Genomic DNA, 288,358 nt, shown 5'->3' with positions numbered 1-288,358 from the left:
GTGCTGGGGCTGGAACAGCAGCAACATGGGAAGGAGGTCCTTGGGGGACCAGCGAAGCAGGTCCTTTGGGGACCAGGAAAGGACCAGAACTGCCAGCTGGCCCTTGCATCTTTCTGCAGAGCCGCAGAGGCTGGGAGGGGCCCACCAGAAGGGGACTACTCCATAAGCCCCCACCCTAAGAAAGCCCTCTGTGCACAGGGACTGAGGATTTCCAGAAGCAAACTGAAGGGGCAAGACGGCAGTAATTCACATCGCTGAGCCCCATGTCAGCAGCAAAGCTGGATTCCTCTTGCAGAACGTGCACAGAGGCAGCGTGGAGAAGGCAGTGGCAGCATGCAGAGGGGACTCTGTTCTGCACTGGGTCCTGCAGACACCTGTGAGGTCCAAACAGCCTGAGAGGCTGCACAGGGGCAGGGGGTGGGGTTAGTTGAGCCCCTTGTAGCCAGAGGAGCGGGAAGGGGAATTTGGAAAATTTGGAAGGGCACACAGGTGTGGGCATGTGAGAGCCCAGTGCTGGAGGAGAGAGCCCAAGCAGGGAGGGGGCTCACCTCACTGCGGAGAGCACATGCTTTCCTGGAAGACAGAGGCAGAAGGGACATCAGCCTCCACTGAGCTCTGGGCACATGGCCACCCACTGCACGTTAATCCACACCACAGCCCTGCGCAGAAGGCATCATTAGGCTGAACCGTATGAAATTGCCAGTATCCAACCATTTTTGACCCGTAAAGACAGCAAATTCATATGGTTTGATCTAATATCAGCACCATTTTAAGAGGAGGACACGGAGGCCCAGTTAGATGAAGGGACTTGCCCGGGGTCTCACAGTTAGTAAGTGGCAGAGCTGAACTGGAACCCTGGGCAGTCTGACTCTGAAACCCCTGGCACCAGATCCTGCCAGACAGAGAGATTTGGAAAAGGAGGAAAGGGAAGTGGGGCTGGTGCCACAGCAGGAGGCGAGCTGATGTGTCAGAGTCAGGCTGGAGATGGACGTCCAAGGTCCCTGCCAGAGCTCAATGCAGCCCACTCACGGAGCCCAGGGCAGGGTGAGCGCCCGGGAGTGCCGGGACATGGCTCAGCCAAGCGAGAAGATGCCCCAGGTGGAGCGGCAGCTGCCCAGGGTCCTTTGGCCCCGGCACGCTGGCTCAGAACCCCCACCTCCCTGGCAGCCCTGAGGATGGCCCAGCCTCTCCAGCCCTCGTCCTTCCCAAGCAGACCTGGGCCTGGAGTCCCCAATGTAATGACATTCCTAGATAGAGCTGCCTCCTTCCCCACACAGTTTGGAACCTCAGAGGCCTCCTCACCGTGGGAGCACAAGAGCACAGCTCCCCAGGGGAGAGCGAGAACTTGAAGGGCTATGACTGAGGAAGTGTCTTGCCTTCCAAGTGCCCGTTCCTTGCAGCCTCCAGCAGTGCGGTTCTTCAGCTGGATCACCTCGGGGTGATCACATCCAGTCTCCAAGGCTCTGGGATGGGGCCACACTGACTGCTTCAGATCCTTCTGGGTCATTTGGGTCCCTAGACTGTTGCTCACTTCCCACTGCGTACCTCGTACCTCAGAGACACCCAGTGAGGACCAGGAGACCTCAAACCCTCCAGGTACACCCCAGGGAGTGGCGATTGGGGAGGGGGGTGCGGCGGCGATTATTGTGCAAAATCCGTGAGAGGGACTTAGCGCCCAGGCAACTCTCAAGACAACGTGGGAGTACCCGCAAGCCCTGGGAGAGGTCTCAGCTGCAGCCTGCTTTCCCCATCAGTCCGCGGAAAACGAATGAAGAACACAAATCGCATCAATCTCCCCATTAGGTAAGAACGGAGAAGGCCGTCTGCTCTGTTTCCTGCGATTTCGGCAAGCAGCTCCTGTCTCCCAGGGCCCGCAGCGTCCAGACACTCCCTCACCTCCTTGACTCGCGGCTCGCGGGGGCGGCAGCGGGCCCCCACGGCTCAGGGGGGGACATGGAGGCCACGGGGCCCGGTGTCCCCCCGCCCCGGTTGTGCGCCTCTGAGCCCCGGGCTCCGTGAAGTCCACCGGGCGCCCCCTCCCTCCCCAGGCGCCCGGGGCCGGCAGCGCGCGCGGCTTGCCGAGGGTCTTCAGACCCGGGCCGGTCTCCTCTGCCGCCCCGGACCCACGGGGCGCGGCGCGGGCCAGCCCGGCCTCACCTGCTCCGGCGGCCGGGGCGCTCTGCGCGCGCGGAGTGGAGCCGCCCTGCCCGCGCCCGCTCGCCGCTTGGCTCCCTCGCGCCGCGCCGCCCGCGCCCGCCCCGTCCGCCGCCCGCGCCCGCCCCCGCCCACGGGACGCTCCGGCCCCCGCCCGGGGACCCTGGCGCCCGCTAGCACTCACTGCCCGCGCCGAGATGCAGCCCTGTACGCGGGTCTCCTCCACGCCCCCTCCGGCACACTGGAACTGCGCGGCGCTCTCCCGCTGTCTCTCTCTGAGCCTCAGTTTCCTCATCCATGAAATGGGCATAAGAAGATCTGCCTTTCATAAACTCGCGAATATTAATTGCAGGCCTCCTATGAGCCTGACTCTCCTGCTGGACACACTGCTGACCAAGGCAGGGTCCCTGGCCTTGTGTCATCTTGCAACCCCCAGCCCTGAGGGAGAAGATGGACAAGGGACAAGGAAACAAGTATGTAAGTTATGCAGAGAGTGAGAAGCTGCGGGGAAATGGGTCAGCTTTCAATGGGTGGTCCAGGCAGCGGGCACAGCAAGTGCAAAGGCCCTGAGGCTGGAGGCATTTGGCGACTGGAGACCACAGGAGGGCAGTGTGGCTGGAGACTGTCAGCAAGAGGGCTTCCAGTGGTGCAAGTGGAACAGTGAGGGAGGGCCTCATAGATCCTGCAAGGGCCTCCAAGATTGTTGTAACAAGAGTTAAATGAGAAAGCACTTCTCCATTGGAGTCCAGGGGACACAGGACTTGGCTAAAATGGAACAGCATTTGTTGCAAAGGCTGCTCCTATTTTGAATACACTAACATAATTTCCTCCCTCGGGGAGGCCACATGGTAAAATCACTTATGTGCTTGGAGGATCTCCTGAGAGTAACAGATCTGCTTCAAGGGCACTTCCCAAACATTGGACATGCACAGCTCTCCTATAAAACCTTCCATGGCTCAAACTCATAGAAACAGAGTACAACAGTGATTACTAGGGGCTGGGGGTGGGGGAAACGGGGAGATATTGGTCAAAGGGTACAAACTCCCAGATATGAGATTAACAAGTTCTGGAGATCTAATGTATAGTATGGTAACTATAGTTAACAATACTGTATTATATACTTGAAAGTTGCTAAGAGAGTAGCTCTTAAATGTTCTCACCACAAAAAAAGAAATGGTAATTATGTGACGGAATGGAGATATGTTATGGTGCTAATCATTTTGCAATATGTAGATGTATCAAATCAACACGTTGTGCACATTAAACTTACGTAATGTTAGATGTCAATTATATCTCAATAAAGCTGGGGGAAAAAACCTTCCGTGGCTCCTCATGACCCACAGGACCTGGCCCAGACCTCCCAGCCACACCCCACACACACTAAGTAACCCCAGAGGCACTATTCATGGTGACACCTATGGAAATGGCCCCTGAGTTATGGGCAGTGGCCCTTTCTAGAATGGCAGCTGCCGTTTATGGCACATGTGGACTCTACAGACATTACCCTATTTGATCATCCCAACAGCCCTGAGAGGTGGGCATTTTTATTCCTGTTTTACTGGTGAAGCCAAGTGAGTCTCCAAGATTGAGCAACTTCCACGAAGTCGCTCAGCTAAGAAATGCTCCGATCCAGCCTGCCAAACACCCAAGCCTCTGCTCACTGGCCCCCAGGGTTTGCACCTGCCGTTTCTTCTTTTGGGCCCACTCCCCTCCCTGCCCCAACTGCCTGGAAAACTGCTGCTCCTCCTTCACACCCCAGCTCCAATGTCCCCTATCCTTGATGCGTGCTTCTGTGCTCTGCTGCAGAGGCAGGAGGCACAGCCTGGTCGTATGTCTGCACAAGCATCCTTGTCTCCCTACTCCCCGCATCTGGGGCACCATTCTTGTCTCTGCTCCCGGAGCCCCGCGTGGGTCCACACACAGTGGTGGCCCTCATCGTAATGGTGGCTTCCTGGAGTCTAAAGTGGAGAATATTTCCTGTCCAGAAACCACTCAACTGTAGACACCTGTTCTCTGAGTAGACGAGAACTCAGACATCGTCACCTCCTCCTTGTGGGGCAGCCGCGTGGGCGTGTACCACCTGCAGCCTCTGCAGCCTTGCTGGTGACACTTTGAGGCAGGCTGCCGCTTGGATATGTTGGGAACTGCCCAGCCTGGGCCCTAGTCCCATGGGTCAGAGAACAGCCGAGGAGCTGAGAGGGCAGTGAAAGTGGTGGATGGCTCCTGTGCCAGGCGGAAGCCCCTGCTCTTATTCCCTCCTCACACCCACCTGGTAAGTGTGATCAGCCCCTCTCACAGGCAAGAAAACTGAGGCTGGAAGAAGTGGAGTGACTTGTCTCAGTCACCAGATTGTAGACGTTGGGGGTGGGATTTGAGCCCAAAGTCCAAGCTCTTTCCCCAGCATCATGGTGCCCCGGGGAGGGGTAGCGAGCTCGTGGAGCAGACATTCCTAGTTACACCAGCACTGCAGGAGCTGGCTGGCAGACCCTTGGAGTCTGCTGGGGAAGGAAACAGCACCCCTTAGCGGCCACAGAGCCCTGCACCGAGCATAGCAGGAACATCTGGAGCTCCCCAAGAAAGCAGAGCCCATGATCAAGAAACTGGGAACTGTACTTCCCCACTCGCTGGCATCCAGGGCCAGGATGCCATTCCGCAGTCTCTGGGGAAGGGGCTCAGCAGGGTTTTCCTGCGCCATAAACGTGGCGGCTTTGTCTGACCTCCTAGACATTGACCCTCTTTAACAGCTTGGTGACAGAGCTCACTTCCGGCTCCCTTAGAAATGTTCCACATGAACCACCTTGGAGTCAAATGGGAGCACTAACCCTCAGGTGTGCTCGGCCCTCAACAGCTCGCAGATTGACCTCCCAGTCCACAGCAAGGTCAGTATTCTCCTCTGTCTGATGAGAAAGCTGAGGGTCAGGAAGGGGGGATGGACCCCAACCTTGCTGGCAATTCGCTGTTACTTTCACCGCCTTGAGAGCCAGCGTGGTGAGTGGTCACGAGCCAGGCACAGAAGCAATTCGCCAAGCCTCAGATTCTCTTCTGTAAGAGGAGCTAAGAGTAAAATCCACCTGGAAGACTGCTGTGAGGAGAAATGAGATGAGATGCGAACAGCTCCGAGCACAGTCCCTGGCAGGAAACACAGCCTGGAGACCTGTGGCTGCTGTTGTCATTCGATGTCCTGTGTCCTGTGTGCTTGTCCACCTCCCCGAGCCTCCCCCAACAGCCAATGAGCAGTCCCTATCCATTCTAGTTTGAAACCTCTGCGCCCGCACGGCAGGACCCACACCCCTCACCTGAATTAGTCCAACACGCTCCTAACAGGCCCCACACACTCAGCCATGGTGAGCTTCTGAAATCAGTCTGACTCTATTTCTCCATAAGCCCTTCTAGGGTGCCTCCCCCAGATCCTTCTCCACTTAAACTCTTTATTTTTAGGGAAATCACTGTGTTTCGCATATCCAGGCTTGTGTCGATGTTGCTTCCACAGCCTGGACTCACTGAGCTCATTTCCCACTTCCAAAACTCCAGCTGATTCTTGAAAACCCAGCCTATACAGCCAGTGGAATGCCTCTGACCCCCGACCTGCTCATTCTAAAGGGAAGCTGACAAGTATGTCCCCCACACAGAGAGCTCCTGGGCAGCTGTCTGCTTTTTTCCTGCAAGACCCTTAGCAAAGTAAAGTCTCATCAGCCCTCCAGGAAGATCAGCTTATTTCCCCGTTCTTATGAAGAGAGCACCAAAAAGTCCCAGACATTTAGAAATCAATAGCACAAAAGAGATAGGGCAAGATAAACAAGCAAAAGAATTAGCCTCAAAAGAAACTGAAATAACTCAGGGATAGAACTTTAAGAGAGCAAAAACTTCTATTAATCCTTAGAGAGATTAATGAAGTTGCTGAATCTATAAAACAAGACAAAGAAAGCAAGAAAGAACTCTTGAAAATTAAACATATGATTGCTGAAACTGAAAAACGTTTTATTGGAAGGGATGGGAGGATAAGGAAAGGAAATGTGTCACAATGTAGAGCAAAAACACAAAAAGATGGAAAATGTAGGAGCAAAACTAAGAGACATAGATGATTAATGCAAATGATCCATCATCTGATTAATAAAATTTCCAGGACGGGAGAACCAAGAAAATGAAAGGTAGCGTATTAATCAGAGTCTAAGCAAGGAGCAGGACTCATCCCCAGACAATCAAATGAAGAGACGTCAATGGAAAGGCAACTTTCAGAGGTGTGGGCAGGGGTAAGAGAAAACACAAGAACTGGTGAGGCACCCAGAGACTAGCAGAAGCAGTGACCACCCCACAGCTAAAGGAACCAGGGGACAAACCCACGTCATCAGAGCCAGGGGACTGTGGAGGAAGGGCCACCCAATGAGCTGCTACGGTCGAGGCATGCCACCATCACCAGACTCAGCACTGACACAAGGGGAAGTAGGAAGGAAGTATACCCACCTCTCCTTCACTTCCAGGCTCCTGTGGATTCCTGCCACTGACAAATCCAACTGGAATCCAGCCAGCAAGGATCATCCAGCCTCCCTGGGCCTAGAGTAGGGCAGAGAACAAAGGTGGAGAATGGATCTGTGTGGGATATAAACGGAAAGTAGGCAGCACAAGGAATTATCAATAATAAAAGAAAATTTCCCAGAGATGTAGATTGAAAGGATGCCCTGGGTGCTGCTCCACACCTAGACAAGACCCTGTAAAATTTCAGAACACCAAGGATAAAGAGAAGATCCTAAAATGCTCCACAAGGAGGAAAATGTTGCTAACAACAACAGCAAAAAAGGATAATTGATCATTATCATCCTTTTATTTTATTACCAGCAGAATGGGCTTATTCGAGAATGGCAAAGATTGCAATTGAGGACATGCAGCTATTGAGATCCATGTGCAAGTCAGGAGAAAAAAAAGGAGAGAAACTTTCTTTTATGAAGTTGGGAGAGGCTGTTGTAAACGAAGAGTCAATTAGAGGAGAGTGGGAGTTTGAAATGTAGTAGCTTTTCTTTTTTTTTTTAATTTAATTTAATTATTTTATTGAGGTCATATTGGTTTATAACATTGTGTAATTTCAGGTGTACATTATTATAAATCAGTTGCTGTATAGACTGCATTGTGTTCACCTCCAATGGTCTAGTTTTTATCCGTCACTGTACATATGTGCCCCTTTACCCCTTTCGCCCACTCCCCAACCCCCTTCCCTTCTGTTAACCACTAATCACTTCTCTTTATCCATGTGTATCCGCATATGAGTGAAATCATGTGGTGTTTGTCTTTCTGTCTGGCTTATTTCGCTCAACATCATACCCTCGAGGTCCATCCATGTTGTTGCAAAGGGGATGATTTTGTCTTTTTTATGGCTAAGTAGTATTCCATTGTGTGTGTATACCACATCTTCTTTATCCATTCATCTGTTGATGGACCCTTGGGTTGCTTCCACATCTTGGCTATTGTGAATAATGCTGCAGTGAACATAGGGGTGTATAAATCTCTTTCAATTTTTGATTTCATGTTTTTTAGATAAATACCCAGTAGTGGGATAGCTGGATCATAAGGTATTTCTATTTTTAATGTTTTGAGAAATCTCTATACTGTTTTCCATAGTGGCTGCACCAGTTTGCATTCCCACCAGCAGTGTATGAGGGTTCCCTTTTCTCCACATCCTCTCCAACATTTGCTATTTTTTTGTCTTGTTAATTATAGCCATTCTGACTGGCATAAGGTGATATCTCGTTGTAGTTTTGATTTGCATTTCCCTAATAATTAGTGATGTTGAACATCTTTTCAAGTGCCTGTGGGCCATCTGTATATCTTCTTTGGAAAAATGTTCAGATCCTCTGCCCATTGTTTATTTTTTTGGTTGTTGAGTTGTAAAAGTTCTTTGTATATTTTGGAGATTAACCCCTTGTTGGATAAGTGATTTGCAAATATTTTCTCCCAGTTGGTGGGTTGTCTTTTCGTTTTGTTCGTGGTTTCCTTGGCCTTGCAGAAGCTTTTCAGTCTAATGTAGTCCCATTTGTTTATTTTTCTTTTGTTTCCCTTGCCTGAGTAGACATGGTATTTGAAAAAAACCTGCTAAGACCAATGTCAGAGTGTACTGCCTGTATTTTCTTCAAGGAGTTTTATGGTTTCAGGTCTTACATTCAAGTCTTCAATCTATTTTGGGTTAATTTTTGTGTATGGTGTAAGATAATGGTCTACTTTCATTGTTTTGCATGTGGCTGTCCAGTTTTCCCAACACCATTTATTGAAGAGACTTTCCTTTCTCCATTGTATGTTCTTAGCTCCCTTGTCGAAAATCAGCTGTCCATAGATGTGTGGTTTTATTTCTGGGCTTTCCGTTCTGTTCCATTGATCTGTGTGTCTGTTTTCGTACCAGTACCATGCTGTTTTGATTACTATAGCTTTGTAGTATATTCTGAAGTCAGGGATTGTGATGCCTCTAGCTTTGTACTTTTTCCTCAGGATTGCTTTGGCTATTTGGAGTCTTTTGTTGTTCCATATAAATTTTAGAATTCTTTGTTCTATTTCAGTGAAGAATGTCATTGGGATTCTGATTGGGATTGCACTGAATCTGTAGATTGCTTTAGGTGATATGGACATTTTAACAATGTTAATTCTTCCAATCCATGAGCATGGAATATCTTTCCATTTCTTTATGTCATCATCAGTTTCTTTCAACAGTGTCTTATAGTTTTCAATGTATAAGTCTTTCACCTCATTGGTTAAATTTATTCCTAGATATTTTATTCTTTTTGTTGTGATTGTAAATGGGATTGTATTCCTGGCTTCTCTTTCTGCCACTTCGTTATTAGAGTATAGAAATGCAGCTGATTTTTGTATGTTGATTTCGTACCCCACAGCATTGCTGTAGTTGCTGATTATTTCTAATAGTTTTCTGGTGGATTCCTTATGGTTTTCTACACATAGAATCATGTCATCTGCAAACAGTGAGAGTTTTACTTCTTCCTTTCCAGCTTGGATACCTTTTATTTCTTTTCTTGCCTAATTGCTCTGGCCGAAACCTCCAGTACTATGTTGAATAAGAGTGGTGAGAGTGGGCACCCTTGTCTTGTTCCTGTTCTCAGAGGGATAGCTTTCAGTTTTTCCCAGTTGAGTATGATGTTGGCTGTGTGTTTCTCATATAAGGCCTTTATTACTTTGAGGTACTTTCCTTCCATACCCATTTTATTGCGAGTTTTTATCATAAATGTATGTTGGATCTTGTTGTATGTTTTCTCTGCATCTATTGAGATTATCATGTGATTTTTATTCCTCATTTTGTTAATGTGGTGTATCACATTGATTGATTTGCAAATGTTGAACCATCCCTGCGTCCTTGGTATAAATCCTACTTGATCATGGTGTATGATCCTTTTAATGTATTGCTGTATTCGATTTGCTAACATTTTGTTGAGGATTTTGTATCTATGTTCATCAGTGATATTGGCCTGTAATTTTCCTTTTTTGTATTGTCCTTGGCTGGTTTTGGTATCAGGGTAATGTTGGACTCAAAGAATGAGTTAGGAAGTGTCCCATCTTCTTCAATTTTTTGGAACAGTTTGAGAAGGATACAGATTAAACCTTCTTTGAATGTTTGGTAGAATTCCCCAGAGAAGCCATCTGATGCTGGACTTTTGTTTTGGGGATGTTTTTGATTACTCTTTCAATCTCTTTACTTGTGATTGGTCTATCCAGGTTCTCTGTTTCTTCTTGATTCACTTTTGGGAGATTGTATGAGTCTAAGCATTTATCCATTTCTTCTAGGTTATCCAATTTGTTAGCATATAGCTTTTCATAGTATTCTCTTATAATCCTTTGTATTTCTGTGGTATCCATTGTAATTTCTCCTCTTTCATTTCTAATTTTATTTATTTGAGCCGTCTCTCTTTTTTTCTTAGTGAGTCTGGCTAAGGGTTTGTCAGTTTTGTTTATCTTCTCAAAGAACCAGCTCTTAGTTTCATTGATCTTTCCTATTGTTTTTTTAGTTTCTACTTCATTTATTTCCACTCTAATTTTTATTATTTCCCTCCTTCTGCTGACTTTGTGCTTTGCTTGTTCTTCTTTTTCTAATTCTGTTAGGTGTAGTTTAAGATTACTTTTCTTGCTTGTTGAGGTAGGCCTGTATTGCTATAAATTCCCTCTTAGTACTGCTTTTGCTGCATCCCATTAGAGTTGGTATGTTGTGTTTTCATTTTCATTTGTCTCCAGGTATTTTTTTATTTCTCCTTTGATTTCTTCATTGATCCAATGGTTCTTCAGCAGCATGTTGTTTAGTCTCCACATATTTATGACTTTCCCAGCTTTTATCTTGTAGTTGATTTGTAGTTTCATAGCATTGTGGTCAGAAGAGATTCTTGAGATGATTTCAATCTTCTTAAATTTATTGAGGCTTGCCTTATTTCCCAACATATGGTCTATCTTTGAGAATGTTCCATCTGCACTTGAGAAGAAATTGTATTCTGTTGTTTTTGGATGGAATGTTCTATATATATCTATTAAGTCCATCTTGTCTAGTGTTTCATTTAAGGACACTGTTTCTCTGTTGACTTTCTGTCTGGATGATCTATCCAATGAAGTAAATGGGGCATTGAAGTCCCCTACTATTATTGTGTTGCTGTCAATTTCTCCCTGTAGATCTGTTAATAGTTGCTTTATATACTTTGATGCTCCTGTGTTAGATGCATATATATTAATAATAAGTGTTATGTCCTCTTGGTGGAATGTCCCTTTTATCATTATATACTGCTCCTCTTTGTCTCTCATTGCTTTATTATCTTGAAGTCTGCTTTGTCTGATATAAGTATGGCTATACCTGCTTTCTTTTGCTTGCCATTTGCTTGGAGTATCATCTTCCCTCCCTTCCCACTGAGCCTATGTTTGTCTTTAGAGCTGAGATGTGTTTCCTGGACACAGCCTATTGGTCTTATTTTTTAATCCAATGAGCCGCTTTGTGTCTTCTGATTGGAGTAGTCAATCCATTTACATTTAGAGTGATTATTGATATATGAGGGCTTAATACTGCCATTTTATCTCATATTTTCCAGTTGTTCTATATTTCCATTGTTTCTTTTCCCTTGTATTTCTGACTGCCATTTCAGTTTGGTGGTTTTCTGTGATGGTTTCCTCAGTTTTCTCTTTATTTATGATTTGTGATTGTGCTCTGATTTTTTGTTTAGTGGTTACCATGAGGTTTGTATAAAAAATCTCATAGATGAGATAGTCCTTTTTCTGATAGCCTCTTATCTCCATTAGCCTAAGCAGGTTCCATCCCTTTCCTCTTCCCCGTCTGTGTTATTGTTGTCACAAATTATTCTTTCTTGTGTTGTGAGTTTCTGACTAAATTGAAATGTTTATTACATTTCAATGTAATAAATTACATTGTAATTTATACAATGTATCACATTGTTTTACAATGTATTACATTGTAATAAATTACAATGTTATTTTTGATGCTTTCCTTCCCTTTATCTTTTATGTTATAATTAAGTGTTTGCTAACCTATTCTTATAGACAGCTATAATTTTCTGATTCTATCTATTTATCTCCTTGCTCAAAGCTTTCTAAACCTTTGACTTTTTTTTTCAGGTAGGAGGGCTCCCTGCATCATTTCTTGTAAGGCAGGTCTAGTGGTGATAAACTTCCTCAGCTTTTGTTTATCTGAGAAAGCTTTTATTTCTCCATCATATATGAAGGATATTTTCACTGGGTAGAATATTCTTGGCTGAAAGTTTTTGTCTTTCAGTATTTTGAATATATCATTTCACTCTTTCCTGGCCTGTAAGGTTTCTGCTGAGAAATCTGCTGTAAGCCTGATAGGGGTTGCTTTGTAGGTTATTTTTCTTCTGCTTTGCTGCCCTTAATATTTTTCCTTTGTCATTGCTTTTGACAGTTTTAATATTATATGCCTTGGAGAAGGTATTTTTGCATTGATGTAATTAAGAATTCTATTAGCTTCATGTACTTGTAAGTCCAGTTCCTTCCCCAGGTTTGGGAAGTTCTCAGCTGTTATTTCTTTAAACAAGCTCTTTGCTCCTTTCTCCCTCACTTCTCCCTCTGGAATATCTATAATCCTTATGTTACTTTCCCTAATTGAGTTGGATATTTCTCCAAGAATTTCTTCATTTTTTTAAAATCTTATTTCTCTCTCCTCCTCCACCTGAAGCATTTCTAGATTTCTATCTTCTAAATCACTAATTCTGTCCTCCGTAAGGTTTGCTCTATTTTTTATGGTTTACATTATTTTTTATCTTATTAATTGTGTTCCTCATATCCAGAATTTCTGTAGAGTTTTTTTAAGGGCTTTAGTCTCTGGTGAAGAATTTCTTCTGTTCGTTAATTTTATTCCTGAGCTCATTGAACTGCCTTTCTATGTTTTCTTATAACTTGTTGAGTTTCTTTGTGACAACTATTTTGAATTCTCTGTCATTTAGATTGTAATCTTCTGTGATTTCAGGATTGGTTTTTGGAGACTTGTCATTGTCCTCCTGCTCTGGAGTGTTACTGTAGTTCTTCATAGTGTTTGATGAAGTGATCCTTTGCTGGCGCATTTGTGATAGCATCAGGTTGCAGATTCCACCTGCCACTGCTGCGGTGGCAGAAGCTGTGTTTTCTGATCCTGCCCCATCTGCTGGAAGTTGTGCTGGTAGGGCTGCTCCGTCTTCACATGGGCTGGCTGCAGCTGCTCAGCAGGTCACGCTCACACAGCTAGACCACTGCACTCAGCAGGTGGGGCACCTTTGTGTGGGCTGGGCTGCTGTGCTTGGCAGGTGGGCTGCCACTTAGTGGGGAGCAGTCGCATGGGTGGGTCCACCTCAGTAGGTGGGTGCTTCTGTGGGCCAGCCTACAACTCCAGAGGCATTCATGTGTGGGCCAGGCTGCCCCTGCCTCCACTCATAGTCGCTCTGGCCGCTGTGTGATGATCCGTGACCTGGATTGCTGCCACCAGGGAGGGGGAGGTGTCCACTCCCGTGGTTCCGCTGCTTCCTGGGGATCCAGTCCACCCACCTTCAGATGTAGAGCTGAGTGGGTCTCTCAGGCATCCTGTTGTGTTGTGTAGGGAATCCTCTGTTGGTTAATGGATGTCCGTTTAGTTGTAACTTAGAGGGGAGAGACAAAGGGAACAAGTCACTCTGCCATGATCCTCGACCATTATCATTCTTATCAGCAACACAGGATGATGGAAGACTATGAAGGAAATATATTTTTAGGGCTCATGGAAATGTAGTTTGAACCTAAAACTCTATTCTCAGCCATAATATCATTAAGTGCAAGTGCAGAATAAAGAGATTTCCAGAGTTACAAGATTATTTTTCATGAACCCTTTCTGAAACTTACTCAGAATTAAGTAAATTAAGAAAATACTCCAGCATAACTGATATTAAAAACAAGGAAGGAGACATAAGATCAAAGAAATGGTGAACCAAGCCAAGAGCCTGGAATTTTATCTCCCTACCCAAATAATAAATCAGCATTATTGCATCCCTAGAGGAACTTCAAAGCTCTGTGCCATCAAGAAAGACTTAAAAGATGCAGAGATGGGGATTCCCATCACATTCCCGCTTGACTCACCTCTTTACCTTGTGCAGGAAGTTGCTGAATCTTGGAGAATGACACTTAATCAGATGTTGACTCCAATTTTTGCTGCTATTCCAGATGTGATATAGAATAACTTAACCACTCCTGGCACTTAATTTGGAGCTATTTATCTGACTCATGCTTCCTCCTCCTCTATATCAATTAGAAAGGACCATCAGAAGAAGTTTGCTTTCATATGGCAAGGATAGCAGTACAAATTCCATGCCCTCTCTCAGGCTAGATCTGTTCTCCAGCTTTCTGTCATAGTGTAGTTTACAGAGACCTTGATCATCTCAATACCCACAGATATTATGCTGGTCCACTGCACTGATGACACATGCTGATTGAGCAGGAAAACATAACCAGAGGCCTTCCTAAGACTGACGAATTCCAGAGGATGACAGATATACTCCACAGAAATGCAGGTGCCTGCCACCTAAGTGATGTTTCCAGAAGTCCAGTGACATGGAGCATGTCATAAAGCTCCCATTAACGTGAAAGGCACATTGTTTACACCCTTTACCACTGAGAAAAATGCACAATGGTTGGTGGGCCTGTTTGAATTTGGGAAGTAATCGATACCACATTTACGTGGTAACTCACTGAGTACCCTAAGGTAGCCAGTTTTGAGTGGAGTTCAGAGCAAAAGAAGGCTCTGTGGCAGGTTCAGTCTAGTGCAAGCTGCTCTGCCTTCTGTGACATATATTGCAGCACATTCCAGGGGGCTCAACATGTCTTCGGCAGACGGAGATGCTGTATGGAGCCTCTGGCAAGCCTTGATAGGAGAATCACAACACAGACTCCTTGGGGATTCTAGCAAAACCACACCTCTTCCTGCAAATACCGATTCTCCTTTTGAGGAACAGCTAGAGGCTTGCTGCTTGGCCTAGGTGGAGACTGAATGCCAAACCAAGTGACCAAACAACCCGAGCTGCCACCATAAAGTAGAGGTCATCTGGTTCTCTCAATAAAGTTGGGTGTGCAAGCAGCACCTATCACCAGGTGGAAGTGGTGCGGATGAGATCAGGCCTGAGCAGGTTCTGAAGGCACAAGGAAGTTCAGGAGCAGGCCACTAACGCTCCACAGCCTCTCGCCCTGCTCCAAGGCTGCCTCTCCCTCAGCCTGTGCCTGCAATTGCGAATAAAACACGTGGGCCTGTGGACACATGGTTCTGGATACTGTGCTGGGACCAGCTGGAGGCAGACTGCTGCAGCAGGCAGTCTCACTCCAGGGTCACCCTGAAAGACAATGGGGAAGGAAAATGCTCCAGAAGACAGAACTGCCCACTGCACTTCTTGTGTCCACTCTGCTGGGTTGGAGAGATGGCACAGGTAGAGATCCATGCTGATCTAGTGCACGGGCAGCGATTAAACTTTAGCCAGACTAATGCCCTAGGAAAAGACTGGAGAATTGATAACAAGGAGATCTCAAAAGAAATACAAGGATGCACCTCTCAGAATGAGCATAGAGGGTGAGGATATTTCTGTCCTGTGAAGATGCTAATCTGGCAGAGAAGATGATCCATGTCGTGGGCATCAATTGGCCTCTTTTCCCAGACACCCTGCTTGCTCCATAGGCTCATGCACTCAATGGAATGAGGATGTTTATGGAGATCACGCATGGGTTCTACATCCCCGCCTTCCCCTCTCCAAGGCTGACCTGGTTGCCTGTTGCTGGTACCTGTCCTGACAACAGCAGTGCTCATCATTGAGCCCCTGATACAGTATGACTCCCTGAGGAGACTGGCCAGCCACCTGCTGGCAGGTTGATTACATTGTACCCCTTCATCACAGAGGGAATGGTGATTTGACACTTATTCTGGAAATGGATTTGCCTTCCCTGTCTGCAATGCCCTTCCAGCACTACCACTCATTAACTTACAGAATTCTTCTGCATTCACCATTATGTTATCCTACACAATGCTTCTGACCAAAGAACTCATTTCCCAGAAAAAAAAAATGCAGCAATGGGCCAATGCCCATTTGGTTCACTGGTCTTATAGTAGCAAAAAGTACTTTCATGAGGGTATACACAGAGTTTTTGTAAATATTCTGTTTCTCAGCAATAGGGGATGGAGTCATAGAAGCGAGACAAGTTTTCATCCTTAATTGCAAAGAGTAAATAGATAATGCCTTAAAATGATAAAAATAACAAATAGTAGTATACACATATTGTTTTGCTTTAGGAAGTAACCAAAAGAATCCAAACTAAAACTGTTAAAAGGAGTTGCTCAAAGTCTTGGATAATTGTTGAATGTAGGTGATGGGTATATGGGGGTTATTACACAATTTTCTGTAGTTCATGTCTATTTGAAAATGTTTTAAGTAAAAATTTTGAAGCAGTTATGCTGTTCCTCTTACATAACCTTCCCTTCTGCATATCCATATTTATACCCAGAATTGGTTCCAAATCCCTTGATGATGCAGGGAACAAAATGGTCCAAAAGCCATCAGGTGGGGCTGAGCAAGACGATGTCCCGTGAGGGTGGGGCTGGGGTTAGGGAGTGCCAGTGGCCCAGAGCAGGGAGCTGGAGCCCAAGTGGAATGAGAGGATGTCCCCGCAAGAGGCAGCCTGGGCGGGTGTTGGAACTGAGCGAGGCAGGAGTGCCTCACACGGGGTAGGGCAGCAGCCATGGCAGGCCAGCACTGTCAGGGCCGAGCGTACCGAGAACAGCACCTCATGAGGGGGCCTCGCATGGGGTGTTAGAGCCGGAACAGGACAAACAGAGTGTCCGTGTGGGAAGGCAGGGAGTTGGCGGCCCAACACAGGGTGTTAGAGCCCCAATAAAATGAAGAAGGGTGTCCACAGAGAGAAGGGGACAGCCAAGGTGAAGTGCCAGAGCCCAAGCAGAGTGGGAGGGAGTTCTGCTATGGGAGATTGGCTCCATGCAGGGGGATCAACCAAATAAGGCAAATATATTAAGGATAATGGGAGCCAGTTTTCTTGCTGATGGAGAAGGCAGTTACAAATATAGAAGGGGAGAAAAGCAGAATGAGCCTCTGATTTTCAGTTAGAATTGAAGGTATTTTATGAACTGATGGTTTTTTAAATATATAGATAAATATTAATGGAATTGTGAGATATGCACACACACACACACACACACCTCCTTGTTCTGTCCACTGAGAGAACCTAGGAGCAGAGACACCCCAATAGCAATGAGATCTCCCAGCATACGTATTTGGTTTCTAAATGCCATTCTTCACAAAAAGAATCCAAGGGACAGGGAAAATACAAGATGAGCCTGAAAGATTTATGGGGGCTAGACAGTAACAAAGTGCTCTAAGAATGATGGAGCCATGTTAAAAAGACCCAGAATCCCGGTTGAAGGGACCGTCATTGGACAAATCTGGGACAATGTGAACATTAAAATAAATAATGATAGTAATAGATAATAACCCATTAAATAAAATAGAAACCTATGAGTCCATTCCAATATAAATAAATGAATGAATAAAGCAAAAGTTTGATGAGGAATGGGATATTTACGTGGCTTCAGTGTACCTCACCATAAAATACTTAGTAATTACAAAGAGAAAAAGAGTTACTTTACCGTGGAGAAGCCTGGAAGACACCACTTGAATCAAATGATCGAATTGAACACCGTCACTTACGCTACAAACTGAAGTCATGTACCCATGAGAGGCGCAAGAACACATCACTGCTGCTATGAAATTTCTGCCAAAGGTGCGTAAACATGAATCCAATCCTGAGGAAACATCAGACCTTCCGAAAGTGAGGGATATGCTACAAAATAACTAGCCTGTAATCTTGACACATGTCAAGAATGTGAAAGTCAAGGAAAGACAGGAGAACTGTTCCAGAATGGAGGAGACCGGAGACATGAGAGCATCGGGACAACTGATAAAACCTGAACGGAGCCTGGGGATGAGCGGTTGTTGTGTGTCAACGCCAATGGCCTGAATTACGGTGGTTGTATTTTGAGCAAGTGGGAGAATGTCCTTTTCTATAAGAAACATACAGTAGAACTAGCCTTTGGGAGAGATGGGCATTTTGTTGGCAGCTTACTCTCAAATGGTTTGGGAAAAAAAAAAAATGTTCTTTATCCTCATTTGTAACTTTTCTGTAAGTTTAAGATTGTTTATACTATATTTTTAAAAAAATGATATCAAAAAGTTTTTTCACCTTCGTGGATTAAAACAGAAATAAAAGTTGGAAATAGTAACCTCTAGAAATAGAACTAGGGGGTGGGAAGAGTGTTAACAGGAGTTATCTGAGCAATGGGAATATAGGTCATTTGTTTTCTTCTCTAAATTTCTCTCTATTAACAAAAAAACTAATAATTACAATCTTATAAAGAAATGAATACATAAAAGAAATGAAATGACATCTCATAGCCCAGAGGGTAAAGAAGCTTGGTAACAACCATTCCAGCCTCAGTTTCATCATCTGTAAAATGGAGCCAAGACTGGTTCAAGCTCACCATCCTCATGGTGAGGATGCAAAGGATTAAAGGAAAGGGATACAATTTCAAAGCCTTTTTCAAAGCCACGTGGAAGGGAACTGTGAGGGAGGGACTCCAGGACTTCAGGCCAGGCAGCAAGGAAGGGTCTGGTCTTCCAGGAGGCTCGGTGGCAGACGGGGCTGTTGACGTGGGCACACCAGCTGTGGAAGGTGGCTTTCCCAGGCCCTGAGGGGTCACGTGTTCTTTGTTTGCCTTTGCTCCCTGCTGAGGCCATAAAGAGGCTGCACTGTAAAATTACCTACTCCAGCAACAGGAAAGAATGATAAGGGATATCAGCTGGGCGGCCAACACCTTTTCTGTCTCCCACCCTGGACAGCTGGCCCTGCCTGGGCTCCCTGCCCCTGCTTCTCTCCACGGTAAGGCTGGACTTCCAGTGCCTCTTCTCTGCCCTTCCTAACCAATGCCTCCCTCCTTCTCTACTCCATTGCAAGGAAGGGCAATGCAGAACATGCCCACCAGCCAGAGAGGAAGGAGGAAGAGGGCACAGTGCCACCTGCCACTGAAGCTCCCTCCCTACAGACCAATCCAGGATCTTGAAGCTGACCAGCTCAGAACAGCATTTTTCCTCCTTAACAGAAAGTAAGAGAAAAATAAGAATTAAGGGACATCATTCCTCCAGAGACCTATAGCCCCTGTCTTCTGCTAACCCAGCAGACATACCAGCCCACAGTGTGTCAACTGGCCCTTGTTGGAGGACAGGGGAGAAATATCAAGGCAGTCCAGCCTGCATTCTCTGTACCTACTTCCCTAATCCCTGTCCCTGCCTTCTGAAACCTTCTGGGATTCATTCAGTCTATAGTTATTCAAGAAATAGTTTCAAGCATCTACATGTGCTGGACCCTGGACACAGAGCTCAGCTCCCCAAGACATGTTATAAAAAGGTTTTTGATCCAGAAACTCCCAAAGTGGGTGCAGATGGGATATTAAGTAAAATATCCACCAGATTAGCATATGCCTTGGATGAAGAATTCACTCTATTCTATTCCTCATCTCAGACTCTGCTTAGCTGTGCTGTCCTACCAAGTTTCCCTGATACAATAATGTATGGGTCAGCTATTGCTAAGTAACAAATAACCACGAAAATCTCAGTGACATACAAGCATCACCGCAGGTCAGCTGGGGGTTAGCTGATCTAGGTTGGGTTCAATGGGGCAGCTCTGCTTTGAGCTGTGGGTCCAAATGGGCTTGGCTCCTCACTGAGTTTAGGCTTCTCCACCTACATTCACTCAGGGCCCAGGCTGAAGTTCAAAAGAAGCTTTACTCATGGAGATGGCAGAAGTGCAAGGGGACAAGCCCAGCTATGCCAGCTCACTTCCAGCCCTACTTGAGTCACACCTGCTCGTACCCATTGGCCAAAGCAAGCTGCACAGCTGAGCACAAAGTCAAGGGGCAAGGAGCTGCACCCCACCCCCTGGGCCAAAGCCAGTCACAGAGCCACAGCCAACATTAACAGAACCAGGAACTGCACTCCTCTGATGAGACGTGGGGGAAGTGAGTCAATCACAGACAATAATACAATTCCAGAAAGACTAAAGGAACCAATATTTGCTTCCATCTGATTAAAGTTAACAAGGAAAATTCCCCCATCCTCCACTATCAAGTCCAAATCATTTTTTCCCACAGATAATTTTAAATCTTCCTCCAGAAAAGAAACTCCATTCCATTTTCTCATGGAAAAATTAAGCTCCAAACTTCCCTTTCCCTAGAGCAGTTTCACTCCAGTGTCTGGGTGGAGTCTTAGCGACTTCTTCAGGAGCTAGAACCTGGACCATCTTCCCCCAGAACCGATGCGGTTCCTCCACACTTCCAGATCTGGGTTATCTCAAGTTCTAGAGGATGCACACACAAAGAGAATACTGCAATATTAATCCCATACCTAATATATAAGTCACATGAGCAAATTCCCAGATCCAAATGAGACTATATAGCAGTTTATAATTAAGGCAACAATTCTGTTACACAGAAATCTTTCCCCAAAGAGGTCCTGTGCCCTGAACCTAATGCATTTTACAATCTCATTCCCACACATTATGTGTTTTAGACATATACATTTATGAGTACATCTTCATTATTTATGAAAAATGAACAGCTTCGACAGCTGCCTATAACGTTTTTCATTCCCTTAATGTAAACTTTGTTTCAAGGGACTCATAAACAACATACAGCTGGATTTGGAGTTTTTATCATCTGAATCTCGTTATTTTAATAGAATAGGTTAATCCATTCAGATTTATAGTTATTATTGATGTATTCAGATTTGGATTTAGTGATCAGATTTTATGGATTCTATTTACCATGGTTTATTGTTTTGTGTCTTTTCTTTTCCCTTCTTTGGTTAGCTGAATCAACGTATCCCTTTATTCCTTTTTTCTTTAGAAAGTTGAAGCTATACATCTCAATTTTATTTTTCCAGTTACTCTTAAATTTTTAGTTCCAGTATTTGAACTTTGTTCAATAGTCTCTAGCATTCATCATCATCTATATCCCACCCAAACAAGAAAAGAACCTTAATATCAAAAATGAACAAAATTCTGAATTGAGTTGTAGGGATAGAAATTCGCAGAAGCATATTTTTTAAAATTAAACTTTTCTTTTGAGATAATTGTAAATCCACATGCAAGAAATTCAGTAAATTCATGCATTACATGCATGTAAATTCAGTTGCAAGAAATAATACAAGGAGATCCCCTGTGCCCTTTACCCAGATGCCTCATGGTAACATCTAGCAAAACTACAACCAGAATATTAACAATGAAATAGTCAAGATACAGAACACTGCCATCACCACAAGGATCCCTCTATTGCACTTTTATAACCACACCCACTTGCTTTCTGTTCCCACCCCCTCCTCGATCCCTGGCAGCCACTCATCTGTGCTCCATTTCAATAACTGTGTCGTTTCAAGAATGTTATATCAATGCAGTCATGCAGTACATAAACTTTGGGGATTAGCTTTTGCACTCAGCATAATTCTCTGGAGATTCACCCAAGATATGGCATGTATCCATAGTTTGTTCCTTTTTATTGCTGAGAAGTATTCCATGGTGTAGATGGACCAGAGTTTATTTAACCATTCACTTGTTGAAGGACATCTGGGTTGTTTCCATTAGAGTGAGGTTATTACAAACAAATCTACTATAAACACTTACATACATATTTTTTGATGAACATAGTTTTCAGTTCTGGGACAAATAAGAAGTGCAATTTCTGGTTCAAATAGTAGTTGCGTGTTAGTTAGTTAATTGTTGTTGTTGCTTTTTTAAAGAAGCTGCCAACCTGTTTTCCAGAGCGCTGTACCACTTCACATTCCCACCAACAATGTATGAGTGATCCATTTTCTTCACATCCTTGCCAACACTTAATATTGTCACTGGTTTTTGTTTTTGTTTTTGTTTTTTTAAGCACTCATTTTAACTTATCTATATTAAACAGAGATAGCAGGGAGAACTAGCAGAATAAATAACTGTCTCAACTCCCAGTAATAGCACTGTGGAAAACCAAAAAAAAAAAAACTAGTTCTAAACAAGAAAGAAAGAGAATCAATTACATCTGGAGTAAGTAACAATAGGTACAATTTTCAAACAACCATTATCTCCTTTGTTAGTCATGTTTTACAAAATTGACTAAAACATTTCAAAAACCTTGATGTGCATATACACTTAATAAGAAATTACATCTTTGATGAGTAAAGACATGCTCTATGGAAAAATAACTGGGTAACAAAGGATATCTTTATAACAAAGATGTTTGTTCCATTTTTACATTGAAGGTCAGGAAACACAGGAGGGTGGATCTATGACTTGTGATCAACTTAGAACAGAATACAATTCCATTTTATTGGAGACCTTCACATTAATCAGATTTGTCAGCAAATTGATTCTGTTTCAGTTCACTGGGTCATAAATTACTGCATCCTTCCATTTTCAGAGCAGCATAGAGAAGGTAACTTATAATACACTATCTGAATAAATAAAGTATTTTTAGATCCAAGTGATTTGCTTCCTAGTTTTCTTTTAATTAAATTTGATTCTCCTCTTAAAAAGAAACTTGTATGTCTGATGTCATATTTTTTTCTATTTTGAAGAGGAGAGTTTATTATTATTTCCATTTTCAACATGTATTTATTTTCCTCATCACCTCTCCCAATGTTGAGGTTATCTAAAATCTTTGTTCCATGTTGTTATAGTTTTATAAAACACAATCAATATATTATACTGATAATATCAATTTGGAATTAAGTTTTACTGGTATCTTTATTTACACCATTTCTTGTATTTCACATCTTATTTTTGGATCCATATTTCATTTTGCTGAAGTACATCCTCTGGTAATTCTTTAAAATAAGATTCATAGGTAATAAGATTAGTGGTAAACAGAACTTCTACTTAAGATGTCTTTATTTTGCCCTCACGCTTGACTGATAGTTTGGCTGAGTATAGAATTACAAGTTCCACATTGTTTTCCCCCAGAATTTCAGAAATACTGCTGCATTTTCTTTTGCATCCAGTGTTGCCAAGTGAGAAAACTGATGTCAGTTTAATCCTCATTTTTTGAGCTTATTTGTTAATTTCCTCCCCTTTTTAGGATTTGCTCTCTATACTTGGTGTTTAGAAATTTCACAACAGGGAAGTCTGGATCTCTTTCTATCTTTTATTTTCATCCTGTTTGGCACTCAGTGGGCTTTTCAATTTAGAGTCTTGTGTTTCTTCAGCCCTTAGTTATTTTCTTCCATTTCTTACCTGATTATTTCTTCCTATCCACCTTTCGATTTTATCCTCCTCATGCTTCCATTGGACAGATTTTGAAACTATCCTTCATCACTCTTAAGTTTCTTTTATATTTTCCATATTATTTAGGGTGATGGTTGTGCTGTTGTACCCAAAAACCTCCCAAATTCCATAGTTTAAAAAACAAAGTTTATTTTTCTCTCTCATAAGGATTTGTAGTGCGCATTCCATACAGTCACTTAGGGACCCAAAGTTCCTTCCATCTCATTTCTCTGATGTTTCTGGTGTGTCATCCTCCCCTGTCATTCAAAGCTGGCTACTGCCAGTGGGAGGGGGGAGCAGCAGGAAGGAGGCTAACTCTCAGTCCAGAAGGCCCACAGACCCTCCACTCATATTCACTGGACAGAATTTAGTCACATGGCCACATCTACCTGCAAGGGGCACGGGGAAATGTAGTCCAGCCTGTGCTCTGGAAGAAAGGGATCCTGGAATTTGGTAGACCACTGATAATCTTCCTAGGATGTTTGCACTGAGTTCTGGAAGTATTCCCTGCCTTGGTCTTCCAGCTCACTGACTCTCTCTTGACTTACATTATTGTGCTATTGATCCCACCCATTAAGTTTTTTAAATGTATTTTGACAATCATATTTCTCATTGCCAAGACCACATTATTTTATTTCTATAAATGCTTGTTCTTGTTTAATGGATTCGATAAACTCTCATCCTTCTTAAGATATTTCTTTCTTTTAAAATCTCCTGTTTGCTCAATTAACTCTATTTCCTTGGTGTCTCTATTCAATTGTCATTTTTTTTCTGCAAATGTTTGGTGGGTCTTGTTTGAAGGCCCATCTTAGATATAAGGTTCTCTAGGAGCCTGCAGTGAGCAATATTTTTGTTACCTGGAGGCAGTGAAGGCTGCCTCTAGGGCTGGGGCAGTGTAGGTGTGGACCGCATGTGCCAGTAGTCAGTCTTCCTGGCAGGGGTCTCCCTACTCTGCCGGGGTGCTGCCCCCATGTTCCTTCTCAAGTGCCCGCCCCCACTGGAAGGAAGGAGGGGGGCGGAGTCAACCGTCACCCCTGGTTCCCAAGCAGTTTGCCTGCTGTTGCTCCAGGGCCCTCTGTTCCCTCTAGGAGTCTCCTCCAGCTGGAAGCACCAAGAGCCCCTCCTACCTTTCTCAACAGTCCTCCAGGGCACACAGTGTGGCTTGTGGTTTCCTCTGCTCAGCAAACCCCATCTTCCATCCTTTAGGGAGTCCTTATACCTTCTGGGCCATCAAAAGTAACATTGCATCATTATATCTAGGGACACAGGTTATGAGTTCAGGATGCCCCTCAATCCAATCTCATCCCCACCCCATAACTGCCAGCCAGAGGCCATGGTAAATATTTGGTGCCACTTGGAGAAGGGGTCAGACAGAAGCAAAGAAAACAGCTGCTTGGTGTCAGCTTCACTAGGATGCTGGTCAATGCATAGCAATTGCCAGGAGCCCATCCCCCACCTGTGAGCGTAAAGCTCAGGTGGGAGAGAGAGCCTATCAAGAGGATAATTGTAAAATCTTGCCTTCATCCTTGAGGGACACTGCCTCTGCTCTTAGAGGGCATCTGAAATCTCCCTTCACATTAAACAATTTAGAAATGTGTAATGCTGGCAATTCCCAGCCTCCAGGCCTATGCTGTGGGCTCCTTCTTCCTCCTAGAGTTCACTCCTCGTGCTTAGGATCTCTGGATTCCCCTCCAATGCCCATGACCTCTGGGCTCTGACACTCTACTCCTACTCCTGAGCATGGGATCAGTCTGAAGAGCACCTTCACTCCACACGTGGGCACAGAAACCCATTTCAGTCCAGAATCTCTCCAAGCCCTATCCATTGTCTGCACTCCCCACGGTCACATTCTGTCACCTCTCAGCAGTTCTCAATCCCAGCAGCATCCCAGGCTTCCCGAGCCTGATGCTGCCACATATGCCATAGAGGCTGCTGCTGCTCCTGCTGCTGCTCAGGAATCTGCCTCCCAGGGCCAGAGCCCACCTTGTCCTCACAACTGTCCCTGCTGGCAATACCCCCGATCCATCAGCTTGCTCAGCATTCAAAATGTTGGCTATGGAGCCACACTTATTTTTTCCTTACTTATGGGCCCATACATTTGTTTTCCTAGTAACTTCCTCCAAATTTTGCCTGGTGTGGCCCCAGAATGTGAGCAGTCAAGTCAGGAAGTTCTAAGTCTGTCCCAATCACCCATTGCTGCCTACTGCCACTGAATAGAGCAATTCCACTCAGGAATTGGTCCCTATTGTCCAGTCCATTATCTAAGGCCTGGCCTCAACCAATAAGGCCCTGCCTGCTCGCCTGCCTCTTCCTGCATTTCGCCTTACTTGTACCTTTGCCTAGAGTCCTAATTATAAACTTCCTGCATATGCCCCCATAGTACCTTGAAATCCACTGAATAATTTCTAATGTATACGATACTGACTGATATTTGCCTATATTTCCACTAAATCCATCCATTTATTTTGCAACCATATAATATGTCTGTCTATTTCTATAATAAGTCTATTTCTAGGAATGGGGAGATGGGAAGGAGAGGGCCAAGGGGCTGGAGGATTGGCATCTTGCTCCTAAAATCTCACTCTTCCTGCGTCTTCTGATACTTCCCAGGTTCAACTCAGGCCATTTCTGAAGTGAAAACAGTTTCTAACAGGCCTTTTCAGTTAATTTTAAACGTCCTATGGTAGTTTGTCAGGCTGACCACAGTTTGCCTCTGTCTCCATGCCGAAGCTGATTTCCAAAATCATTTGTGATCATTGAGCTGTGTTTACTTCCACCAGAGTTCAAAGAAAAGCTGGATTCCTTAGGTCCTCCTCTGTCATTTCATTGACAAGTCCGTCGTGTTTAACCAAGAGGTGGTCCCCGAGTCACAGCCATGATCAAGGTTTGCCCAATGCCCACTGAGGATCCCACAGCAAGAAAGAAATGCCACTATTGTCTTCAGATGCCCTGTGGTCAGGCCATTAGGACCCCAAAGACAGTCTGTTTCTGCACCTCTCACTCTATCCTCTCTTACTCAGCTCAGGCTGCTGTAACAAAATACCATAGACTGAGTGCTTTAAACAATAGACACTTATTCCTCACAGTCCTGGAGGTTGGAAGGCCAAGATCAAGGTTCCAGCAGATTCTGTCCTTGGTGAGGGCTCTCTTCCTGGCTTGCAGATGTCCACCATCTTGCTGTGTGCTCACAGACCTCTTCTTTGTGCACATGCAGGGAAAGAGAGCTCCAGTGTCTCTTCCTCTTCTTGTGAGGGCACTAATCCCATCGTGGGGGCTCCACCCTCACCTCCTCTAAACCTGATCACTCCCCAAACGTGCCATCTCCAATACCACCACGTTCGGGATTAGGGCTTCATCATATGAATTTGGGGAGACACAAACATTCAGCCCATAACAACTGCCCACAGATGGCAGGCTCTAGATTTCTAGATTTCTGCATGGACACACCAAAGCCAAGTTGGGAGCTTGTTAGGCGGTGGGAGAGGGAGAGCAAGAGCCCATGGACAAGCCCCTTACAATCTGTCCAGAATTCCTCTCAGGACCCTGGCTGCAGTCCAAATACCACCACCAGGTTCAGACCCCAGGCAACCCATCTAGAAAGGTCTGCTGATGGTGTGCCAACAATACAAAAGCCCAAACATCACAGACAAAAGACGACCTAACCAGCCAGTGCAAAGCCTGCTTCTCTCACAGTGTGAGGTCCCCTCATGTAGGCCCAGTGCCCCAGATGAAAGTCTATTCCTGTTAATGCCAACAAGAGCTGGGCTTTTACTTTTGAAATGTCACCATGTAGCCCTAATTGATGGGGGACTTTACCTCCCAAATGCCAATTCTACATGCAGATACTCACTTATCCTGCTGACTATGGCAAATTCTGTGTGTGTGTGTGTGTGTATGCCTGTGTGTGTGTGTGTGTGTGTGGAGGCTGGTTGGTGTCTGCATAGTCTGACCATATTAGGCTCCTGAAATGAAGAACTATGCATCTCAGTGCCCTGCCTCCCTGTCCTCTCTCTCTTGAAATGCTGTTCCTCCCACTCCCTCCATGGGGGACCTGCCATCTAAATACAGGCGCCCTTCCCCCAGCCAGTTGATTGGCCTAGGGAAGTCACCTGACTCAATCTTGGCCGATCAGATCTCAGACCCGGATTCCTCAAACTGGAGCTGGAGAAGAGATCCCTTCTTTCCTGGAGGTCAGGTGTGGGCTGTCTGTGGCTGCGTTTCCTGCCCTGGGGAGTTAGCCGAGCTGAGCCCTACCGTGACTAGGTGTCATATACATCATATACGCCTTTGACTTCAAAGAATCTAGCACTCGCAGTGTCAGGAATTGCGTGGTGAACCTACAAGTTCACATAACCATTTCAACAGAGAGATGCAGGAGAGGGAGGAGAGCCCAGGAAATGGGCTGGCAGGAGAGTCATTGAACATTCTTTGGATGTGAGTCTCCAACAAGCTGCTCTCCTCACCTCAAATCAAAGCCTGGTGTCCTCCCTCCCCGGTGGCGCACATGCCCTGAGTTAAAATAGCCACACACGTCTGCAGAGACTCTTCCATTAACTGGACCTCACCAATCACGGCAGATGCTGTCCTGAGGCCTCCGTCATTACCAGGTGCAGGCCATGAACTCAGGGAGCGGAGAGGGGCAGGCAGACTCGTCCAGTGTGAGGCTCTGGGGAACCAGACACTCAGGGGCAGAGGGGCTACTCCTGTGACAAAGTAGAGAAGGAACCTGGCCAGGAGTGATGAGCTACACGTGGCAATGGAGTGACATGGCTCCTCCAGGGAGGACTGGAGGATGGTGTGTGAGGGGAATCTGGGGACCAGGCCATGGCACCACAGTTGTGGACCAGTCTATCCTCCCCTCCAGCCTGAGAGCCTTCATCATTTTCCCACGCTAGCTCTCAGCACAGGGTGATCTAGGAAAAGCTCAGCCAATCTACAGAGAGTGCATTTTACAGATGATAAAGCTGGGGTTCAAAGGGACTGATGTGTCAGCTGGCACTAGAGCCCACATGAGGAGTTCTATCTCTTCTCCACTCAGCAGCTAACTTCCCTCTGGGGGCCCACCTCAGACTGGCCAGAGGAGACCACCTGGAACAGAAAAGATAAGAGGACGCAGAAGCCACAGGCTGGCTTTGTAGACAGGACCTGGGGTGGGTACTGGGCAGACATGGATTTAAATCCCAGCTCTGCCTCAGTGTCTTGTCTGTAAAATGAAGATAATCGTGCAAGAATGCTGTGAGAATTCAGTGACTGGCATGGGCAGCATTGCCCACACAGGGTCCCACAGCAGGTACTCTGTCAATGCTATTATTACCTTCAGTTCATGGGCTGCAGCCACTCTCTGGGGCTGCACCCAGGGCCAGGCACCCTTCTCACTAATGCCCAAGCACAGAGAGCCCCTATGTCACCAAAGGAAAACAATTCATGGAATTACCATTGGGCCAGAGGACTCCAATCAGAGGAAGGCATCACTTTCTGTTGTGCCAGCTGCAAGGGCAAGAGCTGTTCACCGGGCATGAGGGCCCAGGTCACTGCTATCACCAGGTGTGCAGGGGACGAAGTGAGCATGGAGCAGGCCTGGGTCTGGGTGTGAGTCAGGACAGAAGGAGGCCCACTTGACCTCCCTCTCATCACCACCCTGCACTCCACACCACTGTGAATGGCTCCACCTTCCACTCAGTTCCCCAAGCCGGAACCTCCTCGACTCCTCACTTCCCACCCCAAGGCTTGTCAGTTCTATGCCTCACCCATCCACACTGCACCATGGTCCTACAGGCCCCTTCCCTCTCTCTGCCTCAGCCTCCCAGCTGGCCCCCTTGCTCACGGGTCTCCCCTTCCACCCATTCTCTTCTCCATGAGAAGGGTGTGTTAACAAGCAAACTTGACCAAGTCCATGCCCCTCTTGCAGTGTGACTTTGCCTCTCTCCTCATCAACGGGGAGAGTCTATTCCCCAGCTCTGAATCTGACTCATTTGTAACCAATATATTTGTAACCAATAAAACGTGATGTAGCACCAGTTCCAAGTCTAAGCCTTAAGATGCCTCATGGCTTGTACTTCTCGGGACCTTGCTGCCATATAAAGAAACTCAGGCTAGGCTACTAAATAATAAGAGATCATGTGGAAAGGGAGATTCCAGCCTCAGCCCCAGACATGTGAGTGAGGCTATTTTAGACCCTCCAACTCCAGGCAGTCCAGCAGATGGCTGTAGCCCACATGATAGAGCCCATGAGAAGTTGGCACAAGACTCATCCAGCCAACCCACAGAATTGTGAAAAGTTGAGAGTTTGTTATGCAGCAACAACTAACTGATAAAAATGTTGCAGGAGGGCCTTCATGATATGACCCCAAACCACCTCTCAAGTCCCATGTGGATCCTTTCCTTCACCCTCCACAGCCCCCTCCCACTATACCTACACGTGGTCAGGCACATTGGATCCCTCACTGTTGCCCAATGCTAACTAATCTTCCAGTTCCAGTTCACACCTCTTCCTTCCAGTTCACACCTCCTCCTTCCAGTCCACACCTCATAATTTTACATGTGCTGTTCCTTCTCTCTGCAGTTCCTTTTTTTCCTCCTCTCTGGCTGGTGAACTCATCCTCATCTTCCAGCTCCAGTAACCCCTGCCCTCTGTTCTCGGCATCTCCCTACAGGTAGAATTCCTTCCTCCTCCCTCAGCGGTCCCACAGCCCCTGTATCCAGCACTTTCTACACTACCTGGAGTAGGACACGTGAATGAGGCTGCTTGCCTCCTCGGAGCATGACCAAAGCCCCAACTTCGGTTGACTGCCACAACCCAAGTCCCCTCGGCAGACCCATGTTCCTCAGAGGTGTCTTCTGAGGCTAGGCTTGGCTCTTCCTTTGGTGGCACAAGGCGAGGTTCCTGATTCAACCAGAAGTTTGAAAACCCAAGAAGTGCTCCCTAGCTGCCTGTCGCAGACCTGCCAGATGAAACAGCCCATCTTGTTTCCTCTGTTCTGACCTTTTGCTCTCTGGTGAAGTCCTAGCCATGATGGCCTGGGCAGTCCATTCCAGCCTAAGAAGGCCCAAATCTGCCCAGGCAGCTGGACCTGCCCTTGCTCAGTGCTCAGGACATCCAAAGGTACCCGATCACCCCATATTTAGCCCTCGTGCCTCCTAAGTCAGCCACAGAGAAGGAAGCATGAGGTAAGGACCACTCCCTAGCTTGGACAGGGTATGCAGCCTCTCTCTTCAGCTCTGGGTTTTCCACATGCTAGTCCCTCCTCAAAACTTCCCTTTCTCCTAGACCCACCTGACGCCTATTCTCCTTCAAAACCCCATTCAAATATCACATCCTTCTCAGAGAAGGAAAACCTTCTCTGAGGCCCTCTCAGGCTATATGTCCTGCCTGATAATGCTTCATTATAGCACTGGCCACCTCATATGGGAGTTGGGGCATGTGAGTCTCTCTCTCATCAGCTCATGAGTTTTCAATGGAAGTGAGTGTGTCTTATTCTTCTTTGTAAAACTAGCCCTAATACACAAGATAGAATTTAGGAACAAACCTGCAGTTGATTGAGCTCTAGGTTCAACCACATTTAAAGTGTGGAGCCTAAACCTAAAGTAAGCCCAAATCTAAAGTAAGCAAAAGGAAGGAAATAATATAGACTAGGGCAGAAATTAATGAAATAGAAAAAATAAACAAGACCAAAAGTTGGTTCTTTGAAAAGATCATCAAAATTGACAACCTTTTAACTACACTGATAAAGAAAAAAAGAAAGAAGATTAAAACCCAGAATTAAAGAGAGGACATCATCACCAACCTTCCAAAAATAAAACATTATAAGGGAATACTATAAACAGTTGTATGCCAATAAATTAAATAACTTAGATGAAATGGTTAAATTCCTAGAAAAACACAAAAACTGAAACTGACTCAAGAGGAAATAGAAAATCTGAAAATTCCCATAACAAAGAAAGAGATCGAATTAGTAATCAAAAAACTATCCACAAAGAAAAGCCAAGCCCAGATAGCTCCACAGGTGAATTTTACCAAACATTTAATGAATAATTCTTACCAATTCTTCACAAATTCTTCCAAATAATAGAAGAGGACCCCTAACTCATTCTCAGTACTACCCGGATACAGAAACAAGACAAATAATCACAAGAAAAGAAAACTACAAACCAATATCTCTATGAATATAGATGTAATAATACTCAACAAAAATACTATAAAAACAAATTCAACAACATATGAAAAGTATTACACACCATGATCAAGTGGGACTTATCCCAGGATGTAAGATTGGTTTAACATCCAAAAATCAGTTGGTGTAATCCACCATATTAATAGAATAAAAGACCAAAACCACATGATTACCCTAGTAGGTGCAGAAAAAGAATATGAAAATAATCCAAAACTCATTCATGATAAAGACATTCAACAAATTAGAAATAGAAGGGAACTTCCTCAAATTGATAAAGGGCATCTATTTAAAAACCCACAGCTAACATCATACTTAATAGTGAAAGACTAGATGCTTTCTATTTAAGATCAAAAAGAAGACAAGGATGTCCACTGTCAACACTTCTATTCAACAATATACTGAAGGTTCTAGCCAAGGCAATTAGATAAGAAAAAAAAAAGCATCCAAATTGGAAAAAAAGATATAAAACTATCTCTATTTGCAGCTGACATGATCTTGAATGCAGAAAATCCTAAAGAGTCCACAAAAAATCAGAACAAATAAATTAGCTCAGCAAGATTTCCGTATACAAGATCAGTATTTAAAAAATAAATTCTATTTTTATATACTAGCAATGAACAATCCAAAAATGAAATAAGGAAAACAATTCCATTTACAATAATATCAAAAAGAATAAAATACTTAGGAATAAAGATAACAAAAGAAATGCAAAACTTATACTCTGAAAAAATATAAAACATTGTTGAAAGAAATTACAAAAGATCTAAATAAATGAAAATACATATCATTGTTCCTGGATCAGAAGACTCGCTATTATTAAGAAGGCAATGCTATCAATACTATAGATTCAAAGCAATCCCTATCAAAATCCCAGATAACTTCTTTGCAGAAATTGACAAGCTGATCCTCAAATTCTTACGGAAAGTCAAGGGACCCAGAATAACCAGAACACTCTTGAAAAAGAAGAACAAAGTTGCAAGACACTTCCCAATTTCAAAACTTACTACAAAGCTATAGTAATCTAAATAGTATGGTACTAGCAGAAGGATAGACATACAGACCAATGGAATAGAATCAAAAGTCCAGAAATGAATACATACATCTATGATCAACTGATTTTTGACAAGGTGCCAAAACTATTCAATAAGGAAAGAATTATCTCTTCAACAAATGGTGCTGGGACAATTGGATATCCATCTGCAAAAGAATAAATTTGGACCCCTACCTCATACCATATACAAAAATTAACTCAAAATGGATCAGCAACCTAAATATAAGAGCTAAAACCATAAACGCTTAGAAGAAAACAAAGGGGTAAATCTTGGATTTAGCAATAGATTCTTAGATATGACATCAAAAGCATGAGCAAAAAAATAAAAAGTAGATAAACTGGACTTGATAAAAATAAAAAACTTCTGTACATCAAAGGACATTATTAAGAAAGCAAAAAGACAACCTACATAATAGGAAAAAATATTTCCAAATCATATATCTGATAAGGGTCTAGTATCTAAAGTATAAAAAGAATTCTTTCCTGAGTGACATCAATATCATGGCGGAGTGAGCCCTTCTCTTAGTCTCTCCCCCTAGGATACAATGAAAAGGACATTCATAAACCAACAGAGGACATTCACACAATGCAATAGACGTCTAAGAGATCCATGCAGCCATACATCTGAAGGTGGGGGTGCTGGACCCCCTGAGAGGAAGTGGAAGGAGGTAAGCGGACCTCCTCTCTCTCCTAAGTGGCAGCAATCTAGGGCACAGGACCTTGCACAGTGGCCAGCATGCAACTCAGAGAGGAGAAGGGGAAAAGGCAGCCCTCCACGGGAACGACTTCACTCTCGGAGTTGCCTCCCAGCCTGTGGGAATGCTCCACACCAAGGTGCTAAGGAATCATGGGGGCGTCCCTACCAAGCTGCGCCAGCTCAGAAGGGCAGACAGTGAATGCAGTGCAGGAGCGTGCAGGATTACACACGCAAAAGAAAGCGCCCCTCCCCCATCCCACTTGGAGCACCAGCTTGGCCAGTCAACCAGAGCAGGGGATCCCCACCAGAGCACCTGCGCCTACACGTGTAAAGCAGTAGTGGCCAGGGGGAAAACACAGATGGGCCCTGTTGGCACAGCTTCCAACAGACAGGCACATCTGCCAGGGGTTGCAGAGGGCTCAGAAAACACAGCTCCTGCCCCCCCCCGATTGGTGGCAGGTGGAATCTGCGGCCAGATACTACCAGTATGAGATGGTAAAAGTGCACCCCATCACACAGCATGAAGAGTATACTAACAAACCAGCAGAAGGAAAATGACAAGTACGCATAAATCAGTCCTGAAGTCACAGGTATTTACAAGCTAAATGACAGAGAATTCAAAACAGTTTTCATAAAGAAAGTCAATGAGTTACAAGGAAACTCAGAGAGACAGTTCAATGACCTCAGGAATAAAATTAATGAACAGAGAGAATTCTTCACAAAATAGATTGAAACTATAAGAAAAAAAAACCAATCACAAATTTTAGAGATGAAAAACATAATGAATGAGACAAAGAAAAATCTGAAATCCTTAAAAAACAGAGCCGATATTATGGAGGACAGAATTAGTAATTTAGAGGACAGAAATATAGAAATGCTGCAGATGGAAGAGGAGAGAAAACTAAAAGAAAAAGAAATGAACAAATTCTCTGAGAAATATGCAACCCAATTAGGAAATGCCACATAAGGATTATAGGTATTCCAGAGGCAGAAGAAAGGAAAAGGGAGCAGAGAGCTTATTCAAAGAAATAATAGCTGAGAACTTCCCAAACGTAGAGAAGGAGCTGGAATTACATGTAAATGAAGCTAATAGAACTCCTAATTACGTCAGTGTAAAAAGAACTTCTCCAAGGCATATATTAGTAAAACTGGCAAAAGTCAATGACAGAGAAAAAATACTAAGGGCAGCAAGGCAGAAGAAAATAACCTACGAAGGAACCCTTAGCAGGCTTTCAGCGGATTTCTCAGCAGAAACCTTACAGGCTAGGATAGTGGAATGACATATTCAAAATTCTAAAAGACAAAATCTTTCAGCCAAGAATACTCTATCCAGTGACACTATCCTTCAGATATAATGGATAAATAAAAGCTTTCCCAGATAAACAAAAGCTGAGGGAGTTCATCACTACAAGAATCTCCCTACAAGAAATGATCAAGAAGGCCCTCATACCCGAAAAAAAAAGAAAGAGTTTACACAGCCTTGAGCAAGGAGATAAATAGATAGACAAAATTAGAAAATTGGAGCTCTCTATCAGAACAGGTTAGCAAACATTTAATTATAACATTAAAGATAAAGGGAAAGAAAGCATCAAAGATAGCTATAATCATTTCATTTTAATTGCAAACTCACAACACAAAATGGAATAAGTTGTGACAACAATAACTTAGATGGGGAGGAGGAAAGGGATGGAACCTGCTTAGGCTAATAGAGATAAGAGGCTATCAGAAAATGGACTATCTCATCTATGAGATCTTTTACACAAACTTCACGGTAACCACTAAGCAAAAAATCAGAACAGAGACACAAATGATGAATAAGGAGAAAACTATCATAGACAAATACCAAACTGAACTGGTAGTCAGAAATACACAGGATGAGAAACAAGGGAAATACAGAACAACCCAAAAACAAGCGATAAAATGGCAGTATTAAGCCCTCAAACATCAACAATCACTCTAAATGTAAATGGATTGAATACTCCAGTCAAAAGACACAGAGTGGCTGGATGGATTAAAAAACAAGACCCAACAATATGCTGCCTCCAGGAAACACATCCCAGATCTAAAGACAAACACAGGCTCAGAGTGAAGGGATGGAAGACGATACTCCAAGCTAATGGCAAACAAAAGAAAGCAGGTGTTGCCATACTTATATCAGACAAAGTAGACTTTACAATTAAAAAAAAAAGCAATGAGACACAAAGAGGGGCAGTATATAATGATAAAAGTGACACTCCACCAAGGGGACATAACACTTATAAATATATATGCACCTAACACAGGAGCACCAAAGTACATAAAGCAACTATTAACAGACCTAAAAGGAGAAATTAACAGCAACACAATAATAATAGGGGACTTGAACACCCCACTTACATCAATGGATAGATCACCCAGACAGAAAGTCAACAAGGAAATAGTGGAATTAAATGAAACACTAGACCAGATGGACTTAGATATATATAGAACACTCCATCCAAAATCAGCAGAATACACATTCTTCTCAAGTGCACATGGAAGCTTGTCAAAGATGGACCATACGTTGAGAAACAAGGCAAGCCTCAATAAATTTAAGAAGATTGAAATCATCTCAAGCATCTTTTCCGACCACAATACTATGAAACTAGAAATCAACTACAAGAAAAAAGCTGAGAAAGTGTCAAACGCATGGAGACTAAACAAGATGCTACTGAAAAACCATAGGATCAATGAAGTAATTAAAGGAGAAATCAAAGTAATTAAAGGAGAAATCAAAATATATGTGGAGACAAATGAAAATGAAAATAAACCATACCAACTCATATGAGATGCAGCTAAAGTGGTACTTAAGAGGGAAATTCATAGCGATACAGGCCTACCTCAACAAGCAAGAAAAATCTCAAATAAGTAATCTTAAACTACACCTAACAGAACTAGAAAAAGAAGAACAAGCAAAGCCCAACGTCAGCAGAAGGAGGGAAGTAGTAAAAATTAGAGCAGAAATAAATGAAATAGAAACCAAAAAAATAGTAGAAAGGATCAATGAAACTAAGAGCTGGTTCTTTGAAAAGATAAACAAAATCGACAATCTCTTAGCCAGATTCACCAAGAAAAAAAGAGAGAAGGCTCAAATAAATAAAATAAGAAATGAAAGAGGATAAATTACAACGGATACCACAGAAATACAAAGGATTGTAAGAGAATACTACGAAAAACTGTATGCAAACAAATTTGACAATCTAGAAGAAATGGATAAATTCTTAAACTCCTACAACCTCCCAAAACTGAGTCAAGAAGAAATATAAAATCTGAATAGACCAATCACATGTAAAGAGATTGAAACCGTTATCAAAAACCTCCTAAAAAGCAAAAGTCCAGGACCAGATGGCTTCTCTGGAGAACTCTATGAAACATTCAAAGAAGATTTAATACCTATCCTTCTCAAACTATTCCAAAAAATTGAAGAAGACGAAATAGTACCTAACTCATTCTACAAGGCCAACATCACGCTGGTTCCAAAGCCAGACAAGGACAACACAAAGGAGGAAAATTACAGGCCAAAATCCCTGATGAACATAGATGCAAAAATCCTCAACAAAATGTTGGAAAACTGAATACAGCAATACATTAAAGGAGCATACACCATGATCAAGTAGGATTTATACCAGGGACACAGGGATGGTTCAACATCCACAAATCAATCAATGTGATACACCACATTAACAAAATGAGGAATAAAAAACATATGATCATCTCAATAGATGCAGAGAAAGCTTTTGACAAGATCCAACATCCATTTACGATAAAACTCGGAATAAAATAGGTATAGAAGGAAAGTACCTCAACATAATAAAAGCCATATATGATAAACCCACAGCCAACATCATACTCAACTGGGACAAACTGAAAGCCATCCCTCTGAGAACAGGAACAAGACAAGGGTGCCCACTCTCCCCACTCTTATTCAACATAGTACCAGTGGTTTTGGCCAGAGCAATTAGGCAAGAAAAAAAAAATAAAAGGTATCCAAATTGGCAAGGAAGAAGTGAAACTCTCATTGTTTGCAGGTGACATGATTTCATACATAGAAAACCCTAAAGGATCCATCATAAAACTATTAGAAACAATCAACAACTATAACAAACTCGCAGGGTACAAAATCAACTAACAAAAATGAGTTGCATTTCTATACACTAAGAACGAACTAACAAAAGAGAACTCAAGAATACAATCCCATTTACAATTGCAACAAAAAGAATAAAATATGTAGGAATATATTTAACCAAGGAAGTGAAAGACCTATACACTGAAAACTATAAGACATTATTGAAAGAAATCAATGATGACATAAAGAAATAGAATGATATTCCATGCACATGGACAGGAAAAATAAACATAGTTAAAATGTCCATACTACCTTAAGCAATCTACAGATTCAATGCAATCCCAGTCAGAACCCCAATGACATTCTTCATGGAAATAGAACAAAGAATCCTAAAATTCATACAGGGCAACAAAAGACCCCAAATAGCTAAAGGAATCTTGAGAAAAAAGAACAAAGCTAGAGGCATAACAATCCCTGACTTCAAAATACACTACAAAGCTATAGTAATCCAAACAGCATGGTACTGGCACAAAAACAGACACACAGATCAATGGAACAGAATTGAAAGCCCAGAAATAAAACCACACATCTACAGACAGCTAATCTTTGACAAAGGAGCCAAGAACATACAATGGAGAAAGGAAAGTCTCTTCAGTAAATGGTGCTGGTAAAACTGGACAGCCACATGCAAAAGAATGAATGTAGAGGGGCCAGCCCGGGGGCATAGTGATTAAGTTCGTGTGCTCTGCTGTGGCAGCCCGGGGTTCACAGGTTCAGATCCTGGGCACAGACCAACGCACCGCTTGTCAAGCCATGCTGTGGCAGTGTCCCATATAAAGTAGAGGAAGATGGGCATGGATGTTATCCCAGGGCCAATCTTCCTCAGCAAAAAGAGGAGGATTGGCAACACATGTTATCTCAGGGCCAATCTTCCTCACACACACAAAAAAGAATGAAAGTAGACCATTATCTTTCAGCATACACAAAAATTAACTCAAAATGGATTAAAGACTTAAATGTAAGACCTGAAACCATAAAACTCCTAGAAGAAAATATAAGCAGTACACTCTTTCATATTGGTCTTAGAAGCATCTTTTGAATACCATGTCTACTCAGGCAAGAGAAACAGAAGAAAAAATAAACAAATGGGACTTCATCCGACTAAAGAGCTGCAAGGCAAAGGAAATCAGGAACAAAATGAAAAGACAACCCAGCAACTGGGAGAAAATATTTGCAAATCACACATCCAACAAGGGGTTAATCTCCAAAATATATAAAGAGCTCATACAACTCAACAACAAAAAAACAAACAACCCAATCAAAAAACGGTCAGAGGATCTGAACAGACATTTTTCCAAAGATATTTAGATGGCCAACAGATACACGAAAAGATGTTCAACATCACCAATTATTGGGAAATGCAAATCAAAACTACAATGAGCTATCACCTTACACCTGTTAGAATGACTATAATTACCAAGACAAGAAATAACAAATTCTGGCAAGGATGTGGAGAAAAGGGAACCCTCATACTCTGCTGGTGGGAATGCAAACTGATGCAGCCACTATGGAAAACAGTATGGAGATTTTTCAAAAAATTAAAAATAGAAATACCATATGATCCCGCCATTCCACTGCTGGGTATTTATCCAAAGAACTTGAAATCAACAATTCAAAGTGACTTATGCACCCCTATGCTCACTGCAGCATTATTCACAATAGCCAAGATGTGGAAGCAACTCAAGTGCCCATTAATTGATGACTGGATAAAGAAGATGTGGTGTACATATAACATGGAATACTACTCAGCCATAAAAAAAGACAAAATTATCTCATTTGCAACAACATGGATGGACCTTGAGGGTATGATGTTAAGCAAAATAAGCCAGACAGAGAAAGACAAACATGGTATGATTTCACTCATGTGTTAAGATAAACAAACAATGGACAAAAAGAACAGATTAGTGGTTACCAGAGGGGAAGGGGCTCAGTGGGGGGGCACAAGGGGTAAAGGGGTACGTATATATGGTGACTGACAAATGATAATGTACAACTGAAATTTCACAGTTATAACCATTATGACCTCAATAAAATAATAATAATAGTAAAAGAACTCTTACAACACAACAAAAAGACAACCCAATTAAAAAAAATGGCTAAGGACTTGAATAGACGTTTCTCCAAAGAAGATATACAAATGCCAACAAGCACATTAAAAGATGCTCAACATACTTAGTCATTAGGGAAATGCATAAAAACCACAGTGAGGCACCACTTCACACCCACTAGGATGGATATAATAAAAAAAATAGAAAATAACAAATGTTGGCAAGGATGTGGAATAATTGGAACCCTCATACATTGCTGGTGGAAATGTAAAGTGGTGCAGCTGCTGTGGAAAACAGTTTTGTGGTTTCTCAAAAAGTTAAATATAGGGGCTGGCCCCATGGCATAGTGATGATGTCCGCCCCCTCCACTTTGGTGGCCCAGGGTTCACGGGTTCGGATCCTGGGCATGGACCTGCGCACCACTTGTCAGGCCATGCTGTGGCAGGCATCCCACGTATAAAGTAGAGGAAGATGGGCACAGATGTTAGCTCAGGGCCAATCTTCCTCAGCAAAAAGAGGAGGATTGGCAACAGAGGTTAGCTCAGGGCTAATCTTCCTCACCAAAAAACAAACAAACAAAAGTTACATATAAACTTACTATATGACTCCACTAATTCCACTTCTAGGTATAGACCCAAAAGAACTGAAAACGAGTACTCAAACAAGTATATGTCCATGCGTGTTCACAGCAGCACTACGCACAATAGCCAAAACACAGAGACAGGCCAAACGTCCACATCAGATGACTAATGGATAAACCAACTCAGTATACAATGGAAGCATATTCAGCCATAAAAAGCAATGAAATACGGATACATTGTTGTGACTTTGTTAAATAACGTCTGTTAAGTAGGGCCCCGGGGCATCAGATAGACAGCTGCAGTTCAACAAGAGACCACAAGGGAAATTTAAATAGAGAAGTTTATTACTCACAGGTCCCGGAGGAAGGACGCAGCACATCTCAAGGGGCCACACAAGGAGGTCAAGGCAGGGTGCACCCTAGGGCCACAGGTGGAGTGCTTTGGGGTTCCTGAGCTAAGGCCAGATTGGTCAATTCAAACAAAAAGAGTGTGGTTTTGGTAAGTTCCACAGGGGTCTTCTCTAAGGCGCGCACGAGGGGAAGGCGCTGGGAGGCCTGAGAGACTGCTGCTCACAAGGGCCGATGGCAAGTCAGATCTGGAGCTTCCATTGCCTGTGACCTACAGGCTGTAACCCAGGGCGCGTGCTCAGGGGAGGGGCTGGCATCAGCTCAAGGCCCCTGCAGGCCGCTTGGCCACACAAAATGGATGCGGAGGCAGCAATATCACGGAGTAGTTTAGCTACACTCTCGACACACATGCTCTATGTAGCTGAGCCTCTGGATCTTACTGCCAGTCTACAGGAAACAGAGGACAGGGGACATGTTGAAGAGCACCAGGAGAATGCGATCGGCAAAATCCAGCCTGTGGGAAACTGCGAGTCAAATGACCCGGGTCTTCAATAAGTAAATGATAGGAATAAAAAACGATGGAGGGGGAGCCTGTATACTAACAAATATTTAAAAGATACATATTTTTATAAAATAGGTGAGACTTAACTATAGTGTGAAGGGATGTACACTTGGGTAATAATTAAACTACAAAGCACAGCAGGGAAGTGATTATATAAATCAGGATAGTGGTTATTTGCGGTGGGCGGGCGAGGGAGAGACTAAGACGGGAGGTGCCTCGGCAAGGTTCCATTTCTCAGTCTGGATGATGGTTACAAGGCGCTCCGCTTATAAAAATCATTAAGCTGTGCACTTGTTTGATGTGGCTTCCAATAGCTTTGTTTCATTTGCAAACAATGCCCTAGGTAAGAGATTCTGATTCAGGGAGTGTGGGGCGGGGCCCAGTACATTGTTAAAACTCCCCAGGTGATTGTAATGTGCAGGCAGGGCTGAGAATAACTAAACAAGATCACCCCCAATCAAGCTTAAATAATACCCGGGAGAAACAAAATAAGAGCCAGAACCCCAAAATATTTAAGTAGATCAAAGACTCATACATTCACAAAAAACTCTGGATATTTTTTCAAAGATTCGTACATGAAAAGGGCCAAATATACTGGAGTGGGTCCTTATAAGGAGAGAAGGGAACGAGAGGAGCAGCTCAATAGAGAAAGGGAAAATAATAATAAAATAAAATTTAAGAAGAGAGGGGCCTTGTCTGAACTGATGAAGAGTGCCATGAATTGAGAATTCTGATTAAAAGATATTATTAATCCCATTTTACAGATTTAAAAATAAGGTTCAGAGAGGGTAACTCACTTGCTCAAAGTCACTCAGCTACAATGTAACAGAGCCCAGACTCAAATCTCAGGCCTCTTCTGATTCCCGGTCCAGGGCTCTTTCCACTCTCTCTGCACTCTATGGTCAACATCCCATAATAGGACCACAGCAAGCCACAGTGTTGGTCACACTTGTGAGTTTGCTAGCATTGGAGCTCAGGCATCATCCATCCATGGTTCTGCCCCAGGGGTCAGGTCAAGAATACATAGTGACAGCTTCCATTCTGTGAGTGTCTGGAACGTGCCAAGTGCTTTATACTGTGAGAGATCAAGATTTGGTCACCCTGAAATATATCTCTACCTTGATTGTTTTCTCTGACAGACATTTGACCTCCCCCACTAACTGCCTAAAGAATTTGACATAGTAACTCCTTCCTGGAACAGATCTTCTATCTGATGGCTGTAATATAATGTAAATAGATGTTACAATAGGAAAGGCACCAACAAGCCCATCTTATCAGTTCTGTCTCTCTGGCCACATTCTCTGGATGGCCCTGCAAGGAGTTGCCAGACAAACATTCACATTTATAAGGGAAATCTCCATTTGTAAAGGTATCTCCCTCTCTGTATTGGGAAGAGGGGGGATGACCTCATTTCTAGAAACTTATCAATGTGGAAGGTGCGGCCTTAAATCTGCATAATAAACTTACCCTTGTTTACTGTGCTTTAGTGGTAATCTCCTGTAGCTGACTCCCCCCACCCCCAACATCCTCCTTTGTCTTTAGCTGAAGATGGTATTTAAGATGAGAATTTCTGCTATTGTGTTGAGAAACGCAGTGTCCCTAGTTTCTCCCATGGATACATGTTATTAAACTTGGTATTATTTTCTCCTGCTAACCTGTCTTGTTACTTATTTGGCCAGCCAGAAGAACCTTAAGGGAAAGGGCAGAGGGGGATTATCCCTCCTCCCCCACAATACTGTTTCTCACTTACTCCTCACGTCACCCTGGAGTCAATGTCATTACTCCCATTTTGCAAAAGAGGAACAGATGCAGCGAACAGAAGTGACATGTCCAGGTGCAGTCCGTAAGTGGCACCAAGGGAGGTATGGCAGCTGGGGTCACCCCTTGGCTGAGGACACCAGTAGTGTGCAGCTCTGTGCCGCCTGCCCCGCTGCAAACAGCAGGGCCACCCTCTCCTCTCCAAGGTTGCTGCTGGTGCTCTTGCCTCGTGCCCAGCAGGGGAAGCAAGGGCTTTGAAAAGAGCCAGCATCTCCACGTTTGGCAGTGGGCAGGAAGAGGAGCAGGATGCTGGGAGGGACCATCTAGGTGATCCCAAGAGGAAAGACACAGAGCACTTCACCTCACAAGGTTTATCCACATGCCCCTTGGGTATTCCCTGGTCCTCCCCACCTCCTGCCCTCAACTGCACTACTGGGCAGGTCCTGTGCTCCATACTGAGGACTCAGAGGTGAGTAGAGGGGCCCTCAGAGGGCTCATCGTCTCAAGGCAGAGACCTAGTAATGCAGTTAACTCTAGGAGGTGCTAAATGCCCCAGGAGAGGGGCACGAGTCACCGTGGGAACCGGGGCCACCACTGCCGTCACTCAGCCCTTAGACCTGAGACGCAGCTTCCCAAAGGAAGGCACGTTTGGGCTGAGCAGAAATTCCTCAGGCAGATGGGGGAAGAAAACTATTTGAAAATTACAACTGAAGACCAGTTAACACAGATCTGTCAAATGCAACTTCATGATTTTCATCCCTGCAAACAAAAGGGATTCGTCCTGTTCTGCAGCTCCTTCAGGCATAGACAGGTCAAGAGCTCCCTTCTCTCCTAAATAAATCCCAGGAACCAGACCGAGTCCTGCCGTGTTCTCTCACCTTAACAGTGGGGGACTCAGCCGCTGGCCCAGGGGTCCTCCTGTCTCTTCTCCCACCCACTCCTTCTGCCTCCGTCCTCCATCCAGCTGCCCCAGACCCGCCTTACTGCACAACCGCTTCTTTTCTCTGATTCCTCTGATTTCTGATATTACGTAGCCTTTTCTCTGCAGGCAAAACCATGCTAATTCAGATGACGCAGGGGAAGCCCAGTCTGACCTTCAGAAGATGTGTCCAGAAGCACTTTGACACACAGCAGCTCACTCAGAAACCACAGCCTCGGGAGGGTCCCCGAGGGACTTGCTCCAATCAATAGATGACGGTGAGCTTTAATCCCCTCCTAGAACTTTCCACTCTGTATGGTTTCTCTGGCCTGGCTGTGAGCTCCTTGTGGGTGGGGTCTCGTCTTAGTCACTTCCAGGAGGCCAGGCACACAGTGAATGTTTGCTGAAGAAGAGTTCACAAACAGGTCAATTGTTTATTTGATAAATGGATGTTTTGGAAACACACGCTGTCATCAACTTCCACACCTTCCACTTGCAAATGCCCTGCCCTTTAGAGTATCTCATATATGGTCTTGCATGTGCCTGATTCAGACTTTTGCTCACAGCTGTGGGGAAAAGTGTCGAGTTGGGCATGACCCAGCAGATCCAGACAGAAAGACCTCCATGTCTGTACAGCAGTATTTGTCCATGATTTGAATGCTTTATTTTCTTTGTCCCCAGTTTTATTAAAATAGAGGAAAATAGTAAATGGAAGTGCTCAGGACTCAAGAAGAATTCAATGGAAATGAGAGGATAGGTGTTCAGGCGAGCCAAAGCAGAGGGCCTCAGCCTCCGCTGTGTGCCCGCAGGTCTTAAGCCACTCGACTGTGTTCACATGTGAGAGAAAAGAATAAAATTAAAGCGTATGTATGAAATCGAGCCTTGAGTGCTGTATCCAGTAGTGGAGGAGGAAGAAGCTTTGCACAGTCTCTCGTCTCTTCCTTCCCTGCCCATGTGTCAATGTCTTCTGGCCCTGCCATGGAGGTGGGCAGGGAAGCCCTGCTCTGTGTTTGAAGATGGCTTGTTCCTGGGAGTGTGTCACATGTGGCCCTCTGAGCAGTGCTGTATACAGTCTTCAGTCACCCAGTAAACTCTGTTTCTGGAGAGCAAAGTTCATTGGCAGCCCAACCTCTGCCCAACAAGCAGTGGGAGGGCAGGGGCTGGGAAGAGCACAGAAAGGTGGCCAGAGGCCACAGCTCGGAGCCCTGGCTCTGCCCCTTAGGAGCTCACGGAGCTCAAGTGATTTGCTCCACTTCTCCAAACCTACTTTTTCCCAGCCTATAAAATGGGTACAAAAATAATATCCTCTCTGGTTGTTATAGGGATCAGAAGAGATAAATGTGAACGCTTTGGAACCCATGAAGTGCTGTATCAATATTGGTTGATCATGCTGTTATTAAGGTTATTCTTCTATTAATAACTCCTCTGGAATCACATATTTCTAGAGAATGAGTTTGCCTCTATTGGCCCGGCCCCTCTTCAGGCGGGAAGCCAGAGAGATGTCATGGGGAAGATGGTCCTCGCACCTCCCTCCTTTGCCAGGGCTGAGCCCAATCTGAGTCGGCTTCTCCCAGAGGGCGCCCCCAGGCATATGGGTCCCCAGAGCTGCTCTCCATGTGGGCAGCAGGTCTGTCCAGCCCAACCAGAGGGAGCCATGGGCTTTGTCCGTGGCCATTTCCCAGACTCCATTGCAGTGATTCTGATGTCCCTGCACCCTGGCCGTGCCTTGGGACACGTGCACTGAGGTCTCCAGCACTGACATACTCATCTGTCAGTTACTCAATTGTTAGTTGCCACGTGTTTATTGAACACCTTCCAGGCGCCAGGCATCAGACCACCCACTGCATGTAAAATGCAGACAGACATGGAGCCAGAGTCAGCCGTTGAACAATTGTGACCAGTGTCCCAATTCCCACAAAAGAGAAGGAGAAGGTGACCAGGGGTGACCTCCTTGTGTTTATCCTGCTCCGCATCCTATGCATGCTTTCACTCTGAAGCCACGTCTTTCTTAAATTGTAGAAAATTCTCAGTCATTACCGCTTCTGCTTCCTTCTCTGCCCTTCCCTCTCAACCTGTCTCTTAAGTTCTCTTTTATCTTTTTATCTCCTTATACCCGTGAGTTGCTTTCTATCTATCAATTCCCTAATTCTATCTTTGACTCTTTCGTCTATTTGATACCGAGCAATGGGCTCACTCTGCTCCCCACAATCTGAGCCGATTAATCATGAGTTAGGGATGGAGAAAGGAAGTTTTAATTCTATTAACTGGCACAATTGGGAAGATGGCAGACTTACGTCTCAAAAAAACCTTCTTCATGGATTATAGAATCTTGAGGTAGTTATATAGGGAAAGTGGGCAGTAATGAGGCGGGTTAGAAATGTTGGCCTTTAGGCGTGGAGGACTCCAGGGTCTTTCATTATTCTTTTCTCCTGTCAGTTGTGATGAATATCTTGTAGGTGTGTTTCCCACCTGTGGTCAGCTTGTTCCTGGAAAGAAACTCATAAAACAAAGTTTTAATTTATCAAGTTATAGGGGCGTACATATGTAAGCAGAGGCCATAAATCAGGAGAGCATGTGAATTTTTTTAGAGTACATGCAGAGCAGCGAGTAGTCACACAGAGGAGGGGCTGGGGTCATTTAGCGTAACAAGATGGCCTCACGTATGCTCACTTACATATTGATTTAATTAGCATATTTTTTATACCCAGATTTCTAATCAGTTCTTTTCCAGAGCCAATCTGTTCTTGATTCATATCTTTCTGGCTTTATTTTATAATTTCTTGTTATTTTTGGTGAACACTAATCTTTCCTCTTTGAAAGTCTTGAAATGCTTAATTATTTTTATTTTAGATTTTCTCATATTTCCATTTCTTTGGCAGTGAATTCATCTCCTTATTGTTGATTTTCTTTCTCACTTTTCTCATGATTAGTTTTCTCATGTGCCCCAGACAAGTTTTGCATAAGCATTTTAGAGCTTCTGAAATGCCAGTACGGAGGATGCAGCCAATTCAGTCATAGGTTTAGGGTCTGGCCCAGAAGCCGCCTTTGCAGTTCTCCCTGCACCTGCTTTCCCTCTTAGGGATGCAAGGTTTTCAAGCCTTAACCCAGGGAGCACTTCCAGTTCTTTCCAGGCTCCTTTCACAGATGGCTGGACCCACCCCAGCTCCCAACTCCTGACGTCCTGCCACAAGTCCTGGCCTTTGCTTCCCAGGTCCTGCCCACGTCAGACCCCATAGCCAGTGGACCCAAGGACAGAGCCACTACTGCCCAAGGGAGTCAGGGGAGGCTGAGAAGAGAAGGTGGATTGGTTTAAAGGCCCCTATTGTGGGCCACGGCCAAAGCAATCGTGACTTGTGGGATGGACCTACTAGAAGCCCATCAGGGGAGAAGAGGTGAAAACCAGGAGTGCCTCTCAGTCCCTGGATGGAGAAGGAGCGTGAGCTGATCCACAGCCCAGAGTTGTGGGAGGTCATACAGGCCCCTTAGCCAGATCACATACATGCCCAAAGGCCAGAAGACAAGAAAAAACCTGCAGTGTGAGAATGCTGATCCAGAGGCAGACTGGTGCCACCATGAGGCCAAACCGTAGAATTACACAGAGGAGGCAGCCCTTCTGCCTGCCTCAGAGACCTCCTTCACCTGGCACATCATCTTGGGCAGGCCCTTGGTCCAACACGTGTAGTGACATCTGGGCCAGTTGCCCAGGTCACTAACATCAATAAATAACATGCATGTGTCATCGGTCATTTGTCATTTTTATGAACAATTTTTGTAATCCATATGAGTCAACACCCATTTGGGATGGATTTAAAGGATAAATAGGAGTTCTCTAGATTCGGGATGGTGCATTTCAGGAGGAGAGAACACCAGGACTTAGAGTATTGGGAAATGATGGGATTAGAGAGGACTGTGGGGAAATGAGGCTGAGACTGGAAAAGCAGGCAAGATTCAGAATTTTGAGATTTATCCTGTGTTGTTGAGAAGCCTGCAGAGCCTTTTTGGCAGGGAAGTAACATCATATTTACATCTTAGAAAGAAAACTGGTGGGTGTGTGGATGCGCTGTTGCAGGGGAGAGACAAGAGGTAGGGAAGTTGCCACGGTCCCGATGAAAGCTGATGAAACCCACAGTTATGGGGATTCAAGAAGGAAGAGAGAGAGGGCAGGGGACGGAGAAGGAGGAAGAAGAGGAGGGGAAGAGGGAGGAGGAGAAGAGGAGAGAGCTGGGCTGCAGCGCCCCAACCTGTGCCAGTCCACGCAGGGCCACGCCGTGTTTCTCCCCTTTATCTCCAGCCTGCTGGCAGGTGAAGCAGCTCCCAGCCCAGCCCTCGGCAGGAAGCGGGCTACACGTGCCTCCTCCTGGAAGCTGGATCTGGGTCACAGAATCAGGGCTGGAAAGGGGTGGCCTTCCTCCCCCCATCCCCTCCTCCCGTCATCCCTTCCAGCGTCGTTATGTTCTGCCCAGCCCACCCATGACGGAGGCCGTTCCCCAGGGTCCAGTTTTGTACCCTCTGGAGGTGCCCTGGTTCCAACCTTGGGTCCAGGCCCAGTTCTCCCATCTTCCGGCTGACTCTGTGAGAGCAATTCCTCCTTTTTCATCAGCGTTTCCGTGGCTTAAAGTCAGAGGTCTAATAGACAGGTATATTACCTCCCTTCACCATCACGTCTTTACAAAGAAGGAGCTCGAAGCTGGAGAGCAGGTCGCTTGCCGAAGGACACTGCTGTCGGACAGACATCAGGGATTCCGAATGGGTGCGTCCTTCCTCCTTCTCCCTGAAGCAGGATGCTGAGGACAGCAAGTGCAGGGTTCCAAATGAGTGATGTGGTGCTCCCGCTGCAACCCAAGGCTCGCATTCAACTCCAGGCCTGGGGATCGAACTAAAACCTAGGATAATTAGGGAGGCCCTGATCAGCCTCCCAACTTCCCCTCCATTCATGCCCACTCACCCTCAGGCCCCACCCCTGACAGCAGCTCACTGGAGCCAGACGTCCCCACCTCTGTGCTTTGCTTGGGTCCTCTGCCTGGGCTGCCCTCCCCACCTGGATCTGCCTGGAGAGCTCCTGGATACACAACTTCTGCTATCAGACTCTCGTGTAGGGAGGCAGATGCTACAAGTGTGGCCTCGGCAGTCACAGAGATCTGAGTTTGAATCCTGGTTCAGCCTCCAACCAGCAGTGTGGTCACGGTAGAGTTACTTCACCTCTCTGAACCTCATCTTTTTCATCTCCTTTGCTAAAAGGAGACTAGCAAAAGCTCCCCTAACTTTGTTTTAAGAAATACATGCAGTAGCTGCTGCAAAGTGCTCAGTATTTGCTAAGAATTACTGGCATCTGGAAAGTTCTGGATCAGGGTTAACAGCTACAGTGAGTGTTAATTACTTGCACACCCTTTCCCATCTGCCTGTGAGTTCTTCGGGGAGAGGAACCACATGTGATTCACGCCTAGAATAAGGCACACCTTTGAATTACTTGTTAAACAGATCAAGGAAAGTGCGAATGAATGAGCAAACTTGCCAAACACTCGACCAGTCGAAGCATTCACAGTGACTCTTGTGGGAGACCTATGACCGAAATATGGAGAATTCCATTAGCTATCAGAACTAGCGCCAGTTGTTTCCATTGCACTTTGATGGGCAAAGAGCAAACACGGGCAGGGATGCAGAGTGAGGTCCACTCGCATCCACAGGCTCCCCCCTCACAGGCCCTTCTTCCTCGACTCTCCCCAGGGCTCCCCTGACTAGAACTTTGGGAACACCAGCTCTCAGAAGGTTCAGAGCATCACTTCCCCCCAGCTGGCCCCACAGTGACCAAGCTCCTGCCGGCCCTCCCCTGACTCCCATCTTCGCAGAAGGTAGCTGGCTCCCGAACTAGGCCTGCTTTGGGGCGGAAGCGTTGCCCAGGCTGAGCACTGACGGAGACTCTCTTTGACCAAACTACAGTCAGGCTCCTCAAAGCCCTCTAGGCATCCACCTTGGCAGCCATCCCTGTTAGGCCCGCATTGCCCAGTTGTAGCAAGAGTCTTGCTAAGCCAATTTGGTGAGAATCCTCCACCCTGGATATCGGAGCGCCCTCAATATCTGATCAAATTCCTCATCCCCCACCCTTGTTATCTGATCGCTTTGGCTGCCTTCAGCAAGAATCCTGTCAAGTCTGTTTAACCAGAACCCCTCCCCTTCCCCCCTCATGTTTCTTCTTAGTAATTTTCCAGCCACTGACTCCCACCCTGCTCCGTGGCTTCCTCGCTTGTCCAAGCTTTATTTGGAATTGATCCCAGTTCTATATACTAAGGGCTCTTCTCCCCTACTGCAGTAGTTCCTGAATAAAATCTGTTCTTGCCACTTTACTATCCAGCTCTGATTTTCTTTAACAGCCCCCATGAGCGCTGCCCAGGGGGTCTTTTTGACAAAACCACAGTTCCCTCCTGGCGTGGGGTGCCCGGCCCATGGCAAAGGCAAGTCCCTTCACTAAGAACTCAGACGAAGGCAGCCCAGCCTTGCCGGGCGTCCTGCCTCTGCAGAAGACACTGGCCTCTCCGCCAGGACAACTGAACCAACCTGCCTCTTCGTCCAGCTGCCAGTGTCCACGGCAACACCTTCTTAGTGGCCTGCCTCCCATGATGGCCCCACCTACCAGCACCTCTCCCTCCCCCACAGGCCCAGCAGCCCACACCGGCCTCCCTTTACCTGCCAGCCCCCACCACACACACTTTGCACTCTCACTGGCCTCCAAGCCTTCGCACATTCTAGGCCCTCTCTTTAGAACCCTCCCCGTCCCCTTCTCTGCCTGGCTACCTCTTCATTCTACAAGCCTCTGGCTCCTCCTAAAAGCCTTCCTTTCATCAGCAAGATCAAGACCCACTTTCCATGCGGTCAGAATCTCCCTGGTGTTGCCAGAGTGTTGACACATTTCAGTAGTTGTCAGGTGGGCCTTGTCACCTTGTCTACCTCTCTGGAGGTCACCCAGGTCTTCAGACAGCAGCAGCCTCCCCTCATTTCCAAGTGCCACTGGTAGCCAGGGCACCAGGAGTAAGCCATATATTTACACAGACAGTCTCGCTCTGCAACTTCAACTATCCTGTACATTTCCAGCTGGTGAGAGGTTGCTGCAGCCTGCAGGCGGCTGGACATTCCTCTTAATCCTGGGGCTGCAACCATCACTCCTTATTCACCTGGGCCTCCTACCTGGCCATTCCACCTGGCCATCCCACATGGCCATCCCACCTGGGCCCAGCAGTCTCTTAATGGAAGGTGTTGGCTGTTGCTGTCCCAGATGTCATTTGCTTTGAAATGAGACCCCTCTCTCATGCCTGCCATTTCTCTCTTCCTTCATCGAAATGATTAACCTCATAAACCAACTGCCAGCAAGCCCACACCTGAGCCAGCGAGGTGCCCCCTTCTGTGTCCCCCCAGCCCCTGTTCACACCATGCGTATCACCCCTGCTTGTGATGAGTGATGTTCACGGCTGTCCTGGGGAGGCTGTGCCTTTCACCCCAATGTCCCCAGCACCACCCTGTAAAAGAATAACTTACGTGAACTTTTACATGGTGCATCCCATGCTCCTCACTAACATAAAACCTGAAGACCTGTCCCCGTGGAAAAATATCCACCTCCAGAGTTGGACGTTGTATTGGTTTCCTGTTGCTGCTGTAATAAATTATCACAAACTTAGGGGTTTAAAACAACACGAGTTCATTACCTTTTAGTTCTGGAGATCAGAATCTAAAACGGGTTTGCAGGGCTGCAGCCCTTCTAGAGGCTCCAGGGGACCTGTGTTTCCTTACCTTTTCTAGTTTCTGAAGGTTGCCCGCATTCCTTGGCTCCTGGCCCCTTGTTCCATCTTCAAGCCAGCAGCAGCCATCTTCAAATCTCTCTTTCTCTCATCTCTACTTCTGTCCTTCCATCTTTTCTCTCTGGCTCTGACTCTACCGCCTCCCTCTTATAAGAACACTTGTGATTACGTTGGGCCCACCCAGATCATCCAGGACAATCTCCCCATTGCAATATCTTTAAGTGAATCCCATCTACAAAGTCCCTTTTGCCACGTGAGGTGGCATATTCACAGTTCCTGGGGATTAAGACGTGCACATCTGTCGGAGCCGTTCTTCAGCCTACCAGAAGTTCCAAGCCCAGGAGCCTTTAATACGGTGAAGGGCTCCTTGTGCCTTCTTCTTATGCCAGGATGCCCTTGCATGGTGTTCTCAGCTGCAGGCTCCCCCTGCTGTCCCCTCCTCACCACCCGCCCCTAGAAGGGAATGGGGGAAGAAGCCATCATGCACCAAGGGACTTTCACTTGCCAGGCACATTAATGTGCTTGCGTTGTCCTCAAAACTACTGCCCGGAGAGACTTCCAGGAGGTCCCCTGAAACCCCGTCCAGCCCAGCTCCAGCTGGCCTGCGTGAAACCAGCCCACACACCCCAGGAGGCCCCTAGGGCACTTGGCCTCCCCGGTGGACATCATGCCCATGGTGAGTGGAGATGCTGAAATGCCCAGCATGGGCACCCACTGTTGAGGACCTGCCCCACCCAGCCCCGCACAGGGTGCCCACCTCAACACCATGATCCCAGGCTGTGCTCTCCAGCAGTCAGCATGGACCCCATTTTGGCCCCAGGCCCCCACTTCTGGGTGTCTAAGCCTGAAAGCCTCCATCAGGCCTGAGAGCCCCAACCTTGAGGGATGTTCTTGCTAGGGAGAACTTGCTTTCCTGGCTTCAGGAAACCCAAAGCCACGCCTGGCCACACCCTGGGAGTAGCAGAGTCTGGAGCCCACAGAGGCAGCAGACGCAGAGCAAAACTTCACCAAAACCTGAGGGCCTGGCTTTGAACCCAGCTCTGCCGACTGGAGCGTCACCTTGGGTGACTTAACTTACTTGACCTTTGGGGGCTTAATGCTCCCTTATCTAAGATGGAAATAACACTAGGGGTCGCCTTTTGAGCACTTATCAAATTGGCAGTCTCAGTATTTCTCATCCACCATTGCCTCTTTCCAGAGCGTGGGGCCTGGGTTCTAGAGGATCCCTGAGCACGGGGTGCCCCAACGTGTGGGAAGAGCTGCAGAGAGAAATGGGAAGGGTGAGAGAATGAGGGGTGGGGTCAAGAGTGGGAGACTGGGGTCTTTGAGGAGAAAACTTGATGAGAATGGAGAGAGAAGGGGTCTCACATGGGCGGCCGGAGAAAAAGGACTGCAGAGAAGAGATGGGCAGATGGGAGACTCGAAACACTTACCATGCAGGTGCCGTATTACCCGCTAGGGCCTTATAGCATCACGAGATTTCTCACCTTGGCTTTGGAGAGAGAAGCTTCTTCTGGGGACTGTGAGGAGAATATAGAGCGAGGCGGAAACTGCCAGGGAAGACATGGGGACCACGTGTGCGTTGGCCCCTTTAGTGTTCCCCAAGCCCCTAGGGAGTGAGTGCATTTAGACCCATTTTACAGAACGGCAACTGAGGCTCACAGAGGTTAAGGGACTCATCCAGTTTAACACAGGGGGTGGGGGTGGAGCTGAGATTCAAGCCCAGGTGGATCAGGCTCCAAAGCTGATGCCCCCGACCCTGCACGGGGCTGTCTTGCACGGCTGTAACTAGAATATTAGCAGGGTGGGCACAAAGCCTGGGACTCAGGTATCCTGCACCCAGCTCTGCCATTGCCCTGAGCTCCCACCTACAGCTCTAGGACCCCATCCAGAGTAGATCCGGCCCTCACGAGGTACCTCGGAGCCCCCCAACCAGCAGAGACAGGACTTGGCCAGACCCTGGGCCCCCTGGGGCCGGCTGGGCACAATTGATTCTGCAGTACCCAGGGGGCTGGTCTGGGAGGTCATCATTCCAGAGCTGGGTCACATCCTGGGCTAGACCCTGGGGATGGAAGTGAAGGGTCTGGACCCTGCCTTGTGGAAGGGGCAGTCGGGAAAGCAGACTGTGACAGGAGGGCAAGAACATGATAGCTAGAGAAGAGGAAGCCCTTCCACCCAGGGTCACAATAGAGACCCCACTGCAGCCCCGCACCCCATCATCCTCGAAGAGGGGCAATGGCAGCCCCCTCAGGCAATGTGCTGACGCAAGGCTGCCCACACCCCACATTCTCCCCAGCCCTGGGGACCATGTCCCAGACTACGGCCCAAGGATGCCTCACTGATAGAGGGTGAGACAACCCACCCCAGACCAGGAGCCAGAAGCACCAGCAGACTGAAAGGGAACATGGGTTATCCCACCAGAGTCTACTGGGGCCAGGATCCACGTGCGGGCCTGAGCTGGATATGGTGTGGGCTCATGGCCACCCGAATCCAGCCACCAGACCCTGTGAATAGTCCCTGCCACCTCCACATGCTGAGCATCAAGACCTAATCCTGCTCTGACCACAGCACTCTCCTGAACCTGGGACCCCAAATCTCAGCTGTGGGTGGGCTGGGTTCTTTCTGCTTGAGACCCCACCTGGGCAGCCTCTTGGTTGCTGGCAGCAGTTCTGCTGAAGCCCACACAGGCCCCACCTGAGTACATCGTTTGTCCTGCTAATGGAAGCACTGCGGGCCAGCCTCTGTCTCACCGGCAGAACCCTCCCCACCCATAGTCAGCTCTAACTGGGCCCCAGACCTCCATCTGAGACTGGAGTCACCCATCTGCTCACCGGCCAGGACCTCAGCTTCCCTGGAGCCAGCCCCTGCCTCACTGGGGCCTGTCATCCCAAAACCAAGGGCTGATCTACCTAGGGGCCAGCTGCATGCACCCTGGCACCTCCAGCTCCCAGGCTCGCCAGTGGGCAAAGCACAGTCTCATCTCCTCCAACGTTTTCTCCACCTGACTGCCAGAATGATCCCTCCAAAGCCCAAACCTGACTGCGTTCCTCCCTTTCTACATAGCCTTCAGTGACTCCCCAGTGCCCACAGGAGAAAGCCTGGCATTCAAAACCCTCCTGACCTGGCCCCTACCTATTTCTGAAGCTTCAGCTCCAGAGACTCCTTATTCCACCTCCTGGATCCTAGCCCTGCTACACATCTCCCTGCTCCCTGAAATCCCTGAACCATCCTCCCCTTTGCACATGAAGTTCCTCAGCCTGGAATGCGCACATTCCCCTGCCATAACCACCCATTCATTTTCTCCATGGTCAACTCCTATCCATGCTTCAGTGTCCCAGTCAACATCACCTCCTCCAAAACTTTCCCCAATAGCTTCAGAAATTCAGTGATTTCTTCCTCTGGGCTCCCACAGCCCCCTGGATATAGTGCCACTGAAGTATTTTGGGGGGCCTCCCTGGTGGTCTAGTGGTTAAGATTCAGTTATCTCACTGATGTGCATGGGTTCGTATCCTGGTCAGGCAACCACACCACCCATCTGTTGGTTGTCACACTGTGGTGGCTGCGTGTGACTGTGATGCTGAAAGCTATGCCACCGGTATTTCAAATACCAGCAGGGTCACCCATGGTGGACAGGTTTCAGTGGAGCTTCCAGACTAAGACAGACTAGGAAGAAGGACCTGGCCACACACTTCTGAAAAAATTGGCCATGAAAACCCTATGAATAGCAGCAGAGCATTGTCTGATATAGCGCCAGAAGGTGAGAGAATGGTGCAAAAAGACTGTGCAGGGTTCTGCTCTGCTGTACACAGGGTCGCTAGGAGTCAGAATCGACTCAACGGCACTAACAAGTACTTTTTGGTACTGTTTCATTTTGTTTTCACTTGGTCTCCCTCCTTAGAGTAGGAGCCCATGAAGGACAGAAAAAGTATCTCATTTATCTCTTTTTTCAAGACCTAAGACTTTTCCTATCATATTACCAAGATGTAGGGCATACTTGCTGAATGGATAAATGGACATTTGGGACAGATGGGACAAGATGGACAGATGGATGGACGGATGGATGGGAGGATGGGTGGAGGAAAGTCAATGATGGATAGTGGATGGGCACTTAGATGAATGGATGGATGGATGAATGATGGTAGTTAGATGGGGATGGGTTATTAAGCGATGAAGGTGGATAGATGGATGAATGTTTGTTTTTTTTTTTTTTTTAAAGATTTTATTTATTTATTTTTTCCCCCCAAAGCCCCAGTAGATAGTTGTATGTCACAGCTGCAAATCCTTCCAGTTGCTGCACGTGGGACACGGCCCCAGCATAGCCGGAGAAGTGGTGCGCACCCGGGATCCGAACCCGGGCCGCCAGCAGCGGAGCGCATGCATTTAACCGCTAAGCCACGGGGCCGGCCCTGAATGTTTGGATTGTGGTGAATGATGAATAATGGGTAGATAGGGAGATGGATGGATGGAGGATGGATAGATGGATGGATTGTTGAATGGATTAATGAATGGAGAGATGGGTGGAGGGATGGATAGATGAATGGGTGGATGATGAATGAATGATGGATAGATGATGGATGGATGGATGGATGGGAAGATAGTGAATGATGGGTAATAACTACATAAGTGGATAGATGGGAGTATCCATAGATGAATTAAGTGGTTGGGAGAGAAAATAGCAATAAGAAAGAGGGAAGAGCTAGCAGAGAAACCTTTGCTGGAGCCGGGGAATCCATCTACTCTTGCCAAGCTCCCCAGGTTCAATGGGATGAAACTCAGCACTAAGGCTTGGGGTTAGACCAAACCCCACCTTGAATCTAGTATTTCAGAGACTGACTGTAGGCATGCCCTTCACAAAGTCAGAGAAGCTGAGTGAGGCCTGAAAGTTGGAATGATTTTTTTGGATTACAAATCAGCTGGTAAGTGAACCCCAGCAAACAAGATTACATCACCAGGGCCGGCCCGGTGGCTTAGCAGTTAAGTGTGCGCGCTCCGCTACTGGCGGCCCGGGTTCGGATCCCGGGTGCGCACTGACGCACCACTTCTCCGGCCATGCTGAGGCCACCTCCCACATACAGCAACTAGAAGGATGTGCAACTATGACATACAACTATCTACTGGGGCTTTGGTGGGGGGAAAGGAGGAGGATTGGCAAGAGATGTTAGCTCAGAGCCGGTCTTCCTCAGCAAAAAGAGGAGGATTAGCACAGATGTTAGCTCAGGGCTGATCTTCCTCACAAAAAATAAATAAATAAATAAATAAAAGATTACATCACCAATAACCCAGCTAGTCCTGAAGGTAGGGTGGGGGCAGAAATAACAGGAATGCTGAATCATAAATGTACCCAGAAGAATGACATTCCAAATCCAGCTGGCCAGGGGGCTGGGATGGTCACTGGTGACAGGAGGTTCCTGGCAGCATCTCACAGGGCAGGTAGTGGTAGGCCTTGCACACCACACTGGGGGAGCAGGTCCACATGTCAAAGATGGCCACACAGGCCAGCGTGTCATAGCCTGTGGGCTCAGAGAAGCTGCAGAGAGAGACAAAGGTGGCACCAGGGCTCTGAGGGGACCCACTCCTCTTTGTACTTGGGAGCTGGGGGTGGGGGCCATACCACACATGGGGTCTTCAGCAGGATGATGCAGGCCTGCTTGGATGAAGCCTCCAGAGAGAGGCCTGGGCTGGGATGGACAGTGGGGGCAGGAGGTAACTGGGAGAGAAATAAATTGTGGACAGAGGCCAACTGTCAGGAGAAGAGACTGGTTATGGTTTGTGATCACTCCTTGCCCTCGGTACCCCCACTGTCACGCACTACCCACCTTCCCGCCTACGACTCCACATACTCTACCTCTGTCTGTGTCCCTGGCCTCAGGGTGGCTCTCTCTGACTTCCCACCAGCTATGAGCTGAATTGTGTTCCCCCTAAATTCATCTGTTGAAGTCCTAACCCCTAATACCTCAGAATGTGACCTTATTTGGAGATGGAGTCTTTAAAGAGGAAATCAAATTAAAGTGAGGTCAGTAGGGTGAGCTCTAATCCAGTATGACCAGTGTCGTTATGAAAAGGGGAAATTTGGACGCAGAGACAGACACACACAGAGAGACAATGATGTGAAGACACAGGAAAAAGACAGTCATCTACAAGCCAAGGAGAGACACCTGGAACAGACCCTTCCCTCGTGGCCCTCAGAAGGAACCAACCCAGCTGACACCTTGAGCTTGGACTTCTAGCCTCCAGAACCGTGAGATAATTTTCTTCTGTTGTGGAAGCCCCAGTCTGTGGTGCCTGGTTACAGCAGCCCTAACCAATCAGTACACCACTCTCGGTGTCTGTCTCTTTGTTGTCTGTTCCTCATTCTGTCTCTCTCTCCTTATCCCTCTTTTGTAGGGTGGCCAACAGTCCTGGTTTTCCCGAGCCTGTGGGGGTCTCCAGGACATGGGTCTTGGAGGTCAAAACCAGGAAAACCAGGACAAGTTGTTCATCCTACATCTTTTATCTTCTTCACGATGTCTCTGCTTCTCCACCTTTCTCTCATTCTCTCTCCTCTCTCATTCTCTTTCTCTCCTCATCTGTCTCTGAGGTCCCCCTTGTTCTGTTAATGCCTCATAAACATTTGTTCTACACACAGCTTCTGGGCCTGTGCATGGTCTCTGGGATTATCAGTCGGGTGGGTGGTAGCTGGAAAGCAGCAAGCTGACCAGGGCAGGGGTCTTTAACCCTGGTGATCACAGAGCTGCTCAAAGTTGGTGGAGCCCAAGAGCAGCTGACCCACATCCCAGCCCAGGACAGGCCTCCCTCACATTGCAACTCTTGCTCTGTTACCTTGGCCATTGCACTGCCCCCAGGTGGGGAGGAGCTGCGAATCAGAGGCAGGAAGAGACAGGTGCCAGAGGCCACATCCTCGGGGTGTATACAAAATGCTTTCAGATGCCGGTGTTAGCAAAGACTGGCCACCGTTGAAGGTAACAAGATGTTCCTTGTATCTTAAGCTGATGCCACTGTTTGCAAGGCATGAGCTTGACACACTCAAGTGTTTATTGAATGAATGGATGGATGGATCCATTAACTCACGGGATTAATTAATTAGATCTTGGTCATCTGAATGTACAATTATGTCCATGTGTCCAGCCTCCATTCCTGCCCAGTAGTTTAATCGCCGTGGCTCCCTCTCCCTTCCAGGAAGGGCTTGCCCTCAAAGGCTCTGCTCTACCCCAGCTGTCAGGAGAGAAACAGGGGCAGTAATCCAGGGACAGCATTTATAGCTGACAAAGCATTCTCATAGACATCCCTGCCCATCTCCATAGGATTCTCATCTCCACTGGGGAAAACACTTGTCATTGTTATAAGCCACCTCAAATCCTTTTTCAAAGCCACTAAGAAACTAGTGCTAAAAAATAAACTCAATAGAGAGCCAGGCATAGCTCCATCCTTGAGGACGGGTGCAGCTGGGAGCCAGCCGTTTTGAGCTCAGGCCGTGAATGGAAAGGAGGCGTTTTTCTGTGACCAGGTGACTCCCTGTGTTTCGGTTCAGCGCCACAAATGCTCTGGTGGGCCTGCTGTGCGCCAGGACCCAGGGCAGGTGGGGGCCCAGCGCATCATTTTCTTTACAACTTGCTTCCAGGACCCCAGCTCACTGCAGGTTGTGACCCACTAGTGGGTGTGAAATCCACCAGGCCTGAGACCAACATGTTTTTTTCGGGGTTTTTTGTGTGTGTGTGTGGGGAGGATCAGCCCTGAGCTAACATCTGATGCTGATCCTCCTCTTTTTACTGAGGAAGATTGACCCTGGGCTAACATCCGTGCCCATCTTCCTCCACTTTATATGGGACGCTGCCACAGCACGGCTCGACAAGCAATGTGTCAGTGCATGCCCAGGATCCGAACCAGCGAACCCTGGGCGCCGCAGCAGAGCGCACGCACTTAACCGCTGAGCCACCAGGCGGGCCCCGAGACCAGCATGTTTTTAATGAACTGCAATACAAGACAAGAAAAAGTATCAGTGTGCGTGTGCATGCGTGCACACACATGTGCACTGAGCCACACAGTGATTTGTATTTCTAATTGTTGATTATAGTCCAAAAGTTTGAGCAGCCCAGCCCAGCTCCCAGTGCCAGCCTGCCTGCAGAGCAGGTTGGGAGGCCAAGGGTGGGGTTCACTTTCATTTAATCACTCACAAAAAGAGGATTTGAGCAGAGGAGGCTTCAGGGAGGAAGGACAAGCAGGATCTGCTTTGCTGGGCAAGCTGTTTCAAAATAAACCTTATGCTGGAAGCAGACAAAAACCGCAAAAGGCCTCATTTGGCCTTGTGTGTCCCCGTACTTGGCAGCTGACTCGGTTCCCAGGTGTTCCCAGGAGTGGAAAAACCCGTTTGAATTGGCTGCCATGCTCGTCCACGGCCCCGCCTCCCTCGTCTTTCACCAAGATGGAAATAAGGAATAAAGAGGCCAAGATGGACCAGAGCTGGGGAGTGAAGCGTGGTGGGGTCACTGTCTTCAGAGCAGGCGCCGGCATTTCACACTCATTCCTCAGCGCTAGGTACCCTCGCGGGTCGGGCAGTGTGGGAAGAGTTGGGACTTAGAGTCAGCAGACCCTGCTCCCAGTCTGGCTGTGTCACTTCCCAGCTTTGTGGACTCCGGCCAGTTGTCAACCTCCCTGAGCCTCTCCTGCCTGGGCTCTGATGGGGAGATAACACAGCTGACTCTCCAAGGTGTGGCTGGAGACAAATATTAAATGCATGGCCATGGAGGGACATAGTATGTCCCCTTCAAAACCTTTTGGTGTTGGGGGCCCGCCTGGTGGCGCAAGCGGCTAAGTGTGCCCGCTCCGCTGCGGCAGCCCAGGGTTCGCCAGTTCGGATCCCGGGCGTGCACCGACACATTGCTTGGCGAGCCATGCTGTGGCGGCATCCCATATGAAGTGGAGGAAGATGGGCATGGATGTTAGCCCAGGGCCAATCTTCCTCACAAAAAAGAGGAGGATTGGCATCAGATGTTAGCTCAGGGCTGATCTTCTTCACACATACAAAAAAAAATTTTAAACATTTTGGTGTCAGTCCTTCTTGGCACAGTGGCGTGGTTGGCAGCTCATAGTGACCTGAACAACCACAGTGACTGACCACTGCAGGCTCCGGCCCACCCGGGTCAGTGGGGGACCCTCTCAGCAGGTTTTCGTGCAGAAAGCCTCTCGCCCAGGGTCTCGAGGTCCCAGGGAGAGCACAGCCACCTGACTTGCGCATGACCCCGGATTCCTCGTTCTGACCTCACCTCGTCCCCAGCTCACTCAGATCCCTTCAGCCCCTCCCACAGCCCCCTGACTCCTGCTCCCTCGGCCTTCAGGGACTGGCTCTGGGCAGTCCCTGAGCCTCTTTCCCCTCTGAAGAAGGGAGCTGGGAATGCCCCCATCCCACCCACCTCACAGAGGCTGTGGGAGAGCCCCCAGTGCCCACCCTCCACGTGGCAGTGCCCAGAGGAGAGGGGCAGCAAGGCAGTGGCCCCCAGGGGCAGGGTGGGGAGGGGCGAGAGTCCCCACAGACTCCCAGACTCGCACAGTGCAGCAATGCAGCCTCTTCGGGCTATAGGGCTATAGTGACATCTGTAGCAGTCGCTGGTCCTCCAGGTGGCTCCAAAGTTGTAGAATGTGCCGTGCTCGAGGCATCCTACAGGCAGGGAAACAGCAAGCATCCCCGCGTTGGCCTCATCAAGGACCCAGGGGCTGAGGGTGGACCACTCCCCCCTCAGCCAAGGGCTGCTAACTTGCCCGCCCGGGCTCCTGAGAGGTGCCTGTTTCCTACAGAACTGTGTGCTCGTGGCTGTGCCCGGCGGGCCACCAGCCTGCCCGCCTGGCCACAGTCTCCTAACTACACTCTGCCCCGTGGTTCTCACCTTCAGGCTTGTGCCCGTCCCCGTGCTGGGCTGCCCGCCCGGCGTTTCCCCTCTGCTCTCCCCTCTCTCCACTAGCCCCTGCTCTGTCCCACAAAAGCACTGAAGATGGCCTTCTCATCGTCATCATTCTTTACAGTGGAGTTCTTCATCTGGGGGCCCTTGGCCCCCTGAACTGGACGCCAACGGGGGTGTCTGTGCCCGTGTGCGTTTTTTGGGGAAAAGAGCTCACAGGTTTCACCAGACTCTCAAAAGGAGACCCATCAGGGAGGGCCCACGGCACTGACCCCAAGGAAGGCTGAGAGCCCTGTCTCGGGAAGCCTGCTCTGCTCACGCTGGGCAACCCTGTCTCTGTGTCTGTCCCCCCACAGGGAGGTTCAGCGACTGGTGCCGGGGTGAACGGCCCTTCCCCATCCACACGGCCTCGGGTGTGCACGGGGCGGGCAGTGGGGGCTGGACCTTTCAAACGCTCTTCGCCACACACCCCTGTTGTGGGTGGGAGGAACTGTGGCCCTGGAGTCATGCTGACCTGGTTCAAATCCCAGCTCTGCTGCCAGCTCATTCTGCCTCCACAGACATGAGTTTCAACTCTGGGAGCCTCCAATTTCTTGTCTACAAAATGCCAATAAGATAGGATTGTTGTGACAATTGAACGAGATGCTGTAAGAAAAGCCACTTTGCCACCTGCAGATGCTATTATTTTAATTGCCTCAACTGAAAACATCTCACTGTCTTAAATCCCTCAGCCCCGTACGTGAATCAGAAGTGCTGTGGAGCAGTGGTTGTTAGCTGTGCGCCCTCGAGTGCTGGGGTTCTCAACACAACGAGGTCAACGCACAGAAAGCACTCGATTGGCGCCTGACTCCTCGCAAGGCCTCGCAGCCGCTGTTTCTGCTGGGAAGGGGCGGCAGGTGAAGAACCGCTCCCTTGGCTGTGCCTGTGAGCTAGCCCGTCATTCCCCTCGCTCCCTGCCTCACCCACAGCCGCACTCCCACCCCAGCTGCCCGCGGCCACAGCTGTGTGCCCACCAGGCCACCGGCATCTCTCTTCTGTTCCTCCTCCACACTCCTCAGCTTAGACGGCAGCTCAGAGACCAGGCCAGGAGGCACACCTCGGTTAGCGTGGAGCTTCTGCTCCTCAACCAGGGAAGACATCTGGGGCTCAAGGCCCAGGGAAACAGATGCCAAGGACCCCAAATTCAGCCCCATTTGGTCAGTGGGGAAGAGGCCCTGGTCACAGGTGTGTGCTCCTCGCTGGCTTCATATTCATCCCCTCTGACCCCATCACAACCTCTGAGGCAGAGCCAGGAAGCCCATTTCACGGATGAAGAAACCAAGGCTCAGAGAGGCAAGTGCTTGCCCCTGGTCACCCAGCTAGCATAGGGCAGTGCAGGAACTAACGGCCCAGGTCTGCCGGAATTCAGCCACCGTTGTTCCTTCACGCCACGAAGCTCTCTTCTTGACCTCTTCGTTAACAAATGCTTTTGAGACTGAAGTGCCTGAAATATCACAGATCCTGCTGGCGTCTCCCTCAGGGAGGGCCGTGGCACTGAGTGGGCAGGCACAGTGACAGATGCCTCCCCTCAGCACTCAACTCTGGTCCCTGGAGGGCAGCTCCAGGCCACTGCACAGGGCCAAGCCCAGGAGGGGCTGCCCAGGTGTCAGGTACAGAGCGCGGCTGGGGACCCCAGGCCAGTCTAGGGGCTGTCCACGCTGCCTCTGAACCAATGTCCTCACAAGAAAGCTACCGGCCCTCCCAGCCCAGCCCAGGCCTCCCTGATACCACCTAGCCCACTCTGCTCTCCTCTCTCAGAAGTGGGGCTCCTATGGGCCAGGCCCAGGTCTTCCTCACAGACCCTGGCAAGTGATTATGTGAAAACTAGGATTGCAAAACAGAACTTGCAGTATAACCCAACTTTATAAATAAATATATATATAATACACGTACAAATTTTCATAGGAAACTGACCAAAACATTAACAGCTATATTTGGATAATGGGATGATGAGCCATGTTTACTTTCTTCTTCGTGCTTTTTAAAAAAAATGTTCCACTTTGACAATGCATTATTTTTGTGGTCAGAAACACGAGAAACTCGGGAAGGAAAAATGTTCTTTTTTAAAGCAAGTAAAGTGACAAGCCACAGCCCCCACTGGGCCAATGCTGGGGGTGGGGGGCCTCCAGGAAATCCCCCCTGACCTCCCCACTCCTTCCTGCAGGCCTCACTCTCCCCCTCAGGAAACTGTCCCCCGGTTTTTGCCTCCCATTTTGAAGCCCCCCAGTGGGCTGGTGGCAGGCAGATGGGGCTGAGAAATGGCCTGGGGTCTCCAGGCATCAAAGGGCTGCCCCCAGGCTTCAGCTCGTCTGGCCTGCGGGGCCCACATGAGGTGGAAGGCCCCCCTTCCTCCCAGGCTTGCTGCGAGGCCACCTCGCTGAGCTTCCACCCTAGGCAGGCGGCCCTGGTCGAGAAGAACCCAGCAAAGTCCACAGCGACAGGCCCTTTGCAGGCTGCTGCAGTGCCCACCGTCCACTCAGATTCTCAGACGGGGGACCCTGCCCACGCCCACAGCCTCTCAGGGCAGGCACCTCCCAGCTCAGGGTGTGTTCCCTCTCCTAGCAGAACCTTCCGGAGCTGGGGCTGGAGCCAGGGACCTGAGTACTGGAAGGGGACTCTGCACCACCACCACCACTACCCCCACCTAATAGAGCCAGACTCGGCCTAGGAACAGCAGGAGGAGCAGGAAGCAGAGGGAATCTTCTGTGAGGGGAAGGAAGGGAGGTCTCAGTCCTGGAATGGCCTGGGGCCCAGAGCTGGTTCATGGGGAAGGACCATGCCCAGGACACTCCTGGGACCTTCCTAAAAAGCCCTGAAGAAATGACAGCAGGGGCCATATGTCTGAGCCTCTCATCTACCATTTGACCCACCCCATTCTACCCAAGAGGGGCCAGAGCCTGAGGCAGTGCCTTGCCTAAGGTCTGAGGGATGGCAAGCTCTTTCCAGACTGTGACTGCAGAGAAAGTGGGGCCTCTGAAATGCACCCAGAACCCCACAGTTGAGAGCCAGAAGCAGCCCGAAAGCCTGAGGGTGTGAGAAGGCCCTGGCCTGGGGGTCAGGAGGCCCAGTTCTGCCCTACTGAAAGGGGAACGTTCCCTCTCTGGGCCGGGTCTCCCAGGAGCCAATGAGGGCCACAGTTTCCAAACCAGCTGTTCTGAGCCCCAGGGCCCTGAGGAAGCCACACACAGACACATACACACACAGACACATGTACGCACCTGTACGCACATATATACCCACAAACACACATATAGACGTGTGCACACACACGTGCACTCACAAACACACATGCCCCACATGCACAGGCGTGCTTCGACAAAAAGAATTCCTTTTTTCTCTTCTATGCCAGATTTTGATGATTGAAGCCAAAAAAATTATTTGTTGATTGAAAAGAGCCAGCAAGATGACCTCTCCTTCACCCCTCTTGCTGTACCTCCTCTTCTGCCAAGCACTGGGTCAAGGATGCACGGAGGAGCCTGGGACGTGGAAGATGCCTCACAGAGCACCCACCATCTGCTTCTCCAGAGGACACTCTGGCACACAGTAGATGCTCCGTGAGGCCTCAGACGATATAGGCAAAGAATAAGGATCAGCCTTTATCCTTCTTACGGGTCAGCCTAACCTTCTTAGCCACTAAGACAGAATGTAGGGGAGCCCCACCTGAGCCCAGCAACCACTTATCTTGGCTGAAGGAATCAGGGCCCCCTGCAGGCTCAGCCAGCCAGGCTGCTGGTCCCCGAGGGCACGAGGGGAGCATGGACAAGGCCAGAAGACTGAAGTCAGGTCAACAAGGTAAGCCAGTGTGCAGACGCCAGAGATGGCTCCGGTCCTAACAAGGAGCTGAAGGAAAAGCCTTTCCCCCTCCCAGCCTGGGTGCAAGAGGGCCCAGGAGGGGCAGGCCGGCCAGTCCAGCACATACATTGCCTGGGACACACTGTCACTCCAGGCACAGCGACTGCTGTAGGCCCTAGCAGGGAGCCACTGGGGTAGCAGGTCAGGGGGTCAGGATGCCCATGGGCTGTGGCCCCAGTACTGTCTCTGCCTCAGAGACAAATACCACTCAATTCTCACCCTACTGTCCGCAGAGAGCTCAGCCACTCTCTGGCCCCAAGCAAGCAGACCCGCCCTGCTGAAATTCCATCTTTCCCAGACCTCCCAGCCTCCGCTCACTGGCCAGACCCTGAGTGTCCACTGACACTTCAGACTGAGCCGACCTGAGCAGGTCTAGGGTGAAACTCTTCTCTCCACAATGCATAGGAAACCGTGAGCTGCGGCCACACAGACCTGGGCTCTCGGCTCACCTGCCAGTCACCTGCGATATGACTTCAGGCAAGATGCCCTGAGCTGCTGAGCCACCGTCTCCCCACTGTCAAATGAGAATGGCAATAGTACCCCTCGCACCAGGGCCTGGGGAGGAAGACGAGATGATGGGTGCAAATGTTCTTCCCATTTCCTGCCAACTCCAGGAAATAAACCTGACCAGGAACACCTGGTCTGGGCCACACTGGTTAGAGGCAAATCATCATCGTCATCACCATCATTGATACATATAATAATATTACATGGATCTAATCTCCATTTTTCCCTTTAGGGTGCTCTAGAACCCCTCCTCAACTCCTGACTGCCCCTCTTCACACCACCCTCCACCTCCCATCCCAATCTCCCTCTTCCCCTCCCTGCATGGGGTTGACCAGGGGTCTGAGGAGCTCCCTGTGGTGTTAAGGTGGGTGGCCAGGTCTGGAGCCTCAAGGGCTTGCTCTTGCCAGTTCTATGTTCTGACTTTGGCACCACCTCTGGTACCCAGCACCCAAGAAGCTAAGAGAAACAGCAGGGGGCTCCAGAGCATCACCCCGCCCCCTCCACAGACTCTAAGCCACAGGTTGGCAGTCCTGGGACGGAGGGCATGGGGGTGGCCCATCTCCTCTGAGGACATCCAACGCTCTTAGTCCATGATGACATGGTGTCCTTTCAATGTTTGCCCTTTTTTGCCTCCAATTAATATGGTGACATTGTGCTTCCCCAGGTTGTCTTAAGTCATGCAGGATGAGAGAGAGACGTTCATTTGTGCAAATGGGATGACTCTTCTCTCCACCTAGGGGTGCCTTGCCTTGCCTATCCTCTCCTCTGGAGATAGTGCATGGAAGGCAGGTGCGTGGTCAGCACTGCTGAAGACCACATTCTGGGAACACAATGATTGTGGCCTAGGGCCTCAAGAGAACACATGGCTGAATAATGTGTTGTTCTATTTTTACGCTATACGGTAAATTTAACATGACAATAAAGTGGATTATTGTTCACATTTTTCTGCATATGCTAGATAAGAGTCTCATTTGTAATCATCACCAACCTTAGCACAGTAAAACCCTTGAGGCACTGGAAGCCAGTATCCATGGGTGGAATGATGAATGAAGCCACGTCGCCATGAGCAATGATGTAACTAGCATTAAATAAGTGGTCCCAGGGACCTGAAGAGTCAAGAAGATCGATGTTGTTTCAATACAAAAGCTTCCAAAGAGGCATGGCACTGTGAGTAATACAAGTGTGGCTACCTCTTTCTCATGGTGGGAAATATGAAATTAGCCAGGAATGGCTCACTTGGCAATAAAGAAAACGAGGAGATGGTTCTCGGACCTGAACAGGGAGAAGTGGTGCCTGGACACCATGCAAAATCTTCATGTGCACTTATTGGACACTAAACAAATACACAATTATCTCTTCTCTAAAATTATTTGAAATCTTCGTCGATAAATCACTGCACCTCACACAGGCCTATGAATTTTGCAGTATGTTTTTAGACCAAATTATTTATATAGACAGAGGCCCCAAGTTAAGTATTCATGTGATAATTTAAAAGCAAATCAGGGTGCCAGCCCCGTGGTGTAGCGGTTAAGTGCGTGCACTCCGCTTTGGTGGCCCAGGGTTCACAGGTTCAGATCCCAGGCACGCACCAACGCAGCGTTTGTCAAGCCATGCTGTGGCAGTGTCCCATATAAAAAGTAGAGGAACGGAGCTTCCTGGCGGCAGAGAGCTGGCAGAGCTCTACACAGTCAGACAAGCTGGACTTTACGTGAAGGAGCACTCTAGAGCGGGCAGGCAGGAGTTTGTCTAGACCATGCAACAGCAACAGACACAATCATTCCCTTCTACAGTTGAGGAAACAGAGCCCTCGATACTTTAAATAACTTGCCCAAGGTCACCCAGACAGAGAGTGACATGATTCAGATTCCAACCCACACCTGTTTGACTCTGAAGTCTAGGTCCTCTACCCTTCTTACTTAAGGTATTATCCCTGGACAGTGGCATCCGCATCACCTGGGAGCTTTTCAGAAATGCAGAATCCCAGGTCCCACTTGAGACCTACATATTTACTCAGAGCTGAATTTAACAGGATCCTCCGTGACCTGTATACACGTTAGAGAAACACAGTTCTAACACACTGCCGGCCCTTGTCACCTGCTCGACCCTCAAGCTTACCTGGCTGGTAGCCACCATTCGCTGACATCCATAAATCTCATTCTTTCCTAGATCAGCTGAGGAATGAACATTTTGAGCTAAGGTGAGTGGTTGCATGGCCGGCAACAGTTAGGTTTTAGGAGCAGCAGCCTCATTAGCACAGCAGTGTTAGTACAATTATTGAAAACACTACTGTATTTTGCCATAAGTACTTTGTTCAAAGTAATTAACCCCTTTACTAGATTATTTACTACAAAGGCACAGCCTGTCTGCTCCTCAGGAACACAGAAGTACCCACTGCCATATGACCACCACCACGTTAAAGCATATCAACCCTCTGGCAGTTCTCTTTCTCAGATCCCACTGCTTTCAGAGCCCTGGTGAGAGGGTGAGCCTGCCCCTCGTCTGCCCCATCTGAGTACCCAGGGCCCATCTTCACCCCCAAGATCCCCATCACCCACCAACACTCCACTCTTCTGCTGCATTGGCCACAGGCTCAGTCCAGGCTCCTTCCAAAGGGCTTCCAGGCCCTTCTATGATCTCACACCAGCTGCCTCTCCACCCTTATCTCTTGCCATTGCCCTACTTGGTTCCCACCACCCAAAACACTGCCCTTCCCCACCTCCCTGCCTTTGCATAGGCTGTTCCCTCTGATGGAAAACCCTTCCATCTGTCATAACACCCCCCACTTCACAAACACTGCTGTCTGCGTGTCCCCTCCCCTTGATTCCCATGTAACTATTATGGGGTACAGCCAGGTGATTCTCATGCACAGCCAGGGTTGAAAACAACTGCTGTGGTCCTGCTCTGTCCACATGTGGCCACCGAGCACTTGAAATGTGGTGAGTGCAAACTGAGATGTGCTGTCAGTGTGGGGTGCACACCAGATCATAAAGACTGAGCGTGAAAAGAAGAAAGTAAAATAGTTCAATTTTCATATTAATTATATTTTGAACTGGTAATATTTTAGACATGTTGGGCTAAATAAAACGTTATTAAAATTAATTTCACCTGTTTCCTTCTGCTTTTTTAATGATGCTACCAGAAAATTTAGAATTGCATATGTACATCTGGCCTGGGACCTGGAGGCAGCAAGGGCTGTGGGGGGCTCAGGGCTCTCTGGGTTGATTCCCCCAAGGGCAGTTTGCTGAAATGCTTTGCCTTTGTCTGTCCCCCCCAGAGCGCGGTGCTGGGAGGCAGACCTGAGGGGACTGTTCCCTGTGTCCCTGAGCCAAAGTCTGGGCCTGTCTAGCTGAGTGATGAGCCCATGATGGGGAGAGAGGACAGGTCAGTGGAGCTGATGCCACCCAGGCCGGAACCTCGGGACCAGAACTAGGCCCAGGCTGCGCCGGAGCTCAGGGCTGTGTCCAGACGGTGAAGAAAGCTGCCCTCTGGGAGACAGAGTTGAGGCACGGCTCCATGCTGGCACCTGGTGGGGAGGTGGGGAGCCGGAGGGAGAGTGGGACCTGTCTATGGCATCTCTACGGTGTCTAAGAGGGCCTGAGACTTGTGGGCGGATCTGGAGATGGGCTGTGTCACAGGGCAAGGAAGATTTAAACCCTGGGCCCACCCATGGCAGCTCATGAGGAGACAGGCCCTGGTGCAAACTGCTCCTTCCCCGTGTCTCCACGGTGAGCACTTCACACAGGCTTCGTCATCTGATCCTCAAGCATCCCTCTGAGTTTGGGATTCAAATCTCTGCTTCATAGATGGGGCCATGGAGCCAAGAGCAGAAAAGTGATTTGCCCAAGGAAAGTAAAAGTTTCCAAACCCAGTCTGACATATCCCCCAATGCCCGAGCCCTGAGCAGGAGAAGGAGTAAGGAATTGGGCCTGCTGGGTGATGGGCGACGGGGTCATTGCACCGTCCTCTCTCGTTTCCTGTCTGTGTGAATGCTCCCATTACCAAGGTTTCTAGTGCTCTCTTGGTGGAAGAAGCCCCAGTTCCCTGCTCAGAGCCATGCCAGACGGGCAGGATCCAGACCAGGCTCGGCTGAGAGGAGTCGCACCAACCTCAGCCACCAGGGAAGCAATGTGGCTGTACTGAAGCAGCGGACAGAAGGTGGTGATTCTGATTCCCTGTCCCTGCCCCTGGCCCCTTCCCTCCCTGAGCAGGCCTGAGTGTGGCCCTGGGCCAGGCCCACTGGCAGCCCACCTGGCCAGGCAGGGCCGAGGACACAGACGTCTGGGAGCTGGCATCCTCCTCGAGGTCCCAACCTCTCACACTAGGCCTCAGGTGCTTTCCCCCGGGCATGGAAGGGTCTGTCCCGAAGCTGGGACCCCTCCTGCCTGGCTGCATCAGAGCCCTGCATGCTCTGATCCTCCAAAGAAAAAGGGACCTAATTGTGGTGCCTTCTGTACCCCAGCACTGCCCTGGCCTCCCCACCCTCACCTGGCTTCATCCCCAGCTCATGTCCAGGCCTGGCTGAGAGCCTGGACAGACCAAAGTTGACGATGGTCTCATGAGGAGGAGGAGCCCTCCCTGCCCTGGTAGTGCCTTCTGAGGGGTCCCACAGCCAGGCACCCCATATCCCCATGTCTGCCAGAGTTTGGGGCCAAACAACTCTGTTCCTTTTCAAATTCTATTCAAATTTTTATTCTGACATAATTATGACTCATCGGAAACTTGCAAGAATAGAATAATAATTCCTGTATACCCATCACAAAGATCCTCCAAATGTTTACATTGACTGTGTCCATCTCTATCTACCTACCCATCTACCCACGTACCTGTAGAGACATTATTTTTTTCTTGAACCATTTGAGAGTGAATTGCAGACTTGATGCCCTAATGCCCCCAGATATTCAGTGTGATTTCCTAAAAACAAGGACATTCTCTTACATAACCACAGTACAATTATCAAAATGAGGAAATTAACACTGATATGATACTAGGATCTACTCTACAAACCTTATTCAGATTTTGCCATTTATCCCAATCACGTCCTTTACGCCGAAAGAAAAATCCCAGGTCAGGCATTGTGCTCAGTTGTCAGATCTCTTTAGCCTCCTTTAAACCTAGAACCAGCTCTGTCTTGCCCACCACCCTTGCCTCTCCACAGAACCCAGACCTTCACCCAGTGAAGGCTGGGCTTGGGAGGAAACCCTGTGACCACCGCTGCTCAGCCCTTCTGGAACGTACAGCTGAAAGGAACTCTTGCTCGATGGTCTGGGGCCCACCCCAGCACAGAGCCTGGCCTGCAAGTGCAGGTGGCCCTGCTGGGCCATCAAGGGCGAGGCACACAGCACTTGTCTGGGGCCACCTGCATTCCAGATTCAGGATATGTATGGCACTCTCCTCTTGAAAGAGTCATTTAGCACTAGCCTTGCCCACTCTTCTCCATCATCAGCCCCCTCGGAGTCCCCCCACCCTTATTTCCTGACAGGCCAGGTGGGTTCCAGGTTAATGTCTAGTTAGATGACCTCATCATGGTAGGCACCTCCATGGTGCCTACCAGGGCATCTGGCCCCCAGTAGGGCCTCGGTCAACACGGGAGGGTGGAAAGGGACAGTTCAATACCACCTCTGAGGACATACCTGGGGAGATATGAAGAAGGAAAGAGGAGGATTATCAATAAATAGGACACGGGGCATAAGAATTTGGCATCTGCAGCTTTAAGGGAGAAGTTGCATCTCTAAAAGGTCAGAGGTGGCTCTCGCTCACTCAGATTTATGACTCGAACTAGGCGCTCACTAATGAGGTCCTTTGTGGGGGACATGGAGATATACCCTAGGGTGGCCCCCATGAGTCACATCTTAGTCTAATCCCCTCCCCTTAGGGGTGGTCTCTCTGCTTATATCTTGGTTGCCCTGACACTTCCAGGGTAGCCTTAGGGGTGGGCAAAATCTGTGACTTCACCCAATAGAATATGGCAAAGTCAAAGGGGTTTTGCAGATGTAATTAAGGTCCTTCATCAGTTGACCTTGGATGAATCAAAAGGTAGATTATCCTGGGTGGGCCAGACCTTCCTTGGAGGGAGCGATCTGAGGAAGTCAGAGACTCTTTTGCTGGCCTTGAAGGAGTGAGCTCCAGGAATCCACGGCAATGAATTCTGCCAACGATCTGAGGGAGCTCGGAAGCAGATCCTTCCAAGGTCAGGGCTCTAAGGCGGAACACGGTCTAGCCAACACCTTGATTTCAGCCTTGTGGGACCTTGCGAGGTCCTCAAGACAGCACCAAGTTGAGCCATGCCAGGACTCCTGACCCACAGGACACGTGAGGTGATAAACAGGTGGTGTTTTAAGATGCTAAGTTTGTGGCAATTTGTTACTTAGCAATAGAAAACTAATACAGGAGATCCAGAAGCTTCCGGTTCTATGTGCCACTGGAGAATGTTGCTGGTCTCTCTGCTTATATCTTGATTGCCCTGACACTTCCAGGGTAGCCTTTGGAGAAACAAACATGTTTGCTCAAGGGGTGTCTGTGTCTAGTTTCTCCATCGGTCAATCCTTCTGCTGACATGTGTTAATAGAGTGGCTATGCATAGGGGCACAGCCCTAACCTCCTCTCCCACCCATCCTCCCAGGGATGTCCAGATGGAGCTGAGACTCCTGAAGCTGCCACCTCTTGTGGGGCACTCCTGCACCTTCTGGGGCACAGCACAGGAATTCACTGGGCGTGTCGTGGCCAACTCCTCATCCTCAAGCCTCTGTTTGGGGGCTTCCATGAGCTCTAGCCTGCCAATCCATGTCCCCTCCCCAAACCCTGACCATCTTGATCATGGTCATGGGGTCAGGCCCGCGAATTGTATGTCATGCAGCTGGCCGCCTGACTCTGGCGCTGTCTCCCTCTGGGACACGGTGCTGCCCTGGACCTCAGCTCCCGACAGGGCCTGCTGGCAGCCCAGGGCAGTGTGGTCCTTGGCGACTCCTCTGCTCTGAGGTGATGGGAAACCCAGGAGCTTTCAAAAGGGGCCTTTTATTATCAGCTTTGTCTTATTTGGGTTTTGAAACTTAAGTCATTTCTCAGGCTGCTGTGGTTCTTGCCCCAGCCAAAGTCTTCAGAGTTGAAGTCCTTGAACAAGCAGATTACCTACGTGAAAGCAGAGAAAGAAGAGAAACAGAAAGATTTTATCAGGTGCTAACCCGATACAAGGAAAGGTGGGGGCAACGGAAGATGCAGAGTTACTGTGGGGGTTGGCCCGGGCATCATGGGATACAGCTCAGCCTAGGGGAGCCTCAGAGGAGGAGAAAAGGCTCCTGGTGCATGAAGCCCTCGAGTACGGAAAAGAGCCCTAGAAAAAGAATGATGTTTTGCAGCTCCTAAGTGGTATACAATCTGTATCAGTGATGTTGGAGATTACCAAGGCATTGTAGGAAAAACTGCAAATGCCGACATTATCAAGGAGCATTGAGAAAGCAACTGAACTGAGCCCTAAAGATCCTGCCCCAGGTCACCTTATGGGTATCTGGCATTATACATTTGCTGAAACGCCTTGGCATCAAAGAAGGATTGCTAAAATGCTGTTTGCAACTCCTCCTGGTCCCACCCATGAGGAGGCCTTAAGCTGCTTTCACAGGCAGAACAAGTGTCCAAACTTCTACAGCAAAAGCTTACTTCATTTAGGGAAGACATCTGAAGCTACACAACAAAAAACTTGCTGTGTTCTGGCTAATGAAAGCCAAGGACCATCCAGCGCACAGATGAGGATAAACAGATACAGAGGCTGCTCAGTTGCTTACAGGTTTCAGTAACAAGAACTGAGAATTTTTCAGAGAAGAAAGTACATGAAATATCTAATGAACTTGCCTTTTCATCAAATTATAAAGATAACACGTTAACCACAAAAAAAGAAAGAAAGAAGGTTAAGCACCTAGGATGCCAACAGTCAGAGAGACCCTTGGAAAAGCTTTTTTGCCCTGCCCGCTTCCTCTGGGCAATGACCACAGCCTCACTGTTCCCACGGGGAGAAGGCAACACGAGGAAAAGAAATAGCTAGAGAAAAACACTGACTCATATGTTTAAGGTAGTAGTTCAAACATCTGTTTACTCTGTCTGGGAATGCGTAAAGTTATACGGGAGAAAAAATCTGCTAGTTTTTACTGGCTCTAGAAGTCTAGTGTGGAAGCTTAAACCACTGTAAAAAAAATAATAATTTGTAATATTATCCAAAAGGTGGAAGCAACCCAAGTGTCCATCAACGGATGAATGGATAAACGCAATGTGGTATTACATACAATGGAATATTACTCAGCTTTAAAAAGGAAGGAAATTCTGACACACGCCATGACATGGATGAACCCTGAAGACAACATGCTCAGCGTAATAATGAAATAAGTCACTCACAAAAGGACAAATGCTGTATGATTCCACTCATATGAGGTTCTTACAGTAGTCAAATTCATAGGGAAGGAAGGGAGAATGGTGGTTGCCAGGGGCTGGGGAGCGGAGAATGGGGAGTTGTTTAACGGGTACAGAGTTCTGGAGGCTGTTAGCCAACAATGTGACTGTACTTAACACCATCCAACTGGACACTGAAAAATGGTTAAGATGGTAAATTTTATGTTATATATATTTTGCCAAAATAAATATTATATATATATACCAAAAAAAGAAAAAAGAAAGAGGGAGGGAGAAAGAAAACAAGGAAGGAAGGAAGGAATGAAAGGAGGGAGGTTGGGAGGCAGGAAGGGCCACAGGGATTTTCAACCAAGGACTCAGAAGCCATGCAAAAGCGCTGTGTCTGTCCTCCTTGGTTGCACCTCTTGCTTCATGACAGCCATCTGTGTAGCTGAGCAGTGAGGTTCTGCAGCCACATGTCACTGTCTGTGCTGGGGTGGGGCCCATACCTGCTGGTGCAAGACTCTCTCTCAGGACCTGAGACGGCCCATTGCCCAGATGGATAATATCCTACACAGTGGTGGTCAGGCAGCTCCCCAACGCCCAGCCTTCACTGGGTTTTGGTCTGTCCAGGCTCTCAGCCAGGCCTGGAGATAAGGAGCTAGGGATGAAGCCAGGCGAGGGTAGGGAGGCCGGGGCAGCACTGGGGTACGGAAGGCACCATAATTAGGACCCTTTCTCTTTGGAGGATCAAAGCCTGCAGGGGCTCTGATGCAGCCAGGCTGGAGAGGCTCCAGTATGGGGACAGTCCCTTCCCTGCCCCAGCCTGCCTGGGGACAGCACCTGAGGCCCAGTATGAGAGGTGAGGACCTCAAGGATGATGCCAGCTCCCAGGTGTCTGTGTCCTCAGACCAGCCAGGCCACACTCAGGCCAACTTAGGGAGGGAAGGGGCCAGGGGCAGGGACAGGGCTGATGGCTTCAGAATCACCAGGATGCAGAGATGGCCAGACTTAAGGACCCTCATAGATTTTCTGAGGCTCAGAGGGTAAGAATGTTGCCCAAGGCTACCCTCCCCCAGTGGCAGAGCCAAATGAGAACCCCAGGCCCTCCCCCAGTCAGGATGCAACCCTCCCCCACTGCCGCCTCTGCACCTGGGGCTGAGCGCAGCCCTGATGCAGACCTGGCCCCTGGGCGGGGGCCCAGGGGAGTGAGGAAGTAAACCGGGGTCCATACAGACCCCCTTCCCCACCCTCTGTCTTCCTGCTGGTCATCCTCCTCAGGACAACAGGCTCAGCCAGGACCGTGGTCAGGCCACCAGGCCTCACACACGACATGGAGGCCCTGCTTCAGCATCACCGGGAGGGATGATGGCTGTCCGGATAGCTGTCCAGGGAGGCAGGCAGTGGGGGCTGGGCAGAGGGGTTTCATAGGCAGTATTTTCAGAGAAAGCTCCCAGAGTGCTGTAGATGGAGCGGAGGAGGGGGCTCCCTTCTCCACCTCAAATCTAGTGAGAAGAGATTTCACAGGGCCACTCAGATAGCTCCACCCTGCAATGAAAGTCAGGCTTGACATGGCAATCGATGCTAGAACCTGCCATGAGTACAGCACCAAGGACTGGCTGGTGTTCTGGCGAAAGGCCCCAGGATAGAACCACAGGGGAAATGAGAATACCAGCCCTCAGGGCGGGGGCTGCCCACTCAACCTGGGCTTTCAGGTGGCCAGTCTTGATGAGATCACCCAGTTGGGGTCCCAGCCCACAGCTCGTTGCTTTGGAAAAATTAAGACACCAAAGCACCTCTCCCTCCCTTCCTCCTCCCCCTCCCCTCCTCCTCCTCTCTCCTCTCCCCAACTTTGTCTCAATCATGCTGAGTCAAGTCACCTCAGCTTTCTCTCTAGTCGTCTGCTTCTCCTCTCTCTCCTCTCACGGTCTTTTTAAACATCCCAATTTGATTCTGCTCCTCCCGGGTTGAAACCCCTCCAGGACTGCCTTTACCAACAGGCCAAAGTCCGACTCCTTGCCTTGACCGTCCACACTCCCCCCACCCCCATCTCCCCCGACTCGAACCCCCTGCTCCGCCCAACACGCCACAGAAACACCCAGGAGCAACCCCTCCCTCTTCCCTAAACCCTCCCTTGCTCTGCTCAGGTTGTTCTCCCCCCAGAACGCCCTTTCGCCTGATCGCGGCACCATCCACTCTGCATGCGGGGCCAGTATTAGATGCTGGAACGCAAAGGCCGGCCCCCAGCTCCCTGCCCAGCACAGGGTGGGGGCTCAGCTTCCTGGGACTGCCTCCCTAACCTCCCAGCCCCCCACAGAAGCTCAGCTGCTCCCACCTGGGCTCCCATAACAGTTCCCCATCCATACAGTGGCTGGTCATTTGGGGGTCTCTCTGCCTGAGCTTCATGAAGCCTGGAACAAGGCCTTTGGGCCTTTGTTTTCTGGGCCTCCCTGGCACAGTGCATGGCACACGGCAGGCCTCAGGCAATGTTTGCTGAACAAGCGAATGAACGAATGATGCCAGAGTGCAAATCAGCACATTCAGTGACTCAAACAGAGGGCTATGGGAGATGGCAGTGACCTGGAGACCGCAGCCTCTGACTTCAGCCAAGAGAGATAGGCAAGGCTTGGGTGGGCACTGAAGATGTGGAGGGCAAGCCAGGGAACAATGAGAAGGAAAGTCCCCTCGGGGTGACAGCCCCCTGTGATGCAACCTCTGACTCTGAGGCCACTCTTGGTGGCCTGTGGGAGGAGGCCCTGCCCAGCCAGGACGTTCTGTACAATTTACTGTAAGGAGGCTGCACAGCCCACTGGTTAAGTGTGGCGGCCTTGGGGTGGGCCAGGCCTGAGGATGAGTCCCAGCCCCACCCCCCTTACTCAGTGTAGGACCCTAAGCCATCTAACCTCATTCCACCCTCACTAAATGCAATAATGATAGTACCTGCCCCCTGTGGTTATGAGGACTAAAGGGGATCAGTATAAACAGCACCTGGCATGTAACACTCAATAAGTATCAGCTATGACGAGCATCATCATTATCATCGACCCTGAGCCACCAAAGAGAAAGCTGCCAGCCAGGCTCCAGACACGTGCTTGCAGGCTTGCTCACTGGCTCCCTCACCTGGGAGCCTTAGGGATTGCAGTGGGCCTCAGAAAAAGCCCCACTCCTTAGAAGGGTGTGCATCCCCCAACCCTGCTCTCTTGCCCTGGGCCACAGTGGGGCTACTTACTGTGCAAACACATGGATTGAGAGCCTTCTGCATATCAGGCACTTATCGCATAGACTATTCTCAAACTAAACCAGATAGGGCTTATTATTCTCATTTCACAGACAAGCAAACTATGGCTCAAAGAGAAGAAGCGATTTACCCCAAACCACACAGCTAGCTAGTTCGTGTTGGAGCCAGGCTAAAACTGCACTCCTCTGCTGTTCCTGCTGACTCCCATGGGGAATCATGTCCCCAGTGACTGCCTGTGACAGGAGCCAGCCAGTGTCACACAGCAGTCAGCAGTGCAGTTCTCTCCCACACGGCACAGGGTAAGGAGGCATCCTGAGACGTGCAGAGATGCCCTCGGGAGATCCGAAGAGCTCGGGCCCCAAGTGCAGCCAATAAACCAGAATAAACCACTAGTCAGAAAAATCAAATGTCTGATTTTATTAAAATATCTTCAAAGCTGATGAAACAGGAAACTGAAAAACTGAGATCTGATTCTATTGCTCTCACGTCTAAGTTCAGAGAGCCAGGTAAAGTGTTGCTTAAGCTCACCTACCGGTTGACTTGGTGTAATGAAGACACACATACACATACACACACAAACACCCCACCCCAGACCCTATCCAATCAGAGAGTCTCTCCCGGGAACAGGCATCCTTTCCTTGCATTCTTCCCATGCCTTATCAGGGGAGAATGGTTGAAGTTTATCAGAAAAAAGGACCCAGGCTCTTGGGTTCTGAGAGGAGGATACGGGACACTGCCTGTCTTGATAACCCTGACCCTCTCCTCCCTGCACCTCCAGATTACCCCCGCCCCTTTCTCTAAGGGCCAAGGAGGCCAAGCCTAGGAACCAGGACCAGTAAGTTCTGCTCTGAGCTGGACACCGATTCCCTGTGGTCATAAGGCAAGTCCCTTGCCCTGCCTGGGCCAGCCGTCCCATTTACTGAAGAAGGCAACAGACTCTATGTCCTCCAGCTTGCCTAATGTGGCTGTCCTGAGAGGTGAGTGACAGACGGGATGTGAGGAGCTTGTAAGCTTTAAAATGCTGTATCCCTAAGAAGGATGTCACACTGATACAGAGCATGGTCTGGCAAAGCAGGAGACAAATGAAACACTGGAATAAAAAATACTTGCCAAGACTTCCAGTTTCCAGTCCAGCTTGTAAGAAGCTTGGAAGTCACCACTGCATGCTGATAACAAGTAAAAAGCTGAAAAATCAACTGCTCTTCTTAGATCCATAAGAGGAGTGAAGTCACAGCACCAACCGCTGCCCCAAATTTGCAGAGACCGACCAGCAAATATAGAGCACCACAGCCCACCGGAGCAGAAACCCACAGGCAGAAACCTCCTTGGGAGTGAGTGAGGGCAGGGAAACAGAACTGCGACTGACGCATCGCTGCAGGCCCAGCCGACAAGTCCGAGAGTTAAGAACTCCGGGGGGGCAGTCCTAGGGGGCCTCCATACTTGGTGAATTTTACCTCCAGGACCTCTACCAGGTCTTCACAGTAAACACTGGAGAAAATGTCCCTCATGCTGCCAGCAGGAAGAGAGAGAAAGTAGCCATTTTCAAATGCTCCAGAACGTTCTGTTCTTATCAAGGAGCTGACCTCAGGAAGAGCTATTTAACCAGAGCCTAACCTGCTGGGGTTTTATCAGAGCCTAACTGGGAAGAGAAATACCCACTCCAGTCAGCTGTGGCCTTCCACGTGGGAAAAGAGAAATGCCCAAGTTCAGCCCATTCTAGGCATCCTGTCCCCCTAAGAGGGGAGGAGGGGGACTGAGAAACACTTGTGGAGTTCACAGCCCAGGGGCACAGGCACACTAAAAGACTGAGGCCTCTCATAGGACTATAGAACACTTCACTTAACCCCACAACTCAACACCACATTATAAAGGCCTATTTACAGCAGTTCCTTTTACCCAGCACATCATGTCCAGCTATCAAGAGAAAATTAAAGAGAAAAAAAAATTTTAAGAGATGCAGCAAGCATCAGAACCAGACTCAGACATGGCAGGGATGCTGGAATTATCAGATCAGGAATTTAAAACAACTATGATTAATATGCTAAGGGCTCTAAAGGATAAAGTAGAGAGCATGCAATAACAGATGGACAATGTAAGCAGAGAGGTAAAAATTCTACGAGAGAATCAAAAGAAAATGCTAGAGATCAAATACACTGTAACAAATGAAGAATGTCTTTGATGGGCTCATTAGTAGACTGGACACACCCGAGGAAAGAATCTCATAGCCTCAGGATACGACAATAGAAACTTCCAAAATGGAAAAGCAAACAGAAAAAAGACTGAAAAAATGGAACAGAATATACAAAAACTATGGGACAACAACGAAAGGTATAATATACACATAGTGGAAATACCAGAAGAGAAGAAAGAAAGAAAAGAACAGAAGAACTACTTGAAACAATAATGACTGAGAATTTCCCCCAAATTAATGTCAGACACCAAACCACAGATCCAGAAAGCTCAGAGAACACCAAGCAGGAAAATGCCAAAAAAACTACACCTAGGCATATCATATTCAAACTACAGAAAATCAAAGATAAAGAAAAAACCTTGAAAGAAGCCAAAAGATAAAAATACCCTATCTGCAGAGGAGCAAAGATAAGAATTACATCTGACTTCTCAGAAAATCATGCAAGCAAGAAGAGAGTGGTGTGAAATAGCTAATGTGTTGAGAGAAAAAAAACACCAACCTAGAATTCTATATCCAGTGAAATTATCCTTCAAAAGTGAAGGAGAAATAAAGACTTTCTCAAACAAACAAAAATTGAGAGAATTTGTTCCCAGTAGACCTGCCTTGCAAGAAGTGTTATGAGAAGGAAATGACATAGGTCAGAAATTTGGATCCACATAGAAAGAAAGAGCACTGAAGAAGGAATAAATAAAGGTAAAATAAAAACTTTTATTTTTCTCATTCTTAATTGATCTAACAGATCACAGTTACTCGATTATGTACATATGCTTATGTTTAAGTGAAGTAAATGACAGCAACGATATAAGAGATGGGAGGAAGGAATTAGGAGTATTTTGTTATTATAAGGTACTCACACTATCTGTGAAGTGGTATAACGTTATTTGAAAGTGGACTTAGATTAGTTGTAAACTCTAGGGTAACCACTAAAAAAAGTAAAGAAAAGGAGTATAACTGATATGCTGAGACAAGAGAGAAAAAGGAATCATATAAAATGCTCAATTAAGAGAATTAAGTGGAAGATGAAAATAAGAACAAAGAACAAGGGCAACAAATAGAAAACAGTAACAAATATGGTAGATATTAATCCAACTATATCAATAATCACTTTGAATGTCAATGGTCTAAATGCACCAATTAAAAGACAGAGATTGTCAGACTGGATCAAAAAACAAGATGCAACTACAGTCGTGTGTCACTTAACGACAGGGACACCTTCCGAGAAATGCATTGCTAGGCAATTTCGTCATCGTGTGAACATCATACAGTGCACTTACACAAACCTAGATGGTACACCTTACTACACATCTAGGCTATATGATACTAATCTTACGGCACCACCATCTTATTTGTGGTCCATCATTGACCAGAATGGTTACATGGTACATGACTGTATTTATTATCTACAAGAAACCCACTTTAAATATAAAGATGCATATACATTAAAAGTAAATGGATGGAGAAAGATATATCATACAACACTAATCAAAAGAAAGCAAGATTAGCTATATTAATTTCAGACAGTACAGACTTCAGAGCAAGGAAAGTTATCAGAGATAAAGAGAGACATTACATAATGATAAAGGGGTCAATCGTCCAAGAAGACATAACAATCCTCAGTATGTATGCACCTAACAACAGTATGTGAAAATACACAGGCCAAAAAACTGAAAGAACTGCAAAGAGAAATAGACGAACCCACTACTACAGTTGGTGACTTCAACACCCCTCTATGAGAAATGAACAGACCCAACAGGCAGGAAATCAATATGGTCACAACTGAATTCAGCACCACCATCAATCAACTGGATACAATTGACATCTACAGACTACTTAATCCAACAACAGCAGAATACACATTCTCCTCAAGCTCATATGGAACATTCACCAAGACAGACCACATTCTGGGTCATAAAATACACCTTAAGAAATTTACAAGAATGGAGATCATACAATACCTGCTCTCAGACCACAGTGGAGTTAAACTAGAAATCAACAACAGAAAGACAGCTGGAAAATCCCAAAATAAGTGAAGATTAAACAACATACTTCTAAATAACACATAGGTCAAAGAAGAAATCTCAAGAGAAATTTAAAAATATTTTGAACTAAATGAAAATGAAAACAAAACAACAAAATTAGTGGGATATAGTAAAAACAGTGCTTAGTGGGAAATTTAAAGCACTGAATGCATATATTAGAAAAGAGGAAAGATCTAAAATCATCTAAGTCTCCACTTTAGGAAACTAAAAAAAGAAGAGCAAATTAAATTCAAAGTAAACAGAAGAAAAAAATAATTAGAGCAGAAATCAATAATGTTGAAATCAACAAAACCAAAGCTGGTTCTTTCAAATAAATCAATAAAATAAATAAACCTCTAGCCAGGCTAGAAAAAAAAGAGAGATGATACAAATTACTAATATCAGAAATGAAAAAGGGGACATCACTACAGATCCCACGGACATTAAAAGGATAATCCAGGAATACTATGAACAACTCTATGCTCACAAATTTGATAACTTAGATGAAATGGACCAATTCCTTGAAAGACACCATCTGCCAAAACTCACACAAAAAGAAACAGACAACCTGAATAGTCCTATATCTATTACAGAAATTGAATCAATTAGTTTCCCATTTCAGGAAAGAATAGGCTCCTTTGTGTTGGTGATAATGGACTGTTATCCAAAATACACAAAGAATTCTTAAAACTCAACAATAAGAAAACAACCAACCAGACTAAAAAATGGGCCAAAGACCTTAACAGACACCTCACCAAAGAAGAACTCTAGATGGCAAATAAGCATATGAAAAGATGTTCCACATCATATGCCATTAGGGAAGTACAAATTAAAACAACAATGAGCACTACTACACACCCCTTAGAATGGCCAAATCTCAGAACACTGACAACACCAAACGTTGGCAAGGCTGTGGAGCAACAGGAACTCTTTATTCATCGCTGGTGGGAATGCAAAATGGTACAGCCAGTTTGGAAGACAGTTTGGTGGTTTCTTACAAAACTAAACATACTCTTACCATACGATCCAGCAATCGCACTTCTTGGTATTTACCCAAAAGAGCCAAAAACTTATATCCATACAAAAACCTGCACACAGATGTTTATAGCAGCTTTATTCATAATTGCCAACACTTGGAAGCAACCAAGATGTCCTTCAGTACATGAATGGATAAACTGTGGTACATCCAGACAATGGAATATTACTACTTGGTGCTAAAAAGAAATCAGCTATGGAGCCATGAGAAGACATGGAGGGAACTTAAAGGCATACTACTAAGTGAAAGAAGCCAATCTGAAAAGGCTACATACTAAATGATTCCAACGATATGACATCTGGAAAAGGCAAAACTATGCAGACAGTAAAAAGGTCAGTGTTTGGCAGGGTTCTGGGGGGTGGGAAGGATGAATACGCAGAGCATAGAGGATTTTTAGAGCAGTGAAACTACTCTGTACGGTACTACAATGTCATTATACATTTGTCCAAACCCATACAACGTACGACACCACGACTGAACCTTCACGTCAACTATGGTCTTTGGGTGATAAGATGTGTCAATGTAGGTTCACCAATGGTAACAAATGTCCCACTCTGCTGGGGGATGTTGCTAATGGGGGAGGCTGTGCATACTGGTATGCAGACAGGGGGCATATGGGAAATCTCTGTACCTTCCTCTCAATTTTGCTGTGAGCCTAAAACTGCTCTAAAATATAAAGTCTATTAAAATGTAAACAAATACTTGTAACATATATGTAAAAGGAGCATATGTTATTAATGTACAAAGAGCTCTAACATATCAATAGAAACAAGAAGAATCCATTGAAAATGGAAAATAGATATGAACAGGCAGATCATAAAAAGATTCGAATGGTCAGTAAATATATTAGATAATAATAATAGCTAACATTTACTTAGCCCTTATTTTGAGCTAGGAACTGTGCTAGCACTTTACATGTGTGGTGCCATTAAATCCTGAAATTCAACTAATAAGGCATTTTCAAATCCCCATTTTACAGATGAAGAAACTGAGGTCCAGGAAGGTTCAGTAACTTGTTCAGTGTCACACAGCTCGAGAGTACCAAACAGGAGTCCTCACTCAGGCCATCCGGCTGAACACAACCTTACTCATAGTGAGGGAACTGCAAATCAAAGTAATCACTAAGATATCATTCTTTCACTTATCAAATTAGCCAAAATATTAAAGTCTGATAACACTCAAATGTTCGCATGAGTGTGAGAAAGTGAGCATTTTCATGCATTATTGGTGCAATCTTTTTGGAGAGCAATTTGCCAATATCAATAGACATTTGGTACATATCATCTGATGAAAACTTATCCTACAGATACTCTCACATATGTACACAAAACTCTACATACAAGGATATTTATTTTTACATGGTTTTTATAATAGCAAAAGATATGGGAAATAACATAAAGCCCAGCAGAAGAGGACTGGCTTAATATAAAAAAAAGCACTTGTATTCTATGTAATACAATGTACCCACAAGAAAGAAGGAGGTAGAATCCATATATGGCAATATCATCTACAAGGTACACTAATTTTAAAAAATAAGTGCAGAATAGTATCTAAGTTGATCTCATTTCCATAAAATATTTAGAGGTCTGAGCTTGTGGTTCCAGAGGAACTTTCCTGGAGGACCCAGGGAAATCACAGTGGTAACCTGCAGGGACTGCAAAGTGGGGAGAGAGGCAGCCCTTCCCCGTACACAGTGCACTATTGAAATTCTTATCACGAACGTGTTCAATGTTTAAAAACAAAAAGCTAAATCTGCACTGTTTGAAATCCTTATCATAAATACATATTCCTTTCATTTTTAAAAAGACAAACAAAAAGCCAGGACTAGAGTCACACAGACTGCAGCCTGAATTCCAGCTCCTTCATTTCCTGGTTGTAAAACAGGGCAAGTTATTTGACCTCTCAGAATCTCAGCTGTCATTGTGAGTGGGGCTAATTGTGAGAACTAAAGATGATAACGTATGCAAAACACCATCACTGCTCCTGCCATTCATTTAGTGTCAGAATGTGGCAGGCAATATTATCATTGCATTCATTCACTGGCAGGCTATGAAAAACTGATGTTTTCAATCAGTTAATTGTGTGTACCAATAACCTCTTGTGGTAGACTTCTGGTTTCTTCCTTATTATGAGAATGTGATGTCTGGAGCTACAGCAGCCATCATATGACCATGAGGACAGCCCTCACTAATAATCTGAACATGGCAGAACAGAATTATGGAAAGAATCTGAACCTTTGATGTCTTCATTGAGCCACTGAGCCTACTCTAGAACAGTGACCTCTTAAATTCTTAAGTGACCTCTTAAATTAAACATCCTAATTGAGATAATTTTTGGTTCATAATTCAGTTACTTGCAGCCGAAAATGTCCTAAGGGAGATACCACCTCCTGAGAGGCCTTGTGGGCATGGAATGAGAAAGAAGTGCCTGTCCTGGACACAGCCACTCCCTATCCCCCCACTGAAGAAAAGCCCACCCCTGTGCTCGTTCTACCGTCTCTTTCAGGGCCCTGCACACCCCTCGGCCGCACTGCAGTCGTGAGGCTGTCCCCAGTCCTCCTGCCTGACCTGCTGGAAGGAATCGGCTCTCCCTCCAACCTCTCTCTTGGCTGCCATTAGCCATGGCACACCCAGCTGGCCTTGGGCACCAGCTGGAGCGGGTGGAGACAAAGAATGACGGGAAAGACCCTCAGAATCAGGCCCCACCGCGTGAACTTCAGGCCAGCCCCTCTCTGACAATCAACTCGAGCGCAGACCCCCCACCCCCACCCCTCAGCCCACAGCCCTCCTTCTCCCTCCCTGTGGTCTCTTCTGCCAGACAGGGTCAGTCCTGTGACGGGAGACACCATCTTGGTTGTCCACGGACCTGTTCTCCTCAGGACCCAGGAAAAGGACCCTCTTGCAGTGGGACCACGGGGCACGTTAGAGGCTCTAGGGAAATTTAAAGACAAAGGCAAGCCGAAGAAGGGTTGCAGACACACCCGGGTTTAGGGCTGAATGACGGAGGCCCGCCATCCAGGCCCCAGGGGGTGTATAACTCACATTTGGAGTCAAAGGTCTAAGTAAAATGAGGCCGTCCTCCCCCACCAAAAGCGGAAGGTGACCCCCCCAGCCAAGCCCCTCCCCCCACCCCACGCTGGACTCCACCCCTCCACCTTCTCCATCTCCATCCTCCGCTCCGGAATCTTCAGGCCCGCAGTCCCGGCTGGTCTGGCGCATCCAGAGACGCGCGGGGAGGCGCAGGGAGCGGAGCCGGCGCCGACGGCCACGCCCCCACCGGCCCGCGGCGCGCGGCGCCTCCTCCCTCCACCCTCCGCCCGGCGGGCGGGGCGGGAGGTCCCTCGAGACCGCTGCGGGCGGGGCGGGGCGGGGCTCCCAGCCTCTGGAGGGCGGCTCCGCGGCCACCAGGGGGCGCCCGTGCTCCCCCCGCGGCCTGCGCCGCTCGGGTCCCTGCCCTAGAGGCGGCGGCGGCCAGGCAGGGACTGGGTACAAAATCTAAGGGGACAGCAAAAGACTCGGTAATCAAGATGAATAATATTTTAATGCAATATTTTTAAGTCAAAATTAATGCAAAAAAATGATAAAATATCGAAAATTCAAATAAAGACAAGGTCCGACTTCCTGCCGGCTGTCCTACCCTTCAGCAAGGCTCAGACAGCGTTCCTGGCGCGTCCCGTGGTGCCCAGCTCTGTCGCCTCCGGTGGTGCCCAGCTCTGCGTCCCAGCCCTCCGGGGACCTGTCCCAGCCCTGCTGGTTCCTGCCTCGGCTTCCCAGCCCGCGGGGTGAGCAGGGAGGAGGTGAGGGCCATGCTGAGGGCACTGCGACAGGGAGAGGGGCGTTCAGGGCTTGGAATCTTCTCAGGAAGCCCTCTCCCCTCTTCCTGAATTCCCCCAACTCTGAAGGGAAAGAAAATCAAACCGGAGAGTCCACCTCGAGATGCAGTCTGGGCTCAGGAAAGCCACGAATATTGGGTACAAAACATGCCCTTAGCCGCCATCTTCCCAGACCTTTGACAGCTGAAATGAGAAGTGAACAGAGGGAAGGTGAAGCGGAGGCTAAAGGTGAGGGGCCGGGGGGCCGTGGGGTGAGGTGACAATTCCACTCCTCCCCACCTGGGCTCTAGGAACCTAAGTTTAACTCCTTGGTGAACCCATGGAAAATTCCAACCCCAGCCAAGGCTCCCTGCGTGGGCCCTGCTCAATCCTTCTCAGTGGGCACCTTAGACGTCCGCTTGATGCCAAAGACAGAAGTCTCCTCTCCCTGTCCCCACCGCTGGCTCCCAGACACAAGCCCAGTCCCACACAGGAGCCGGGCACAGAGATGGGACAGCACCGGTATGTCGCACTGAGGCCCCGCCCATGCCCCCACCTCATTACAAGCCAAGCAAGAAGATATTGAGAACGAGAAGGAGGAGATGGCCTGCCAAAAGCCAGCAGATGGGCACCACCCACCCAGCCCGCCCCTCGGGTGACCTAGCCAGCCAGGCCCCAATAAAGGCCACCAAAGCTGAGGATGGATGCGGTGCCCTTCCAGCCTGACCAAAGCCTCACCACTCACCGGACAGAACCACTGACAACCGATTTCTCTCTTTGGGCGAAGTGATGGAAACCTGACAAAGCAACCCCAGGTTGCCCAGGGAGGAGGCCTTCTCTAGGAAGATGCTCAGAAGCTATTTGGCAAGGTCAAATGTTTTAGTTGTTGTCCAAAGAAAGAAAGGACAGGTGGGGAGGAAGGGCCTAGAGTCATGAAAATCAGGACTGCAGAGACCCAGACCCAGTGATGGCAGGGGAGAAATGACCCAGACACCAGAAGAGAGACTGCTGTTTGGAGCAGGAGGGACAAGGCCAGGCAGACCCTTGGTATGAGGGGGAAAGGAAGCAGGGGCAAGGATGGTGGGATGGTGGGGAGACACAAAGTTTCTGGGGGACAAAGAGGACATGTGGCAGAAAAGGAGACGAAGAGGGAAACGGATTAAAGAGAAATGGTGGCGGGGGGAGAGCACCAAGGGCAGTGCGTGCAGGACCGCCAGAGCCTCCCTACTCATCCCTGGACCCCCAGAGAGGCGCTGCACCCCCAGGCCACATTCATGGGATGCTGGGGAAGCACCCTATGTCTTTTCTCAGGAAAGGTTCATAAATGGAAAGCTCTGGGCCAGGACAGACTGGTAAGTACATGGCTAAAAGCCACACACCTTAGATGGAACACACTCACCTGCCCCAAGCCCCAGAGGTCCACTGCCATATTCCTACATCCCCACATTCTCTCCTATAAAGATCAATTTTAAGACACCCATTTGGGATCACAGGTTTCAGGGCCTAGACTCTCCTCCTTTCTGAGCCATCTTGGGTTTGGAGGGGAGAAACTGAGCTCTGAGTCAGGAGAGTCACTGAGCTAGTGAGCAAAGGCGGCGCTTATCCAACTCTTGGAGAAAGAGAATCAGACCCCACCCATCCACCCCCAATTCTATAGGCCAATGCAACTTTGGTTTGGTTTGGTTTGGTTTTTTTAATAAACATCGACTTTTCTAAGATGTTTTTCCTGGTTTATGATCGGTATATAACCACAGCAACAGATGACCATGTGGATTCATAGGGACCTGGGAACCAGTGCAGACCTACAGGACAACCCAGTGACAGGCCCCAGGCTCCGTCTGGCCCTGCTCTGCCTGACGAGTTGGAAAGAAACTGATAGAGGACTAGTCACAGCTTCAGATGACAAAACTGGGCTAAGCCGAATGACGAACGAGGAGGCATTTAACGTGGGCAAAGGCAGAGCTGTGCATTTCAGGAACCCAGGTCCCTCGGCAGGAACGCAAATGAGACAGAACTGCTTCAGAGCAAGTCACAGAGAGAAGGTCTGGGCACGCTGTAGGCCTCGGGCTCCACACGCCACTGGGCAAGGGGCTGCTCAGGGCGTGAATGCATTGTGGGTGGGTCTGCCCCAGACCCCTCTGACGCCCTTGGTTTCTGTGCACCCCTCCCTGGGATAGGTCCCACAACCCCGTGCAGAGACCTACCCCAGGGCTCCTGGAGCTTTCAGTCTGCATGCCAGAGCCAGAAGTGCCTGGGGTTTACCCCCTCACCCCACCCTTGGTGGCCCTTACACTGAGAGCCAGGACACCTCTGTGGGACCCAGCCGAGGCCAGGACTCTACCTGAAACCACACCCTTGGCCTGGCTTCTGTCCCGTCCCTACCTTGAGCTCCCCACTCCCCCTTCCCTAATACATCCAGAATCCTCATCCCAGCACGAGCTCCTGGGGAGCCCAGCCCCAGACTAGCAGTGAGGGACGGGACGGTCCTCCTCAGAGGGTCCTCCACAGTTTCAGAGGGCCACAGACAGAGCACAGGTGTCCCAAGCAGGAGGCGAAGCAGAGGGTGAAGGACCTGGAAAGAGGCCCTGAATGAGGAATGGTCAAGGAAATGGGATGCGGGCCTTGATCACAGCCAAGCTGGCAGGGCAAGAGCTCGCCCCTGCCTGTGGCTATGGAAGTGGCCCCCAACACCACCAGCCCGTGAGCTGAGCGCTAACTCTGTGCCAGGCGCTCTGCATAGCTTACTCCACTTAATCCTCACAAACCCAAGGAGGAGGCACCATTATCATCCCCGTTTCAGAGATGAGGAAGTTGAGGATCAGCAAGGTTAGTAACTTGCCCAAGATCTCATGGCTGTAGGTGAGATCCAGGATTCAAATTCAATTTCCAAACCACGAGGCTATAGTGGTCCCCCCATGACCTACGTGTCAGGCCCTGCACTGGCAAGTCCGCGTTGTCCCCGTGAAATAAAAATCCAACACCTCTAGGTGACAGAGACCCAATCCAGCTGACAAGGGAGGTGATGTCACAGTGGGACAGAACCATTCTCTGCTTCTCCACCCTCCTGCGCACTGTGACCCAGGCTGGCAGTGGCCTCCACTCTGGCAGGAACCGCTTCTCCCCCAGGATGGAGGGGTGATCCCCTGTGAGGATGCTGACAGCCTGGGGCCTGGCCAGGTCCAGAGGAGACAGCCCAGGGAAGCCAGGCTTCAGCTGTGGGGGGCCCAGGCTCCCAGGAAGGAGAGTGGGTGGACAGAAGGGAGGGGTCCCTGGAGAGGAGGGAGGGGGACTCCTGCCTGGGCAGGGAGCACTAGGAATCCGGGGTGGATGCTCCACAGGACAGAATCTACCAGAACAAATCAAGACCAGCCAGGACCAACCACCTTTTCCTGGCAAAGCTCTGACTTCCAATACTTTATTTTGAATTCAAAATAAAACCAGTGTACAAATAACGAAATCCGCCACCTCCCAGAGCAGGGCCTGAAGGCGACCCAGAAAGTCTGGTCAGAAATCTGGAGTCTGAGAGGAGATCTGTAAACAAAGCTGGTGGCCATGTCCTGGGACCCTAAACCACTGCCGGTCAGGCCTGCCCAGGGAGGGGCCACAGCAAGGGGAGGAGGGGTTCAGTCAGTCTCCAGGTGGAATTCAGAAATTAAGCTGCAGTTGCTCCAGGTGGACCCATCGGCAGAGGCTGTGCAGCCTGGGCCAGCAAGGCCAAGACACAGTTCACACTGTCTCAGGGCGGCAAGCTTAACCAGGAGTGTTCTGGGGACCCCAGTCATGCACAGCCCCAAGGCCAACCCAGGCTGGGCTGGCTGCAAACATTTATCTGGGTCACGACGAGGTGGGTGGGGGCTCGGCTAGCCCTTCCCATGCAGAGCCCAGCCCAGTCTGCCATCCAGGCTTGCCAGGTGCAGCCTGGAGGTGGCAGAAACTGGCACACATCGACCAGAGAATGAACTCATGACATTTACATATGACAGAGGAGAGTCTCTTCATGAAGGTTTCACTGGTCCCAGCCAAACCCTGTGGCATGTGGCCCTTCCCCTGCCCCTCTTGAACCTCCCACCTGCCTCCCCTGGTCTCAGGTGGTAGCCTCACCTCCTTTTGCTCAAACTGGAAACCTCAGCCTCCTAGAAGTCCTCCTTCTTCCTGCATCCACCACACAGTGTGTGTGTGTGTGTGTGTGTGTGTGTGTACGCGCACGCATATTTGTGCTCCCAGCTGCATACTCCGTCTCCCCCTAACAGGCCCCTCCTTGGCTCCCACACCCTCATCTCCCTGGGCTCCCGCCTCCCACCTCTTCCACACTCATCTTTCCAATGGCAGCCAAAAGGATATTTCTAAAGTGAAATCTGGCCCCACCATCCCTTCCACAGCTCCCCTAAGTTCCTTTCCTCAGTCACACCAGGATCTTCACAATGGTGACCCCCTTGTCAGCCTCCCAGCCCAACAAACACCCCAACACAGCCTGCCTCGCAGTAACTGGCCACAGTCCAGGCAGGATAGGCCTCTGACCAGGCTGCTCTCTGCCTGTATGTCCTTCCCTTCTCCACCACCTGTCCAGCTCCACTGTGTCCTCAAGACCCTCCTCGGCTGTGGCCCTCTGCAATGGTGCCCTCCCCACTGCAGTTCATCACTCTTCCCCTCATGTCCACAGCTGGGGCTCCTGGAGCCCCTGTGAAGGGCCAGGCAGAGGGCAGCCTGGTACCCACGTGTTGTCCCCCAGGGCATGAAGTGCCCGCCCTGTACCCCACGCAGAGGGACAGACAGACCCAGGCCCCGGGGCTGCATGGTGCCCAGAGCCTCTTGACTGCATGGAAACCTGCTTGATCACATTTTAAAAGGGGGGCAAGGTCAAGTCCCTGCCTGCCCACCACACCAACCCCTCCGCCCCAGGCCCATCCTCAGTTCTAACTTGCTGTCATTTTTAAGCAGGGATGGCGTTTTACCTGGTCTCAGCTAGGAGTGGGAAAGGCACTTTTTGGGGTAAGAAAGCCCCATCTTGGGGCCATGGGAGGCATTCTGATCTGAAGCATGCCTTTCTCACCTGGTTCCTCTGGCCTGTTAGCATGCCCTTCCTGCTCTAAAAGTTAACCCATTGTCGCATGAGTCATTCTCACCCAATAAGTACTGGGTCCTTGGGGGTGGAGAAGGGTGCCAGCTGTCAGGTCTTGGGTTCCCAGGGGCAGAAGAGGGCCCAGGAACAGGGCCAGGTGATGGGCAGGACTGCATGTGGGCCCTGACTCCACCCTCCCATGCCAGGTGACCGTGGGCAGGACAATAACCTTCTGGCTCCCTCACAAGGGTGAGCTGGCGAATTCAGTCCCAGGAGCTTGGAATCTTCCACACTAAGCCCCAGGATTAGGACACAGCCCACTCCCACCCTCCGCAGGTCTTGAAAGATCCTTGGGCAATGAAGTCAGGCTGTGCCAGCCCCAGTGTCCTGGGCTCTCCATCCCCACTATCCTCTGGCCACCACTGCCTGGCCCATGTCAGGTCACGTGGACAGGACTGGGCGAATGGGCCCACAGGCCTCCCTCCCCACCACAGCCTCACAGCTCCAGCCATGTCCTACAGGTGGGAGACCCCAATCCCAGGTTCCTTCCCTTTTCCCATCCATTCCTGCCTTCCCTCCTTCCAAGAACTGCACTGGCTGGGAATAAATCCTTAAGCCAAAGGAATGAGGTGATAATGAAGCAATTTCAGGCACTGCGACATATTTGGGGACAGGTGGCCACCTGTTCTCCCCTTCCTGAGGCCAGCCCAGGGGCTGGCTCTAGACACAATGACCTACACGGGGTCTGGCTCTAGAAGCACCCACGGCCCTCTGTAATGCTCAGCACCCTCGTACTGATGGGCACCTCACACACACCATGAGCTCAGGAGAGTGCGGACAGCCTGTCTTATTCCCCAAGGAATCCGCAGAACCCAGCACAGATTATAGGCTCAATAAATTCTTGTTCACAACCGCCCTGCACTGCACAGCCATGTGCTGTAGAGAAACATCCTGGCTTCAGCCAGCCTTGGCTTTCTGTTCAGCCCACCACATCAAGCTTCCAACCTGGGGCACGTCAGCTACAGCCATGCCAAGGTCTGTGGTTCCATCTGTAAAACGGGGGAAGAGGTGAAGACTCAACAAATAAGGTGACAAGCATAGCGTGTGGCACACAGGAGGCCCTTGACATGTCAGTTCCCTTCCCGAAAGACCCAGCCAGTCCCTGTGACTTGGGGCCCCAGCTTTCACGTCAGGAGCTCATTATATCTCAGCACTGCTTTAAAATAGAGCCACCAAGAGTCCTGGGGGAAATCACGGCAGAGTTCTGAGGAGACACTGAACAGAAAGTTGAGTATTTTTACAGAAAACTCAGGATCTCCGTTATGCACAGTGCTGAAACCATCCCAAAGTTCAGAGTCCGGATGTGTAGAGTTGTGGCTCTCAGGAACCAAGCCCTTAAAAATCAGCCCCGCTGCGAGAAGCAGGAAGCCCCCAGGCTGCAGCCCTGTGGTCCACAGGCAGCCGACTGTAAGACACGTCCTTGGCTGCCAGCGGGTCCAAGGAGCACGAGGTCCCCCCCCCCCCCCCCCGGTCCCTGGCCCTGGCCTGGGGCTGAGTCCACGGGCCCAGGACAGCTCCGAGGGCCGCAGCTCCTCACTCGGGGGCTGCGCTGGAGCAGCCGCAGCAGCTGGGGCGCCGCAGGGACTGCATGACAGCTCGCAGCGGTCCCCTGCGGCCCTCCACAGACAGGCTGTCCTCGCTGGCGGGCGCCCGCTGCAGCTGCTCAAACTGCATCTCCAGGTGCTTCTGGATGGCCACGCCCAGCACCTCGGGGTCCACCGCCGCTCCATACACCTCCCAGGTCATGCCCTCAGCGTCCCATCGCACATCCCGCACAGGGGACGGCACTTCCTCCAGGCTGGACCCCAGAGTTACCTCCGGGAATGTGTGCAGGGCCACAGGGGCTTCCAGGGGTGGGCTGGTGGCCACAGCCTTGCAGACTGCCATGGGGGCTGCCTGCACACCAGCGTCCTGGGCTGACAGAGGGGATGCCAACACGGGAGCCAAGTCACTGGCTGAGGTCATGGTCCACACATCCTTGGTCATGGCACCAGGCTCTGCAGCTAACCCGGTGGGCCGCCAAGGGCGGGCACAGCAGTGGGAATGCCCAGTAAGTCCCCCGGGCAACCTACACTGGAACTTCACCCCAGGCTGAGCCTGCAGCCCAGACTCACTCACTGATGCCACTAATTTGGGAAAGGCCAGGATCCCTGGGGCAGGCAGGGCATGGCCGCAGCCACTGGCCCCCACCTCCCTCATGCCGCAGAGCAGAGCTGCTGGGGGCAGAGCACGGCAGGAGGTAGTGGCCAACTGCCCAGTGGCTTTGGGACCAGTCTTGGGGCTGCTATGGGTGGTTGCACCTCCCAGGTCCAGTGGCGGCACCCACACCTGACTCTCTCCCAGTGTCCAGGCTGAGTTCGAAGTCCCACCTTCTGGAGCCAGATCCCTTTCCAGGCCTGCAGGGGCCTGGCCTCCCTGGCCAGAAGTACTGCCAGGCTGCAGCCGAACCCTGTGGACAGGCAAGCTGCCCAGGGCCGAGCAGCTGAGGCTGGCCTTTCGAGCACCTCTGTGGCCCCGGGTCACGGTGCTACGGACCAGGTCTGAGTGGCTCCTCTGCACGGTGGCAGTGCTGGGGGCCTGCAGGCGACACAGGTCACCACTGTCCACAGTAGACACGTTGCCCACAGTGCTGCTCTGCCAGTGGCCCCCGGCAGTGAGCTGTGGCCGGGGGCTGGAGGCCTGTGCCTGCTCCGTGCTCTCAGCCTGGTGCCCCTCTTCCTCCAGGACACAGGGATCGGCGCGGGCCTCACCCGACTGGGCCTGCCACACTGTGCTGCTGGCACTCTTACGGAGCTCTGGCCTCTGGCCTCGGCCTTCACCCAGCAGGCTGGAAGAGCTCCGGGACAGGGGCTGTGGGCGGGGGCTCCGGGGTGCCTGGGCACCCGGCTCAGGGCGGCTGGTGCTCATGGCTGCCTGCAGGAGAGAGAAAGGAAGGCAGAGCAGTTGAGTGGGGTGGCAGCACCTCAGCTGGACTCTGCCATGGGCTAACACGGTGCTAGGCACACTGCGGGGACAGCTTCAGTCCCAGCCTGCCTGATGGGTCAGAGCCACAAGAACACAGTGACAGGACACCAGGCTCTTCAAATCAAAGTCATCACACATTATACACAGGGACAACACTACAAATATCTAATAACCAGTGCTGAGAGATTAGACCAGCCCCAGAATAAGATCCTGGACACCACTCACCATGCCAGCTGTTGACTCCTTACCGCTGGATTACGAGGAGGGAGGGGAAGGCAGGGGAGACGCCAGGTCTGCGGGGGCCCTGAGGGGGCAGGGGCTTTGGGACAACAGTCAAGCAGCACAGAAGTATTGCAGTATTTTAATAAGTAGTAAAGTTCGCCTGGCAAATACCAGCCTGGTTCCTCCCAGGACTGTCAGTATCCATCTCGCTCTGGACTGGAGCCTCCTCGGTACAGAGTAGGGGCTCAGAGGTTTATGGGATGAACAAACTGACTAAAGGACACACTGAGACCTGCCGGGGCCTGGCCAGTGCTGGGAACCAGGAGCATCACTCCGGGACTCCCTGCCAGGCAGGCCAGTGGGAGAAACAGGGCTGGGACAGCAGGCAAGGGCTGCAGTCTGGGCAATCCTAGGCCTGCCCTCCACCCCCCTGGGCTAATAAGAACTGCCAGGGACCAGCCACTCTGGCCAGGGGAGCAAGGCCACCCAAAAGGGAACGTGTTCTGTACAACTGCAGACTCCACCAGGAGATGGCTGGTGGCTGTTCGAGCCAACGGTGGGGATGTTTCTGCAGCTGCAGTCCCCCCAGAGCTCTAGGCTGCTCTGGACCCAGTGCAGGACAACTTCCTGCCATGAGGGAAGAGTCTACTCTGTCATGTCCAGTAGGGTAGTCACCGGCCACATGTCACTACTGAGCACTTGACAGGTGACTAGTGTGACTGAGAAACTGAATTTCTAATTTTACTTAAATTTAAGTAATTTAAATTTCAATGGCCACACGTGGTTAATGACTACCATACTGGACTATGCAGCTCCAGACACAGTCCTGGCTGCTTCTTGGGGCCAAAGCTAGACTCGTCCCTGGAAGGGTCAGGAAAAGGATGAGTAGCCAAGAGAAGACTATGACCCAGGCCTTGCCCTCAAGGAGCTCTAAGATGGACGTTTAAACAGAGAAGGGCAACAAAGCCAGCAACAATCACAGTGATGATAATAACAGTAACAGCTCCCAGTGCCCAATTCCCCACCATGTGCCAGGCATGTGCCACATCCTTTCCAGCACTGTCTCATTTAATTGTCAGAACAACCCCATGAGATATGTCGTCTTCCCCATTCTACACAAGAGAAGGCCAAAGCTCAGAGAGGTTTAGTGACTTGCCCAAGGGCACACAGCTGGTAAGTGGCTAAGCCAGTAATCAACCCCAGGAGTGTCTGAGGCTCTCTGTGCACACTCTGAGCACTGTGCAGACCTCCATCCTGGATGCTATCACCCTCCACTGTCGTCACCTTTTTATTTATCTGTTGCCCTGACTCATCTGGAGCCCCAGCACCCAGCACAGGTCCAGCACTCCCAGTGGTGCCTGCGACACACCAGTGGAACAAGCGATGACTGGGAACAAATCCCACCCTATCTGCTTCTTGGGCTGCCTGGAGTCAGGAGGGCAGGAGGTGCGCCAGCCAGCTGAGAAGGCTGTGGTCACAGACAGCCCCTGGCAGACAGACAACCACCCAGCCACAGGTCCAAGAACACCAAGGAAGCGCTATCTGGACAGCCTACACAGCCCCTGGCTAAGCCCCGCCTACCCCGGACCCTCCTAGGGGACAGGGCCATAAAAAGCTCCACCAGGCTCCAGGCCCCCTGAAGAAACTGGGGGGGGGGGGGGGAGGCTGAGGGTGCCCTCAGGCCCCACCAGGAGCTATTCAGATGCCATCAGTGACAAGGGTCCCGCTGTGCCTGCCTCACCAGTCGGCTGCCCAGTGCCCAGGGTTAGCCATCGCCCAGAGAGAGCAGTGACCACAAAGACCCAAGGGGATGGGGTGTTATATATCTACGGGTTCCCTTCCTCACCCTACCTCCACAAGTGGCAGGTGACAAAACTGAGACCTGGAGTAGCTCAGAAACATCAAAGAACCCACAGCTGAACCCCAACAGCTGAATCCTCCTATCTCCTGGCCTTCCAAGCCCAGAGGGAGGGAGAGGCTCTGAGGGAAGTCACTCAGGTTATCCCCAGGGAAAGGAGGTTTCCCTCTCCCCTGTCACCAAGAAGAGGGACCTGCCAGGGAGCAACGGGAGCTAACCAAATGGGCTTTGGAGCCACGGGTAAGCAGGCGGGGCAAGAGGTCTGCTTCCAGCCCCGGCCCTTCCCCTTCCTGTGCACGTGCCCTCCAGTGGACACCTAACCTCTCTGAGCCTCAGATTTCTCAATCTGCAAAACAGAAGTCAATCCCCATCCTGCAGGATTGTTGCGAAGACTAAACGTGATGGCAGACAGACCGTCTGGAACGGTGATTGTTAATAACAATCTTTTATTTCCTCCTCCTATGAGGAGTGACTTGTGCCTCTGGTGTTACAGGGACTCCTACTGGGGGGCAGACAGGCCCTTCTATGAAGCCATCGAGACATCCAGTAGGTTAGCCTAGTCTTGCTTCCCAATCCTTCCTAGCTTCATCCCACCCTAGGATCTAGGCACCAACAGTGTCCCCAATGTATCCATCACCACACTAGGTTTCCCAGTCTATTTTAAACCTTAATTTGGGAGGATACGCACGCACATGCGTGTACATGCATGCACATGGGCACACGTGCATGGACGCACACACACACACGTTTGGAGTCTGCATTCTAAATACTCAGAATGGCTGCCCATCTGCCTTAAAAGCCATGGAAAAGGTTCTAGTTTCACCTTAAAGAAACTCTGGGAAGACGTTTTAGCACAAGATAAAGGACAGGCACACAGAGGTACCCAAAACCCCTAGTGTTCTTTGGGTGACACCTTAATGTTCTCTCTCCTGCCCCATTTGATGCCAATCAAGGTTGTGATGTAGCCAATGCCCTGTGGTCAATGCTGGACTGTTCTGCTTGTCAGTAAGTAGAGGAGCAACCAGCCTCACACGCAGCAATCAACCAACGTCATTGTGAGTAAAAGCTCCCATTCTGCAGAAAATCCCGGCCTGGTCCAACCAAAGAGACTGCAAAGTCGACTTGGTCAGAGATTCCAACTCCCACCATGTCGCCCCCAGCAAAGGAGCCCAGGCCCTTGGAGGTGTGCCCAGGGGACTACCAAGGCCACCGCAAGCAGGCCCCATCTCAGACCACACTTGTGGCATCCATATAAGTCCCCTCTTGTTAAGGGACAGGCATTTGGATGATGACTTCTTCTTCCAGCAAAACCAAAACAGGAAAAGCAAACCCACAAGGTCAGGAGGGGAAACTACTTAAAAATGTTAAAATATGGACCTGAGCCCTGAGGGACCAGGTAGGATTACACACCCTACAAATCCCTCATTGCATAATGGGGGCATGGCTACCTCCAGGAGACGGTCCAATCCATCCCAGCAGCAAAAGGGGGCCTGACAGGACCACTCAGAGCCAAAGTTGAGCAATGTAGCAGGCAGCTCCTGAGCTACTGAGAGGGAGAGTCTGGAGGAGACAAAACCTGCCTATGACAGACAGGATGAAGGGGCCTTAAGAACAAGATGCCAGGGTCACATGCTGTGCCAGGAAAGGGTTCTGGGGTAAAGGTGAGGCAGAGGCCCCAAGAACCCAGCTCCACTCACCAGAGAGAGGCCCAGGCCCCGCTATCCCAGAGCTTCCTCCCTTGAGGAGGATTTGCCTACACTTCCCAAGAGGCACCTGGGGTGGAGAAGGTAAGCCTCCAGGTCCAGCTGCCCAAACCAGAAGCAGCCCAGGTGTCTGGTGCGTCCCTACCTGCAATGCTCACCAGCACCCATGCACTAGCATGGGCCCGCGCCCCACCCGTGGACACACCAGAGGCCGACGCACAGGCCCATTTGCTGCAGGAAACAGCGTCTACACAGCTGCACTCTGCACACCAAACATACAGGCCGCCTCTGGCTTCGGGGCCAAAGGCCTGAACGCACCGCCCCATACACTACCCAGGGGCAGGGGCCCCTTCCCCGCCCCTCCAGCACGAAGCCCACCCAGACTCAGGGAGAAGGTCCTCAACACGATCCCCAAAACTAGGCTACACACCTTCCCAGCAGCAGAGGCAGCGACTGAAGGAAGATGGGGCTAGGGATGGAGGGCAGGAGGCATGAGAAGGGAGGGAGGTTTGGGGCTGGGGGCAGTGGGAATGGAAAAGGGAGGAGAAACGGGAAGAGGAAGAAGCGATGGGAGCAGGGGTGGAGGCAGGAGACGGCGTCCCGAGCAGAGTACTGAAAAATGGGAAGATGGGCAGAGGAGCCGCGGAAGAGGGGATGGGACAGGCAGGGAGAGGAGAGATGGGACGAGGGCCGCGGCCCCGGGGGGCGCTGAGCAGCGGGCGGGGGCCGCGACGCGGAGGGTCAGAGCGCAGGGAACGGCGACGAGTGGGGCTCCGGGGCCGCCCGGCCCGCCCCCGCCCCCGCCCCCACGGGCACGCCCGGAGCCGGCCTCTCACCCTCTCGCCCGCCGGGGCCGCGCAGGCCGGCGGAAACGCTGCTCCTGCGGCCGCCACAGGTGCCCGGCGCCACGGCCCAAGATGGAGATGGAGCCGGAGCCGGAGCCGGAGCCGGCCCTGGCCTGGCCCGAAGCCGCCGCCAGGAGCGCTCCGCCCGGCCCGCGGAACAAGCGCCGGGGAGGCGCCGAGGGGTGAGGGGGCGGGGAGGAGGGCGGAGGGCGGCGGCCCCGCTCACCTGGGCCCGCCCCGCGCTCCCCCGCCCGCGCCCGGCCCCGCCCCCCGCCCGCGCCCCGCCCCCGGCGCTGCCCCCCGAGCCCTGCGCCGTCCGCCCCAGGAGCCCCCTGTCCTCCTTCCCGACCTCCTCCTCGCAGTATGGCCCCACTGTCCCGTCTTTTCGACCCCCACTCCGCTACAAGCCCCTGGTTTACAGGCCTGCCCAACGAACCCCTAAGGCACCCGTTTCCCCGACCGACCCCGCCGTCCCCAGGCTTATAGGCTCGGCTCCTCACAATCCCCAGCCCCCAAGTCCTCTTCCTCGCAGCCCCGCCCCCTCGTCCCCTGTTCCCCTTAGGGACCACGCCCGCACAGAGGTCTGTGGCCCCTCGGGCGACCCCCTCCCTCACAGCCCCGCACATGGCCTTCGTCATCCTGGCCCGTTCCTTCACAAGTCTCGGGCTTCTGACCCCGCCCTCGAGACCTCCACGCCTTAGGGCCCGTCCCCTCGGATATCGGGCCGGGTCCCTCCGAGCCCGGCCCCTACAGACCCCCATTCTCCAAGCCCTGGACCCCACAGTTCCATCCTCTCAGCTCCTCTCTCGTGGACCCCAAGACCGACCCTGGTCCTTTGAGCTCCGCCTCCGCGGTCCGTCTACGCTCCTGGCCTTGTGCCCAGAGCCCTCCGCCCGGCCCCCACGACCCCAACCTCGTAGAACATCCCCAAAGTTGCGTCCCAGCTCCACTCCCAAAGCCGGTATTCTCCCATCCCTTTCCCCTCCCGTCCCTATCACCACCTTAGCCCAACTCAACTCTGGGCGTTCAGGCCTCAAGAATGCATGCACGGCATCCCGGCCCCATGGACCCCAAAAGCCTGCGTGCGCAATGACCGTGTGGGGGTGAGCCGACCCTACCTAAGCCCGCACCCCTTCCCGCTACTCCCTCCAGCCCCAAAACGCCCTCCGTCGCTCCCTACCCGCCCCACGACGCCAGGAGCCGATCCAGGCCCTGGGAAATCCCGGTCCCGCCCTACTGCGATGGGGACCTGAGCGCTCCGTTCGCTCAACATCCCGCAGTCTCCAACAGTCCCCCAGCGGGGCTCCGGGCCCACAGACTCACAACAGGCCGCCACCCCCCACCCAAGCCTGCTCCCCAGCCCTTCTGCCCTCGAGGGATTCCTACCACCCACCCGCAGGGTTACGCGGCAAGAAGAGCTTGTCCTATCTCTGGGCCCCAGTCTCGGAGAGTTGAGTCCCAATGTCGACCTTCCTCCGTTGATCCTAGCTCCAGGGCCCCTGATTTGCTTGACCAGCCCTCTCCTGAGGGGTCTGCACCGCTCTGGTCCAGTGGCCCAGGAGCCAACACCATCTCTGTTCTTCCTCCAGTTTGGGAAGACCTCAGGCCCTAGCCTCAGCTGTCTGCCTCTCCCAGTCCTGCGCCTTGACCAGAGCATCAGGAAAGGGCCTGCAGAAAGCCCCCCAGCCCTCGGAGAGTAGACAGCCCAAGCAGGAGTGTGCACCATTCACTCCCTTTAGCCCCTAGCCTGGGACCGAGTCCAGAGGAGGGGTGTGTGGCACTATACAGCAAATGTGGCTTGGACCTCGCACCCAGCTGCCGCCACCCCATGCCTTGGTGTGTTCTCTGCATGTAGGACCCCTCCCAGTTGTGTTACCCCTGTCTGTAGCTCTGAGCTGCCCCTCATCAATTTGTCTCATTGACCAAAGGAGACAGCAGATAGTGCTATGTCATGCACAGCATTTGGCCCTGTGGGTCATGCTCTCACGCTTCCCTGCCTGCCTTTTAACCATGGGCACCGCTGCTCACACCTCCTAGTCTGAGATCCTGCTGCTTAGGGCCTGGAAGCCTTGATCCTACGTTCTCTGCCCTTCCCCCATGGTCAGTTACAGCTTCCAGTTGGGGGCTCACTCACTGGTGGAGTAGGTGGGGTTCTGCTCAGGAAGACTCAGGCTGCCCAAAGCACCCCTTTCCGGTGGAGTCTTAAAGTGCTCTCCGGAAGTCTGGCAGATGGCTGTCCTCAGGGGAATGAGCACCAGAGGCCAAGAGGGGTGTCCGACTGGAGGCCTCAGGCCCTGGTCTCCCCACCACATGCAGCCTGGCAGGGGGATCCTGCCCAAAGGGGGCAAGTAGCCGGTTTGTTTGCCAAGGCCACCACCCACTCCTGCCCCGGCCCAGGAATTAGGGCCCCTCCTTCCACATCTCAGGAATCTTACTCATTTTCCCTTTTTAGGGAAGTCAACTGAGCGCCAAAAACGGATGAGCTACGTGGGTTTACACTGAGAGTTGATGCCAGATCCAGCACTCAAACCTGGGGCTCCCAGCCCCCTGAACATCCGAGAGCACTCTGAGAACCTCACGGCGAGTGTTTCAAGGAGGCCTGCTTGGAGTTAGTGTCAGCAGATGTCTGCCACGCTGGATGCCCGCAGACACATTGCACCTGCCACCAGCATCTCTGAACATCACCCTGGCCTTGGCCCCTTGTCCAACTGGCCCTCTTCTTCCATTTGTGGCTTGTCAAGGAAGCTCCCCTGGCTGTGGTGGCTGCCCAGGTAGAACCCAGGATGGGGAGTCAGACATGAATTGCAATCCCAACTGCCCCACATAGTCACAGGCTCTGCAATGCTGCACCCAACAAAACTGTCCATCTCTCTGGGCATGGGTTACCTCATCTGCAGAAGGACAATAATCATACTTACCTCAGAGGGCTGTGGGGAAGGTAGGGTTTGTGAAAGTGTTCCATAGTGTTGTTGCTGCTATCGGTCATTTTATCAAATATTTATCGAGCTCCTGCTGTGTCAGGTTCTGGAGATACAGCCTAGGACTGCCTGGGGTGGGGTGGGACTGGGGTTTGTTGATTGCTGTGGTGGAGACAGGATGCTCTAGCTTAGGACCCCATGGGCCAAGTGCCGTGTCCTGAGACTCAGAACCCTGACAGAAGAGGAGCAGGCCTGGAGTGCTCAGGAGTTCGTGGGGGCACGCTGGGATGGGTGAGACACCAGGTGGAGAGGCGAGTGGCACATGCAGGACTGGACTTGCCCAGGAGGTCTGGACATCACGAGCACAGGAGTCCCTGAATTCGGAGGAGTGGATAAGGTCTTCAGAGAGTGTGTAGGACCCAGCTGTGAGTAACCAGGTGGCAAAGGACTGAGAAGGAGCAGCCAGAAAGGAAAGAGGGAGACTGGTACATTGCTGTGACACAGGGGACTTAGAGCAAGCAGCTTCAACGAGCAGAAGCCACTGGAGTGGACTGAGGGATAAGTCGGAGGGCGAATCAAAGACAGTGCATGTGCAGACAACTCTTTTAAGCATGGCCATACAGGGGAGAAGAAAGAAAAGGTGTCACGTGGGAAGGGATATGGGGTCAAGAGAGAGGTTTTTTTTGGTTTCGGTTCTGTTTTTTGGTTTGCTTTTGAATATGGTGCATCATGTAGTAGTTTCCTTGATTTCAAGCAACAGAGAACAACTCTGGTTAAGTTAAGCACAAAGGGCATGTGTGGGAAGACTGCAGGGAGCTCAGAGTGGAAGCCAAGCATGGTGCTTGGCCAAGCTAGCCTTGGTGACTTGAGACCTCAGTGCAGGAGCTCTCCACGGTCTTGCCCTGTCACACCATGAAGGAAGGATTCCAGTTCGCTTTTCATGTGTCTCTCAGCTCAAGATTCAAAGTCCCAGGGGAGCAGGAGCACATTTGGCTGAGCTACGGCCACGTGCCCTGTGTCCCTGGACAATGAGAGGAATACCTGGCCGAATGCATCTCTAGGAGCTCCCACAGCCCACTACAACTGCACACCCAGGACGTTTTGTCCAGAAGGAGGAATGGAGCCTGAGTGGCCGGACACAGACAGATCCACTGCACATTATACAAATTGAGCACATTTGACAGTGGGGAGAAGGACCCATAGAGAGGAAGTGGATGAAGCGCAGAAAGAGTGGGAATCACAGCTGACATAAGGTCATCAGTGGGCTGGGATCCTGAACATGTTAAATAGGAGTGGGGCAGCTTCTCTGTGCATCTTCACTAGGGGGCAAGAAGAAGTGATGGGGGTATAGCTAGGTAGGTCGCTAGGTTTGGAAATTGAAGTTTGACGGTTTCTGTTTTGTCTGTGAAATAAAAGGCAAGCTCATGTGCTGAGGCAGAAAGGGGAAAACGGAATGGTTGGAGGGCAATCAAATAGTTTTGCAGAGAGTGGAAGAGCCTGTAGACCAAAGAAACGCAGTAGAAGATTGCCAAGCAATATTGGGGCCCACGCAAGATTTGTGACCAGCGATAATGTCTCCCATCAGAGAAATTCTTCATCAAAGAAAAACAAGTTTTAGTTAGGACTCAGTTGTAAGAGAGAGAAGAAGAGAGTCAAAGGCCGCAGCATTCCGGGTGCTGGTGGCCAGGAGGATGCACTCCAGCTGGCTGGGCACTTCTGCTCTCACCACTTGAGTCATTGGTTACCAAGAGTCAGTTGAGTTTGTATCCAAACCCAGTTACTCCAACTGTACATGTTGTAATTATGCAAGCTAATTAAATAGCACGTGAACTGGTGGAATACAAAAATGAAAAGAAAGTTTTGTTCCTGTGAAAACCAGGTTAAATGCTTTGGAAAATGAGTCATGAAAACTGCTATCCGTTAAGTGTGGGAAAGGCAGCTGGAAAAAGAATAGGAGGAAAATCGTAACAATCTAGAAAAATTCCGAATCGGCTTCCCAGTGTCTTTAAGTTAACTGACTTGCCTATTAATCAATCATATTTATCAGACCTGAATCCTGGATAAAAGGCTAATACTGTATAGTTTAGGCAAATAAAAATATTTATTGAATCTAGCTTCGGGCATTGCTGACACCAAAGGCTCAAATGATGTGGACAGGGCTCTGTCTTGCTTACTTCTTCCCTCTGATTCCCTCGGGGTTAGATGCATTCTTACCTAGGCTCGCTCCTCTTGGAAAACAAGGCTGCTGGCAGCCCCATCTACATCCTCACATCTCTGGATGCACAAATCAAATCTTACTGACCCTGCTTGACAATCCTGGGCCAGAGGAAGAGAGCTCTTCGATTGGCCAGCCTCTGTCATGAGCTCTTCCCATGAGAGAGTGGTGGAGGGGCAAGATGCTCTTGCCAGACTAAAGGGAAAGGGACACTGAGCTGTCCCAAAGCACAGATGACCACTGGGGGCAGTGTCTCTGGGAGTCTCAGAAAAGAAGACACTGAAAGCTCAAATGTATCAGTGTGTCATCAACGCCTAGAGAAGACATAGCTTTGACTAAGTTGAACAGGAGCTGTTTTTCAGACAAAAATATCCGTAGAGTGTGAGAGAACTCTGTAGCCATAAGATCCATGAGTGAAAAGGTTGTGTCTTTTTGTGATACTGACTTCCTAGGAACTGGCATTTGATAGTTGCTTGCTGAATGAATGCATGAATGAATGAATGAAAGGTATTTCATCCAAGAATACCTATTACCACCTCAGTTCAGTCCACAAACATTTTACTGAGTCCCTAATAAGTGCCAGTCCTAGGCTATGAGCTGGGAATCCAGGCTGAATCAGGTGCCCTGACCTCAAGGCCTGTGTGATAGGGGATTCAGGGATGACAATGACAGACACACAAACAGACAATTAGATCAGAGAGATTAAAGGAGACAGAGGGCCTGGGGCACACAGAGGAGAGGCCCTGTAGTAGACATCTATTGCTTTTTAGCTCCCCACAATCCATCCCCCTGTTTCATTTGGGGGATCACCCCAAGACAGAGACTGCTAATTGTCCCCCAATACTTACACCTCCCTTCTATAGTAATAGAACTCCCCTTGCAGAAAACATGCCTGCCCAGAACAGAGACCGCATTTCCCATACCCTGCACAACAAGGCATGTCATGTGACTAGGTTCTGTCCTGGGAGATGTTGGCAGAAGTGATGTATGCAATTTCTCAGCCATGTCCTTCAGAAGGACTGTGCCTCGCCCCTTCCCTCCTCTGGTTGGAATGAAGTCATTGTGTTAAGTCAGTCTATACCATTCAGATGACAGCAAGATCCTAGGGATGTCAGAGCCACAAGATAGAAGGGGCCTAAATCCCAACACTATACATTGCCTATCAGCTCCGGACTCTTTATGACTGAGATTTACATGAAAGAGAAATTAACCACTAGCCTATTTAAGCCACTCTTTGGGATGGGGACTCTCTTACAGAAAGAAAGCCCATATATTAATTAATACAGAATTTTATGCCTGGAAAAGAGGTACTGCAGGTAACAAAACTTAAAATATGTTCTAAACACACAGATGTTGCAGGCTGGAAAGCTGGAAACCCTGGTTATGCCCCACTAAAGCAGTTGATAACTGACTCCTGGAAAGTCATCTGTAGCTCTCGGGAAATGGTTGAAAATTTCAAAATGTTGGTGTTTGCTGGCTGCTTCTTGCCACTCTTAACAAAGTCCTACTTGAGCCAGAAGACGTTGGATAGAGCTAGGCAGCATGCAGGCAGAAATGGGAGGGGATGCAATGGCACTAGGAGAAGCTCTCTTTGCCTATGGGCTACAACCTAAGTTGAAAAGTTTTTCAGGTTGAAAAATCCAGACCTAGCCCTGATGGTCTAGTGGTTAAAGTTTGGCACTATCACCACTTCGGCAGCCTGGGTTCATTTCCTGGTCGTGGAACCACACACCCGTCTGTCAGTTGCCATAGCTGTGGCAGCGGCTCACGTAGAAGAAATAGAAGGACTTACAACTAGGATATACAACTGTGTACAGGGGCTTTGGGGAGGAAAAAAAAAAAAGAGGATGATTGGCAACAGATGTTAGCTCAGCGTGAATCTTTCCCTGCAAAAAAAAAAAAAAAAAAAAAAATCAAGTGCTTCCACACCGCAAACTGAAGCAGATATAGGAGATGTTTCTGAAGAAGTGGTATCAGCAGGAGACAAGACAGTGGATGCTGGTCTTTCTCAAGCACTTTCAGTCAAGGGTCTCAGCCTGACAATGACAGCCAGCTCAACGGCAAAGACCAGATCAAGGATGCTGCCTTCCAATCCAAGCTGAATGTTTTCCCTCGTCTCCAGTTAAGAGGGAGATGAACAGGTATAGCAGACAGGCTGGTTAATAAAAAACCAGAGTTTTTAGGCTTAAATACTCTTATGAGCCCATGAGAATGACTGGAAGCAAATAGGCAGAAAGTCAACTAAGATTTTGAGGGACGTGTGTTACCAAAGAAACCACAAGCCTGGCCAGCACAAGCCTGCATTGCTGACTCAAGGCAACCAACCTCTAGCCACCAACTCCACACCAGCTGGAAGTGGGCTGCAAAACTGTGCAGCCCCAAGAGGTGTGCACCTTTGATGCCCAATTCCAATGTGGCCACAGAACACAGCGGACAGAGAGGGGACCACCAGGGCCCAAAGGAAGAGTCCTGGAGACAGGGTCTGTCATCCAAGACATTTGCTCCACTTTCTGGGATCTTCACAATTTCTGCCCACCAGGATTTGATGATGGCAGCCAACCAGTGACTGTAGTGGGTTCCCATTTTTCCTTCTCCTGGACAGGGCTGCCTACTGCACTATCCTGTCCTTACCAACTGTTGTATATTGCGTGTGATGAGGCAGATAGCTTGTGTATGAGTTTACAGGGCACTACACCATGACGAACCACATCCAGACCCCAGACTACAGGCTATCCGTGCCCAGATTCTAGGCTGGGAGCTAGGTGCAGGCACTGGATGAAACTCTGGGGTTGTCTCCCCCAGGGAGAGGACATTCAAAGCTTTGGAAGAACAGGACACACAGACATTTGGTTGGGCAAAGGGATGGACTGGGACTGAGACTGCTGATTGTCCCCTAATGGTCATAATCTCCTTCTTCTGTGTTTAAAGAATCCCTGCTTTTTCTGGGGACATGGAAATCCAGAAAAAAAGACTACATTTCCTCATTTTCCTGGAAGCTATGTTTGGCCAAGTAACTGACCAGTAGGACTGAAGTGAGGAGAGGCAATGCCTTTACCCGGAAGAGGTGAGCCCTCCTCCCTCCTCTTTTCTGTTTCCCCTGGCTGGGCGGAGTGGTAGGGTGGTAGAGGTGGTGGAACATCTCAAACCACATAGACACACAACACCTAGTGAAGCAACAAGATAGGAAAACCTCTGGGCTCCCAGGCTGCTTACCTGCAGACAGGTGAGAGAGAAAGAAACTTCTATCTTGCTTAGGCCAGTCTTATTTGAAGTCTCTCTTCCAGCAGTTCAACCTACGTTCTAAATTACTCACCCTCTCCTCTACTCTATGCCCACGTGCTTTGGGTGGTCTCACAGGAGGAGCATATGACTAGGCCCAAGCCAGTCACTGCATTGCATTACCCTGGCCACAGAGGTTGTTCAAGATAAGCATGTAGCCCACTTAGAGCCAATGACGCGCAATAAAGATTTCTCTGGAAGTCTTGAGAATGAAACTCTTTTCCCTAAGGGGATGTGGGCCCTGAAGCCACCATCTTACACAAAGCTGGAGCCAGCCCAGAGGGTAACAGTTTAAGGATGTGGAGATCCAGTTAAAACTAAGACTAGTCTCAGCCATTGACTTCTCAACTAAGAAAGCCAATAAGTATCCTTTTTGTTTAAACTAGTTTGGGTTAAATTTCCATCCCTTGCTACCAAAAGTGGCCTCAGTGATAGTCTCCAGCCAAGCTTGGGAGTATTGTGGAGGCAACATGGAAGGCAGATGCCTGAGTTCAGTCTTGCAAGGTAAGTCAGAGACCACCTGAAGCTTGTGTGGGAAAAGATGGGTTTGTTATAAGGATGCATATGGATTTGAACCAGAATTAGAAAGTCATCAGGAACAAGCAAGACAAATCCAGAAATATCCATTGCTGCATTGCTTCCTTCCTAGAACTACGTGCACCGTCTCCCTTCTGACTTTCCTCTGCTCTATTCTTTCTACCAACTAGCACCCTCAGCTAAGGCAGAATTTCTGCTGCTTGGATAGTTTGAATCACCAAGGCCTCAGCTCCTCCTGGTGGCATCTCTTAATGCATCCTTCTCGCTTCTTTCCCTGAGGCTAGCTGCCTCGCTCCTGCCATTTTTCCTAACTCCCAGTTCAAACAAGAAGAATCTGATAGACAGAGGTCATCTTAATGCCAGAGGAAAATTCACAGATCCTGGCCAGCCAATGGATTCAGTGCCTGGCTCAGGTGCCCTCTCCCATCCAATGGTTACATGGTCTAAAACATGTCCACCTACTGGCTGTCCCCTCTGCTAGGGCTGTGGGCATGGCAGCTACCACTCCTGACATGTCTTATATGTCTACACAGAAATATTATATTAGCCAGTACTCTTCTGACTTCAAGGCAGAAACCCAACTGGAATTGGCTGAAGCACCAAAAAGACTTCTCTTTGACTCTTGTAAGTCAAGAGTCTAGGGCAGTCAGGCTTGGCAAGATCCACAGGCCTGAGTGATGTCATCAAAACCTGGCACCCCTCCATCTCTTTTAGCCAGACTTTCCATACATAGTTGGCTCTCAGCAGCTCCTGGATTATGTCCTCATAACTCTCCATGGAAAAGAGTTGAAGGAGTTGAGAACAAAGCCAAGTTATTCTATTAGCTATTCTTGTTACTGTCACTCCCACAGTTCCCCTGAAACTCTATGTTTGAGTCATAATAAACTAATGTGAGTCATTGCCCAGCTCTTTACCCATCACTGTGGCCCAAGGTATGCGATGGCCAGCTCTAGATCAAGCCTAGTTCTAGAGTTAAGGAGAAGTCAGTCCACCCTATGGCATGGTCTGAGCATAGGGGAGAACACATAGGTTTTGTCACCAGAGAAGCAAGAATAGACTCTGGACAGGCAAAAACAAGAAGTGTCCACTGCAATCTGCACATTTAGCTGCCCAACATCCACACACATCCTTCCGCCCATGAACATACTTGTTAAAATAGTCTCGATTAAAATAACGCAATTGTACCAAATACCACTAAAACCTACTCATACCCACTGAAGCAGAAGAAACAGAGGATCCAGATCCTCAATCAGTTGCTCCATCCAGCTCCAGGTCCAGAATCTCTGGGTGACATGCAGTCCTTTCAGAGAGCCCAAAAAGAACTGTAACTCTGAAGATGTAGATAGCAGGACCTAATAGACGCTCTCTTCCAAGTGCCACCATTGGGGTGAATAAATTCTAATCAGTTTCCAGTTCCTCTGGATTATTCCACTCAGGATTCAAGTTTCATACTGAAAGCATCTGATTGGCCTAATTTGCATCCTGCACCCACCTGTTGACCAGGGGAGGGCAGGGCAGAGGGCGTCTGTTAGAGGAAGGATCATGGTTTCTGTTACTATAGGAGGAAAGCAAGGATGCTGGGCTAACATGGAAAATCCTCACTGCACATATTTCTACAGCTTGACAAAGAGACAGAGACACTGCTGAAGAGCTAGCCAGTGGGTGGGTGGCTGGATTGCTGGGTCAGCAGGCTCATATGTGGCGTCAATGACAGCTCCAGATAGGCAGGTCTCCCTAATGCCTAGGAATCTGTGGACTCCCAATTCTTGTCATGAGGCCACTAACACAGCCCTTGCTTGGGGGGGCCATATTAGGGCACTGTATGTGCCAATTCAGGCCTAGGTCTTGGCTCCTCACTGGTCTGATCATGACCAGAGGACCAAATGGCAGACACTGCTAATTGACTGCCTATGTCGGGATAAGCTAGGTTATGCTGCAGTAGCAAACCTTGCAAAACTATCAGTGGCTTAACTAAACAAAGGTCTATTTCTCACTCTTGCTTTACATCCAGCATAGGGTGGCAAGAGAGCTCTGTTCCTCACAGTCCCTCAGAGACGTGGGCAACCAGAGGCTTCTTGATATGCGCTTTTATAATCACCATGTCGATGGAAAAGAACCGGGGGATCATGCACCAATTTTTAAAGCTTCCACTAGAAAGTCACTTCCACTCATATTTCGTTGTAAATCACACATCCATGTCTAAGCCCCAAGGGGAGCTTTGTACTACCTGCATGAAAAGAGGAAAACCAAATGTACCGGCCAAATACACATTGCACTAATGACAGCCACTACCCAATTTCTCTCTCTTCTTTTTCCTCCTAACGGAGTCCTGGTTTTGTCCAGGACGACTATGTGCCCAGCTAAATATATGCACATTTCCAGACTTCCTTGTAACAAGGGGTAGCCATGTGACCTCGTTCTGACCAATGATATGTAAGAGGGACTCACCAGTAGAGAAAGCTAGATGTGATGCCTTGAGATGCAGCAGCCATGCTGTGAACATAAGGACAGAAGCTACACAATAAGGAGGGTGAAGGAGGGGGAGCAGAGCCTGGGATCTTGATGAAATCCTTGAGAAGCTCCCTTGCCCTGGGCTGCCTATCTCTGGGCTGCTTGTTACATGATATCAATAAACTCCTATCTATTTGATCCATTGATAGTCAGGTCCTCGGTATTTGCATTCAAACACAGTCCTTATTATTTACCCTCACTCCGTTTGATGTTTCTCAACATTCAGTCTTTAACATATGGATGATTCATGGTGCAGTGGAAAGAACCTGGGCTTTGGATCACTCAACGCTGCCTTCAAATCTAGGGTCAGCCAATTTCCAGTTATGTGTCCTTGAGTGGATAACTAACAACACACAAGAAAGGCTCTTTGAGCCTTAGTTTCCTCATCTGTAAAATGAGAATAAAAATCCTCTGACATAGACAGGCATTTCTGATGTCTCTTTCCCTTGCTTACCTCCCACTGTAGGACTGAAAGGTCAGATATTCACTTTCTTGGTCTCCCTTGAACCCAGCAGGGCTGTGTGTGGGTCTGGTCAGCGATGTATGAGGCAGTGTGCTGGGGACTTGCTGATGAAAGGAGAGAGGTGAGCGAGGAAAGAAGTACTTATCCCACCCATGTTCCCTTCCTTCTTTTCCTGCCTTTGAACAGGACAACAAGCTTGGTGCTACAGTACTATCTTGCAACTTTAAGGTGACACTTGCTGAGATGGCAGAGTGGAAAGATACACAGAGCCTGGGTCTTGGATGACATGTCTTGAGCTGCCAAACCAGATGTGAGGCCATCTAACTACAAATTTCTTGTTAAGTACTACCATATTTCACCAGTTCTAAGACCCACATTCTTTTTCACATTTAACACCTCTGAAATCAAGTCACATCTCACAATGGATTTGACAGTAAAGAACTGCTTCATAGTTGGACGGCATTTTTTTCCTTATGCAGAGAAAGCGGTGCAAAATAGTGGTGCATTTTACAAGTGGTGGCATCTTAAACTCAATGAAATATGGTAATAAATCTCCTTATGGTTTAGGCCATATTCAGCAAGGTTTTCTGTAAGCTGTAGCCAAAAGAGTTCCTAACTGATAAAAATACCTAATATAAGGGGTGATTGTGAAGAATTAATGAATAAAATAATGTAAGTAAAGTACTTGGTGTAGATTATTTTAAAGGGATGGTATCAATATCTTTTTATGTTAATTTTTTTCTACCATGTCCAAATGTAAACACACACACACACACACACACACACACAACTCATGAACCTAAGAGAGGTATATGTCCAGAAAATAGGGCCAGGTAAAGAAATGCTGAGTTACAAGTTTAAGCCATAAGGACTCTAAGCAGTTGGCAATCTTAAATCATTTGAGACTTTTGATTGCAAATGGCAGATATGTACTCAAACTGGCTTAAGTACAAATGGGATTTGTTGGCTCACCTAAGGGAAAAGTTGGGTGGTGTTCTGGCTTCATGTATGGCCTGATTCAGCTGTCACCAGGACCCAGTATCACTCTCCCTCTCATCTCCAGTCACCACCTGCTCTGAGCTGATCATGTTCTCAATCAGGCTCTTTTCTGATCATGCGAGATTCCCCCCTTAGAGTCAAAGCCCTCAGGAAGAGCACCTGCCTCTGTCCCAGCATTGCCAGGAAAAATGGCTTTGCATCTCATTGGCCCTGCTCAGTCCCCATGCTTGTGTCTCCCTGAACCCATCATGGCAGCCGGGAGAGGGAGCTGCAGAGGAATCAAGGCCAGATCTGAAGCAGAGGGTGGGGTCAACCACACCTGGGCCTCAGCACTGAGAGGAGAGAGGGGCTCTCCCTGAACACATGTGGGGTACCATTTAGCAGAAGGTGGAAGGATGCTGTGTTACAACAACCCCAGATGTCCTCCTCGAGCCTTCTTCTCTCACTCCTCTGAGCCCACTACCACCACCCAGGATTCGGCACTTTATCGCTCCCTCCGCAGAGGGAGTTGGTCCAGAGAAGATCCAAGTCAGCTGGTAGAGGAGCAAAACCAGCCACCCTAGGCCACAACTGCAAGGCCCGTGGAGGGGAAGAAAGACTGTAGCTCTCCAAAGGTAAGCCCTGCTCAGCTCACTACTCTAGTCTCACCAAAGTAATCAACGAGAGTAGAGACTGTGTTCCAGTCAACTATTGCTGCTTACAGAATCTCTATGGCAATCATCCACAAGGATTTATATTTCCCTGCCTTGTCTGCGGGTTGGCTGGGGTGGGTTGGCATAGGCTGGACTCATTGATTCCAGGCTCCCAGTCAGGTTTGTGTCTGCTCCACAGATCTCTCCTTAGCCTGGAACCAGCAGCTACCTGGGGCATGCTCTTCTTACCATGATGGCAGAAGCACAAGAGAGCAAGGCATTTCCAGCCTCCACTCGCATCATCTCTGCTAATGTTTTATTGGCCCAAGCAAGTCCCATGGCCAAGCTCAAAGCCAAGTGTTAAGGAGGTGTGTTTCCCCACCATGTTGCAGGGATGGGGAAGTACAATACTAGTACCAGGAAGAGAGAACTTGTGACCAATAATTTAACCTTTGGTTAACAGAAGGTAACCAAAGAACGACCTTCCCCACAGGCTCGGCCCTTTTCACTGATTTGCTTGTTACAGCAAAAGCTCAGCCTAAAGCACTAACACCCAACAAGGTGGCCTTGCCCTTGATCACATGATCTATTTGGGGAAAATGAGGGGAAGGATATGGGAGAACCCCGAGCTCCCTAGGGAGGCCACACCTGGAATGGAGCAACAGTCAACAGAGATCACTTCTCTTCTGTCCATGGCCCTCAGCGGTCCTGATTCCATCATCAGAAAGCCCAGCCCAGACAACAATCGAATCTGAAACCTTGAGATAGAGCTAAGCCTTCCTGTCTCCTACAGCTAGGGCCCGCTCTCTGAGAGAGTGATGTGGTCAGCATCTTCTCTCCTCTCTCGCCTTGCCTACAGCAGGCTTCTGAGGTCAGAGCATAAGGAGAGAGGAAGCGAAAGGGGTATGAAAAGTTCTTTCTGGATGGTGTCACGGATGGCCTCATGCTTTCTGGATCTGGAAGAAGTTTAACGCTCTCATGGGCCTTTGAAAAGTTTCTTAAAAACTCTTTCTTCCCCACTCCCACTCCCCACCCCCAGGTCCAGAGCTGTAGTTCCCTTGACCCCAACAAATGAATCAGAAGCCACTTGCTCCCACCTCAGCCCCTAAAAAGTTCACCTCCCCCTTCCTTACACTGCAGTCCCATCAGCTCTCTGGGCAGGCCTTCGGGTCAGGATCCGAGGTGATCACACACAGGCTCTTTCATTCATGTGGCCCACCATCTGGTCATGGGAAGTATGCACACAGTCCATGTCCTGACAAGCTCTCAGGAGTGGACCAGGAGCAATTCCCTGTCACACTCGGGCCCACATTCCCACAGGTCTAGTCTCCAGATCTGCAAGCCTTTGACCCACCATTAGAGGGAGTGTGGCTTCTTCCCAGCACAGCAGCAGCCTGTGCTGGCCTTCTCACTCTCTCTCCACCTCTCAAGCCAGAAGCCATGATTGCCTGTGTGCGTCGACCGATAGTCCATTTCCTCCCAAAGCAAGCTCTCAGTGAGGTCCTGTGGGAGCCAATGCTCCCTGCGCTTCAGGGGAGGGTGTAGCTACTCCACATGCCCCCTTAGTGGGAGTCCCACATCACTGCCCCAGCCTTGGCCAAAGAAATCTCACGCGTCCTCTCTCTCCTCCACTCTCTCAGCCTTTTCTTTCTCATTATGGGCCAGTTGTCCAGACGGTTCTCAGCCATCTTTGAAAATCTGCATCTCAGTCTATCACCTCTCTATGGAGTTTGATAGCTAACTTCTCAATGTCTTGGCCAAAATGTCAATTTAACACCTTGATACATCAAAAGAAAAAAACAAAGTCCTTCCCAGCAGCCCTCTGGAAGATGTCCTCATGTGTCTCATTGGCTAAAACACTATCATATGGCCACTCCTAGCTGCAAAGAAGGCTGGTCACGTCAGAATCTAGCAAAGGGGGATGAGAGTGCTGTGAATGGCTCAGACCATTCAGATTCATCCCTGAGAGCCAAGCACATTGCTGCCCCTAACAAAATTGGGGTTCCGCTGTGAGCAACGGAGAAGCTGGGGGGGGTGGTGAGCATTAGAGGCTGAGTGGTAAACTAACGGTTGTTTGCCACAAATGGCCCTGGTTGATAAGACTTCAACACCCAGTGACCAACAATCTTTGGGACAGCTGCATGGCCAGAGGTGACAATTCAGAAAGGACAAGCCTTGCTGAGTCCCTGACATCTGCTCTGTCTGAGGGGCAGCCTGGTGGTCAAGAGACCCAGAGCTCAAACAGCTGATGTCAAACCTGGCCAGCCACTTCCTAGCAGAGTGGCCTCAGGCACCTCATCACGTCAGTGTCCCTCACTTTCCACCTGAGTAAAATGGGAATAAGAGTCTCACAGAGTTCGCCCCCCTTTCATCTCCTGCCTTAACTAACAATTAATTAAGACTCTTGGTTGCAAGTTGCAGAAATCAACTCATACTGTTTTAAGAAATAAAAAGGTAATTTATTGACCCATCCAGGGATAGATGGCTGCTGGCCCAACAAGACCAAGTATCAGACAGCATCATCAGGCCTCCCACTCTGCTCTGTGCTCCTGTGTGGCTTTGTCTCACACACAGTCCTCCACACAGGTGTTCCCAGCCACCCCAGACTTAGCTCCTTCAACAACTGCAGCAAAAGAGGGAGTGCTACTTCCCCTGTAGATCCCACAGAAATTCCAGGGCTGATCCTGATTAGGTCACGAGCCATCCCTGAACATATCACTGCGGCCAGGGAATGAAGCATATTGCGAGGTCTGGTCTGGTCACGTACAAAAGGCCCAGAACAGGGGTGAGGAGGTGATTCCTCCATGGACTGAGACGTGGTGGGAGAGTAGTTCCTGAGAAACAAAAGGCAGGATGCTATTGCCAGTAGAGGGAAAGGGCTCCCATGCAGGGGGCAGGAAGGAGGGAGAACCTGACAGGGGAGCAGAAAACACTCCCAGGAGGCAGGAGTGAGCCATGGGCTCTGGGCTCCATCCTGGGAGTCTAGGTGGTTGTCCATAGGGTGGGACACATTAGGAGCCAGCATGGTGGAGTCGGGGACAAGGAGGGGGCTCTGACCCAACAAGGACAGATATTCCCTCCAAGCTCCTCGAAAGAAGGGGCTATAGGAAATTAAGCCTGAGGCCACCCCAGCAGAACCAGAGAAAAAAGATGATGCTTTTGGGGGCAAGACCCCTCCCCACCTCACAAAGAGGGACCTGGGATGACCAGAGTGCAATTTACATAAATGTGAGAGACGCAGTCTTCCACAGGTTTCTCAGCATGGCCCTTATCTTGCTCTGGCCTCTCTGTTCCTGAGTGATGAGAGATGACACTTCCTCAGATGGGGCGGATTCTTAAGGTTAATTACAAGTGGCCTTTCTCATGAATCATCCCTTGCACTGAATTATTAATCACCTGTAGGCATTTGCAGGCCTTGAAACACTTGGACTTCCTGCAATTCTCCTTGGAAATGCTTTTGCCAATGGAAATATGACTTCCTTTTGGCCATGGAAAAGAAAAACCATGTCTGCTGCTCTTACCAGATTTCCCAGCTCCCAGAGACCCAGTAAAGAGCAAGATCTGAAAACAGGAAATGGGGCCAGGACTGCAGCCACAACTGGAGGCCATTTTGTATGTGGAGTTGGCTCCAGGCCAGCCCAGTCTCAGAGCCCTAGTGGCACAGTGGATGGAGGGGAGACTGACCACAGTGCCCGTGGCTCTTGGACTAGTTCATGGTCGTTTCCACAAGAAATGACCTCCAGGGGCCTTGCATGAGCCCCTCGGCTGGTCAGTGGGGAGGAAGGAATGAGCGGGGCCAGACGCTGGGTCTAGCTCCACCACTTACTGCGTGGCCATGGAACCTCTTTAATTCAGTTTCCTCATCTGAAGGGGTGGTCCTGACCCTGCAGGCCTGACACAAGGTCGGGCTGGATGGGATCGTGTACACTGAGCCTGAGTCATGATTCCCAAAACATAAGGAGCAGCAAGAAAGGTGAGTTCCCTCCTGCCACCTGCTCTCATTCTCCAGTGGAGGAAGAAAGACTCAAAACTCAGTGGGCTGGCTGGATGTGTTAGGAGCTTGCAGACAAAGCTAGCAATGTGAGTGCAAGACCCAGTAGCTGGTCTCCAGTGCAAGACCGGGGAGCTCCTGTTGGACCCGAAGTGTGGACACAGGATGCGTGTGACGCATGGATGATTGGTGGCAGAAGCGAGGGGGCTGCACCAACCTTTCTTCCACCATTCAGCACAGCCTTGGCCCTGGAGGTGGATATTGGGGTGCTGAGCTGAATAAGACATGGCCCCCTGCCTTCAAGTAGGTCCTGGTCTGTCAGGGAGAATGAAGTGGGGTGACAGTCACAGGCACAGAGTCCTGTAGCCAACATGGCAGCTGCAGGGAGAGTGAGGACAAGGAAGGGGAGACAAAGAGCTTCATGGAGGAGAAGAAGATGCTGGAGGTTCATCTTGAAAGATGAGCGGTGGGGAAGGACAGTGGCCACTGAGGATTTCAGGCAGGGGGAGAGCAGCATGGCAAGAGGGAGTCTGGTTGGCAGAGCTGCCAGAAGTATTTCCACCAGTCTGGGCCCAGAGCACTCACTGCAGAGAGATGAGGGGATAGACAGCATCCAGGTGGATAAGAATGGGGAGGGAAGCCTGGAAGACATAAGCTGTGGAGGGGGATAGGATTGAATCGAAATCACAGAGAGGAAGTCAACACAGTGCTCCAGGTGAGGGATGATGGCGACCTGGACAATGTTTTTGGTGGTGATGGAGATGGTCTGAGGAGGAAGAGCTGGCAGGACTTGGCCGGTGCTTGGATGTGGATGGTGAAGGAAAGAGGTCAGAGAGGAAGATGAAGCCCTGGAAAGGAACAGCCACATGGCTGGGGGAGGATGGTCAGCTCTGGGCCTGGCACTTCCTGACTGGCCACAAGGCATTGCCTTCTCCAGGAGCACCCATTTCCCCACCCCACACCCAGAAGAACCCGAGTGCAGCTCGGGCCCAGCTGTGGAGGGAGCTGGGTGTGGATGGGTGCATGCCCCATCAGGGGTGGTCAGGCCAGGCAGGGCGGCTGGGAGGGGGTCATAACAGCTGATGGTTTACCCCAAGGGGGGCAATAGGGCCTTGCTACCTGCCTGGTCCCAGCCTTGGGGTGCACTGAGAGCTCCGGGCAGCAGGAGGAGGGAGAATGTAAACCAACCCTTCCAGAGGGCTGCATGGACCCTTTTGTCAGCACAATAACGGCTCCAAAGACATCCACATCCTAATTCCTGGAACCTGGGAATAGGTTACCCTATCTGGCAAAAGGGACTTTGCAGATGTGATTAAATTACGGATCTTGAGATGGGGAGATTATTCTGGGTGGGTCCCATGTAATCACAAAAGTCCTTATAAGAGGGAGGTAGAAAAAGTTGATGTGGAGATGATAGAGAGATTAGAAAATTCTGCTGCTGGCTTTGAAGATGAAGGAAGAAGTCACTTGCAGGCAGCTTCTAGAAGCTGGGAAAGGCAACCAAATGGATTTCCCTGCCACCCTCCAGAAGGAATGCAGCCCTGCAGACCCATTGTAGTCTTCTGCCCTCCAGAACTGTAAGATAATAAATTTGTGTTTTTAACCACTGAATTTGTAATAATTTGTTACAGCAGCAACAGGAAACTAATGCAGACATTTTCCTGAGAGGAAGGATGGGGAGGTTTTGGGGGGACCCAGGCCCCATTTCCCGAGACACCACACCCATCACCAGCCCAGCGGAAGGAGAGATCAGGGCCCCAGGTTCTCCAGATGCTCCAGCTAACATGCCTGGGTCCCTGGAGGGTGGGTTTGCAGGAGGGGAGAGCCCTGCCTCCGCCTGCCTGCTAGCAGGGTTCAAGGGTGGAGAAAAGAGAAAGGCCCCACTCTTCTGGGACATTTGCGGGATAAAGAGATGCAGGGTCCCACCTTCTCACCACTCGACACCTGTCCAGACCCCAGAAAGAGAGTGGCCATGCTTCCTCTGCACACAGGAAGACAAAGGCTCTCAGACCTCGCCCCTGTGAGTTGAGGGGGACCCCAATTTACCACCCATCCTGCCTCAGGTCTACCAGGGCTCAGACATGGTGGAGCCTCATACACACTGAAGGCCTGGCCCGCTCTCCACCTGTCTACTCTGTATCTTCCATCATATGATAGGCCCAGGTGCCACGGGGAGCTGAGCCCATGCCCAGTCTTTGGTGTTGACCTTAAAAATAAAACAGCTAGGGGGGCGGCCCAGTGGCATTGAGGTTAAGTGCAGGCGATCCGCTTTGCAGCCCGGGGTTCACGGGTTCCGATCCCAGGCACACACCAACACACCGCTTGTCAAAGCTATGCTGTGGCAGCGTCCCACATAAAGTAGAGGAGGATGGGAATGGATGTCAGCCCAGGGCCAGTCTTCCTCAGCAAAAAGCTCAGGGCTAATCTTCCTCACAAATAAAATAAAATAAAACAGCCAATTATTTTACCAGCAAAAGGAGTTTATCTGGGAATCGCCAAAGACTTGCAATTTGAGATGTGCGTGCTGTGGCAGACTACAGGCAAAAATCCAGCGAGAAGGGAGAGGAATGTTGTTTTATAAAGAATAAGGAGGAAGCTGGGAGGGATTGTTTTGAACAAAAGTCCATTAGAGGAAAGCAAGAGATCAGGGTAAGGACAGGTTTTCATTGGCTTAGTTTGCTGGGGTAGCTGATTTCCTCCAGGAGACCAAGGTACATCTTTCCTGTTGAGGCCTGTAACTGATTCTCTCCTGCTGAGGATTCTTTTTGTTGGGGTCTGTAATTGACCACCCTTCCTGTAATTGACCTCAAACGGTACTGCTGGGAGCTCTCCCTTCAGGCCTTCTGACTCCATTTCAAGCGAGCTGTGCCTTAAAATTTTCATATAGGACACAATCTTCAAGGCTGTGAAACAACAACATCAACCCTCCCTGCCCCCACACACATATTCCCTGATGGACGCCTCTAGGTCTCAGACACTCCCACCAGAGTGCCCCGCAGGGACGCTGTGCGGGCGCCGCGAGGGTGCGCATCCCCCGACCCGGCGCACGACTCCTCTGCTGGGAGCGGGCAGAGGACAGGGAGGGCTCTTACACGAGCCTCTCGGTCAAGGCTGCGTTCGCCAACCTCGACTGGCGCGGCCCTTTAGGTCTGATAACAATCATTATAATAATAGGGGCTGCGGGCGCGGAGGGGACAATAATCACCACAGTAGTGGCTGGCATGCCCTGCGCCACCCCCTCCTTGCGCCAGTCACCGTTGCAAGTGTCTCTTACATATATTAATCCTAGAGGAAGTGCTATTATTAACCCAGTTGAGGAAAGTGAGCCCAGAGTGCTGAAATAAATCGTCCCAAATCGCACAGCAGGCGAGTGGGGAGCCGGAGTTGGAACCCAGGTGGTGCGGCTGCAGCGTCCGCTCTCTCCAGCGCCTCATTCTTTTTCTACTGAGACTCGGCCGGACGAGTAAACTTCAGCGCCGCATCGCGCGCCCGGGGGTCGGGCAGGCAGCGCTGGGGCCCAGGACAGGGCTCGGAGACTCCGCCCTGAGCTTCGGGAAGGCTCCCGGGGGCATGGGTCGGCGGTGGGCCTGGAGGACGCAGCCTCAGCCTGCGGCGCATCTGCGCAAGGTGGAGGCGCGTTCCCAGACGGGCAAGGCCACCAAGTGTCAAGGGCCAGGTGCGGAGCCCTCTTCAGCCGCGGGCGGAAAAGGCTTTAGCTCTGCCCTCCGGGAGGGGGCGGTCCTCGCACCCCACCCCGCCTGCAGCCGCAGGGAGCCCCGGGCGCCCCAGGCCGCCCGGAGCCCTGCAGTTTCCGGGAGCGCACGGTCGGCTCCTCGCCCCTCCCGAGCCACCGCCAGGGCAGAGCCGGGGTGGAGCTGCGGCCTCGAGGCGCTGGGTCCCTGCCCCATCGTCCGCCGCCGCCAGGCCACAGAGCCACGAGGGACCGCCCGCCACGCGCCGCGCTTTAAAAGCCTGCCCCGCGGCACTGGCGACAGGCGTGGAGACCGGCGAGACTGAGCCCCGGGCCGGCGCCCCAACGGCTGGCCGGAGCAGCCTCATGGCGGGTAAGTGCCTTCGCCTCCCCTCTCGCGCCCCCGGCGAGGCGCCCCGGCCCCTCGGCCACCGGTTGCAGCACTTTCCTCGCCCCGTCGTCCCCGCTGGGACGTCGCCCCTGCCCGCCCGGCCTCGGGCTCCTAGCGCGCTGCGGGGATGCAGTGAGGCCCGCTCCTCGCAGACAGTTGCGGGTCAGGAGATGTGGAGGGCTCGCCTTCTCCCCACCCCACGGGATCCAGACCCCAGAGCCCGGGAAGCCCCGCGCCCGCACGGACCCGGAGGAGGCACCTTCCCTGCCTGGCCTGGGCACCGGCGCGTGGGACGGAGCGTCGGAACGCTCTTGGCGGGCGCCGAGTGGAGCCTCCCAGGTCCCCGCAAATGTGGAGGTGCAGGTGCCGGCAGCAGACGGTCCGTGTGTCTCCGTTTCCCACCCCCGCTGCTCACCTCCTCGTCCACACCCCACCTCCACTGCCTCCCACCGACACTCCTCAGTGGGCTCGCCTTGATAAACGGTTGAGGGAGGGAGCGGGTTTTAGAGACAGGTACAGCATTCAAGCATGAGTCCAGCCTCTCACAGGTTCCAGGACCCCAAAGCATAGGGCTCTAAGAGCGACTCAGGGCATCAACCCTTCCTGGGCTTTCCTTAAGGGCGTGGTGCCCACACCCAGCTCACCCTCAGGCCTGAACAGGACTCCAGGGAAGATGGAGGTTATGGTAAAGAGATGGTTTGATTTCTACTCAGAAGCACAAGGAAATGGTTCATTTCAGCCAGAATCCCCGGTCAAGGGCCAGCTGCTTTCCAAGGGAAACCAGAAGGCTCTGTCCAGGGCACTAGGACTGGACTCCAAGGGAAACAGCTTTTCCGCTGAGACCCAGCAAGCCCAGCAAGCAGCACCCCACCCCAACAGACACAGGAAGCCTGCTTCTGTGTTGCTTCTGGGGTCCAACCCAGGGGGTGGGGTTGCTGCCCAAATTCTGCCCCCAGCAGGCCAGTGGGGTGCAGGGGAGGGGCTTTCCCCAGGTCTCACAGCCCCCTGGTTCCTGCCCCCAGAGGAGGTGGCCTTGGTAGTTGGAGGCATTGTTGGGGGGCTGCTGCTGCTGCTGATCGGGGTGAGCTGCTGGCTCTGGAAGAGGCTTTGTGCCGTGTTCACCTACGAAGAACTGCCGGGGACCACGGCTGTCTCCAGCGTACAGAGGGACAAGCTCTGCCTGCCGCGTGCCAAGACCCAGACAAGCAGGTGAGACAGGATGTGGGGCCAAGCGAGCTCCTGGCTGTGCTTAGAGCCCTCCCTAAGGACTTTCCCTTGGAGCGGGTGGGGAAGGAAAGATCTGTTTATGGAGCGCCTCCTCTGTGCTGCCACCATACTGGAAGCATCACAAAGGAACGCCTTGAATCCTCACAATGGCTAGGAGGCAGGCATTATGAGCCCATTTTCCAGCTGAGGAAACTGAGGCTCAGACATAACTAACGGGTCCAGATAGCACAGCTAGTAAGTGGCAGAACGATGTTCAAACCCAGGCAGGCTGACTCCAGAGGCTGTGCTCCTTCTCCAACTCGCCACTGCTGTGGGCAGACAGAGGTGTTGGCTCTGGCTGGGTCTGGGTCTGGGTGGGTGTGTGTGTGTGTGTGTGTGTGTGTGTGTCCTGGTGTGGACCCAGAAAATGGTGCTGTTGCCTCCTTCTGGTTCCCCGGGCTTTTCCTCCTCCAGCCCCCGGCACTTAATCCCTCTGGGCTGAGGGCTCTGAGGCCACACCATTCACTTGCCACATACATGTTGTCTCCCTGCCTCTGGACAGACCACCGGGTACACCATTTGTGGTGCCCCCTTCCCTCCAAGGCCGAGATTGGGTTCCCCTGCACAGCAGAGAGGGGGCCCAGGCCCCACAGCACCCCTGCCCAGCCCCAGAGCTCCTGTCCCACACCACCAGCAGCAACCTTGGTGAGTGCACCCACAGGGCCTGGCCAGGGGTCGGGGTCTGCTCAGGCCAGGGCGGACCCATCTGCTTTCATGGGCCTGGCTCCCAAACAGAGCCTGGATGGGCCCAGGGATGCCAGAGTTGCCCGGTGACCACTCTTTCCAGGTACTTGGGTTTACCAAGTGCCGGCTGCACCCCAGCCAGGGCCAGATACGGCCTTGTGTGCCACTTTGGAGTTAGACCTCGCCTCTGTAGGGAACTATCACCCCAATGTGCACTTTCATAAAGTGGGCTCCAAAGGTTAACAGTGCTTGCCCAGGCTCACAGACGCAGTAAACAACAGATCTGGGCTTGGAACCCTGGTGTTCCGGGTGCAGAACCTGTGCTGGGTCCTGCTCCAGGATGAGGCATTAGCCGGCCAGAGGGCAGAATGCGGGAGCTGGGTGCACAGCTTTCTGCCCACCGCTTTGCTCTGAAGGCCTCCCAAGAGACCTTTCCAGGAACTACCCAGTAATCAGCTTGGCCCTCCTAATTTGAAAGGGAAGAAACGAGGTAACACTTTATCACTGAAACATCCTCTGGACCCCATGGAAAGGGGCCAAGCCAGGTGTTGGGCACTGTGCCCCCCAAGCAGGCCCTGACCTCTGGGGATCGGGGCCAATCCCAGGGGCAGGGGTAGAATGAATGCTGTGGACTCTGTGGGGGGCCCCAGGGAGCATCCTGCTGAGAAGGCGTCCTGGAGCAGCTGCCCCGCAGAGAGGGGCTGTGTTCAGTCTGAAGAAGAGAGCAGGGCAGATGTGGTCAGGAGGGGCCGTGAACTGCCTAGTCGAGGCTCAGCCAAGAAGGGGCGGGCCTGAGTGGGCTGGGATGGGGGCGGTGAAGCCCACTGCTTGTTGTCCCCTCTGCCCGGCCTTCCTCTGGCTCGCCAGACCTCCCAGCCCCTGTGTTGTAGGAGACGCGAGCGTGGTGGGGACCATCAACCCAGAGCTGTACAAGTTCCCCGAGGACGAGAGTGAGACCGACTTCCCTGAGGGCTGCCTGGGGCGGCTGTGGTTCTCCGTGGAATACCAGCAGGAGGCCGAGCGGCTGCTGGTGGGCCTGATCAAGGCGCAGGGGCTGCGAGCCACCTTGGAGACCTGCAGCCCCCTGGTGAAGCTCCACCTGCTGCCCGACGAGCGGCGCTTCCTCCAGTCCAAGACCAAACGCAAAACCGCCAACCCGCAGTTCGACGAGCACTTCATCTTCCAGGTAGGCCTCCGGAGCAGGCAGGGTCCTGCGTGCTCTGGCGTCCTGGAAAGGAGCAGACATTGTGCAGGAGAGCCCCAGTCTCCTGTGCTAGCCAGGGCCCTGCAGCCCCCAGGCCCCCCATGCCACAGGCTCTGCTTTACCCTGCCTGCTGGGTCAAGGCCTGCAAGAGCCCCGACCGCTGACGGGGGTGGTGGGGGGCGGGAGAGAGACTTGGGTCTCCTCTTGTCCAGGTTGCCTGGAGGCGAGAAAGAGAAAACACATTCTTGGAGCACCTACTGAACGCAGGCCCTGGCCCATGGGGCTCAGGGGAAGCACCCCAAAACCCTGGAGCACTATGGGGTTTCTGGCGAGGTTGTTCAAGCAAGGCAGAGGGTGAGAGCATCCTGTCAGTGGCCAGCGCAGCACCCGAGAGCCATCCTGTGGAGGTGGTGCCTTTGCCGCACCGTGGGCGGGCTGGCCCAGGGTCTGGAGGGGGAGAGGCTATTGGGGCACTGAGCCAGGGTCACAGTGGCCGGGGAGCCTCAGCAGGTGACTGGGGGCCCTTGTGGGAAGCCAGCAATCCAGAGCTGCCGAGAGGCCTTGGACAAACATGTTTAAGAGCTGGGCAGCAGGCCGGTGGGTGAGGCAAGAAGAGGCCAGTCAGCATCCGGGAAGACTGATCGCTGAGGCCAGAGCCCAGTTCTTGCCTTCACCCAGGGCTGAGGGCTGAGAGCTGAGAAGAGGGCTGGGTCCCAGCCCCCTGCCATCCTACTGGGGCCCAGACTTTGATGCTCTTCTCGTGACATCAAGATCCGAGGTGTGCAGGCTGGCTGACCAGCACGGCCGCACATCGTGCTCCCATACTTATTTTTCTTGACTTGTCACTTCCTCGCCCTGTCCTCACCCCAACTTGACCCTAGCCTTTCAGTGTTCTAAGGGGAAAGAGGAAAGAGAAGAAGAAGAGAAGAAAATCAATATTAGTTGACCATCTGCCATAGATCAGGTACTCTCTGGGTAACCCAGAGAGTAAGAGACATTATCCCATTTTACAGGAGGAGACTGGGCCTCGGGGAGAGGAGGGTTGGGGGGCCCGACTCAGGTAGCAGAGGCAGGCAGGTTGCCGGGGCTCCACCTCGGGGCCTCACACCTTTATGTACAGGCAAATCACTTGGAGGTCCTGTTAAACAGTAGATTCTGCTTCATGGGTCTGGGGTGGGGCCCAAGATCCTGCATTTCTAACAAGGTCCAGGGAGGGCAGCATGGCTGCTGCTGGTTCTCGGACCACATTCTGCTTGGCAAGGCTCTGGCGCACACTCCCACCTCCCAGGGGTGTTGACCCCGCTGCTGAGAAGGGTACCCTGAGGATGCCTGGGTTTGGAGTGTTCAGGTCGCTGGCGGAGACACCCCTCACCGAAAGCTCCTGTGTGCAGAACCACTTGCCACACCATCCCATCCCCTGTCCCCACACCTGACCCAAGCCCGGGGCCCTTGTCTCCCCCAGGTGTCCGGCAGGAGCGTCAGCCAGAGGGTGCTGAGGTTCTCAGTGTACCACGTGGACAGGCAGAGGAAGCACCAGCTCCTGGGCCAAGTGCTCTTCCCCCTGAAGAATGAAACCCTGCTGGGCAACTGCCGGCGCATCTTCTGGAGAGACCTGGAGGCCGAGAGCCTGGAGGTAAAGGTCAGGGTCACCAGACATGTGCCACTACCTGTCAGACTACTGTGGGCAGCTAGCAGGTGTGACCCAGCACCTGTTGGCCGGCGTCAGCCCTCAGCATACGGCTCACCACTCCTGTAAGCGTGACTCAGGCTGGTGGGGCCAGGGGCAGCTGCGTGGGTCAAGGCGGGTGTGTAGAGCCTGAGTTTCTTTTGTCCTCAAGGTAGGATTACCTGGAGCATCCTGAAAAGCCAATGTTTGGATTCCCATCTAGATCAGACAGCTATGAAAGGCGACACCCCAAATGAGCCAGCCAAGGATAATATTTACCCTCTGTTCCCTCAACCCCCAGGAAGGATCCGGGCAGCTCAGAATAGTCTTTGGAATCCCCCAGACCTGGATTTGAATCCTCAGCTCTGGTCCTCACTACTCTCTGGTCTTCAGCAGGCCCCTCCAGCTCTCCAGAACTCAGTTTCCCTGTCTATAAAATGGCGGGTGGGCTTAAGGGAGGAAACATGGATGTCACACAGTACCCTGTGCCCAACTGCTGGAGGAAGGAGGAAGACACTGAGGGGGTTCTGTGGCTCCTCCAGCACCTGCCAGAGTGACAGAGTGCTTTCCTCTCGGCCTCTCCAGCCTCCCTCGGAGTTTGGCGACCTCCAGTTCTGCCTCAGCTACAACGACCGCCTGAACCGCCTCACTGTGGTCGTGCTGCGAGCCAGGGGCCTCCGGCTGCAGGAGGATGCGAGTTTTGTCAGTAAGTTTTCCTCCTCGGGGCAGGTCTCACCTTGTGAGCTGCCCTGGGCCTGGAGTGTGAGCTTCGCCCCAGCCACCCAGTTTCTGCTTGCATAAGGCCCACCATGGAGCACTCACCACCTCCCGAGCCATGCCCTCAGTGGATGGTTGTGGTGTGGGAAGGGCGTCCTTATGTTGAACCCAAGGCTGCATCCCCTTGGCCTCCACCAAGACCCCTAAGACTAGTCTGCCCCTCCCTGTGCCCAAGGCAGCATCTTGGCTCCTTGACCTGTGCAGCCACCTCCACCCCTGCCCTTCTGTGAAGGGTTCCAGTTCCTCCAGGGCAAGGCCTTGTACCTCCCTGCCCCCAGGGCGGGCTGCCCCACAAGTGAGGCATGACACTGGGCTGGAAGAAGAGGCATCCCAGGCCAGCGGGTGGCTGTGGTGATCTGCTTCCTCCAGCATCCCAGATCCCGGGAGCTAGAGGAGTGGAGGCCCTGCTCTGCTCATCCCACACGTCCCACCCCTATGTGGGCCCCCAGCATGGTGGCAGTTGTCTGCCACCTGTGTGTCTCTGCATCTCAGTCACTGTAGGCAAGCTCGCATTCAGCCTTCCACTGCAGATCCAAAACTCATCTGAGCCTCACTCAAAAAAGCTTAGCCCTCCCAAGGAGAAGGTGTTTAAGGGGCCCCCAGGGGGCCTGAGCACCCGGCAGGCCAGGCCCCTGAGCACCAACCAGGAGGGATGGGCATGTGGTGCTAGGCTCCAGTAAACAAAGGCCAGCCGAGCTGTGGGTGCATTCAGGAGGCAGAGAGGAAGGAAGAGGAAGGGAGCCGAGCGTTTCCTCTGCTGTGAGGCGGTACCCTAATCAACCCCGTTTCCTCTGGTGATGCCCTCTGGCAGCAGCGTCTGTGAGTAATGGGGTCCTGGCTCCCAGGGTGGGCATGTGCCCTCCCAGCCAGACCTCCCACAGGCCAGAGGCTGGACCCCTGTCCGCCATTCCCAGCCCACGGTCTGCAATGCCCCTCAGGTGTATTTGTCAAAGTGGCTCTGATGAATCACAACAAGTTTGTCAAGTGTAAGAAGACTTCGGCTGTGCTGGGCTCCGCCAACCCTGTGTATAGCGAGACCTTCAGCTTCAAGGCCGACCCCACCGAGCTGGACACAGCCAGCCTCAGCCTGACGGTGCTGCAGAGCGCCCAAGGGGACAGTAAGGCTGCTGCCCCACCCCCAGGCTGTTGGGGCAGCGGGCAGAGGAGGGGCTGCTGAGTGTTCAAGCCACATGAACCCTCGGAGGGAGCTGCGTGGTTTCTGTTCTCTACCTAAGGAAACTAGTGCTCAGAGAGGCTGAGATACTTGCCCAGGGACACAGAGCTTGCTAGTGAAAGAGCTGGGATTCACACCTGGCTTTATTCCAGTGTGACTGTCTGTGGCACCCTGGAAAGAGGTTAAAGGCTGGCCTCCGCTACCCCCTCCTGGGGCAAATCGCCAGAGAGGATGGGAAGCAGCATAGCTCCAAGTGACCTGAGGCTGTGGGTCGTTGTGTCCCCTGCGTTGCCTCATGCCCTCTAGACAGGCCTTTAGGGTCCTCTGTGAAGCTCAGGGTGGACGACAAGGTGGACTTATCCTAGGCAGCTCTCCACTCTGCCCCAGGCCCCAGTGCCCACTGTCACCATCTGGGGAAGCAGGGCCATCAGGCCCGCTGGTGTCGTGGACCAGAGTTCAAGATCCTTCTCCACTGTGGCAGTTGGTGGGTGATGATTATTGTTGAATGTTCCGCTGAACGGAGAAGTGGGCTGCTGGAAGAGGGCTTCTTTCTAGAGAGGCTCTTTCCTCCCTCGGCTCTTCCGTACCAAGCAGGCTGACAACAGCTGCCAGGAGGTTGAAGGGCAGAGTGGACACACCCGAAAGGCAGGCTCACCACCTGGGCTCCCTTCCCCCACCATCTCCAGCTCCAGAGCAAAGTCAGGACCTCTCTGGGGGCTGTCAGCTGGTGCTTAAAGAGGGACGGGGCTGGCTACTTCCTTCAAGGGGAGGAGTGAGTGAGAGAGAGAGAGAGAAGGCACTGGGGTGTGGCTGAGGTGATGTGGCTTCTGTGCTCCAGAGACTAACAATGTTCCCTCCCCCACCCCCCGCAGAGAGCCACGAGCTGGGCCGGGTGGTGGTGGGCCCCTACATGTACACCCGCGGCAAGGAGCTGGAGCACTGGGATGAGATGCTCGGCAAGCCCAAGGAGCTGGTGAAGCGCTGGCACGCACTCTGCCGCACCACCGAGCCCTGACGTGGGGCCAGACCTGCCTCGGGAGCCCGCTCTCCCCACAGTCACGTGTGGCAGCCGCAGGCCTGGACCTTCATCCAGCACCTCACTGGGCTGCGGGGCCAGCCCGAGCCAGGGAAACATGAGTGCTGGTGTGCAGGAAAGAAGAGAGGACAAGAGAGCCCCGGCCCGGGTCAGCAGTGTGGCCGGTTACGTGTCGCCAGCCTGAGACACCGTCCCGACTGACTCCGCCCTTCTATACCCATGGGGCTGCCTGGGCTTAGAATCCCAGCTCCCAGTCACCACAGTCCCGATTTGGACCAGAATCTCAGGCGTTGGGAAGAAATACTCTATTTAGTAATGCACAGCTGTGTATGTTGGACCAAGTGCAGGGTAGACTTGGGTTCCACCATCTTGGGAAGCTGGTGATGTGTTGATGCTCGACTCGCCCTGCTTTTCAGCTGTGGTTTCTCTGCCTTCTGCCTAGCAGAGAAAACAGACTGCTCCGGGAGAAATAATGGTGGAGGGGTGCCCAAAGCGCTTATTTCGGTTGGTCCACAATAAATAGCACAGTGTGAGAGTGGGGTTCTGCGTGTAGGTGTGGAGCAGCCCCGGGAGGCCTGGGCAGCGCAGCGTGCCCACAGCTCAGGAGCGAAAGCTCCCGGGGATCCAGACTCTCTGGCTTCAGGACCTGCGGGGGAATGCTGTGCGCAACCCGCCCACGTACCAAGTAGGGGAGAGGTTCTCAGCATCTGCTCTCTGTGCCAAGTGAAGAGTGCCTCACCTGTGTGTTAGATCCCTCCCCGGGGCTATGTCAAATCCCGCTCCACATCACGTCGAGTCTTGCCCACAGCCCCTCCTCCGCAGAGTCCACAGCCTCGCACCTTGGTCTCGCAGGTGCGCTGCCGCTGGTTTCTGTGGTCCCCTCCCTGGGTGACAGCATGCCTCTCCCGGGGCTCTCACTTTGGGCAGGAAATGGTGAGAGCACGTGGCCAAAGCGTAACCACAGGGCTGAGAGCTTTTCCTGACACTAACAACTCCATTACGATGTTTGTGTTGTGGTGGTGAAGGTGTAGAGTTCATCAGGATGGAAGTTCCCACCAATCGCCGGCATCAGCTCCCCGTGAAGTTGTGCTCGAGGGAAGGAGTGCTTGTCACTGTTTCTTAACAGAGTTTGTGTTTTCACCCTAATGCTGTTGAACTTGCAGTCAACACATTGTTACTATATAACTAGAACAAAGCTTTAAACCAGTATCATCTCTTATTTTATGCAGTGAAGCAACTTCAGCAAAACAAAGCAGCGAACATTACACTGGGTTTGTGTGCCTCTTTGCCTTCATATTGTGCGTGGATCTCTGTTGATGCAAGCTTTGCCCAGCAGTGGTCCCTGCAGACAGAATACTTGTGTTTGCTTTTTCTCGCTTTTTCCACATGCACATTTTCAGCATAGTCCTTGCTCCGGTGATTTCAAATAGTGTTACAGCACACACAGAGTGGGAGTTCTCTATGTGGGTATAGCAGGCCACAAAAATGGAACTGTTTCCATTTCACCAGGGTCCTGAGACAATAGGTGACAACCCCCACATTTCAAAGTGAGGTTCATGCCTATCAGTGGCCTTTTCAGGGCCACTTGGAAATATTGGTAAGTACCCACTTTGCAGGACGGAGTGGACTGGTGCGTCGGACTCACAGCTGAAAAATCTCAATGGCAAGAGCCTGGCAGTTTCTCTGCTCTGACAGAGAGGAAGACGGGGCTGCTATATTGAGCTGGCCCCTGTATCAGACACGGTCAGGGCAAAAAATACATGAGTGCTTCACATGGACCAGAGAGAGCTGGCCTGGGTCGTCTCAATCCTGTCCACCAGGTGACCCCAGCAGAAAGAAGCCCTTTGCATTTCCATAAAACATTTTAGAATCAGCTTGTCAATTTCTACACCAAAAAAGTATTAGAATTTGATTGGATTTTCATTAAGTGTATAGACTGGTTTGGGGGCCATTTGATATCTTTACAATATTGAATGTTCAATTCGTTAACATAGCGTATCCCTCCATTTCTTTAGGTCTTTTGCAAATTTTCTTAAAACTGTTTTGTGGTTTGTCTCCTTGCACACTTTTCATTAGATTTATTCTTAGGTGTTCATTTATTTGTTTCTAGTCTATAGAGATTCTGTTGATTTTGTATGTTGACTTTGTATCTTGTGAGTGGCCTTGCTAAAGTCGCTTAAATTGTAATTGTTTGCCTATAGATTCTTTGTATTTTCTTAGTATATAGTCATGACCTCTGCAAATGACAGTTTTATTTCTTCCTTTCCAATCTTTTTGTCTCCTTTGTCTCTTGCCAAATTGCAGTGGCTGGGCAACTGGACAAGAAAAGAAATAAAAGGCATCCAGATTGTAAAGGAAGAAGTAAAACTATATTTGCAGATGGCATAGGCTAGTATATAGAAAATCCTAAGGAAGCCACAAAAAACTATTAGAGCTAAAATAAACAAGTTCAGCAAGGTTGCAAGATACAAGATGATAGACAAATTGCATTGGCGAGGGCCTCCAGCAGAATGCTGACTACAGGTAGTGACAGTGGGTATCTGTGTCTTTTTCTCACTCTCGGGGGGTGGAGGGAGAAGCTTTCAATATCCACTATTGAGTATGATGTTTGCTATAAGACTTTTAATATACTCATGATTATGTATTCTCAATTTAAGTTTTTTTAATCACAGTGTTAAATTTTATCAAATATTTTTCTGCATCTTTTGAGATAGTCGTATTTTTCTCCTTTATTCTTTTAATGTGATGAATTACATGGATTGATTTTTGAATGTCAAAGCAAACTTACATTCTTGTAACAGCAACCAGTGGGGATATGTGTGTGTGTACACACATGTATGATAGTACTTGGACTTGTTTATTTAAAATTTGGATTTACTTGCTGTGACAATTTTTTATTGCTTTTTAATATCCTTACATGTCAGCATCATTTTTTTATTAGGACTTTACTTTTTTTAGAGCAGTTTTAGGTTCACCTCAAAATTTTAGGGAAGGTACAGAGATTTTCCATATACCCCTGTCCCCACAAATGCATAGCCTCCCCCATTATCAACATCCCCCACCAGAGTGGTCCATTTGTTACAATTGATGAACCTGCATTGACACATCATGATCACCAAAGTCCATAGTTTACATTAGAGTTCACTCTTGGTGTTGTACATTCTACGGGTATGGACAAACGTATAATCACATTTTTAAGTATTTTTGCAGTTGTGTTCATAAGAGAGTTTTCTGTAATTTAAAAAAATAAAATATATATATATATATATATATATATATATATATATATATATATATATATTTGGTGAGAAGGATTGTCCCTGAGCTCACATCTGTGCCAACCTTCCTCTATTTTGTATGTGGCACCCTGCCACAGCATGGCTTGATGATCGGTGTGCAGGTCCACACTCAGGATCCAAACCCGCAAACCCTGGGCCGTCAAAGCGGAGTGTGGGAACTTAACCACTATGCCAACGGACCAGCCCATTATTAAAAAATCTATAATTTTTTTAGTGTAATGTCCTTGCACTTGAAGAGAATGTGTATTCTGCAGTTGTTGTGAGCAGGTGTTGTATGTATTTCTTAGGTCAAGTTTGTTCATCAGATTTGTCAAATCCTCTCTCTTTACCGATTTTGGGGGAGTCTGTTTTTCTATTCATTATTGAGAGAAATTAAAGTCTCCCACTATGATTGTGGATTTGTTTATTTCTCCTTTTAGTTTTCTCAATTTTTGTTTTATGTATGTTTTATATGTTATTATGCTTATATCCATTTAAACTTGATATTTTTCTTGATAAAGGGTTTCACAATGAACCCTTGATCATTGTGAAATGGCTCTCTCTACCACTAATAATGGCATATTTTTTCCATTTTTCCCTATATTTTTTCAGCTTTCTTATGTTCTCATATTTATGTTCCATCTCCTGAATATAGTTTTTTTATCATCTGTGAACCTCTGTGTTTTGTATATTTAGTTCATTTACATTTGATGTAATCACTGATAGAATTGTGTTCACATGTACCATCTTACTATTTGTTTTCGTTTGTCCTACCTGTTTTGTTTCTTTTTCTCTTCTTTGTTGCCTTCTTTTGGCAACTCATTTTGGATTAACTCATTTTCTTTTCATTCCCTCTCTCCCCTCCCATTCGTTGCTACTTACACAGTCTGTTATTATTCCTTTAATGGTTCCCCCTAGAGATTACAACTTATATCCATTATAAATTATAGTCTAATACAAATTATAGTTTTTATCACTTCCCAGACACTGCTCTCATCTTAGAACACTCAATGTCTATTTACCTCCATTCTATTTTTTTTTTGTAGTTTTGATGCTATTCATTTTAATTCCACATATATTTTACACCTAACAAGGCATTGCTATTATCTCTATGTTCATTCAATATTCATTTATATTCACCAGTGCATTTGATCTTTCTTTTGCTTTTTATTCTTTCCTGCTTTCCTGTGATTCTACCTGAGATAATTTTTCTTCTACCCGAAGCACTCTTTTTAGTATTTCTTTTAGTGCAGATCTGCTGGCAACAAATTTTCTCAGTTTTTAAATAGAAATATCTATTTCAAATTCATTTTTAAAGGATATTTTGTGGAAGTAGAATTCTAGGTTGACATCTTTTCTTTCAGCAGTTTAAAAATGGTATTCATTGTCTTCTCTCTTCCATCATTTCTGTTGACAAGTGTTATCAGTGCTATTGTTTCTCCTTTGAAAGTAATGTGCCCCCCACCCCTTGGCTGCTTTTAATATTTTCGTTTTGTCTTTGGTTTTCAGTAGCTTGAGTATGCCGTTTTCTTTTTATTTATCCTGCTTGGGAGTCATAAAGCTTCATCAGTTTTGGAAAATTCTCAGCCTGTATTTCTTCAAATATGATTTCTACCCTTTTCTTCCTTTCCTCTTCTTCTGTGACTCCAATTACACATATGTTAGATCTTTCCACCATTTCCCACAGGACTCTTATGCTCTTTGCTGTGTTTTCCATACTCTTTATGTCCTTCCTCAGCTTAGAGTTTTTATAATGCCCTCTTACAGTTGAACACATCTTTCTTCTGCTAAGTCTAATTGTAGTTAACCTATTTGCTGAGTTCTTAATTTCAATTACTGTATTTTTCAGTTCTAAACTCTCATTTGATACTTTGTTATAGATTCCAAGTCTTCGATGAAAGTCTCTATTTTGTCAATCACACTAATATCTAGGTCGTTAGTAGGTCAGTTTTATTGTGTATATATTTTCCCCCTTTGGTCCTGTTTCTTGGTATGCTTGATGATTTATTGTCAAATGCTGACTATTAAGATAAATTATACCACTATAATGTCCAGGAGACATTATTCCTCCAGAAAGGATTTACTATATCTTCTGGTGGACAGAGTAGGGAGAGGTCACCTTAATCCAATCTGGTATGGAGCTGACTGGAGCCTGGGTTGCAGGGTTTGTAAGGCTCTGTCGCTACCGCTGGTTTGCTCGCATTTCTACAGCGTAGTCTTCCAAGGATCCCAAGTGAGAATCTGGTGTCTTTATTAGGCTTCTATTCCTTGGTGGGTCCTGAACTTCTAATCTCTTTAGTGGCATGATATTGCCAAAAAACAAAACAAAACAAAATCTCTGTTGTCTTTTATATGCTTTCTGCATAACTGAATAATTCACAGCTTCATAATTCAGCAAAGGCCTTAAGGGGGAAAACCCATAAGTGTGTCTTCCTTCTATCCAACATCTTGGCCCCTCCAGTCCCAGATGTCTTGGCAACCCCAATATCCAATTTCTTGCCTCTCCAGCTCCAGAGACTCTGCTGTGTTTTCTGCCTCTTAGCCATGGCCCTCTGCCCAAATGTTCAGGCTCTTAACTAGAATCAGCACATTTCCTGAAGGGAAAAGTGGTTCACAGAATGTCAGATCACCTCCTTGTGTTTTTCTCCTGAGATCATGGCCCATCAAATGCTGGTCAACTTGGTAGCTCTCCAACAACTTAAAAAGAGGTTTTCTGTATTTTATTCAGGTTTTCTAGTTGTTCTCAGCATGAACATCAGTCTGCCTCAAACACAAAAATAATTATTTTTTCAGAATTCTTTTCCCAGAAAAAGAATTCCCAGCAAAGAGTGATTTTATACAGGGAATTTGATTACACAATTCTTGGGATAGCTGATGAAGCCAAAAGAAGAAAAGCTGCTTGTATCAGTTAGCTATTTTTGCAATGATGGTGCATAACAAACATTCACAACATCTCAGTGTTGTACTAAAATGAGCACTGATTTCTCATAAGTCTATGGGTCAGCTGAGTGTGCTGATCTAATTCATGCAGCTCTCTTCCAAGCTGTGGGTCTGGCTGGGCTCAGGTCCTCACCCAGGCCTGCTCCATGTTTGTTCATTCTGAGCACAGACTGAAGGGGCAGTAGCTACCCAGGAAATGCTCTTCTCATGGTGAAAGCAGAAGAAGGGCAAACACATTTCTACCCTCTGCTTGTGTTATGTCATCTGATATCCCATTGGCTGAAGCAAGTCACATGGCCAAGTTCAAAATAAGGGGCAGGGAGGTAAACTCTGTCTTTTTGTGAGAGGAACTGCAAAGCCATATGGCAATGGATGTAGCTACAGGGAGGGGTGAAGAAGTGGGGTGATAATTCGATGCACCATATTGATGTTCCCTAGAAATAGGGAGCTCCGGGGGCCTGTGCTTGCTGTGCAGATGCCCTCACTGAGGAGGGGAACTCACTGCTGTGCGGCTGCTGCCGAGCCCCCAAGCCGCTGCTGCCAATTTGTTCTCCCATAGTGATGAGTGACTGGAATTTTCACAGCCATTTGCCAGTTACGTTTTTTCTGATTTTTCTGTGGAATTCCTTGCCCAAATTACTGCAAAAGCCTCTGCTGTCATAAGTGTCAAAGTCAAAGGAAGAGAAGGATGATTTTTACCTTTTTTCTGCGTTCTAGTCTCACCTGAGTGCCTCACATTTGGCAAACTCAACCCAGACCTGTTTATAAGAGTGTCTGGGAAATATAATTTCAAGACTCCCTCTTCCAGAAAATGTAATAAAGACCTTTCAAGTGGATGGGGGTGGTGCTGTGTGCCAGCACACACGCTGGGGCAGACCTGAGTCACGGGAACCGTAGGTAACAGATTCACAAAGAACAGAGGCTCTTGAAGAACCACGTGAGCCCTGCAGCTCATAGTTGTACTAGTCCCGTAGAAACTCCCCTGTCCCTTGGGTGGCCTCCTACCTGTACCCCTCTCTGCCCCGGCTACTATGATCGGAAACCCCTGTTAGCAAGTCAGGGAAGGAGGAATGGAAGCACAAAAGGGAGAAATAGGAAAAGAGTGTTACACGCCCATTTCTTGTTGCATCCTGATACAGGCATGAGCCAGCATGAGGGTAGGAGTGAAGGGGAAGCTTAAACTTTAAATGAAGCTGGAAGTTTAGACGACTGCATGAGATTGGACATCTCAAGTGCTGAACACAGCCTGCTTTTGTCACTAAAGTTATAGGAAAAATTTAGTGTTACCTAAGAGCAATCAGCAAAGTCATGGGACTTGCCCTAGATTTTATCCAAAGAGCAGGGAGAAGCTACCTGTCAAGCAGGTTTGAATGGGTCACCCTGAAAAAAAGGATGAAGTGGTTTGCTGATTACATTCCACCAGCCTTGCTCTTTCAGCATAATGGGTATATTTCTGAATTGAATTTAGTATGCTCTTATGAAGACTGATTGTGATATCTGTCTATTATGGGTTTTTCCCTATTTTTTAAGTATGGAATTATTTGCCCAGATCACTCTTCCCCTCCCCACTTTTAGCTTTATTTCAAGAGGTATGTTTCTCAAAGTGGAATGACTGTCAAGTGGGGAGAAAGGAATTAGCTTTTGGGAACCGGACTGGGTCTTGACATGCAGGTGTTAAATTTGCTCAGCAGCCCAGGAAGAGCGCCCCACGTTTAGAAACAGTGTGAGCACCAGGGCGCGATGCCATTTCCCGGGGCCCCATAGCTAGGAAGCGGTGAAGCTGGGATTTGAATACGATTCCAGATGTCCGAAAGTGGTATCATCATTACATATTGCCAGAGAGACCTCAAAACAGGGACGACACATAGTGAGTCGCATTCCTGCAGCCTGGGATCTGCTCAACGACGCTTACGCGCGCAGTGCATAGAACCGCTTCTGTCTGTGCATCCTTAGTGGCTTGTGAGGCTGTGCATTTCTCCACGTTTCCTCCCTCTCTCTTTTCCTCCCTTCTTCCTCCCTCCTTTCCTTCTTTCCCCTCTCCCTTCCTTCAATCTTCCTGTCTGTCAATTATCTGTTCATCTTCACTGATGAGGAATTATAATCCGGCAAGTGACCAGGTTTGATTCCTGCCAGCCCTTTGTTCTTGATAATGTGCTTTCATCAGTTTGCTGACTGACAAACCTGACGAGACAAACTTCCAGGAGGTGGATGATCCGAGGAAGTGAGGACACTGGGGCAGACCCGACCGAGGCCTGGAGCACATGGTCTCCGTGTCAGGAGGGCCATGGGAAAATGATTGACAGGCCAGGCCAGACCACGGGGTGGCTGAGAGACTGCGCGCCCACGGCGTGGGGCCGGGGCAGAGCGCCACCCTGTGTCCTCACGCCCACATCGTGGCTGCTGTGCAGCTGCTGGAACCAGACACAGGGCGCCTGCCTCCCGCAGTGTGTCTCCAGCGCCCTCTACTGTTGAGCATAGTACTCACTGCGAAGGAGACATGCTGAGGGGAATTCCGTCTGCACCGCACGTACTGAAGGATAAATTTGGAGCTGCGGGGAAATTAACTGGTAAATCAGCCTTTCCAGAATCTTCCCCTGTGCCCCCTCCCAAAAACGACCTCTCCCTTCCTACCAAAATAAACACTAACTTGATTTTTATGGCCATCACTTCTTTGCTTTTCCCTAACTGTGCAGGCTTAAATGCTAAGTTTTTTGGTTTTGTATTTATGTAGGGAATCAGAAAGCAAGCATTCTTTCGTGTTTGGCGTCCTTCTCTCCCGTTATATTTTCAGATTCTTCATACATTTGGGGGGGTATAAAAAAATGGAGTTGCTGGGTCGTAGAGTTTGCATATCTTCCAATTCAGTAGATAAAGCCAAACTGTTCTCCAAAGTCGATGGACCAATTCATGTTCTCACCAGCAAGGTGTGAGAGTTCTCGTTGCTCTATGCCCTTGCCCACACCCGGTATTGTCAGTCTTTTTATTTTAGCCATTCTTTGCAATATGTAAGGTATCTCACTGTGGATTTCATGTGTGCTCCCCTGATGACTAACGAGGCTGAACAACGTTTTATGTATGAATTGGTCATTCCTCTTTTGTGACCTACTTGTTCACGGATCTTATCCATTTTTCTATTGGTTTATTTGTGGGTTTCTCACTGATTTGTAGGAATTCATTTTTATTAGATATATTGCAAATGTTTTCTCCTGTTCTATTTTTTTAATTACTAATATATTTTTGGTTTATTTCTTCCCATTTTATGGCTTTCTTTTGATAAAGAGAAGTGTTAACGTTAATGTAGTCAAATGAAGCAATCTTTATATTAGTGCTGTTTGTGTCCTGTTTTTAAGAAGTCTTTCCATACCTTGAACTCATGAAGATATTCTCCTATGCTATTTTCAAGAAGCCTTACTATTTTGCCGTTCACATTTGATACAGAATCTACTTGAAATAGATGCTTGTATAAGTTATGACATTGGGTTCAAGTTTCTTTCTTTTTTTCCGTAAGAATAGCCAATTATCCCAGCACTGTTTATTGAAAAGACACTCCTTTCCCCCACTGGTCTGCTGCACCACCTGGGTAATAAATCAAGCATCCATATGTGTCTGGGTGTCTTTCAGGGCTCCTTCCATTGCATTGGTGAATTTGCCTATCTTTATACTAATACCACCATGTCGTAACAACTGATTTGTAATATAAATATCTGCTTGGTAAGTCCTCCATCTGGTTCTTCTTCAAGAGTGTCTTAGCTATTTGGACACGTTGCGTTTCCGTATAAATTTTAGAATCAGTTTGTTAAGTCCCTCCCACCTCCCAAAGAAGAAGCCTGTTGTGATTTTGATTGGGATTGCCCTGAGTTTATGTCAATTCAGGGGAGAACGGACATCTTTAAGATACTGAGTCCCCTAATCCCTGGACGTGGCACATGCCTCCACTTACCTAGTCCTCTCTAATGTCTCTAAATAATGTCTTAGAGTGGTATATGTAGTGGTTTTTATATCTTTCATTAAGTTTTTCCCTAGACACTTGATTTTCTTATACTATTGTAAATGGAATTGTTTTCAAATTTTTAATCTTCTCTTTCTGGTATACCTTGTATCCAGCAATCACGCTAAACTCATTAATTCTAGTAATTTACCTCTGGGTTCTTTTGAGTTTTCAATACACACAATCATAGTTTTATATCTTAATTCCAGTCCTCACATTTTTTATTTCAATTTTTTGCTTTATTACTCTGGCTAGGAACACCAGAAAAGTATTGGATATAAGTGATGACAATGGATATCCTTGTCTGATTGCTGTTAGAAATTTTTCCACATTTCATCATTAAGTAAAATGATTACTGTAATTGTTAGCTCCTTAGGGTAAACATTGTTAAAATTTGTTGACCACTCTCCAGTGATTTAATGTATGTCTTTACAAAAATGAAATATTTTACATACTGTTTCCTAATATGATTTTTCATTTGATGTACTGTAAATACCAAAACCATGTTATTTATTTTTTTATTGTTTTGCTTACTTTATTTTTTTGTTTTAACTTAAAAATTTTTTTCTGCGTATTCTTTTTTTAACAGCTTTATTGTGATATAATTCACATACCATACAATTCACCCATTTAAGGGGTACCATTCGATGGTTTTTAGAATATTCACATTCCTTTTTGTTCTTCTCAATTTTTAAGTCCATTTATCAACTTCTGTATGCCATCCTTCAGGGACTTTGGTTAATATTGAATCAGCTCTGCATATCAAATCTTTCCAACCAGCAGGAGCACATGCAATGTTTCATTGATTCCTATCTCCTTTTATTTCCTTCATCGTTTTTAAATCATTTCCTTTGAGCAAATAAGGCTTTTAATGTTTTTGGTTTTATCTGTAAGCATAATTATTTTTATTATATTTAGAACTGTATATTATTGGTATGTAGTAGTATATTACTGCATTTTAAATTTGTAAATTCATGTTATATCTAATTAATTTATGTTATATGTGATAAATGTATTACTAATATATTTTAGGTTGATTTCCTGGGCATATATTCTAGTCATTCAAAATAGTGACATTTTAATTTATTTAAAACTTTTTGTTACAACAACATATTTCTTTTTCTTCTCAAATCATATGGCCAGCATTAATAATGCTGAACAGACACTTCAAAAATATTAATAATACACACATCTGACTTTTATATAGAACATACATATGATCAGCAAAAAAACCAAACCAACCCAGTAAAATAATTGTGCAAATGACAAGCAGATACTTCACAAGTGAAGATGTATAGATGGCAAATAAGCACATGAAAAATTGCTTAATATCGTTAGTCATCAGAGAAATGCAAACTAAAACCATGAGATACCACCTCACGCCCAGTAGAATGGCTAAAATGAAAGTGATTGACACCCTCAAAAGTTGGCAAGGATGTGGAGCAACTGGAAGTGTCACGTGTGGCTTGTGAGGGTGTTGGACACAACTTTGTACAGCAACCTTGGAGCACTGTTTTGCAGTTTCTTATAAAGTTAAATATACACCTATCTATAAACCAGTAATCTTAACCCTAGATATTTACCTCCTCTCCAAAATGAACACATATGTCCACAAGAAGACTTGTAAAAAGATGTTTATAGGGGCTGGCCTCGTGGCATAGGGGTTAGGTGTAGGTGCTCCGCTGCTGGCGGCCCGGGTTCGGATCCCGGGCATGCACTGACGCACCACTTGTCAGGCTATGCTGTGGCGGCATCCCATATAAAGTGGAGAAAGATGGGCACAGATGTTAGCCCAAGGCTGGTCTTCCTCAGCAAAAAAAAAAAAAAAAAAGAGGAGGATTGGCATGGATGTTAGCTCAGGGCTGATCTTCCTCACAAAAAAAAAAAAAAAGATGTTTATAGCAGCTACTTATAGTAGCCCCAAAGTGGAAACAACCCAAATGACCTTCAGTAGGAAAATAGATAATGCGATATATTCATATGTTGGTGTATTACTCAGCAATAAAAAAAATGAACTACTGAGTCACATAAAAATTTGCATGAATCTCAAAAACGTTGTGTGAAAAAGGTAAGTCACAAAGGAATATAAACAGCGCTATTTCATTTATATGAAGTTCAAGAACAGATAAAACTAATCTACGGTGATGGAGATCAGGGCAGGGGTTGCCTATCATGGGTGGGGACTGGCTGCGAGTGGAGATGAGGGATATTCTAGAGTGATGGGAATGTTCCAAATCTTGACTGGAGGATTGGTTACATGAATGTATATATTTGTCAAAACTCAGCAAATTGTACATTTAAGACTTGTGAGTTTTACTATGTATAAATCTTAACTCAATTTAATTCCAGGAAGAAGAATCTGCTTGGCCCAGCTCAAGTCAGCCATCCTACTCTCTTTGAGTAATCAGCTTTGCCAAGGGATCAAACCAAGTAGTATAGACACAGCCCAGAGAAGGGGCACGATTGTGTGCTTGCCTGCTGCCCCATGAAGTATCTACATCTACTATGTGGTGTTGGTTTCTGTGATCAAAACCATAGTATCTTTTTCTACATTTGGAGAGTGATCTTTTTAATATAGGGAATTTATATTCTTTAGAAATTAGGGAAATTTTCCTAGTTAATTCCATCGGATAAAAATAATAATAAAGGAGAAAGTAAAACCAGGCCCTAATTCCCCACCCAGGGTAATCACTACACCATTTTGGTAAGATTCTTCCAGACAGTATGATCACAACGTTACATAAGTTGAATTGTACTATGTAAATTATGCAAATAAGGACAATTCCTTAGCTTGTCTAATGTCTGATCATGCCGAGAATTTGCTGACCTGCTACCCCGTGCTTATGTGAGCGTGGAGTGAAGTGAATCAGAGAGAGCTGTCGGGATGGAGAAAGGAGATAACATTTGGAGGGGGTTGAGGGTTGGAAGAGACGAGGCAGGAGTTTGATATCCCAGGACAAGAAACTGTGCATATACTATATAAGAAGGCTGAGCCCTCTGAAAACACTTGCGTGCATTCCAGAAAGAGGAGCATCGGATGCCAGCTACACGGAAGGCATCAGTGGTCAGGGTGAACAGAGACCATCAGATGAGAGGACCACAGTGGGAGCCAGTTTATAAAGATCCTCTTGTCCCCTTTTCTTCTTTCCTCCCTGGCCCAACTCACGAGCGGGGCTGGGCCTCAGGTCACTGGGGAGGGACTGGGAGAAGTTTCAGTGCCAATTCATGCCCTCCTTCCAGCTCCAAGAAGCTGGAGAGGGAGGAAAGAAGAGATGAAGATACCTCCTCCTCCACTTGGAAGTAGAGAGGTCACTCTTAGCAAATATACTCCTTAAGTGGGTGGAATTAACTTCTTAATAACAAACCAGGCTCCAGACCTCCAAAGACAGAATGACAATTAATTGGCAAACCTCATTCCCTCTCGTATATTTCTCCCCCTACTGACATTAAGAGAGGGGCCAATATTAAACTCCCAGGAAAGAAGAGCCCTTTATTCTCATTGTTCTGATTCATGGCCTGTATTGCACCATCTAGAAATCCTCCAGGGCACACATTTGTCATTTAAAATGAAAGACATAGAGATGGTTAGTTTTTCCATTTCATTCCATATTGTTTTGAGAAATTACAGATATTTTCTTGCAAGAAAGCTATGTTATAGCCGTGTTCAACTATTTAGGTTGTGCTGAAACTAAAATAAGGTGAGACTAGTCTTTAACAACTTGTGGCCTCAGATCACAGTAGTTTAGGAGAATTCTGGGGATGATGATAATTTACAATCACTGTAAAAAAGTCATTCTATCAAAACGTTGTAGAACTATCTACTCTTGCACAACAGCAAATGGAATAAAAGTTGTCTTCTGATCTGCTTCAAACCCCATAAATGTGAATTTTAGAAAGTGAAGGCTTATAGTAAATTTATCATTGATGTCTTTAGATTCAATTTCCAGATTCAGTTTAAACCATAACAAACCATATTTCAAAGGCTGAATTATGGTGGTAAATCAAATATTTGGGATACGCTAGAACTTGTCTATGGTTTTCCAGCACGCTGGTCTTATACTCTATGGCTGAAGAATTGGTATGGCATCTCAGTAATGTCATCGGTATCCACTAAAATATGTAATTCAGTGCTGTGCACAAATCAGTACTTGTTTTCATGTACCAAATTGAACGAATAGATAAAAACTCCATTGCTTTGTGAGTTAAGATTTCTTCAGAGATGTATTGTCCTTGTTGCAGTGTCTTCTGTCTCTCCTATGCATTCTTGGGCTTTTTCATTTTTTTCAGCCCCATTTGAGATGTTCCATTTTCCCAAATATGCTATGCTATTTTATGCCCATCACTCTGTTTTTGTGGTAAACATCTCTCATACTTAAAGATACAGGTTAAGTATTTATGAAGCTGTATTTATGAAGCCTTCTTGCATCTCTGACTGTAACAGACATGTTTGTGTCTGCCTAGAACTCTCCTTCCATTAAGGAAGGGCTCCTTTCATCCTCCGTGGCTCCAGGTCTTTCAATCCCACTGTCCCACTCACCCCTGGTCACAGGGGGTGGGCAAGTAACCTAAGCAGATTTGATCAATCCTTCCATGAAATTTGCCATGGGGACACGAGCAAAAAGAGTCTTTCTTTCTGTAAAGAAACCAGTTTGGGGCTTCTTACATCATCTTTCTTCCATGTGGCATGGTGGGAAGGAGAGAGAGAAAAGGGGAAGAGGAAGGAGGGAAAGGACAAGAGAAGGAAAAAAGAAACATGGGAGCAGGGAGAGAACAAGGCAAGGAGAGAAATGAGGGGAGGAGGAGGGAAGGATGGCATTAGGGAGCTGGAGTAACCAGGTGACACATTTGAAGCCGATGGAGTCAACTGTGCTTTAAGCTGGTACTCCCCTCAGTTACATGAGCCACCGTCTTTCCCTTTTTTGCTCAAGCTAGTGTGACTTGGGTTTTTATCACTTGCAACCGAGAGTCCTAACAGACCTATCCTATGACCTCTTTTGCCTTTTCCACACAGATATAATTCCAGCACAATAATTCATTATTTCAAATGAAATAATGAATATTATTTCATTTAAATATGTCTTCACCAGCCTGCCTCTCTCGAGGCAGGCCTTCTTGCTTGTCTTTGTATTCCCAGCGCCTGGCGCACGGTGGACTCGCAGCAAATGTCTGCAGGGTGGATCACGCGTCCAATTTTGTCATCCCACTTGAAGATCAGAACCCTCCCCCTTCCAAAAAAACCCCTACAGATGTAAAAGGAAATTTAGCAAAGGTCTCTCTTGTGGGGAGAAAGGTGAATGCCTCTAGTAGCTGTTAGAGAAACTCACATTTGGGAAAGCTAAGTTAATATCAAGGCCCAAGGCTTCTCTAAGATGGGAGAGCTGTCCCCCTCAGCTGAACTGTCAGGAGACGAAGAATGAGGTTCACCGAAAATGCCTACTGTGGGATTGCCAGATATAGGACTGCTGGATTGGCTGACACTCTTGGGCTACCCAAATGAGTTTTATGAAAATGTATGGAGTAGGTTAAATATACTCACCTGTACATCTCAGGTAAGGAATACACCCATAAACTCTGGCTCCCCGGATTCCAATTAAATAGATGATAATTTCTGGGGATAGGTCAGATTCCTCAAGACAGGAGGAAATCATTTTCAGCCTGAAAAAGAGTTCCTGGAAATACGTGTAACTCATGAAATATATACCAAAGGCCATGAAGAGATTTTGGTGTGCCCTGGTGTTGTCTCCCTTGAAATGGCTTAAAGACTTCTTCCCAATAGGACGTGAAGAGCCATCTATTCCAGGGGGTTATGTTTTGGTGGATAAGGGTAAGGTTTATAGGCCACATCTTGGGGACAAAGTGGGGAAGGGCAAATGTAAGAGAATAGCTCTCTTGGTGGGCTTATATTGATGGCTGGATTTTATATCAGAATTCCAAATTTGCTCCTCCTGTCATCATAGTTGAAAGAGCATGGATTAGAAGACATCGGCCCCAGACTTGAGTTTCATTACCGTTAGATGAATTATCCAGAAGAGCCAACTATTTTGTTTGAATTCCAGTGTCTCTAGATACAAAATGGGGACAACCCTTTCTCTACTTGCCTTACTAGGTGCCAGATAAAACCTTAGCGATCATTTGGTCTAACCCCGTTTTCTCCCCCATGAATTAACTCACCAGGTAGAGCACTTGTTCCTACTCTTTTATTGTCAAAGATCCCTCCGAGGATTTGTTGAACGCTACAGACCCTTCTCCACAGAAAAATGTACTTGTGTGTGTGTGCACTCTCACATACACATTTCTGCATAATATTTTTGGGAGAATCACAAAAATCCTGGGGTTAATTTTTAGAGAAGTTAAAAAAAAAAAACCCTAAATTAGAGAAAACAATTTCAATGAACCAAAAGAATTTTTAAATATGCACATAGTAAAATAAACTTGTTCATTTCATGAATTTAGTTATTTTCAAGCAATATTATTAATCTACTAACACTCAGCACACTCCAGACTTAAGGGTAAGTACCCAGACTCCAGGGTAAGTACCACTCCACATCTCCTCACTGGTGACTACGTCGGATATGAGCTTCTACAGTCATAATGAGAGAACAAATTGCTGAATGTTTGTTGGTAAGTTGGTAATTCAGTGAGGCAGTCAAGTCCTAGAAATGACCTAACAATGTGACACTCTTCCTCCCTTTATAAAATGAATTGAAACATGATCTTGTTTCCTTCATTTTCAAAGCTTCTTTGTACAAAGACATGCTTGTCTTGAACTTGTCTAAACACAGGCTTATATGAACGAATCCACTATCATGTAGAGTTATAGGCAAGGAGATCATTTCATGTTGATGGTTTGTTAGAGCAGGAATAAGGGAAAGCACCTAGAGTTTGTGAGTATAGCAGAAAAGCAATTCCTGAGAAATGTCTCAGGTCTGTATCCGCAGTATGCAGTGCAGTGCCTGGGGTGTAGCAGGGACGAAACAGAGTGAACCTTTCAATCCTAAGGACCTGCTATGGATTGCCTTTATTGCTAGATCATTTCTCTAGAAGAACGAAAGAGATGAAACAAACAAAAACCCTCACAGATTTTTCTCAGAAAAAAAGTTTTAATTTATTATATTTAGCACAATTCTGTTTATAAAATATTTTTATTTAAAACCCCAAGCAAAAGCCCTGTCATTCGTTTATTTCAAAAGACAAATCGTTTCCGTCGTCGTCCTTGAAGTGCCTGCAGTTTCTCCGTCTGGTCTCAGAGAAGGCGTGGATGCGTGCTTTACATCGACAGGATAAAGATCCAGCAGGGAGAAATCTTGTTGCATCGGGTAGCTGTTTTCATCCAACACAAAGAGGCTCTGCACCGTCACCACACAGGGAGCACCGCTGCCCGCCACCAAGGAGTGGAGCAAGTCCGCTGCGACCATGCCGTAGGTGACCTCTGCGGAGGGTGCTGAGGAGGAAGAACACACACACAGCGCTTAGCGGCCCTGCCAGGCTGATAGAAATGCACACGTGGAAGGCTTCATTGTTTCTCTTGGTTTCTCAAGTCCCAAACCCACTTTAAATCTCTCTTTCTGTCCTTCTCTTTCTCATTACAGGTTGCTGAAGGTACTCTAGAATGATGACACACAATTCCTGCTGACCCTGGGGAGACGGTACTTCCTATGATGGTCCAGCTCTAGGCTTCTTAAAATAACAGAGGAAAGAACTGTGATTCATGTTTTCCTGAGTTAGGCCTGAAACCAAAAGGGCGTGTCCATATCAGAAAAGTCTTCTCATATTTATCCAGTCTACAGCTCTTATCACAGTTATACATACATATAATTATTGTTTATATCACAGAACCCTGAATCAGTTACTTAATGAAGATCAAATCTTGGTAATATAAAAATACTAAAATTATAGATAGATATGTCATTGTATTTTGCATTTGCCCTTTGCACATATTCTTCCTCTTATTTTTTGAGGACATCAAATCAAGTTATTTTGCAGGTTGCTCAGTATTAGACTGACAAGGCACCATCAACTAGGCTCACACTAAACTAGTTCCCTGACCAACACCACCAGCCTTTCTTGGATTGGTCTACAGACTCCTGGAGGGCCAATGACATATTTTTGGAGGTGTAAGAATTCTCTGCAACACTTAAAATTTTTGTATTCTCACTTTTGTATTTTCAAGCTAAAAAAAATCAAGATTAGTGATAATCTGAGTGGTCTGATGACCACTTTATAATTGGTGCCTACATTTTCACTTATGATTACAATTTAATTAATGCCAAGAAGTATGTCTTTAATTGTCTCAGGAATGGGCAAAACACAGATGTATACTTGATATGAGAATGAGGCTTCTCTGAGAAATAAAGACTAATTGACATTGTGCAAAAAATGAAGAGACAAGACTGAAAATATAATAAAGAACATTGAGAAAAGGAATGAAAACAGCCAAAAGAATGAAAACTAATAAAGAAAGTGAATTAAAATAGAACAGAGAGACTTCCGATTAGGATGCAGAAAGCTGGGAAGAGCATGGCTCCTGCCCTAACAATTATTAGGAAAAGATGAATAAACTACAAAATCACAATTTTCTTGGACCTATTAAGAGGTTGTGCAGCAGCCAAGGAGACTGAAATGTAAGGAAAGAGAACAAGAGCACAGGTTTACCTGGGGCAGAACTCAGAAAGAAGACAGGTCTACCAGACGAGCAATAAAGAAGAATGCACTTAAACTTTTAATGAATTGCTAAAAGCCAAGTGTGGGCCAGTGCCACAGACAAGGGAAGCTGGCTTCCTCACAGGCTCTTCTCATCTCCACCAGGTGCTCATATGACTGGACAAAGGGCAAGACATCAGAGAAAGCTTCCAACTATGGTGAAGGCCTGGAGAAGGGGAGAACCCATCATAAGGAAAAGCACTAAACACCACTCAGGACCACTCCCTGAAGAACAAAAGCCTCAAACTGCTGGAGGAAGGCTGGAAAATCTTGTCCCAGGGTACAGGTGAGGACCCACTGAAGATGGAGGAACGGTAAAAAAAAAATCCCTGTATACCTGGGGGAGAGGCAGAAAACCACCCTAGATCAAGACCAGTAGTGGTGCCCTACTGCTGGGAGAGGGGCAGGACCACACAAGACCCACCAAAGATACCAGGCAGAGCCACAGCAGGAGAGGCAGGGTCACTGAGAAAGTGCCACATCCAAGACCCAGAGACACAGGGCCTGTGTAAGACTAGGGCTGGGCCAGAATCAAAGAGAATCACTCCTGCCCCTCCCACCAGGCTAGGATGCAGCAAATAACAACCAACAGAGCCTGTACAACTTGGGGAGGTGCAAGGACATGGAGAGAAACTCTCTCTGAGGCCCAGGTGCAGAGTGAGGGGTTAAAGCTGATGGTAGAGCAGGAATATTGGGGAAAACTCTCTGGCAAACCACTCCCCATCATAAGCACAAGATAGTGCTGGAGGAATCTGAAGCCAGGGGAGACCTGAAGATAACCACAGCAATAACAAACTGGAATCCACTCAACATCTGACAAGATCGACTCTACTCTGCCCACCCCCGACCCACAGTAAAGGTCTAGGTCTAGGAAAACAGGGATGCCCATTTCCAGGTACAACAACTGTTTACCTCAGTCTGTATTGTTCCATATGCAATGTTCAGAACTCAAGCAAAAATTACTAGACACACAAAGAAAGCAAGAGAAAAATCATCCACTATTAAGAGATAGAGCAATCAATAGAACCAAATTAGCTCATCTGCTTAGAGAGTCTGAGACTAATGAGGAAAGGTATGGAGTTTGATCATCTGACAAATGGGTTATCTTCACTTTGCTGTTAGCCACTGACTATACCTATTCATGGCTGAAAATCCTGCAAACCCACCCCATCGACAGTGGACTATCTTCATATACAGAGTGTCGCACATTCATTTACTTAACTATTATAAAACTACAGTCCTAGTGTTGTTGCTTACCAATTGGGAACTTAGGGTAAGAAGAGATTCAGTGCTTGCTTCCCTCTATTCCTGTGCTGAGACAGGTGCAGAGCAGTTCTTACCTTCCAATTTACATAGTCTGGTGTTTCACTCAAGCTAAATTATCCTTCTGCTTTCATACTGACAGAAAAAACCCTTAATTTACAGTATAGTGTTCTTTCTGTTCCAAATACTATCTACACTCCTGAAATGAACGGTTTCACCAAGAACAACCTCTTGATGGTGTGTTGATATCTTACCTATAACTCTACTGAGCCAGTCAGGAGAAATGTTGAGAAGAATCTTCTCTATCAGCTTTGATCCTACACGGATGCACACCTTATATATTCCATCAACTATGGTCATTGAAGCTGGCCTACAAAAGAGTAAATAGCAAATGACCTTCAAAAAGATGTTCAAATTCAAGAAATGCTTAAATGCAATATAATTTCAAAAAGTACTGAGTTTTTATGCAGGGTTTAAGTTTAATTCTTAAAACAACTCTAAGATGTTCTGAAACATCCTAGAAATAAGAGAAAGGCTTTTTTTTTAAGAGTTTAAAATGATAAATTAATAACTTTGATGTATTCCATATTTATTTTAAAATTTCAGATACTAATATAAGAAAACATGTTATCTTATACTGTTGTGTAAATTACTTTTAGAAATAAAAATAAAGATGATAATCACATATTTCACAATCACAATTTCAAGTTATTTTTTTCCACTGGAAGAATCCTATCAAAAACAAACTGTTTTACATGTCAATAAATAGGGAACTAGATAAATAATTTTCAGTACATCACACAATGGAATACTATGTGGCTGCTAAAAAGAATGAGGAAGATTTATAAGTGCTACTAGGGAAGAAGTGTCATATACTCTTAGGAACAAACAATATGAACAAAACAATATGAATAAATTATTCTATGTACTTTTAAAGAAAGAGATATGCCTGTGCTGCTATGAGCATAAATGTCTGGAAGAATATACAGAAACTCCTAACAAGCATGGAAGTAGCGTTGATGGTGTAGGGGGTGGGTGTGGTAGACTTTTACTTTTTGTTTTATACCTGCCTCTATAGTTTGCATTTCTACCAGGTATATATTATCTCTTTTAAAAATAAATTAATTAAAAAAAATAAATTGAGAAGAGAATTTAGAAACAGACTCATTAATATGGGAGAATTTAGTGTAATAGCTAAAACATGATTACTGATTTCCCTCTAAAAACCTACTTCCCCCTTACCCACATGATGATTCTAGGTCCTTCCTCTTTTGCACTCTATGCGCTCTCCCCAGGCTATGTCTCTCCCTCCATGCCTTATTTCAACAAATACAAGCGCAGCATCTCCCGTGTAGCATGACCTATGCTAAGCCCTGGCTACACACTAGTGAACAAGGCAGATCTGCTTCCTTCACTCAAGGAATGTAAGGGTTTAGCGGGATAGGAAAACAATAAACTTTTCGCAATGGTGCCAAGATGATTCAATGGGGATAGAATAGTCTTTTCAACAAATTGTGCTGGCAACTGGATATCCACATGCAAAAGAATGAAGTTGGACCCCTTCCTTACATCATATACAAAAATAAACAAAATAGATCATGAACCTATATATAAGAGCTAAAACTATAAAATTCTTAGAAGAAAATATAGGAGTAAATCTCCATGATCTTGGCTTAGGAATGATAGCTTTCTTAGATATGATACCAAAAGCACAAGCAACAAAAAGAAAAACAAATACTAAAAAGTGTTGACAAGGATGTGGAGAAACGGCAACCCTCACACATTGCTGGTGAGAATGTAAATTGTGCAGCAGCTTTGGAAAACAGTTGGCAGTTCCTCAAAAGGTTAAACATAGTTTCCACACAACCCAGCAATTCTTCTCCTGAGTACACACCCAAGAGAAATGAAAACATATGTCCATACAAAAACTTGCACATAAGTGTTCACAGCAGAATTATTTATAACAGCCAAAAAGTAGGAACAACCCAAATGTCCATCAAATGACAAATGGATACACAAAACGTGGTTTATCCATACTGTTAAATAGTATTTGGCAATAAAAAGAACTGAAGTACTGATACATACTACAATATGGATGAACCCTGACAACATGTCAAGTGAAAAAAGCCAGTCACAAAGGAATGCACAGTGTATGATTACATTTACATGAAATGCCCAAAATGAGCAAATCTGCAGTGCCAGAAAGTAGATCAGCGGTTGCTTTGAGTTGGGGAGAGGAGAGCATGAGGATTGACTGATAATGGGTATGGGGTTTTTAGGGGAAGGGATCATGAAAATGTCCTAACATTGACGGTGGTGACATTTACACAACCCTGCAAATATTCTAAAACGACTGAATTGTATATTTTACATGGGCTAATTTGACGACATGTGAATGATTTCTCAGTAAAAATTTTTTCCAGAAAAAATGATATGCAAGTAAAAAACTACAAATTGCACACACAGGGTACTGTAACAGAAAATAAAGGAGGGGGATTAAGAAGGCCTCTCTGATGAAGTGCCATTTAAACTAAGATATGAAGGAGCCAGCCTTGTGGAGTCAAGCAGAGGGAAGAGCATGCAAGAAAGCTCTAAGGAGAAAAAAATCAGAGCATCTAGAGAACTGAAAGAAGGCCAGTATGGCTGGGACGTAATGAGCATGGGAAGGAGCGGCAGCAGACAAGATTGCAGAGGCAACAAGTGTAATGGGAAACTACTGACAGGTTTTTAAGGAAAGGAGTGATCACTCAGTCAGATATGTGGAGAATGGGCTAGAGGAGGCAAAGGCAGGAGACCAGCTAAGAGACTACTGCTGTGACAGTCTGACATGTGACCCAAGCGGTTCTAGACCAGGAGGTACTGACTTCCCATTCTGGTTTCACAGTAACTGGGGTTTCAGCCAGGCAAGGTAGGCAGGGATGCCACATGCTCTGCAATGTGTGGGATATCCTACATAATAAGAAATCACCCTGCCTAAAATGTCTATAGTGCCTCTGTGGAAGAACAACAGACTAAGATGCTAGCAGTGAAGATGGAAAAAAGTGGATGAATTTGTGATATAGTTCTGGGTGAAAAGTCACAGGACTTGCCAGTAGATTAGACATGGGAGGTAAGAAAAAAGGAATGATTCAAGGATCATGTGCAGGTTTATAGCTTAATTGGGTAGACGGTGGTGCCCTTTATTAAGTATAAAAATGGGGAGAACCAAGTTTTGGTATGGATAGGAAAAACAAGAGTCCATTTGTGTATTTTTAAGTGTGTGATGCTTATAAGTCATTCAAGTAGGACGATCAAGCAGAAAATTCAATATTTGCATACTGGAGCTTAGAGGAGAAAGCCAGGGTGAAGACGTAAATGAAAATCACCAGCATATAGATGATATTTAAAAACATGGAAATAGTTGTGATCATCCAGAAAGAATATACAGAAAGAACAAATAAAGAGGAAGGACAAAGAAGACGACTCAGGATTCACTCCAACATTTAAAGGTAGATAGAACAGGAACCAGACAAGGATGCCCACTCTCACCACTCTTATTTAACACAGTATTCGAAGTCCTAGCCAGAGCAATCAGGCAAGAAAAAGAAATAAAAGGAATCCAAATAGGAAAGGAAGAAGTGAAACTGTCACTATTTGCAGATGGTATGATTTTATATATAGAAAACACTCAAGAATCCACCAAAAAACTTTTAGAAATAATAAATGAATACAGTCAAGTTGCAGGATACAAAATCAACATACATAAATCAGTTGTGTTTCTATACACTAACAATGAAGTAGCAGAAAGAGAAATTAAGAATACAATCCCATTGGGGCCAGCCCGGTGGCGCAAGCCGTTAAGTGCGCACACTCTGCTGCGGCGGCCTGGGGTTCACCAGTTCAGATCCTGGGCGCGCACCGACGCACCGTTTGTCAAGCCATGCTGTGGCAGCGTCCCATATGGGGTGGAGGAAGATGGCATGGATGTTAGCCCAGGGCCAGTCTTCCTCACACACACAAAAATAATAATGAAAAAAAAAATAATACAATCCCATTTACAATCACAACAAAAAGAATAAAATACCTAGAAATAAATTTAACCAAAGAGGTGAAAGACCTGTACACCGAAAACTATAAAACATTGTTGAAAGACACTGAAGAAGACAGAAAGAAATGGAAAGATATTCCGTGTTCTTGGATTGGAAGAATTAACATAGTTAAAACGTCCATACTTCCTAAAGCAATCTACAGATTCAATGCAATCCCTATCAAAGTTCCAATGACATTTTTCACAGAAATGGAATAAAGAATCCTAAAATTTATATGGAACAACAAAAGACCCTGAATAGCCAAAGGAATCCTGAGAAAAAAGAACAAAGCTGGAGGTATCACACTCCTTGATTTCAAAATATACTACGAAGCTACAGTAACCAAAACAGCATGGTACTGGCACAAAACAGACACACAGATCAATGGAACAGAATGAAGAGCCCAGAAATAAACCCACACATCTATGGACAGCTAATTTTCGACAAGGCAGCCAAGAACATACAATGGATAAAGGAAAGTCTCTTCAATAAAGGTGCTGGGAAAACTGGACAGCCACATGCAAAAGAATGACATTAGACCATTATCTTACACCATACACAAAAATTAACTCAAAATGGATTAACGATTTGAATGTAAGACATGAAACTTCTAGAAGAAAACATAGGCAGTACACTCTTTGACATCGGTCTTAGCAGCATATTTTCAAGTACCATGTCTGACTGGGCAAGGGAAACAATAAAAAAAATAAACAAATGAGACTACATCAAACTAAAAAGCTTCTGCACAGCAAAGGAAATCATCAACAAAATGAAAAGACAATCTAACTATTGGGAGAAGATATTTGCAAACCATAAATCTGATAAGGGGTTAATATCCAAAATATATAAAGAACTCATACAACTCAACAACAAAAAAACTAACAACCCAATTAAAACATGGGCAAAAGATCTGAACAGACATTTCTCTCTCCATATATCTAAAGATATACAGATGGCCAACAGGCACATGAAAAGATGTTCAACATCACTAACTATCAGGGAAATGCAAGTCAAAACCACAATAAGGGGCCAGCCTGGTGGCATAGCAGTTAAGTTCTCCCACTCCGCTTCGGTGGCCTGGAGTTCACAGGTTCTGATCCCAGGCACGGACCTACATACCGCTTACCAAGCCGTGCTGTGGCAGCGTCTCATAAAGTAGAGGAAGATGGGCACGGATGTTAGCCCAGGGCCAATCTTCCTCAGCAAAAAAGAGGAGGATTGGTGGCAGATGTTAGCTCAGGGCTAATCTTCCTCAAAAAAAAAAAAAAAACTATAACGAGATATCAATTTGCTCCCATCAGAATGGCTATAATTAACAAGACAGGAAACAACAAGTGTTGGAGAGGATGTGGAGAGAAGGGAACTCTCATACACTGCTGGTGGGAGTGCAAACTGGTGCAGCCACTATGGAAAACAGTATGGAGATTCCTCAAAAAATTAAGAATAGAACTACCATATGATCCAGCTATTCCACTGCTGGGTATTTATCCAAAGAACATGAAAACACCAATGAGTAAATATACGTGAACCCCTATGTTCACTGCAGCATTATTCACAATAGCCAAGACTTGGAAGCAACATAGGTGCCCATCAAGGGAGAAATGGATAAGGAAGATGTGGTATAAACATGCAACGGAATACTACTCAGCTATAAAAAACAATGCAATCTGGCCATTTGTGACAACACAGATGCACCTTGAGGGTATTATGCTAAGCTAAATAAGTGAGAGTGAGAAAGTCAAATACTGTATGATCTCACTCATAAGTAGAAGATAAAAACAACAACAAACAATCACATACAGACAGAGATTGGATTGGTGGTTACCAGAGGGGAAGGGGGGAAGGAGGAGGGGGAAAAGGATGATCAGGCACATGTGTGTGATGATGGGTTGTAATTAGTCTTTGGGTGGTGAACATGATGTAATCTACACAGAAATCAAAATATAATGATGTACACCTGAAATTTATATAATGTTATAAACCAATGTTACCACAATAAAATAAATAAGTAAAGTGGATAGAACAAGAGGCTGAGAAGGAAGAGTCTGAAAGGTAGGTCAGAAAGCCAAGCGAAGCAGTGTCATTGACGCTAAGTGAGGAGGCTGTTTCAAGAAGGAGAAAGTAGTCTAATATGTTGAATGTGTGGAAATTAACAAAAGAAACCTTAACTAAATTGGAGTCAGGAAGGCCTGTAGGGAGAGCTCTCACACCCTAGCACACATCGTCAATTACATCAAACAGGAAGAGACAGACCACTTGCATCTTTACTTGGCAGGAAGTAAAACTACTTTACTACTGAAGGAAGATTCTCTCCCCACCAGGCAACAGCCCAGCCAATGAGAGATGCCGCAGCTCAGCCAATGAGAGATGCTGCAGCTCAGCCAATGAGAGATGCCGCAGCTCAGCCAATGAGAGATGCCGCAGCTCAGCCAATGAGAAGCCTTTGCCGCCCTGAACTGTCACTTTCCCCCAGTGGACTTTTGTTTAGAACACCACCTCCCTACTCTCCCTTTTTCTCTATAAAAGCAGTTCCCCTCCTTTCTTTTCCGGATTTGCCTGTGGTTTGCCATACCGTACACATCCTGAATTGCAATTCTTCTGTCCAATCCCAAAAAAACTCATTTTGAGATAAAATAACAGGCAAATTTCCTTTTTTAAGTTGACAGATGTAACTGAGATTAAATTTAAGGAGGAAGAGAAGTGTCCAATGGATTAGGCAACATCAAAATTGTTGCTAACCTTGACGAGAGCAGTTCAGTGGCATGGTGGGAGTCGATGGAGTAAGCTGAAGTGAATTTGGAGATGCAGAAGTAGACAAAGAATATCTTTACAACTCTAACAGAGTTTGGCTACAAAACAGAGCAGGATACAAAACAGAGCAGAAAATTTGGGTGATAAGAGCGAGATGTAATGTTAGGGGATGATTTTGTTTATGTGTTTTTAATATGAGAGATACTAGAGTGTGCTCATAGGCTGATAGGAATGAACTATTAGGAGAGGTAATAACCAAAGACTAAGGCGGCAAAACAAAACAGGATGCAGAAACCAATGAAGAGTTTGATCACCATAGATAATTCTCATGCTTATAAACCTAGCTCAGATTTCTTTTATGAATTGCATTTCTGTATATTCAACTACTTTCCAGCTTTTTGCCTCTCAGCACCTCAAACTCAATATGAATCAGCACTTCTCCCATGGTTACTTGTTTTAGTAAATAATCTTATTATTCATCAAATTGTCAATGATCTATCATGTACCCATGATCTGCCTTTACCTACTACTCTATCACTAAATCTTGCCAAGTCTACTTCCCAACTACTCTTAAATCTGTCCATTCCCACCACTTATACTCTAGTCAAACCACCATCATCTCTCCCCCAAACATAAGGCAACAGCCTCTTAACTCTTCTCTGCACTTAGCCTCATTCTAATCCATTCTCCACTGTACAGCTAATCTTGCTTCTAATGAACAGAATTTAGCAGAAGTCACGCCATGTGATGTCTGAGGTTAGAGCTTAAAAAGAATAGCTTCCACCTCACATTATCTTGGTTCACTTGCTCTGGGGAAATGAGCTGCCATTTTGTGAGAACATTCAGGCAGCCTGTGGAGACATCCATGCAAGGAGGAACTCAAATTGCCAGCTGTATGAGTTAGCCACCTTGGAAATGGATCCTCCAACCCCAGTCAAGCCTTCAGATGACTGCACCCCAGGCTACACCTTCACTACAGCCTCGTGAGAGACCCAACGACCCTCTAGTGCTGCCTCAGTAGGAGCCTTGACTAATGGTTTGACCTGTTGGTTTCTTTGCTTCTAGCACAGAAAATGTATTTTCTGTATTTCTCATGTTCCTAAAATGTAATCTTGAATATATGTCCTACAGAAACATTGTTAAAGATGGTGTTCAAGTTCTATAATAGCTTTAAGAACAGTAACTATGCTATCTACATGTTCTTCTGGATAAAATAAGCCTTTGTGGGCTGGTATGAGACTCCAACCACAATATCTAACATTGTTTCCATCGGAAAATTGATTCCAAGTTACAAACAACCAACATAAAATGTGATAGATCCACTTACAGTTGGGAGCTGTCATGCCACACAAATGTTCATTAAGTCTTTTGTAAATGAGTGTACTAAGTTTTTTGAGTACAAAAGTATACTTAATCAATCTCCAGTACTAAATATCAGATGGCAGGATGAGACCCTGAGGGAGTATACATGGATACCTAATAACTATTTGATAGTCTTAGAAAAAGAAGCAGTCAGAGCTTTCTCTTATTCAGTTTGCTGACTGACTTATGCAAATGATTTCTGAATCACATACTTGATAATTAGAAGGGTACCTGTTATTTAATCTCAAAATTTTCTTTTCCAGGAAACCAAATAATCTGGACCTTAAACCTAAAAACAATTTAAAGGCTTTTAAATAAATGAACAAAATAACTCTTGCTTTAGCATGTCTATTCAACATTCTAGTTACACAAAAAATTAGCACTACATCTTTAACGTGGTACAGTTTAGGACTATATCTTATATACCTCACACTAAGTTATACCATAATCAGGTGATACTGATCTGTGAAATCCTTCTCTTGAGCAGTCATTCTTTAGACTGAAGATTCAAAGTCCCTCCTCTCCATTAGGGATATTTATTGGGCAACATTTTTGTCCAATAAATAATTATATTGATTAGGAACATTAGGAATGATATAAAATAAATACACACACACACACACACACACACACTCTGTCTCTCTAAGGTGACTTAACTGTTGATAAGAAATCAATTTTAATGAATTACATTTGTTATTTATATGCATCATAATTCATTCTTCTTTTCCATACTGGCAACTTTCAAAGTAAGAGCAAAATTCATTTACTTATTTATAACAAACATAAATATATGTAAAGGGAAATAAGGTTTATGGACTAAGCATCTATAAATTTTCTTAAAGTATGCCATTATAACATGCTGAATGTATTTACATTTAGTTTTTAGATACTGCAGTATGTAGAAATAGAAGAGAGCATAAAACACTGCCATTTTGTGCTATTTTGTAAAGGCATGTAATTTATAAGGTAAAAAGAAAAAGATTATCCAAGACTTTGAACATTTATTATTTGAAAAACAACGTGTTTTTCTCTGGGCTGGTTGGCAATTTTACCATAGAACATTTGCTATCTTGAATTTCTAATGTGAAGTTGGGAAAACTGTGGTACAGAAAGGTTAAACATCTTACTAGCTTACACAATGCAGAGGTTAGATCATATGTAATACTTTTACCTTTAAATTTCAATTATATGTTAAAGGACGGAAATGATTTTCTTATGAGCCATTTAGATTTTAGTTAAAAATGTAAACCAAGTAAAAATTTTCTTCAATATAACTGCTTGAAGGCAATAAAATCTCCCAATTACTACTTTTAAAAATTCCTGTTATTATTACTCAGCAATTTTTGCTTTCAAAAATAGCTATTTATCACTCATGGGAAAAATTAATTCTCGTGGATTAGCTCTAGTTAGTCCTTGTTAGAAAGTAAGAATTGATATATGTCATTTTTTGGTCATTTCCAGTCCTATAATAATAAATATTTTCCACCTAAATGGCTTGCTTAGTTGCCTTACCTATAGTATAGTTTCTTCATAGTAAATGGCAAGCAGCTAAAACATTGTTTGTAGATCCTATTCTCATCTGTTTCTAGTTCCAATCCACATTTTGCACAGCCAGTATATATGATGTTGGGAAGAGAAGAGAAAATACTCTTCAGAGAGCTGTGAGCATTTAGAACTATCTTCTGAGCTGTTGTCATAGGAAACACGAGCTCTAAAATCTGGGCTTTGATTAGAATCACACCTATAAAAGACAAATGAAAAGAAATATTATAAATTATAAGACCAAAATTATAACTTAAATGTACAGACATGGTTGATTGCGTAGCTGAGTTACAGTCACTTATGGTAAAGGATGCACCGCGGCCGTGTTCTTGCTCTTCACTCTTTCCCAGACAACCTCACTCCCCACGGCTTCATACTGAGCATGTAAGGGCTGATCTGACTGCAACCGAGAGTGAAGATTTGTTTGGCTAATCTGGCTGAACAGGTGGATATTTTCTTCCTCCTTGTTCTCTGGAATCATGAAATAAATGTAATCCCTTTTTTAAGAGAAACCCCTTCAAACACTTGAAACTAGCTGACAAGCCCTCTCTCCCTGCCTTCTCTTTCGTCTTTTTAAGTGATCGTCGTCAAAAGCCAAATAGGAGGTCAGTTATTGTTCTATTCTCTACTTTGTCCAAAAATAAAATACCACTAGCTTATCCTCTTTTTAAGCTTTTTTTTCAGTTTCCTGCCCATCAGCATCCATACTCTAGGTGTTAGTTATACAGCCACACGAGCACTGAGGGGTCTCATTTACTCAACGTGAGACTCACAGGAACCTCAAGCATGCTCTTTCACTACTCACTGGCTCACGTATTCACTCATTAAACAAATACTGAGTATCTATTACCTGCCAGACATTCTTTTTTTCTAATTTATCTTTGCCTTATTGTGTATTAGCAAGGTCTATGAGTTTATCTGAGCATTCGTCTCCCTTCCTCCCCAAATTCAGTTTAAAGCCTTTTTTAAGCCGTTGAATTCTTCTTCATCATCCTTTTAGCAGGCAGTACACTCCAAGTCAAGAACTCGTCATTCTGGTGTCCTATTTTCTTTTATGGTTATCTCTTTGAGAGTCCCATTAATAGTGACTTTCCTATTCCTAACTCCTTCAGCTTGCTTTAGTTATTCAGCGCCCAAAGATTGTTTTCTCATTTCTTCTGATCACATCATATATCCATCCTATATGAATTACAAGAGTGTGCAGTAGACAGCATACCTAATAAACTGTTGCAGCCTCTACGTCACACCTTTCCATAGACATGTTGAATCACTAAGAAATTATTTAATGAAGAATTAAATAATTTTAGAAGAATGTTAACACAACTCCTAACATTCTGTAAATTTACACACCTCTTTGAAAGAATTAAAAGTTCATTATGAATGTGGACTCTGCTTTCAAGGGGCTTACAGCCTGCTGGGCACTGATATTCGCTGATGGCAGCATGAGGCCCTGAGGGAGCATCTTCAGTTCTTTACAAGGAGTCAGGAACAGCCTCATCCCCTTCTGGCTTTTGTTAAGCTTTTATTAAGAAAGTAGACCCTCTCAGGAAATTCTCCCATGTTGATTTTCCTTTCCCTCTCCTTTTATTTAACTAACTATGAAATAGGATAGGAAAAAAATTGCTTGTACTTCCATGTGCTCTCCCCATTTCTGTCTTAAATACACATAAATAATGACAGAAACTCTGAATTGAGCCCTCATAACTAAACATGAAGAAAATGAAAATGGCTAAAAGGGCCTCTCTGAACACAGCCTCCCAGGGACTGATTGTAACAGCACAAAGTTTTTGCATGGTTTCCCAATGGGGAATACATCTCCAGGTTCTGCAAGAACACTCCCAAAACAGGTGAGGCTATATTCTTGGTACCATTAATCATCAGAGCTATGGCCACCGATTTTGTTGTTGTCCATGATGTTGTTCACTTTTATTTTAAAATCCAATTCTAGGTCCTCAATCCCAGCAGGCAGCTATTTTATATAAAAAGTAGATAACAGAGTTGACTTCTCCAGGACACCAAATTAAACGTAGTCCCTCTACTACCTATGGCATTCCTTCTTACAGTGACCAGCTCCATAGGCCTGTGGAGTTTTGGGGTGTTCTTTTTGGTGGAGGGGGACAGGAGGGGCACATAAATATGAAATTGGTTTAGGAACTTATATGACACTACAACATTACCCAAGATTTCACTAGTTAATATAAATCTAGAGTCTTCTGTGGCCACAAGCAACTTATTTCCATTTTTGAAAGCTGTATAAAAGTTTGACAGTATAAAAATTTGTAAATTTTCTTTCATCTGTGTTTATCTTCCAGAAATATTATTAATTTAAATTAACCATTAGCATTAATAAATGTTTCCACGTAGAATTAGGTATACAGAGCTCTTCTCTGAGAATAAATCTCCGTAGTCAGTTAAAAGTTGGGGTTTTTGAGAAGTGCTGTTTTTGTTTTCTACTTGCATTCTCCTTAGTTTAGTTTTATGATGCAATAATACTAACCTGTAATCATATCTGGGAAAACATATATACATACATCTGTGAATTAACACGACTTGTAAAATTTTAATCTGGCATTTGGCCAAGGTAGAATAACGGACTGGATTTATGCTCCCACCTTGTCATATAATAAAAAATAAATATTTGGTCTTTGTCCTTAGTTCCTGGCACACAGCTCCAAAAACGCTTGGAATCTGTGGAGTGATAAGAGTGCCTTTCATACGCTAATTAGATGATGGGTAACTGGGGGCGCATAGGTAGCTTCAAGATGAGGGCTGGTCACCAGAGAGACCAAGGCATCATTAAATGCTTACAATTTTCAGCCCTACCCCACTCTCTGGAGGAGGGGAGAGGGGCTAGTGATTGAATTAATCACCAGTGGCTAATGATTTAATAAATCATACCTACATGAGACCTTGATTAAAAACCCTAAACAACAGGGTTCAGGGAGCTTCTAGGTTGATGAACACACTGAGGTGCTGGGAGAGTGGTGCACCTGGAGAGGACAAGAAGGCTCCACGCCCCTTCACCCATACCTTGCCAGGTGCCTCTCTTCCATTTGGCTGTTCCTGAGTGGTATCCTTTATAATAAACTGGTAAATGTAAATAAAGAGCGTTCCTGAGTTCAGTGAGCAGTTCTAGCAAATTATTGAACCTGAAAGGGAGGAGGGTTGTGGGAACTCCCAATTTTGTAACCATGTTAGACAGAAGTGTGGGTACTCTGGGACTAACACTTGCGACTGGCATCTGAAGTGAGGACAGTCTAGTGGGACTGAGCTCTTAAACCTGTGGCGTCTGACACTAACTCCAAGTAGGTGGTGTCAGAATTGAATTAAATTATAGGACACCCAGTTGGTGTCCAGAGAGTTGGAGAACTGGTTGTTGGTGTGGAAAAAAACACCCATACATTTGGCGTCACAAGTGCGTGGAAAGATGGTTCAGACGTGGGGTTGGCCCAGTGGCGTAGTGGTTAAGTTCGCATGCTCCACGTCGGCGGCCCAGGGTTCGCAGGTTCAAATCCCAGGTGCAGACCAACACACCGCTCATCAAACCATGCTGTGGCAGCATCCCACGTACAAAATAGAGGAAGATGGGCCCAGATGTTAGCTCAGGGCCAATCTTCCTCAGCAAAAAGAGGAAGATTGGCAACAGATGTTAGCTAAGAGCCAGTCTTCCTCACCAAAAGTTAAAAATTTAAAAAAATTAGTTCAGACACTTGAAATAACTAAAAAAAACAAATAAAATGTAAGAAACAACAATTCTCAAGACACTGGACATAGGCAATAAAGGAGAGTAATCCCTAAGAGATGAGAAACAAAAGATGTGAGCCCAGTGACTGCCTCAGCTTACAGACAAGAGAGTTTCCCAGCTGTAATGCAGGAAAGGGGACACCAGGCAGAGTCTGGTGGTTTCCCTGAGTTGAGAGGAGACAGAGCTTTGAGTCCAGCAGGCTAATATGGCTCGAGTTCTCAGTGCAGGGTATTAAATAGATGAGGGCTACAAGGAGAGATAAATCTGGAGAACCACAGAGGGTCCCCCTAGAGAATTCAACTGAGTACTGACCAGTACATGTGACCAGAGGCAAAGGAAAGAACCATCCAAAAGGATTACTGGGAAAAATTCCTGAAGCTTGCACAGAGCTGAGAATAATGCCTTTTCCTACCATCTAGAATAGAAAATCTCATAATCCATGGGGCATTGGATAGAGAACTCAGAAGGTATACTACTTAGAGAGAAATTATGGCACTAAATACCTACATTGGAAAAAAGGAAAAGTCTCATATCAATGAGCTCAATTTCTACCTTAAGAAATGAGAAAAAGTGAAACCCAAGAAAGCAGAAGAAAGAAAATAAAGGTCAGACCAGAAGTCAATGAAATAGAAAATAGAAAAATAGAGAAAAATCAATGAAACCAAAAGGTAGTTATTTGAGATCAATAAAATTGATAAACCTCTAGCCAAATTGATCAGAAAAAAAAGAAGACACAAATCAGCAATATCAGGTAATACCAATATCACTACAGATTCTACATATATTAAAAAGCAGAATAAGAGAATATAATAACTTCGTGCCAATAAATTTTTATTGCTGTTGTGTCAACAACTTAGATGAAATGAACAAATTTCTTGAAAGATACAAACTACCAAAGCTCACTCAAGAAGAAGTAGATAACCTGAATAGCCCTATATCTTTTAAAGAAATCGAATTCAAGTTAAAACCTTCCAATAAAGAAAACTTCAGGCCCAGGTGGTTTCACTGAAGAATTCTACCAAACACATTAAGGAAGAAATCATTCTAATTCTAAATAAACTATTCCAGAAAATTGAAAAGGAGAAATGACATTCCAACTCATTCTAGGAGCATTATTTTAATACCAAAACCAGGAAAAGATATTACAAGAAAAGAAAACTTCAGACAAACATCCCCCATGAACACAGACATAAAAATTCTTAACAAATGTTAGCAAATTGAATCCAATAATATAAAAAAGGATATATCATGACCAAGCGGAGTTTATCCCGTAAGTGCAAAGTTGGTTTAACATTCAAAAATCAATCATTGTAATTAATTATATTAAAAGATTGGAAAGAAAAACCGTATGATCATCTCAATAGACGGAGAAAAAAGCATTTGAAAAATTCTAACACACATTCCTGATTTAAAAATTTTCAGCAACCTAGGAATAGAAGGGAACTTCATCAACCTGATAAAAGGCATCTACGAAAAAATGTACATCCAATATCATACTTAATAATAAAGAATGAATGCTTTCTCCCTAAGATTAGGAACAAAGTAAAAATGTCTGCTCTTACAACTTTTTCTCAATATTATATTAGAGGACCTATCAAGTGCAATGAGGCAAGAAAAATAAATAAAAGGTATCCAGACTGGAAAGGAAGAAGTAAAACTGTCTTTACTCACAGTTAACATGATTGTCTATGTTGCAAATCCAAGTCTACTGAACAGTTACTATTGAGCTTAGTGAGTTTAGCAAGGTTACAAAATACAAGATTAATATACAAAAATCAATTGTATTTCTATATAACAACAAACAATTGAAATTGTTTGTTTTAAAAAACACCATTTATAACAGAATAAAAATAGAAAATAGGGGTGAGTCTGAAAAAGACATGGAAGCCCTATACTCTGAGAACCACACAACACGGCTAAGAGAAATTAGAGAAGACATAAATAAATGGAGAGATATATCTTGTTCATGGGTTAGCAAACTCAGCATTAAGATTTCAGTTCTCCCCCAGATTGACCTATAGCTTCAACACAATCCCAATAAAATCCCAGCAGGCTTTTTTTTGTATCAATGGACAAACTGATTCTAAAATTTACATGTATATGCAAGGGACCTAGAACAGCCAAAACAACTTTGAAAAAGAACAAAGTTGGAAGGCTAACAACACCTAACTTCAAGACTTATTATAAAGCTATAGTAATCAAAATAGTGTGCTATTGTGTGAAGATAGACAAATACATAAATAAAAGAGAAGAGAAAGTCCAGAAATAGACTATACCTATGTAGACAACTGATTTTGACAAAAATTCACTGGAAAAATAATAATCTTCTCAACAAATGGTGCTTAAACAATTGGATATTCATGCGCAAAAAAAAAGCTCTGAGCCATACCTCACACCATATACAAAAATTAACTCAAAATAGATCATAAACCCAAATATAAAATGAGAAACTCTAAAACTTCTAGAATAACAAATAGGACAGAAGTTTTGGTAACACTGAGGTTAGGCAAAAGTTTTCTAGATACAACACCAAAAGCACAATTCATACAAGAACAAATGGATAAACTGGACTTCATTAAAATTTAAAACTTGTGGTCTTCAAAAGACCTGGTTAAAAGAATGAAAAGACAAACAACAGGCTGGGAGAACATATTTGCAAAGAATATATCTGATAAAGAATTTTTATGCAGAATATAAAGAACTTTCAAAATTCAATAATAAGAGAGTAACGTCAGCATCGTGGCAGAGTGAGCTTCCCCCATTGAACTCTCCCCTTACAAGACACAACAAAAAGGACACTCATATTCCAACAGAAGCTATTCACAACACAGGGGACGTCTGAGGCACCCACACAGCCGTACACCCAAGGACTGAGGTGCTGGAATCCCTAGAGTAAGTGGAAGGAGGTAAGAGGAACTCCCTTCCTTCCCCAAGGTCTGCGTCCCTGAGACTGAGACCATGCAGCTCTCAGAGGGGGGTGAGGGGCAGCTCTCCTCGGGAAAACCAGCATTCTCCAAGACCCCTCACAGCCCGTGGGAAATCTCCCTATAGAGGGGGAGGAACTGTTGGGAGGGTACTTTCAACATGCTAGGCCCCCAGGAGAGCAGAGAGCGACAAGGAGGTGAAACATCTGAGATCGGGGACGCGAAAGTAAGCGCCCCTCCCCCACCCGGCCCACCTCCTGGGCACTTCAGCACAGCGGTGCTTCAGCTCCGCCCCAGCCCCAGAGGGAGCAGGCCCCTAGGTGCAGGGGTCTCACCAGCAGTGCCGCGTGCCCATGCCCCACCCCCAGAGGCAGTGGCCCCCTGGTGACCAGAACCAGCAGCAGCAGCAGCAAGACCATGCCCCGCCCCCAGAGGCAGCGGCCCCCAGGTGCCCGGGCCCCACCAGTGGCATGGCGTGCCTGCGCCCCCGCATCAGAGGCGGTGGTAACTCAGGCCCCACCACGCCACAGCCTCAGCTGCTCCAGCTGGATTGTGCCATGGCCCCAGCTCCTTTGGCTAGACTGTGCCTGGCCCCCAGCTACATCAGCTCGACTGTGCCCCCCCAGCTCCTTCTCCTGGACCACCACCCCCCCACCCACACCCACTCCCCAACTCCCGCTCCAGCTGCTTCGGCTTGGCCATGCTCAGGCTCCAGCTCACTGGCACCAGCAACTTCAGCCCAGCCACACTACAGTTCCAGCTTCTTTGGCCCCGTGGCGCTCCAGCTCCTGCTTCTTCAGCCCAGCTTGAAGCTGTAGCTGCTTCAACGCACCCGCACCTGAGTCCCAGCTGCTTCAGCCTAGATGCACTCCAGTCCCAGCCGTTCCCACATTCCAGCTCCAACTGTTCCCATGCTTCACCCCCAGCAGCCTCCACTCAGCCACGCTTCAGATCAGCCATGCTTCAGCTTAGCCACACCTCAGCTCAGCCAGGGGTCCACCAGAGCACCCGCGGATCGAGGCAGGCCAGAATACACAGCCCTTGACCCCCACTCAGTGGCAGCAAGAGGAAATTGCAACCATATGTTTTCAATATGAGGAAAAATAAGCCAACACCAACAGGCACTATGCAAAAATATATTAAATCTCCAGACCAAAAGGAAAATGACAAGCACCCAGAAGTCAACTCGGAAAGCACAGAAATGTATAACCTTAATGACAGAGAATTCAAAATAGCCATCATAAAAAAGCTTAATAAAATACAAGAAAACACAGACAGACAATTTAATGAAATCAGGAGTTTCTTCACAAAAGAGATTGAAACTATAAAGAAAAACCAATCAGAAATCTTAGAGATGAAAAACACAATAGAAGAGATAAAGACAAATATGGAAGCCTTAAGCATTAGAGCTGACAACATGGAGGAAAGAATTAGCGATATTGAGGACAGCAATGCAGAAATGCTCCTGATGAAGGAGGAAAGAGAACTAAGACTAAAAAGAAATGAAGAAGTTCTCTGAGAAATATCTGACTCAATTAGGAAATCCAACATAAGGATTATAGGTATTCCAGAGGGAGAAGAAAGGGAAAAAGGAGCAGAGAACTTGTTCAAAGAAATAATAGCTGAGAACTTCCCAAACCTGTGGAAGGAGCTGGAAATATCAGTGAATGAAATCAATAGATCTCCTAAATATATCAACATAAAAAGACCCTCTGCAAGGCATATAGTAGTACAGCTGGCAAAAGTCAATGACAAAGAAAAAAACATTAAGGGCAGCTAGACAAAAAAAAAAAACAACATACAAAGGATTTCCTATCAGGCTCTCAGCCAATTTCTCAACAGAAACTTTACAGAATAGGAGAAAGTGGAACAATATATTCAAAATTCTGAAGGACAAAAACTTTCAGCCAAGAATATTCTATCCAGCAAAAATACGCTTCAGATATGATGGAGAAATAATAACTATCCCAGATAAACAAAAGCTAAGGGAGTTCATTGCCAAAAGACCCCCACTACAAGAAGGGCTCAAGAAGTCTCTCATGCCTGAGAAAAAAAAAGAGAAAGGGGATTCAAAGTTTTGAACAAGGAGGAAAATATGTCAACAAAACCAGAAAAATTGCAGCTCTCTATCAGAAGAGATTAGCAAACACTTAATTATAAAACCAAATCAAGGGAAGGTAAGCACCAAAAATAAATATAACCTCATCATGTTAAACACAAACCCACAACACAAGAAGAAGTAAGATGTGACAACAATAACTTAGAAGGGGAAGAAGAAAGGGATCGAATCAACTTAGTCTAAGGGAATAAGAGGCCATCAAAAAGTGGACTATCACATCCATGAGATTTTTTATACAAACCTCATGGTAACCACTAAACAAATAATCAGAACAAAATCACACATGATAAAGATAAAGAAAACTAAGAGAACCCCATACAGAACTACCAAACCGAATTGGTAGTCCGAAACACACAGGATGAGAAACAAAGAAATGCAAAAGAACCGGATAAAATAGCAACAATAAGCCCTCATACATCAATAATTACCCTAAATGTAAATGGACTGAACTTTCCAATCAAAAGACACAGAGCAGTGGGATAGATTAAGAAACAAGACCCAACAATATGCTGCCTCCAGGAAACACATCTCAGCCCTAAAGACAAACACAGGCTCAGAGTGAAAACGATGGAACACAATACTCCAAGCTAATGGCAAACAAAAGAAAGCAGGTGTTGCCACACTTATATCAGACAAAGTTGACTTCAAGATAAAACAGGTAATGAGAGACAAAGAAGGGCAATATATAATGATAAAAAGGACACTCCACCAAGAAGACATATCACTTTTAAATATATATACACCCAAGAAAGGAGCACCAAGGTACATAAAGCAACTATTAACGAACCTAAAAGGAGGTATTAACAACAACACAATAATAGTAGGGGATCTTAACACCCACTTTCATCAATGGATAGTCAATCCAGACAAAATCAATAAGGAAATAATAGACTTAAATGAAAAACTTGATGAGATGGACTTAATAGATATATATACAGCACTCCATCCAAACACAGCAGACTACACATTCTTCTCAAGTGTGCATGGAACATTCTCAAGAATAGACCATCTGTTGGGAAACAAGGCATGCTTCTATAAATTTAAGATTGAAATCATAATAGGCATCTTTTCCAACCATAACGCCATGAAGCTAGAAATTAACTGCAAGAAAAAAACCAGGAAAGTGACAAAGCTGTGGAGACTCAACAACATGCTACTAAACAACTAGTGGATCATCGATGAAATTAAAGGAGAAATCAAATCATATCTGGAGACAAATGAAAACAAAAATACACCGTACCAACTCATATGGGATGCAGCAAAAGCAATCCTGAGAGGGAAACTCATGGCACTACAGGCCCACCTTAACAAACAAGAAAAAGCCCAAATAAGCAACCTCAAACTACACCTGACAGAATTAGAAAAAGAAGAACAAACAAAGCCTAAAGTCAGCAGAAGGAGGGAAAACAATAAAAATCAGAGCAGAAATAAATGAAATTGAAATCAAAAAACAGTAGAAAGGATTAATGAAACAAAGAACTGGCTTTTTGAGATGATAAACAAAATTAACAAACTCTTAGCCATACTCACCAAGAGAAAAAGAGAGAAGGCTCAAATAAATAAAATTAGAAATGAAAGAGGAGAAATTACAACAGATATACAAAAGATTATAAGAGAATACTATGAAAAACTATATGCCAACAAATTGGACAATCTAGAAGAAATAGATAAATTCTTAGACTTATACAACCTCCCAAAACTGAATCAAGAAGAAATAGAGAACCTTAATAGACCAATCACAAGTAAAGAGATTGAAACAGTAATCAAAAACCTCTTGAAAACTAAAAGTCCAGGACCAGATGGCTTCTCCAGAGAATTTTACCAAACATTCAAAGAAGATTTAATATCTCTGGTTCTCAAACTACTCCAAAAAATCGAGGAACATGGAACACTTCCCAACACATTCCATGAGGCCAACATCACGCTGATACCAAAGCCAGACAAAGACAATACTAAGAAGGAAAACTACAGACCAATATCCCTGATGAACATAGATGCAAAAATTCTCAACAAAATATTGGCAAAGCGAATACAGCAATACATTAAAAAGATTATACACCATGATCAAGTGGGATTTATACCAGGGACACAGGGATGGTGCAACATCTGCAAATTAATCAACGTGATACACCACATTAACAAAACAAGGAATAAAAACCATATGATCAGCTCAATAGACACAGAGAAGGCATTTGACAAGATCCAACATCGATTTATGATAAAAAATATCAACAAAATGGGTCTAGAAGGAAAGTACCTTAACATAATAAAGGCCATATATGACAAACCCACAGCCAACATCATACCCAACGGGGAAAAACTGAAAGCCATCCCTCTGAAAACAGGAACAAGACAAGGGTGCCCACTCTCGCCACTCTTATTCAACACAGCACTGGAGGTCCTGGCCAGAGCAATTAGGCAAGAAAAAGGAATAAAAGGAATCCAAATGGGCAATGAAGAAGTGAAACTCTCGCTGTTTGCAGATGACATGATCTTATATATAGAAAACCCTAAAGAATCCATTGGCAAACTATTAGAAATAATCAACAACTACAGCAAAGTTGTAGGGTACAAAATCAACTTACAGAAATCAGTTGCATTTCTATATACCAACGATGAACTAACAGAAAGAGAAGTCAAGAAGACAATCCCATTTACAATTGCAACAAAAAGTATAAAATATCTAGGAATAAATTTAACCAAGGAAGTGAAAGGCCTATACAATGAAACCTATAAGACGTTACTGAGTGAAATCAATGATGACATAAAGAAATGGAAAAATATTTCATGCACTTGGATTGAAAGAATAAACATAGTTAAAATGTCCATACTACCTAAAACAATCTACAGAGTCAATGCAATCCCAATCAGAATCCCAAAGACATTCTTCCCCGAAATAGAACAAAGAATCTTAAAATTTACACGGAACAACAAAAGACCCTGAATAGCCAAAGCAATCCTGAGAAAAAAGAACAAAGCTGGAGGCATCACAATCCCTGACTTCAAAACATACTACAGGGGGGTGGGAGGAGGGCGAAAGGGATAATTCGGCACATGTGTGTGGTGATAGGTTGTAATTGGTATTTGAGTGCTGAACATGATGTAATCTATGCAGAAATAGAAGTATAACAATGTACACCTGAATTATACAATGTTATAAACCAATGTTACTGCAATAAACAAAAATTTAAAATAAATAAATAACTACCATTATCACACCTAAAAAGAAAAAAAAAACATACTACAAAGCTATAATAATCAAAACAGCATAGTACTGGTACAAAAACAGACACACAGATCAATGGAACAGAATTGAAAGCCCAGAAATAAAACTACACATTTACAGACAGCTAATCTTTGACAAAGGAGCCAAGAACATAGAATGGAAAAAGGAAAGTCTCTTCAGTAAATGGTGCTGGGAAAACTGGACAGCCACATGCAAAAGATGAAAGTAGACCATTATCTTACACCATACACAAAAATTAACTCAAAATGGATTAAAGACTTGAAGGCAAGACATGAAATCATAAAACTCCTAGAAGAAAATATAGGTAGTACACTCATTGACATTGGTCTTAGCAGCATCTTTTCGAATACCATATCTACTCGGGCAAGAGAAACAAAAGAAAAAGAATCAAACAGGATTATACTAGACTAAAGAGCTTCTGCAAAGCAAAGGAAACCAGGAACAAAACAAAAAGACAACCCACCAACGGGAAGAAAATATTTACAAATCATATATCCGACAAGGGGTTAATCTCCAAAATGTATCAAGAACTCATACAACTCAACAACAAAAAAACAAACAACCCAATCAAAAAATGGGCAGAGGATATTAACAGACATTTTTCCAAAGAAGATATACAGATGGCCAACAGGCACATGAAAAGATTTTCAACATCACTAATCATCAGGGAAATGCAAATTAAAACTACAATGAGAGGGGTCGGCCCCGTGGCTTAGCGGTTAAGTGCGCGAGCTCCGCTGCTGGCGGCCCGGGGTTGGGATCCCGGGCGCACACCGACGCACCGCTTCTCCGGCCACGCTGAGGCCGAGTCCCACATACAGCAACTAGAAGGATGTGCAGCTATGACATACAACTATCTACTAGGGCTTTGGGGGGAAAAATAAATAAATAAAAGTTAAAAAAAAAAAAAAAAACTACAATGAGATATCACCTTACACCAGTCAGAATAGCTATAATTACCAAGACAAAAAATAACAAATGTTGGAGAGGATGTGGAGAAACAGAAACCCTCATACACTGTTGGTGGGAATACAAACTGGTGCAGCCACTTTGGAAAACAGTATGGAGATTTCTCAAAAAATTAAAAATAGAAATACCATACCACCCAGCTATCCCACTACTGGCTATTTATCCAAAGAACTTGAAATCAACAATTCAAAGAGACGTATGCACCCCTATGTTCATTGTAGCATTATTCACAATTGCCAAGATGTGGAAGCAACCCAAGTGTCCATCAACTGATGAATGGATAAAGAAGATGTGGTATACACACACAATGGAATACTACTTAGCCATTAAAAAAGACAAAATCATCCTCTTTGCAACAATATCGATGGACCTCGAGGGTATGATGTTGAGTGAAATAAGCCAGATAGAAAGACAAACACCACATGATTTCACTCATATGTGGAAGATAAACACATGGACAAAGAGAACAGATTAGTGGTTACCAGAGGGGAAGGGGGTTGGGAAGGGCAAAAGGGGTGAAGAGGCACATATATATGGTGATAGATAAAATTAGACTATTGGTGGGGAGTATGATGCAGTCTATACAGAAACTGATACACAATAATGTACATCTGAAATTTCACAATGTTATAAATCATTATGACTTCAATAAAATAATTTTTTAAAAAAAGAATAAAAAAGAGTGAACTATTGATATCCACAACAGCGCAGATACATCTCAAAAGATTTGCCAAGTTAAAGATGCCAAACAAAACAGTGTTACATACTGCATGATTCCACATAGACTAAATCATAGAACTAATCTCTAGTGATAGAAAGCAGACTGATTGCCAAGAAGTATCAGGGGGCAGGAATGAGTGGAATGGAGAGATTACAAAGGGGCAGACTGGTGATGGATTCACGACTATGGTGAAGGCTTCATGGGTTTCATATCAAAACTCACCAATGTGACTGTGTATACTTTAAATAAGGGCAGTTTCCTGTATGAAAATTACACCACAAAAACCCTGTTAAATTTGTTTTTAAATCTGACACTCGGAACCACATTTGAAAAGCACTAACTCTGAAATATCCTATGCTCTGCATATGACACAACTTTCACATTTCTGTGGATGTACCAAAAGGAGGCAGAGCATGCTAGTAGAAAAGCCCCAGAAACAAACTTCAGAATCTTAGCATGTGATCTCTTTGGAGTTTCAGCTTATTTCATTTTGGACCAGATTCTTTTTATTAGAATTATAAAAACAGTCTTATTTGAGGGCCAGCCCCCAGTGGCTTAGTGGTTAAGTTTGGCGTGTTCCGCTTCGGCGGTCCAGGTTCGGTTCCCAGGCACAGACCTACAGCACTCGTCTAATAGTGGCCAGGCTTTGGCAGCGGCTCACATAAAAAAGGAAAAAAAGAGGAAGATTGGCAACAGACATTAGCTCAGGGTCAATCTTCCTCAGCAAAAAAAAAAAAACTTATTTCACTTTAACTAAATCTAGCATTTTATAAAACCTTCTATAAGAATTCAGAAAATTATTCAAGCAGATGTGAGAATAAAGTTAAAATTCACTATCAAGATCCAAAGTTCCTGAGTTATTCTTAATAACTTAACTATAAAAGCACCAAAAATGGTAACGTTATACAAATTTTGAGCAAAATTTTTTGACCAAATATTTTCTTATTCATTAAAAAATTTAAATTATATAACAATAAACCTGCAGATACAGCCTTTTTTTTTTTTTTTTTTGCTGAGGAAGATTCACCCTGAGCTAACATCTGTTGTCAATCTTCCTCTTTTTGCTTGAGGAAGATTCACTCTAAGCTAACATCTGTGCCAATCTTCCTCTATTTTGTATGTGGGTTGCCACCACAGCATGGCCCCCAACAAATGGTGTAGGTCCACGCCCAGGATCCGAACCTGTGAACACAGGTTGCCAAACGAGTGCACCCAACTTAACCTCTAGGCCACGGGGCTGGCCCCCCTTATCTCATTTTTTTCCAACCCATGTTTCCCCTCTACATATCTTTGCTATAATAGCCACTGGAAAACTTTCCATTAGTTTCCAAAACCAATAATCACTAACAGTTACTAATTACTGGCATTTAGCAACCTTAAATACAACTTTAAATGCTGTTTAATTTGTTATACCTTCAACCAGGAGTTAGTATCTTTTTAGCATCATCTCTGTGGTTAGGAAGCCAATACAGATACTAAATTGCAACTACTGCAATTAGTGAAAAGTTCTACTAAAATTATAGCAATTTATCTAGTCATCTTCACTCTTCATTCCCAACTGTATGGCATGTTAAACCTAAACATACTCCTTTTACTACTTTACTCAAAATAAATCACTTTAATCATATTTAGTTAATGGAAAGCATGTGAGTATGTATATAAAATTCATCTCAAAGGCATTCTTCTATGTAGTATGCCTCTGAGGATGAATTTTATACACACGCACCCACACACGCACACATACACATATATTTGAGTGCAGGAAGCATGTTATTACATTTTACAAAGCAGTAAGTAAATTTCACAGATTGTATATCAATGTTAAATTTTAACCACCATGTATATAAGATGACAGCTTAGTAACTTGATAAAATGTTTAACCCAACAGTGACTCTGGTTAGGGTCATTTTTCTATTTCTGATTTGTTAAATGATGAGCTGCTGGTAACTATACAAATATTTATATAAAAATATTTTTCCATAAAAAATATTTTTCTATTTCTATAAAATATAATTCTATTTAATATTTCTTAAATAGAATAATATTTCTTAAATAGAATAATTTCTATAAAATATAATTCTATAAAATATTTTCTATTTCTATGAAATATTTTCTATTTCTATAAAAAATATTTTTAAGTGATCCCTAGTAATTACAAAGTAACCTCAAAGGATTGTAGGTAAAAAGCTAATGAGATGCCAACATTTGGTTCAGCTACTTACAAAGATTGCTTCACTTTTATATTCAATTACACATTTTTCCCACAAATGGTAGCTTCTTTGCTTACATTAAAACTAGCAATATCTTATGTACATAAAGATCTTACCTGAACACTTATCCTCTAGGTGTGTTGCTAAATCTGACATCTTCACAAAGGAGGGCGTACTTTTTTGAAATTTTGCTTTAAATGTAATCGCCCTTATATCATCATCAAACAGGCACTCACAGGATGACCAAGGTGTTGTATGCAGTTCTAGGTTTTCTAGGATGCAATTGCGCTGAACAAAAAGATATTTAAATTCCCAAATATAATCTTAAACAAACAAATAAAAACAAAAAGTCACCAAAGAGGAAATAGGCTCAGAATCAAATTAAATAGATTACCTGATTAAATCAGTTAAATACAACTTTTATCACACTAAGGAATTTGGGTATAAAGAGACAAAATACGAATGTTGCATTAAGGCAATAGGATAAGGATGCTAGAGATAATTTTAACAAAAATTTTTTCTAAAGATTTCTTGGTCTCCTAAATAGTCATAATTTATCATAACCAACTGCTTTTCAGAGTAGCAAATTGTTTTGATATCTACAAAGATTTTTGAAAATAATGACATAGAAATGGACACAGTTGCCATAATCAATATCTCTCATCGATTTTTCAACACCTTAGTTTTCTTACTTAATTTTTCCAGAACAACAAAAGCATTTAGATACAGTTCCACCTATTTTTAATTCCCTCAGTAATAAGTCTAATTCTTAAAACCACAGTAGCACAGATCTTCTTGCCAAATAATCATATTCTATATTAATAAATTCAACTTCATAATAAAACAAAAAAAGGTCTCTTAGCACTAAGTTTTCTAACAATAACAGCTCTCTTTTTAGTTTCCCACTTACTTCAGGCCATAAGTCTAATTCACACCCCCCCACTCACTTCCTGAATGGACAATTTTTTGTGTGGAAAATCTTAAGTCAGTAAATCTGTATAGACAGAGCATCATTAGAAAGAACTAAATCATAAGCTAACCAGAGTAGAGTTCTAGTTCTAAGTACAAGCCCTCAGTGCCCAAGATTAAATATATTTCCTTAATACATCCCAGGGATTGCAAAACCGTCATGTGTGAGCATTTTTAACTTTGCAATTTTTTTCTTATCTTTTGAAACAAGCAAAGTTATTCTCTCCTCAAACTTGGGTCTCTTACTCCTTAAAGACACTGGGAATTCTGAATGGTTGCCTGACCTGTATTTTATTCTTCATTCATTCACTCGCTAAGAAAATATCTACTAGGGCAGGCACAGTGCTATGTGATGGCGATACCATGGTGAACAAGCCAGTCAGGGTGCTTGTATTCACAGAATTTACCATCCACTGAGAAAATTACTTAATTATCAAGCAAGCAAATAAGCTAGATAATCTCAACCATGTTAAGCAGTAGGAATGGAATACAAAGAGTGATCTGATAGAGCGTGATTATGTACATACGTGCGTGAGGCCTCTCAGAGATTATGAAATTGGAGCTGAGAGATGGAGAAGCTATCCACGTAGGAGAGTTGGAAGATAAAGAACTCTAGGCAGAGGAAACGTAAATTCGAGATCCTAAGGCAGGAAAAAGACTGGCATGTTCAAGTAACAGAAAGGAGTCGTGTGCAGGTTAGGCCAGTGAGTCTGAAGGTGAGTCTGATACTGAGATAATTTGTGACACATTTCTATATTTGAATCATCAATTAAGGCTATAAATGGATTTCAAACCTTCATGCAGATATAACTATGATTGTGTATGAAGTATAATCACAAATGTTGGGATTATTTGCCTTACTCTGTGCTTAATTAGTAATGTCATGAGAGTACTTTATTATAATGTTATATTTTTAAAATATTAGACTTCTATGAAATAATTTCAGGAGGATATTGCATTGGAATGACATTTAATTCTGAATAGCTTATTTTATGCATACCAAATTATTTCTAAGAAGGATATTTTATGTGCCTAGTCCACCCTCATTAGGACACAAACTGTGACCAACACTTGCTTCATATGAGGCACACCAAATTCCTACCAGCAATGCATATTCCAAAAGAACGTGAATTTGGGATTTCTTATTGTTCTTCCCCAAAACATCAACTCTCTTAACTCCAGTATTCAATAATGACTGCTTGATGATCATTTCTGATTATATCACCTAAAGGTAAGTTTGTTATCCTCAGGAACAAGTAAAACCAGTGCCCACGTTTTACTTGTTAGTACAAAGGTTAGTACATAGAATTAGTACAAAGAATGCCTCAAGAGATTAGTACAAAGAATGCCTCAAGAGATAGTAAATGAACAGACAGAATGCTAACAATTTCTGAAAGTAGAATCACTACTTAGATCATCCTTCAAAACTGGTATTTCCCGATTTTAAAAAGAATGATCTAGATGTATTGAGATGGATATGAAAACTTAAAAACAATGGTTATAAATAAAAGCTGCTGAATGAATGAATGAACAAAGAACAATTACATCTTAATTCCTCGATTCATAAATTTTCAATATTAACCTAAATACCACAGAATTATCTAGAAACAACTACAATTTCTCTTCTATTAACCAAATAACTATTAATTTTGCTCCATATTAAGCATGGAGCAATCGGCTTTGCTACAACTCCATTGTAATTGGAACAACACCTTTGACCTACATTTTGTCCTGCATGCACCAGGCTCATGATCCGGGCTATGATAATGGGGGTCAATAATGATGGTTACTCTATCATTGATACATGTTTGTCAGATTTCTCAACCAAACAAATATTTGTCGCTGTTTGATCCTAACATAAAAGTCAAAAGTCAGATTTATCTCAAATCTCCTAGTTATAGGCTATTAATGATTAAGAGAGACAATGAGACAGAGCCTATCTTTAGATGACTATTTTGTAGATAGAAGTTTGGGAAGAGACATTAACTCTTTCGAGTAAAAAAGAATGGGTCACACACTTAATCTCTGAATTAATTTAGCAGGGTAAAATAACTCATACACCACTAAACTATCTCCGTTACAACTGAAGGATCTCACAATATCAAAAGGAAGATATTATACTATTTTATTGAAACATCAATTCCATTTAATTCACTACATCACAATTATTAACTTATGCTTTAAAGAAAAATGTAATCATGGGTCGTATTTTAAACATGAATATTATGGATGGCTAATAGTCCACACTTTTAAAACAACTGGAATAAAAACCTGGAACACACAGTAATTTATTAAACAGTAACATTGCGACTTGAAAGAGTTAATGCAACTCCCCTAACATCTGCCTTATAACTAGACAGAAGTTTATTTATCAGAGTCCTTTGGCTGAATAAAAATTATAGAAGCTCCTGCAGAATTAAATTTTTAAACAACATTATTTGAAGGAGATAAGATCTTCACTAAAAAAGGTAAAGTAATATACCTGGGAATAAATGGAAGCTTTTATTTTGCCAGCATTAATTACAGAGGACTTTTTAGATCACTGAATTGTTTATGGGAGATATAAACTTAGAAGACATCTGCAGAAAAATATTTAATCACGTAGTCTAATGTCTTAACATTCTCTTCATCTTGGGCTCATAAGCATTAATCATTTACCTAACTATAAATAGATTAAATGCTTTGTGGTGTATTTACCTTTTTTCCTTTGAAGTTGAGGGTACCAGGCTGCTCCAGGACCCCATAATACAAGCACATAATGTTGACCTTGGGCCTGTTCCACTGTTAACATAACTTTCCTTTGCTTCTGTCCTCTGTAACTGTATAATGCCTCTGGAAAAGAAAAAGGGATATTTTAGTTGGCATTACTCTATCACACCTGATATCATACTTCAATGTCTAATGATAAATACATAGTGATAACCAAATTGTACAAATAGATAACTAAATGGTACACTAAGACAGTCTTGTATCTTAATTTTTTTATAATTGAAAATTGAGGAGGTGCCAAAAACGTTTACCTGTCAGTATAGTGATATCAACAATTCTTACTACTGCATGGACTAAAACGTCAGGCTGAAGCTCCTCCAATTCTACAAATTCTATACTGTTTACTTTCTGAGGCTGCCTCCGAGGAAGATCTTTGAGATAGGAATGTTTCGAAGACACATATGCCAGTAAGTCTTGAAGTACAACATCATTAACTATACTGGAATCTAAGAAAGAAAAAAACACATACACATAGAAAAGATAGAAAAATTATATTTTATTGACAACACAATATTTTCTTAGAACTGTACTTTATGTTGTAAAGCGTGATTAAATGTAAAACATGATTTCATTTCTACAAAACAGGTAGCTTATTCTTGAATCAGTTTAGATGCAAAAATAAGCTTAATATTTTTAACCAACAGAAATGGAATTATTTACCATCTCCAAAAAACTTGTCTGGTTCCCTTACTTCTCTATTTTATTAATAATATCGTTTTTCCACCAATTAACCAAGATCAACATTTCAGTTATTTTTTGACTCCTCCATTACCCTGTTATATCCAATCGCTTCCCTAATCCCTGGAGTCTGATTTGATCACGTCTTCCCCAATTATCCCAATCACTGCTACTCTTCCTCAAGATTGTTACCATTTCACAACTGAAATACTCTAAGAGTCGCCTAACTGGCTCTTTCCCTGAACATGCCTTATTCTTTCCCATTTCTGAGCCTCCGTCCTCACCATTTTCACTGGCTGCAATGCTGTCATCCTCCTCTGTATCTATCCAAAGACTACAAAGAATAACAACCACTCTAGGCTTCCATGATTTCTCCCTGCCCTGAACTTAAAGAGCTTGCATCTCTCTCATTGGCATTGGAGTATGTGCTACATTGTAATCTTTCTCTTGATTGTTAGATCCGTCATTTAATTCCTCAGTCATTATGCCATTTAGATGTCTTTCTCTTTCCTGTCTCAAATTTTTTTCTCATTTTTTATTGAAATATACTTTACACACAATAAAATGTACACATTTTGATGTACAGATTGATGAGTTTTACTGATTAAATTTTAATTTCCCTGAAGGAGAGGGAGGTATGTTTGAATATATGTTGATTGTTGACCAAAATAAGATCTTAGCAAAAAATACTTAAATACTTTTTAGAAGGCAGAGTCTGTTAACTGATTTCAGTAGGAAAAAACAAATGATTCTTCCTTCCTTCTCCCAGTAACATTCTCATCCTGTAATATTTCTAACGCCACACTAAAGCCTCATTATTCACCCACTCATCAGTAGACCATCCACTATGTGCCAGACGTTATACCAGGTGCTGGGGATACAAAGACATATCATGTCATGATCCCAGCACTGAAGGAATTCTCAACCTAGAGATAGTCAATAACAAACACTGGGCTTATGATATAAGAGTCACATGTAAGCATTCCTAAGAACATACAAAACAACTGCCCAGGGAACTTGGAAGAGGCTTTATTGAGGGAATATTTGAGCTGGGTTTTGGAAAAATGTCTAAGAGTTTTCTACATAGTAATTGGGAGAGGGGGTATATTTCCAGGTGAACAGAAGAGATCTGTAATCCTTTATGTACCATAAATGCTTTCAGTAGTCTGAGGAAGCACGTAGACCCATTATCAGAATAATATTTTTATAACAGCTTTATTGACATATAATTCATATACATAAAATTCACTCTTTTAAAATGTACCATTCAGGGGCTGGCCCCGTGGCCTACTGGTTAAGTTTGGCGCGCTCTGCTCGGCGGCACGGGTTTGGTTCCCAAGCAAGGACCTACACCATTCATCAGCAGCCATGCTGTGGCAGCGACCCACATTTAAAATAGAGAAAGACTGGCACAGATGTTAGCTGAGGGCAAATCTTCCTCAAGTGAAAAAAAAAGGAGGATAGGCAACAAATGTTAGCTCAGGGCAAATCTTCCTCAGCAAAAAAAAAGAATATTAAAATGTACAATTCAGTGTTTGTCTAGTATTTCACAAAGTTGTGCAACTATTACCATTATTTAATTTTAGAAAATTTTTATTATAGAATGCTATTTTTAAATGCATAAAATGAAATAGAATTGCAAAACCAATTATAAATATAGTAAACAAAATATTTTTAAAACTGAGATAATTTACCTCATTAATACATTAAATAACAAGATAGAGCAGAGTATGTAACAACTACTGTAATTTCAAAGTAGTGATGGGCATAAATGATATTCAAGTTATCTTCAACAACTGCAACATGACATGAAAATATAGGTACTTTCTGTTGGTGACCAAGTCACAAGTACTGCTAATATTACTGTTGATTGTTGCCTTATTCATAACGGAAGGAAATGCCAAGTTTCAGTTAGCAATTTGTGAAAATAAAGATGTAACGTCTTCCCATCCAAGTTTATGGATCCTTTAATGTAGAGGAATCAATTTTCACAGAAGAGAGAGTAAGAAGTGAGTAGGAAGAATTAGGGAGGCTAGTCACATCCAGCAGGAGATGATGAGCATTGGAAACCAGGCAAGACTGCACGAAGGGTAAAAGGGTGATAGATCTGTGAAATGGTTCAGAGGTAAAATCCAAATTAGATGTGGAGGGTAAACAAAAGATGAAAGACGACATCAAGATTTCTAGCACAGCTGAGTGGATGGATGAAAACAAATGTTTTAAAGTTTTTAGAACCTGATGTGTACATGAGGTCTATTCTAATTAAGATTACTCAATTCCTAAATGAATTTTATAAAACAATGGTGGTATCACTAACAAAGATAATGAGCATAGGAGAAAAGAACAGACAGTATGAAAGATGAATGAGAGGAAGAGGGGAAAAGTGGAGACAAGGAGATCACTTAGATTACAGCAAAACCCAACTCTAAATATCTCCTTCCACACTCCAATTTATTCACCTGATCTCCGGGTTCCTCTTTCACAATATTGCCAGCACTTCTGGAATCAGAAGAGCTAGGTTCAGATTCTGGCTTTGTCAATAATGAGTTCTGGGAACTTGTACCTAACTTCTCTGGGCTTCATTCTTTGTCTACAACATAGAGCTTTTTGGAAAAAAAGAACCCTGATATGAAAATATTTACTTATCCAGGCTTCATAAAAATTTGTACAGAAACATTTGATTATTTAGATTCCAAACAAAATAGTCTACTTCATGGAAATGTTGTGTTAACCTTTCATTATATATTTAACTTAACAATATTTAATTTAATAATATTTAAGATAAATTTATATCGTGTCACATCATCAAGACTAGGTTTGTAAAATACGTAACACCTCACAATAATGAGGAAAGAACAGATAATTGCACATATAAATAAAAGCACAATATATTGATCAGAAGTAAGAATGCTCTCGAGTTGTAACTACTTGCAAAAAAAAAAAAAAACTAGCCAAATTGATTTATACCCTGTAGGTAACCAATTTCTTTAGTTTCTAGTTTATCCTTCCTGCATTTTTTTTGCACAAATGAGGAGTTACATGTGTATTTTCTTATTCCTCCCTTCTTTTTTACACAAAAGAGGGCATACTACACATACTTGCTATGTGTTTTTCATGTAACAGTATGTCCTGGAAATCACTTCATAACAGTTCATAGAATTCTTTTTCTTTTTTTTTTTTACAGCCACATAGTATTCCAGTATGTGAATGTAGTATAATTTAATCAACCATTCTGCTATGTATGGGCATTTCAATTTTTTTCCAATGTCTTGCAATTACAACAATATTCCAATAAATAACCTTGTACATATATATGTATTTTCATATTGCTGTAGTTGTATCTTCAGGATAGATTCCTAAAAGTACGCTTGATGGATTGAAAGCTAAGTACATATGTAATTTTGTTAGTTATTGCCAAATGTCCCTCCAGAAGGGTTGTAGCAATTTTGATTCCCACCAGCAACGTATAAGAGAGCCTGTTTCCCCACAGCCTCACCAACAGTTGGTGAGGAGATATTTAGAGTTGGGTTTTGCTGTAATCTAAGTGATCTCCTTGTCTCCAACAGTAAACAACGAGTTGTCATATTTTTTAATGTTTGCCAATCTGATAGGTGAGAAATGATGTCTCTATGTAGTTTTAATTTGAATTTCTCATGTCTATTTCCTATTTTCCCATTAGGTCCTTTGTTGCTCAATTTTTAAGAGTTCTCTCTATATTAGGAATATTAGCCGTTTGTCTAAGGTGTACGTTGCAAATATTCCCTCTAAATTGTCTTTTGACTTAGTTTACAGTGTTTCTGGTCATTCAAAATTTTATTTTTCTATAATAAATTTATCAGTCTTGTTTTTTACTGCCTCTGGATTCTGAGTAATAGTAAGAAAGCCTTTCCCTACACCAAGATTAAAGAGGAATTCATCTATGTTTCTTCCTAGTAGTTGTACGGTTTTATTTTTTACATTTAGATTCTTAATTCATTTGGAGTTTTTTGTTTTATTTGTTGTGAGATATGGATCTAATTTTGTCTTTTTCTAAATGGCCACCCAGTTTCCTCAGCACCATTTATTAAAAAGTTAACCTTTACCTCAGTGATTTCAGAAACCATCTTTGTCATATACTAAATTATACCGATGTGGGTCTAATTCTTATCTTCCTATTCTATTCCACTGGTCTATGTCTATTCGTGCACCAGTATCACACTGCCTTAATTATAGAGGCTTATAGTATGTTTTAATGCCTGGTAAGCCTAGTCCTTCATAGTTTTTCTTTTTCAATGTTTTCCTAGCTTTTCTTGAATGTTCATTTTTCCATGGTAGTATCAAGTTGTATATGCCATAACATAGCTTGTTGGTATTTTTATTGAGACTGCATTAAATTTATAAATTAACTTATGAAGAACTGATAGAACTGTAATTTTGAGTCATCCTATCCAAGAATAGGGAAAGTTGTCTTTCCATTTGTTCATGTCTTTATTTTTCTCTGATGTATTTACAATTTTTCCTCATATAGGTTTTGCACATTCCTTGTTAAATTTACTCTGAAGTATCTTTTTTATTGCTATTGTAAATGAGTTTTTCACTACCATAATGCTCTTTAGTGTTCATGTATATTAAAGGCTATTCATTTTTTTTAACATTAATTTTTGTATCCTGTTACACCACTGAAATCTTTTATTGTCTGAATTGGTTCTATCTTTGATTCTCTGGAGTTTTCTGGAGTATGCTATCAGAGCATTTGTATATAGAGATAGTTTTCATTCTTCACCCATTCAGATGCCTCTTCTTGTCTAATTGCACTGGTTAACAACTATAGTATAATGAGGAAGAGTAGCAGAGATAATGGACATCCTTATCTTGTTCCTGATTTTAGTGGAAATGCCTCTAGTCTTTCTCCATTAAATAAGATACTGGCATTAGGACTATGTGTATCTATTTTATTGATACAGTATCAATTGTATTGTAATTGTAACACTGTATTGATACTGTATTTATTGATACTAAAGGAGAAAGTATCCCTCAATTCTGATTTCTTGGAGTGCTTTTTTATGATAAATGGGTGATGAATTTTGTCAAGGGGTTTCTCAACATCTATGGAGATAATCATATAATTTTTTCCTTAGATTTATAAATATGATATATGATATCCATGAATCTTCTAAAACTGAACAAATCTTCCATTTCTGGAATAAATTTCACTTGGTAATTATTTCCTTAATGTGGTGTTAGATTTTGTTTACTAAAATTTTGTTTAGACTTTTTTTGCATCAATAATCATGTATAACATTGGTCTGTATTTTTATTTGTAATGTCTTTGTCTAGTTTAGGTGTCAGTGTCATTATTTCCTTTATAAAAGAATTAGGCAGTTTCCTTCTTCAATACTCTGGAATAATTTATAAAGCATTGGAATTAGCTGGTCTGTGAAGGGTTGGTAGAGTTCTCCTGTGAAACTACCTAGGCCTGGTGCTTTTTTGTATGGTAGTTCTTTAATAAATTTCTCTGTTTCTTCTATAGCAACTGGTCTGTTTAAACTTTATATCTCTAATGGGGTAAATTTTAGCAATCTGTATTTCCCTAGAAAATTACATATCTAGATTTTTCAATTTATTTGCATAAAGTTCTACAAAATGGTCTCTTATTGGTATATAACTTTTTCTGTTTCAATGATTATTTCCTCCTTGTCATTTATTTTGTATATTTATGCATTCTCCCTTTTTTCTTGGTTAAATTAAGTAGTTGGTTCATCTATTTTGTTATTTTTGAAAACAGGATTTTGATTTATTAATTATATTTATCGATTTTCAATTCTCATTCATATTAATTTCTTCTTTTACCTTTATTACTTTATTCTTTGTGATTTCTTTGGTTTACTTTGTTGTTCTTTTGCTAGTTTTCTGAACTTGAAATTTAATTCATTTACTTTTATTGATAAAAATGTTTAGCTAATAAATTTTTCTCTGACAACTGCCTTAAATGCATCCCAAAGATTCTGACATGTAGTGTTTTCATTGTCATTATTTCTTGAAAATTCTACAATATCAGTTTGTATTTCCCCTTTCACCCAGGATTTGTTTAATGTTTTAAAATTTCCAGATTAAGGAATTTTTGTTGTTGTTGTTGTCGTTAATAAATTTTAGTTTTATAGCATTTGATTACCATGTTTGTAAAATTCCACTTTACAGAAGTTACTGATATTTTCTTTGGCACCTAATAGGATCAGTTTTTCTGAATGCATTGTGGGCACAAGAAAAGAATGTATATTTCTATTATTAGAGTCTAGAGTACATTTATAGCCATTAGATCTACCCCATTCACTATGTTGTTTAGATGTTTTATCTCCTCAGTTATATTCTGTCTATTAGATCTGTCTTGTGCCATTAGAAAATTAGAAAAATACAAATTAAAACCACATTGAGATATCACTGCACACTGATTAGAAGGGCTAAAATAAAAAATAGGATAATACAAAATGCTGACAAAGATGTAGGGAAACTGGAAGATACATTGCTGGTAGAAATTTTAAATGGTACAGTCACTCTGGAAAATAGTTTGGCAGTTCCTTGTAAAACTAAACATGTACTTATGATACAACCCAGCAACTGCACTCTTAGACATTTATGCCATTATGAAAATTTACGTTCACACAAAAACCTGTACACAAATTTCACAGCTGCTTTATTCATAATAGCCCTCATAGGGAAACAATCCAAATGTTCTTCAGCAGCTGAATTATTAAACAAACTCTGGTAGATCCATACAATGGAATACTACTCAGCATTGAAAAGAAATAACTATTGATATACTCAACAACTTGCATGGATCTCAGGGCATTATGTTTACTGAAGAAAGTCAGTCTCAAAAGATTATATTTATATAACATGATTCCATGTATATAGCATTTATATGATTCCATTTATATAACATTTTCAAAATGACAAAACTTTTGAGATGGCGACCAAACTGGTGGTTACCAGAGAACAGATGGGGATTGGAGCAGGGAGGTTGACTATAAAGAGGTAGCATGAAGTTCCCTTGTGGCGATGGAACAGTTCTGTATTTTTATTGTGGTGGTATTAACACAAATTTATACATGGACTCAAACCGCCCAACTATACACACACACACAGACACACACACACACACACACACACACACGAATGCATGTAAAAACTGAATAAGGTCTGTAGTCTAGCTAACAGTATTATAGCCTGTCACTTTCCTGGTATTGATATTGTACTAAAACTATATAAGATGTCACCATTGGGGGAAGCTGGGTGAAGGGCTCATGGAACCTTATGTACTATTTTTGCAATACCCTGTGAGTCTATAATTATTTCAAAATTAAAAGGTTTTTTTAAATGTTAAAATAAATGAATATTATATTTATGCTAACAGGATTCTGACATCAATTCCATTGTATTTTTTTTCCACACCACCGAGCAAATTAACTCAATTCCAATACTATCTACCTGGAGACAGCATCAGATCCCACAGGTTAAGGGCTCAGTTCTACAAGACTGTCCCCCACCCCCATTTCAGACGCCAATCACAAGTCCAGGTTGTCACCTGTGCTTCTGATAGTTCTGCTATATATATATATTTTTTTTTATGAGGAATATCAGCCCTGAGCTAACATCCATGCTAATCCTCTCCTCTTTTTGCTGAGGAAGACCAGCTCTGAGCTAACATCTATTGTCAATCCTCCTCCTTTTTTTTCCCCCAAAGCCCCAGTAGATAGTTGTATGTCATAGTTGCACATCCTTCTAGTTGCTGTATGTGGGACGTGGCCTCAGCATGGCCGGAGAAGCGGTGCATCTGTGCACGCCCGGACCCAAACCCGGGCTGCCAGTAGCGGAGCGCGTGCACTTAACCGCTAAGCCACGGGGCCAGCCCTGATAGTTCTGCTACAGATCAGAGGTTCCCACAACCTTCTCCTTGGGTTCGATTAATTTGCTAGAGCAGCTCACAGAACTCAGAGAAACATTTACTTACATTTACTAGTTTAATATAAAGGATATTATAAAGGATATAAATGAACAGCCAGTTGGAAGAGGTACACAGGGCACAGTATGTGAGAAGGGACATGGCACTTCCATGCCCTCTCTGGGTGCACCACTGTCCCCACATCTCCACGTGTTCAACAACCTGGAAGCTCTCCAAACCCTGTCCTTTTTGGGGTTTTACGCAGGTTTCATTACATAGGCATGATTGCTTAAATCATTGGCCATTGGTGACTGAAAGTTCTAACCCTCCAATCACATGGTTGATTCCCCTGACAACTAGCCCCCATCCTTAGGTGCTTTCCAAAAGTCACCTCATTAACATTAACCCAGGTATGTTGAAAGGGGTTCATTATGAATATCAAGACACCTTTATCGTTCTTATCACTTAGGAAATTCCCAGGGTTTTAGGAGCTCTGTGCCAGAAATTGGAAAAAAGACCAAATATATATTTCATATCATAAATGTCCACATCATAGTTAATAACTCTAAAATTTATGTCTGAATTTTAAGCCTTTCCTGAGTCCTGGACTTTGTTTCCAATCTCTATATGACGTCTCCACTTGGATGCCTCAAAGACATATAAAACTTAACATGCCTAAAACAGAACTCTTAATTTTCCCCATGAACTTGTTCCTTCTCAGTCTTTCCTAATGAAGGCTACCTAGTTACTGAAACCAGAAGTCCAGTAGTAGTAGATTGCTCCTCTTCCCTCATCCCCAAAACCAGACCATCAGAAAATCCTGTTAACTCTATTTACAACCATATCTCAAATCCATCCATTTCTCATTATCTCCACTGGCCTCTCATTATCTCTCAACTCAACTATTATAATAACTTCCTAACTCTCTGATTACACTCCATGACCAGGCCTTCATGACCAGAACCACAGTATTCTGTATCTTGGCCCTTTGTTAGTTTCCTTCCTAGCATTCATTATCATCTGCAAATTTTTTATTTACATATCTGTTTAGCTTTTTTCTTGTCTGTCTTCCACACAGAAATGTGAGCTCCATGAAGGCAGGCACCAGGTGCACACTGCTCACAACTGGACCCCCAGTGCACAGAGCCTCAAACAATGTCAACACTCAATCCATATAGACTGGGTAGATGAAGAACTCAACTTTCATTATTTTATGAGAACACGTCAGGGCTGATTTTCCACTGACTATCTTCCCTAGGATACAGGGAAATCTTGCCCTTTCCAAACACCATTCTTGTCACTCTAATTGTTGTTCTTCTCTTCTGTTTACTCTGCCTTTCTTAGAGAATTCTTATTATTCACAGGTTGGAATTCCATGCTGTATCTTCTTTATATGTCATATAACTTTCTTATTATTCCAATTAATCTCTTGTATAATCAGTATATTTTCAGATACTGATAACTTTTTTTTGGTGAGGAAGATTTGCTCCAAGCTAACATCTGTTGCCAATCTTCCTCCTTTTTTTTTTCCCCTGCTTGAGGAAGATTAGCCCTGAGCTAACATCTAGGCCAATCTTCCTCCACTTTGTACGTGAGTCACCGCCACAGCATGGCTTGACAAGCGGTGCAGGGCCGCACCGGAGATCCAAACCCATGAACCTGGTCCACCAAAGTGGAGCGCACCAGACTTAACCACTATGCTGTGGGGCCAGCCTGATAACTATTTTTCTATTACACTATTTCAGTATACTATCAGATACATTTTGATAACTTATTACTTTTCCACTAATATTACTATACTGTTATTATATTATATGCAAGTTCAACACTTTATATATTCATTCTCTCATTTAATCTTCACAACCACCCTATAAGTTATGTATGGATTTTTATTTCCATTTCACAGATGAGGAGACAGAGGTATAACAAGGTTAAATAACTTGCCTAAAGACACAGACTTTGGAAGTAGTAGGGCCAGGCTTCAAATCCTGGTCTGTCTGATTCCAGAGACTATAACTACCAGTTTATACTGTCTCCCTTATTTTGTTTTCTTTTTGCATTTCCTGGAGAAAAAGATAGCTGCTGGTTTCTTCATTCAACAGCTTATTTTAAAGAAGAGAAAACGAATGTCAGAGAAGGAAGGTAGTTTTTCCTTGTAGTGGTAGAGAGGAGAACAAGGAGTCAAACCACAGCTGTCTGACTCTAAGACTCATGCTTTTTCATTACCTCAAGGATTCTTAAACAGAGGCTCAGAAATTCCACAGAACTTTGGAGGTCCATGGAACCACGTGGAATTATAAGCAAAATTTTGTATCTATCTACTAAGTCCATTTTTTTTGAGAAATGGCCTAGAGCTTCTCAAAGAGGTCTATGACTCCCTAAAAGGTTAAGAACTACCACTATACTGACTCTCTAAGAAAAATAAGAAAATGAAACATGAACCCCAATATTTCTTAAAATAAGTATGATTTACAATATACACATTCATTTTTATAAATTCTATTTTCATTCTTACTGAAGAAAATAAACCAATACTCTCCAGCTAACCTGTTTAGAAAACATTTTGTAAAATTACCATTTTAACTCTACTTTTTCCTAATATGTGTATATACTTAAATACTAAGAAATTATTATATTCAAAATGTGTCTTACATTCTTCAGGCTGGACAGATGAATAACTCCCAAGATTTAATAACTGACTGGTCAATGTTGATTGTAGTACTGTCTCACCAACCCAATGATCCTCATGAACAGTAACATCTAGAAAGGGGAAAAAAAGCTCTGATCATGTCACAAATTCTTTCACCCTGCAGTTAACCTACCAATCATAGCAAAATATTAGGCACGACTCGCACATGCCAGCTAACTAAAGTTCAAATAGGTTAAATGATCTGCCTAAAGGCACAAAATGATAAAATAGCAAATCTGAAATCTGAACCTAGGTATGTCTGTATGCAGGTAAAATAACAAAATTGCTTCTGTATATTCAAACAATATCAGTATGGAAGCTCACTGCTCCACAGAGAACAGTTTAATGGCTTTTGTTTTCATAAGGCAGATGTTATAATGTATATTTCTGATAAATTAAAAGTAAATCTTGTAAGGTCAGGAAGCAAAATAGTAGTTCTAAAGCAGTAGTTCCTAGAAGAGTAAATAACATTCAATATGCACTTACCCCTTTTGCTATAAACATATATGAATATAATATAAGGCATTTTTAAAGGACTTTGGTAATTTTTCCCTAAATAACATGCTAATCATCTTTTATAGATGTTAAAAGTGAAAGATTTTGGAGGTAAGGAACATTTTCCTATGGGAAAAAGAGAGCTGTACAATCTAAGATGAATAGAAAAGAATCATTTAGTGGAACTAAACATACCAACATGTAGAAACAATTTTAAGTAGAGCAAAAACTGTAAGTTAGAGACAGAGACAGATTGATCCCAGGCAGGATGTAATCAGTGTATAAAACGTTAGAGGCATAAAGACATACTAACCATAGCAAGATAATTTGGAGATAATAAGAAAGAAAAATAAAGATGTGTAAATTCCAAGTAATTACTTCCAAATTTATATCCCAGACCCTCTCTTCAGCTTCAAACTCATTTACCCATTTATCCACAACTGCCTAATGGACATTCCTCACTGGAGATTCTATTGGCTCCCCAAACTCAGCATTGCTCAAACCTGCTTTTCCTCTCATATTACCCATCTCATTTGTTGGCACTATGCTGCTAGCCAGGTAAACTAAAATGCAAAGCCATCTTGAACTTCCACCTCTCCCCTCCCACTTTTGTCTCCAACCCCCTACCTGTTGACTCTGCCTCTGGCATCTGCCCACAGCCCTGCCACTGCTACTGCTTTACATCATACATTCCTCTCCCTCCTAACAGGTCCCATTCCTGCCTCCAGTTCACGTCTCACATAATCAGTGATTTATCAAGAACATTAACATGATCCGTTGACTTGCTTAAAAAACATTCAGTGGCTCCCCACTGCCTGGCCAGGAATAGATAGCACAGCTTTCAACACTTTTCATGATCTGACATTCAGGATGCCTGCTCTTCAGAAAAGAATGAATAAGAAATTTCAAGGAGAGCCTTCTGAAAACTAGACTGTAAAACCTATGTTCAATTAGTGACATGTTAATTACCGGTGATAGGGTAGAGGGGAATTGATAGCCCAGCCCTTGCCTCCTGGTCCTCTTTTGCCCACTCACTGATAGGCCCTAGCTCCTCTTCTGTTTGTTCTCTAAACACTGTGGTTTCCCACAGTGAAGTTCCACGTGCTCTTCTCTTCTAGTCTAGTCAGTAGTCTCCCTAGACAATCCTTATTTACAGCATCTCTTCATTCTATTGCTAAAAGTATAACAGCAAAATGTCAATTGTGTTATTGAATGGAAGGTGATCTGGAATACAGAATTATTGAGTTTTGGGGTTTCTTATCAGTAGGCAATATGAGCTATCCAACATAGAAATATAATAATGTACAATTGGATGCTATTAATTAAAATAGGATTTCACCCACAAATTTCTATGTAAATATAATTTCACTACTTAATTAGGACAATGGAAAAGTACAGATTTCTCTTTTTTCCACAAAGTTTCTGTCTGTTCCACACAAACAAAAGAACTTATTCAGAAATTGATGAACTAGATATTTTTTCCCTAAGGAATTAAAGCAAAACAGAAAAAAAAACCCTGATATTTAAAAAAAGGTGCTCATAGAAATAATCTAAATATCCTATAATAGGAAAATGGTTAAGTACATTGTATTAAAGTCACTTGATAGAAAGTTACCTAGTTGTTAAACTATATGGACACTAGGAAAAAATACAGAAGACAGCAGGGTTGAGTTTCCATCTGCTAGGAAAAGGCCTTCTGTGAGGCTCACGCAGTAACAGTGACTGCCTTGGTAAAATGAACATGGTCCAGAGTCCAGCCCTCTCTTTTTCGTGTGGGGAACCTGGTTTTGTCAGCACTCCAAAAATAGATTTCAGGTCTGGAACACAAATTCACATTAAACAAGTTAACGAGACAAACAAAAAAACCAGAACACAATTATTTTTTATTTAAAATGAGGCATTAATTGCCAAAGAAACAACATGTGCAGCCTATTCTCACCTTGTAGGCATTTTTATACCTGGGAAGCCAAATCATAAGCAAAGGGCTGCTCAGTGGGCACTGAATCAGAACAGAAGGAGTTAGATGAATTTACTCGCCAATGGGACAAGACTACGCCAAGCCCAGTAGTTACAATCCTGTGTTTATCTCTTTATTAGAGACTGCACCTGACAATCTTACACAAATAACAAGACATATCAGCCAAGGTTCTCATTCCCCCAGGAAACCATTCGGTAGGAACTACCAATGATTGCCCTGACGTTTTCTTTTCCTAAGCTTCTAAGGCTGACCTACACCTCTTCTCTATCACATTCTTTCTTTAGATATGTTACTAAGCTTAATCAACTTCCTCCTGGTCTGCGATTCATCCTTAAAATGACTGGTATTTCTGCTCTAATAAACTGCTTATTGGTTTTAAATCAACAAAGGACACGTAACAACATATTAATTTCTTACATCAGGCGAAAATGCAGGATAAAAACTGTACGCTCTTTACGATTACAACGATATACTAAGAGTACGGATTCTGGGGTCTAGGTGAAATCTTGGCTTTGCCATTTCCTAGATGTGTCACATTAGGCAAGTCACTTCACTTCTCCGGGTCTCAGTTTCCTCAAACTGAAAAATGGGGAGAATAACCAGTACCTTGCCCATAAAGTTGTTGTAATGAGTTGATAAACATGTCAAGTCTAAAACAGGGTCTGACACAAAGTAAGTTCCCAATAAACATCAGCTACTGCCTATGTATGTATATACATCAGAGAAGATAACTGGAAGGTAACACTCCAAAACTCTACTGGTGGTTATATGAGGTTGGTATAATATCAGGAGTTTTTCTTTTCCATACTTCCAGATGTGATTAATATAATTTTAATAATTAAAAATGAGCAGAAATTCTATCTCTGTTCCCTCAATAAGAATGTAATGTGCACAGCATTATTAGGGATTAAGTAAAGTAGTAGGAACACTGTCCTTTCATCATAAGACTGCTAATATAAAGAAAAGGGTTGAATATAAGACATACATAGACAAAACCGTAAGAAAACAAAGGAAGCGCCTGATGACCTGAATGCTAACAGGGAATGAATAAGAAGGAAGGCTTCTTAAAGAGTAAACGAGCGGAAAGGAGGGACAGAACTAAGGCGGCTAGAACAAAGGCCCAGAACAGGTACGCACAGGACACTGGGCAATGGTAAGGAGACCAACGCGGATGCGAGAAAGGGACCAATCCCGCTGGAGCTCAGAGAGGCAGATGGTAAAGAAAGAGTCCTCAAAGGCTTAAAGCGGGAGGAAGAAAAAGCCTACAGCTTTATAAAATAAACTACCACTATAGCATGATGATCTTACCTGTGAGTAAAATTATATCTCCAAGAAACACTGTAAATGCCCAAAATGCTGTAGTCCTCCACAGGAAAACTTTCTTCTTAATTTCTGATTGGTCAATTACCACAATTGTTCCTAAAGGCACTTTAGAGCCAGAATTTGGTCCCGATTTTATATTTATTTCTTTCACATGACATGGGGATAACACCATGACTAAACAGTTATACTTCTGACTTTTAGATTCACAATTTTTTATTAATGATGTTTTTTTAATACGCTTAAATTTAGACACATTCCTCTGGCCCATTGCTACAGTAGGATCTCTTGCATTAGAAACCAATTTAATTTTCTTAGATACTTGGAGGACTTTAGACCGAGCTTTAGAATGGCCCAATTTATCTTTAGAGGTCCAGCTTCTCTTAGCAGAACTTTTGTGGAAGGTATTTCGTTGGGAACACAGTATTCCCAAGCTACATGACTCGATACATATCTCATGTGGTAGCATCTTATCTTCAAAACTGAACAGTTCTTGAGATCCTGTATTTTCTTCAAGACTTTTATCGGAGTTTATATGAATGTGGCTACTTTTTGCTTCAGGACAAACAGGACTAAAAAGCTCAAGGGAATATGCTTGGTTTTGTCCACCTTCATATCCTTCTGCAAAATCATCATTAGGCTGAATCAAATTATCTTCAGTTATTCTTATTTTCCCATGACGTGCCTTTGGTTCAATCTCCATGTTTACAGTTCCTTTACTGATAGAATTCTGCCCTTTATACTTCCTTTGAGCTAAAAAAGCAACCTGGCTGGAGGTCATTACACTGAGAAATTCAGTGTCAGTAGATATTTTAAGGTTTGAGTCCTCCCTAACTGTTCCTTCAGATCTTGGCTTATCTGCTGTGTTAGAGGAAAAAAATTCCAGAGGCTGGTTTTGTATTTCATGATGTTCTGTTGGTGCACACTTTGTTTCAGTAGCTCCTGGCCCTATATTAATCTGCTCAGTACTAGAGACCAAATCCAATATAGCTGCACACTTACGATCTAACTGAAGGCAATTTTTTTGAAAGTTTTGGCCACATATATTTGACTGATCTTTATGCTGTTCCTCTGTGATTTTCTTATTTTCACTGAAAACCTTTTGAAACTTTTCTTCTTCAGTTAAATGCTGAACTCTACCCTTAAATCCACATATTTGCACATCAGAGGTAGTTATATCACTCATCCCTAAGGGGTGAATCTTCCGGGATTTTATAGTCTCTGTTTCAGAAATACAATGTGTGAAGTCATCTTTCACATGAATAGATCTAGTCACAGAGTTTGCTAAAAAATGACCATTAAGAAGATATGGAGGGCCAATAGCTTCTAGGACTTGATAGTCTTCTAGATTTTTGTGCTTGCACTTCTCATCCTCCAGATGCAAAGAATGTTGATTGTAAAAAAGCTGAATTTTTTTCCAAGAGTCAGCAGTGGACATTAAAGAAGTTGGTTCCTGTGATACTGTCATTTTCAATGGACCAACTGGAGCACCCCAAAAAATGTGGACTTGAGATCCTCCACTCATGGTTTCTGAAAAAAATGAAAAATTTAAAACGAGAATTTTGTCAGTAGATATTTATATATTGATAACTTAATAATATATCAAAAGCAAATGTAATATAAACTATGAATCAAAAACATAATTGAGAGGTGATTTATTTTGGTACTCCATTTAATTATAAAATTCATAAATATATAAGACATCATAAGGAGAAATAAAAATATCCACAAAAAATCCTCACAAAAAGACACTCTTTAAGGAAAATAAAACTAAGTATACTAACATCAAATGAATAAATAAATTCTTAGTAGATTCCTTTCTTGTGTTGTATAAACTTGCACCATTTAAATAACAAGTTAGGAAAAAGGTAATTGTATTACAGTCACCTTTACATTTCTTGTTTTCTTTACTCCACCAATTATTTCAGTAAGTTTAGGGCTCCCTTCCTTCAACTGTGAAGTCAATTCCCAAGACCAAAATAGAAGGCTCCAACCAGAAGGGAGAGAAAATAAAAAAACTGAGGCTGTCTTCAAAGTGTACAAGTCACTGTATTATCTATCGTCACTCCAAACTGTTAGCACAATCAATAATTGCTTCTATATTTTTTAACCTTCTCTAAAATACAAATAGAAGATTAAGAACAGCCATTTGTGGGGCCGGCCCAGTGGTGCAAGTGGTTAAGTGTGCACGCTCTGCTGCGGCGGCCCGGGGTTCGCCGGTTCGGATCCTGGACGCGCACTGATGCACCACTTGGCAAGCCATGCTGTGGCAGCGTCCCATATAAAGTAGAGGAAGATGGGCATGGATGTTAGACCCGGGCCAGTCTTCCTCAGCAAAAAAAGAGGAGGATTGGCAGATGTTAGCACAGGGCTGATCTTCCTCACAAATAAAGAAAAAAGAATAGTCATTTGTAATATATGGATAAAAGAAACTCATTATAAACTTTTTTTCATTAACTGTGGCACCTGATATAAGTAAGCATCATATTTACTGAGATAAAAATAAAGAATTAGGGGCCGGCCCCGTGGCATAGTGGTTAAGTGCGCACGCTCTGCTGCTGGCGGCCCGGGTTTGGATCCCGGGTGCACACCGACGCAGAGCTTATCAGGCCATGCTGTGGCAGTGTCCCACACAAAGTGGAGGAAGATCAGCATGGATGTTAGCTCAGGGCCAGTCTTCCTCAGCAAAAAGAGGAGGATTGGCATAGATGTTAGCTCAGGGCTGATCTTCCTCACAAAAAAATAAAGAAAGAAAGAAAGAATCGTACTACTACATACTTGATAATAACTGACTTTCAAAAAGCATTTATTCTAACACACGGACAGAGAGAACTGTTCGGTGGTTACCAGGGGAAGGTGGGGGGTAGTGGGCACAAGCAGTGCAGGGGTGCCTTTATATCATGACTGACAAGAACGTACAACTAAAATATCACAATGTTATTAACTATTATGACATCAATTTTAAAAAAAGCATTTATTACATAGTTCTATTCCTAGAGTTTGCTGAAAACTTTTTTACAGTGCTACAGGGACAAAAAAACAGATACGGTTGTTGGCCTAACAGAACTGTCAGCCTGGTTTTAAAAAACAAAAAAGAGAGAAAAACAGTGAACAGTATGTAAAATAGTAGTTTCAAAATACATAATGTAATAAATACTACAAGCTATAAACAGGAAACAATAATCTCCTGGGGAAGAATGCTACCATAGAAGTCGAACATTGTGGCAAAGAGCATTTAAACAAAAGAAACAGCATCTGTAAAAGGCAGAGTTATGAAAGCCCATGGTATGATTAAAGACTTTTGATTACAGTACAGAGTCCTTTGTAAAAAGGTAAGAAGGTTTCAAATCGTGAAAAGTCCATATGGAAATATTGGAAGTGTGGCGGTACATAGGAAAGGAGGAACAAGCCAAGAAATAACAGCTATAATCCCCAGTGATTCTTATCATTCCTGGAAGATTTGCTCATTGTCACCTCTTCCAAACAGAATAACCTATCTAATTTCAATTCTTGCGATTTCAAGAGCAATGGGGGTGATTCTTCCAATACCCTGGCCTCTTGGTTCCTTGACCTCCTCTCCTCCACTGATTTTATTCTCCACCTTACATCAGTTATCCATTCTCATAATCATATACCCTACCATTAGCAATAACCGCATACCCTTCCCTAATTTCAATTTTAAGTTTCAACTCTCTGACTACTTTCTCCTATCTTCCAACTTACTCCCTCTGGATGCACAACTCTAACAATTCTCTGGCCACATGGGACCTACCATGAACACACTGATTGCATCCGATTTTCACAGCCTCACTCTTCACTTCCGTCCTTAACCAGCTTAGACTCCACGGTCCATTATTATAATCACTCCCTCTCATATCTCTCTAATTCTACTGCTCTCCTCTCCAAGGTATTTGCCCAGCTAAACTCAAACACTGGTTGAATCATCATCTACTCTGCACTTGTAGCCCAATGGCTGGAAGTAACTAGGCAAAAAAAAAAAACACACAATCATCTGAAAACTAGTCTCATTTTAAGTTCATTACCACTAACCTCAAGGTGGTACCTAGCAGTCTTATCTTTCCCTATCCATTCACTCTCCAAGAGAACACTTTTATACTTTTTCACTCTTTACATCTCCACCGTCTCCTCATCTATCCTCATGTGCAGCTGGTGACTATGCTACTATTTCCATTTACAAGCTCTCAACAACATATCCACCCACCCACCTTGATCATACCCATATACTTTGCCTACCTTTCCGTTACTATGGATGAACTGTCCACGCTTCTATGAAAGGCCATCTCCTTCTCACTTAGACATTAGATCTTATTCCCTCTTTCCTACTTGGCTCCAACAATTCTCCCCTTCTCTCGTACATTATTGATTTTTCTCTCCGTTCTGGAGTATCTCCGTCAACATATAAACAAGCTGTTATTTTTTCTCATGCTGTTATTCCTCACCTCCCTTTCCCCTACACCTATTGCACCATTTTTCTGCTCCCCTCTACAGCAAAATTCCTTGAAAAAATTATCTATACTCCCTTTGCCCCTCTTCTCACTTAAACCCACTCAAGTCAAGCTTTGGTCAAAACCACTCCACTGAGACAGCATACATCAAGGTCTCTAATGACCTCCACATTGCCCTCAGTCAACCCTCCACTTTCAGCCTATAAGCAGCATTTGCCACTGTTGATCACTCCTTCCTTCTTGAAACACTCTTTTATTTGGCTTCAGGGATACCACACCCTCTTGATTCCCATTCTACTTCATACTACCTCACCAGTTGCTCTTTCTCAGTCTCCTCTGCTAGCTCCTCCTCATCTCAACGTCTTGCTCAAGGTCCCAGTACTTGGATCTCTCTCTGTATTCACTCCCAAGATGATTTCATTCAGCCTCAGGGCTCTAAATACCTTCCATCCACTCATGACTACCACGTGTATCTCTCCATCACAACCTCTCTTCTCAACCCTCGAATCCTTATCCAACTTTCTACTTATACCTCCTCACCACAAAATGTCTAATAGGCATCTTTGCAGAAATGAGTTGACATAGCAGGCCTGAGACTACTGTCTTTACAAAGCCCTGGTTGTAAGGTGGGCCCATGGCTAGAATCTGCGAATTTAGATTTCATGAGGGTTCCCACCATTCCTTGATAAGAATGGCTCACTGTACCTAAACTGTCTATGTAAACAATGTTTCGATAAACACTTGCTTTCCTTCTGAGAGACTGGAACTTTGGTATGTGCTAGGCAGAGGGAGGCTACGTGACCAGGACTCCTCAGAGGAATGGCTGATTCCAGGTCTGGAGCAGGAAATGTATATGATGAACCGGAAACATCTCATTATACCAGGAAGCAAGAAAACTATCAAAGCCTACGAGGCTTGTATCAAAAGAACTCAGGAACCAACTTAAAGAGGCTCCCACTGGCCACAATTGGGCAATCGCAGCATCAATAAGGATGATTATTGTAACGGACTGGAACACATCAAATATGTTTAAATCCATAAGTTCACAAAGATAATTAAAACAAACTCACTCAATGATCACCTTTGGAGGCTACAGAATGACTAAATAATTGTTTTAAAAATTGGTGAATGAAAGGAAAGAAAATTTATCCTGCCTTTCTTTATTTACAGTATCTCAAGATGACCAACTATTTGATGAGAGGAAATCTCTCTCTATAGAAGTATTCTGCTAATAAACAATAACAACAAAAGGAATGATAGAATTTTTCAGCTCCTAATGAATTAGTGGATTTCCTAGGCAATGATCATTAATAGCTGCTAACATCACAAGGTAGACATAAGGGAGAATGGAGGGAATCTGTAGATTGAGACCAATTAACAATGTATGAACCTTATTTAGATCCTGATTTGAAGACATAAATATAGAAATATTATAAGACAATTGGAGAAACTGACTTAACTGATATTTTGTAACATAAAGGGATTACTGCTATTTTTTAGTGGGATAATGTTACTGAGGCTCTGTATGAAAGAGCTATGTGCTGAACATGCATAATGAGTGCTTGCAGATAAAATGGTGTGACATCTCAGATTTCTTTAGAACACTGGGAGGGGAGAAGGAGTGAGGGTATAGAGGAAACAAGATGGGCCACGTGTTGATAATTGTCGAGGCAGTGTGATGCAACACAGAGAGGTTCACTCCACTCATCTCTCTACTTTTGCACATTTTAAGTATCCTACAGCACAAGTCTTCTTTTTTGTGTTGTTTTCAAGAAATACTATTTCATACCCACAGGACTGGGAAAAGATTTAAGCAGTGTAATAATACCTAAGATTGGGGAACTCTTACACTGCTGGTAGAACAGTAAATCGGCATACCACTTTGAAGAATTACTTGGTAAAGCCGAGGACGCCAATATCACACAACCAAACTTCCAAGTTTCTGCCCTGGAGAACTCTCATGCATATACACACAAGAAAAGGAATGATCATGGGAAACTTTATAAGCAAAAAAATTAGAACCTAAAAGTCCATGAAGAGGAGAATGGATAAATCATGGAATATTCAGAGAATGACTACTATATGGCAGCAAAAATAAATGACCAAGAGTTACATGTCAACTTGGATACCTCTTACAAACATAATTTTAAATGAAAGAAGCAATTTGAAGAATATATAACTTACGATATCAATATATTGAGTTTTAAAATATGCCTGAGAATAAAACACCAAATTCAGAATTGTGGCTGCCTCTGGGAAACAGGAAAGGGGAGGTGACAGGAGAGGGGACACAAAGAGCTTCAACTTTACCAAACACGTTTTATTTTCTGAAACTAGGTGCAGCTACAGAGATGTTCCTTATATCATTCAGAAATATTTTATAATATAAAAATATCCTAGAAAGAAAAACATTCAAAAGCAAGATTAAGGATAATTTTTTAAAGATTTCTACATTTTAAAAGTTTTATTGTGATGAATAATGAATGTGTAGTATTTTCATAAAAATCAAATCTCTTTTGTTTGGTACTTCAGGCTTTTCTTTCACAATCTTCAAACTGAGCATGATATTCTAATAGTTAGAAAACAACGGACCTAAATCTAACATTGCAGAATAAGAGTTGAGAACAATGATGGCAGCTGTTAATGTATTAGCAGCTAAAACAAAGATATACCGCAATTTTCAAAGTTTATAATCATGAATTACTACTAAGGAAACAAAATTATACCAAGTTTAGGTGTCAAGTTTTGACCCATAACAAATCAAAGAGTACTAAGCATCACTAATTACTTTAACCACATATACCACCCTCATCTAATCCTCATAGAAAGAATAACCTGCATAAGAAATAACTGGCATATTAGATCTAACTGACCTTTTACTATTTATATGTCATTATTCAATTTGCCACTAGGGGGCAAAAACAGCAAAAAAACTTCAAAAGATATATCAAAACCAACTAGAAGAGGGAGAAATACACTATCCTGACATGTGGGTGGGAATACTTAGATATATTTGAATCAAATGCATAAAACTACTATGATAACCAGTTCCCTTCTCTTGAATCTTTGGGTTTCTCGTCAATGGTTTCTCCCCTTTAAAACAAAACCTTTAAAAACAAAACAAAAAAATTTCTATGTTGTTTCTTTGTTCTCACTTCCCATTTATTCTTCAACCCACTTAAAAATGGCTCTTATTCCAATTATTTTGCTATAATGCCTTTTACTATGGACACCAATGACCTTCAATAGCCAAATCCAAAGGTCAGCTTTCAATCCTTATCTTACTGCCACTTGAAACTGTTTATCAATCCCTCTTTCCTGAAACATTCTACTTTTTTCGATTCTGTGAGACCAACAAATTGGAATTCTTTTGTGCTTAAAAGACAGATAATTATTGCTTTATTCATTCAATCATTCATGTAACAAATACTTACTTACTCAATACTATGCACCAGGTATTATGCTACCGGGAATTCAGCAATAATAACATGGAGCTTTAAGGTGATTAGAATCTAACGGGAGAGATAAAATGACAATTATAAGATAGTGATATTGAGCGACCACAGGATTAAATGCAGGAGTGTCCCTAAAGGGGAAGAGCCTGGAGCAACTCAACCAAAGCAGGACTGCCCATTATCTGCATTTTTCACAGGCTGTTTGGAATACAGTTAGTGATAAAATTTTGAAAATGAATTTAAATCATATTCAGAAAAAAGGAGTTCAGTACAGCCCCCGAGTCATCCCTAGCCCCCACCCCAACACAGGAGCCAGGAAAGCAGCCTTAGTTGCCTTACCCAAGGGCAGACCTGCTCTAGGGAATCTCCAAAATGCTGAGAGACAGAGAAGGCCCACACTGCTTCTGTGTCCTCACTTCACACCTCCTCCTAAATGTCCTGCACGCTGACTTCTATTTCCTGTCTCTATTAAGACAACAGTAAAGTCCAAATTGTCACAGAAGTACTCACAGTACTTCACTATTCCATCTGTGAAACTTGCATTCCTTCGTTTCTAGAACACTGCTCTTTCCTAACTAGTTCCTCCACCTCCCCAATTTTTCTTTCTCTATCTCATCTTCCTTGGGCCATCTCTTCTTTTCATCCCACACAACTCTGCAGAATTTCATCCAATCCCATCCACTTAACTACAAAAGATCCAATTAAGCTTTACCAATCTATACTGAACCAACCGCTCTCCCTTACATCAGATTATATTTCTAGTATCACTATATTTGACACAATGACAGTACATGAAAAAGTAATGTTCTATTTATCTCCTTCCCTGAAGGGAAAATCTGACTAAATGACCTCATATCCAGACTAGATTATATAGTACTTGGATTCAAGTTTGGTATGGTTTATGGCTGTGAGCCCATGAGGCCACAGGTTCCCAAGATTCAGAGCCCTACTTGCCCTCTAGGCAGGGGAAGACAGTGAAGCACACAGTGGGACACAAAGCAGTCATGAGAGTTCAGAGAAGATCCTTCAGGACAAGAGATGTCTGAAACAAATCAAAGTTCTATTAAACACAAGCTTATTTGTACATAATAATTACTTCAGTACACCTTCACTTATTTGTCTAAATATATACCCCTGTAAGTGTGGGACTAGAAAGTATGGTATTGTTAATTCAAAAAAGAATAATTTTTTTTTCCTAAGGAAGATTCATCCTGAGCGCTAAACATCTGTGCCAATCTTCTTCTACTTTATATGTGGCACACTGTCACAGAATGGCTGATGAGTGGTGTAGGTCTGTGCCCAGGATCCAAACCCACAAACCTGGGCCACCAAAGTGGAGCACATGGAACTTTAACCACTTGGCCAGGGGTCTGGGCCCCCAAAAAAGTAATTTTTCAAAAAGTTTATCCCTAAGGTTGCTGCTACTAAATCTTCTAATTTCCAAGCACGGGAGTTGTGAGCGCGTGAAGAGGGGGATAGGATGTGGTGATCAGAGCAAAAATACACAGACTGAAGAGTTAAGCTATGAACAAGTGATAAATTTCAATGATTCTACGCTATGTATTGGGTGTACTCAGAGGGTTAAAGCTCATTAAGATACCAGATGAAACTTGCAAGTACATATCCATTACTGTAGTTAATAATTACACAATTTCTCAATCTGGAGAAGGCCACTTCAGTCAGAAAGACCAATACAACCATAATCCTTTATCTTTAGAGTGGTCAGAGTTTGATGAATGGGTCAAAGATTTATAAAACAGGATGAACTGTATCAGCAGGTTTTGTCTTCGCAGAACACTGAAACTAAAAATGTTTATTACAAAATCCATGTGGTTAAAAGAGAGTGCTTTCTCCACCTTATTACTAACCTAAAAAACTCACTGTTATAATGCTTTTCCAGGTCTATTTTACGAAAAACACTAAGTTTTTCATAAAGTTTGTCAATGGCATCAAATGATAAAATGAAGAGGCAGCATAGGATTATTAAAAGTAATCAAAAGCACGGGTTTTGGAGTAAGCTAGATATGGGTTAAAACCATACTGTGCAACTTACTAAAAATGCAAACTTGAAATTGTTGAAGCTAGGTGATACTTATATGGGGTTCATTATTCTATTCCTTCTATTTTTATACATATCTGAAAACATCCACAATAAAAAATTAAATTTATCTGTCAAATAAGAATTAAGTTTCTTTACCTGTCAAATGAGAATATCATCAATCTCTATCTTACAGTGTTATGAGATGGGCACAGAGTACTTACTCAACAAGGGTTAGGGTCTTCAACTTTGGAAACTCTACACACACTTGGTGACACAAACAAAACCAACCCATTATATTTCTTTCAAGGTTTTGTTTCTAACGTGTATTTTTACAAAGCTGTAACCATAAAATTGAAATAATTTTGTGTTCTGCTTCAATCCATATATGGCCACCCTTTTATGTCAATCTACAATCTTCCTAATCATTTTTAATGCTAGTCTAATACTTAAATGATGAATCTAATTTCATTAACCATTACTCTCTAATTCATTAATTTGGTTCTGACTTGTCACTATTATAGCCATTGCTGCAATAAATGATTTGGGGCATTTAGCATTACTTTTCAATTATTTTCTTGTGATAAACTCCCAGGTATGGAATTATTGGGTCAAAGACATGTACATTGTTATGGCTCTTACTATTTATTCTCGCGTCATTTGCAAAAGAACTGGACAGGGCCGGCCTGGTGGCGCGGCGGTTAAGTTCACGTGCTCTGCTTCGGCGGCCCGGGGTTCACAGATTCGGATCCCGGGCACAGACCTACGCACCCCTTATCAAGGCCATGCTGTGGTGGCGTCCCATATAAAGTAGAGGAAGATGGGCACAGATGTTAGCCCAGGGCCAGTCTTCATCAGCAAAAAAGAGGAGGATTGGCAATAGATGTTAGCTCACGGCTAATCTTCCTCAAAAAAAAAAACTGGACAGTTTATAATGCTGTAAACAATGGCTGAGAGTTCCAGTCTTAACACAACTTTGTTAGCATCTTAAAAAGTAATTTCAGTAGTAAGGGTACAAATGTACTTTACCTTTGTTTCATTTGCATTTCCTAGTTATTTTCAAATTGAAAAAATAGTATATTTTAAATTACATTTGGATTAGTATCCTTAATACATGAGGAGCATGCAAGCATGTGCACACATGGACATGCAAAGTCATAGAAAAATGGGTTAAGAAGATGAGCAGGTATGTACCACAGAAAAAAATAACATGGTTAAAAACACTAAAAATATTCATGTTTCCAATAAAATGAAAGAAAAATTTGTAAATTAATGAGAAAACATTTCCACCTATCAAACTAGCAAAGACTCATTAAAAAAGGTACAAGGGGGCAGGAATGACTCATACTGACAGGAGTTTAAACTAGTAAAACCTTTCTGGAGGGCAATAAGGTAATGTATGTCAAAAGTCTTATTATTCTGCAATCTGTTGGCCCGACAATTATACTTTCAGGAATTTAACCTAAAGGGAAAAACTTCATATACACTTTCACAGATTGAGCTACAAGGACGTTCATAGCATTACTGTGCATATTGTTAGAAAAGTAAGGAAAAATGCATCAGTTGAGGTCTGGTTCAATAAAGTATGGTAGATCCAATCAAAGGCAAACTATATATACAGCCATTTAAAATCATGAAGAATATATAATACCATACAAAAATTTTTCCTCAATACACTGTTATATAAAACAAGGAGACTATAGAAAATTATATATGGGAAAATTTGATTTTATTTTTTAAAAAAATAGTATTTAGTTTACCACTACTTACCTTGAAGTTAGAAACCACTTCTTCTTCTACATAAAAAAAATGTGTTCTCCATGGTAACTGATAGAAGTGGTGGTAAAAAAGAAATAGTTCTTTTATTCTTTAACCTCATTTAATCAATCCAATTTATCTTAACTCATTGTGCTAAGAAATAACATTGAGTACTAATAATCCATGTACTATTCATGCTGAACTCTTTACTCTTAAGAATTACCAATAGTTACTAAATGCTAGTATCGGAATTTCCTATTTAAAATGATAGAACACTGCCACATTTTAAGTGATTTATGAAAGGATATAAGATATATTATTTGTCCCTCAAGAACAAAAGCAATTGAAGTTTAAAGCTATCACTCATTCTTGCTCTGATTTCCTCTGCAATAGTCTTTGGTTTTCAAGTGAGATATCTGTAATCATGTCCTGATCACCACCCAAGGTGCCCTAAGGTTAGTGTGGTGCAGGGAGCCTCTTAGTCCTGCTTGCAATACAGTGGGAATTTCTCCCACTCACTCCCTGTTCCAGGCATTTGCCTTCTCCCACTAAAGTCCAAGCATTTAAACAGGAAGTGAACCCCAAGCTAGCTGTTTTTCTGCCTTAAGAATAGGGTGACCATACATTCCGATTTGCCCAGCACAGCCCAAGTTTAAGCATGCTATCCCTGTGTCTCGTTTAGTCAGTTTCCCTTTTCACTCTTACAAGTGTCTCCATTTGGAAATAAATTATATAGTCACCATAGTTAAGAACCATATAAATACAGGAATAAATGTTCTATTCATGAAGAGTATGCCTTCTGATACATTTTATCTGAAACATTATAAAAACAGTCAGGAACAATTTAAGAGGTAAAGGGAAACATTCTGTTCAGTTTTCTTATAAAAATCTTTAAATAACAATGAAAAACTAATTGAAATAAGGTTGAATTGTACCTAAAAATTATGATATGCATTTGCGAATTTCAAGACAGAGATAAATAAATGAGGTAGAAAAGAGAATTAACCTGTTTGGCAACCAAGGGGAAAAATGAGAGTCTGGCTGTCAGGTTCGAGGTAATAAAGCTGCAGACAACAGTATAAAACTATTTGGATCCAGTCTTCCTAGAAAATGTCTCAACTTGTCCAGGGCTCACCCTTTCCAAGGAAGGTCAAAGGAGAAATCCTAAACTATCACACTTCACTTTCCCCTCCCCCACACCATGTATTATCAAAAGGACTGAACTTTGTGACTAGTAATCATGATCTCATAAGCATAAGGTGGGTCCTAGGGTCTTCCTGCCAACCCCTGTGCTTGCTCTCATCTCCAGACACCCCCTAAAACAGATGAAAAACAAAACAAACAAAATCAAGAAAAAAATTTTGCTACTTAGGCCCTGATATTCCTTTGTAAAAAGTCAGACTCATCTCAGCAAATAGCAACACCGTTCTTCCAGTTCCTCAGGCCAAACATCTTGGCGTCCTGACTGATTACTCTCTTTTTCCCAAACATCCAATTTGACATCAAATCCTTTTAGCCCTACCTTTAAAACTGATTTGGAATTTGACCACTTTTCTCCACCTTCATCTGCTACTGCCCTGGTTCAAATCACCGTTATCCGAACTATTTGCAGTAGCCTCCTGATTGGTTTCCCTTCTTCTCCTCCATTCCCCTCAGAAAAATGAGGTTTATAAAAGTTAAGGAACTTGCCCCAGGTTACATGGCCAGTAGGCAGAGGAGCCAGGACTGGAATGCAGGAAATCAAATGGCAGAGCCTAAATTTTTAACTATGTACTATATCACACTGCCTCTCTGGTGGTTTGTCTTTGCACAACTGTGGAGCTAGAATCCAAGCTAGAACCCGGCCACTCGATCATATGAAATATACTCACAAAGCATTGACTTGTCTAGAGAGGTATGAAAACAACAAAACTTCAAAATAAAGAAGCTTCATTACCAAAGAATTCCAATTAGAAAGTTCACAATAAACTTAATAACGAGGTAAATAATAAATAGCTCTTAAGAGGATACCTCTCTCCTTTAATCTCTTGCTTCCTTCACATCTGACACATTCTCTCTTCTTCCCTCCTTCCCCCTCCCTCCCTTTCTCTCTCTCTCTCTCTGTTTTTCCGTGTCTCTCTCTCTTTTTTAATGATCTAGCAATGGGATGCTAAGTTTCTAAAAAATTAAGTATTCAAATTTAAAATTTGAAATTTAAATTAAATTTTGAAAATTTAAAATTTGTTGCTCAGCAAGTTAAAATAAGGAGTCGATGTAACAAACTACAGACAACAGCGCTACCTTCCTGACCTAAACCTGAACACTTTCTCCCTTTCCCCTTTAATACTCCAAAGTATACTTCGGCCCCTCTGTACATTTGCTGCTCCCTTGGCCTTAAACAGTCTTCCCCTAGATGCTTGTTCACTACTTTGTAAAATATGAAGTATAATAAACATTCAACAGTAGGCACAGGTCTTAAGGATTCCGTTCAATGACTACTGACAATTGTCTACACCCATGTAACCGTCACCCAAAACAAGATACAGAACATTTCTGTGGACCTCAGGAAGTTCTCTCCCGTCCCTTTCCAGTTTCCCTCCCTCTCCAACCCACAATTATTTTCTGATTTCTATCACTCTAGAGTAGTTTTGTCTTTTCTGGGACTTCATGTAAACCATACAGTATATGCTCATTAATGTCTAGTTTCTTTTGTTTACCACAATGTTTTGAGATTCATCTGTGTTGCTGGGTATGTCAGCTGTTCAGTACTGTGAATATACCACAATTTGTTTATCCATTTTCTGTAGATGGATATTTCAGTTGTTTCCAATTTGGAGCTATTATGAATAAGACTGCTATAAACACTCTTGAATTCACAATTTTGTGAATATATGTTTTCATTTCTCTTCATTAAATATCTAGGAGTGGAATTGCCAAATCATAGGATAGATATAAGCTCAGCTTCATTAGAAACTGCCAAACAGTCCTCCAAAGGAGCTGTATCATTTTGCACACCCACCAGCAATATATGAGTTCCAGCCGCATCACTTCATCTCCAACATTTAGTATCTTCAGTCTTTCTCTTGTTAGCCATTCTAGAGGGTGTGAAGTGGTGTCTCCTTGTGAGTTTACTTTGCATTATTTCCCTGCTGACTAAGTGATGTTGAGTACCTTTACAAGTGTTTACTGGCTGTTAGTATATGCTCTTTTGGGAAGTCTGTTCATGTCTCTTTATTCTGTTACTGGGTTATTCCTCTTTTCCTCATTTTCCTATTGGGTTATTGCAGTTCTTTATATACCCTAGATACAAGTGCTTTGACAGATAAATGTGCTGGAAATATTTTTTCCCTGCTCTGTGCTTACCTACTCATTTTCTTACTAGTATTTTTTAAAGGACATTAATGTTAATTTAGATGAGGTCCAGTTTATCATTTTTTTTCTTGTATGTATATTTTTCTTTTAGGATCTTATCCAAGAAATCTTTGACTACTCCAAGGTCATAAGGATAGCCTCCTTTTTTTATGCCCTAGAAACTACAACAGTTTTAAAATATATCCATAGAGCCAGCTCCGGCAGCCTAGTGGTTAAGTTCAGTGCACTACGCTTCGGCGGCCCAGGCTCGGTTCCCAGGTACAGACCTACACCACTCACCTCTCAGTGGCCATGCTGTGGAGGCGGCTCACATACAAAAACAGGAAGATTGGTAACAGATGTTAGATCAGGGTGCATCTTCCTCAGCAAAAATAAATAAATAAATAAATAAAATACATCCATAAATTCTCTGATACTCCACCCTTCAAGAGGTGAGGCTTAATTCCTCTACCCTTAAACATGGGCTGGAGTGATGGATAGAATATGGTGGAAGTGATGGTATGTGACTCCCAAGACTGTGTCATAAAAGGCAATGCCACTTCCTCCTTGTGCTCACTCTTGGGTCACTTGCTGAGGAAGCCAGCTGCCTTGTTATGAGGGCACTGAAGCAGCCCTGTGGACAGGCTCATGTGAAGAACTGAGTCTCCTGCCAACAGCCAGTGAAGAGCTCACACCTCTGGCCAACAGCCATGGGAAACAAGTCATCTTTGAGGAGGATTCTCCAGCCCCAGCCAAGCCTTCAGATGACTGCACTCTTGCTAGCATCTTGATGACAACCTAATGAGAGACTCTGTGCTAGAATTACCTAAGTTCCTCCTGAGTTCCCAACACAGAGTAACTGTAATGTAATAAATATTCATTGCTTTAAGCTGCTAAGTGTTGAGAAATTTGTTATGAAGCTAGAGATAATACATAAGATGTACAGTTTTTTGCTTTTGCATTTTAGATATATGATTCATTGCAAATTAGTTTCTGTGTATGGAGTGAGTTGAGGGAGTAGTGCATTGTTTTCCATACAGATATCAAGTTAAAGCAATATTTGTCTTTCTTTGTCCCATTGGATTGACGTGGCACTTTGGTGGGAAAATGTATGAGTCTATTTCTGAGATCTCCATTATGCATCACTGATCTATTTGTCTATCCTTACACCAACACCACTGTCTTGATTACTGTAGCTTAAAGAAAATCCTGACATCAGGAAACAAAAGGTCTCCAACTCTGTATTTTTCAAAATTTTTTTGGCTATTCTTAGTCCTATGTATTTAGACAAATTTATAGAATCAGCTTACCTATTCCTTCAAACAAAGCCTACTAGGATGTAAACGAAGGTTGCATTGAATCGATAAATCAATTTAGAGAGAATTCCATCTTAACAATGTTGAGTCTTCCAATCCATGAATATGGAATATCACCATTTATTTAGGTCTTTTTTTTAACTTACATTAACAATGTTTTCTACCTTTCTGTGTTGAGAGCATATCCTTAGTTAGATTTATTCATAAATACTTCGTGTTTTTTTCATGCTATTGGAAATGATAGTTTTTATTTCAATTTTCAAATTGTTCATTGTTAGTAGACAGAACTACAAATGATATTTGTACGCTGACTTTGCTAAATTCACTTATTAAAATTGTTTCTGTACATTCCATAGGGTTTTCTATGTACACAATCACATCATATGTGAATAAAAATTTTGCTTCTTTTATAATTTTTATGATTAACTATTTTCTTTTTCTTGGCTTATTATACTTCCCAGGACTACTAGTTCAATGCTGAATAGAAGTGGTGAAAGGGAAATATATACCTATATTATTGCTTTAAAATCTGTAGGATACATAGCTGAGGTTGGCAAATGTTTTCTATAATGGGTCAGAAAGAAAATATTTTAGGCTTTGCAGGCCACACAGTCTGTCACAACTCTACACTGTGGATATAGCAGGAAAGTAGTCATAGACAATATATAAACAAATGAGCATGGCTATGTTCCAACAAAACTTTATGATCACTGAAATTTGAATTTCCTATTATTTTCACAGATCATAAAACGTGAGTCTCCTTTTGATCCTTTTTCAGCCATTTTAACATGTAAAAACCATTCTTAGGTCACAGGCCACACAAGAACAGGTGATGGGCTGGATCGGACCCACAAACTGAAGTTTGCTAGTCTCTGGTTTAGACCATTGATTTGAGACCTTTCTTCTTTTCTAATATATGCATTTAATGCAATAAGTTTCCTTCCAAATACTATTTTAACTGCATTATTATTTGTATCATTTCTTCTTTGCACTATTTTTTAGCCACTACTATAGGATTTTCAATTTACATCTTTAACAACACAATCTTCAAATAATACACCACTTAACCTAGCCTAAGAACCTTACAACAGCATTCTTCCATTTCCCTCCTCCCAATCTCTGGGCTATTTTTGTCATACAATTTATTTATACATATTTAAACCCCAAAACATGCAGCAACTATTTTTTATTTATTACAATTAATTATCCTTTAAAGAGATTAAAAATAATGAAAATATGTTTAATATATACCCACTTAATTGCTACTTTGGAACTCTATGCATACGTTCACTTTTCCTTCTGGTATCATTTTCCTTCTGACTGAAGAACTTCCTTTAACATTTTTTTTTTTTTTTGGTGAGGAAGATTAGACCTGAGCTAACATCTGTTGCCAATCCTCCTCTTTTCGCTGAGGAAGATTGGCCCTGGGCTAACGTCCATGCCCATCCTCCTCTACTTTATATGTGGGATGCCTACCACAGCATGGCTTGATAAGTGGCGTGCAGGTCCACGGCCGGGATCCGAACCCACGAACCCCGGGCTGCCAAAGCAGAGTGCGCAAACTTAACCACTACGCCACCGGGCCAGCCCTGTCCTTTAACATTTTTTACAGCTCACATCTGCTGGTAATAAATTCTCTTAACTTTTGTTAGTCTGAAAGAAGTCTTTATTTTTTAAAGATACTTATACTAAGTATAGAGCTCTAAATTGACAGCTTTTATTTTTCTTTCAGTACTTTGAAGAGTTTGCTCCATTGTCTTCTGGCTTGCATAGTTTTTAATCTTACTTTTGTTCCTCTTTAAGTAATGTGTCTATTTTCCCTCTGGCTACTTTTAAGAACTTTTCATCACTAAGTTTCAGCAATCTGATTACAATGTACCCAGGTATGGTTTTATTTATGGTTATTCTACTTAAGGTTAATTGCGATTCTTGGATCTGAGGGTTTGTGGTTTTCTTCAGATTTGGAAACTTTTTAGTCATTATTTCTTCAAATAATTTTTCTAGTTAGCCTCTCCTTCTTTTCCAAGACTCTAATTGTATATATATTAGACAACTTGATATTGTCCCACAGGTTACTGATGCTCTATTAATTTAGTTCCAGTGTTTCTCTTTGCACTTCATTTTGAATAAGTCCTATTGCTATTTCTAAAAGTTCAATTATCTTTTCTTCTGCAGTTTCTAATCTGCTGTTAATCTCATCCAGTTTTTTTTTTTTTTTCCATTTTGGATATTGTATTTTTCATCTCTAGATGTTCCATGTGAGTCTTTTTTTCTATCACTTACTTCTACCTTTATCATATTCATGTTTCTGTGTACCTTCTTAAACATATGGAGCACATTTATAATAGCTGTTTTAACATCCTTGTCCGATAATTCCATCATCAGAAATATTTCTGACTTAGGTCTCTTTCAGTTGATTGATTCTTCTCCTGGTTATGGGTCATTTTCCTGTTTTAACTGTGTGCCTAGTATCTTTTATTTTACACTGGACATTTTAATTGCTGGGTGCTGGTTTTTACTTTACTCCTTTAAAGACTGTTGGACTTAGTTTTGGCACAAAGTCGAGTTACTTGCAATCAATTTGATACTTCCAAAACTTGCTTTTAAGCTTTGTTAGGGTGGGTTTAGAGAGGACTTTAGTCTATGGCTAATTTAATCCCACTCCAAGGTCTCGAGCCAATGCCCCCTATATGAAATAGTCTCTCCCCTATACCTAGTAGACACACAATCTATTCCCAGCACTGTGCGAGCTCCTGGAATTGTTCAACTTACCGATTTCCCGTGTGACTTTGCCCAGCACTGTGGAGTTTCATACTTTGCATGAGCAGATGAGTACTCAACATAAGATTCTAGAAGACCCTTCTATAGATCTCCAGCCACCTCTCAGTTCTGTAGATTTCTGTGTAGTAGTCTCTGCTCCAGTTTATAGCCCACAAATTCTAGCTGCCTTAGCTTCTCCAAACTCTCCTGGGCTCTCTGTGGGTTTGCCTACTCTGTGCTGTATCTGGACACTGCCTACATGCAGCGTGATGGGGCCCTGCAAGGCTCTTGTCATCTATTTCCCTTCTTTCAAGGATCACCATCCTGTGTTGACTGTGGTCCAATGTCTGAAAACAATTGTTTCACAAACTTTTATCCTGTTTTCTAGTTGTTTACAGTGGGAGGGCAATTTTCATAGCAGTTAATCCTGCATTGGCAGATGTGTTGTTTTTATAGTATCTCTCTTTGTGTTATTTTTTAGTAGTTGCTCTAGAGATTAAAATATGCATTTTGAAGTTATCACAGTCTATCTTCAAATAAGGGTATACTAACTCACAATGTAAGAAATTTATGACAGTATAATTCCATTTCTCTCCTTTTGAATTCTCATGGTTTTATACTCTACTTCCATATATGCTGTAAACCCTGTATATATTAATATTTTTGCTTTAAATAGTCAATAGTTCCATCCAGGTTCCATCTGGTCTCTTTTGTCTTTAGCTCATAAAACATTTTTTAGCATTTCTTGGCAGTTCAGATCGGCTAAAGAAAAATTTTTTCACTTTTTAATCTGTCTGAAAATATCTTTGTTTTTTTGTTTGTTTGTTTTGGTGAGGAAGACTGGCCCTGAGCTAACAGCCCTTGCGAACCTTCCTCAGCAAAAAAAAAAAAAGGAAGATTGGTCCTGAGCTAACATCTGTTCCCATCTTCCTGTATTTTGTATGTGGGATGCCACCACAGCATGGCTTGATGAGCAGTGCATCAGTCCATGCCGAGGATTCAAACATGCAAACCCTGGGCCGCCAAAGCGGAGCACAGAAACTTAACCACTATGCCACCAGGCTGGCCCCTGAAAATATCTTTGTTTTGCCTTTATTTTTGTAGGCTATTTCTACTGGATATAGAATTCTAGGTTGACAGGGGTTTTTTTTTTCTTTCAGCACTTTTATGAATGTCATTCCACTGTCTTCAAGTCTCTGTTTTTTCTGGTGAGTATTTAGCCGTAATTCATATTATTATTATCATGTATTTAATGTGTCTTTTATTCTTCTGTTGGTTGTAAGATCTATTCTTTAGTTTTCAGCAGTTTGATTATGATGTGCTTAAGGCTAGGATTTTTTTGTTTATTTGTTGGTTTGTTTTTGTTTTGTTTTGTATTTAACCTACTTGTTGAACTTCTTAAATTTGTGAGTTGATGTCTTTCATCAATTTGAGAAACTCCTGACCATTGTCTCTTCAAATATGTCATCTGCCACATTCTCTCCTCTCTTTCTGAAACTCCAATTACATGTATATTAAACCATGTGATATTATCCCACAGATCTGGGAGCTCTTTTCTACCTCTCATCTACTCTTTCTACTCCTTGTTTATCAATCTGGATATGTTCTATCAACATGGCTTCACATTCACAGATCCTTTCTTCTTATATGTTGAGAAGCTGTTAAGTCCATGTAATGCATTCTTCATTTCTAATATTGTATTTTTCATTTCTAGAATTTTGATTTGGTTCTTTGGTATAGTTCCACGACTCTGCTGAAAATCCTCATCTTTTCATGCATATTGTCCACCTTTACCATTAGATCCTCTAGCATTCTTTTTCATAGTTATCTTTAAATCCCTACCTGATAATTCCACCATCTGGATTATTTCTGGGTCTCGCTCTACTGACTGTTTCCTCTCTTAATGTTTGGTCATATTTCCTTGCTTTTTCTTGTAGTTTTTTATTATAAGCCAGATATTGTGCATAAAAATACATTAGTGATTGAAATAAGCAACATTTTACTTATAGAAAGAGACATGACCCTTCTATCAGGTCTCTAGAATGGAGTCTGAGTCAATCTCACCTGTAATTTAGCTGGGTCTGGGCTTTGACGAACTTTAGTTTGATTCAGTTCATCACTGGCTTCAAATATTTAGGGGGAGGGAATCGGGACTTTGGCAGGGTCTGGGATCTGAGTCCAGGTAAGATTCCAGAGTTCTGCCTGTGCTTCACAGCTAAGCCACCAGCTTTCAAAACTCTGGGAGTACTTTACATGTATGCTGGAACTGAACAATTAAGTAAACAGATGGCAGATTATGTGAGCCAGGTTTCTCACTATTGAAGTAAGAGTTTACAGATAAACAGGGGAAGGAGGTTAGAATGATCTATATGTTAATGAATTCAAGGTGGATACATCAGTATGAACTCATGTTTAGTTTAATATAGATATAGATGGGTACAAATAGATATATTTACAGATATGTGTATATACACAGATTAGTATATGCACATATATTTCCTGGCTCTGTCAGCTGAAAGGGTCTACAAGCAACAACACCCCAGTAGCAACGAGCACATCTAACATCTAGATCTTGGTTTATCCATTCTCCAATAAAATGAACCAAGGCTCCCTGAAGAAATGGCTGATTCTAGAACTGCAGTAGGAAATCTAAAGATGAAGCTGGAGCATCACGTAGTGCCAAAAAGTAAGGAAGTGTTTGGGGCTGGCCCAGTGGCACAGTGGTTAAGCTCGTGCACTCCGTTTCCGTGGCCCAGGGTTCACAGTTTCGGATCCTGGGCATGGACCAACTTACCGCTTATCAAGCCATGCTGTGGGGGCATCCCACATAAAGTAGGGGAAGATGGGCACAGATGTTAGCCCAGGGCCAATCTTCCTCAGCTAAAAAGAGGAGGATTGGCAGATGTTAGTTCAGGGCTCATCTTCCTCACGAAGTGCTCACAAACACACACACACTGTGGCGGTATGTCAAAGAGACATAGGAGCCAACTGAAAGAGCTCCCAATGGCCAAAGCTAGAACAATTTCACCAACAAAATAAATAAAGTAGTAATTGGATTATAACCTCAAGTATAAAGTAAATATCCATGAGTCCATACTGATATAAAAAGTGATTGAATAAATAAGTAAATGAGGGAGAAGAGACAAATCTCTTGCATAGGAGAATCCCATATAACTTATGTAGATACTCCACCCTTGAGGAGGGGGAGAATAACTACCCACTTCTTAAGTGTGGGCTGTGCATAAGTGACTTCCTTCCAAAAAGTACAGTATGGAAAGAGAAAAAAAGGGGCCGGCCCAGTGGCGCAAGCAGTTAAGTGTGTGCGCTCCGCTGCCGCGGCCCGGGGTTCACCGGTTCAGATCCCAGGCGCGCACCGACACACTGCTTGGCAAGCTATGCTGTGGCAGCGTCCCACATAAAGTGGAGGAAGATGGGCACGGATGTTAGCCCAGGGCCAGTCTTCCTCAGCAAAAAAGACGAAGATTGGCAGATGTTAGCACAGGGCTGATCTCCTCACAAAAAAAAAAAAAGAAAGAAAGAAAGAGAAAAAAAAAAAGAGTAAGTTTAGAGTGGAGAAACTTGACAAACGCTACCTCGACCAGTGATTAAGGTCAACATCAACACTGATACATCATGTTGACAGTATGTACCCTTAAAATAATATAATGACAATGGCACTTAACCTCTGTGGTATTCCTCCCAAATACCCAAAACTCCAGTCTAATCATGAGAAAAACACGAGACAAATACCAATAGAGAGACATTTTACAAAATACCTGAACAACACTCCTCAAAACTGTCAAAGTCATCAAAAACAAGGGAAGTCTGAGAAACTGTCACAGCCAAAAGAAGCCTAAAGAGACAACGACAACTAAATGTAATGTGGGACTCTGGAAGGGATCCTGGAACAGAAAGGACATTAGGTAAAAACAAAGGACATGTGAATAGAGTATGGACATTAGTTAAAAATAATGTATCAATACTAGTTCATTAATTATAACAAATATACAATACTACTGTAGGTGTTAATAATAGGGGAAACTGGGTGTGGAGTACACGGGAACTCTCCGTACTATCCTGGCAATTTTTCTATAAACCTAAAACTATTCCAAAAAATAAAGTTTATTTAAAAATCAAAACTGGGAGTTCGCTCTCTGCTTTGAGCGTGACTGCCAGATTTTTCATCTGCTAGAGAATTCTCTTTGCTTTCCCATCCCACACCTTGCTTTCTGCAGCTCAGGTGATCTCTTTCAGCCCTATACCTCCTCCCCAGCCTTCCCTTTGGAGGGAAGCTTCTCTACACTACATGAAGACCTGAAATGAGTTAGAGAAGTTTCCCTCACCTCTCCTGCCCTGTCCCCAGCCTTTGGTAATTGAAAGCATAGAGTGCCAGAGTGTGGGATGAAGGACATCTCCAGCTCTTTCCCTGCCTTCAGCCTTCCACAACTGAAAACCTGGAGTGCCTCCGGTGGGTTTCTCTCAGTTCTCTTGCTCTACACTCCTTCACCCTCCCACAAGCCCCTGCCTTCTGAGGGTGGCTGCTGTGCACGTGGGGAAGGTCCATGTGCCCTAGGTAGGATCTCTGTCAGCTCTACTTCACTGCCCCAGGCTTGTGGTTACTACCCCCGAGCATTCAGTGAAGACCTGTGGGTAAGAGCTGGAAGGTGGGTATAGACTTGCTCTTGGGTGCAGGAAGAACTGAGGCTCCTCAGGGTTCCAGCCCGTCACACCAGCCCACGTGTGGCCATGGCAAGTCTGCTGCAAGTGTGGCTGGTTTCTCCTTTCCCCCATCCACAGCAGACTCCTCTTCCTTGGGCTGTGCTATCCCAGAGCAGCCAGGAGTTTCTTCTCCACTATGAAGGTTTCATTACTTTCTGGAGTTTGGTTCATTTAGCTTCCCTTGTGTCTTCAGCTCTCTGATGGGTTTTTAAAATTCTTGTTTGGTTTCTATTGGTTTTTAGGGTGAGAATGACTACATCGTGTAACTTTGAACATCTAAAGAGGAAACAGAATTCTTTCCCCAGACCTTTGTTGGTTCACTCTCTCAGTACATTAAGGTCTCTGCTCAAATATCACCTCTTCAAAGAGGCCTTCCCTGATCACCCCATCTAAAAATTCTCACCAGATTTGGCAAATCCATAGAGACAGAAAGCAGATTAGTGGTTGCCAGGGGCTGGGGGAAAGAAGGAATAGGGAATGACTGCTTAATGGATATGGGGGTTTTTTTAGGCGTGATAGAAAAGTTCTGGAATTAGTGGTGATGGTTGCACAACATTGTGAATGTACTTAATGCTACTGAATTGTACACTTCAAAATGGTTAATAAATTTTATGTGTATTTTACCACAATAAAAAAAGGAATAGATAAATAAATGCTTAAACAAAAAAATATCTAGAAATAGGTGCTGGGTAAAGATGGAAGATTGAACATACATACTTAATTTCATTCCTTCCCAAAATTGTGCTAAAATTCTAATAAGTTATTTTTAAGGCATAAACAAAATTTTGAAGGCTGGAAAGCAGATGGACCAGTGGTAAATAACAGCAGATCCAAGAAAACCAAGAATCCTAAATTGAGAATGTGGAAAGCCAAAAAACAACCTGACTCAGTCCACATAATTCTCAAAAGGCTCAGGAATTGGTAACAGAGAGTACCTCTAGAAATAGGGGTGAAAGGAGCACTAAGTAAGACAGGCTGGTTGAAAGCTCTTTAAGAAATGGCTTAATCTCTCAATGCCTTCCTAAATTCCATGTGGTAGAGTTATATGCCTCTTTCACCAAGGCAAAATTCTAGAGGATTATTCTCTGAAGAGAATTTCTGAACACAGGGACACAAAGCACACTGTGGGGAGAGGGACTTAATGAAACCAGGAGGATTAAGTAAACACATATATACACTGAATGCTGAATCCTCGACTCCCAGAGAACCAGCACATAGGCTCTCATTTACCAGGCAGGAGATTAAAAGACTCTTCCTTTTGCAAAGGGGAAAGGAATCAAAAGCAGATATCAAGGGTTCTCTAATAAATAGCAAAGCCAGGTCACCCTACAGTGAACTCAGAGTCAGCAAATACCAATGATGTACTCAGAGCTTCCAATCAACTTTTAGGGCCACACTTGGCGACAGCTAAGGATCACTACTCATCTGAGGAAAGCCGCTAGCACAAAAAACAGAAAATAAATGAAACAAACAGGAAAGAAAAAAAAAAAAAAAAAAAAAGAACCTGGAAGAAACACGGACAATGTAGGGAGAAGAAAATTTTAAATTAAAAAAAATTTTAACCTTATCATTAACATCCTTGGAGAGGTAAGAGTAGATATTCCATCAATGAAAAAAAAATAGGATTCTTTTTAAAAGAGCCCTTGGAAATTAAACTTAAGGAAATTTATCAGAAAGAATAAAGTATAAAATAGATGATAAGAAAAAAATAAGGAAATAGGCAGTGCAATCAAAATAATTCAATATCTGTACAGTACAGCCTCTTAGAGGAGAAAACAGAGAGAAGAAAAATCAATGAAACAATTCAAGAAAACGTGCCAGAATTAACAATGTAAGTTTCCTAATTGAAAATACCAAACGCACAGCATACTGGATTAAAAAATACATCCAGGGGCCGGCCCAGTGGTGTAGTGGTTAAGTTCGCATGCTCTGCCACGGTGGCCCAGGGTTCGCAGGTTCAGATCCTGGACGTGGACCTACAAACCACACATCAAGCCATGCTGTGGTGGCCTCCCATATACAAAAATAGAGAAGATGGACACAGACTAGAAGAAACACAGAGAAGAAACAGAAGATCCCACACAGGAGAAAAGAAAAGAGAATTCCTAGGACAGCTGGGCGCTATGAGAAAACAGAAACTACTCCAGATTGGAGCACTTTGCTCTGGGAGGAACTTCTTTAAGATGATAACATTGACAGAATAAATGATGTGAAAGAAAATAGGAAATCTGGGCAATTGGTAGAAAATTTTGAGGTGAGTTAGTGATAAGGACAGAGAAAACCATATAAACAAATTATGTACCTAAACTGAAAACTCAGATAACATCAATACAAAAATGTTACTTGAAAAACCACAGGTAAATACCAAACAGCTAAAAGTTGAGAGTGGTCACCTCTGAGAAGGGCAAATGAAGGTGTGGACTGAGAATTACTGTTTGAACAATCCCTGACAAACTACTTAACTCTTTAAACTGTATAACTTTGAAAAAATGTATTTAAAAAATGTGAAAGATAGAGAAATAGGTACAATAGCCCCCCCTTATCTGGGGGGGATACATTTCAAGCCCCCAGTAGATGCCTAAAACCCCAGATAGTACTGAACTCTATATATATATACTATGTTTTTCCTATACATACATACCTATGATAGAATTTAATTAATAAATTAGGCACAATAAGAGATTAACAACAATAACTTCTCTTTGGCATATCCGAATTGCCAGCATGACTTCTCTTGTGCTTGGGGACCATTAATAAGTAAAATAAGGGTTACTTGAACACAAGCACCGAGGCAGTTGATCTGATAACAGCTACTAAGTGACTAAGGGGCGGGTAGCACATACAGTGTGGATACGCTGGACAAAGGGATGATTCACGTCTGATTCACGTCCCAGGCAGGAGGGAGCAGGACAGCTCAAGATTTCATAAAGCTACTCAGAATGGCCTACAATTTAAAACTTATGAATTGTTTATTTCTGGAATTTTCCATTTAATATTTTCAGACTACAGTTGACCAAGGGTAACAGAAAGCATGGAAAATGAAACTGTGGATACGAGGGGACTACTGTACCTATGGTTTTCCCAAGGACATAAAACCCTTGGCAACTAGATCTGATCTCTGGAAACAAAGAAGACTAACAAAATTGTTCTGCAAAGAAAAAAAATAACAAAAATGCATGATTTTGAGGGAAAAAAGAGCAAGAAAGAAGCAACATTACTTTCATGCTATCATACCTCTTGCCAAATGCATGACATCAGCAGCAGAAATCCTTAAGTTTCTGTGCTCCAGTTCCCTTTTCTGTAAAGTGGGTATAATAGTATCTCTCTCACAGGACTGTTGTGAGGCTTAAATGAGACAATGTACATAAAGTGCCTATAGCAATGTTGGATATAAATATTACTAAGACAGTTAATACTTGACTCTTTTTTTAAATAACTGAAATTCTTTTTGATATCAAATCATTCAATTCAATTGTCACAATGATACTGAAGTGTTTACTTGAATGCTTACCTTGTCTGCTCAAACATCAAGGCCTCTGACCCTTTCACATATGTCTCCTAAAAAAGAGGGAAGGAGAGAAACTGTCTGATTATCCAAGAGAAACAGAAATAACAATTGATGAAAGTTGTCTATAAAGATGCTTAGCATACTGAAGAATTGACTGTATCTGAAAAACTACTCAGGTCACCATGCTTTATCTTACACTTTTTAGTTGATTATGACCAATCATTCACTATCACTAAGCAAGTCAGCAATTAAAGTTGAAAACTCTGCACCAAGTATACATTTAACTCAGCGATGCCCAGCTAAATGTAACTCATTTCATTTAAATAAGTTTCATTTCAAATGAAACATATTTCCATTTCAAAATAGGTTAAGTCTCCAACTTATGCACAGACTGTGTTCTCCAGGTTCAGTTATACTTTGTTATAAAACTTGAGAAACATTTTTCCAAAGAAACAAAATTATGAAATAAAGTTGAGATCCTGGGCAATAAACAAAGGCCAGTTTAATCCAAAAGTACCCAAGAACTATGGAAAAAGAAAGAAATAAATATAACCATGTTAGGTGACTTTCAACCACATATTTTGTGCTCCCACAACTAGCAAAAAATAGCTCTTATTTGAGGTTAGGAATCGTGTCACACTTTGTTTCATTCATCTTTGTATCCTTGTAAACATATACAGTATACAACAGAGTACCCGCCTTCTATCAGGAGTTTAAAATATTTATTTAACGAATGAATAACTAGAATTAAGAGTACTATTTGAACCACACTCTTTCTATGGAGAAATGCATTGCAATTTCCAACTGAAGGAACACCTTCCTTTATCTTGGCAACAAGACCAGAGTTTGAACACCAAGAACAATAAAGTGTGGGCAGATACTCCATCTACATAACAATCATTGCTCCTAGAATCATATTTTGGTCACAGATCACTCATACTGTTTCTAAGTATATATAAATCACTAAGTTGGGTTTTCATAATATAAATCTTGACCTCCAAAATTTCCCTGACTTCTTTCCCTTTACCAACACCTTAAATAAAAATAGAGCCATCAACATTTTATCTTGGAAGATTTTTTCCCCAGTTTTATTGAGATATAATTGGCATACAACATTATATTAGTTTAAGGTGTACAACATAATGATTTGATACATGTACATATTAAAAAATGATCACCACAATAAGTTTAGTTAACATCCAACACTTCACATAGAAAACTTTTTTTCTTTCTTGTGATGAGAATTTTTAAGATCTACTCTCTTAGCAATTTTCAAATATACAGTATTGTTAACTACAGTTACAAACTTATACAATCTTAATACTATGGCCCTAAAAAATGCAAAAAAAAAACTTATTAAAAGAGTCAATATTCAGACAAAAACCCTGACTGAAACTCAATATTTCTCTAGCCAAAATGCAACTACCTATACTTAGACATTCCAAAAGTGAAGTAGATAAAGTTATCTAACACAGTAACAAATTATTTTAGGCACCAAAATAATTGCAAAAGTAACTGAAAATCATAGGCTAAAATTGTAGAACTTAGTAAACAACATATTTAATGTCCACAATGATGCTGAATTTCATATTTTAAAATCTGAGAGAAATTCACCTAAAAAAGAACTCCCTTAATTTTTCATTACTCTTAAGAAAACAACTCAATTTCTATAATACATCCTTAAGGAATAAAGACTAATCTGGCTAGAGAGCTTTATAGAATGATGGATAATCACATTTCTTCTTCCAAACATAAAATTCATATGGATTGTCATGTTAAGTGAGATAAGGCATGAAAAGCACTTAAGCTCCAATCTAGCTTTCGAAATTACATCATGAATATTATTCCTCTTGAATAACCTTTCTGCTTTGAAATTCTATACCCCCAATGAAATCAATTTACTTTATTTCTTTATAATGATTTCGTTTTATGTATATTTATGAAGATTGTATAAATATTTGTTAGAACAAATGTAGGAGGTTGAATAGTGGATAACGACTAGCAAGCAACAGAAGCAGAGACATGGGTAGTGTCATCAGCAGAGGAGACAAAAGCATCTCGATACCACCTAACACATTAACGCAATATCTTTTACTCAAAGATTTTTAAGTGAGGTCTTTATGTGATATTTTTGAAAAATATTTTTACGTCCAAGAAAATTTAATCAGAATTAATTAAATCTACTTGGAATTTTGATTTAAGAATGTTTTCTGTAGAAAGAGCATTGCTCAATTTCTCTCCATTAGTAAACCATGTAATAAAATATGAAACTCACTAAGGAAAAACAAAGCAGGGACCTAGATGTGTCACTTTTAGAGACCTATCCTATGTGAAAATAAACATCATCAATTTCAAGCATATTCCAAACTTTTAGGAGAAGTAGGTGGGTGGAGGAATAAGAGGGCATAAAAAATTTGACACTATTTATAGAGTGTAGGTTTATATTTTACTGTTTGCATTCTGAAAAGCAAATGAGGCAAATTGAGGCTTCCATCTGGCTTCCCAGAAGGGCTGTCATGAGTACTAATATTCTCAGGTGAACATTTTAATAAATTTTCTCTCATTTCTTCCAAGTACCTCAGACAGCATTAAAAATTACATAACATGATGTAGCTGCTTTGGAAAACAGTTTGGCAGTTCCTCAAAAAGTTAAACATAGAGTTACCATAGGACCCAGTAATTCCATCCTAGGTATATACCAAGGAGAATTGAAAACATATGTCTACACAAAAACTTTCACAAATGTTCATGGTAGTATCATTCACAGTAGCCAAAAAGTAGAAACAACCCAAAAAGTCCATCAGCTGATGAATGGATAAACAAAATGTAGTATATCCATACAATGGAATATTCTTCAGCCATAAAAAGGAATGATAATAGCTCTGTTTTAAATGGTTATTCATTCTTTGGTTATATATGTTAAGTACTGCTCATAAACCCCAAAAGTTGATTGCCATGAAAACTGAACAAACCTCCAGTAGTAAATGTGTAACTATCAGCAATTCTGTCCCACATGCATACTTTTGAACATGTTGCTAGATGGAGAAGACCACTTTGGAAAATATACTTCACGTGTTTTGGAGGATGATTTCAACCATTAAGCATTCTACGAAGCTTTTGAAGGTCTGTCAGATTTTAAATGACAACAGTGAAATTTCAAAAGGAACAAAAGTCAGCACCAAAGCTAGTTTAACATTAATAGTTTAACATTAATAATAAGTGATCTAATAAATTGGTCTATGTTTGCCCGGTCAGGTTTTGCTTATTATGTCAGTTGGAAAGCCGGAAGGAAACTGGTTTTAACTCCCATACAACCTGTATCATGCATGACAGCATCACTTTATCAGAAAGGTAGCTGATGTCAGCATAACACTAAGACAGCTCAAATTCAAAACTGATCTTTCTTTCCCAACTATCTTCATAATTCATTCATGGTATAGAATTGAGACTATCTCCTTAGGAAAAAGAAAGTAAGAATTAACATTTATTGAGAGCCTTCTATGTGCCAAACACTACATGAATTTTCTCATTTAATTCTCATAGCCACCATGCAAGATATTAACCTTGTCTTTTAGAGGAAAAAACAGAAGTGTTGAGAAACGAAGTAACTTTTCTAAGGTCACATAGACCTAGCAAAGAGGCAGAGCCAAGGTTCAGACTCAGATGTCAATTATTATAATGTTCCACAGCACTAAATAGCATCAGTTTCTTAACTTGTAAAGAAACTTCTGTAAAAAAAATTTTATGATAATATTAGAGCACAGAAAGCAGAGTAAAATAGTGATTTGGATTATAAACTGTTTTTAGTACCTCAAAGATACTGTAGAGTCTTGTTGACCTTTTAAAAATTGCCAGGAAGGTCATTGTGAAAGAGAATATAAAGTGCTTTGAAGTCAAATACTAGGCTTTTAAGTAGAAAAAAGTAACAAATGAATATAACATTTAATATTATCAACAGAGAACTAAGTGTTAAAAAAAACTAGTTCTATTGTAAAACAGTGGTGTTTAAAAAACTGCAGATCACCAGTGTAGGCTGACTTAAAGCAGCATTTCCCAGAGTTAACTCCATGGAAGACTAATCCTTATAAAATATTGAAAGATCATGAGTTTCCAGAGTCAGACAAGTTTGAGAAACACTGGACTTAATGCCAAGGCAGTTCAAGTCCTGGTTACAAATAGTACAACACAGTGCTTTGAAAGCCCTCTGGAGCTAGTCTATCTGGGTTTGAATGCTGGCTCTTGCACCTGTTAGTGGAGCCATGTGACCTTGAGCAATGTTACTTCACCACTCTGGGCCTCAGTTTTCTCATCTGTAAAAAAGAAGGAGATAACTGTAGAAGATAGAGTTGTTGTAAAGATTAGAAAGATTAATCCATGTGGGGTTGTTAGAACAGAGCCTTAAAATAATGAGTGCTCAGTAAATGGATTTAAAGTAGTAGTAATATCATTTCTCTGACCCTTTATTTAAAGCTGATGAAAGTTGATGTTCATTGTGAATCATCAAGGGTAAAAGAGATATAGTATGCAGTTTCTCAAACTTGCACAATGGAACCCACTTTTTCACAGACCATCCCTCAAGAAAACTGGTTGATGACTTTAAAAAAACCAAAAATAAAAAACCACACTCTGAGAAATAACAGAGAATTCCATCACTAAAATAAAATCTGTTTTAAAGAAAAAAAAAAACAAGTTTAGTGCTTCCCAGCTGATGAACACATCAAGGTACTGAAAGGGGAACATGTCCAGAGAGGGCATGGAAGCTCCACGCCCCTTCCCCCAGACCTTGCCCTACACATCTCTTCTATTTGGCTATTCCTGAGTTATACCCATAATAATAAACCAGTAATATCTACTTACAGATTCCAGCACATGGATCCAGTGGCTGGAACCTGTACATGTAGTAGAATGGAACATTTTTTATTTTCCATTCTCATAGTCCCTCGGTGGCTTCAGGTGATTGTCTGCCTCAGAGCAGTCATTTAATTATCCAAGATGCTGTGTGATCCTTTTCAGTCACCATCCAGCCTGGAATCATTTGAATAAGGACAAGAATGTTTTCCATTATCAAGATATGGCTCTCTATTTAAGTCTCATATCCACTGTATAGACTTGAAGTCAATATTCAAATGATGGTGTTTTTTCTATTTGTTCTTTATTGTGACCATTTGTGAAATTTACAGTCATTACTGGAAGTGCCAATTGTGCTACCCTTTCATTTAGAATTTTTTCTAAGCAATATGTCAGGATCTTCAGAATCTTATACCTTTATACCCAGATCTTATACCCTTTGATCAAACAAATTCATTTCCAAGAATCTATACTATGGAAATAAATAAGGATACAAGACAAAACTTTATGCAAATACATATATTGCAACATTGTTTAATATTCTGGAAAATTAGAAATAAAAAGTCTAATTTTAGGGGAAGAATTAAATAAAGAATGGTACATTAGCTGTATTATATAGTCATTAAATGATGTTTTAAAGATTATGAATAATGCTATGTGAAAGAGTGGGTTACAAACTTATGTTTACAGTGTAAGCATAATTATCTAAAACAAACAAACCAACAAAACACCAAATAATCAAAATTTAAAATAAAAACTAAATCTAGAAAGAAATACACCAAAATGTCAACTGTGGTTGAGTTGAGCCGTAAGTGACCCTTCTTCCTACTTTTCTATATTTTCCAAGTTTTCTTTTTTTTTTTTTTTTGTGAGGACATCAGCTCTGTGCTAACATCTGCCGATCCTCCTCTTTTTTTTTGCTGAGGAAGACTGGCCCTGGGCTAACATCCATGCCCATCTTCCTCCACTTTACATGGGACGCCACCACAGCATGGCTTGCCAAGCAGTGTGTCGGTCTCCACTCGGGATGCGAACCAGAGAACCCCGGGCCACTGCAGTGGAGCGCGTGCACTTAACCGCCTGCACCACCGGGCTGGCCCCTCAAGTTTTCTTTATTGAGTATAACTTACTGTTAAAAAATTTTTTTTAACTCAAAAAAAAAAAAGTTGAATTTTCTCCCCGAAATTTTCCTTAACTTTTATTTGCTACCACCTGCCTTTGAGCTAAAGTTCTAATAAAAAGAAACAATGTGAGGGAAACTGGCCTGGTGGTTAAACAGATGGGAAAATTATAAAATCTGATTTCTTTCAATTCTTGTCTATTATTTTGTGAGAGGTAGAGATAGTTAAACATAAAGTGAAGTGATATTTGCTGCTGGCAAAATTTTTCTTAGTTTATATAGCAAAATCAAACATCAATATTTCTGAGTGTTCCTCAAAACACCATGTATACTGATTCTAAGTATCCCATGACTTGAGGAAGTCTGAAAGCATATTTTAAATATGCTAAAAATTAATGTAGTGTAAACTTTGGTTTTAAGGAAAGGCATTTTGGGAGAGGTAAAATTTTAGAGTATTATTTTGCAACTTCATGAACTGACACATTTTCTAATTCCAAAAATAGACATTTAGGGGCCAGCCTGGTGGCGCAGCAGTTAAGTGCATGTGCTCTGCTTCAGTGGGCCGCAGTTCACAGGTTCGGATCCCAGCGCATACCGACGCACCGCTTGTCAAGCCATGCTGTGGCAGCATCCCATATAAAGTAGAAGAAGATGGGCACGGATGTTAGCCCAGGGCCAATCTTCCTCAGCAAAAAGAGGAGGATTGGCAACAGATGTTAGCTCAGGGCTGATCTTCCTCACCAAAAAAAAAAAAAAAAAAAAGACGTTTAATATGTAATGTTTATAACTTAAATATGACTTAAATATTGCTGCAATATTATTCAATTTACATGTCTTGAAAGAGATCATGAATCATTTATATTGTTAATCCCTCCTTTTGGGACTCAACTTTTTACACTTACCCTCAACCTGGTGCCAAGCTTTCTAAACGCTTGAAGATCTAATGATTTCTCACCCCAACTTGGACTCACGGTTATCTCTACCCACCTTAGAGACAAGTTTGTCAAGGCCAAAAGATCAAGGGAGCACCAATCACTTCCACCTCTGCCTTCTCATCCAGGGCTAAACCTTGCCAAAGAAGAAAACAGCTCTATGCTAGGGTTCTTGATGACATGCTGAGCAAAGGCCACAGGTTGCTAAATATTGCTAAGTAGACCTGAAAACAATGAAGTCCTCTAGCTTTGTGCATAACCCAGTATCTCAGTCTGTCAGCATAAACAAATTTTCCCACAAAATTAATAAATTTTGAGATCAGCTAAGACCACCATGTTCTTCATCATCACCACAATCATCCAAAATGTAAGCCCCTCCAATTAATTCCCCCCTCCTGCTGCACTCTGATCCCATTTCTGCTCTGTACTCTCCCCTCACCCTCCTCGACCATTACACATCCTCCAACAGCTATACTTCCTGATAACCCTTTACACTGTTCCACTGTAAAGAAATACCCTAAACCCTGAACCAATTAAGTAACATTCCAGCAGTCTTCTTGTCTAAACTAAAATCTGAGTGCAAGGTATTCTTCCTCCCACTCAGCAAATGCGAAGCATGAAAGTCATTCTTTGATCACCATCACAGTTCTTTACTCTCTTTTGAGGTTTCTGTCATCTGTTCCTACCTCTCTCTCCTTGTTTCTGTCACCTATTGACTTCTTGGTTACTCTTCCACACTCACTAAAGACTCTGGAGCCTGGTTCAGAATCTTTCCACCTCTTGCTCTGACACCACTCTGAGCAACCCACTTCTTGTGTAGCTGACTCCTGTAACAGTCTAGCTTTACAGTCCCCTTATCTCCTCAACTCCAAGAACCTTCACTTTCTCTCCACTTCAGAAACCCGTGCCAGATCTTGCATTCAGTCATAACCAGCAACTGCTCTTCTTATTTAATCTTAAATTCAATTTAATTTAATCTTAAATTCCAATATCCAATCTTGACCACTTCATATCCCAGCAGCTACGTTTAGTTTTCATTTGTTCCCTATACAGTCTAGACTCAATAGCCCATTACTTCAAACACTCTCACTGCTAGAATCTCTTGCCTCCTTTTCTGCCACACTGGCCCATAAAACCTAGATCAAGATCAATCCAGTTGTTCAACTTGTCTGCTCAGACATAGGTTGGTTAGCCCTGAGAGAGAGAGAAAAAAATCACTCACAAAACTATATATACCAGAGCAAGGAAAAATGCGTTACTACAATTCTTCTAAGTAATCCCATTCAGTCAGCCCTCTCATTTCTCTCAATGGCCTTCTCAAAATTCTCCCTTTCTCCTCAAACTCTCCCCTACAATCACCATCTCCTTCCCTCATAATCTCAGGTGATGACGTTATCCCTCCACTTCATTGAAAAAATTCATCAAGTGTGCTGATGCCCCAAATTCCACCCAAACACTTTTCTCCATCTACACCATCCTTTCTTTCTTTATTCCTACTTCAATGGAAACTATATTCCTATTTCCACTCAAACCCACTATCTTCACTCCATTCCCTCTAATCTTAAGGATAATGTTCAATCAATCTCAGGTACCTCCTTTCTCCTATATCTTCAACTCCTCCCTTTCTAATGACATTTTCTGTTTAGCATATAAACATGCTGAAGTCTCCCTCATCTTGATACAACATGCCCTCTACCTACTATCCCACATCTCTACATTTTTTTCATAACTAAGCTTTTTGAAAAGAATGTCTGTGCACATACTGTTTCCACTCTCTCACAATCATTCACTCTTCAGGCCTCAGCAATCTGACATTTATCTCTACCAAGGAGACTCCAAGGAAACTATTCTATAGAAGATGATCAATCAGCTACTTGTTGCTCTGTCATTATATTAGTTGACCTATTTGCTACATTTGACACTGTGGACCACTCTTTCCTAAAACCTCTCAGTCTTCATTTAACAACATTTACTGAGAACTTACTTTATGATGAGAACTGGGGATAAAATGATGAACGTGAACAGTCATAGCCCTCAAGGAGCTTAGAATCAAGTGGGGAAAGCTTCTATAATAATTCATATTCTTCTTTGAACTTCTCAGATCATTCCTTCCTTTCCCTACTCAACCCTTAGATACTCCTTTCTTTGCTCTTCTCACATCCATTCCAGGATCACCATATCTATATTACTTATCACTAACGATGACAAAACATATATCTCTAGCTTAGAATTCTACCTTGAGTTCTGGACCCATTTACTCTCTATGAAAAGATATTGTACTTGGATATCTCACTATCTTGATAGTGTCCTTTGATGCACAAAAGTTTTTAATTTTGATGAAGTCCAATTTATCTATTTTTTTTTCGGCTGTTTGTGCTTTGGGTATCATATTTAACAAACCATTGCCTAATCTAAGATCATGAATATTACACCTATGTTTTTTCTAAGAGTTTTATAGCCGAAACTATAAACGGCCTTTAATCTACGGAAACCATAATTCTAAAGCTAAAAATTTCAATTGCAGTATCTAAGGGCTTTTTAAATTCTAAAACTGTGGCTTTAAATATCACAAACCAAAGCAAGCAAACTTTGCAGGCAGAGTTTATACTGTACACTACAGCACAGAGGAAGTGGCAGGTGAGGATGAAAGTGCAATTCTCCCACAACAATTGAGAGGAGATGAAAACCTGGGGGAGGAGTGCAGAGAGAAAGAGGAGGTAGAAGATAGCTTAGATGTAAGTTCAGAATTCTTACCTCCTGTCCCATCAGGGGCTAAATCTTGGGGTGAGGAAGGGTGAGAAAAATCTTCAGTATGTTTGTGGGGAAGGACCCAGAATAGAAGATAAATATGTTTCCCTTTCCCAAGTTATGGTCCAGGGAACTGCAAGCCTTTTAGCAAAACCTCGCACCTAATCTACATCAACGTGGTAGGAGAGTAGTAGCCAACGACACGCCCAGACCATATTCCTGAAAAGCTGTCTCAGAGTATCAAGCATGCCAGCAAGATGCAGAAACCATTAAGGAGCTTGATTTGGGCCAGTGGGCCCAAAAGAGCCTGGGATTAAGGAGGACCCAGTAAGCACTGACCTGTTGTCCAGAGGTCATGGTAGTAGCAGGGACATCAGCCGCAGATGCAGCAGAGCAGACAGTGCTATTCAAGAGTAAGCCAGGCAAGGTACACCTTAACAATGGCCAAGGACAGAGGATGGCACAAAGATGAGATGCCCCCTCCTTAATGCCAGGAAAAATTATAAAGCTTCTCTATCAATACCCTCCACCCCAGAAAAAAAAGGGGAGAGCTATGTGGAAAAATTGAATATTTATCCAAAGGACTGATTATTTACCCAAGGGTCTGAGTTAACCTGGAATTAACTAAGTTAAACCAGAAGCTACTGACTTTATCCTAAATTACCTCTTTGTACATTCAAATTTGTTTACAAAATTTATGCCTACTATACTTCCAACTGGGTTTCCCGCTGCACAAAAAGTAAAATGTAAAGCCCTCGCCTACGTGATCTATCTCTCCAAAATCACAACATGCTGTTCTTCACCTGGACAACCCTAATCACACTGGTTTCTCTCCATTCCTAAAATATGTCAAGGTCTTTCTTATATTAAGGCTTTTCCACTTGCTGCTTCTTTCACTTGCTCCCATAGCTCTTTATATAGGTTGCTCCAACTCAGTCTTTAGTTTCAATTCAGTGTTTCTTCCTTGAAGAGGCATTCTCTGCCCACCCTCCATAAAGCAGCACAGCACCCTATTATTTCTTGTCTAACACTCCTCGCAATCTAACTTCCCCACTAGAATGAAAGCTCTGTTCTTGTCTATCTTGTTCACCAACTACACCAGTGTCTGGTCAATAATAGGTGCTCAATAAATAGTTCCTACATGAATGAATCAATCAGAGTAAAGCGAGATAGACGAAATAAACTTTAAAATCTTCTGATAAATGCAAGTATTAAAGAGCTAAAAAAATTAAAAGTAGAGAACCACCACATTTTAATTTGGATATCAAAGTCAAATAAAAGACCATAAATAAGTTTCTGTTTTAAGAACAATGCAATTAGAGTTTTAGAAAGATGGTAGGTAAAATCATAGGGTGCCTTCTCCAGGCTAAAGCCATTTAAAACAGAAAAAAACAAATCCAATAAACCATCAAGAAAAGTTTCTATAAAATTAAAAAATAAATAAATAAAGTGCACAGGAATAAAATTTAGCCTAGAAAAACTTTACTGAAGAAGAAAAAAGTGTTTCAATATAATGGAAGATGCTCCATACCCTCTTATGGTTAAACAATAACATAAGATATCAATTCTCCCCATATGAATCTAATAGATAGATATGTCTATATATAATAGACAGATATAAATCTAATGTAACTCCAAGCAGAATACAAGAGGATTTTGTGTGCATGTTTTTAAGTTAATCGTGATCAATCCTAGACATACTTAAATATATAAATAACAACATAAGTTTCAGTTTTCCAAAATGATGAGCTAGATTGAAGCCAACTCTTCCTATGAAAACAAATAAAAAACACTAGGTGAAATATAAAAAACAAATCTTAAAAAGTCACTAAGAGATAACAAGATAGTAAGGAATCACCCAGCTAAAACTGTAAGAGAAAACCAAGAATCTAGAGTAAGTTAGCACTGGAGCTGCTTTTGATCTGAGGGCATTTAATCATGAGGAAATATATAAATTTTTGTTTGATAGTGTCATAGGTAAGGGGAACATAATTCAAAACACAGTACCCACAGAGAGTATCCCCACAATAACCTGTAACCCTAAAGGGCAATACCCTCAAGGTAACACTCATCTGAAAGTAAACCAGTGCCTGAAGTCTTATAACCAAGGTTTGCATTGTTTGATGTAAGAGGAACAGCAAATCTTCCACTAAGGTGGCACTTTGCCTGACCCCAGGCACCTATACAATGAAGCACAAAAAAAAAAAAAAATTTGGAAAACACAAGAAGAGTAGGTAAGACACAGAAGATACAGTGAGGGAGGATAGAATGGGGTAGAGACAGTATTTGAAGAGGTAACAGTTGAAAATGTTCTAGAACCTATGAAAGATCCCCATCTCCAGATTCAAAAATTGCAAACAAACATACAATAGAGGATACCAGTAAAGCCAATAAATTGGTCCTATGAAGAGACATACCATCTGGTGAGCTGCCCCACCTAATCTGCCATTTCTCCTCCTGTCTTACCCTCCCTCCCCCACAGACACACATATATACACACTCCAGCCACAGCAAACTATGATGCAGTTTCCTAATGCATACCATTTTGATCAGGGTTTTTTGGTTTAAAAAGAAAGACACTTGGACCACTTTTAAAAGGGGGGAGACGAATATTATAAAGATACACATAGATTAGAAATGAAATTAAAATTGGAAAGCCATCTTTCTGATCAACGCACATCATAGGTTTCTGGCCAGCATTTAGACTGAACATGACTGGGCACTTGCCCAAAAGACAATCAGTTATGTGTAGCCTGAAGAACAGGGGACTAAGGGCACAGGGTACCAGACATGAGCACCTAAAAGGGCTGAGAGCAAAGCAGTGATGATGATTAAGATCAATAGTACAGCTCCAGGTAATTTGGCAAAAAGCATGACAATTGGCCGAAATGACAATCAAAAATAAATATACCTGCACCAATGTTAATTTCTTAGTTTTAATAAATGTATCATGGCTACGTAAGATGTAACGTTAGGGAAAGATGGGTGAAGAAAACTCTTTGTAGTATCTTTGCAACTCTTCGGTAAATTTAAAATTATTTCTAAAGAAAAATTATTTCAAAACAAATTATTATAAATAAAATTATTTTAAAGTAAAAAATCAATTTTAAAAAGTAGAAAAATTAAACATACCTAGTCATTGTTTTTTTCAATTATTAGTACCTTAATTACATCATGGAGTGCTTTTATGATCCCAGATACATATTTTTAAGCATTATTCCTTCATATTTCAGAAGTTTCAGGTTTTATCCTACTTCTTAAAATTTTAGGGGCCGGCCCGGTGGCAGAGCGGTTAAGTTTATGTGCTCTGCTTCGGCGGCCTGGGGTTCGCAGGTTTGGATCCCGGCTATGCACTGCTCATCAGGCCATGCTATGGCAGCATCCCACATATAAAGTAGACGAAGATGGGCACAAATGTTAGCCCAGGGCCAATCTTCCTCAGCAAAAAGAGAAGGATTGGCAACAGATGTTAGCTCAGGGCTAATCTTCCTCACAAAAAAATAAATAAATAAATAAATAAAAATAAAATTCTAACTCATTTTTTGCTAGTTCTTACTGTTTTAACTGACAACTATAGAGAAAAATTAGAATAACTTAAATGTTCTATAATGAGAACCAATATGAAAAAATAGTATTTAGATTAGAAATAATATGAATCTATAGAAATAGGTTAGGAATAAAATATAAGTATCCCTAGCTGTCCCATCTGTTCTGTTTCTGAGTTCAGACAGCAAGAGTGGGGTCAGCTGTAATTGAAAAAGCACAGTTATTGCAAACTTATAGGATAGTCTGTTATTCTCATTTGTACACTTTTTTTGTAAGAAAATGTTAAAATAAATGAAAACCATAAGAGGCAAGGAACTAGAATTTCTCAGGGGTTGAATCTTTTAGTTTTTTCCACTTAAACTTTTTAAAATTAGTTTAAAGCCAATTGTGATTGCTTTTCTAGTGTGGTTTGGTTCACTTTTTTTGGTGTTTGTGTTGTATTAAAAAAAGAGGCTGGAAAGAATATGAAATTACAGAAGATAAAGTCTACAATTTATTAGAATAGACTTGCAAAAATACAGTAGTCCCCCTTATCTGTGGCTTCCCTTTGCATGGTTTCAGTTACCCTTGGACAACTGTGATCCAAAAATATTAAATGGAAAATTCCATTAATACAAGCATACTTCATTTTATTGTGCTTCACTTTATTGCTCTTCGCAGGTATTGCATTTTTTTATACATTGAAGGTTTGCGGCAACCCTACATGAAGCAAAGTCTATAGGCACTATTTTTCCAGCAGCATTTGCTCACATCATGTCTCTGTCACATTTTGGTAATTCTCACAATATTTCAAATGTTTTCACTATTATTGTGTTTGTTATGGTGATCTGTGATCAGTGATCTTTTGATGTTACTATTGTAATTGTTTTGGGGTGCTACGAACTGCGCCCATATAAGACGGCAAACTTAATTGATAAATGCCATGTGTGTTCTGAACAGCACCCCGGACTGGCTGTTCCCCTATCTCTCCCCTTTTCCTCAGGCCTCCCTATTCTCTGAGACACAACAATATTGAGACTAGGCCAATTAATAATCCTCCAATGGCCTCTAAGCATTCAGGTGAAAGGAAGAGTTGCCCTTTCTCACTTTAAATCAAAAGCTAGAAATGATTAAGCTTAGTGAGGAAGGCATGTCAAAAGCTGAGATAGGCAGAAAGCTGGGCCTCTTGAGCCAAACAGTTAGCCAAGTGTTAATGCAAAGGAAAAGTTCTTGAGGGAAATTAAAAGTGCTACTCCAGTGAACACATGAAGGATAAGAAAGCAAAACAGACTTACTGCTGATATAGAGAAAGTTTTAGTGGTCTGAATAGAAGATCAAACCAGCCACAACATTCCCTTAAGCCAAAGCCAAATCCAGAGCAAGGCCCTAACTCTCTTCAATTCTGTGAAGGCTGAGAGAGGTGAGGAAGCTGCAGAAGAAAAGCTGGAAGCTAGGAGAGGTTGTTAGTTCATGAGGTTTAAGGAAAGAAGCCATCTCCATAACATAAAAGTACAAAGTGAAGCAGCAAGTGCTGATGTAGAAGCTGCAGCAAGTTCTCCAGAAGATCTAGCTAAGATAATTAATGAAGCTGGCTACACTAAAGAACAGATTTTCAAGGTAGATGAAACAGCCTTCTATTGGAAGAAGATGCCATCCAGGACTTTCATAGCTAGAGAGAAGTCAATGCCTGGCTTCAAAGTTTCAAAGGACAGGCTGACTCTCGTGTTAGGGGCTAATGCAGCTGGTGACTTTCAGTTGAAGCCAATGCTCATTTACCATTCCAAAAATCCTAGGTGCTTAAGAATTATGCTAAATCTACTCTGCCTGTGCTCTATAGATGGAAGAACAAAGCCCGGATAACAGCACATCTGTTTACAACATGGTTTACTGAATATTTGATGCCCACTGTTGAGACCTACTGCTCAGAAAAAAAGATTCCCTTCAAAATATTGCTGCTCATTGACAATGCACCTAGTTACCCAAGAGCTCTGATGGAGATGTACAATGAGATTAATGTTGTTTTCATTCCTACTAACATGACATCCATTCAGCAGCCCAAGAAGCAATTTTGACTTTAAAGTCTTATTATTTAAGAAATACTTTTTGTAAGGTATAGCTGCTACAGATGGTGATTCCTGTGATGGATCTGGTCAAAGTAAATTGAAAACCTTCTGGAAAGGATTCATCATTCTAGACGCCATTAAGAATATTCGTGATTTATGGGGAGAGGTCAAAATATCAACATTAACAGGAGTGTGGAAGAAGTTGATTCCATCCCTTATAGATGACTTGGAAGGGTTCAAGACTTCTGTGGAGGAAAAAATTGCAGATGTGGTGGAAAGAGCAAGAGAACTAGAATTAGAAGTGGAGCCTGAAGATGTGACTGAATTGCTGCAATCTCATGATAAAACTTTAAGAAATGAGAAGTTTTTAATGGAAGAGTAAGAAAGTGGTTTCTTGAGACGGCATCTACTCCTGGTGAAAATGCTGTGAAGATTGTTGAAATCACAACAAACAATTTAGAATATTACATAAACTTAGTTGATAAAGCAGCAGCAGGATTTGAGAGGATTGACTCCAGTTTTGAAAGAAGTTCTACTGTGGGTAAGATGCTATACAACAGCATCACATGCTACAGAGAAATTGCTCATGAAAGGAAGAGTCAATCGATGTGGCAAACTTCATTTTTGTCTTATTTTAAGACACTGCCACAGCCTACTCCAACCTTCAGCAACCAGCACCCTGATTGTCAACAGCCACCAATATCAAAGCAAGACCCTCCACCAGCAAAAAGATTATGACTCGCTGAAGGCTCAGATGATGGTTAGCATTTTTTAGCAATTAAGCATTTTTTAAATTGAGGTCACATTGGTTTATAACATTATATCAATTCAGGTGTACATCGTTATATGTCGACCTCTGTATAAACTGTCGTGTTCACCTCCAAAAGTCTAGTTGCCATCTATCACTGTATACATGTCCCTCTTTACCCCTTTTGCCCTCCCCCCATCCCCTTCCCCTCTGGTAACCACCAATCTGTTCTTCATATCTTTGTGTTTGTTTGTCTTCCACGTACGAGTGAAGTCCGTCTGACTTATTTCACTTAGCATAATGCCCTCACGGTCCATCCATGTCATCAAAAATGGCAAGATTTTGTCTTTTTTAATAGCTGAGTGGTATTCCATTATATATATATATATATATACACACATACATATATATACACACATACATATATATATACACACACATATATATATATACACACCACATCTTCTTTATCCATTCATCCGTTGATGGGCACTTAAGTTGCTTCTAAACCTTGGCTGTGCATAATGCTGCAATGAACATAAGGGCGCATATATCTTTTCATATTAGTATTTTTATGTTTTTTGGATAAATACCCAGAAGTGGAATAGCTGGATCATATGGTATGTCTATCTTTAATTTTTTGAGAAATCTCCATACTGTTTTCCACAGTGGCTGCACCAATTTACATTCCCACTAGCAGCGTACAAGGGTTCCTTTTTCTCCACATCCTCTCCAACACTTGTCTTTTTCTTTTTTCTTTTTATTTTTTGCAGGGAAAGATTTGTCCTGAGCTAACATCTATTGCCAATCTTCCTCTTTTTTTTTCTCCCCAAAGCCCCAATGCAGGGTTGTATATCCTACTTGTAAGTTGTTCTATGTGCGACACCACCACAGCATGGCAACCGACAGACAGGTGGTGCAATTCTGCGACGGGGAAGTGAACCCGGGCCGCCAAAGTAATGAGCACCTAACTTTAACCACTAGGCCATCAGGGCTGGCTCTTGTCCTTTCTTTCTTTTTTTTTTTTTGTGAGGAAGACTGGCTCTGAGCTAACATCCATGCCAAACCTCCTCTTTTTGCTGAGGAAGATTGGCCCTGAGCTAACATCTGTGCCCATCTTCCTCTATTTTGTATATGGGATGCCGCCAAAGCATGGCTTGATGAGTGGTGCATCGGGCCACATCCGGGATCCGCACCTGCGAACTTCGGGCCGCTGAAGTGGAGCTCGTGAACTTAAGCACTACACCACCAGGCTGGGCTCCTGGCTCTTGTCTTTTTAATAATAGCCATTCCAGTGGGTGTAAGGTGATATCTCATTACAGTTTTGATTTGCATTTCCTAATGATTAGTGATGTTGAACATCTTTTCATGTGCCCATTAGCCATCTGTATATCTTCTTTGGAAAAATGCCTGTTCAGATCCTCTGCCCATTTTTTGATCAGGTTATTTTGCTGTTGTTGTTGCTGAGTTGTATGAGTTCTTTCTATATTTTGGATATTAACTCCTTATTGGATATATGATTTGTAAATATTTTCTCCCAGTTGAGGAGTTGTCTTTTCAGGGTTTTTTTGTTTTGGTGAGGAAGATTGGCCCTGAGCTAACACCTGTTGCCAATCTTCCTCTTTCTGCTTGAAAAAGAGTTGCCCTGAATTAATATCTGTGCCCACTCTCCTCTATTTTGTATGTGGGAAGCCACCACAGCATGGCTTGATGAGTGGTGTAGGTCCACGTCCAGGATCCAAACCTGCGAATCCTGGGCCACTGAAGCAGAGCACATGGAAATTAACCATTAGGCAGCTGGGCTGGCCCATCTTTTCATTTTGTTAATGGTTTTCTTTGCTGTGCAGAAGCTTTTTAGTTTGATGTAGTCCCATTTGTTTATTTTTTTCTTTTGTTTCCCTTACCTGAGGAGACATGATATTCAAAAAGATATTGCTAAGACTGATGTCAAAGAGCATACTGCCTATGTTTTCTTCTAGGAATTTTATGGCTTCAGGTCTTACATTCAAGTCTTTAATCCATTTTGAGTTAATTTTTGCGTGTGGTGTAAGATAATGGTCTACTTTCATTCTTTCGCATGTCGCTGTCCAGTTTTCCCAACCATTTATTGAAGAGACTTTCCTTTCTCCATTGTATGTTCTTGGCTCCTTTGTCGAAGATTAGCTGTCCATAATGTTTGGGTTTATCTCTGGGCTCTCAATTCTGTTCCATTGATCTGTGTGTCTGTTTTTCTGCCAGTACCATGCTGTTTTGATTACTATAGCTTTCTAGTATATTTTGAAATCAGGGAGTGTGGTACCTCTGGTTTTGTTCTTTTTTCCCAGGATTGCTTTAGCTATTCCGGGTCTTTTGTTGTTACATATAAATTTTAGGATTCTTTGTTCTATTTCCATGAAAAATTTCATCAGGATTCTGATTGTGAACGCATTGAATCTGTAGATTGCTTTAGGTAATACGGACATTTTAACTATGTTAATTCTTCCAATCTATGAGCATGGAAAATCTTTCCATTTCTTTATGTCTTCTTCAATTTCTTCCAACAATGTCTTACAGCTTTCAGTGTACAGGTTTTCTACCTCCTTGGTTAAATTTATTCCTAGGTATTCTATTTTTTTTGTTGCAATTGTAAATGCGACTGTATTCTTTTCTGCTAGTTTGTTGTTAGTGTATAAATGAGACTGATTTTCATATGTTGATTTTGTACTGTGCAACTTTACTGTGTTCGATAATTATTTCTACAATTTTTTGGTCGATTCTTTAAGGTTTTCTATATATATAATCATGTCCTCTGCTAATACTATAAACCATTTTTTAATTAAGGTATGTACATTTTTTTTTTAGACATAATGCTATAGCACACTTAACAGACTACATTATAGTGTAAACATAACTTTTATATGCACTGGGAAACCAAAAAATTTGAGTGACTCACTTTATTGCAATATTCACTTTATTGCAGTGGTCTGGAACCAAACCTGCAATATCTCCCACGTATGATTGTGAACAACTTGTAAGTTTTAAATTGCCCACTGTTTTGAGCAGCATGATGAAATCTTGAGCCATCCCACTCCATCCAGCAGGACAGATTCACCAGAGCATGAGTCATTCCTTTGTCCAGCGTATCCACACTGTATACGCTACCTGCCTGTTAGTCACTTAGTAGCCATCTAGGTTATCAGATTGACTGTCGTGGTACCGCAGTGCTTGTGTTCAAGTAACCCTTATTTTACTTAATAATGGCCCCAAAGCGCAAGAGTAGTGATGTTGGCAATTTGGATATGCCAAAGAGAAGTTATTGTTGTTAATCTCTTACTGTGCCTAATTTATTAATTAAATTTTATCGTTGCTATGCACATATAGGAAAAAAAGCATGGTGTATATATATGATACGGTAGTATCTGTGATTTTAGGCATCCACTGGGGGTCTCAGAATGTATCCCCCATGGATAAGGGGGGCCTACTGCATTCCAAATAATTATTATTCAAAATAATTTCATTTTATATCCAACCTAGAAAAAATACACGAAGGTAGGGATAAATACTTGCTTTAATTTGAGGCTCTCATCACAACTTCTCCCATTCTTAAAGTCCTGATACTTCTATCTCTATATTAGCACTGACCTACTCTTGTTCACTGACACTTCACTCTTTTTTTTTTAATAGCTGACTGGAAGTTTCATTGTGGATGGCTGGCAGATATCAATTTCTAGAATATAAAATGTAATCCCTTTGTGCTTCATTGGTTTTAGATGGCCCTCCAAGAATGCAATCATAAAGATTCTACATTTGATGAGGAAACTGTGCAGGACAAAACCATGTAAAGGCACATTTACATAACCACCCCATGTATCTTCAAAATAGTCTTATCCCATGCTGTGCTTCTGATGGTATGTTACTATAATACAGAGACTCCAATTAGACTTTCACTTCTGCCCTTAGCACAAAGACAAGAAGAACTTCTAATTTCAACATAAAAGCCAGATTAGTCCTCTTGTTAATTTAAGCCACTTGCCTGTGTTACATCGATGACAATAGGCTGCTGATGACAGCTTCATCTAAAAATCTGTTGAAATTATTTGAGCACTTGATATTTCATTATAATTTCCAAATTTTCCCCAGAAGTTGAGAATAGGTTTCTGTTCTGTCCACTTGTCTGGCAACAGGGTAAACACCACAATATGGAGTTATTGCCTTACAAGCTGTCAATGGTAAAAAACTGTTCAAAAAAAGAGGCATAATCTTAAAGCTATTGTTATATAAGATCTCAAAGGGAATTAGACTCTGCAAATTTTCTCAATGTAGAGAACATGAAACAATGACAGTTTCCAAAGGGAATTAGAATATACAGATTTCTCAATGCAGAAAACATGAAACTGCAAGCATCACAACTCTCAGGGTCATATTTAAGAATGTTTCACCCCTCTTAAACTGCACTTGTATTCTAAGCAAATATTACCACAATAAGATAGTTCAGAGCAGGTCAGTTATTTTCTCTGGCAAATATAGCAAACAGTATTGGTTGCCAACTTAACAATCATGCCTTCCACCCTTTCTTCCTTGCTAGCAGAGCCTGTCTGTACTTCAGAAGCTCAAAATGCCAGAAAGTCCTCCTTCTAGCCTCCCTCACAGCAAGGGCATGGGCATATAACCTGGTCCTAGCTACGGCCTAAGAGAGCTGAAGCTGGTTGGCAGGCCTTTGGAAAAGGTTTTCTTCACCAACAAAGAGAGACGTACGGGAGAAAACTGCTGTTCTTCTACACAGTACTTAGCTGTGTCTACATGTGACCCCTGGAATGGCTGTAGCAATCCTTCAACCACGAGGAAAGATACCACCAACTTGCTGAATATAACACAGAGAAAAGCACTTGGGTCCCTGATGGTATCACTGAGCACTGTACCAACAACAAAATACCCTTGCCTCCGGCTTCTTGTTTGATATCAGTTATCTTAGTTTACGGCTTTAGTCTAACCCGTTTTTACGCAGATATTGTTACTTGAAGGCCAAAGCATCCTAACCAACACAGCCAGCAAACATCTGTTTGCTCCATGCTACCCCAACCAGGAGGTGAGACGGCTGCTACTTAGCTGACTCCAGCCATTATTAGTGTCTCCCCCTGATCCCTCCTGCTTCGTTCACGTTTTTCTTTTCTGCCTTTCACTAAGAGGGAAACTCACTGTAATTACACTCACATCTATACTTCACAATAAAGTCTGTTTCTTCTGCAACTCTTCTGCGATGGTCAATGGAAAGGGACTTTTTGCTTCTCCAGTATATTTTTCAGTTATGTCTGCTTTTAACAGCATCACAGATGTGTCCCAATTTTTAGCTTACACTTTCTTACTATTCAAACTGCAATCCCATATTGAAATCACAACTAAAATTTCCAAAGAGAAAATGCTAAAGATAGAATAAAGATTTGCTTTTGTAAAGGGTCATCCACATAGATTAATAAATGGAGCTGAATGGTGAGCATTTGAATGATGAATAACTGAATGTGCTATTCTTTTGAAGGATATACAGGAAAACGAAGAACATACAGGATATATAAGGAAACAAAAACCTCAATTAAAAAACAATAAAAAGAAGACAAGAGACATAATGAATTACATAAAGGCGAGTTCAGAATCGTACTTTAGTATAGTTAATTTTTAAGAGACCTCACTTGTTTCCTGCATGCTATGCTTAAAGGAATAAAGATCCTACTGTTTTTTTATGTTTACTCACAACATGGAAAGAACCCTTCAGCAAGAGTTGATAAAACCTTTGTTGAATAGCAATGCAGCAAAATGAAAACTTAACCAAACTAGCCAAGCAGATATAACTGACACTTGATTTATTAGGAAAAAACACTTTTTTAAGAAGAAAAAGACTACAAACCCTGAAATTTTCAAATCCTTTTCTTTGATGTAGTTTTCTTTATTCTTTTTTGCTTATTACACAAACATATTCACTAAAGGGAAAAAAATCAAAATTACAAACTTTTCTGAAAATTAATTAGAAACAAAAAAGCAAATATTATAAAAAATTTCCCTGAAAACTATGACACAAAGCTTTGAAAAAAAATCCACGATGCACCAAAATTACCAATACTTGAAAAAGCCAGAACTATGGGATATTTATTTTCAAACAAACTGCTGTTTAAGCCAAACTGTTGTGATGATCAAATTTCTTTTCACCAAAGTTGTACGCTACCCTGTATTTTCAAACCACGCTCTCCTTCATCTTCAGGCTTTGCATATGGTGTTCTCTTAGTATAGGGTACTCTTCTCTTCCCCCACTCATCTGGCTGGTTAATGAAGAACTGACAAGCACTTACTTGTGACCTAAAACTTATTAAAATTAGTAACATGGGGAGCTGATAAAAAAAAAGAAAAATCAAGATTTTTAGTTCCTTGTTTTAAAAGCCCTCATTTAAAGAACTAAATATTTGATTTGTGCTATCATTTGGTTTTATTATATCATTTTAAATATCTAGATAGGGTGACAATTTACGTCAAATATGAACTAAGCAATTTTATAGGAAAACACAATTCTGATGACTATTAAGTTCTAAGTTCAAATTCACTACTCATACTTAAGAAGGTAAAGTAGTCCTGAGATGACAGAGTTTGAAAACTGATATTCTGTGTAACAGGTTACTCACTGCAGTCCTGCTGTAACTTCAAGATATTGGAAACAATCTACATGTTCATTTAATGAGAGACTAGCAAAAATAATTATGGCACATCCATACAATGAAGTACTATGCAAAAGTAAAAAAGAATGAGGAGCAATTAGGCAATAAAATAAAATAAAACACATCCAGATTGGAAAGGAAGAAGTAACACTCTATTTGCAGATGACATGATCTTGTATACAGAATCTACTAAAATAATTATTGGAACTAATAAATGAGTTCAGTAAGGTTGAAGCATAAAAGATCAATATACAATAATCAATTGTATTTCTACAAAATGAACAATCTGAAAATGAAGTTAAGAAAACAATCAGTTATAATAGCATCAAAAAGAAAAAAATACTTAGCAATAAACTTAACAAAACAAGTACAAAGCTTATCTTCTGAAAAGACAAAACATTGCTGAAAGAAATTTAAAAAGACCTAAATAAATGAAAAGCCATCTCATGCTCATGAATCGGAAGACGCAATATTGTTAAAATGCACTACTCCCCAAATTGATCTACAGATTCAACATAATCCCAATCAAATTTCCAGCTGGATTCTTTATGGAAACTGACCACCTGATCCTAAAATTCATATGAAACTTCAAGGGACTCAGAATAACCAAACAATCTTGAAAAAGAACAAAGTCAGAAGACTCACACTTCCCAACTTATTACAAAGCTACAGTAATCAAGACAGTGTGATACTAGCATAAGGATAGTACCAAAAGGAAGAGTGGAAAAGACTAAAGAGTCCAGAAATAAACCCTCACATTTAGGTCAACCGATTTTTGACAGAGTATGAAGACGATTCAAATTAAATTATTCTCAAAAACGACTATGTTGTTCATGCATTTATATGCTATGTCTTTCTAAATCCTAAAATAATTCTAAAATATTTTTAAAAGCACTTGAAAGCACAAAAGCAGGCTATGGATCAAGGAGAAAAGACCTGGAATTTTAAAAGAGCTAAGGAAAACTCATAAAAGTCAAAGGCAGAAAAACGATTTGTCTTTGTTGAATGCGTTCAAATGACCCAAATTCTCTTCAAGTTAAATTCCAGCCTCCTATTGAACTGAAAATTACTACTAATAATTAAACTTTAATTTGCAAAATATCTGTATATTTTATAAAGGCAATCATCAATGTAAAGCTGAAACTCACTAGACTTTACATCACAGTAAATAATTTTGCCCTAAATGCAATAAATATTTACAATATTTTGTGGAATAGGAGAAATAGCATAATTTTGGAGTCAGATAGCCAGGTTTGAATCTTAGTCTGCTATTTTTTTCTTTTTTTTTCTTCCCCCAAAGCCCCAGCAGATAGTTGTATGTCATAGCTGCACATCCTTCTAGTTGCTGTATGTGGAACGCGGCCTCAGCATGGCCGGAGAAGCAGTGCGGCTGTGCGCGCCCGGGATCCAAACGCGGGCCACCAGCAGCGGAGCTCGCGCACCCAACCGCCAAGCCACGGGGCCGGCCCTTAGTCTGCTATTTACCAGCTAGGTGATCATCAACAATTTACTTGGTCTCTGTGAGCTACAGTTGCCCCTTCTGTTAAATCAGTAATTATAATACCTACTTGAGTGTGAAAAGAAACACTCCAGGGGCTGGCCTGGTGGCACAGTGATTAAGTTCACATGTTCAGCTTCGGTGGCCCAAGGTTCGTTGGTTTGGATCCTGGGTACTGACCTACACACCGCTCATCAAGCCATGCTGAGGTGGCGTCCCACATAGAAGAGCTAGAACTCTATAACTATGATACACAACTATGTACTGGGGCTTTGGGGAGAAAAAAGAAAAAAAAGAAGAAGATTGGCAACAGATGTTAGCACAGGGCTAATCTTCCTCAACAACAACAAAAAAGACATACTCCAACTACTTACTCAAGAGGCGGGAATAGTGTTTGGATAATTTCAGTCTTTTTTTTTAAACCCATCTGTACTGTTTGAAATTTTTTACAACTTGTATATGATTAAAAAACATAATGAAGATTTTAAAAATAAAAACATCTACTTTACAGGGTTCTTGTGCAGCCATTTTGTAAAACATCTACACTAGGAGATTCTCAATTAAAAATAATCTCCTTACTCCTTCCTTAGCCTTTCCACCTTCTTGAATTTAGGTGAACAAAACTTGGAAGAAGCAAAGTTAAATATTTATTTTTCTGAAGGCTATGGTTATAAAGAAAGAGATAAACAAGGGCAATAAAACTAAGGTTTTAAACCGCTTTCCTCAAAACATACCAAAGAATTTAATCTGAAGAGAAAAAATTCCATGTGTACCGATGCTAATCACTTTATTCTGAAACTTCAGGGATTTTTGTGTGTGTGCAATGTAAAATGATAATACTATCAAGTGAAAATTTGGTACCTTCATCTTGACCAACAAAACAAAATTAGGATTCAGCTCAGAAAATACCTTTCACCAAAAAACACAATACAAATATAAATAACAACTATCATTTATCTAGCAAATAAGTTCCATTTTATTTTGCTTTGAGAGTACACTGAGGATACATGAATGTATTAACTGATAGAGGTTGTTACTTTATAATTTGCAGTATAGTGAGAATTAAGAACATTCTCTTCCTTATTCTAATAGACGAATTAAGCGAATATCAGGAAGCAAAGTAGTTTTCCAAGTCAAAAAGGTGCCATTTTAAAACCACCCAAGTACACTGGGACGGCTAAAGCTGGTCCTGCGGCCTTCGGTAGCTTGTCTTAAAGACTGAGTCATTAGACACCATCTAACGCACCCACAGGAGCGTACAACTAGCCTTTCTCATCAAGTACGTGGGAGCACATAATTAAACCCTTATGCAGCTTAAAGTTTACAAATCCTATTCTAGACCATTTCACACATATATTACTGAGAAAGACTTTCCTGGAGTATTACTGCCTTTGTATAGTGTCCTTGTTTTTAGGCTACTTCAAGAACATATACGTGAAAAGAGGAAGCACAATCAGTAAATTTTAGAAAGATACGACAGTGATGTAGACAACTATTTTATGTCAACATCGTTGAGTGGCTGTAAGGGACAAAAATTTAAAACTTAAAGTGGTAAAAGCCAGTCGGTAAGGAATCCCCCAGCTCCCAGGCTTTCTCCCTTCCAGTTCCTGCAAGCCACCTCCAAAATCCAGCTCCGATGACAAGAAACTCTACGCAAACACAGCGCATAAAGCCGAGCCCTTAGCCGGAGCTTCAACCGCCGCTTCTGGGTCTCGGCGCCCGGCGCGGGCCCTCAGGACCGAGGAGGACAGGCCTGCGGGGTGGCAGGACGGCCGCCTAGCCCGAGGGCGCGCGGGCGGAAAGGAGGGACACCCATGACTCACCGCCCCGGGCCCGCCGCCAGGCCGCACCACCTTCACCGCGCGCGGGCCCCGAAGGCGGGCAGGCCCCTCCCCGCGCAGGCCCCTCTCCCGCGCTCCCTCTCCCGGCAAGCCCCATCCCCCGGGCAAACCCCTCCCGCCCAGGCCCCCTCCCCAGGCAAGGCTCCTCCCACCGGGCAAACCCCCTCCCCGCGCAGGCCCCCTCCCCAGGCAAGTCCCCCCACCTCCGGCAAACCCCTCCCCACGGAGGCCCCCTCCCCGGGGCGAGGCCGGGGCCGAGCACAGACCTGAGAGGCCGCCTCCCTGGAGTTGAAGGGCCGCCCGCGGGGCACTCGCCCCGCCCCCGTCCGGCGCGAGCATGCGCACCGCCCCGCGCCTGCGCGCCCCCGAGCGCCCCCGCCGGCACGCGCCGCCGCCAGGGAGGCCGGGGAGGCCGCGGCGAAGGCGGAGGCCCGGCTCCCTGGGCGGCGCGCGCCCCCGCCCTGCCATTCACAGGCGACGTGGGCCCGCGGCCCCCGAAGTCCGTCCTCCGGGTTCGGCGGCCAGCGCCGGAGGGGAGGGGACAGCCGGGCAGGCAGGAAGCTCCGGCTTAAAAGGGCAGCCCACGCCGGGCCCTTCCTCCCTGCCGCCGTCCCCGGCCCTCCGCGAGCGCCTCTCCTCCGCGGCCTCCGCCTCGCCGCCATGTACCGCTGCCTGGGCGAAGCGATGCTGCTGTCCCGCGCCGGGCCCTCCGCCCTGGGCTCCGCAGCGGCCGACGCGGCCGCGCTGCTGGGCCGGGCCTGCGGGCAGCCCGCCGCCGCCCCGCAGCCGGGGTTCGCGCCGCCCGCCCGGCGACACTATAGCGAGGCGGCGGCCGACCGCGAGGACGACCCCAACTTCTTCAAGATGGTGGAGGGCTTCTTCGACCGCGGCGCCAGCATCGTGGAGGACAAGCTGGTGGAGGACCTGAAGACCCGAGAGAGCGAGGAGCAGAAGCGGAACCGGGTGCGCGGCATCCTGCGGATCATCAAGCCCTGCAACCATGTGCTGAGCCTGTCCTTCCCCATCCGGCGCGACGACGGCTCCTGGGAGGTCATCGAGGGCTACCGGGCCCAGCACAGCCAGCACCGCACGCCCTGCAAGGGAGGTGAGCCCCTCGCGCCCTCCCCCGCGGCCCTGGCCCGCCCCCCTTCTGCATGCTCGGGGGCCACTGCTCCTCCCGGCCCGGGCGGGCACTGTCCCCCCGCCCACGCTCCCTCTCACCTCCCCCCCCCGGATGTGGCAGGCTCGGGTGGATAGTGATTTTTCCACCTTAAAACCACCAAGTAGTTAGTCCTGTCTCCCTCCCCCGTGAGCCATCATCCCGGGTTTCTGCATATGTTGATACTGGTTGCGGAATAGACACTGCACCGCTTTTCTTTTGATCCTAGGGTGTGTAACACACAGGGTGGGTCCTGACGAAATGCACTTCTAGAAGAGGGAATGACCGGCCCATCTCGTGTCCCTGCGAGTTTTTGTGGGCTTCTGTGACTCACCCGAATGCAAACTATGAAATAATTACTTTCGGATTTTTTTCGCTCTTTTATTTACATCAGTGATAGATGATACAGAAATATACAAATGAATTGCCTTCTAGGTTTGAAATCTAGACAATTTTATTAACCAAATGAATTTACTAATTACACGTTGAGTTTTTAAATTAAGTTGTTTTTCTACCCTGACAGCTTCTGTTTTGTACAACAAGAACAAAAAACTGAAACGTGAGCAGGGTACCGTCTCTGACGAATAAACACCGGGCGTCCTGACAGTAAATCTAGATGCTGCAGGATGGCCCGCCAGCCAATGGAATGAAATAGCCTTGGGGGTGTGTGCTACTCCTAGCTAGCACCAGATTTGAGCTTGGGGAAAAGATCAAGTATGTGAAGTAGGGAGTTGAGTCAGTTACTATTTGGTAGTCACCACGTTAGTTGTATTTTAAATTTTTGAATGTCTGTAGATTTGGCTTTTGCAGTCACACTGCTTCCTTTGAGCAAATAAAAGCTTTTTTTCATTTTTTCCCCCAGTAAATTGCACAGTACATGTTTTGAGATGCTTAAAGGTAATCTAAAATGGAAAGGACAAAACTTTTTTTCTATTAAAAAAAATATATAAGATAAAGGACCCCTGGGGGTGAAGAGTCTTACTGGAGGTTGTTGGCCAATAAGCACACAGGATGTCGGGCTGGACCCTCTGTCTCCATAAGCCTGGTCCAGTGTTCTATTATACCAGCTGACTTCTAAGGATAATTTTTAGAAATCTCTCAACCAGAAAAATTTGAGCTCTCTTGGCATTCCCAGCCCTGGGAACAAAGGTTGCTTCAAACTGTTTAATGATTTACTTTTACTTGCTAAATTTGCATTGACCCCACCCACTTCTAGGATGTACCTTTAGATCTTAATTATCCTCTAGCTCTCAGTTTCGTCTTCTAAAACCAATGTGTGAACCATTTTGATCTCTAATTTCCATTTCCAGCTCCGAAATTCTATAAAATGCACACACTGTCGGTCTCCTACATCGCCTTCCTTCTTCCTAACACTCCCTTAGTCTCTAAACCAAGTATGCAAGTTCAGACTCCCAAGAAAAGCAAACACGGATGTTGAAGGAAGAGGCCAAGTTAGCAAATATTCACTTGCAATATTTCTTTAAAATGGACATCCAGTTTATATTACTCTCTTGTTGGCAGTATCTTCCAGTCGCTTATAAGATACACAAATAAACCAGTATATTTGTTTTTCTGCAGGATCTAATTTAGTTTCCTTAAAGTTGTTTATATTCTTCTCTTCTTTGTATGCCAAGCCCTCTCCTATCTTTATAAATCACAACTCCACAAGCTCACGAAAGCAGCTAAACTTTACCATAGTTTGTCAATCTTCTTCCTCTTGTTGCCACAGCAGTTTTAATACCAAAATACTGAACCTAGCAACACGTTGCATCAGCCACAATGAAGCAGTGTGATTGTAGCACTTGCTTATACTAGAGTGTGAATGCAATTCTCTGTTCCCGTTTATCCCATTTACAGGAAGGCATCTACTGAAAGCGCTGTTAACTCCCAGCATATAAACAGAGAAACGGGATTGCGAGTAATAAATAGTAGCAAGCATTGCAAGATAATATAATATGAAAGAAAACTGGCCTCTATAAAATGGAAAGTTTATTATCTTAAGGAATTGGACTTTATGGAGAGAATAAGATTGGGGAGGATTACATAGCTATGAAAGCCCTTAAAAATATTTTAATGTGCTTAAGATAATATAACAGTATACTAAATAGATAATCGGCAAAATTTGGATCATCAGCAAAAATCGGCAAAATTTGTAGTCTTCCATGCTTTGCTTTCCTGACACTCCAGGATCCTCCTACCCTTTTATCACCCTCGTGCGATTGCAGAAAGTGTATATTCTAAGAGGAACTTCTTGTCAGTGATGTTCTTTCTTCCAATTAAACGTTTAAAGCATTTTTTTTGACTTATAGGAAAATTATTAGCCTCCTTGTTTCACTCTGGTCCTAGAAATACAGAATATATTAGGTGATTGAGATTTTAAAAGATATCTTGGATAATCCCTATGAACTTGAGTACATCTTTCCTTCTTAAGGATACTTCAGCCCACTTTTCTCTCCCCACCCTCACAACTGCCTTCTCTACCAATGTTCTTCACAAAAACAAAAAGACCTTGTCTGCTCCTCTTCATCCTTTTCCCAACCCTCAGCTTTCTGTGTCTAATCTTTCTCAAGAGTGACCTTATACCTGAGTTTTCCAGAATATTCTCAAGGTTGAAGCAAAGCAACATCTAATTATAATCTCTGTAAGGGAAACAGGTGGTTTTAAGACCCGGCCGTGGCTGATGTGTCCTTTATTCCAAGTAAATACTTAATGATACATATTGTTTTTGTGGTTCTCTTTTCCCACATACCATATTTAACTGCAGCCATTAGATTTACATCTATTAGGGATTTGCTATAGGCTCTGAAGGGAAGTTTCAAGAGAGGCCTTAATATTTTCAGCAAAGATGAACATGGTGGGAATTTCTGCTTTGAGAAGACTTTTTCAAAGGTGGTTATGTGTTTGAAAACATGATCGGTGATTGTTCCTGTTAACTTTTTCAGAATAAATTTCGTATTTTATTGTCTATGGTTCTGCCTGAGACCAGTCTACCTTTTTAGAAAGAGGTTTATCATTTAAAAGTCAATTTGGGGGAAAAGTACAGATTGATAATAGCGATTCGTTGATGCAGGAGCAATTTAATTTTCTCTTCCAACCTGTCTACCTCCCCTTGTCTTCATATTGAAACTATTAAGTCAGAATTCCCTGTAACTGATTCTTCCTCTTATCATAGAAATTTCTAAAATTATCATCATTTAAATAAAGTTGATGAGCGGTAAATGGAATTCCCCCCCATACATTGACCCTGAATCTTTCATTTAACTACAACTATCAGTACCAAAAAAAATGTGTACTCTACTTAAGCCATTGACTTGTTTTTAAGAGCCAAAATGCAAAAAGAAAAGAAACAGTGGGAGGTAGATGGTCTTTGTTTTTCTTTTGGTGACCGGATGCAGGAGTGGAGGGCAGGGAAGGCAGATAAGAATTGGAGTCCGGTGCAGTATTAGTACCCCTCAGCCCCCAGGAAATAGTTGTGTGGTGAATGGTAGCACTTGGGGAAGACTGCAAAAAGTACTGATAACTGTTTAAAAATGAGACATCCTCTGCCTTCACTGAAAAAAGTTTCTGACTTATTTCTGCTATGCTGAATTGACAACCATCGAAACTTGGGTAATTGAATAAACTCACTCTTTCTAATATTTTTAAAATGTGAGTATGTGTCTGCATCTGCTGCCACAAGATAAAATGTAGCCTTTGTAGGTAAATTAAATTTAGGATTTAACTCGATCTGAAAGTTCAAGACAGGTAATTTGTATGTCTTCTACCCCCTAGCCCTTAACCCTGAGGTTTTTGTTGTTTTTAATACTTTTTAGTTAAATATGGAACTGTGTTGCCATTATAAAGGCCTTTTATTTCACGGAAGCCAGATGTCTCAAACTCCCCTACCTACAGTGTTCTAGGGAGTGAAGAGCTAAGATGGTGGTGGAGACTCTACATCAGGTTGTCAGTGGTTCTTCCCCTCTCTTTGTGTGAATCCATCTGGCTGGATTGCTTTGGCAGTAAAAACCCCATGTGCAGGAAGACAAACACTTAGGGCTCACTCAGTATGCAAAGTACACTTCGCAGGAATTGGGGCATCAAAGATTGGAGGATAAGCACCAATGTGTATTAAACTCCAGTGAAACTGGCAGTGTTCAAATTTTAAATACAAGAAATAAAAATTGAACGTGAACTTTCTGGCTTATAGTTGGAAGAAATTGGGTTTAGCACTGTTGATAATAATTTAAATTGCTTAGGAAAATTGTTTTTTGTCCAGTTACGTTAAAGATACTGAGAGTTCTGCAAGGAACCAATAAAGAATAAAATATTAACTTTCAGTGTTGAAAAGTACCTAGGCAATAGTCTCTGATATGAGACCTGACTTTTTTTTGTATTTTGCATAATAATTAGTTTTTCATAATGCAGATAATAAAAAGAAAAACCTCTAGTATCACTAATGAAGCACATCAATTCATAAATGGCCCATAGTTGCTCTCTCCAGAGACCCCTGTTAAAATACATGTGTATGATTTGAATATTCAAATAGTAGTGAAAGTTATAAAATGAAAAGTGAAGCAGCTCTACCCCGAGTCCTTCCCCACAAGGTAACCGTGAACAGTCTTAAATCCAAAGCTGTTATCTAAAACTGCCTAGCTGTGCAGATGAATCAATATGTTCCCCTGTCCGGAGGCAGACACTAACGCAGATTGAAGTACTCACAAGACTGAAGTGTTACTGTGTGCAGTACTACTGATAAAGGCAGGAAGGTTTTATGAAGGGCAGGAAGACACCCTGGGAGAGACCTTTTTCATTACCTTTCACAAAGGCAGCAGCAGTACCTGGCTGATTCTGCTCCACAGAGGTCAACTAGCAACACCAGGGATAACAACAAGAGCTAACATTTATTGAGCTCTGTGTGTGCCCCAGGCATCTTGCTAAGAGCTTTTCATGCACCATCGCTTTTATTCCTCATAACAACCTCATGAAATATACTGTTGTCCTCGATTTTCAAATGCGATTCTAAGGCTGAAGAGTGCAGTCTCCTTTGGCAGGTTACACAGCTAGTATAGAGTGGAGTTGGAGTTCAGCCATCCCAGTCATCTGATTGTAGCACCCACCTTCTTAATCATTGTTGTCTGGATTTATTCATGTGAAAGTTACAAACTATCTTGCGGTAAGCACTGAATGAGAACCATATCATGCCATCGTCACAATGATTCCTAACACTTTGGATCATTTGAAATTTGTTAAAGCTATTAGAAGACTTACCCTCTTCCTAGAAAGTAAGTGCATATTCATACAACTGTGTATATAAAACTCGTTCATAGATGATATCTTCAGAGGTCCAAGTCCAATTATTCTAATTACTTTGTCAATGAAATAACATTTTAAAGAGAGTTTTCCATTGAAAGAGGTTTGAAGAGCTTTGGTGTTTAACAGTTTAATGTGTTAGCAAGGACAACTCATTTCTCTGCCAAAGTGTTATTACATGTATCTTTAAGGGCTTTCAATGGAATAATTTTCAAATGGCTTTTTTCTGAGTGTCTCTTCCTTAAAAACTGAGAAAAGTCTTTGTTTATCAAGAACTGCTATTATTTCTCTTGATTATTCTTGGAGAAAGTCTGTGAGACTTTCCATTTTTCTGAATTGCTTCTTGGCTAGAGGAAAATGTGAAAGATGACACGAATGAAAATTATAAAGGTTGTCAGAAATAGGACTCCTTTTGCCATTTATCGTTATCACAAATATGTCAACATAGGCCTTTAAAAAAGCATTTTGTGCATATTGGGCCTTAGTAGGATTTCTATGAACTCTTTTTTTAATCCCTTTTACCAAGAGAGAAACAACAAAGGAATAACCAAGGGTGATAGTACCCATGTTGGGGGTTTATTAAATAAGTACTATGTTCTTTACAAACTATAGACTATATTCCAGATAAATCAGTTTTTCCATTATGTGTTTTTTCCCCCCTGCATTCAAGAACTTTAAACTTTGTGCTTAATTAAGGAACATGCCTTAGTTCATGGGGATTTCTGATAGTTAACCTCTTCATTGCATGTCTTTTAATTGCCTACTCTGTGTCAGGTACCATGTTCTGTGCTGGGGGCACTATCCACAAGAGAGTTTTTTTTTTTAAAAAGGCAAAGGTGACTTTTTTTTAATTTCTTGAAATGTTTTTTCATCGATTTCCCCAAAATAGAGCAGAATCCATGATCTCTTTTGCACTGCATCGTTCTCTCTTTGCTTTCAGTTCGGTATTCTGTTTCTACGTTTTCCTTTCCTGGAACCAGTCAATAAATGACAAAATGAAAACACACTGAACAGTGTGTTGCTGCAATAGAAGTTCAGAGAAGATACCAGGGAGAGACAGTCCTGATCTCGGAGTTTGGTAGGGAAAGGTCATTTCACATAGAGAAATAGAGGCGGTGGCCTCAGCCCAGGCAGGAGGTGGGACTGTGTGTGAGGGGGTCCTGGGGACAGACTATGTTTTTGGGGATAGTGAGAAGTCAGGTTTTATGACATCATAAATATTTACTTGGTCTCTGTCCCCAGTTCCTGACACATTGCTCCTATTGATTTCCTGAGTGATAGGGGTGCTGGAGCATCTTCTGGTCTAATATTTGGTCTTTGGCTCCGGTTCCTAACACAGAGCCCCCAAACCCTTGGGATTTTCTGAGTTATGGGGGATGATAGGAGCGCCTTACACAGAGCTCCTAAATCTCTTGGAATTTCCTGGGTGATAGGAGCATTTTTTTTTGTTCTAATGAGGTGACTCTTGGTGGGCTCCTGGATAGCTTCAGCATGGTGACTGGTCACCAGAAAGACTAAGCCATGATTAGAAGCTTGGAACTTTCAGCTCCACCCCGTATCCACTAGGGTGGGAGAGCTGGAGGTTGAGTTAATAATTCATCATGCCTGTGTGAGGAAGCCTTCATAAAAATCCCTGAGCTACTGGGTTCAGGAAGTTTCCCAGTACACTTCCATGTGCCCGGGGGATGGCGCACCCCAACTCCCCAGGGACGGAAGGTCTTGCCCTCAGGACCCTTGTAATAAACTGCTAAAAGTAGGTAAAGTAAAACATAAAGAAAGTGTTTTCCTGAGTTCTGTGAGCCGTTATTGCAAATTATCAAACCTGAGTAGGGAGTTGTAGGTGCCCCTAGTTTGTAGCCAAGTTAGACAGAGGTGTGGGTACCCTGGGCACCCAATACTTGCTACTGAAATGGGGGGCAGTCTTGTGGGACTGAACCCTTAACCTGTAGGATCTTCGCTAACTCCAGGTAGTGTCAGAATTGAATTAAATTGTAGGACACCTGGTTGGTGTCCGCAGAGAACTGGAAAATTTGTGGAAAATCCATACATCTGGTGTCAGAATATGTGAGCAGAAACAGTTTTCCTGTGAAGTTTGTTGGATGGATAATGATAAACCTAGGAGGGCACAGAAAGCTAAGCAGCAGTGGAACTTAGAATGAACTGATAGGTAAGAGCGGAGGAAATGAAAGTAAAGGGCAGATAAAGCATTTTGAAGAAAGGATAGTATTCCCCAACAGGTGTGATGTATGAAATGAAGAAGAGAAGAGTCAAAGATCACTCAAATTTCTAGCCTAAGACACTGGTAGAAAAAATGGTGGTATCAGGGACAGAAAAGTGTTATTAGGAAAGAGAATTGGATTTTGAAAATAAAGAAAATCTGATGTTAACTGATCCTTAGGAAAATTGGAAATACAGGCATGTATTTCTCTCAGTTTTACTCTTGCTAAGTGGTCTCTGCCTGTGGTGGCACCCACACCTTGTCCCCTGTCTCCCTGCAATTCTTCTCTTCCTCTCTTAAGATGCGTCTCAAATATCACCTAGGTTTGTAAATAATTTATATGAAACTGGACAGCTGAATCTTTTGCTAAATGTTAGCTGACTTTATATTCACCAATTTAACTAGCATCATTTCTAAGACCTGTTTGGTATGAAGGTGTGGCAAAGTTTACTGTTAGTTATTATCAGAATAAGAAATCTATAGAAAAAATTAACAAGATCTACCTTTTAACGCATGTTTTTTCCTCCATCCATTGGACAGTAAGTTAAATACTTAAAGACAAAACAAAGCTATATGTTCTATGGATGTGTATGCATATAAATGCAGGGAAATGATTTGGAAGGGTATATATACATTTAAATTGCTAAGAATGATCACCCGTAAGGGACTTCTGCTTTTCTGTATTTAAATTTTGATGAAAACATATATGTTTTGTATATGTGTTATATAATTTTAAAATTTTGATGAGAATAAGAAATATTTTCCATTTCATTTGTCCAACATCAGCTAAACATTTGCTTCCTGGAAAGCTTAAGTTTGTCTTTGCAAAATGTTTAAAATAAAGATTTTGATGAGTTAAAACTCTAAAGTGTTTTTTCCCCTTCTTACATGGATACTGTGAAAAACCAAGTGTATGATTTTCCTTAGCTCCTGTACTAAATGCTCCTTCCCAGTGCTGAATGAATTTTTATCTGAGACTTCTGGTATTTTACATGTCATTACTGGCTGATGGGTACTAGTTCCTCACTGCTTTCCCTCCTCTCCTCATTTTTAATTGTTACGCTACTTTATTGCAAGTTAGGAAATTATATTATTATTAAGTGAGAAAAGAGGTTCTAATGAGTAACTAGGAAGAGCGTTAGTGCATGAATTTTAAAGAGTTCTAAGACCTTTTTTCTTTTTCTGGCGGTTCTGTGCTTGTGATAGAACTCTTGGTTATTGAATAAATAGTTTCTGAAAAGAGAGAGAATACAGTTGAAAATTGGATTTCTGATTAAATCAAACCCTATTGAAAGATCCAGGTTCAAGTAATTTTTAAAACCATTTGAATTTTCATGAATGTTTAATGATTCATCATAAAAAACAAGGGTGACTTGGTCGCTAGGAGTTTTTTTTGTATGTTTTTGGTTTTGAGTCAGCTAGCAAAAGGAAAAAAATTCACACTACTCAGTTGTGGTTTTCACTGAATCTTTTTCAAAGTAATGAGCTGGCGTGTTTTCTTCCTCACCATAGCAACCTCAACTAGTTTTTGCTTTTAATTTTTATTTCTCCTAGAAAAACTCAGTGTACACCAGTCGTTGAGGATAGTAAGGAATATCTTTGGTAATTAAGTTAAAAGGCAGAGAAATGCTTTGTGCTGTGTAGCATTTGCAGATGGCTGCATTTCATTAATGTGCTTTTGAACATCTGGATACCAGTTAGCTCAAAATAACTATATAGTAAGTTAACTTCTCTTGAGAATAAAAGGTAGGATTTCAAAGTTCTCATTGTAGTTAAGTACTTGATTCTATCACCAGCCCTTCCTCCAGCTTTACCAAGTTTGGTAAATAATCAACATTGTCGTAGGTGGTGTTTCTTTAGTGTCCTCTGGTGAACTGAAAGCACGGATTCCTCTGTCAGCCCATCAGAATGTTGTCCTTGATTTTAGACCCATTTCTAATGCCATCGGTCCTGTGGTTCACACCTATGCGATCACCCCATTCATTTTCTACGTTAGGCAGCCGTGGACTCCTGCTTTTCATTGGAAGTATGTACCTCCATTCTTTGAATGATAATCTGTTAGACCTGCAGGCACAGTTGTTCAAAGACCCAGTTGATCTCTTCCCACACAGCAGTAATGCTAGTGTCAACAGAGGCTAACAGATAGTGCTCTAAGACTTGAAGATACAAAAAAATCATTATTTACTTTTCTCCATTTATGGAATAAAATTTTTGTTCCAGGGCCAGCCCGGTGGCGTAGCGGTTAAGTGTGGACGCTCTGCTGCTGGGGGCCCAGGTTCGGATCCTGGGCGCACACTGATGCACCGCTTGTCAGGCCATGCTGTGGTGGTGTCCCATATAAAGTGGAGGAAGATGGGCACAGATGTTAGCCCAGGGCCATCCTTCCTCAGCAAAAAGAGGAGGATTGGCATGGATGTTAGCTCAGGGCTGATCTTCCTCACAAAAAAAAAAAAATTGTTCCTTCTAGTTTCTGTCCCTCTGCCCTCATCCAATCCCTGATGGTCCTGGTCACCTTTAGCCTTCTCTGTTACACTTCCCATCCCACAGAAAAGAAGAAAAGTCTTGGCTTTATAAAAAGTGAGAATATTCAGAGTACAAATATGATCCTTCTTGCTTCGTTTTGTTTTAAAACGTTTTGAGGTTTTCTGGTTTTCTTGTGTGTGTGTGTGTGTATATGACCTGTTACTTGGCTTTATTGAGTGACTGTGTTTAAATTGAGTATTCTTGAAAGATAGGCATTCAGAAATGCTAGATTTTCCCTTTCTTTCAGAACTTTGAAGTATATGTCCCATTATTTAGTCCTTCACATACTCCAATTGTGCTAATTTCTCCTAGTCCGCTGAATGTACAAATTTAGTGGAGAGTGTCTTCTTTTTTGCAGTCATTTTCTTAGTGTCTGTTAGAAAATGGTTCAGAATTTTCAGGTGACAGTATATTTTTAGCAACTATCTTTAGTTTACAATCCCAGAAGAGGAAGAGTAGCTGGCTTTCCCTGGGTGTGGGTAACCTCTATGTTCCTGGAGTTGGTTTTGTCTCAAGTGTTGCTACAGAGTATTTTATTTAGGGGGATACTTTGAGATTTTTTGCTTTCCAGATTAACAGTTTAAGTAGCCATATACTGGTTTATTGCCAACTTCGGAAGTAAAAACATTTATGTATCACTTATTTATTAGCAAGCTAAAATGATAACATATTTCTTCTTCAGCCCAGACAATACACCTGCATTTGGTCCTGGGTTATTCGCCTGACTCTTCTGCTGCTTTCCTTATAGCTCCTCCCTCGCCTCAGTTCACTAGAAGTTCTTCATTGGTTCATAGCCTGCAGAAAATGTGGGTGATGTGGGAGAGAATTTATGTAACTACTTCTTTTCAGTGTCTTGCAGTTGCGCTCTCTAAATGGGTGTGGCTAGGAAAGAAAATTTCATTTTGTAAACAAGAATTCTTGGGTTCCGTCCAGTGGAAACATGTTTTTTGTTATACATGCACAGTTTCTGACTCACCATTCTAAGACTTTTGTCATAAAGTAGACGTTTTGTTTACACTGTTTTGTAGAAGGAGGGGTCTAGTTTCTAGTTAGCATCTATGCCTAGAATATTAGGATTGCTATCTGATTTATGAATGTTACTATTTCAAGCCATTTTTAGTTTCCCAATGAATGCATTAGTTATGAGCACTGCATAAGGGAAAGTAACTTTTTCCCTCACTTAGGAAACCAAGGAGGGGGCCGGCCCGGTGGTGTAGCGGTTGAGTTCGCACACTCCGCTTTAGCAGCCTGGGGTTCACGAGTTCGGGTCCCGCGTGCGGACCTACACATCACTCATCAGGCCATGCTGTGGCAGCATCCCACATGCAGAAAATAGAGGAAGGGCTGGCCCAGTGGCTTAGTAGTTAAGTGCGTGCGCTCCGCTACTGGCGGCCCAGGTTCGGATCCCAGGCGCACACCAACACACTGCTTCTCCGGCCATAGTGAGGCCGCGTCCCACATACAGCAACTAGAAGGATGTGCAACTATGACATACAACTATCTACTGGGGCTTTGGGGAAGAAAAAAAGGAGGAGGATTGGCAATAGATGTTAGCTCAGAGCCGGTCTTCCTCAGCAAAAAGAGGAGGATTAGCACGGATGTTAGCTCAGGGCTGATCTCCCTCACAAAAAAAATAAATAAATAAATAAAAGAAAATAGAAGAAGATTAGCAACAGATGTTAGCTCAGGGTCAATTTTCCTCACCAAAAAAAAAGAAAAGCAAGGAAAATTAAAATAACTTAATGACTACTTCCACAGGCTCTAAAAAAGCAATGAAAAAGTGCTTTATGTGTAACAGGAGAAATACTAATTAATAGTACACTATTTTACTATCCCCATGAATTTATCTTGAGAAGCAATGAAATCAAGGTTTATTAAGCTTTTTGTTTAAACTCCTGTCAGTTTAGACTTTAAAAAATAAATTTCTTGGGGCTGGCCCTGTAGCCAAGTGGTTAAAGTTCCGCACACTCCACTTCAGTGGCCCAGGTTCGAATCCCGGGCGCGGACCTACATCACTCACCAGCCATGCTGTGGTGGCGTCCCACATACAAAATAGAGGAAGATTGGCGCAGATGTTAGCTCAGGGCAAATCTTCCTCAAACAAAAAAAGAGGAAGATTTGCGATGGATGTTAGCACAGGGTGAATCTTCCTCAGCCAAAAAAAAAAAGAGTTAAAAAAAATAATAAATTTCTTTGTTATTTACCACTACTTTGTAATACTTACAATAACAATGATGGTAGTTGAGACTGAGTATTGACTGCGTGCAGGCACAGTGCCAGCAGCCTCACATACATTGTCCCCTGCAGTCCTGACATGAAGCCTGAGAGAACAGTGTTTGCACCTCCCCAGGTGAGCAAGTGCAGACACACACAGCAGATGCTGCTGGGCTGGGCTCACTTAGGAAGTTCTGGACATTGCATCCGATCCAGGTCCCTGGCCCAGCCTAGTTTTCACTAAGTAATATGCCACATTACTTGGTAGCTTTTTTTGTTTTGTTTTAAAGATACAAATGTTTGGTCTTAAATATTACTTACAAATTTTATTTTGTTTTTTTCTGGAGTACTTTTTAGGACCTGGTACTTTTGCTTTTTACTGCTTTTTATTCCTTTCATAATATGTATAGAAACTTAGGGTGAATTGTTTAGAACTTATGTGTATATCAAAAAATTTAGTGGCCATGGCTTTTCTGTTTTTCCACCTTAATTTTTGAGTCAATAAATATTTGTGTGTTTATTCAGCCTGTATTTGAGTGTCTAATACATACCATTTTCTGTGTTAGACACCAGGAATTAAGGCAATGAACAAAACAGAGTCTGTCATCATAGTGCTAACTTGCCACATGGGGCAACCAGACAGTGAACAATATATGATGTAAAGTCAAATAAGATAGAAGGGGCTAGAGAGCAGGGATGAGGAAGACATGCTATTTTAAATAGGGTGGTAAGGACAGGCCTCTCGGAATGAAGACAGTTTTTAACAGAGACCTGACTGAAATGGAGAAGCAGGCTGTACAGACATCTGCTATATGCTGAAAAAAAAATCACTGTCATTTCTCATCCTAAAATTTTAATAACAAGTAAATTTATTCCACAAATATTCTGAGAACCCATTATATGCAAGATATAGTTGTTCTAAGAGCTTGCTTTTCTAAATATTATCATTTTATTTTTCCAATAGGCCAAAGAAATATGTTCAGCCTCAGAATTTGCTCTTTATGATCATATACACAACAGATAAAATTCTCTTAAAACATATTATTTATGTTTAAATAGATGTTTTCTGAAACATATAAGAAGCCAACCTTTAAAAATTCCTAGGGAAGTTTTCTCAAACTGCCAGTTCATGAGATGTTGTATCTTTCTATCTGAAAAACTTTTATTCCCAAAGTTCTTTTTTAAGAGATGTCCCTGGGGCCCCCATTACTTGTGACTCTCAGTGGAAGTTGTACCCAGCTTCATCCAGATAACCTTCATCACACACCAACACATACAGTGTCAGGGAGCCCCAGGCAGCATGCAGGCAAACATCAACCTCATTGGAGCGTCTTCCCTGGGGTTGAGAAGCAATGGACAATAGAGGAGGAAAGGAAGCTTAACCCTGCAAAACTCAGAAGGGTGATTGACCAAGACCTCCAGAACCATAGTGGGTATACCCACTTGTGTGTCCCTTCTCACAAACACCTAGTCACTTCTAAGTAGTGGGGGCATTAAGACTTGGAGTTGCTGTCTGCTTGGTCACCTCCTATCTTTGCAGAAAGAGTGAAGGGAATTACTCATGCCCGGGAAAGAGATGACTTTCTTAGCTTTGTCATCTCTTGGTTAAATGGATGAGGGAATAACAGGTAAGGATCTCTTTGGGGATACCCATTTGAAGCCAAAACCTCTATTCAGACATCTGATATCCAAGTTGAAGCTGTCAAACCTGTTGACTGTCCATGTTCCATTTGCCCATATTTTATGTTATCAGAGACCAAAATTCCTGAACTTCTTGCTACCACATCACCCAAACCAAAAAGTACAAGAAAGATTAAAAAGCCTTCACTGAGTTAGTTGCCTTCCTGAAAGTAAAATACATTCATTTGAAAGTACTTTTTGTCTTGTGAAATCGTAGTTAACTGTTACTGCCCACTGGGTTGTAAGTTCTTACAAGGCAGGACTGTGTCTCACTTGTCTCTCTAAATTCCCAGGAGCCCTGTTTGATGATCTTATCTGCTCCTACCAGAAGGCAGAAACTGGACTTCAACACCAATCTTTTTCTCTTAGCTATTAGAATACTTAAAATCAAATTCAGTGCTCATTCTGTAGCTCTTTCTGGGTGTCTAATTAGCAGCTTTTCCTTTTGACTTTTCATAATGACTTTTTATCCTAAGCTACTTCAAGTGTTCTTAGAAATAACTGGGGTGTAAAAATGTAAAAAGTGTGGACATTTTCAATTTGTAGCATTTTTTTTTAACCTGCCAGAAGGGTGTTCTAAATACATCCCCTTCTTTCTCACTCCCCTTGTATTTTGAACACCATCAGGGATCCGTTATAGCACTGATGTGAGTGTGGATGAAGTGAAAGCTCTGGCCTCTCTGATGACCTATAAGTGTGCGGTGGTTGGTAAGTGATCTCCTTGGTTGCTACCTAATAAGAACTCTCTGGAGAAATAGGTTTACATGCAAGGTTACTTTTAAGATGTTAGAGAAATATACCTTATCTGAACTAATGTTTTTTTCCGAGTTGCACAGTTAAAGGCTTACATCATTTTTCAAATAGTCTTAATTAAGATTTAGTCTTTTTTTAAAATGAGGAACTTTTTGTAAGAACTAATTGGATTTTCTTTAAGTGTAGATCTTTGTTTACATCTCTTTCTATGCTCTGTAAATAAGACCAAATCATAGAAGGAAATCGTAGAAGGAAAATAAATATGCTGTTATCTTTTAGAAGTAGTAAAGCACACTGATTAAATATGCATTGTAACTTGCTTAGGCTTTTAATTTCCGTTCACTAGAATTTTAGTTAAAGTGCAGCGTTTTAGGAGAGATTGATGTGGGTTTATTTCTTGAATTTTCTGAAATTAAACCTTAAAGCAGGGGTCGGCCGGGTGGGTTAGGTTAAGTTCGTGCATTCCACTTCGGCAGCCCAGGGTTCGCAGGTTCAGATCCTGGGCATGGGCGTACTCACCGCTCATCAAGCCATGCTGAGGCAGCATCCCACATAGGAGAGGTACAACTCGATGACTATAATATACAACTATGTACTGGGGCTTTGGGGAGAAAAAGAAAAAAAAAAGGAAGATTGCCAACAAATGTTAGTGCAGGGCCAATCTTCCTCAAAAAAAAAAAAAAACCTAAATATATATAATGAACATTCCCTCATTTCAAAAAAAAAAAGCTTAAAGCCTCACACACTTGTAATGTTACATAGTGCTTTCTGCCTTTTGAATTTTGTTGTCCTTTATATGGAATAACAACTTTTAGCCTTCTATTTCAGATGTGCCATTTGGGGGTGCCAAAGCTGGTGTTAAGATCAATCCGAAGAACTATACCGTAAGTACTGAAGTGACATTTGTACATGCAGCGCGTTTACAAATGACTTGAAATTATTGGGCTTCTGTGTATCCCCCATACCAGTGGGATTAATGGTCTCTATTGCTTTTCAAATGAGTGGGAAAACAAGTAAATAATTAACTCATTGAGTGTTTTGCCATATAAAAGGTCACTTGCTTAATGTCAATGTCCTTCTTCGTTTTCTTACTTGATTAGAAGGTAATTAATACCGTCATATTCTTAGGCACTTATATCCATATTTATAAATTGCTATGATCTGAGATTTTTATACCAGGATCTCAAGGTTCTAGTGATAAATATCTTAAGTAATCTGGTAAAAATCTTATTGGTTATCCTATCACTTCCAAAATAATTAAAGCTAGTTGTTACTATATTGTTCTTTTTTTTTTTTTTTTTTTTTGGTGAGGAAGATTAGCCCTGAGCTAACATCTGTGCCCATCTTCCTCTACTTTATATGGGATGCCGCCACAGCTTGGCTTGACAAGCGGTGCATTGGTCTGTGGCCCGGGATCCGAACCTGCGAACCTAACCACTACGCCACTGGGCCGGCCCCTGTTACTATGTTTTATGGTACCAAATTAACATCTGTCTAAAGAAACATAATAAATATTTATGATTTTATTCTTTTTAAAGTTCACCATTTAAATGAAAATATGCCATAGGGATTGTTCATAGCGCCCTATGTTAGTACAAAGAGAACAAGAACTGGGATTTGAGCCCTAGTTCTACTATCTGTTGTTTTTATATCCTAATTTCTGATCTCTTTTTTTTTTATGTTTGAAATGGAAATGGCTGCTTTATGAGTTGTTCTGAGGATTACACAGGAAGATATATGAAAGCTCAAATAAATGACCTATAAATAGAAAATATGTTGCAGCTATTAGTTATCTCCACAAATAGTTTTTCTATCAAAAAATTTTTTTCATTTTTATTTTTGTTTTCCGTTACAGGATAATGAATTGGAAAAGATCACAAGGAGGTTCACTATGGAGCTGGCAAAGAAGGGCTTTATAGGTACGTATTGCCACGTAGGTTTCATCAAGTGGGAGTGTGAACATCCAAAAGTAATCATCTGAATTTAAACTCCTGTTTTTATCTATACATGCATGGATTGAGTTGCCCCTTTACCTTGAGAAACTGGGTTCTGTGATATACATGGTGAACATACTTGGGCCTACTTAAGACACATCTCTAATAGAAAAGTTCAGGTTCTCGGTACGCAGCGTGGACGCCAGGAGCGGTCACTTCCCCCTCTTCTCCATGTACGGACATAGGAAAGATTTTTGATCAGTATAACAGCATTGTACAGTCTCTATTGTGACATCCAGAAAAAGCAAGGCTGTACTTTTAGTAACTAAATAATACCTGTATTATAAACATTTTTTAATATGTAAAAAATCAGTTTTACAATAGTAATCCTGTTGTTCCGAAAGCAGTGAGAAATCTGATGCCTGTTGGAATTGGAGGCTTACACAGCCCTGTCCCTTCAAAGCAGTGGGCACAGGCAGAGGTGGGGAGGCTCAGGCTGTTGACTCATTCTGCCGTCACTGGCTGATTTGGAGGATTCCTGAGCCTCTTAATGTTTGTTGCTAGGAGCTTTTGCCAAACAGACTGAATTTCTGAGGGTACTGATCTTTTGCTTGATGTTTTTATATCATACTGTTATCTATGTTGCACAGCCTTGGTGGTCTAGTGGTTAAGATTCAACACTCTCATCACTGCGGTATTTGAAATACCAGCAGAGTCACCCATGGTACACAGGTTTTAGCAGAGCTTCCAGACTAGGAAGAAGGACCTGGCCACCCACTTCCAAAAAAATTGGCCTTGAAAATCCTGTAAATAGCAAGGAAGCATTGTCTGATAGAGCACAAGAAGGTGAGAGGATGGTGCAAAAAAACCAAGCAGGGTTGCACTCTGCCGGTACACAGGGTCATCAGGAGTGAGTCGTCGGCACTAACAAACAAAATGTTTGTTATGTTCTTTCGTGTGAGATGTGAATATTATTTTCTGTGATGTATAAGTACTCGTTTTTTAGTCTTTAATTTTCAAGCAAACCGAGTCTTTCTGTATATTTCTTTTCTTCTTCTAGAAGGATTCAGATTTGTTTTAATGAAATAAACAAAGTTATTTAATAGAATGTTTGCCCTTTTAACATAGTTTAACTAAGGACTGACTAAGATAGGAAAGAACATAAACGTTTTTTTTCCTCTTTTCTTGCCAGTATTCTCCCCACTGTTGTCAAGTTCCTACGAACTTAAGATATCCTTATTTTGAAATATGCCCCATTTTAAGGGAAAGAAGGCATAAAGTAAATTAATATAGAAATAAATATAAGTAACACTAGAACTTTACTAGATTTGGCCTGTCTTTCATAATTTAAAAGGCATTTGGGTTCTTGGCATGCCTCCTCCTCTGCACTCCTGTGAATTTTACTTGTACAGTCATTGCACAGGGGAAGCACTAGTTAATATGAGTTGACTACCTCCTTCACAGGAATGCCCACAATTTCTGAGAGTTGGTGAATTGAAGTCATGTTCAGCCTATTGGTAGCCTTCATAATTTTTCATATCATCTTTCCTCTTAGCTTAAATCTCAAAAGTATTTAATAGTCTTGAGTGGTTTCAGACTTTATTCAGTTGTATTTATTGCCCATATCTAGACTACATCCAGTTTAATTTCCTCTATATTGACAAGTACCTTATAGTTTCAAAGGTTAAAAAGTGATGCATTGATACAGAGAACAGATTGGTGGTTACCAGAGGGGAAGGGGGTGGGGGGAGGGCGAAAGGGGTAACTGGGCACATGTGTCCAGTGACAGATGGCAACTAGACTGTTGGTGGTGATGTGATGTAGTCTGCACAGAAGTCAACATGTAATTATGTACACCTGAAATTTATATAATGTTATAAACCAATGTTACCTCAATAAAAAAAAATTTTTAAAAAGTGATTCATTGAAACACTGAAAGCTTTAAATACTAGCAATTCGATTTCTTTGCTTATGTGCAAAAGCCTGGTTAACCCACAGTACAACTAAACCTGGTATCTAGGCCCAGAAAGCTTTGTAGCATAAAAGGGAGGCAGAAGGAGTTCTTTCTCTCCCTCCAAGACACAGAACTAGTCCTGGGCAAACCTTCTGAATTGGTGTCATTTCTCTTATTTTATGACTACCCCTTCCACAGAGAGTTTCAGGTTGCGAGTTAGACCTGAGTCTGTGTCCTGGCCCTGTCACCTTGTGTGAATTTAGTTAGGATCACCTTTTCTGCAGAAAAAGCCGGCTGGGATTTTGATAGGGCTTGCATTGAACTGTAGACTGGTTTGTGGAGTGTTGCCATCTTAATCATATTGAGTCTTCCAGTCAGTGAACACGGAATGTCTTTCCATTTATTTAGGTCTTTGTTAATTTCTTTCAATGATGTTTTGTAGTTTTCGGTGTACAAATCTTACACTACCTTTTTCTACGTTTATTCATAGTTTTATTCTTTTTGATGCTGTTCTAAGGGATAAATTGGTCTGCAGTATTTTCTCATGAGGTCTTTGATATCAGGATAATACTGGCTAATAGAATGAGTTGAGAAGTGTTGCCCTCTCTTCTGGCTTTTTTTTGGAAAAGTTTGTGAAAGGTCAGTGTTAATTGTGTTGTGTGATGGGGGCTGGCCCAGTGGCGTAGTGGTTAAGTTTGCCCACTGCTCTGCTTTCATGGCCCAGCGTTCACAAGTTCGAACCCCGGGCACAGACCGACACACCACATATCAAGCCATGCTGTGGCAGCGTCCCACATGCAAAATAGAGGAAGATGGGCACAAATGTTAGCTCAGGGCCAATCTTCCTCAACAAAAAGAGGAAGATGGGCAACAGATGTTAGCCCAGAACTAGTCTTCCTCACCAAAAAAAAAAAAAAAATCTGTTGTGTGAGTTTAGATATCATCTTTATAAACTGTAGTTTCCTTGCAATAGCCTGATGTCTCTGTCCTTTTCATCTTCTGTATCTCCATGCACCAAAATTATCCTTTCAACTCTACCCCTATGCTCCTGTTCTATTAAAGCAGTTACTTTTTTTAGCCAATTTTTCATCTTATTTATACTATTATGAGATTGAGTGATGGCATTTTAACTTTGCTGAGGGTAGTTACCTGTTTTAAAAAGGATGGACTTCAAGACCTGTTCTCTTTAAGGTATTTGAGAATTTTTCTGTAATTAGGAATTACTTGTAATCTGTGCATCCCTATACATTGATTTTGTATGGAGTAGAAAACTCACAAGCCTAATAATAATATTTTGTGATTTTGCTTTGGGTAGGGGAGCTGTCTCACCTTAGCATGTCTAGACTAATTGATGTTTTGTTTGTTTTGAGGAAGATTGGCCCTGCACTAACATCTCTTGCCAGTCTTCCTCTTTCTTTTTTCTCCCCAAAGCCCCAGTACATAGTTGTGTATTATAGTTGTAGAGTTGTAGCTCTTCTATATGGGATGCCGCCTCAGCATGGCTTGATGAGCAGTGAGTAAGTAGGCCTGCGCCTAGGATCCAAACCAGCAAACCGTGGGCGCCGAAGCGGAACGCGCCAACTCAACCACTGCACCACTGGGCCGGCCCCTACACTAATTGATGTTTTTGAGAAGTAATTTATCATTATACCTTTCTGATTTACAAGCTGTGTACCTCAAACTTGCCATGTGCCAATAGCCCTTCTCCAATAGAATTGTTATTTGAGACAGCAAGCTTATTTGACACTTGATATTGCTAAAAGCAAGCATAATACTTTCATAGATACCTCTGGAAAGATTCAGGAGCCATTTGTCATTTATACCTTAGGAGAAAAGCAGTATTATTAAACAATTTGTACTAACCTCTAGTTGAGGTATCTTCCTCTAAAGGAACGGAAATTGTGAGCAAACGGAAGCAGTAGAGCCCTTTTGTCAGAGGATGAGGCTAGAATATGGCATTAATCTTTCCAAGTTGGAGAGTTGTATGGGCTGAAGGTGGGTTTGGGGAGATTAGATTTCATGAGATTTATGAGATGCCTAAGGAAAAGGTACTAGGACATAGAAGAGTTACAGAGTAGGTGGAGGAGAGGGGCAGGAGTATAAAAAGCGAAGTTTGACCATTTTACAGTTGTTTTATGCCAGTCCTGTATGCATTACATCACTGCTTGTGCAAGGAAGCACAGGATCTAGGACCTGGGCCCCTGAAATGTGGAAGAATATTAAAATGTACCTTATCCTGTTGGTTAAATAGAAAGAACTCGAGTCCAGCCTTTATTTATTTGGGAGACTTAATAATTTAATCATTTTTAAAGCTGTATTTTTCTTTTTATGAAGATAATGAGTTGTATTATATAATTGAAACAATATAGAAAGATATAAACAAGGCTGAAATCCAAACATGGTAAACAGGTTTGTGCATATCTTTCCAAACCTCTGCCCGTACATATACACATGGAAATATGTATATAGATATATATGTAGAGAAAGAAAATTTTATGTAAATTGGAACATATCATACATGCTGGTATGAAACCTACTTTTTTCCACATGTATGTTTTGGTGGTGATTCCAAGTCCTTTACATGGACATAAATTCATCCTTTTATTCTTACTATTTTTTTTGTCTGTGAGGAAGATTAGCCCTGGGCTAACATCTGTGCCCATCTTCCTCTACTTTGTATGTGAGACGCCTCCACCACAGCATGGCTTGATGAGCGGGGCTTAGGTCCATGCCCCAGATCCGAACCTGCAAACCCCGGGCTGTAGAAGCGGAGTGTGCAAACTTAACCACTACGCCACCGGGCTGGCCCCTATTCTTACTATTTTTGATAGAGATATTTCTATGTATTCCTGCCTTTATGGATTTGAGTGAGCATCATTTAACACGTTTTTCCTGAGGTGTCACTGTGGCCATCAGTAATAGTGCTGTCCTCAGTACCTGTTGCTGCTTTTGAGCTAACTTCTTGTTGTCCTCAAACTTTAATTTGCTGTGATCTGAGGAATTGAAAGCCAAGGCCTAAAACTTTATGTACACTGAGTGAGCTTGAATACAAGGTCAAAGCAGCATTCTGCCATGGGTGAAAGTAGTATGGGGCTTAACACCATTGCTTCAGCAATGTGTCTTTTTCTACTTGGTGAGGAGGGCTTATACCCCCAGTAAGCGGTATGTTACTGTGCTATCATACACATATACTCCCTAACCACAGCAGTCCTCCTTGTGTAGGGCAAGATGGTGGTGGTATCTCTAATTGCAGTTTAAGGAGCTGAGGTCAGGAGAGGCCAAACTGATTGCCCATGCTTGCACATTCAGAAGTCCTGTTGAGTGGCTTATATCCGTTGTGCATAGCTAACTTCCAAACATACTTCCAGCAAGTGAATGCCAGCAGGAGAAATTACCATGTAACATTGGGTGTGTATAAATTTAGGAGTGAAACATTTAATGAGTATTTCTATAACTTCAATTAGTTATCTAAATGAAATCTAAAATTTTCTAGCCATGGTAGCTTTGTTATTATAGAGAATTACAGAGATCTCTGTGTTTGAGATGAGTTTATCTTAAAAACTGGTGCAATGCCCTTTCCCTGTGCCTCCAGGTCCTGGCATTGATGTGCCGGCCCCAGACATGAGCACAGGTGAGCGGGAGATGTCCTGGATTGCTGACACCTATGCTAGCACCATAGGGCACTATGTGAGTACCTACCAAAAGCCTTGAGGGCTTCGTTCGCTATCTACAAGAAATAACAATTAAGCTGATTATATGTGGAAGTGGAGAATTCACTTTTCTCCTCCCCTTTACTCATATCTTGATTTGCATGTTATGTTACTTCTGTCTCTGTTCTTGAATCGTGAATGTAGTAAACATGGATTGAGCTTTTACTTATATGCCACCCTATCCTAGATGCTGGGATAGGACTCTCAAAGAGGGGTCACCTACCAGGGCAGCACACTGGGCTGAGACACTAAAAGGGAAATAAAGAAGCATTCAATTCTGACTTTTCCCTCAGAGAGCTTTCATTTAAGGAGAAATTAAGACACATAAGCAGATAAGGTGTGGAGGTAGTGTAATACAAGGGTAGAGAGTTACGCTTTCTGGAAGAAGGCTTCCTGGAAGAGGTATTTGGGCTAGATCTTGAAAATGGGTAGAATTTGAACATAGGGAGATTTGGGGGATAGGTGGAGAGGCAGTAGAGCTCAGATTGTCTGAGGTAAGGCATACTTAGAAAAGTAATAGATAAGTGAGGAGGTAAGTGAACTAGGACAAAAATACCACCAAGCCCTGGTGGTTTTGTTTTACTTACTGGTCAGAGGGGAGCCTTTGAAGCTGATCCTTCCTTAGGGGAACGTGGGCTGGCAGAGGTGTAGATGGTGCTGGAGCAGAGAGATAATCTCCACGTGTGTCAGTGCCTGTCTTCATAGCCCAGGAGCCATAAGGGCTGGGGGGAAGCATTGGCCCATGACAGAGACAGACTCAGCAGGACTGGATTGGATGTGTGGTATCAAAGAAAAAGATGAGGTTGAGTTGGAGAAAACCAGAAGGACTTGAATGTGGGAGACTGAGCAGAGGTAGTGCCACTAATATAGAAAACAAGAAGAAAAACTAACTCTCTGTTCCTCAAAGGGTTGGAACCTTAAAAAAACAGAAACATATAAGGGGTAGGGAAAAAAGGGAAGTTGAAAAAGATATTCATTTAAAATATATATATGGAATACCTACTACATGAAAGGCTGAGTGCAAGCAAAGTATTTAGTACAATTGAGATAAATACTAAAAGGGGAGGTTTCAATGCTATGAAGAAGAATATTGGGGACCTGAGCAAGTCTTTGGAGGTAAGATCAGAAGAGGCCTCCTTGAAGATGTAACCCTCTGGTCTGCGCTCTGAAAGATGAGTAAACATCAACTAGGGGAAGGGGTGGGGGTCAAGTGTTGGAGGCAGAAGGAAGCACGTGGGTAAGAGTACTGAAATGCAAAAGAGGTGAACTTGAGACACTGAGGGAAGATTATGGTAGCCAGAGTAGAGAGCGAGGGAATAGGGCATAAGAGAGGCCAGTAGAGGAGGGTCAGACCAGATCATCGCCCTGTGAGTGACAGCAGGGACTTTGGTCTTTGTCCTGAAAACTGGGAAGCCAGTGAAGTGCTAATTAATTGTAAGCAGGCATGTGACACAGCTAAGTGTTCATTTCAAGCTTCTGTGTGGAAGGAAGAATGGGATTATTGAGGACAGGAGACTGTTCAGGAGCCCAGAAAAGAGGTGATATTGGGCTGCCCTAGAGTTGGAGACAAATGGACAGATTGAAGATTTCGGGGGACAAAAGCAGTCAGTTATAAAAGAATGAGAAGCACTGAAGGCTCCATGTTGTGGGTCTTGAGGGAGGGGTTTCTGAAAAGAGACCAATTCAGCAACTGGGTTGTCTGTGGAGTGGTGAGATTGGAGCCACTGCAAGGGGGTGTCGAGAGAGGGAAGTAGGGCATGAAGAGTAGCCTCCATCTAAGAAAAATGGCACTGGAGAGAGGCAGAGAGAAGACAACTTGAAAGGAGGCTGTTGTCCAAAGAAAAAGGTTTCTGTTGTTGTTTGGCATGTCCATTGACTGTATGCCACAGATTCTTCGATGTGAGAGATGGATAATGCAAGAGAGATGGGGATAGTGATGTAGCAAAGTCTTCCAAGGAAATAAAGGCCTAGTGAAGCTTCCTTTTAAGGGCCCTAGTGGAAAGATGAGCCTTGGAGAAGAAAGAGGAGGAGTATTTCTTCGTCTGAGAGGGAGGAGGGGGGCTGCAGCCTCCAACGGAAGAATTTAGAGATCAGTCTCCTTTCCAAAGGTGATGCGTCTGTAGCTGGGAGCATGGCAGACAGCCTAGATTCTAGAACTGGCTCCTTCATGCACCAGCTCTGTGACCTGTGGCCAGGGCCTTGAACTTTCTGCCTCAGTTTCCTCATGTGTAAAATGACAATGATAATAAGTACCTACTTCATGAGATAGTCATGAGGATTAAATGAATAACAATGTAATGCACTTAGAACAGTACCCAGCCCTTAGTAAGCACAAAAATAAATATTTATAAATATTACATCAGGTCAGTTGCACAAATCCCCTGAAATAAAACAGGAACAGTATGAGACAGTTCAAAGAATTTTTGTCTTGACTGCCATTCCCAAAAAGGTTGTTTTTCTGTGTCACCTTTTTATGTTCAAAGAACTCTGACTGTGGTCTCTTGTTATTTTTAAGCAAGACACTAGACTGAATAGTGCAGAGTAGTAGGCAATATATTGTTACTCATAGCTCATTCCCAATGGTGACAGCAGAAGAAAATTTTGTGAGACACTGCCAGCTGACCCTTGAACTGTCCCGATAGAAGACTCCTTCTTAAAGTGATAGGAAATGCAAAATCAGGGCCTGAGGTAAGGAAACCACAGGTTTTAAGGTTACTTATTTCCAGACAGGAACCTGAACCACACAGCTCCTCTTGTCTAGGCCTGCCCAGAAGTGCTGGCGTTGGAGGGAGAGTGTCATCCTCCCCACCCACCTCAGCCTCTGGGACGATTAGGTATGCCAGGGAGCTGGGCAGTGGGCACCATGCCTGACCTCACGCAGGATTGATGCTGTCAGCTCCAGCATTTGCATTTGCACTATTTGAAAGCTTTTGGCACTAGGTTGGCAATTCTGTATTCATACGTGTTAATTATTCATGTGGGAAAACTACTAATTCCAAAAATCACTTTGCTAGACTTTTTTTTTTGTTTACTTTTATTCTTTTTGTTGATAATTATACAACTGATACAATTCTGAGTTCTCTCTGGAAAAATATTTAAACAACACAGATAAAGACCAGGCCACTCTTGAGCTTACCCAGCTAGAACTTAGACTGCGGGGTAGGGGAGATGGTATGAGGTAAGGCACTTTATCTTGTTTCACATGGGTAGCAAATTGCATCAACAAGCTTATTAAATAGTGCGTACTTTAGCCACTGATTTAAAATGCTTCCTTCATTTTACATTGAGTTCTTGTGTATAATGGGACTGTCTCTGGTTTCTCCTGTCCCACTGATGGATTTGTCTATTCCGTACTGTTCTGGTTGTTACAGTTTATAGTATGTTCGATGCATTGGAAGGGAAGCCCTCCCTTCCTCTAATTATACTTGTTTCTGAACAAGAATACATACACATCATCGATTCAAAGAGTACAGAAAGATGGGTGGTGAGCACTGGTCCCCTCCCGCACCACTTCTCAGAGCTGACCCTGCTGCCAGGGGCACTCTGCTCACACATAGGCATGGGCCTCTGTGTCTCACCCTCAGTTACCCTTTTTATTTTTTTTAACTCAAATGATACCACACTAAATATACCAAAAGTTGAATTCCTATACGTAGAATTTCTGGGTTAATTGGTTATTTTTATTTTGATAGGTATTCCAAATTGCCCTGCAAACCCCTTAGTTACTTTGTTGTCTTTTTTTTTTTTTTAATTCTTGAATACTTTTGTTAATCCTCTCTTTTAGGTGAACTTGAGCGTTATCTTTTAAAGTTCTTTTTTAGAAGTGGCATTTTATTGAATTTCTAGATTAGTTTGATGGAAGAATATCTTTACTGCATTGAGTCTTCCCATCCAAGAGCACCATAATGCCTTTTCCTATCTTAGGCTCTGTTTGGGTGACATACTCAAGTCTTACGGCAGATTTTAAGACATTTTCGGGTGGGATGTATACCCTGACTTAGCAAGGCTTAAATATTTGTTGAAGGAATAATAGTTTTAAGCTGAACTATCTCTACTTTTGTGATATTGTTGTTTGTATTTACTTGATGTTAAATGCCTAAAAACTGTTTCTCTCATTGAAAAATACAGTCTACTTCATTATATATTTTCTAGGAACAGAAATGTGAAAAAGTGAGGCTTATCTCTGTTGGTGAAAGTATACCTTAAACACACACACTCCTAATGAGCATGAGTTAAATGAGAATGTGTTTCAACTTTAATCCTTCATCATATTGGTTCATCATAGAAATTGACATTGATGTTTCATCTTTTAAGTTTTGACCCTTTTTTTGCAGGATATTAATGCCCATGCCTGTGTTACTGGTAAGCCCATCAGTCAGGGCGGAATCCATGGACGGATCTCTGCTACTGGCCGGGGACTCTTCCATGGGATTGAGAACTTCATCAACGAAGCTTCTTACATGAGTATTTTAGGAATGACACCAGGGTTTGGAGATAAAACATTTGTTGTTCAGGTAAAAGTGTTTGCTTTCTTAAAAAATAACTGATACATATAAAGTAAATTTTTTAGTGTTTTTAGATTTGCAGTTTTTAAAATCTGATTCTTTTGAATCTCTTAAGTTTTAGAATGGATGTTTTTGGAGTAACGCATCCTTTGTTTTTTGAACCTTAGTATGATTCATGTGACTAGAACCAATTTAAGTATCTCTCAGATACATACGGAACTAGACCAACTTCTTTTGGTCAATATTTAAGTGGAAATTATATCTAGAAGGGGAAGTCTCAAACTATCATGAGTATACGGAAAGGTTTGCACAATGATCCAGATTTGAGGAAGAATTTGCTTGGTATTCAATTATTTTCCTTAGAGAAATCTAAATTAAGTTGAATGCTACTTTAAAATAGAAGTCATATTCCTCCTAATTAGTAACTTACCTTTTTACGACTGTAGGCTATCTGGTCATCAGGGACTGAGGACCTGGGTAGTGTGGTTGACACCACTGCAGTTTTATTATAAACCAACAAGGCTGCACCTAACTAAACTTATTCATGACTCATTTTCATAGATAACAAAGGGTTGGGTTCCACATTCTGAAACATAGAAATTTATTGTCAAAGAGAAGCCATTTAGTACATTTGTTTCTTTAGGTGAAAGGATTTTCAGAATTGCTTCTAAACTAACAGAATGTGTGTTGGTCGGATTATGACTCTTAACCATCTGTACTAGGCCTTTGATTTTTGTGTTGTGTGTAATTGTTCTTCACAGGGATTTGGTAATGTGGGCCTGCATTCTATGAGGTATTTACATCGTTTTGGTGCTAAATGTATTGCTGTTGGTGAATCTGATGGGAGCATATGGAATCCAGATGGTATTGACCCAAAAGAACTGGAAGACTTCAAATTGGTATGTTAATCTAATACCTGAACAGTCTGACTACTCTGAATATTGTAAAGTTGAAATAAGTCTTATTGAAATCTATTTCCATTGCTTATTTTTTTAAACTCAAAGAACTCTTAATAAATGAGTCTTCATATCATAGACACTAAACATAAATATTTAAACTCTGGTACATCCATTAATTCTGATTTTCAATCAATTACAGCAACATGGATCAATCCTGGGCTTCCCCAAGGCAAAGCCCTATGAAGGGAGCATCTTGGAGGCCGACTGTGACATACTGATTCCTGCTGCCAGCGAGAAGCAGCTGACCAAGTCCAATGCACCCAGAGTCAAAGCCAAGGTGAGAGTACGATGGAGCCTGGGTTCAGCCTCACCAGTGTGGAACGACATTGAGGGCAACAGAAAAGGTCTAATTGGGTTTCCTCTTTTTTTTTTTTAACAGCTTTATTGGGATATAATTCACATACCATACAATTCACCCAGTTTTACAATTTAATGGCTTTTAGTATATTCACAGAGTTGTGCAACCATCAGCATGGGTTTCCTTTTAAACAAACTTCCAAAAGTAGTTAGGGAAATAGAAAGGTGAAGAACAGTTCTATACACTTTATAGAACAAAATAACTCTTATTAATTTAATTTAAACTGGAATTGTGCTTCTCCCCAGAACCCCCTGCCCATATATGCACATCTGTTGCACTCAGTGGAGGGGATTTCATAGTGTTATTGGCATTTCTCTATGTTCCTGACTCTCTTGCAGATCATTGCTGAAGGTGCCAATGGACCAACAACTCCGGAAGCTGATAAGATTTTCCTGGAGAGAAACATTATGGTTATTCCAGTAAGTCATCTCTGTATGCCAGGTTTTATATGTGCTTGGAATCCTAATTGTCTTTTGCAAGAAATTGAGGCGAGAGAGGGGGATTGTTAGTATCTCAAGCTGTGGTGAGTTCTTCGTTTTTATTTTGCTTTTGAGAAAATATAGCAGAAGTGTGATTAGTATAATAAGCCTGTCAGTTTTCACTTTGACCTGAAATACTATTCTAACTTAAACTCTAAGATTTTCTGTGATTCCTGACCTAGTGCATTTCAAGTGTCCCTTGCTGTTTTACTCAGAAAGCTAATATGAGGAACAAGTAGCTTAGGTTTTTCATTGGATAAGCATGGGTGTCTGCCAAAATGTTATTGGGGGTCCGGCCCCGTGGCTTAGTGGTTAAGTGCGCGCGCTCTGCTGCTGGCGGCCCGGGTTCGGATCCCGGGCGCGCACCAACACACCACTTCTCCAGCCATGCTGAGGCCGCGTCCCACGTACAGCAGCTAGAAGGATGTGCAGCTATGACATACAGCTATCTACTGGGGCTTTGGGGGAAAAATAAATAAAATAAAATTATTTTAAAAAAAATGTTATTGGGAATTGGAAGTTAGTGTGGACTTTTGATGCATTTTGAAGAACCCTCTTTGCTGAAAACACTGAAGAAATTCAGTTTAACTGAAATAAACTGCCCTCAGGTAGTTTATTAGACAGAAAGGTAATCTTTTGGTGAGACGTGACATGGACAATCCAATCCAGCGGTTAGTGGGCAAGCAATTCTGTCTGAGAACTTTTATGGTGGAGAAGAGACTCTTACCTAAAGTTGATCAAGTGCTTATTGATTAATAAACCAAAGAATTATTTTTCTTCCCAAATGGAAAAACCCTGAGACAGATTGGGAAGGGGGTTTGTGAAATTTAAGTGTGAAATTCCTGATACTATCTAAGATATATTTGGGAAGTATGAAGCTTAATCTGCTTTGATATTACACTTGAGCTCTTATGTTCATTGTAAGCTGTTATTAAAACCATTGTCTTCTCATTTCTTTGGTATTTTCCTGTCACGTCTCTAGGATCTCTACTTGAATGCTGGAGGAGTGACAGTATCTTACTTTGAGTGGCTGAAGAATCTAAATCATGTCAGCTATGGCCGATTGACCTTCAAATATGAAAGGGATTCTAACTACCACTTGCTCAGTAAGTTCTCATGATCTTATCCAAAAATAATCTTTTGGGCAAGCTAAAAGGCGGGAAAAAACTTGTACTTTAAGAGGACTAATTTCCTTTTTGTTGTCCTAGAGAATTTAATCTCTGAATAGAAAACTATATTATTTTGTCTCATGAGACTTAGACCAAATATATATAATTTATTTATGGGTATTTAGTATATTAACTCTCTCGAATATATTTATATTCAAATGTTGATTCTGTGATGTAGTGTTCCCAGAACATAATCTACAAGTTAGTGATATAAAGAGTATCGTTTTAAACCAGGACTTCCTGTTGATACTCATCCATTTCTGTCTCTGGTTGCTCTCAGCAAAGGCTTATCTAGTGTCAAGAATCTTTTGAGTCTTCTGATGAGAATACTGTTTTTCTTTGACCAGAGTAGGCTCCAGAGTTAGCAGTAGAATTTTCATCAAGCTGGAATGAGAGCAAGGCCTCCAGCTGTGCTCCTTTACTCAGCCCACTCTGCGAATCTGGGTGAAGTGTTCCTCCTATTTCCGTTTGGTTTTCCCTCAGCTTTTTCTTTTTAAAAGAGCCAAGGAAAAACCCTGGTAATGAGTGTTATGGAAACAGAGCAGTGACCTAAATTCACATTTATATAGAAATTTGGCAAAGTGCTTTATTCCTTTTCACTGAGTTTTAGATGATTAACCCTTTTATGACATTAGTGTTGAAGGTTCCTAAAACTAGGTATTAGTTTCAGATTTTGGATATAGTTTGGGACTACTTTTGGTTCTACCTCATTTTTTTTTCTACTAGCAATATCTTCATCTCTTGGCTTTTTATAGTGTCTGTTCAAGAGAGTTTGGAAAGAAAATTTGGAAAGCACGGTGGAACTATTCCCATTGTGCCCACAGCAGAGTTCCAAGACAGGATATCGGTGAGTGTGCGTGTGACTGGGTTGCGTCTTACACACATGACCTGCTCTCTTCTGTAGGCTCGGGCCAGGTGGATTGACTGGAGTTGAGGGTGTAATCAACGTGACAGTAATTGTATATGACTGGTGTGTTCTTCCTCTGTCATTATGTTCTAAAAGTGGAGTACGAATCCTAGTTTAAAATAAATAATCAATGGTTCTTCTGCTTTGGGTGCTTTCATAATACAGATGACTCAACAAGTGATTCAAACATAATTGTGAAGAAGTATGTATTTTAACTCTGTTAAGCTTCAGAGAAACAGAAAGAATTGAAAAGTAAATGTTAGGTTGAACTACATGAAAAATTGAAATCGCTATAGGGATTTGAATAAGAGTTAAAGAAAACAGATTAGAAAAGTTAATTTATGTTAATTAGCCACTGACAGGATGTATTGATAGTGCATACACATCACGAAGGGAGCTTCTTCATCAGTAAACAGCAGAAGACATGAAGAACAAAGTCACAGAAAATAGGCCTAGGAAAGAAGGTTTAACCTCCTGGTAAAGAAATACGAATGAAAAGAAGGTTTCTTAAACAATTAATGGATCTTAACACTACCTATGTCTGTGGTGAGACAGTTGTGCCTTTATTCTGATGACAGTGCAGATTGGTGCAGCTCTTTGGAAAATTTGAAGAGTTTTAAGGTGTCCTTGCCCTTTGACACTTTAGTAATGTCCCGGACCTCTGGGAATTTATCCTAAGAAAATACTTCTAAAGGAGAAGAATGATCCGTGTGTGATGATGTCATTGGAACTGTGTTTGCAGTCAATTATGTTTGATTTAACAGTCATAATATATGGCAGGGAAATGGCTAAGTTATGATATATCTTCTTAGGAAATATTGTGTCATAGAAAATAGTTTAAGACTGTATTGCAACATGGGAAAAAGTTAAGGATTTTGTTTTGAAGAAGAAAGGATGCTTTTGCCACTCTGGCTACTAACTGGTCCCCTAAATGAACCCTCCCCTTTCACAGAGCCATGTCTCCGTTAGTTCTGGTCCCTCTGTGTGGAACGCCCTGACCCACTCCCTGCTTAAGTATCACCGCATCTCTGTGGCTTCCCTGAAAGTCCCCTCTGTGTGCCAGAATGTCATACATCCTTCCATCACAAGTGCCTCACAGTGCATGGCAGGACTGGCTACTGCTGCCGCTCTTAGATGGGCTTCCTGCTTCTCCTGGTCGCCCCAAGTCCCAGCACATGCCTGGCACATAGATTGAAACCGAGGGAGGGAGTGCAGAAAGAGGACAGCCAGATAGTTAGGAAGACAGCTCTGATGACTTTCTTTTTATCTTTTTTTAGATAATCTTTACCCAGTGTATTGGTCTCCCGGTTTTCAGATGCTTTCAGTGCTTCTAATTTTAGACTTGAGTGCTATTTCTCACCTCTTATTGACTGACTTATTGCAGGAGTCTTGTAATAAGTGTCAGTTCAAAACTAGTTTTTTACAGCTCCTTCTGTCTAGTGCCCCTCCCCAGCCATGCTCTGGCCCTACCAGGACCGACATCGTTGATCCTGCCATCTCCTCACTGTCCCTCCTCACCCCTAATGTCCTCAGTTCTCTCCTTATCTGACTTAAATCCCCTGCTCCGTCACTGCAGTCACTCCCTGGTCTTGTTGCGTTCCCCCTTACCCCCTCGTTAACACCTGAACCCTGCTGAAACCCAGGTCTCTGCCCCTCTGTACCCCTGTACCCCTCTAGCTGGAGGCCCTGCCAACTGTTCACACCCTGACCGACAACCTCAGGTAGGCTCCCAGAGCTGCCCAGCAATTGTACTGCTTTTCCCTGTTCGTTAATTTTCTCATTTTCCTGATTGATTATATCGCATTTTCTTCTCTTCTCTCTCCCCTACACTCCAGCTCATGACCTGGTATCTATTCACAAAGAACATCCATGTCTCCCCGCCTCCTGTCTGTCTTGTGTCATCTCTCCTCTTGCTATAGAGCAGCTCTTTGTGCTTCTGTCTAAGCCCGGCTCTTGTTCTGGGCCTTGGATGGCCTGTTTTCAACCTCTCAAATGCCCTGCTCAGGCAGATCTGCCCCTCTCCCTCCTGCATAATCAGTTTTCCCTCCATTCAGTCATTCCTATCAGTGTACCAAAGGCTGTCTTGAAAGCATATAAATCTTAATCCCACTTGCCCTTCCAGGTTTTGCTATTTGTATTTCCCTTATAGCCAACCTCCCACAGAGTTGTGTATACTGTCTCTGATTCTCCTGTACTCAGACCTACTCTAATGCCTGTCACTCCACCAAAACTGTTCTTGTTGAGGTGACCAGTGACATCAGCATTACCAAATCCAGTGGTCATTTTTCAGTCTTCATCTTACTTCACCTGTCAGCAGCTGTTGTCACAAGTGATCACTCCCCCTTGAAGTATTCTTCTGTTAGCTTCCAGGACACCACATTCCCCTGGTTTTCTTCCTGCTTCACCAGCCGTGCCTTCTCACTGTCTTTTGCTGATCCTTGTCATCTCTCCACCCTCTTAACACTGGAAGGCCTCGGCCCTGAATTCAGACCTTTGGTGAGCTCACTCAGCCTCGTGGTTTTAAGTCCATGTATGTGCTGTCTCTCCCACTAGGATATAAACTCCATGAGAACAGCGCATTTTTGTTAGTTTGCTTCCTGCTGTGTCCCCAGTGCCTAGAAGAGAGATTAGCACATAGTAGGTACTCAATAAATGTTTGCTAATGAATGAAAGGGAAAGAAACAGCAGTGTTCCATCTGTAAAGAAAGTTTTTTTCCTCTTCCTAACTTGGTAGAACTAAAAGTTGAACCCAGGGGCCGGCCCCGTGGCTTATCGGTTAAGTACGCGCGCTCCGCTGCTGGCGGCCCAGGTTCGGATCCCTGGCACGCGCCGACGCACTGCTTGTCCGGCCGTGCTGAGGCCGCGTCCCACATACAGCAACTAGAAGGATGTGCAGCTATGACATACAACTATCTACTGGGGCTTTGGGGGAAAAAAAGTGGAGGAGGATTGGCAATAGGTGTTAGCTCAGAGTCGGTCTTCCTCAGCAAAAAGAGGAGGATTAGCACGCATGTCAGCTCAGGGCTGATCTTCCTCACAAAAAAAAAAAAAAAAGTTGAACCCAAATGTTTTTGGGTTTTGGGTTCTGATGCCAATCCTCCTCTTTTTGCTAAGGAAGATTGGCCCTGGGCTAACATCCATGCCCATCTTCCTCTACTTTATATGGGATGCCGCCACAGCATGGCTTGATGAGCAGTGCGTCGGTGCGCGCCCAGGATCCAAACCTGCGAACCCCGGGCTGCCGAAGCGGAGCACGCACACTTAACCACTGCACACCAGGCCGGCCCCCCCCCAAATGTTTCTTAATTGATACAAATGTTGTAGAAATATACCTTCTTAAGTGAATACAGGCACACCTTGTTTTATTGCACTTCACTTTATTGTTCTTCACAGATATTGCATTTTTCACAAATTAAAAGTTTGTGGCAACCCTGCGTTGAACAAGTCTATCAGTGCCATTTTTCCAAGAGCATTTACTCACTTCATGTCTCTGTCACATTTTGGTAATTCTCGCAATATTTCAAACTTTTTCATTATTATTATGTTTGATTTCATGATCAGTGATCTTTGATGTTACTATTGTAATTGTTTTGGGGCCCCACGAACCATGCCCTAAGATGGGAAACTTAATCAATAAATGTGGTGTGTGTTCTGACTGCTCTGCCAAGTGGCCATTCCCCAGTCTCTCTCCCACTCTTCAGGCCCCTTATTCCCTGAGACGCAACAACAGTGGAATTAGGCCAATTAATAACCCTGCAATGGCCTCTAAGTGTTCAGGTGAAAGGAAGAGTCACCTGTCTCTCACTTTAAATCAAAAGCTAAAATGATTCAGCTTAGTGAGCGAGGCATGTTGGAAGCCAAGATAGGCCAAAAACTAGGCCTCTTGTGCCAAACAGGTAGCCAGTTGTGAATGCAAAGGAAAAGTTTTTGAAGGAAATTAAAATTGCTACTCTGATGAACACACGAATGATAAGAAAGCAAAACAGCCTTATTGCTGATGTGGAGAAAGTTTTAGTGGTCTGACTAGAAGATCAAACCAGCCACACATTCCCTTAAGCCAAAGCCTAATCCAGAGCAAGGCCCTAATGTTCTCTAATTCTGTGAAGGCTGAGAGAGGTGAGGAAGCTGCAGAAGAAAAGTTGGAAGCTAGCAGAGGTTGGTTCATGAGATTTAAGGAAAGAAGCCATCTCCATACATAAAAGTGCAAGGGGAAACAGTAAGTGTTGATATAGAAGCTGCAGCAAGTTATCCAGAAGATATAGCTCAGATAATTAATGAAGGCCTTCTATTGGAAGAAGATGCCATCTAGGACTTTCATAGCTAGAGAGAAGTCAATGCCTGGCTTCAAAGGACGTGCTGACTCTCGTGTTAGGGGCTAATGCAGCTGGTGACTTTCAGTTGAAGCCAATGCTCATTTACCATTCTGAAAATCCTAGGCGCTTAAGAATTACTAAACCTATTCTACCTGTGCTCTTTAAATGGAGCAACAAAGCCTAAATGATAGCACATCTGTTTATAACATGGTTTACTTTTTTTTTTTTTTTTTTTTTTGGTTTTTTTTCTTGTGAGGAAGATCAGCCCTGAGCTAACATCCATGCTAATCCTCCTCTGTTTTTGCTGAGGAAGACCGGCTCTGAGCTAACATCTATTGCCAATCCTCCTCCTTCCCCACCCCCGGCAAAGCCCCAGTAGATCATTGTATGTCGTAGTTGCACATCCTTCTAGTTGCTGTATGTGGGACGCCGCCTCAGCATGGCCGGAGAAGCGGTGCGTTGGTGCGTGCCCGGGATCTGAACCCAGGCTGCCAGTAGCGGAGCGCGTGCGCTTAACTGCTAAGCCACGGGGCCGGCCCCCATGGTTTACTGTTTATAACTTGGTTTACTGAATATTTGAAGCCCACTGTTGAGACCTACTGCTCAGAAAAAAAGATTCCATTCAAAATATTACTGCTCATTGACAACATACCTGGTTCACCCAAGCGCTCTGATGGAGATGTACACTGAGATTAATGTTTTCATGCCTGCTAACATGACATCCATTCTGCAGCCCCTGGATCAAGGAGCAATTTTGACTTTCAAGTCTTATTATTTAAGAAATACATTTTGTGAGGTATAACTGTTATAGATAGTGATTCCTCTGATGGATCCAGACAAAGTAAATTTAAAACGTTATGGAAAGGATTCATCATTCTAGATGCCATTAAGAACATTTGTGACTCATGGGAAGAGGTCAAAATATCAACATTAGCAGGAGTTTGGAAAAATTTGATTCCAACCCTCATGGATGATTTTGGGGGGTTCAAGACTTGTGTGGAGGAAGTAACTGCAGATGTGGTGGAAAGAGCAAGAGAACTAGAATTAGAAGTGGAGCCTGAAGATGTGACTGAATTCCTGCAATCTCATGATAAAACTTCAACAAGTGGGAAGTTTTTCCTAATGGATGAACAAGAAAGTGGTTTCTTAAAATGGGATCTATTCCTGATGAAAATGCTGTGAAGATTGTTGAAATGACAACAAAGGATTTAGAATATGACATAAAATTAATTGATAAAGCAGTGGCAGGGTTTGAGAGGATTAGCTCCAATTTCGAAAGCAGTTTTGTGGGTAAAACGCCATCAAACAGCATCACATGCTACAGAGAAAGCATTTATGAAAGGGAGAGTCAGTCAATGTGGCAAACCACATTATTGTCTTATTTTAAGAAATGCTTTTAGCAACCACCACCCTGATCAGTCAGCAGCCACCCACATCGAGGCAGGACCCTCCACCAGCAAAAAGATTGCGACTCAACTGAAGTGATAGTGAGCATTTTTTTAGCAATAAAGTTTTTTACTTAAGGTATGCACATTGTTCTTTTAGACGTAATGCTATGGCACATTTCATAGACTACAGTATAGTGTAAACATAACTTTTGCATGCACTGGGAATCCAAAAAGTTCTTGTGACTCACTTTATTGCAGTGCTTTGGAACCAAACCTGCAGTTTTCTCCAAGGTATGCCTATAGAGTATTAATTGGATGAAGTTCAGCTTAGATAACTTTTGTTAATGACCCACTTTAGGTTTTTATATAGCATCTAAGGATATGTGTTTGATAGCTATATATGTCATATTAGGAGTAATGGTGATAGTTAATTGTCCTAAAATTTTAGAAAGCATTCCAAAAAACGAATTAGGCAGAGAGATCTGTTGAAACAAATTGACTTACAGAGATAATTGGCATTGGAAGGAGATAAGCTGAGTTGGTGGTCGAAGGCCCTGGGTTATATCCCAGCTCTAAAAATGGCTATCTGTAACCTTGCCAACTTCTAGTCATCAGTTTCCTCATCAATAGAATTGGAGGGTTAATCAAAGAGCTGCTAAGATCCATCCAGCTTTAAAAGTTGGTGGCACTGCTGAATATACAGTCAGGATCCTACCCCAGAGCTGCTGTCAGGGGTGACCGGATTCCTTTCTGTGACCTGTGTGGTGTCCCTGTTCAGCTGGGGAACAGAGGCGAATGCACCGTGACATGAACAGTGTAACGTGTTGCTGTGATACGTCTGCATCTCAGATGGGTGGGCGATGCTGATCTCCCTACTTGCCCTCATGTTTCTTGGTCTGTACTTTTCTGTGTTCATTGTTTTACTGTGATCTCATTTCGTGAGTATTTGTTTGCTGTCAAATATAATGAAAACTAAGTTGTGCTTAGAACGCAACTACTTAAATAGGTATCAAGATGCTATACGAAAATTAAGTATGTCTTTACTGAAAGACAAAACAGTTCTGTTCTGCCTGTCCGTATATTGACGTAAGAATCCTTTGTGGGCCAGCCCCGTGGCTTAGCGGTTAAGTGCTCGCACTCCGCTAACTGGCGGCCCCGGGTTCGGATCCCGGGCACGCACCGACGCACGGCTTCTCCAGCCATGCTGAGGCCGCGTCCCACATACAGCAACTAGAAGGATGTGCAACTATGACATACAACTATCTACTGGAGCTTTGAGGGAAAAAAAGGAGGAGGATTGGCAATAGATGTTAGCTCAGAGCCAGTCTTCCTCAGCAAAAAGAGGAGGATTAGCATGGCTGTTAGCTCAGGGCTGATCTTCCTCACAAAAAGAAAAAAAAAAAAGAATCCTTTGTGCTCTCACAGATGAGGTGTGTCTTTGGGTGATCCTGTTAAACTTAATTTCTCTCTCCTAATAGGGTGCATCCGAGAAAGACATCGTGCACTCGGGCTTAGCGTACACCATGGAGCGCTCTGCCAGGGTATGTGTGCAGATGCTGTTTATGCTTCCACTCGTTCCGTGAAGAACAGCTCAGCTGTGATGTCTCAGCTGCCAGACTGTGTGTGGTGAAAGGAAAGAGCAGTCTGTGTACATGTTCCTCAGTTGTGTATAGCAAAAACGCTTGCTTTTTCCATCTTAAATGATGAGCAGTGTTATTAGGGTCTTCAGTATGTTTACTAGGCTTTTGGAAATGAGTAACAATGGCAAGTTAGGAAGGAGTGATATTTGGCAGTTAGCTAAATATCAGGTACTCAGCCAAACTGGATTACAGCTCAGTGCCCCACTCTATTACAGCTACTAGGAACTGCCTTACTGCAGAATTTGGTGTAAGTAAAAGGTTTTTTGACCACTTAATCCTTATTTCAAGGCCTTAAACACATTTGAGTCTAGTTTTCCTAATTTTTTCTTGAGCTTAGATTCTATCCACTTGGCTTTAAGTTGAATTAGCATAAGCTGCTATTAATGGTGGTGTTTGTTGTTAATTTTTTTATTGAGCGTAAATTCACCCTTTTAAAGTGTACAGTTTAGCAGCCCTAAGTATATTCCCAAGGCTTTGTCGTCATCACCACTAACTCCAGAACATTTTCATCACCCCCTACTTAGTTCTTTTAAATTATCACAAAGTATATCAGATGCCCTCACTTCAGATAACAGCATGTCTAAAGGGCACAGAGACAGCTCACATCTAAAATTCTAAAGAGTAGCTTCTTACTGCCACCTAGTCAGTGCTTTGTGTTAATTCCAGAGAGTTAGTCCTTCGTGACTAAAGGTGATTCTGCTGCCTGAGCAGTTTCTCTTTGGCTGCCCAAGTCCTGGACTGACATGGTGACAGGGAGCTTGTACCAGGCCCACATGTGCTTTGTGTGTTCACGGTCTGGCTGCTTGAGTTGGAGTGGTTTTCACTGCGTTTTCTCCTTCATTTCAGCAAATCATGCGCACAGCCATGAAGTATAACCTGGGATTGGACCTGAGAACCGCTGCCTATGTCAATGCCATCGAGAAAGTCTTCAAGGTGTACAATGAAGCTGGTGTGACCTTCACATAGATGGATTATAGCTGACTTCTTCACTACCCTTTTCACCTCTTCATCTGCAGACCTATCACAAGTTTACATGTAACCACAGAAATCTCCTTCTCTCATGAGTTAGTAGATAATGGACACCATTCTCAACAAGTCAATCCAAATCAGCCCCTTAAGAAGAAAGAAATTAAAGTTAGGGGATCATGTACAAAGTGTGAAAGCAGAAATGACCTATGCCAGAGAGCCATTTGGGTCTTTCGCCTTTCGGTACAAGTCTCCATCTGGCCGCGGTGTCTTGCTCCGTGGCTGTTTCCCAGCACGGGCAGAGCTATGGCCCCAGGAAGGCATCTCTTGTCCAAGAGCAGGTGATGGCTTACCGTGTCAGCTCTGGACAGGCTGAGACATGCCGTCACTTTGACACATTTAAGAAGCAGGTGTGTGGCATTTTCAGAAGGTGGCATGGTCCTCAAGTGCATTATTGGTATTTTACATCAGCAAAGTAACTCAATTTTACAGGTTACAGACAAAATAAAAGCTCTTTCTCTTAATGCATTTTATTCTTTTAGAATAAAATAAGTACATGCTGCTGTAATAAAATTGCCTTTGATCACTTAACAAGCCTAACCCTGACTCAAGCAGTGAATGCCTATAAACATAATAAATGAAAAAAGGTAGTATTTTTGTAACATAAAACAGTATCATTTATAGCTTATCAATCATGTGTTGTTGTCCAGCAAAAATAAAAAGACCAATAGAGAATTAAGTTATCTTCATACCTGCAGGTGATGGAGGCTATTTTTGTTAAGACTGTCGGAATTTACTAACCACAATTATGACATATAGTCCAAAGAATGCAGTAACCTCCTTATCATGTTAGTTAATTGTTCTTCTCTTTTGAAGATTTATTGTGTTGACTAATTAAACAATAATTCAACTAGAGTGTCCCAGAAAAAAACTGCTTGGGCTCCCTGTTTGGAGTCTGGCTGGCAGCTCTGAGCGTTGCCAATGGCCCCGACTTGGCCTGACTTTGTGTCCTCTTTCAGAGGCCTCGCGTTCTGCTCACAGCTTCATTAACAGTGGGCTGAAAACAACCTCGGGTTGAGTGTTTTGTTTGGTAGTTATTTGGCAAGGGCCTTTTCAAAAGTAGTGTCCCAATGAAGTACTAGATATTATTTATGTAAGAATGAGCTTTTTTTTTAAACAATAATATCCTTTCAGAAATTTCTAACTACTTTGTAACTGCATGACTTAACCTGGTGATAAAAGCAGTTATTAAAGTCTACCTTTTCCAAAGCTTATGTTTCTTTTCTGTGTTCTTATATTTGATAGTGTTTCGTTTAGTAGATGATAAAACTACAGTTGGGTTTCTAAAATTCTTGAAACAACCACCTACATAACATTTCTTTCCACTGTATTGTGAGCTGCCCAAATTTTATTCTTGAATTTTTTGTTTCATTCTGTTAAGTAATATCAATGGCTATTCTTGGGGAAGAGTTTCTAGTGCTTAAAGCTGATATACTGAAGTAATTTTTAGTGCGTTTTTTTAATGAAGGAAAGTTTCATTGATAAGGGTTTTGTTTTTAATAATTTAGCCCTAGAATATAGCAATTTAAGACAATACTAACTGTACTCAGCAGAACTGGATTCCAGACCTGATTCCACCAATGACTTAGCTGCCAAATCTGGAGCATAACTTTCACCTGGACTCCCTGTCCGCTTCCGATTCTGCCTCTCCATGGTTCTGAGCATCAAGTCAGATAGTGATAAACAAGCGCCCTAGCACCATGGGTGCAGTGAACCCTTCCTGAGCTGGTGGTGTCTACTTGCCCTCTAGGTGGAGACTGAAATGTGTTGGGGGAAAGTGACACGACAGCAAGTTCCAGAATATATGGAACAGTACCAGATGGGGCAGTAGATTCAGTTGTGGCCTTCGGCTAACATTGAGAGTATTTATAGTGATTTTTTAAAGATTAAGTGTACATTGACAGGTGTTATTGATTGCTAGAAAACGGGTGTTGTCCATGCTAGCTGAATAAAGACAAGACAGCCACTGGTGTCAGCCTTGGTTCCTGGAAGTTTCAGTTAGAAAATTCCAGTCAGTTACTCTTCTGGCTT

The 288,358-nt window shown here is 43.7% G+C and overlaps 4 protein-coding genes and 1 pseudogene across 8 annotated transcripts; 3 read left to right on the top strand and 2 right to left on the bottom strand.

The window, feature by feature from the left end:
• Positions 1–72,192: 72,192 nt before the first annotated feature.
• LOC131406938 (regulator of microtubule dynamics protein 1-like) lies at positions 72,193–73,142 on the top strand (annotated as a pseudogene).
• A 19,455-nt stretch (positions 73,143–92,597) lies between these two features.
• GPRIN2 (G protein regulated inducer of neurite outgrowth 2) lies at positions 92,598–98,841 on the bottom strand. The gene is made up of 2 exons (XM_058542837.1): positions 98,715–98,841; positions 92,598–94,044 (listed from the first exon to the last, which is right to left on the bottom strand). Exon 2 carries the CDS (start codon positions 94,036–94,038, stop codon positions 92,665–92,667), a length of 1,374 nt encoding a protein of 457 aa, XP_058398820.1. The 5' UTR covers positions 94,039–94,044; positions 98,715–98,841; the 3' UTR covers positions 92,598–92,664.
• Positions 98,842–120,182: 21,341 nt separating this feature from the next.
• LOC131406936 (synaptotagmin-15-like) lies at positions 120,183–131,378 on the top strand. 3 transcript variants are annotated; one of them, XM_058542835.1, is made up of 8 exons: positions 120,183–120,332; positions 121,373–121,559; positions 122,119–122,261; positions 123,191–123,486; positions 124,967–125,137; positions 125,756–125,876; positions 126,886–127,065; positions 127,994–131,378. In XM_058542835.1, the coding sequence occupies exons 1-8, from the start codon at positions 120,326–120,328 to the stop codon at positions 128,134–128,136; spliced, it is 1,248 nt and encodes a 415-aa protein (XP_058398818.1). In that variant the 5' UTR covers positions 120,183–120,325; the 3' UTR covers positions 128,137–131,378. The 3 variants fall into 3 exon arrangements, with proteins under 3 accessions (XP_058398818.1, XP_058398817.1, XP_058398819.1); XM_058542834.1 differs by having other exon boundaries at positions 120,183–121,559; XM_058542836.1 differs by having other exon boundaries at positions 120,183–121,559; positions 122,119–122,265; positions 123,168–123,486.
• A 14,072-nt stretch (positions 131,379–145,450) lies between these two features.
• SHLD2 (shieldin complex subunit 2) lies at positions 145,451–246,459 on the bottom strand. 3 transcript variants are annotated; one of them, XM_058542831.1, is made up of 10 exons: positions 246,416–246,459; positions 220,153–220,199; positions 192,788–194,329; positions 188,970–189,077; positions 177,973–178,167; positions 177,650–177,784; positions 174,100–174,306; positions 158,019–158,247; positions 148,581–148,696; positions 145,451–145,804 (listed from the first exon to the last, which is right to left on the bottom strand). In XM_058542831.1, the coding sequence occupies exons 3-10, from the start codon at positions 194,322–194,324 to the stop codon at positions 145,542–145,544; spliced, it is 2,790 nt and encodes a 929-aa protein (XP_058398814.1). In that variant the 5' UTR covers positions 194,325–194,329; positions 220,153–220,199; positions 246,416–246,459; the 3' UTR covers positions 145,451–145,541. The 3 variants fall into 3 exon arrangements, with proteins under 3 accessions (XP_058398814.1, XP_058398815.1, XP_058398813.1); XM_058542832.1 differs by lacking the exon at positions 246,416–246,459 and adding an exon at positions 245,927–246,115; XM_058542830.1 differs by lacking the exons at positions 220,153–220,199; positions 246,416–246,459 and adding an exon at positions 219,876–219,953.
• A 155-nt stretch (positions 246,460–246,614) lies between these two features.
• On the top strand, positions 246,615–287,541 carry GLUD1 (glutamate dehydrogenase 1). Its single transcript, XM_058542829.1, has 13 exons — positions 246,615–247,254; positions 261,860–261,940; positions 262,814–262,869; positions 263,841–263,904; positions 269,466–269,560; positions 273,918–274,097; positions 274,850–274,987; positions 275,187–275,324; positions 275,744–275,824; positions 276,867–276,990; positions 277,809–277,900; positions 285,140–285,202; positions 286,148–287,541. Exons 1-13 carry the CDS (start codon positions 246,810–246,812, stop codon positions 286,265–286,267), a joined length of 1,677 nt encoding a protein of 558 aa, XP_058398812.1. The 5' UTR covers positions 246,615–246,809; the 3' UTR covers positions 286,268–287,541.
• The last annotated feature ends 817 nt before the right edge of the window (positions 287,542–288,358 follow it).

Source organism: Diceros bicornis, chromosome 6 (assembly GCF_020826845.1).
Source record: "Diceros bicornis minor isolate mBicDic1 chromosome 6, mDicBic1.mat.cur, whole genome shotgun sequence".
NCBI classification, from domain to species: Eukaryota; Metazoa; Chordata; class Mammalia; order Perissodactyla; family Rhinocerotidae; genus Diceros; species Diceros bicornis.
This window is presented reverse-complemented; position numbering and strand designations above follow the sequence as displayed.

Excerpts from the sequence above, each read along its gene's own strand:
- GPRIN2 (XM_058542837.1), bottom strand. The coding sequence starts at position 94,038 with ATGAGCACCAGCCGCCCTGAGCCGGGTGCCCAGGCACCCCGGAGCCCC.
- SHLD2 (XM_058542830.1), bottom strand. Across the intron at positions 174,307-177,649 it reads TCAACTTCAAAGGAAAAAAG|ATTATATTTGGGAATTTAAA; the intron begins GTAAATACACCA and ends TGTTTGTTTAAG. Across the intron at positions 148,697-158,018 it reads ATGAAGAAACTATACTATAG|GCCAGCTTCAATGACCATAG; the intron begins GTAAGGCAACTA and ends ACTCTTTTGTAG.
- GLUD1 (XM_058542829.1), top strand. The coding sequence starts at position 246,810 with ATGTACCGCTGCCTGGGCGAAGCGATGCTGCTGTCCCGCGCCGGGCCC. Across the intron at positions 247,255-261,859 it reads CCGCACGCCCTGCAAGGGAG|GGATCCGTTATAGCACTGAT; the intron begins GTGAGCCCCTCG and ends GAACACCATCAG. Across the intron at positions 285,203-286,147 it reads CCATGGAGCGCTCTGCCAGG|CAAATCATGCGCACAGCCAT; the intron begins GTATGTGTGCAG and ends CCTTCATTTCAG.
- LOC131406936 (XM_058542836.1), top strand. The coding sequence starts at position 121,024 with ATGGAGGTTATGGTAAAGAGATGGTTTGATTTCTACTCAGAAGCACAA. Across the intron at positions 122,266-123,167 it reads ACCAGCAGCAACCTTGGTGA|ACCTCCCAGCCCCTGTGTTG; the intron begins GTGCACCCACAG and ends CTGGCTCGCCAG. Across the intron at positions 127,066-127,993 it reads GCAGAGCGCCCAAGGGGACA|AGAGCCACGAGCTGGGCCGG; the intron begins GTAAGGCTGCTG and ends CACCCCCCGCAG.